This window comes from Myodes glareolus, chromosome 5 (genome assembly GCF_982192425.1).
Source record: "Myodes glareolus chromosome 5, mMyoGla1.1, whole genome shotgun sequence".
NCBI classification, from domain to species: Eukaryota; Metazoa; Chordata; class Mammalia; order Rodentia; family Cricetidae; genus Myodes; species Myodes glareolus.
The window spans coordinates 12,019,354-12,307,711 of NC_142030.1; the positions used below are offsets into that span (position 1 = coordinate 12,019,354).

Here is a 288,358-nt window from a genome sequence, read left to right on the forward strand (position 1 = left end):
AGCTTTGTTACAAGCTAGCAAACACAGTAGACAGCTTCTCAAGCAGCCATGGAACTCTCTAAGGCAAAAAAAAAAATCTTGAGGACATCAGGGGCAAAGGATCATGATTATTCAGGTGGGCAGTATTTTTATTAGAATAAATTACTTGAAAAGCAGTCTTATTTCTTTTTACCTGTTTTCTTCAAGGCTGCCCATAGGCTAACCTACTTTAGAAATCAAGGCAAAGTAATATAGACAAATTTTTATTCAGAATTGAGTGAATTTCCATAGAAACTTTGTCTTTACATTAAATATTCATGATAGTTTGGGTTATAGTGAGGGAAACATTGTTTGAGTGTCTGGGTAAGATGACATCTTCCCACAAACAAGATGGCTCCTAAGAATATATCAATGTTGGTTAAACCTTCATCTTCAAATTGTAAACAAATTGATCCCTGAAATTGTATATGGAACTACTACTGCAAACTTGGGGCAACTGACTGAAATATCTACTTTCCTCATTAGCTGATGTGATGGGTGTTTCATTGAGGTATCTTTCTTCTTGAGATGACCACACTAAGTAGCCTAGGCTTGCCTTCAACTCCAGATCTTCCCGCCTCTGGACTTCCCAAGGACTGGGCCACCATGCCCTAATTCCACGTATCATCTTGATAAAGCTCCAGGACCCAGATCTTTGGGGTGCTGATTTATGGTTTAGAGACATTCTATAGATAATGGTTAATAATGACAGTCAGTTGACTCTAAGTAAAAGCAGCTATGTTCAATAATCTGAGTGGACCTCGGTCAGTCATTTGAAGCCTTTGAGACACAAAACTAAGGTTCCTGGGGAGGGAATAAGCCTCTCTCGAAATCATAACATGTAAGTGAACATGTTGTCAAACTGCCTTCTAAATATTTATGCTGATACTTACAGATTAACACTATTCTGAGTCTTGGTCAGAGGGGCTTCCTCTTGCGGAAGGCATCAGTTAATGAAGAGATGAATAACTAGTCACACAGCTGAGAATAAGTTACTATTGAGGGCTCAGTTCTAAACAGGACAACCACAGCATCCCTTATTTACAGTGCTCGGAGGAAGGACATCATGGAAGTGGGTGTAGAAGATGTAAAAGCTGGAGAATGAGAAGGAGCACTGGGAAATGCTGTCTTCAAGACAGGACATGGGTGTTACACTCACAAGTGAACAGCAACCATGGTCACCAGCACAAGACCCGCTCAAGATCGAGCCTGTTACATTCCAGCATGGGAGGGGGAGGGACAGAGAAGACTCCACCACTGTCCAAGGAGCTTAGAAATCAATGGCTGCTATGGTGATACAGAGTTGCTTTTCTTCAGTGGCAGACCCTAATTGAACTTAGTAGGTCATAATGGAAATGGGAGGGGGATTTGTTGGGAGAAAGGGTCCAGAGGGACGTGTGGGAGAGGAATAAGACAGGGTAAAGTGGTTGAGGATGCTCAAAACACATTCTATACATGTATGGGAAAAAAAACCAACAAAAACTGTAGGATGAAAGGCTACCTGCATTCCCAACCCACTCTGCCGTCTAGATTTTAGACCTACCAGGCCCATGAGATCATGAGCCAGTACTTCCAAATAAATCCCTTTGGGTCTGTTTCCCTGGAGAATGCTGATGGATACAGCTGGCATTCGGCTAGCAGCAGGAAATTTCCACCACCATATTTAGTGAGCAAGCTACTACAGCAGCCAGCTGGCCCATGTTCCCACGAGGTGCTCTGCAGAGCAGCTCTGTGCTGTTTCATCCATCTTAGATGTAAATATGCCCACGCTCTTCTAATGCTACACAGAACCCCTTGTCTTGGCTCCCCCAGGCTCACCAAATGATGTCAAAGACTCTAATAGGATGAAGAAATGCCCGATTCTGTGTTTGCTCTACTCAGAGACCAACTGCAAGTGTGTATAACTCAGTAAAAATTTCAAATTCCCTGGCCAGCCTGAGCCAGGACAATGAACAGAGAAAAGCAGCCAGGCCCAGGGGTCCTCACTAGAGACTACAAGTGAATGCTTGGAATGCGGGAGGAAGAATGTCTTGGAGTGTGAGAGAAATGCCTGGTGAATAGTCAAGAGACTCAGATTTTAATTCCAGTTTTTTGGCTTGTATGGCGTATCCTGCGAAGGGCTAAGAAGAGCAGGTATTCTGGAGCACAGCGACGTTAGCTTCAATGCTGTGCAAAGCACCACTCACAGCACGATTCCAAGGGAATGGCATGGTTCTGATGATCTTAGTTACTTTGGGTAGGCAATACTTTTTCTGGGAAAAGAAATATGAAGTGTTCCAAATGAAGGACTTAGACGGAAGTGGGTCTCGTTTCTCTGGTGTATTTACTTCACGCTTTCTTCAAGGTTGCCCTCAGCCTGACCAGCTGTGTAAGTGCAATAGGCACAGACAAAATTCTATGTAGTATTGAGTGGATTTGGGGGCAGAAAACGTATCTTAAGGTAAATATGATGACCTTAGATTGTCTTTGGGCTAATGTAGTTTCAGGGACAAAGCAAGATGGCTTCCAAGGGCAACATCAGTGATACCAGTGTTACCTTGCCCCTGTTGGTGTCCGTCACAATACCTAAAGCAGAACACTGACCAGCAAGATCGTATATTAAAATTTTCTTCTATGCGCTTCTCTGTCATTTTTATAGGGGTTTTTGAGTATGTCAGACTCCAGGGGGCTCTAGCTGAAGTCTCCATGTTCTTGTGACCTCAGAGAAAGATTGCACCAGGGACATATTTTTAGTAATAGATATAGAGACAATTTATTAATAAAGGGAAAGATACCCTAAGAATCAGATTGAGCTGATGATACTAGGGAAATACATGAGTTCAAAAGCCCTACACCAGCAATCTCATGATTGTATAGGTCTTTATACACTGCCTGTTTCTCTTCAGTTTGTATGTCATGGGCTATTCTTCAACATGTCTGTTTGTTACATGCAGCTTAGGTGGAGAAGGGTTTCTAGTTTTTTGTTTTGGATTTTGTTTTGTTTTGTTTTTTGTTTTGTTTATCGAGACAGAGTTTCTCTGTAGCTATGGAGCCAGTCCTGTAACTAGCTCTTGTAGACCAGGCCGGCCTTGGAACTCACAGAGATCCACCTGCCTCTGCCTCCCGAGTGCAGGGATTAAAGGTGTGTGCCGCCACCACCCAGTGGATTTCTAGTCTTTTATCAACTTGTTTCTTTCACATGTTCATCTTCATGTCTCTCCACATCTCTACTTTCCAGCTGCAACATGACTTTTATGAGAAACAGAACATGTTCAACTCAACACCTCCTATGATGTTACCTTTAATTTTCAAATGGAAACAAAATAGAATCACCAGAAGAGTTTCAGTGAAAGATTGCCTACTTGGGTTATCTTAACTCAGTTAATTGACATGCGAAGACCAGCTCACTGGGGGCAGCACCACTCCTTGGGCAGGAGGTCCTGAACTATATAACAATGAAAAAAAATCAAACAAACATGTTTGCACAAACATGTGCAAAGCAAGGTAATATGCACATGTGTGCGTGCGTGTGTGCATGTGTGTGTGTGTGTGGTGTGTGTACATGTGCACATATTTCTTATTTCTTTCTGTTCTTGACTTCTTGACTGTGGCTGTGATGTGCCTAGTTATTTGAAGTTCCTCCCTTGGCTTCACTACAATGATAGATGTAACCCAACGTCAAACATTGAAATGAGCCCCTTTATCCCCTGTGCTGCTTTTTGTCAGGATATTTTATCACAGCAACAGAAAAAGCAGAACAGAACAGACCAGCTCTTACTGCTTATTCACAACTCTAGATGGCTCTTAGACAGGACAGGTGACGGAGGAAAGTCGTGTCTGTGGAGAGCCACTTCCACTAGGCTGAGGATATGGCCTTAATACCTGGGGTCAAAGAAACTCATCAAGGTGAATCCTTGGTTGCAGGATCAGATTCAACAAGAAGGGGGAAGGCAGCATAGAGTGAGAATTTTTACAGAGTGCTATCTCCCAGTAGATAGACTGTGAGAGGAAGTAGATGGATTAGGAACTTAGGTCGGGGTGATAGGGAAAGGTTTCCTGCCAACTTGTCCCCATGTTGTCAGCAACCAGTTCTGACCCTTTAGAAGACAGGTAGGAAGGGCTGGGAGAAGGCGAGATTAAGTTCCTTACTAAATGCAGGGACTTGAAGGAACTTCTTGTGTACCGTGGGAGGGGGGAAACAAATGGAGTTAGCCCTCTGGCTGAAGACCCATAGGCCGCCTTTATAGACACCAGAGACCAGGAGATAGACAAGCAATGGCTAAGAAATCGCTAGCATTAATTTCAGTCCGCATCCTGCTACTAAGAATATGTATGCTTTTAGGAAAGTCATTTAATTCCTCTGATATCAGTTATCTTATCTAGTGTTTATTATTTTACATTCTGTATCTTCTTCTGGGTATTAATACATTTTCTATAAAAAGGGACTCTTCAAATTTAATCTTTTGGACGAGTTTGGTTAAACAAAATGAAAAATGCTTATCCTTCACACATTAATGTATACTGGCAAGCTGCAAAATGCAGATAAACTATATAATTCTTTCCAGAAGGATCTATGATGAGATGAGCTGTGCATGGAGTATCCCAAGAAGTAGCAAGTCTGCTGCTTTGAGAGGCCCTAAGATAAACAGTTTATAAGCCACCCTTTAATTTTAATGTTCTCATTGTATACAAGTGGAGGATTACCGGGAAATGGCATTTTCCAGGTATACAAGTGACATGTTGAACTGGGAAACATTTTATTTCTATTTTTACCAGCTTTTCTGGTGGCTGTTTCTCCTTCTAATAGTGTCATCACTCCATCATTTTCAGTACATTTGGGACAATCTTGACTCCCAGCTGTCAATCTGTCCATTGCCAGGTTGTGACAGTTCGTGCTTTACAATAGCTGAAAACTCATTTTGATGGACACACACACACACACACACACACACACATATTACTAGATCTTTGCGTGTGCACATGTGTGTGATGTTCTCATGTCTCACTGAGTGTGTGCGGATGTCAGAGGACAACTGTGGATACTGGTCCTCATCTTCCACTTTGCTGAAACAGGGGCTCTTGCTGTTTACTGCTGCATCCTCAGACTATCTGGTCCTGAGCACACTGGATCCTCCCAGCCCTACTGTCCATTTCATTGTAGGAACATTGGGATTATGCACACACAGTTCTGTACCTACATTTACATAGGTTCTGGAGATCCAGACTCAGGTCCTTTCAGTCAGTACTTTACCCACTAAGCCATCTCCTCAGTCCCTGGACCTAATTGTGTTTGCTACTTTTGTAGAATGCAAGGATCTCCTCAGCTGTAAATCTAATCAGATCACCTTCTCAATCACCTTCAAAGGTCCCACATGAAGACAGAATACAATGTTAAGTTCTTCTGGACAATGCCTAAGAGAGGACATGTATCTCTCTTTCCTATTTCAATGAACCAGGTTTCTTGCTCCCTGGAAGTGGTCTTATATCATGATTTTTCATCTCTGCATATTTTTTTTCTCCTTAGAATTTCTACCTCTTATCTCTTCCCCTTAAGGCACTCATCTGCAGCAAAATATTATTATTCTAGACTCTACTCTCTTGTCGCCTCTTTGAAACTTCCCCTTGCACCCTAATTTAGACATTTGTTCCCTGTTCTCTGGGTATCACTCATACGTCTCTTATCATATATGCTCTGCCTGGTGTGGTAATGACTTATTAAACCAGGCTAATCGTTCTTTAGATGATGGGCTTGCTCAGCACAGGGATTAACCATTCTGAAATTCCATCAGTCCCTCTGTTTATACCAGAGCAATGATGCAAATGCACCCATGTGCAAAGCCGATGCTGGGACAAAAGAAAGAGCACATCAGCTGTGGGTACCCATCAAGGATGCAACTGAAGCTAGGACCCTGCCTTCCCATGGAGTCTGGGAGCTGGTAGTCTTATTCTATGGTTGTAGTCTTCAGAATGTCTCTCAGTCCCCGAGAGAGGATTCTGAGTTACAAGATACATAGTAACACTTGCAAAACTTTTCGGCAAAAGACTTATGAAGCAAGGACTCAGTTTCAGGACCTCATTCATTCATAAGTGAATCACTTATTTAACAAGTATTTCTTATGTGCCAGATAGTAACTAATCTGAACACGACAGACACCCAGCTCCCTTCAATCTCTTAGCTGCCTCAGCCAAGCTGTGGGACCTGAAGAGGTCCCAGCGAGAATCTACTTGGTCTCCCATATCCATCCCCAGCTACATGCCTCAGAGCGGTCAGCTACTCCCGCCCAGGTGTTAAGCATTCTCTTGTTTGCGATCTTTCATCTTCCTTAAAACCCAACATTAAAAGGCACCTGTTCTTTGATGAAGCCTCCGAATCCTTGCTTCCAGCCCCAACCTATTAAGGCTGCAGAAAAAGCCTGCGCTAAGCAGCGCACAAAGCCCGGTGCACTCGCTTGAGTATTATTTACCGTAACCTTCGTGAAGCGTGCCAGAAATACACAGAAGTCCCCAGCGCTCAAGGCTGGGAAGATGCAGCAGGATGATAAATAAGCCTAGATGATGATTTCAATGGATGGTAATTTCTCGCTTCCACGGAGACTCTACAAACACAGCTGTCAGAAGTGCATTGTGTAAATCAGATGCTAATTAAATTAAATTCCCGCTAGAATCAAGGCAGCAAAGTATTTTGTCTTGTTTTCTTGCAAACTGGGTCTCTCAATCAAGACAGCTGGGACACCAGCATTTCAGGTACCTGGAAGCAACAGCTGCAGCGAGCCGAGACGGCCGCTTTCATAATTAAGTTGCCGTCAGGAAGAGGGAAATAGATGCCATCCTTTATAACATCAGTGATGCTAAAAATGCAAAAAGCTGGTGGCACCAGAGCTGGACCAGGGAAGAGGACTGGGTTGCGATGCCAGCTTTAGTGGAACCATTTTACTGCTTGAAGCCCCACCTCTTTGCTCCCCTCCAGATCCTTTCTTATTTCCTTCTACTTGCTCTTGAGAGCCACCTACCGTCAGGTGACAGACTGGTTTCTGCAACCCTGGAGGGTCCAGAGGCATCCTCCATCCTTTAGACTTTTTGAAGAATCAGGAGGAGGGACTCCAAGATCTCAGCACCTTCTGGGACCCAGGGTTGGGGCATCCCAAGTGTGAACTTTGATTGATGTGCTGTCAACTGTTTGCGGTCCCCACCCACCTCTCTATCGTGGGAGCCAAATGCACATTCCTGCCCCAGGCATCAGTTCCAGAGAGTGTGATTAGAAATCAAAGGATATAGAACTAAGACAAGATTTTGCAGTAGTCTACAGACACAGAATGCTGTCTCAATCGTGCAGAGAACAGAGATTGAGCTTAGATAAGTAAATCATTCCTATAGGGTTTTAATTTATTTATTCACTCTTTTTTAAATTGACCTTTATTTTATTGGGGGAACACTTCTTGTCATGTTTATGTTGGGGTCAGAAGACAATTTACAAGAGTCAGTTTTCTTCCCCTATGTGGGTCCCAGGTATCAAACTTGGGTCTTCAGTTTTGGTGGCAAGCACCTTTACTTTGCTGAACAATTTTGCCAGCCCCATTTGTTCATTGAAATGCTACTTTCCACATGCCAGGTTCTAGCTGAGGGTACCAACAAGAGAAGGTCTGCTGTGAAGGAGCTTCCAGTTAATTGGAGAAGAAATACAAAAAAAAACCAATTGTAATAAAATGCAGCTAGACCAATTATAGAATCATTGAACTAGGGCACACAAGGTAGGGAAATATCCTTTAAAATAAGTAAACTCAAGTTTTAAGTATTGAGAGGCTCTGTAGGTAGATGCACTCAGTAGGTAGATGCTAGGGAGATGACTCAGTAGGTAAATGCACTTACTGCCAAGACTGACAACCTGAGTTCAATTCCCTGAACCCATGTAATAGAAGGAAAGAACCAAATAATGCAAGTTGTCCTCTGACCTCCACAAATACGCTGTGGCAAGCATGAGTGTCCATGCACATGTGCACACAGTAATAATTATAAATGCACAGTTTTTTGTTTTGTTTTGCTTTTAATTTTTATTTATTTATTATGTATACAATATTCTGTCTGTGTGTGTGTCTGCAGGCCAGAAGAAGGCACCAGACCTCATCACAGATGGTTGTGAGCCACCATGTGGTTGACGGGAATTGAACTCAGGACCTTTGGAAGAGCAGGCAATGCTCTTAACCACTGAGCCATCTCTCCAGCCCCCTAAATGCATGTTTTGAAATTTGAAGGTATTCTATCTCTTCTGCTCTTTCAACTGTCTCTAGAGTTTGTGTTCCGTACAACATTCTCAATCAGTATTTTAAAGCTCCAAATCCAAAAAGAAGATAATTCGTGTGTGCTTGCGTGTTCCTGTGCCTGTGTGTGGTGTTTGTTTTGTACAAGATACATCTCAGTAGTATAAGGACCTTTCATGAATACAGTCTGATACAGATAACTGGTTCAAAATTACATTGTTGCAATAAAGAAGTGGGAAAACAAGCCTGAGTATCTACGTGCACAATAGACTATAAACTAGTGACAGAACAGAGCAACCCCTGCCCCTCCACAAACCCAACTACTTGCAAGAAAAAGCATAAACCTCACCGACTTCTGGGTGAAAGGAGTTTTAAATGAAAGACAGCATGCTATACTTCACTGTGGGTTTCTATTAATATGCTCTTCCAGAACAGTCCAAATGTCATCCTGGGGAAATCAGAACAGTGCTTGGCCCTGGGAAGTAGGAGATTGGGAGAGCAGGAGAAGGGATTGGCTGGTAAGGGGCACAAGGGAACTTTCAAGGGTTGGGGCAACGTTTTATATCTTGATAGCAGTTTGGATCACATGGTTCTATCTACTGCATTAGACAGTGCACCTGGGTGGTTAGGGCAAGCACACAGCCTGTAAAGTACTTGCCTTACAGTATAAAGATATCAGAACCCATGTTAATTAAAAAAAAAACCTGGGAGTTGTGGTGTGCTCTGGGGAGGCAGAGACAGACAGATGTAAGTTCCATGTCCCAATGAGAGACCCTGTCTCAAAAAGAAATAAACAAAACAAACACTTGAATGTCACCAGAGGAATGACATCCCAGTCTGTCTTCTGACCTCCGCCCGCACCATGAACAAACACATACAATAAGCACACAAATTGTGAATTTTTAATACAAAGGTTACTGCAATAGAATAAAATGAAATATTAAGTCCTAATTAATAATCCATACATTTGAAATATTTAAGAGGAGATGCAATGATGTCTGGAATTTATTGTAAATGCATAAGAACAGTATGATTAATGGATGGAGGGGTGACAGTTGGCTAAAGATACGATGTAGCAGTACAGTAAACTATTAATGATGGTACAGCTGGAGGCATATGGGTATTCCCTGAAATTCTCTTTCATCTTGGTGATCCTGCTGAATAAAATCTGGGCATGGGAAAGCAATTTGATGTCTCTAAATTACTGGGTATAGCACCTGCTTGCTGCTCTCTCTGGGAATGGGGTATTTTTCTGAAGCTATAAGATAATGCCCACCACCTGGGATCCTGTAGGACAATGGTCCCTAGGTACAGAAACATAGAAAGACCCCTTGTGAGTTTTTGAAAATCCACATGTGATGGGCACACGAAGAGAGGGAACCTCGAGGCGTGTGTCTGGAGGAATCTCCCCAGGGACAGCTTACACCAGCTACTGCTCTGCCTTCCTGCCACAAGGAAATGAAGTTCTCTATCCAGCAAATGGCTTCAACATAAAGGGCACCCATCACAACAGCTTTCTTCAACATCCTTTGGTGTGATTGGCAGCTTGGTCCTTGATTGGCAGTTACCAAGTCATGACATGGAGAATGGTTGGCAGAATAGTAAAGGCATGACATCTTCCTGTTATGCCATCATCTAACCTGGGCGTATCACAGGAGGTTGAGCAAGACAGGGTTCTGGCTCAGGATCTGTAACTCTATGGGAAAAGCAGTGCTTGTGGGTGGCTAACCTGACTCCTGGGGAGAGTCAGTTTCTCACTCATCCAATTCCCTCTTCATACCTTCTATTTCCTCTCTCCCGTGCCCTCTTCTCAGCTCTTCTGTCCTCTCCTCCATCATCTTAAAATGCAATCAAAGTGAGTTACATAGAGGACTATGTCTGTATCTCATTTCTACCCCCTTCTTCCAGTCGAGTCACTGGGAGTCATTCTGACCGTTCACATCTGTCACATCCGTAGCATCTAATGCAAACACTATGCACACAGCAAATGCACAGATAAACTGAATTAAATGAGGATCAATTTCTTGATCCTCATCTACCTTTTCTACCTCATCTAAAGAGCGAGTAGAACTTTAGACGGCTTTGCTTGGTCTTGAATGTCCTGTAAGTCAAGTTTTTAACATCAGTAACTACTTTTTTCCTATATTTTTGAAGATGAAACCACTTGGAAATGGTGGCATTTAATAAGGTGATCTCACTGTGGTGTGAATTAGCCACTTTTTCATACCTAGATTTATTACCTAACACTTGCAAAAATATCTTGTTCTGAGTTGATATTCTGCAAGGACTAACTTTTAAAGAGTTCATATTACTCCAAGGTGGGGGTGGGAAGGCGAGGGTGAGGGAGTGGGCGGGGCAGAGACGTCAGTTTGCATGTGAAGCCTAATGGTACACGCCGCTTCCCATGGCCGGTGCCACCGTTCTGTCCTGTGCACCTAAACACTGGCTGCAACGCTTTCGCCTAGGACTTGATCTACAAAAATGGTCAACCCCCCAAAATGTTCACCACTTCACTGTAAGCAGTTGCAGACTGATTGCTAGTGTTGAACATCTGGAAATGTGACCCCAGGACTGAGGAGGAGAGAAGGAAGAGGAAAAATAGTAATTGTTCATGGGTCATAGTAGAAGCAAGAATGGAGAACTTGACTTGGAGAGCCAATCAGAGTGGATACAAGGTAGCAGACAAAGGGACAGAAAAACGGATTTGAAGGAAGATGAACTACTTTTAGGAAACAGAAGAACAAAAGCATCCAAAATTAATGATTCCAGCTACTAACTCAGCACTGTTTACAGTGTGGGCTTTAGGAATATCAGTCCCAGGAACTGTTTCGTTAAAATACACTTGTATGTCTAAGCACATGAATGCACACACACGTGCTCCCACGTGCGTGCATGCACACACGCACGCGCGGGCGCGCGCACGCGCACACACACACACACACACACACACACCCCACTTACTACCACTACCACACTGTGGTCACATAAGGCTGGAAAATATTACATACAACTATCCTCTCTTGAACAGTCTTAGTGTCTTTTTATCTTTTATATGCCTGTACTACAAAATCCTAGTTCATTATAACTCAAAGTACCCTAAACTTATTTGGCACAGATAGCTGCTATTACAGAAACTAGTGTTCTAAGGCCAAGGTTCTCAGATTCTTTGATCTCCAGACACCTGTATCAGTCTGTATCCAATTAAGGGAAAAAAAGAAAACGGTAATTTGAATGGGGGTGCTTATAATTATTTTGCATGTGCATGTGTGTATGCGTGTGTGCACATGTGCATGCATGTCTATGTATGTGTGTGTGTATGTGTGTGTGACGAGATGCATACAGATCAGAGGGCAACTTACAGGAGATGATTCTCTCATCCCACCACACATATTCCACAGATTGAATTCAGGTTGTCAAGCTTAGGAGCAAGTGCCCTTACACATCTTGCTGGCCCCAGGGTGATATTTAATATGAAAAAATCATTGCTATAGCATGAGGTTAAAGGAATAAAGGAGAACATTGAAGAATGTAAGGAGAGCGGATGTGTGCGTTAATCACTAGCTGTCCAGGCTGACAGAATGCACAAAGAAGGGCTCCCTCACCTCAGCGCTCGGACCTTGGGGTGAAGGTAGAACTCTGGCTCATAGAAAGGCAGAAAAATCAACACAGTGGCATAGCAGTGGAACTTTCTAGAAACCTGCTCTCTGAAACCCATTAGGAAACTCTTTTCCAGGTGCTGGGAAAAGAGGTGCATAAAAGTATCTCAATGGAGGCACGTGGTTGCAAAACCTCATGTGGGCAAGGGTAGGGAGCAGCTGTTGTCTACTGGGAGGTGCTAGGTCTGCGCCAAGGGCTGGTACTGGAGAAGCTGCTTGGACTGTAGCAGCTGAGTTCTGCAGATGCCACGTCTGTGCTCCAGAGCCACAGGAGAGAGCGTATCAGAGTCAGGAGGGGAAGCCTCTCCTGCAATGTCTCTCCACCTCCTTCTGTTGACAAAGGTCACTGCCAGCTAAGCAAAGGAAAGCCCTAAAGAATCCGCTGGGAGTGAACTTGGAGATTTCAAGACTCATGCCATTCCCAGTTAACTCTCTGCCTCCTACTTGAGAATATGGGCTCTTAGCTTTTCTGGCTTCCAAGCCTTTGCTCCGCCATCATGGATTCTAACCCTCTGGAACAGTAAGCTCAGTTACTTCCTATTGTAAGTTTCCTTGATCACAGTGATTTGTCATAGCAACAGAAAAATAGCTAAGACAAGAACTAACCACATCTTCACACTCACACAGGAAGCAGAGAGATCTGGAAGTGGAGACTCTAAAGCCTCAGAGCTCACCCCAGGGACATACTTCTCCACGTCACCGTGTTGTATCACAGCAGCAGAACAGTGAGTGGGGTTGTTCATCCATCTAGAAGGAATGAAGACAGGCAGAAACTTGAGGGCTTCAACTGCATGCTCCTTTTCAGTGTGTCCCTATAGTGTTCGGTTGTCCTAATGGAGAGTAAAGTCTTCCTTCTCTTGGAAAGCACAAAGAGGTTTTGTCTGTTGACTTATAAGTCAACGGAACTTCGGTGTGGGAGTGTGGGTTGTGGCAGATGGCTTCTCTAGCATGCGGGAGGCCCAGTGTTTAATCTACATTGCAGAACCTTTTTCCTAAGTCTCAGCTCTAGAATTCTTGAAAGTGGGAAGAGAAAGAGAGCATTAGGAAAAATGTTGCCTATGATAATATGTAGTCACAACAACCTGAAGGAGAGACCATAAAATCATTTATAAAGGGAAACATACCTGTCCTAGCTTGGGTTCTGTTGCACCATGGCTGAAAGAAACCCAGGGAGGAACGCGTTCATTTGGCTTACAAGCTACAGTCCATTATCAAGGGAAGCCAAGGTAGGAACCCAAGTTGGGAGCCTGGAGGCAGTAACAGAAGCAGGGACTTTAGAGGAATACTGCCTACAGGGTCACACGTTCATCCACTTTCCTCATGCAGCCCAGGATCACCTGCCTAAGTATGGTACTGCCCACAGTGGACTGGGATTAGCAAGAAAGTGCCTCATAGACGTACCTACAGGCCAATCTGATATGAGCAATGCCTTAGCTGAGATTCCTTCCTCCCAAATGTGTCAAATTCCAACCAAGATTAATCACCGCACATCCTCAGGATGTGTGCTCTGCATGTCCATCTGGTGGCAAATGCCATTCCTGCAGACTTTGGCTATACCCGCTCTGTGTCTGGTAGGATGCAGAGCACTGTGAACTTTTCCTGTTGAAGTAAAGACGACAGCTGTCATTTCCCCACCCGGAGCCAAGATTCCCCCAAGGGTCCTATTCCTTTCCATTCTGCGGGTTAGTTTCTCTACCAGAAAGATGCTTCTGAAGGAAATGGAAGTGGGAGTCCTCTCTTTGTGTACTTCTACCTAGGGCAAGTCTCCAATAAGTTGTAAAATTAATGTTCAAGTATCAATTTCAAAAGAAGGAAGTGAATTAAACAGAAAACGTGAGATGTTAGGTGGTGAAACAATCACTTGAAATTTAGGTTTTCAGTTTTATAGGTACAAACATTTGCTGGTTCTCCCTGGAAAGTTTCTTTGTCTGGCTCAAGATTAAACAGTTTGCAGTGGGGTTCAGAGACAGCTAGGCTACAGAAGTTCTCAACCTGTGGGTTGTGACCCACACAGGGGTCGCATATCGACTATCCAGCATCTCAGCTATTTACATTACAAGTCATAACAATAGCAAAAGTTCAGTTATGAAGTAGCAACAAAATAATCTTATGGTTGAGGTCTCCCCAACATGAGGATTACTAAAGGGTCACAGCATTAGGAAGGGTGAGAACCACTGGCTCAGCAGGTGAGAGTCTGGAGCATTCTTCCAGAGGACCCAAGCTCGGTTCCCAGTGTCGGATGGTGCACAGTCTCTGTAACTCCTGTTCCAGGGGATATAATGCCCTCTTCTGGACTATGCGGGCACTTGCACTCACATTGGCACATACCTACTCACTGACACATACATATACCCTTAATTCAAAGAAACCTAATGCTTCAGAATAAAGAGGGTTGCAGAACTCTGTTCTTTTTCACCCCTCTGAAATGTACAATGGTTTCCAATCAATGGTTCTTTTAGGAGTGAATTATGTGTGATAAATTCTCATTAGATGACGGAGTCTTGCAGTATTTCTTTGGGTGTGTTGCCAAACACAGGCTCAGAGTAAGCAGAAAGGGTGACTAGACCGGAAGATTTCCGACCTGTCTGTCTTGCTGCTGAATAATCACTTCCCTGAAGGGCACGTGTCGCCTGCTAATATTGAAGCATGTAGCACATTATTTGCTCAATCGTGTGACTCGCCTTCACTAATTACAGCTATTCTTGTGTTATTTATTATATTCTGTAGTTATAAATCATTTTCTCTCCCTTCTCTCAAGAGACGCCCTCGCTGTATTTCTTCAGCCCAGATGCAATCATCTGAAAACACATTTTATAAAGCTCTGGAGCGAGGAATGCAGTGGGGACAGATGATAGAATTGTGCTGTGAATTATTAAAGGCGTCGTGCATCCTGGGGGCCTGAGATGAGAATTCTATTGGTAGTTTAAAGCTAGTCTCCAAAGAAAGGCACACACACATACACGGGGTAGGGGGAGAAAGAGAGAGAGAGAGAGAGAGAGAGAGAGAGAGAGAGAGAGAGATATTCCTGTGAGTGGCATTTTCAAACACAGTGTTGACCTGGCAGTTGTTGTAAATCTTTTTCTGGCACAGCCAAGTGACATAATATTGCAGAGCGCACAAAGCAGTTCCCTAGCCCTGCAGCGCGTGTGTTTTGGTTTTGTTGAAGGGAAGGAATGGTGGCAGCTTTGCAATTTCAGACAGATGTTCCCAGGGAACTCCAAGATGTCCGTCCTGCATAAGTGGCTCCAGGAACTCACTCTTACCTACAGACAGCCACAACTTGAGGTCTGAGCACTCAACAGTACCTGCTTGGAGTTTTATTTTCTTCTCCTTCTCACTTATTTTTTTTGGGGGGGGGGTAAGGTCTCTGTTTTATTTTAATTTTTAAAAATATTTTATTATTATTATTATTATTATTAAATTTTTCACCTCCTCCTTTCCTTACATTTCTCTCCCCTTCCCTCCTCCCCCTTCCCCTCCCTCTCCAGTCCAAAGAGCAGTCAGGGTTCCCTGCCCTGTGGGAAGTCCAAGGTCCTCCCCCACTCCATCCATTCTAGGAAGGTGAGCATCCAAACAAACTAGGTTCTCCCAAAGCCAGTACATGCAGTAGACTCAAAACCCAGTGCCATTGTCCTTGCTTTCTCAGTCAGCCCTCATTGTCAGTCACATTCAGAGAATCCGGTTTGATCACATGACTTGTGGGACCCTGTCCTCCCTGATCCTTGAGACCAAAATACTGGATGCAAATAATGTTTACGCTAACCAGCTAAGCTTCCTGCTAGTTCTGTCCTTGGTTCTGCTACAGCCTGGTACATTAGCCTGAGGGATCTATTTTACTTTAAAATGGTAATTTCTCAACCTGCCTCAAAGAAGCTCAGGCGCCAAGGCCCATCTAACCTGTCTGACATTGCCTTAAACCCTCAACCACCTGCCTGGGGAAAAACTCCCACAGAGGCCAGTTTCCCCAGCCCCCTCTGGGTGGGAGGAGTTTTCCTTTACTGGGGCCTTTATTCCCCTCCTCCTGCTCCTGGATGGGAGGAGGCCTTGCCCTTTTTGATCCTGCTTGCCCACTTCTATAAATACCTGACTTGAGTTTAATAAAGTTGCCATTTACTCTTGGTAAATGAGCAAAGGTCTCTTTTTTGTGTGTGTCTGTTTTAAACCCTCAGGACAGTCGTCCATTCTCGTGGGCCCGAGTTCGGGAAGGCGCCCGCCTGGATCGGGTGTGGGTATCCACTGGAAGGCGGGGTCTAACACACATGCTCCATCAGTCCCAGTCCAACTGACCTTGGTGAGCTCCCATTAGATCAGTCCCACCGTCACAGTGGGTGGGCGCACCCCTCGTGGTCCTGACTTCCTTGCTCATGTTCTCTCTCCTTCTGCTTCTCATAAGGACCTTGGGAGCTCAGTCCAGTGCTCCAATGTGGGTCTCTGTCTCTATCTCCATCTATGGCCAGGTGAGGGTTCTATGGTGATATGCAAGATATTGATCAGTGTGGCTATAGGATAGAGCCAGTTCAGGTGCCCTCTCCTCAGCTGCTCAAGGAACAAGCTGGGGACATCTCCTTGGACACCTGGGAACCCCTCTAGAGTCCAGTCTCTTGCCAACCCTAAAATGGCTCCCCTGTACTCACTTATTAGTGGATTCTAGACATTGATAAAGGACAATGAGCCTATAATTCGGGATCCTAGAGAAGCTAAATAGGAAGGTGAATCCAAAGATAAACATGTAGTTATCCTCCTGGATATCAGAAGTAGACAAGATTTCTAGGCAAAAATTGAGAGTTTGGGGGTGGGGTGGGGTGGGGGTAAGAGGAGATGGGGAGAGAGAAGTGAGAAGGGGAAGATGGGGAGAGCTTGGGGGAATGGGACAGTTGGGATGGAGGAAGAGTGAATATGGGAGTGGGGAAGTATAAATCTCACTTATTTTTAAAACAGTCAAACCTACAAAAAAGTCAAAAGGATGGCAACAACGCCCATCTACAGATCCCCATCTCTCTCAGTTCATCGGTTATTTATATTTTCCCACATTTGCTTCCAGACATGTATAACATCGATCTAAAATAAGTCACATATCTTGGTGACTCACTCCTAAATACTCCAGCAACTCTCTCCTAAGACTGGGACCACCCTCCTCCATAACTGTAATGTTTAACATTGATTCAATGAGATCTCCTGATACAGAGTCTAATCTCAATTTGCCTGATGGTTCTAGAATCTGATATTCTTGTGCTGTGCCAAGATGGAATTCTTCAGTATTGCCAATTCCCAAACTGAGCAATTCACTTAAATTAGCAATAAGTCTTCCTTACCCCATGCAAGGGACCAAGTTCCACCTGGAAATGTAAAGTGATATTCTACCTCCAGCCCTCCCCCTAGTATTTGAGGACCACAGATCACATGATGCAGGGGGATCGTGACCAGCCTGGAAGTCATTTTGGGGCAAGCGGTTCTTACAGCTCTGAGTGGCTGAGCCTTGAAGCTTTGCAGTATGGGGGTTTCCCTGCAAACTAGCCTCTGCGTTACCTGCCTTCTGTGCTGGACGGGCGCTTACACCCGAAGCGAAAGGCAAGCCTGCCTTCCCTACCACAGCAATCAAGGCCCTTCTTGATGTAGCCTCCATGTTTTTCTCCAAGTTCATCTCGCTCTCTTCTTTACAACCTATTCTTCAGAATCCTCTAACAAATGAAGTCCCCTTTAACGCCACAGACACTGCACAATTTTTTTTCTGTCGACAGTCCGCCAGATCTCCCGCAGTGCCTCCCCTGAACATGCCCCTCTCATCTGAGTGAGCTGCGCCTCCCCCAGCTCCGACAGCACCTTTCTGGGCCATCACATTCCATTGTAATTTCCAGACCCAAAGGGTCGCACACGGAGAACTAGGTCCCCTCAGTCCCTGGCACAGTTCAGGCTGTGGTGTGTGTTCACACAGTGCTTAGGAGGTTGTCCCCATGTTGACGGCGCTGTCTTTTGTTGAGGACCTAGGCGCCTTGTCATTATGCATTGTTCAACCCCCATCTCATGCTACGAATGGACACAGTATGTACCACGTGGCAGAATCCAGACCACTTGAAGTTATGCTCAAAATACAGTGTGAGGTTGGAAGTGACCATCACAGTGTCGTTGTGTTTCTTTTGTATTTTAATAAAGCTTGCCTGAAGACCAGAGAATAAAACAGCCACACTGGCCAATCTTCCAGACCAGGCAGCGATGACACACACCTTTAATCCCAGTAGCCACACTAGCTTGCCATAGAAATGGGGCAGTAGTGGTGCTTACCTTTAGTCCCAGAACTAGAGAGGAATATAAAATGGGAGGAGACATCTCTCAGCTCAATCTCATTCTGAGATTCCTGGAGGCAGAATCACCATTTCAGCCTGAGGCTGAGGTAAAAGCCAGTGGCTGGCTGCTTAAGGGATGAATTAAGTGCAGGGAGCTCACGGATCTGACTGAGTAGCAGTCTCAGGTGCCTGTGCTGTGCCCATAGATACGGAGGATCTTTGAAAGGCTTGGGGAGGGATTGATCCTGGTGATGGGATGGTGTAAGCAAATGGTGACATTGTGACCATTGTCTAGAGAAGTGAGCAGGAGAGATCATTTCAAGGAGAAGGGACATTGTCACAAAGGCCTTGGAGTTATGAAAAGTAGGGCCATGGAATAACATAGGAATGGCTGTACCTATGGAACATGAAGCTATGGGCCTATAAGCTCTGAGCCAGGACACTTTGGATTTTATTTTTCTTTTCTTTTTTTCTTTGTGTGTGTACGTGCATGTGTGTGTGTGTACATGCATGTGTATGTACATGCTTTACATATATGTGGTTGCATGTGTATTTGCAGGTGTTCGTGTTTTACAAGTATGTGTTTGCATGTGTGCTTGTGGGTGTGCATGTGTGCACATGCATGTGAAGGCCTGAGGTTAGTGTCGGGATCATCTTCGATCAGTCTTCCATCTTTCATTGAGGCAGGGCTTCTTAATCAAACCCAGAGCCCATCATATAACTACTCTTGCTATTCGGCTTGCTAGGGGGATCCTGTCTCTGCCTCCCCAGGCTGGAATAACAGTCAGGCCACAATCCACACCTTGCATTTGCGTGGGTTCTGGTGATTCAAATTCCAGTCCTCATGCTAGCATGGTGAGTACTTTAACCACTGAGCCATCTTTATAGACCCACTTTTGACTTTGAAGATGGTTGCTATTGGGGCTGCAGAGATGGCTCAGTCATTAAGAACACTAAATGCCCTTTCAGGGGACCCAGGTTCGAGTTCTAGCACTCACACGGTGGCTCATTGTCTGTAATTCCAGTATGAAACTGTCAAAGAATAAAATTTGGGGTTAAAGAGATGGCTCAGTAATTGAAAGACTGGTTCCCAGCACCAACATAACAGCTACCTCCAGATCCAGAGGATCCCACAGCCTCTTCTGGTCTTCTCAGACACTGCATGTACATGGTACACAGACATATATGCAGGCAAAACACCCGTACGCACAAAATAGTAAAATAGTTCTTAAAGTGTAAGAAGTTTGTTATTAACAATTACACCAATGGTTGTAAATTGAGACTTTGGGGCACCTTGGGATACAGATAACAAACAGGGCAGTACCTAGTGACTCTGAACATGGGGATAGGAGCCTTCGCGGGTTTTGAGGGAGGCAGTCTTGTGCCTTGCTCCCATTTGTGCAGGTGAGGGATTCACACAAAGGGGGACACAGACCGCAATGCGATGCTTTGATGTTAGTCACCGCCTTGCTCTGCATGGCCCCTGAAACAGCATCTAAGCCCTTTATCCCTTCTCTCTTCAAAGTGGCTGTGCAGGAGGAGGTGAACAGGGGTCATTAGAGTCTATCTCGGCATCTGAGACGTGTAAGAACACTTTCCACTTTGGGTTGTCGGGCAAATTCCAACAGAGAACCCACGCCAAACAAGTTATTATCTCCTCTGCATCTCTTCTGGGTACCAAAACCTGGGCTGTGGCCATCCAGCAGAGAGAAATGATCCCAGGCATGGGGGCTTCTAGGCAGCGTACCTTTGGAACTCAAAAAAAAAAAAAAGATGGATTCATGATGTGAGCGTACATAGGAAGACCAACCCAAGCATAACAGAACGGGGTGGGGGGGGGTGGATTTTGCAGGCAGATGTCACTAGAAGTAACATTCAGGCTTCTACATTGACTCTGTAACCTCGGGCAAGTTTTTAATTGTAGTGGCATTTCATTTGTATTTTAATAAATAAACCTTGTCTGAAGATCTGAGAATAAAATAGTTCCAGAATCAGCCTTACAGACCAGGTAGTAGTAACACACACCTTTAATCCCAGTAGCCATGCTAGTTTGCCATAGAAACTGGACGGTGCTTGCCTTTAATCCCAGTGGTGAACATCTTTAATCCCAGCCTTAGAGAGACTGAGAAAATGGGTGGAGACAGCTCTCAGTCACAGTCTCATTCTGAGGTTGCTGGAGGCAGGATTGACATTTTAGACTGAGGTAGAGGTAAAATGGCTGCTTTGCTTTTCTGGTCTTCAGGTTGAACCCCAATTTCTCTCTCTGAGTTTTTATCGTGCTCTATTTAACCTCTCTGAGTTTTAACTGTCTTGGGAACAAAATTCGGACAGGGAAAACGTGAAGTACTATGACCTGAATGTCCCTGTCCCTCCTTAAACTTTGATGGTAAATCCTACCCCCAAAGGTGAAGGCATTAGGAGGTGATTAGGTTGTAAGTATCATCATAATGGGATTAGTGTCTCCCTCAGTAGGTCAAGTTAGGGAGGGAGAGAGAGATCAAAGAGGTCCAAGAAAGATTCCCCACCCTGCCCTTCTATCTTGGGAAAATACAGCAAGACAACAATATTCTGTAAGGTTCCATGTGGGCCCCCACCTGATACAGGATCTGCTGACACTTTGATGCTAGACTTCTAGCATCTAGGATTATGAGGAAAAACTTTTGTTGTTATAAGCTACTGATACTGTGGTATTTTGTTATGGTAACTATGGTAATTTAAATGTAATTGATCCTCATAAGCTCACAGGGAGTGGCATTATGAGAAGATGCGACCTTGTTGGAAGTGCGCCTCTGTGGAGACAGGCTGTGAGGTCTCATAAATGCTCAAGCCATGCCCAATGACTCAGATCACTTCCTGTTGCCTCTGAGTCAAGATGTAGAACTCAGCTCCTTCTCCAGCGCCATGTCTGCCTGCGTGCCATCATGTTGTACCATGATGATAATGGACTAAACCTCTGATTTTGTAAGCCTTTATAGGACTTGCCACAGTCATGGTGTCTCTCCACAGCAAAGAAACCCCAACAAAGGCAGTACCCGAGAGGATTAAGACACGAAGTTGTATAGAAAACATGAAGTGGCAGGCATGAGAACACCCACCCCAGAGCTCAGGGCTCAGCAGGCACACCCAACTGTCTATCCTACTGTTTCTGCATTCTTTGTCTCTTTTTTACAGTGTTGGAAATCAAACAAAGGATCTTTCATATAGTAGGCATATGTGTATATGTGTATATGTGTTCATATTTATACATATACATACACACACACATAAACTCATTAATATGTTTTTTTGTCCTTAGTCACCAATAGTCCTAAACATTCACAAGTTCTATTATCTCCTGTCACTTACATCAAGAGTTCCATGGAGGACTATTGGGCGGGGGAACAGCAGGAAAGAGCAGAGGCACAAGCAAGGACTGAGTATGTGCACACATGATAAAGTATATTATAGCGGTATGAATGTGTCATAATGAAGCCATTTATTTTATACAATCAATATCAATGAATTACAGATTAATAAATCCCTGGACTTACACACACACACACACACACACACACACACACACACACACACCTTTCCCAGCCTTGTTGCTGATTTCAGGGGAAGAGAAACGGTTTGCAGCTGCTGTACCCACGCTGTATCTGTTTTCTACGTGAGCACCCCACCAGCTGCTGTACCCACGCTGTATCTGTTTTCTACGTGAGCACCCCACCAGCTGCTGTACCCACGCTGTATCTGTTTTCTACGTGAGCACCCCACCTACCTCCCTGGATGCCAGCTAAGGAAGATTGCGAGCAGAGCAGTCTACACCACAACAAAGACAGAGTTAACAGCCCCAGCGCCCAGGAAGCAACACAAAGTTTGCCTCCCATAAAAAAAAAAAAAAAACAGCCACAACTGTTATTCCCAGAGCAATGAGTTAATTCAAGAGACTGAAGCGCTAAAAGTGAGCTAGGTTGCTAGAGAAAAGGCACCTCCATTCCCAGGGATTCAGGGGACAAAGACAAGAAAAGTAGAGAGCTATTAAAGCTTGGAAGTTTGGAGCAATGTGGCAGTTCCCGCAGAAAAAAACAATAGACGTACAGCCAGCTGCGGTGCTGCACACTTTAGTCTTACCATGAACGAGGTAGATACAGGAGGGTCTGAATTCGAGGTCATACTCAGCTAGCTACACAGTAAATTTGAGGAAAACATGGGCCACATAAGGCTCAATCTAAAAACAGCAAACAATTGCACTATGATACAGCAATTGAACTCTTGGATACCAAAAAAGCTGAAAACAAGGATCTCAGGGAATATCTGTATGACCATGTTGAGTATTGCTCCTGCCATGTCCCAGTCCTTACTTCTGGAGTAGGAAAGTTGATGCATTGCCATCATACGTTGGAAGCATGCAACTTGCATTCTGATTTTTACAGAGGCTCAAAATTGAGAGAGATAGGTCATCATCCTTAGACCATGTGGACTTTTGAAGGTGGGCTGAATGCAGCTTGGATTATAAAATACCTTTGGGCGAATGTTTTGGATATGACACATGGTTTCCAACTATGTCACTGTTTTGGAAAGTTGTGGAACTTCAAGGATGTGGGGCCCAACAGGAAGAAGCAATCATCAAAAGAACAGACCTGGAGATTAGGACCTGTTTCTTCTTCTGGTAATCTCTCTACTTGATCCATCTAGATATGAGCAAATTCACCCTACCAGAGCCATAAATTACTCCTGCCACCATACCTTCCTGGCTCCACCATGCTTACAGCCTAGAACGGTGAGCTACATCAACGCTTTGAGGATTGCTTTCACCAAAGTGTTTTAGCACAGCAAACTAAACAGAAAAATAAACTAAGACATGCTTTGCCAACTCTTCTGGGGTTTCAGCAATCTTCCTAAACTTTTCCCATTATGAAGCCCAGAACCCCGATCACAGAGGTCATCTTTCATGGGATTTGGATGCCACACACACACTATGAACTTGGGCTTATCTTTCAATGTCTCAGAGTTTTAGCTTCACCATCTATGAATTGGAAATGTGGTCCTACCGCCCCCCCCCACACACACACAGAGAGAGAGAGAGAGAGAGAGAGAGAGAGAGAGAGAGAGAGAGAGAGAGAGAGAGAGATGTTCATCTGGGTATAAAACCATCCAGGACTCTCCTTTCAGAGAACAGTGTCTCCCACAATTAAGATTTGTCTTCCCATATTAGCTAATGTAATCAAGATAATCCTCCACAGGCATGTCCTGAGGGCCCATCTCTAAGTGATTCTAGATTTAGTCAAGTTGATAATTAACACATCCATCACATTTGGTGAAATGACTGTGTGTGTGTGTGTGTGTGTGTGCGTGTGTGTGTTTGCTTGGCTGTCCTTCAAGCTATTTTTGCAGTAATGAGAGTTTTAGTTGAGTTCTCCCCTTTCTCATGCCTGTCACTTCTATTTTTTTTAATTGTGTTTCAAGACAAGGTATTTCTCTTAGCTCAGGTGGGCCTCAAACTCATGATCCTCCTGCCTCTGACTACAAAATGCTAGAATCATAGGCACATGCCACCACGCCCATCTCCTGGCACTTCTTGTGACCCACCACTTCTGAGGCAGGCAGGCACAGAGGGCCTGTATGTTGTGTGACCAGCTGTTGGAATTGACCTTGTTCAGAAAACAAAAGCCTGTCTAGCTGCCCCACTGCTCTATCAAACAGTCTAGACTCCCACCTTCTTTGCTATACCTGCTTGATTTTATTTTTCACCATATCTACGACAGCTTCCAGATGAATAAAGGAGAGTGTGGTTTATCAACCATTGAGCACCATCCACGTTAATTACCGTTGTTGCTAGGACAGCGGAACTGGCCACTTTGCAGCCTTCCTTGCTTGCACGAACGCCATTCAAAAGTCATGCTGTTTGGGGACTGGTCACTAGGTGCTGCTATTCGACAGCACATCTTCCACATTTTTCAGGCATCCCACACAGCACATGCACTTTTATTTATTTCCCCCACACAAGTACTAAGATTTCTAATGGATTTTGAGAATTACCCAGGATTTCAAATGGACTCAAGGTCAAGTACAGAAAACCAGTTGCTCTTCCTCTTGTTTCCCTTCCTCCTCTGATTTCGACAGCCACGTTTGGCCACGGTGCCTGCAATGCAGAGCACATCTCAAGCCGCATTTTGTTTCTTCACAAATGTTTATTGAACACTGTGTATGTGCCTGGCGTTGAACTGGATGTGAACAAGGAGCGCTGTACAGGAGTAAATACAGGAGTGAATAAAACAGACAAAGTTTGGACGATGACGCGTCTTCCTCTGACCGCTGTCTTGGACAAGACACTCCTCGGTGGTAAAATTGACTAATCACAGTGAGATGCTTTAATTGTCATCTTAATTGCCAACTTTACCCAGTCTAGAGTCGCCTGGGAAGAGTCTTGAAGGAAGACTGTCTAGATCAGGTTGGCCTGTGGGCTTGTCTAAGGGGGTTGGTTTAAGTGTTAACTTATGTGGGACAACCTGGCCCACTGTAGATGGTCCCATTCCTTAGGTAGCAGATCCTGGGTTTGGAAGTGGAGAGAAACGGGTGACCACAGAGGCATGCATGTATCTATTTTCTTTCTGCTTTTGACTATGGTTGTGACTGGCTGCTTGAAGTTCCTGCCTTGACTATCCCATAAGGATAGACTCCACCTTGGATGTATTAGTCAAATAAGCCTTTTCTCAGCTACGTTGCTTTTGTCAGGATATTTTATCAGAGGAGCAGAAATGAAACCAGAATACAGACTTTCTGATACAGACTAAAATCAGAATACTGATTTTCCTCTGTCCCACACCGGAGTCATCTCCAGGAAGCCGGGTAGCACAACCAGGGCGACAAGGAATAGTGAAAGCCATTCCTGGTTCGAACAAGACATTCCCTGGGAAGGGACTAGCGGGTTCTCTCTGAGGATGAGGTGGGAAGAGTGGGAGTAACAGGAAGGCTTATATAGCAGGCGCTCTCTGGAGACCCAGGGGCGGCTCCAGATTTGGAATCACGGAGGCTGAAGGCTCACACTGTCAAGTCTGGCAACCTGATCTCACATCTGGAGCACTCAGTCCTCAGGTTCTCATCCCTAGTCCCCTAAGACACTGCCTGGCCATCCATGGTGCCCGAGCTCCTCTGACGCAGTGGATGGAAGGGACAGGATGCATCTTTTCATTTGCTTCTGGAGTTGTGCTCACTGTACTTAGCCTGGCTGTTTGCTGAGCACACAAATGCGCTGTTGATGTCTGGGTTTCTCGATTCCCTGTAGGAAGAATGTACGCATGCTCAGAAACGCTGAGTAACTTAGATTCCTTTCTGTGAAACACTGGAGTGTTTCGATTTCTCTTTTTTCCACCCACTCAGGAATTTTTAGTTTCAAAGTAACTTTAATAATGACCAATGAGGAGGCATTTATTATGGCTGTTAGGAGGCTTTGAAAATGCTTTTATGACACTATAGTCCTTATATTTTCATGTATAAATGTTAAAATGTCTCCATTAAAAAACCAAATTGTACTTAAACTATCATTGCCAAATTAATGAATAATCATAATCTAAATGTAATTATAATTCTCAGTAATTATAATGACAAATCTCCATGTCTCAAGATTTGTTCTACATGAGAATAATTGTAAGTCAATTATACTTCAACTACCTGAGTTACTGTATAATGATACTCATGAATGGTAACACCATAGGTGTTTAAACAAACACCGTTTGATTTTTATCATGATTGTGTTAAAAAATGGTACAGAGGGAAGGTATTTTAGGACACCTTAAATCCTAGTACTGGGGACACAGAGACATCAGCTAGGTCTTCATAGTTCAAGCCAGCCAGGGCTACATAGTAAGACTCAAAGGCAACAACAAAACCCCAAATGATGTGGACATACAGGATCCAAGAAGGAACATTATGATTTAAGTATGGTAAAAAATGAAGCTGAAGGCAAAAAATTAGTTATAGATCGGTGTTCGTTCCTTTGGTTTATAATGATCAAAGTTCATACAATCTATATGGTTCCAGAGGTTACAAGTAGCTGGAGGTAAGTAGATACTTTAGGTTGTTAACTTGACACACCTGGGGAGAGGAACCCTCAACTAAGGAATTGCCTTCATTGGACTGGCATGTGTGCATGTTTATGGGGACGTTTTCTTGATGGCTAACTGATACAGGACGACCCAGCCGACTGTAGGCAGTACCATGCTTTGGGAGGTGGGGCTGGCCTATGTAAGAAAGACGGCTGAGCATGAGCCTGGGACAAGCCAATAAAACAGGGCTCCTCCATGGTCTCTGCTTCAGTTCCTGCCTCGGCTTCTACTGATGAGGCACTGGAACCCGTGAGCCAAATAAACCCTTTCCTCCCTAACTTGGTTTCGATCAGTGTTTTCTCATAACAACAGAAAGACAACTAGATAATAGTCTTGGATGATGTGGAATTCTGGAGAATAGTCCCATAAATCTTGCTCTGTAATAAACTGAGCTGAGTAGAAACATACCTTTGAAAGACTTCATAAATGTAGAGCATGCTTTGTCAGTAACTGGTTGAATTTGCTATCTGATTAAAGTTTCCTAAAATAAGGGAACCTTGCACTAGCCTATAGCCGTGAACAGAACCCACACTGTTACACTGGTGACATGTACAGGCATGTGCTTGGATGTGGCATATAAGACTTCTTTGCCAGAAAAGGGGTTAAAAATCCCAATTGGTGAGCAGTACTCAGAAAACAAAAAAACAAAACAAACAAACAAACCAAAAACAATAAACAGCCCAAGAACAAAACCCAAGGTGATTCCCACACAGCTGAAAGGTGGGTGGAGGGCATGGCAGAGGCAATGATTCTGCGGCATTAAACTAGGAAATGGCTGTCCAGGGGCAGAGCCAGCCATCCATCTCAGGAAGATAGGGTGTATTGATTGTAAATACTCTGAGCTCAATTTGCCAGAATTGATTTTTTTTTTTAAAGGCAGGGTCACACAATCCATCTGGGTTTAGAATCTCCACCCAAGGCCTTTGAAGGTGAAACTGCTTGGTATGGACTGAAGGTGGACTGATACTTCAACAGACTTACAGGAGGTTGAGAGAAGGAGGGGGAGGAGGAGGAAATGGACTAAACCCAAGTGCTGAGTCTGTAGCTAAAGGCAGGGTGAGGGTTCACCAATAAGGTAGATTGACCTTACTGGGGCTCTGAGGGACTGAAGAAAGGACAGACACACAGGCACACAGACACACAGACACAGTACAGACCAACTGGGACTGGCTGATCTGGACTCTTGGATGGAGAAATATCAGCATCCTGAAAATGCAACCCATATAGCATCACAGTTGATGACCAAAGTAGTGAGTTGTTATTGCATACAGCTGAACAGGGAGGCGGGGATATTGAATACAGCTGAATAAGGAGGCAGGTTTAACCTCTTAGGGGCAGCTCTGCAGGAGAGTCTGAAGAGGGAGAAAGCTAAGTGGACGTTTTCAGCACACACTGTTGAAATTTACACTGAAACCTAAGGAAGGCGTTCTCATCTCTCTGAGCCTCACCAGGGAAGACTCTGACATCGTCCTTGACATGGCCGTGCTCATGTCTAAACAATACACACTTCCTCCCTCCAGTAGATCACTTTAGGGCTTCTCAGGTCGATTTACCATTTGGCCAGATAAAATTGTGTTCCAAAGTAAGGCTTTTTGTTGTTGTTGTTGTTTTGTTTTGTTTTTTGTTTTTGCTTTAAATTTAAGAATGTCTTTAAAAAAAAAGACATTCACTCAGTACCTAAAGGATCCTGGGGCATTTGTTACATTGGAGCAACTTCAGGAATACAGGGAGGATGGGAAGGGGGAAGAGGATAAGGACAGGGTACAGCAACTCCATGGAGGTAGGGTGGTGCAAAGCTTCACCTGTGGTTGGCTGACAAATCAACGTATCATGTTCCAGGGCCTCAACCCACTGCTCCCTTTCACTTTCCTAAAGCTTTCTTGTGTGTGCGTGTATGTGTGCACACGCATGTGTGTGTGCGTGTGTATGTGTGTACGCATGTGCATGTGTGTGTGTGCACGTGTGTGTGCACGCACATGTGTGTGTGTGTGTGTGTGTGTGTGTGTGTGTGTATGTGTGTATTTGCTTGCAAGTGCAGATGCCCACAGAGCTGGAGTTACACAGAGGCTGTCTGATGTGGGTGCTCAGGATAGAAGTCGGGTCCTCTGGGAACTACGTCCTCTTAAGTGCTGAGCCATCTCTCCGGTCATCCTTCCATTATTTCTCTAAGGCTTCCCATTTTTTCATAGAACATTTTTCACAGGAATAAAAATAGTCTTTGGAGATCCGTGCTAAAGAGATTTTTCAGCTAACACCATGGTTATTCGTTACTGTCACCAGGGTCGGAGAAAGGGAGGGCTATGAGAGGCCTGACAATTACTCTTCTTAAGTTTGCCCAAGAACCCAGCCTTTTGCAGAATTCCTCTGTGCACAGCATTAACAGCAACTATTGGCCCATGTGTCAAAGGCACAGTGATCGCATTTTTACAATAAAACTGTCTTCAAGTAACTGGAAAAGCAGAAGTATTCTTACTTATTTGGATCATAGGATGGGGGGTTCGAGATTATAATGATCTCCAAGTAAAGGTACTGATCCTCATTTAGCATATAGAGTTGTCCTGTGAGCTCTATGTGTCCTGTGGCATGCGTAAACCTGCATTCACACATGCATATACACACATCCACTTCAACAGAGATCACAAACACATACATACATGCCATAACATGTATCATACACACATATATCTTCCCACATACAACACACACACACACCAGGCAAATAAAATATTCGCATTTAAATGCTATACAAAATTTCTATCAGTTGGTTGTGGTTCTTATTTATCATCTCAGAACTCAGAAGGTTGATGGAGGATTGTTGTGATTTCAAAGCCGACGAGGCTACACAAAAAAAATTATCCGCCTTTGGAACTTTAAGAAAAGAGAGCAGGGAGCTGGAGAGATGGTTAAGTGGTTAAGACCACCAGTTTCTCTTCCAGAGGAACCAGGTTCAATTTCCAGCACCCACGTGGTGGCTCACAACTGTCCGGCTTCAATCTCAGGGGATCCGATGCCCCCTTCTGGCCTTCGTAGGCATTGCACACATATGGTGCACAGAGATGTTCGGGCAAACCCTAACACATAAATTAAATAAAATCTTTTTAAAAAATACATTTCTCAAGGCCGGCATGTTCTTTTTCTTCAGTCTATGAATAATCAAGAAGAATTCAAAATGACTGAGTTGGTTGGGTAGCCCAATGTACTAAATGTGTCATGTCGATTTGGCTAAACAAGTCTTTTTCTTTTTAAACACATCTACATTTCACATCAAGACTGAATGACTTTAGCATTTGAAACATTTTTATGTTTTGGTAATTTTGTAACTAAGAGTAATTTTACTTTCACTCATATTTTTTAACTTTACTCCAGAATAACTCTTGTTATTTTAGCATATGAAATATTCAAGTGAGTGAGAGCAGCTACTTAAATGAAGGGGGTGTTTTCTTTCAAGCTGTGGAAGCTCCTGTTTGTTGAGGGGAGCTGTGACTGGCTTTGCTATTGATTTCAACACTGGGTGTTTTCCCACAGTGAACAGCAACGCTGGACGAGCAAGCGCTGGGCAGTTAGTTTTCTGAGTTGCCCAAGACCTGTTCCCTGTCTTTTATTTGTTTTCAGACAGGGCCTCACTATACAACCTTTGCTGGCCTGGTTTGGACCAGGCTGACCTTGAATTCACAGAGATCTGCCTGCCTCTGCCTCCCAAGTGCTGGAATAAAAGGTGGGCTCCACAGCTCCTAACCAGTCCTCGTCTTTTTGACTCTGGGTTGTCCATAGCATTTTTCAATGCCACCGGCAATTCCTTGTCTCTCCGTGTAGCACCTCCATCTCCTTACTCTTTGCTTTATCAGTTTTCTTTTCTTCTGTCAAACTTTTATTTATTCACAGGAATTGGCTGCATCTCCATTTCTCAGGTCACCTTGCTTGGATTTTGACTCACTCTTGATAATAGATACAGTTGAAAGAGTTCCTTTTATAGCATCCATTAGCCTAAGAACTGTCTTCCGGTGTATCATGCACACACATAGACATATGTATAAGAACACTACCATGCCGGGTAGTTTTATGTGAGTTCTGGGGATCAAACACAGAACCTCATGCTTATGGGGCGAACATTTTGCAGATAGAGTCATCTTCCTTTCCATTACAAGTAAATTCCCTTGCAGGAATGTGGTCTAGCAGTTAAATGTATTCCCTGAGTACACACATTTTTCCGGATGATATTCATTCCTGTTTTCTCACCGGAGGAACTTAGCTGCTCCGTGTCTGGCTCTAGTCTCTGTCAGAAAGCGGCCCATGACTTGCAGCTTTTGGGTGGATGGTGGGCTGAACTTGAGCGATTTTGGTAAGTCATTTTAACCCACACTCTATATTCTTGTTTCAAAATGCCCAGGAAATAATGGTAGCCAGCAAGAACTTGGCTGTTCTGATGGAGTTCCTATATGTGCCTTCTCCATCCAGCACAGACCCCTCTCTGTGTTCCAGATGAGAAGGCAGGGTAGAGTGGCTGTTCACTTTAATTCGTGGCTTTTGGACACCTTGACAAAGCAAATCATAGCAATTTTCTCAAAGTGGAAAAATCGAGGTTGGGTAATAAGCATTCAAGAATGTGTCTCATTTTCCCACCTCCATGAGTTGACATGTTTTTTGTTCACTATCCACCGAACAAAATTCACAGAAAGCTAAGTGTGCTAGGCCATGAGAATTAGGGAAGGTAGGCTAAGTAGAAGTGGGCCCTGAGACTCTGACCAGGGACGGCCCAGTTGTAGCAGATACACTGAGAAGCCTATGCAGGTTCCAGAGGCAAAGTAAACCCGATCCTTGTGGCTATTTCTAAGATGAAAGGCCTGGGACAATGCTGATAGGAAAACAGCTAGGCCCTCCTCTGCCTTGGGCTTCTGATCTCCTTCTGCACTTCTTGTTGGTAAAGTAACGGGGTAGGTGGCAACTGGCAAAGTAGAGCATTCTGCAGGGCTCAGTGTGGAGAAAGGTCATAAACCACAGATCATCTTTAACAGAGAAGGGAGTCTAGGTCTAACGTGGCCCTGATATTTAGTTAACATGTTGCATGTTAAAGACCTGGATATCTAGAATTTAATTTGACCTCTCCAGCCTCCTTCCATCTAAAAGAAAGAAGAAGGAGAGGGAGATAGGAATAAGAATGTAGAGGAGGAGGAGAGAGAGGAGGGGAGGCTACAGTGGGTGGGGAGTGGCCAGGGAACACTGATGACTCAAGAAATGGGGCCAGTTAGCTCCACTGGAGAGAATGTTGAAAGGGATGTGGGCAGAGTGGCTAGCAATCTCTCAGTATTTACTTGTAAAAGTGGTCCACATGTTCTATTTTTTCCCAGCAATGTCACATATGTTCTTTCAACACTCTCTAGGTTGCATTCCTCCACTATCAAAATTCTACATGACAGAATAGATAAGGAAAAAGAATCTTGTATGGTTCTGTAATGCCCCCTCAAGGAAAATACAATTAGCCTGTTGTCTTAGTTAGGGTTTCTATTGCTGTGAAGAGACTCCACGATCACAGCAACTCTCATAAAGGAAAACATTTAATTAGAAAGGCTCGCTTACACAGAGGTTCAGTCCATTATCAGTATGTTGGGCCATGGGGGCATGCAGGCAGACATGGTGCTGGAGAGGTAGCTAAGGTAATACTACATCTTTCAAAGGCAATAGGAAATGGTCTGTCTCACTGGGTGTGGCTTGAGCATATATGAGACTTCAAAGCCCACCTCCACAGTGATAAAACTTCCTCTAACAAGACCACACCTCCCATTAGTGCCACTTCCTTTGGGGGCCATTTTCTTACAAGCCACCATACCTGTAGTCTATTTCCTTTTAACTCTCTGAAAAAAGATTGAAAATAAAGAAAGTGACTTCTTCACAAATCAACATGCTTCTGCAGGGAAGGTGAGTCTCACCTAAAAAAACATTCATGGGTGTCCAACCCCCAAACATGTGGCCACAGTTAGCTGTGGCTTTAGCCCAATGCAAAACCATAACATTACTGAAAACATAACGGGTCTTAAAAATTATTTACTTATTGGAGATTTCATTGTTCTCAAACATGAGCTTGTAGATGATAGTATATGTTAAGAGGATGTCTGAGAGGCATTGCTTTCAACTGGAAGATAAAATGGCCTTCATGCTGTGGGGTGATGCTCTTGTATATTGTAAAGATTTGTCACTTGTGTTGTTTCTCTGGGTCTGGGTTACCTCATCCAATATGATGTTTTTTAGCTCCATCAATTTGCCTGCAAATTTCAAGTTTATAATTAATATAAGCCTCTGTGTGTTTTTTGGAAATGGATGACTGTGGGACCGGGCAGGACAGAAACTTCAGTCTACACCTTGGTGTTCCCTGCATTGCTAGTGGAGTATTCTGTCACAAAACTACATCCCTAGCCTACAAATACATTTCTTACCATCCTGGGACCCAGCACTGAACATTCAATTTCTACCTAATTGTGAGATCTCTAAGTTAGAGCTGTGTGTCTATTTTAATTATCAGACTACAGAGTGCAATTTCACAGATTTTTTTGCTAGTTGTGCTGGAATTGAGTAGGTAAAGGTTTTCTGGCTAGCAGAATTATCCCTGCTTAGCTTTGTCTTTTTTCTTCAGGCAGGAAACAAAGTGAGGTTCGTAAGCCAGTCACTTATGTGGCAATGCCCATTGTTGTATGCCAGTCGTTGTGGGCGTGCCCACTGTGGCTGAAGAAAAACAAGCAGGACTACAGCATCAAACGACCAACTTGTTCTTATGGACACACCCATCCAGACTTTCAGCTAATGGGTAGAATGCCAAGATTCTTGCCGTGTTTCTCTCTCCTACTTGGAATTTTCACTGGTTTTAGTCATCAGGAGATCAAAACCAGAAAGACCTGATTATTCTGCCCAGTGTGCCTGCAGAGATCACCTGTTTCATTTGACCCCGCAGAAAAATCCTGCTTCATTTGAATTCCTCAGGAGAACAGAGTTGGTCAGGGCATTATTTTACGTTTAGTTATAAATATGTTTCTTTTAAGAAGAGTATGAGGCCTGCAGAGATGGCTTGGCAGACGAAGCACTTGCATGAAGACCAGTATTTGGATTACCAGAACCCTTGTAAAAGCTGGGTGGGTGTGGTGGGCCAGCTGAGATCCCAGTGCTCCTTAAGTAGAGACAGGGTATTCTTGGAGCAAGGTGGCTAGCTACACTAGCTGAAGTGGTAAGCATCAGGCTCAATATGAAGAATCATTATGGAAGACATCCAATGTGACCTTGGTCTGCACACACACACACACACACACACACACACACACACACACACACACACACACACCCATGCACCTAAATGTATGCCCACACATTCAGTGCCTACCTCATATGAGAACATAATATATACATCCCTAGATACCACACACACATAAAAAAAAGAGTGTAAATTGTTGCTGAAAGTATTGTATATGATATCCCTTATAATTTGTTCAAAATCCTTGTGTGTTGGAAATTTAAGAAGCTATTGTTTAATGGGCATGGAGTTTGAGTTTGGAAAGAGGAACAAGCCTCAGCAATGAGCAATGACTGTGCTGGGCGGTCTTGTCAACTTGACACCAACTAGGGGCGTCTGGAAAGAGCAAAACTCAACTGAGGAGATGCCTCCATCAGATTGATCTGTAGTCTAGTATATGTGACATCTTTTTGATTAATGATTGATACAGGAGTGGCCAATCTACTGTGGGTAGGTGCTTAGTTCGGAGTGGTATGAGAAAGGTGCCCGAGTCTCGAAACAAGTCAGTAAGCACCGTTCCTCTATGAACTCTGCTTCAGTTTTTTTTGGAGTTTCTGCCCTGACTTCCTTCATGATGGACTCTAAGTTCTAGGTTGAAATAACTCTTTCCTCCCGAGGTTGGTTTTAATCACGGTGTTTATCACAACAAATGAAGATGGGGTGATGGGTGAGAAACACGGAAAATGCTCTTTCTGCTTCCAAAGTACCCACTTAGATGGTCACAGTGTGTTATGCTTTGAATTTCGACTTTTTCTCAAAGACTTCTTGGAACTTAATGCTTTGGTCCCCAACATGTGGCACTATTAGGAGGTAGAGAAACCTTTAGGATTAGGGGAAGGAAGTTGAGTCGCTGAGAGTGTACTTTTGAAGGGGATGTTGGCTTCGACTTCTTGTTGTCCAGCTGCCATGAGGTGAGCAGGCTCCCTCTGCCTGCCCTTCTGTCATGGCACACTGCTTTGCCACAGGCCTCAGTGACCAATCTGGAACAACGAACAAAAACACATATTTTTTTCATACAAGTTATTAGTTTCAGATTTTTTTTTTTGACACAGTGACTGGAAGATGGCTAACATAAATGCCAAGTTTACATGACTTACCACCAAAAACTAGATCAAAGGATCAAAAGTCATGTCCTCAAATACGTCAATCATCAGGGCACAGTATATAATGTATATAATTCATGTATATAATTCCAGCACTTAAAAGTAAATGTGGGAGGATCAGGAGTTCAAAGTCAGCCTTGACTACATAGTAGGTTTGAAGCCAGCCTGTGCTGTGAGACAATGATCTGTACCCTGTCACTTGTATTTTAATAAAACACTGATTGGCCAGTAGCCAGGCAGGAAGTATAGGCAGGGCGACCAGACAGGAAATAGAGGTGGGCTGATGAGAGCAGGAGAAATCTGAGAAGAGGAAAGACACAGTCTAAAGTAGTCATCCAGATGCAGAAGAAGCAAGGTGAGAATGCCTCACTGATAAAGGTACCAAGCCACATGGCTAACATAGACAAGAATTATGGGCCAGTTTAAGGTGGAAGAAAGAGTTAACAAGAAGCCTGAGCTAATAGGCCAACCAGTTTATGATTAATGTCGACCTCTGTATGTTTATTTGGGACTAAATGGCCGCGGGACCAGGTAGGACAGAAACCTCTGTCAACAAGCCTGGGCTACAAGAGATGACTCAGCAAGTGAAAGTATTTACCATGCAAGCTTGACAACCCGAGTCTGACCCCTGGAATTCACACAGGAAAAATGAGATGTGGTGGCATACATCTGTAGTTTCACTACTTCTGTGGAAAGAAGAGAGACAAAGAACTGGCCAGAAGCATGTGGATAGGCTAGCCTGGAGTAACAGCAGAAAGAACAAGGGAAACCCTCTGATGACAACATAGAGGGTGAGAACCAAGTCCTGAAAGTTGTCCTGTCACCTCTACAGGTGAGCTGTGGCACACACATGATACCATCAAACGTGCTCTTATAAATCCACGTGCATTTGTGAATATACAGTAAATAGAATAAAATGTTTAATTACATTGAGACATTTTTGAGACAGACCATGCATTAAAGGAAAGAGCACTCTTAAGTTAGGAGGGAGGCATCTTTCCCTTTACTCTGAAATGTTACTGCACAGAGCATCAAGGTCTTCATGGACAAGCCCTTGCAACTAATCACCTGCAGTGGAGTTGGAATTATGAATTGGAGAATACTAACTCATCTTAATTAGTACCCAATCTGTTGCTTCTAATTGACATATCCTTCCATCAAATGGTTAATATGGCAGGAAATAGGCTGTTGATTTTGCCAAAAATTATGTCGGTAGTGCATGTCAAAGGGAGAGAGTGTAGTTTTCGATATAACTGCTAATGACATTGATACTTATATTGGTGGAAAAAATAAAAATAAAGATAAATTCTGTGCATGCTCTGAAGAGATTGTAATATGTGGGAATTGGTCTGATAAATAATTAACCTTATTAGCTCCGTGAATTAGCTGTCTGCGACAGTTTATAAGTACTGGAAACAAAAAGCTAGGATACTTCTTGAACTTTTCTTTCCAGGCTTGAAGTAAACTTTCTGCTATCTGATGCCTCTCAAAAGTGCTTCTGGACAGTTCTTATAACACAGTAGCCTAGTAGATGCTATTGTAGAGATGGGGTAAACACTAAAGACCAAGAGACCCACGGGAGGAAGCTGATGAGTCCTAACGCTCTCACAGTTGCTTCCCTGAGTATTGGACTTTGTTACAGTTGGGATGAGAAGTGTGCCCCAAAGCCTCATGTATTTGAAAACTTGGTCCTCAGCTGGTGACACTGTGGCACTGTGAGAAGTCGTGGGACTTTTAGGGGGTGGGGTCTAGATGGAGTAAGTGGTCCGCAGGAGAGAAGCATGCAGGCCTTGAGGACTATGACCCAGCCCAGCTTCTGGCCACAGTCTAATGATTCCCAATCTATGGAGTTGTAAGTGAGCAGCCTCACACCTGCATGGCCATGTCTACCGTGCCTTCCCACTGATAGATCAGTCATACACCATCTGACGGGACACTAGTGATAGATCATACATACACCATCTGATGGGACACTAGCCCACTTCTCTACTGTGACAGATCATACATACACCATCTGATGGGACACTAGCCCACTTGAGCATGTGGCTCTGACAGGCCTTGTCCTTCATCCCATTCTCTCTGCCTTGCTAAAAACCGTTAGATTACATCTCTAAAGCTAGTCACTAAGGTCTATTCCCTTATTTGGCCACTTCCTCCTCCTGAGGCTGACTACCGATGTCCAGAAATCAGAAGCCCTTGCTTTGACTCACCTAATTAACATGCCCAATTAAAATTAAGCCCCTCATCCTAACAACACAGGGCTTCCCCTTTACCTTTATAAACTGCCATTTGCCTATGGGCCATGTCTGTCTCCTCTCTATACAGAGGCTGTCCTTTATCCCCCCGGGGACAAATATCCTTGTCCCCTTTCCCTTGACCCCTTCCCATTCTCTCTCATCCCCTATCCCCATTAGAACCACATCCTAGCCCATTCTAACACAGACCTCCCCCTCTCTCTTAAGAATGACAACTGTGAGGTCATTTGCTGATATTTTTCTGCCTGAGTCAGAAAGCAGCCACATAACTTTTCTTCCTCACTTCATAAAGGATCTCCCTGTGAAAACAGGTATTGGAGTGTGGTTTGTGCCTAATCAGGGGTCCAGAAGGGAGCCCCCCCGTGCAGGAGTCCCCTTTCTCCATCTACCCCCCCCCCATTAAGTTGCTTCTTTCAGGTTTGATCACGGTGATGAGAAAAATAATGAAGCTTTTTGCATAGGGAAGCTCAGTGCACTGTGATGATCAGGACTGGGAGAGCGAAGCTGCAGAACTGAGCCTGTCCCCGGGCCTGTTGAGTTTTTTGGTCTCAGGGAAACCACTAAACCCAGCTAGGTGTTGGAGGTTAATCTCCCTTTAGCGTTAAGCCCTAGTTACAGGATTCTGTCCACCTGTGTGATTTTATCACTCAATCTGTCAAGCCCTCTGGTCATTGTGACAGTTATCTGAAGATCTGGCACCCACATGAGGGCTCAAGAACTCCTGTCCTTGGCTAGGGAGAGATGTGATCCCCCAAGCTAAGTGGGTGCCATGGAACAACAAGTGCCCCGTATCCTGTGAATTGTTCACTGGTTTTATGATTGCTGGGAATAGTAACTTGCTGACTGTAGTTAAATGGGTGTATTTCCAGCCAGGATGCAGAATTTTCATGGAATTTAAGGCCAGGAAGCCCAGCTTTATTTTGTAAGGGACTGGGAATCAAAAACTGGGAAGATTGAACCTAGGGCAATCACTTCTCTGATAATTCTTCTTTTTCTACATCTCTCCCCTCCAAATCTCCACTTCTTCCTCGTTCTTTATGCCCCTCCACCATCTTTGGGCATCTTACATATGTCTAATTTAATTCTAGATTTACATGATATATTCATTTCAGCACACGAATTGAGACCAACCTTAGCTCAGAAGAAATCTCGCTGGCCCTCTTTGGGTTAAGTGTTAACATCTGGTTTTCTATGAGAATGAGGATGGGTTCTTTTACTTGGTACACATCTGGTAGGGCTTGGGAAGCAGATTATCTTAAACAAGGACAAGATCTGGATACATTTCTTAAGGTTATTTGGCTACGGATAGCAAAATGCTCTCTGGCTATTGAAACAAAATGCTTTGGGAATATATACAGATATTTCTTGTAACAAAGGAAGCAGAACAAGAACCTGGGTGCTTGGCCAAGGCATTTGTTCATAGATCTTTTCTTTAGGACATTGCCACATGTGGGACTCAGTTCTAAGGACTATCTTCTCTCTACATGTCCCTAAGGCATACTTAAAGTTCCTGAGGAGTCTTAAAGATTTGGTCTAGTATGCATGCAGCAGGAGGGCCATGAGTTCAAGGCTAGCCTGGGTGACATAGCAAAACCCTGTTTTAAAAGAAAGAAAAGAAAATAGGAAAAAGGAAGCTTGATATGCCAAAAGTGTATTTAACACTAATAGTGAGTAAAAGGTAGTAACAGTGTGAACAGTCCTCACTGCTGTCCGTGAAGTCTCTCTTCCCTGGCTCCTCCCTTCGATGGACATTTCTGTTGGTTGAGGCAACCTCAAAGACTTGAGCCTATGGAAGGTTGTAGTACTTACTCATTCTTTTCCATCTCGGTATGGCTGAGAAAACACTTGCAGGGAAGACTACATTTCTACCCATGGCTTCTTACAGGTTCTTATTTTCATCCATCCTTTCTCCGGTCCCTGTCCCTTTCCTCCCAATCTCTTATATCCTAGACTGGTCTCAAACTACCTATGTAGTTGAGAATGACCTTCAACTATTGATCCTCTTGCTTCTATTACCCGAGAATTAAATTTCCAGGTGTGCGTCACTGTGCCCAGCTTATATGAGGTTAGATGGCAAACCCAGGGCTTCTAGCACACAAATACTGGAATCATTCAGCTCGAATCCCCAGGTTTTTGGTTGTTTGTTATTTATTTATTTTTTTGTTTTGGATAACCAGGGCAGTCACTCGGGGCAAACCCTTGATCACTGTTTTGTCTATTCTACTCACAACTGCATTGATTCTATTGGAAGCTCGAAGCTTTTTTGTGTGTAAAGTTTAGCATCATCTGGCCTTGTCTAGGTTTGTTCTTGCTGAATTGACCCCGCTTCTAAGCAACTACCTGTACAAGACAGGCTTCCACTTCCTGGTACCCTGCTCTGCATGCCCTGTTTACCTTAACCCTATTCATCCTTTAATTCCATCTCAACTGAAGTTATGGTTTATAGGCACTCTTCTTGCTCAGTTCTCTACACCACACCAGTCTCCACAGCATTGCCAATAACTCTTAAGTTGTTTTGTTACTTGTGGGGTTACAACTTGCACCCCAGCAAGCCAGGTTCAGCCACCTATCCTCAGTAAATCAATGAAAGGACCTAAATTAATAGGGAGAAGCAGAAAAAGGAGAATTATTCAATGCTGCTTTACATTGGAAATTAATAGGGAGAGGCAGGAAAAGGAGAATTGTTCAATGCTGCTACATCGGAAAGAGGGATAAAGCGATCCAACAAAACTTGTCCTCAGTGGAACCATCTTCAGGGTCCTGACATGAAAGTAGGGTTTATTAGAAAACAAGAGATAAAGATAGCTAGACAGACAGCATGTCAAGGCATGGTTCTCTGCCCACCATCTTCTTGTTCTGCGAGTGACAGAGAAGATAAATATCTGAATTAATGAAATAAAGTGTGATTAGCTACTGCTTTTGTTTACCTCAACTTTCAACCAGAGTGTGGGCTCAGGGGTCGGTGCCTGAGTCATCTAGGGTACCCTTGGCCCAGCATTTGCAGACCAGCCAAGTGACATACCAGGGGGATGCCTGAGAAAGAGAAGAGGCATGCACCTCTCCACCCCAGCCCAGCAGCAGCAGCTTTGAGTAGCGGGAGGCCTGGGCCCAGTAGTCAGAGGCGGGACTTCCGGTCCCGCTGGCGAAAGCGGGCCGCGCCAGGCGGAAGCGCGGCTCCGGGCCAGGATTCGCAAACTCCGGCTGGAGCTGAGTTCGGAGCCTCAGTGTTCCGGTCGCCTGGAGTCCGTGTGGATGCTTCTCGGCGCTGCGTCGCCCCGTGCCGCGGTTCGGGGGAGGCCGGGGAGGCACGCGGGAGTCGGCGCGGGAGAGCCGGGACTCCGGGGTGAGGACGGCTGGCGGCCGAGGGCCGTTGCGAGGGGCTGAGGAGGCCGAGGTGACATCCTCCATGGGGGTGTGTCCGCGTCCCGCAGCTGGTGGGGAAGGTGGCCCGAGGTGGCCTAGGGGGCTTGCAGGGCGATGCTGCAGGGCCAGCTCTCTTCTCCATCGGGGTCCAAGATGAGAAGGACGTCTTGACCTAACCTATCTGCGAGATGACCAGCCGCGGCTTGCATGCTCAGCAACCATTGCTTTCTTTGCAATACTGTTTCTTTCTTTCTCTTAAGTGCCCCCCCCCATTCTGCCCCCTTCCCGTGGGCTTTGGAAAAATATTTTACATTCATAGGGAAAACTTGAATTCTTAGTCACCTAGCTCCAAGTCAGGCTACCTTTCTTTGTCAGTTTAACAGGACTTCACGTCTTTGATTCAGACAAGCAAGCCTACCGAAGTTTTCATTTTGGATTCTTCTCTACCTTGCGAGTTCAGGTTGTCTCACTCCCTTTGTCGTGGGATGAACTTGGAATGCCTGGAGAAAGCTAGCACCTTCATGTTTGCTCTTCACGACCTAGTGTTTGCTTCCCAAGGTGGTGACACATTTTCAGGTGTTAAATAGATTGCATTTTTTGCCACATCCTGGGCGTAGCTAGGAAAAGCCACAGGATGGAGGCTGATTTGTAATGATTGTTTCAAGTGTTTCACATCTCAAGAGTTAGAGTGTTAACCCCCCCCCCCCATATTTTTAGTACAGGTAACTTAAATCTTACTTGATGTTCTGACCTGAATTATTTGCAACAAACCAGGAAACACTGTATATTTATTGATATCCTCGTATCTCACTCACTAACTTACTCCAAGTTCTTGGTGACCTTGAATCTGTGCTCCTCTCCAGTGAGGTAGTTATTATAATAACGGTATGTTGAGTGGTGCAGCTGGTGTTTACCTGTGTAGGGTGGCACCTTGAACAGCACTTTAACATATTAATGAAGACATTGAATGAAGTCTCGGGAAGTTACTGTGCTAACTGCTATGTTGATTTTCTTGTATGTCTTCATTTCTTTTTTTTAAAAAATATTTTAGGTGTATGGGTATTTTGCCTGCATATATGTCTGTGCTCCACAAGCAGGTCTGGTGGTTATGGAAACCAGAAAAGGGCATCATGGTCCCTGGAACTAGAGTTGTGATATGCCGTGTAGGTGCTGGGAATCCAACAGAGGCCCTTGGGAAGAGCAGCCGGTGCTATTAATGACTGAGGCATCATTCCAAGACCCCTTAATTTCGTTTCTTGAGATAGACAAGTTGCTTATCTGATAAGACTTGATTTTATTTTAGCATGTTATCTTGGCTTAAAACCTGTAGTGATGACCAGCCCCCCCCCATCCTCCCATTCCCCTGACTTTTAAAAGAAAAAGCACTTGAGGATCCTTGAGTCTTTATAGTTCATGGGGAGTAGAAGGCAAGAATACTTGCCTTCTGTGGTTGGTTTCTAGTTGTAGATCTGAAAGGTGTGTTTGAAGTTTAATTGCCTTGGGTTTGGGAAACCCTTGTGTTAGTCTTGACACCAATGTTATCATTTATAAACAGGTGGTGGGGGACCAGTCCCACGAGGGGGCAGGCCTTGGGGGGTAAGAAACAGACAGATATGCCATGCAGAGGTGGAGTTTGGGTATAGAGTTTATTTAGTGGGCTATGGAGGGGAAAGGGGAAGGGGAAAAGGAGGGAGAAGAGAGGCATAGAGAGAAAGAGAGAGTGAAAGAAGGAGGGAGGGCGGGAAGGAAGAGGGAAAGAGGCAGTAGTTACCTCTTCAAAAGAGAGATGGAAAAAGAGAGAGCAGGCTGGAGAAGAGGTAGAAGGTCCTCTTGCCTCAGTGGAAGGTGGGGGGCTGGGAGTGAGCGAGGCTTGTCCCTTAAAGGGACAGGTACCCAGGTGACAGATCAGGCCAGTGGATTACAATAATTGGGATGTTTATTCTTTGCTGTAACTGTTGAATAATTTGCTTAGCTTTCCCTTTAGCTATATTCTTTGCATCCTGTGTGATATTTAGATGTGTTTCATAGTTAACTATGTGAATGAGAATTTTTGATTAGCAGCAACAAGCTGCTAGTTATTTGTGTGTATGGAGTCACACTTTCTTGATGTGTGTCTGTTGAGGAAGAACTGCCCAAGCAGTGGTTATTGAAACAGACTTCGTATACATGCATTTGAGTGTTTTGTTTGGTAGTCACCAATTTGTAATATATCCAGCCACTGAGTCCGTTGGCTCGACGCCTTCTGGCAGTCAGTTTTATTATTCTATAGTACACTCTCAGTTACCTGCTATTCTAGTTAGAGTCTTCTGGACTGGCTACGCCACAGAGCCAACAAGGATGGCTGAGACAGAGTCCCTCCTCCTCTCAGCGTCAGTCTCTGTCTCTTTCCCTTCACTGCGTTGGTCTTGTCTTTTCATAGTGACCAAGATGACTCCGGCCCCAGTGACTCAAAAGGAGATTCAGAGCAGCCACACAAGACTGCAGTCCAGTTAAAAAGGGCAGAGTCCATTATGCTGAGAAGATGAATCAGGGGCAAGCTAAAAATATTGTTATTGAGATACCGCTTGCCATTTTTATAGGAAATTTGTGTATAATTTGCTGCCTCTGAACAAAATTGCTTTGCAATTGTACATATTATTATCCTTGGCTGATAAAGGCAGCAACTTGCTAGATTGTTACTTCCTTAAAAGTGGACGTCATTCCATACTGTTACCAAATGTCCATTGTTATTGGTATTCCAGATTTCACTAAAAGTTAAAGGACACATCCTGTTCTTGTGCTGTTTGGTAATCCAAAGTGCCTTCAACTCGTGTAGGAATGCTGCCTTGGTCTGACCTCCTGTATTGCTACTAATAATTTCTAATCCGAAATATTTTATGCATATTTTGTTAATTTTTATCTCCTTATGCTACAAAGGTTATTTTTGCTCATTGTGGTATATTTTGGTGACTGTTTTCTTATTTTTAACTTGATCTTCTGCACTTAAAATACTTCTTAAAGCTTGTGTTGAGTCAGGGCTGGTTTGGGTCAATGATAGTGATTAATGATTAATGATCATAGTGAGATAATGCATTGTTAATGTGTTGGTATGGCATTGAAAGTACTAACTGAGAAATCGCAATCAGTGTTTCCTTAGCATGCTGTCTGTCATCTTTGAAGGGTTAGAAAGAGAGAGACATTTGTCAACCCTGACTTTAAAAAGTACCCATGTAACTTTTATTATTTTAGTGTATCAGGTTCCTCAGAAAAACAAAGTGAACGAGTGCGTGTCCAGTGTATGTGTATCATTACTATTATGATTTAGAGGCTTATTTTAAGGGGGCTGAGAAATGACTCAGTGATGAACAGCACTTGCTGTGTGTCTCTGAGGATGAGCTCTGATCCCAGCACTCATGTAACCCCAGCTCCTAGTGGGACAGAGACAGGATTCCTGGGGATTGCTGGCTTCCAACCTAGCCAAGAAAGTCCAAGCCTAAGTTCAAAGAGAGACCCTGCTTCAGGGGAATGGGTGGGTGGAGAGCAGTAGAGGAGGGCACTGATTCATCTAATTTTAGGGAGTGACAAGTTCAGACTGAAAATGCAGTAGTTGGTTCTGTAGTCTTCTTGTTGTTGGCCTGTCCTCTTAGGGCACATAGTGATGTGTACTGCCCATGAAGCTTGAAGAACGTGTGCAAGATATGCTAATGATTGCATCGTTCATGGGGCTGGTCCAAGAGGCCTTAAGAACAGGGACCACAAGGACCAGGAACGTTGTTCCAAGTTTTCTTTCTGGAAGAAGTTGGTAGTAAAGAAACAGGTGCTAATGGAGCCCTTAAACTCTGTATGCAGCATAGGGCAGACATTTGGAAACCTTCTTCCACAGAGTTTTAAGGAGACTCTGGGGGATATTGTAGGATCTAAATGGGTCTTTTAGAAGGTTGCCACATTTTAGGCATTAATTTGAACAGAATCTTGGTAGTAACATTAATGCCATTTGTCAATCAGTTGTAGTCCAGGACTGTGAAGAGAAATGTTTCCAGCTTTCTGCCTTGTTTGAGTTCTTGTCCTGGCTTACCTCAGTGATGGACTGAGCTAGAGATACGTAAGCTGGTAAAAAAAAATCCTTTCGTTCCCCAAGCTGGTTTTGGTCAGTGTTTTCTCACAGCAAGAGAAAGCTAACTAAGGCAGTGGGTATTTATATTTCACTTCTGGAGAGGTTAAGGTGCTTTGTTTAATCCTGTGTCAGAGTGAATGCTGGAGCATATTTTAAAATCGTTTCCTGAGGAAGTATACATAGTTCTCTTCTTTCAAAAGCACCTTTATTTTTCTTGTTGCGTGAAGTATAAGAGGGGGTTATTTCATCTGTGCACAACGAGGAGTATTTTAGCTTCTTGTTTTATTCCACGTGTTTCACTTGTTTTTGTTCGATGCAGTTAGCTTATAATGGATCAGTTTTTCCAAGGATGCTACTTCAGTTAATGCAGCATGGAGGATGGTTGAGAGCAGTGTCTACTTTGTTCAGTTTGCTGTGTGCAGAGAGTGAGGAGGCGGTTAACACGGGGCCTGCTCACATAAAGATTCGTTTTCCTTGGAATGTGGGGCTGGAGTCCTTCTCATCTTACAGCATGCTGCAGGGCAGGGCTAGAATCCAAACTCTGATTAAAATCACCCAGCTTTTTTTTCTTTCTTTGCTCTACAACCACAAGTTATTGCAGGCTGAAAAGGATAATGTTGGGTAGTAATGAATTCATTTCCATCTGCTGCAAAAAAATTATTTTAGACAGTTTTATTTCTTTTAAACCTAGATAGAAAGGCCACTTTCAAATGAAGAGCAACTTGGTGGCTGTCAAGCAAGTAGTTATTAGATTCCTGTCCTAGAAGCCTGCACAGGCGATGCTGATGGCTGTCCCTGACAGTTAGCAGTTTACTCTCAGCTAGGTCCCCTCAGGCGTGGGTAGAAGACCAGTCTTAGGCTTTAGACAGAGGTGGTTTGTTCCAGGATGCTGCTTAGGTTTTCTTTTGCTTCAGGGGCAGGTACTTTGACTTTGCTCATCTGTAATGAGCATTTGCAAAACCACCAAAATTATACATTTCATGTTAATGTTTTCTTTTTTGTATGAGAATTGAGCCCAGGGCTTCACATGTATTGAAAGGTGTACTACCCCTGAGCTATAGCCTGAGCCCTAATTGACTAACTTAACAGTTAATTAAAAAGGCCAGAGAGGTGTCTGAGAGTTGAATTTGTACCACTGCTCTTCCAGAGGACCCAGGTTCAGTTCCCAGCACCCCCATGACTGCTCGCTACTGCCTGTAACTCCAGCTGCAGAAAATCCAATGTCCTTTTTTCTGGTTTCCTTGCACACATTCACACTCATAGACTCATAAATAAAAAATAAACTTTTAAAAACATTTTTAATGGCAAAAATGTAACATTTCGGATTACTTGATTACTTGCAGTAAATACTTAAGTCTTTGAAACCTCAAGGAACTTGAATTGCCCATGTCTAATATCTTTTTTGTTGTTGTCTTTTTTTTTTTTTTTTTATTGAGACAGGGTTTCTCTGTATCTCTGGCTGTCCTGGAACTCACTCTGTAGACCAGGCTGGCCTTGAACTCACAGAGATCTGCCTGCCTCTGCCTCCCTGAGTGTTGGGCTTAAAGGCGTGCACCACCACCGCCCAGCTTAATATCTTATTACCCGGTGCTGCCACCCTCCCCTCCCATGCAAGTTAGGTATTTGAGGAGTGGATTGAAGTACTGTACTTACCAAATGGTTGGCCCTTGGGTTTCTTTTTGATTGTCTTATGGTTGATTTACCCAGACACTTTCTCTTCAGATAGCTTTAGCAGCAGCATAATATAAAAATATGACCCTTAGTACTGTAATGTGATTATTAGTGATTTGAACTCTGACCTTCACTGAATAGTAACCTTTAAAAAATGATTTGATTTCTGGTTCTTGCTGGCATTAGGATTTTGTATTTGCTGACTGTGTGATGGATATTCTTTTAGGACGTGGGCAACCAGGATACAATTTATTAACCATTGTTTAGGTGCTAAGTTAGAAGACTACTAACAACCGCTGTTTATGCATGCCAATCCCTGATTCTGCATCCATCCTGTCTCATTTAGACTTCACTACAGTCCCATTAAGAGCCATTGCACCAGGTTCACAGACACGGAAACTGAGGCTCATGGGGGCTGAATAACTTGTCCTGTTACACAGTAACTATTGGAGCTGGGATCTGAATCCAGGCAACCTGAAGTCTAGGATTCAGCTTTTAACAGCTCTGCTAGTCATCAAGTGGATGCTTTCCATGTTATAATACCGCCTTACTTAAGATTTTCCCTAAAGTCCTGCCCCCCCGCCATTTCTGACTAGAATCAGGGTGTGCAGGCAGGACTGTCCATGTCTACTGTAGGAAACATTCTCCTTTAGTGTCAGAGCTTGCTGGTGTGTTCCTTCGCGTTTTCATCTCGGGCTGAGAGACCTGCCTTGTGGAGGACTGCCTGTGCTTTCAGATTGGAAGGGGGTGGTCTTCTCTTCCACCCACAACAGCAGTTAGATGGTTTTCCTGGAGATAGTATTATACTTGGGGGGGCAGTTTATTATAGATATATACAGAAATTAATTTTTGTTCTAAATGTATATCTAGATGCAGAGTTGTAGAAACATCCTGTGAAGAAAAAACAAGTTGATTTAGAATTGCCCGTGAGGGTGGAAAGGATGGTCTCTGTGTGGATTGCTAGCTAAACCTTTTGTTGTTTTGTCTTTAGAGTCTGCTTTCCACACTAGTACTGGGAAATGCTCAACCTACAGTGCTTTTATTATACTCCTTTAAATTTTAGAGTGCAGTGTTAGCTCTTTAAAGTAAAATAATCTTCAGAGACCTGTGAGATGGCTCGGTGGGTAGAGGTGCTGGATGTTCATCCTCATAACCTGAGTTCAATTCTTAGAGCCCACATCCAGATGGAAGGAGAGAACCAACCAACCAACCACACACACACACACACACACACACACACACACACACACACACTGGGTGGGGGGGAGTCACAGACACACGAGAGACACACACAGAGATAGACACACAGAGAATAATTTAAAATAAAATAATTTTCAAGATACTGTTTTCTTGACTTCTGGTTTGGAATTACATCTCTGCTCTTAGTTTTACAAATTTTAATTAACTAAGGTGAGCTGTGCATCATTAAGGTGGCAAATTATTCAGGGAAGAGTGTTTAGTTGGCTAGCTCATAGAATAGTAACTGTTACATGCAGTATTTTTAAAAAATATTTATTTATTTATTATGTATACAATATTCTGTCTGTATGTATGTCTGCAGGCCAGAAGAGGGCACCAGACCTCATTACAGATGGTTGTGAGCCACCATGTGGTTGCTGGGAATTGAACTCAGGACCTCTGGAAGAGCAGGCGATGCTCTTAACCGCTGAGCCATCTCTCCAGCACCTACACGCAGTATTTTTAATCTTCCATTTTGCCATGAAAAGGTCTTTTAGGTCCATTGAACTTAATATTATTAAAAATCTAAACAATTTAGGATTTATTTATATGTGTGTGAATGTTTGCCTGCATGTATGTGTGTGTATAGTGTGTGTACCTGGTCCCCACTAAGGTTAGAAGAGATCACCTGAAACTGGAGCTACGTATGGTTGTAAACTGTCCTGTGGGTGCTGAGAACAGAACCGGGAATTTTTGCAAGAGCAACAAGTGTTTTTAATTGCCAAGTCATCTCTTCAGCCCCAAATCCAAACATCTAAAGGCACATTTTTTTTTTTTTTTTTGGAACAGGTAATAGTAAACGAGGCAGTACACATGAAAAGCTCTTGTTTAGGAACTTTTCAATCTGAAATGACGAGTATGCAGAGAGTAAAGGAGACATATATGTAACTGAATTTTGTGTAATCTTATGATAGTAATAATTAAAACAGTATGATCCGGAAACATAGAACATCTTTTTACAACATACTTCAGTGTTGTAAGCAAAGGGGAAGGAAAAGATATTTATGCACTTTTGTGTTGTGCTATATCCTAGGTATAGTGTGCTTGAATGTTAATATAAACTTGAGTATTACCTTTTTTATAAAGGCAGAAAAACAAATTTTAGATAGTGTCCATGTAGTTGTGTAGTGGCATTTCATTTGTATTTTAATAAATAAAGCTTGCCTGAAGATCAAAAAGTAAAGCAGCCCCACTGGTCAGCCTTACAGACCAGGCAGTAGTAACATACAGTTTTAATCCCCGTAGCCACACTAGTTGCCATAGAAACCAGGCAGTGCATTCCTTTAATTCCAGCGGTGAACGCCTTTAATCCTATCTCTAGAGAGGAATATAAGATGGGAGGGACAGCTCTCAATCAGGGTCTCATTTGGAGATTCCTGGAGTCAGGGCAACCGTTTTCAGACTGAGGTCAAGGTAAGAGCCAATGGCTTGCTGCTTTGCTTTTCTGACCTTTAAGTTGAACCCCAATTTTTGTCTCTGAGTTTTTATTAATCTTGCATCCTAGTTGTGTGATCCTGGCACTTGGGAGGTAGAATTCAGGAGAATCAAGGTTAACACCTGGGTTATGTGAAGTGGCATCTCAAAAGACAAAAGAAAACAAACCCCAGCAAAATGTAGATAGCTGTCTGTGTTTACAAGTATACATGCAGAACTGGAATTTTAGTACAGGACTATATGATTCCAATGTCTGAATTCATCCTCCCCTCCCCTCCTTTCTTTTTCTTTCTGTTTTATTCTCCTTCAACTCTGCTAGAAGTTTTTGTTCCCTCCCTCTGCTAATCCCCTTTCTTCTTTACCCTAGAGATGTCAATATTCATAAAATCTATCTTTTTCTCATCTTGAGTTCAATCTCCAATGCCAGGGAGGAGGGTCACAGGAGGCTGAGAGATTGAAGAGGATGTGAGGTCTTGTGGCCGATGAGACATATTTTATCCACTTTGAATGATGACTGCCACACAGACTGCTAGGCAAGGAGATGCTGGCAGGCACCCAAGCACATGTTAGCACATGGGCCACACATAGGTATACAGGCAGACTGACACATAGGCTACACAGAGGTAGGTTTGCAGATAGGCCTTACAGGCAGACACACACAGGCATGCTGGCAAAGATCAAAGCACTGGTCTCTGACCTCCAGGCCATATTAATCCAGAATCACATAAAAACAGCCTTCTGCCAGGAAATAGTTATAAATAACAGATTACATTACTGTTTGCTTTTGGATTTTCCAGACATTGGTATTAGTCCCCCTTTTTTGCTGAGTCATGACTCCCCAGGTGTCTGATGTTAGCCATCTTTGCCCATACTGGATATCTGTATGGGCACCATGTTATCTAAACAAAATGGCTCTTGCAGCCTTCTGTTTCCTACTCTAATGAACAGTAATAGCAACTTCCTCTGATGTCATCTATTTTTATATTTTGAGTTTTGAGACTTCATCTTTTAGTTTCAGAAATAGCAGTGTTTAGATTAGCTATTAGCATTCAACCTGTTTCTTCTCCTGATCATTCTTTTATGCAGTCCATCTGTATGACAGATTACTTTTGAATTTACTCTGCTGTGGAGATTTATGTGGATGGTTTCTGGCTTTGCACCGTGTGTAGACCATCAGATTTTGCCTCCTCTAACCAATTTTCCACACCCCCCTCGAATTCTCACTGCCAGGATGTAACATGAGGGCCAGCTTGTTGGGGTATCTGTTCCCGCCCGGTACCCCACAACCAACAAATCCCAGAGAAAATCAATCACACAGAGATCTCTATAAATTATAAAGCTGATTGGCCCATTAGGTAAGGCTTCTTATTAGTCCTTGTAACTTATATTAATCCATTATCATTATCTATGTTAGCCACACGGCTCAGTACCTTTCTCAGCGTGGCAGCTCACATGTTGCCTCTTCGGTGGTCTGGGCAGGAATGGCGGAGGGAGCTTCCTCCTCCCTAACCTCCTATTCTCATTGCCCCACCTCTACTTCCTGCCTGGTTGACCCTCCTATACTTCCTGCCCGGCCAATCAGCATTTTATTAAAATACATGATTGACAGAATACAGACAATTCTCCCGCATCACCAGGACTGTGCAGATGCCTCCAGGACATTCTGGCTTCAGAACTGCTTTACTTCTCTGTATTTGTTCATTTAGTTCTCTTTGAGACAGTCTCTCTACATAGCCCAGGCTGTCCTGAGACTCACTTTGTAGCCCAGGGAGGTCTCAAGCTGGCACCCAGACCCTGGCCTCTACCTCTTTATCTGCTATGATGGAGATAAAGACACAGTGTCACACTGTTGTATTCAGAAGCTTGAAGGTTCTGTTCATCTTTTAGGGACCTCAATTCAGGTAATGAGGTTAGCAACAGAGTTAGTTCACCTTTACAGGAACTGGGGTGGCTCTCTTAGAGGAAGAAGAGTGACTTAGGACATTGGTGTATCTGTCAGTCCTTTTGGGGATGTTCTTCTGGACAAGCCATATATAGCACCACTTGACACATGAGTGGATAGAGTGCCTCTAGGGGACTGTTGTTGCAAGGAGAGGGCCGCTTGTTTGTCCCAGCCACCCAGCTAGCTTAGCCCTGAAATAACCACACAGAAACTGTTCATTAAATCACTGCGTGGCCTATTAGCTCTAACTTCTTATTGACTAACTCTTATATCTCAGTTTAACCCATTTTTATTAATCTATATATCACCACGTGGCAGTGGCTTACCAGGAAAGATTCGGCATATCTGATTCTGGTGGCTCCATGGTGTCTGTCTGTCTCTCTCTCTCTCTCTCTCTCTCTCTCTCTTTCTCTCTCTCTCTGCCTTTCTTCCTCCCAGCATTCAGTTCTGTCTTCCCTGCCTACCTAAGTTCTGCCCTATCAACTAGGCCAAAGTAGTTTCTTTATTCATTAACCAGTGAAAGCAACACACAAACAGAAGGACCTCCTACACCAGACTTTAATCTTTGGTACCAGTGGTATTTTCATATTAAACATTGTATGGATCTTTGGTCAGAAAATAGTCATAGTGTGGTGGTTTGAAAGAAAATGCCCCCTAAAGGCAGCGGCACTATTTGAAGGTGTGGTTTGTTGGAGTAGGTGTGACCATGTTGGAGAAAGTGTGTCACTGTGGGGACTGGCTTTGAGGTCTCCTTTGCTCAAGCTGTGCTTAGTGTGGTACACAGTTTACTTCTTGTTGCCTGAGGATCAAGGTGTAGAACTCTCAACTCCTCCTGCACCATGTGTGCCTGCATGCCATAATGGCTGGCCTTGATGATAATGGACTGAACATCTGAAGCTGTAAGTGAGCCCCAATGAAATGTTTTCCTTTTATAAGAGTTGCCGTGGTCATGGTGTCTCTTCACAGCAATAGAAACCCTAACTAAGATACAAAGAAACCAACATAGCATGGAAGTCAGGAGGAGAGCAGAGCAGTTAGGTGTCAGTCAGGTAAGGATAGGGCCCTTGACTTCCTTCCTACCCCATGATGGGTGCTGACAGGGAGGGGTAAGACCACAGCTGCTGTGAGCTCAGGAAAACAACATCCGAGTTGCGTCTGGATGCCTCTCCATCTTTAGGTTCTCACATGCTTTCTGCTTCCTCCATACCCTCTTCCGTGATTCTCCCGGAGCCTTGGAGGGAGCAAGAGATGTCCTATTTACTACTGAGTGCCCAAAAGTCACTTGTTCTCAGCTGTCTCTTCACTAAGGCTGAGATCAGCATTAATCTGGTTGTAATCACAAGTACTTAGAAAGTAGTTTTATACCATGTTCATTTGTTAAAATAATAGTAGGTACCCTAGTAGGGTCTATGACCCCACTAGGGCCTGTGACCCCACTAGGGCCTATGACCTTTGCAGCCATGGGTTTTTGATTAGTTTTATAATATGGGGCATGAATTTTCTACTCTAAATTGGGCCTCACATTCAAGGAAACAAAGTGATTGATGACCTCCATAAAAGTCCTGCCACTATTGTGTTATTGCCATCAATAGTTTACAGAGAGGTGGGTATCCTATATTCAGCACTGTAACCCAACATGTTTTAGGTAATCTCCAGGCATGTATTCACATGCTTTCTTGGAGTACTTTCTGTTGAACCGAGGTGGTAGAGTAGTGGTGTGGGAGAGGACTTTTGGATTAGTCTAGCATTCTAGTAACTGCCAACCCTTTTCATTGAGAGCCATAAAATATAAACATGGTGGAAGAAGCAGCTCCGAGAGATTTCCTAAACAATCTTTGAAAATGTCCCCTGTTGAAACCTTTGCTGATTTCCTTATCAAGAAAGGAGAGCAGCAGTCTGTGGACAGACCTTTTAATGCGTAGGAAGTGTTGTTTCTTGACCATCTTACTCTAAGGTGAGCAGGCTCCATGACTTGCCTGAGACCCTGTATATTGTGGAGCTTGGGTGGAGCAAATGCTCCGAGAACAAATATTTATGACATTCAGGCTGGAATTACTGTGAACATGTCAGAACTTATTTGTATTGGAATTTTGCAGTTTGCTCTGAGGATTTAGCTTCTTAAGCTTTAAAAAGATGATGACCTTATTTCATGAATTCTCTATAAATGGGATTTTTATGTGTTTCTAGAGGCATTTTAGGCTCAGATATTGTTTTCCTTTTGAACAAAAAAAATTTGTAGGAGGTTTTTATTGAAAAAAATTGTTGCCAAAAATAATGCCTAGGATGCAAGCAGCACCACGCTGACCGCTCAGCCCATGGCTCCTTTGTGTTGTACCCAGTATACTAATCTCCCTTAAAAAGAAAGGAAGAACATAGTGCCTGTATTAATTTTCTTTTTAACCTCATTTAGCAATAAATTTAGGAGAGTATCCTAGAATAGAAAATAAATTGAGAACAACATTTTACATACCACCCCTCCCACAACGTAATCTTGTAATTTGCTACTTTTGCTTTGCTTACTAACACTGGAAAACTATTCCTAGCAGATGGTATTAGTTTGATGTTTTGGGGCTATGTTTTCAGTTAGTTCTCATAGAGAAGATGAGCATTTCAAGGAACAATGACTTCCTTTGTAAGTGGTGATGCTGAGTAAGACCTAAGCATGTTCATTTGCACAGCCAGTATAAACTCCAGACGCCGTTTCCGACTTTTCCTTAAGTGGACCATGTGATTTTCTGTATCACTGGCTTGATCTTCAGGTCTTGCAAGCCACATAGCTTATCCATGAAATCAAACCATGGTTTCAAAGACTCTTTTGTAAGTGGACTTAATTTTTATTTCTTTAGGTCACTGCAATAAAAAGAACATTATGCAGTGTGTGAATGGCTATAAGAACCTCCTCACTTTCTTCTTATTCTACCTTCTTTGAGATTGTTCTGGTATAGTTTGGCTGGTCTTCCTACATTGTCCCTGGCATCAACAGTTAACCATTTAGCTGAAGCTAATAGGTTTTTAAATTTTATTTATAAAATCATTTGGTGTCTTTCAGAGGTGATAAAATTTGTGAGGTTGTACCCTCTGAATTTTATTTCTGGCTTCAGGCTTGGGTTGGCTGATCATTAGATGTTTGAGTTGGTAAAGAGCTGAAATGGCACATGGACTTGGGTGCCTTAGAATGTTGTCCGCATGTGTGCTGTCCAAGTCCTGTCTGTCTTTGCAGAATATGTTTACGTAGTAGTTGTACAGAGCCCTTAGAGTACAGACCTTTGTGCTGATGTGACTACTTCTCCATTGAGAATTTAGCTTTACAAAATGCCACTCCATCTTAAGTATTGTACAGTTTGTCGCTATGTATATGGAAATGTAAAATATGGGGAGATTATTTCCGAGGTGGGATAGAATAGGGATTTGTATATCACAACCTCACACATATTCCATACAGTGAGGAGTGGTCTCTGTTCATTTGCTATTGCTGTTGATTTCCTAATCAGGAACAAGCTTAGTAAAGCATATTGGTTTGGCAGATGCATAGCTCAGATAATGGTAGTACCTTCAGTTCCTTTAACAGTGTATACCAAAAGCCTGTTGTGGAATGTCAGTGTTTTATTGGTTCTAATGGAAAAGATATTACCCCAAACTAGAAATATTGGAACAGTTTTGTGAAGTAATGGTCCGCGGCCAGCTGGGATGAGGACACAGAGGTGTAGGGGCGGTACGGTCTGAAGAGGGAGCCTGAGCAAAGGTGAGGTAATATGGGAAATCCTTCTGTATATGTGTTGCTCTTATTGACAAATGAATTAAACTGTTTCAACCAGTGGCTTAGCAGAGTAAAACCAGGCGGGAAATCTGGACAGAGATACAGTGAGAAAGTAGGCAGAGTCGAGGAGATGCCTTGTTAGCTACTGGAGGAGGACATGCCAGAACCATACCAGTATGCCATAGCCTCTTGGCAATATACATAGATTAATAGAAATGGGTTAATTTAAGATATAAGAGTTAGCCAGAAATATGCCTAAGCTATTGGCCATAGAGTGTTGTAATTAGTATAGTTTCTGTGTGATTATTCGGGTCTGAATGGCTGGGAAACTAACGAGCATTTTCTACCTATAGTGTGGGATTTTAGAATGTGTTTGAGTTACCAGTTTGGCTGAAGTTTATGGGATGCCCATTAGAAGACTCCTATAAGATGGAACCAGGACACATGGAGTATGCTAATGATTGTGAAATAGTGAAGTGATCTTTCATTCATTTGACAACCAATTGCATATTGTTTGTGTGCCAGGTGCCAACTAGGCAGAACAGTACAACAGGCAGGAGCATAACTCCCAGGGGGCCTAAACTGGTATATTTAAGTCTTAATTTACTGCTTGATGGCATAATGACTTTGTAACTTTGAAATTTAAGCTTGCTGGTAGGTCTGGACCTGTCTGTGATGATAAAATTACCAAGTCATTGAATTTTATCAACTATTCTAATGTTTATGATCTAAGAAACTATTATAAGAACCTTCAGTTTGGCCAACTGATCTTAAGATATATAGAAAGCTTTTATCATCACTAACAAATAATTTTGTATTTCGTAAGCTGTTTTAGTTGAGGACCTTAGGGTTTGGTTTAACAGTAGAATATGAAGCCCCAGGCTCAATTTTCAGCACCAATAATAAATAAATAAATAAATAATAAAAATAAATAAGTAAAAAAGGTTTTTAGTTGAGATTTTTAAAGATGTAGGATACTTTTTAGCTAGCTTGATTTCTTATGGATACTGCCTAATTTGACTTTAAATTAAATACAAGAGAATATAATTTAGATGAAATATTTTTAATTTTAACTGAACCATGTTAAATTTAAATTCCAAAAGCCCCCCCTCCAGGAGATCACCATCTGAATACTTGCACCCATCGTTGGGGCTAACGGATGGAATGGAAGCATTGGCAGCTTGGGTTTTAGCCTTATGAAGGCAATGCGGAGAAAGGAGTGATCTCTTCTGACAAAGATGCTTATTCCTGTTGATCTCAAACCAGAAAAGGATTAGGAAAGCATGCTAGGTAGACCAAGTAGTTTTCACTGCTTCTCACAGGCTGGGGAGACTTTTACTGAAGAGCTAAGTCACAAGTATGATCTCACAGAAGCTGGTTATTAATGTGGGGAAATGGGGGTGTAAATATTTTACATCTCACTTTTTAAGCAGGGATACTTGTACATGTCTGGATACTTGTACTGATCCCATAACTACTCTCTAGTACCCTGCTTAAAGATTACTGCAAGCGTTCACTTCTCTACTGTTGAACAGTGTAGTTCAGACTCTGTCGCAGGGTGGAGAGTGTGAGGACTGGGCTTGGTTTGGGGAGCAGGGAAAGCTTGGTCCTGTTGCCTAGCCTCGATTAGGGTTTATCCTTTGGTGCTGTCCACTCTCCTCTATAACCACGCTGTGCCATGACTGTGAAGCTATGGCATGATAGATGCATTACGAGGTGTTCATTTCGGAGGGTATCAGTTGAGCTGTGAGTTCACTTGATGAAATCAGACTCATTTTCTTCAGAGACTTTGGGAGTAGTTAGCCTAGTGCTGGGTTTAAACTTTGGCTTTCTATTTGTGTCACCCCAGGCAGAGATACAGTTTGTCTTTCCTTCCTTCCTTCCTTCCTTCCTTCCTTCCTTCCTTCCTTCCTTCCTTCCTTCCTTCCTTCCTTCCTTCCTTCCTTCCTTCTCTTTTTTTTTTCTTCGACATGGTTTCTGTGTGTAACTTTGGAGCCTGTCCTGAACTCACCCTGTAGACCAGGCTGGCCTCGAACTCAAGAGATCTGCCTGCCTCTGCCTCCTGAGTGCTGGAATTAAAGGTGTGCACCACCACTACCTGGTGAGGTACAGTGTTTCTTAATCTGCTTCCTCATTCCTTAGTCAATAGTGACTACTCATTTTTATTGTAGGTGACTGCAGCAAAATTTAAAGTGAGATACTTGGAAAGCGTTCCATAAAATTTCAAGGGCTACTTAAATGCCACATATCCCTGTAAACTGATTGGAGTCATTGAACATGTTGTCATTTAGGGACTAGCATGTTTCAGATTTCAGAGTTTTTAAATTTTGAAATACTTGCATAGGGGGAAGCTCACCAAATCCACCTGGACCGGGTCTGAATGAGCATGTGATCAAACCGGACTCTCTGATTGTGGCTGACCATGAGGGCTGACTGAGAAGCCATTGATAAAGGCACTGGGACTTGTTTTTATGGCATGTTCTGGCTTTTTGGGACCCTAGTCAATATGGATGCACAGCTCCGTAGACCTGGATGTTGGGGGGAGGGCCTTGGACTTCTCACAGGGCAGGGTTCCCTGCCCTCTCTCAAGCAGGGAAGGAGAGGGAGGAGGGGGTGTGGGAGAGCCGGAGAGGATTGGGAGGAGGGGAGGAAGTGTAAATAATTGAATGGAAAAATAAAATAAAAAAAGCAAAAAATTTAATTAAAAAATACTTGCGTAGGTTTTATCAGCTGAGTGTCTCGGATCCAAAACTCCAAATCCTGTGTCTTTTTGTGTACCTTACCTGTGCCTACAAAGCTATCACAGAGTTTGGGAGTTCTGTGGGGATGGAATCTTGTCTGTATTGTACTCAACATCTATGTTATTTCCTTTCTAAGTTTAAAAACTTTCTATAATTTTTATTTTTTCTATTCCCATTTATTTTTCTTAGGGATTTTATTAACCCTCCCCCATTTTTGAAAATATGGGATGGGCAGAGTGCAGTACCTTGCTCTGTAGCTAGATGGAAATCAGCTCTTTGGGGTCTGGTTTCTGGAAGTAATGGAGGAACAGATCAACAATGGGCTCTACCCACAATAGCCATGAATTTGGTCTGATGCAAAACTGTAAACTCATTAAAATATAATCAAATTTTGTCTTCTAACTCAATCACACTGTTCTCCAATGTGAACATTGTAGATGACATTGGTGGGCTGCAATGTCGAAGGTTATATCTTCTACACAGTGATGTACCTCAAGGCTTACTACTGAGACTTTTTTTTTTTTTTTTTTTTTTGCTGGCTAGGCAGTGGACATGAAGCTCTACATGGAAGGAATCCAGACTGCAGGCTTTTTACAGTGGTAGCTGTTTATGTTTGTGAGTGTAAGTCAGTGTTCTTACAGTGACATGAGATACGTAAGCCTTTATCGTTTCTGATGATACTTTCCGATGATACTTCTTCCTTGGGGGCTAAATACAACCTTCCAACTAAATTGTCTGGAAGAATGATTTGACCTTGTACGTGTTCTACTAGGTAAAGGGCAGGCTGACCAACTTTGAATTTTTTTTTCAGTTGCAAAGTAGATTATATTATTTACTTTGCAGAATTGTTTTTAGGATGGAAAATAATACATGCAGTATATGTGACACATTATTATTTTTGCCTTATGTTTATTGTGTAACTATTTTATACCATCTGACAGTAGTTCTCTGGTATGGTCTGAGTGTTTCAGATATTAGTTGTGGGTTTCAGTAATTGTTTACAAACTAAATTTAAGTTGTACTTTTCTTTTGTAGATTTCTGAGGATGAAGGCCCATTTTGGTTGTTGAATTATGTAGAGTAATTTGTGTGCCAGCTGTCACAACTGCATCATTGAAAAAGAGGTAATTTCAAATTTAAAAGTGGCTGTTTATCTTTTAATTTTATCTGGGTTGCATTTATGTCCTTAACATAGATGTTAATAGTCCTTTTAGACTAAATTGGACATCCACACTATAAAACATAGCTATTATGTTCATTAATTGTGTGCATGTGTATGTGTGTGGGTATGTGTACATGTATGTGTGCAGTGTGTGCAAGGGCCAGAAGACAGCATCCGGTGTTGTTTCTCAGCACCGCCAACTTTTTCCTTTGAGACAAGAGCTCTCCTGTCCTGGACCTCTCTAAGCTGGTTGGGTTGGCTGGCTAGTGAGCCCCAGGGATCCCCTGTCTGCCTCTGCTGCTCTGTGATTACCAGCATATGCTACCTCGCCTAGCTTTTTAAATGTGGGTTCTGGGGAGCAAACTTAAGTTCTTCTCTTTGCAAGGTAAGCATTTTGCTGATAGATATTCCCTAGCCCTACATATTAATTCTTTATTGGAGATTATTTTTTTGTTTTCTACTATTAAAAAAAATGTTAGTAATGTAGTTTATACTGTGATCACCTCTGTGCTATGTGGTACAGATAGTGAACTGTATCAGTAGGTCCCTTTGGAGCATGAATACTGTAGAATGTGTGCACACATACCTACATGGCGTAACATGTACAACTGGGTGGATGATGTTTACATACATGGTATAGGCTTTTGCTTAGGAGGTCATGATAAATAAACATGATAGTAATTCGAGTACAAACAGGACTCCTGCATGGAGCTGCATGCTGCTGGCGGTACATAGCCCCTGTTTTACAGAGAACCTTTTATGTAAGTAAAATACTGAGGAAAAGTTTAGTGTAGTAAATGTATAAGCTTGTAACATAGTTCAGGAATCCTGTACTGTACATAGCTGTATCATAGGCGACTGGCAGTGCACACATGTTTATACATCAGCACAGACTCGCAGACGTACAGGGCACTGCTGCAGCATCCTGTTGAACCACTAGTCATAGGAAGTTTGAGCTCTGTTGTCATGGGACCAATGTGACTATGTGGGCAGTTGTTGACTAAAACATAATTTTGTGCACTTTAACAGAACACTGAGCTCTTTGGCATCATCTCAGTGAGGATTTTAGTGCTTGCCGAGGAGAAAATGAGCTTGCTAGAAATTATGTGCAGTGGTAAATTTATGTTTTATTTAGATAACTTTGGCATCTGTTAAACATTTAATTTACCTTAGTACATTTCTTAGACTTTGTTTAGTTCTATGTTTCTCTTTTCTTTCCTTCCCTTCCCTTCCCTTCCCTTCCCTTCCCTTCCCTTCCCTTCCCTTCCCTTCCCTTCCCTCCCCTCCTCTCCCCTTCCCTTCCCTCCCCTCTCTCTCTCCCCTCCCTCCCCTCCCTCCCTCCTCTCTCTCTTCTCTCTCTCTCTCTCTCTCTCTCTCTCTCTCTCTCTCTCTCTCTCTCGTTCTTTCTTTCTTTTTCTTTTTTGAGACAGGGTCTCACTTTATAAAGTATAGACAGCAATTGAATTTGAGTGATCCCCCTACCTCAGCTTTCTGAGTTCTAGGATTTCAGGTGTGAGCCTACTATATCTGGCTTTAGATCTCTTGTTTGTTTGTTTGTTTGTTTGAGACAGTGTTTCTCTGTGCAGCCCTGGCTGTCCTGGAATTTACTCTGTATGCCAGGCTGGCCTCAAACTCAGAGATCTGCCTGCCTCTGCAGATCCCAAGTACTGGCATTAAAGGTGTGCACCACTATCACCTGACTTAGATTTTTGTTTTGTACTTAGTATGGTGATAGCAAATGCAATTTGTAGTAGACCATCAATGATTTGACTCTTGGTGTAAAAGGAATGAGGGGTTCTGTTTTTCTGGGAGCATATTTGGTACTAGGATCATTTGGTAATTCTGAAGATTAAAAATGAGAAAAAAATTAGGATTAAATTATTTTCAGTAGGTTGGTTGTTTGATACCTATGAGCTCAGTGCCTGGGAAAGTGAGGCAGGCGAGAGTGCTAGATTTTAGAAATACACATATTGAGACAATGTTGTGGTTGTGAAGGTTTCTTTCTTTAGCTCCATAAAGTTGGTTCAAAATAACACATCTTGCAGTCTCAGTAAAAGTACAGAAGTGGCAATATGTGTCCAGTGTATAGGATCTACTTGAAACTAGTGTTCTGTTACCATTTTGTATTAATTATTCATCTCTTTCTGTGATGTCATGAGCAACTCAACTTATGTAACAAGAATGTAATTTATAGAGACAAAAATCATGGTGAAGAAGCATGGTAGCAGCTTGACATGGCAGCTGGAGTGGGAACCTGAGTGTAGCAAGCTTTCTTGTGGGACTGTCTTTGGATTGCCAGCCTCCAAATAAGAACAAGACTTCTTATTAATTATGAAAGCTTAGCCTTGAGTTTAGGCTTGTCCCCAACTAGTTCTTATAACTCAAATTTACGTGCTTCTGTTAACTTATATTCTGTCATGCGGCTTTCACCTTTCCTCAGTACAGCATGCCCGACTTGCTCCGAGTCTGCTGGTGGAATCCCTGTGCCTAGATTCCTCCCTCTCACTTCCTCTCTATGCCTACAAGTTCCGCCTATTCTCTCTTGCCTAGCAATTGGCCATTCTGCTCTTTATTCAACCAATCACAGTGACACAGTGTCAATAATATCAACATTTCCCCCACCTTGTCTAAATAAAAAGGAAAAGGTTTTAACTCTAACATAGTAAGACTGTATACAGTAAGAACAATTATCAAGTAATGATTACGTTGACAATGTCCAGTCTGTTTATAGTTGGCAAATTTGGAGAAATTACTCTATTATTTATCCTATTTTGATGAATCCAAAGTTTTATTACTAAGCCACTTTTATCATAACTTTTAAAAAATATTTATTATGTATACAGTATTCTGCCTGCATGTGACCCTGCAGGCTAGAAGATGGTGCCAGATTTCATTACAGGTGATGTGAGCCACCATGTGGTTTCTGGGATCCGAACTCAGGACCTCTGTAAGAGCAAACAGTGTTCTTAACCTCTGAGCCATCTCTCCAACCCCAATCATAATTTGTATTACCATCCTAATCTTTTTATTCCTTAAAGCATTTTATTAGATAAATGACTTAAGCTTTTATGTTTCTCGTATACTTATATATATTACCTCTCTTTTGTGAATTATTCTTCTGAATTTGGTAATAAGGAAAATTGTAATTATAACCATCTAATCTTCAACTCCATCAGAGATCTGAGAAGGATATATTACCTGAGTAAACAGGAAGTGTAGAACAAGCAACTTCCAAAACTATAGAAAAGACAGAAAAAGCTGGCTGCCTGGACAGTCACACAAGGTTCTTCTGCAACATTGGGGCATTCATCCTCATCTTGCAGACCTAGAATATCTGACAGACATTTTATGAAGTAAGAATTTCGAAGGACTGTCCTACCTTGTCTTAGCAAAGTTTGGCAGTTGCCTTCTTTTGTGTCCTGTTTATCCAGTTAGACAGCAATTGTCAGCAGTTAAGGAAAGGGAATTTTCTTGCCCAATGACTAACTTTGTCACAGTGAGAGCAAACTCTGTGTAAGTTCTTCAGTGCCCATCATGCTTTTTTGAAGTAAATTGGCACTACCAGGAGCAGACATATCTCACTCTCATAAAAAGCCTTATGTTATTAAAACATCTTAAATGCCATATTCTATATGTCTTTTAAGAGTTTAAAGGCACCTGTTCTCTGTTTGACTTTGAAAACTTACCTCACACAACTACAAGTTTGATTGTGTCAGATTGTAAATGGAAACTATGTTACAGTAAAATAACCTTAAGTTTGTATTAATATACAAAAAATCCATGCCAATATTTGAGATTAGTAGCTGCTTTTTGTTTTTTAGTTTAAAAGTAGATTCAAGAATCTTCCTTTTTATCCTATCACTCTTTTACTCCCCAGCCCCACTTTTAGATGAGATCCCTGAGTCTATTTTCCTTTGCTTAGTTTCCCCTTGACCATGACCAGTAACAACTTGTGACCAGCCTCCCAAATGCTGATAAAAATCCATAACCTGCCAAATGACCAAAGCTATTCACCTCACTTCTTGTGTTCTGTTTTCTAGACTGCTTCCTGTTGTCTGGGGTTGATGACATCTTTAGGGGACCCTGAGAAAATTGAATAATGGTCAAGTTCTGGGAGAGCTATCTGTATTATTTTTTGTTTAGTCTTAGTGTGATGGGAAAATGTAGAAGGCCTTGCTTCTTTGGAGAAATAGAATCCCAGTCGGCCTGTGCTTTATCTTGCTCATGACCACCCTGCACTGTTTGTCAAGTGATACAGGTAGATTGATTGGCTGTATAGGTTTGCGCCATCAGGATGTAAAAGGAGGAGATGGGGACAATTTTGGGGGGTCATTTTCTTTAGGGAAAAATTATTTTTCCTAGATGTCTTCTTTTCCCTTTTCTGTTTGGCTGAGAAATGACTAGAACTGAAGCATCAGCTTTTGATCCAGAGATGGACACTGCATGATGAAGGCAGAGTCAACTGAAGTCTGTTTCTTTGAGCACAGTGCTGTGTTCACCTCAGGTCACCTAGTACCTTTCAACTGTTACATGAGGGACAATAAACTTTTACTTAAGCTTTCAAATTTACTTCCCGTTATAGTTGATTTCTGACTTAGTGGGTTAAAACCACATACGAAGACTAGAGATGATAATTAAGTGCCGACTCCCTCATAGGCACTTCTAGGTGCTGTCTACGTGCATGATTGCTCGCTTTCTACTTAGTGTGAGTGAATACAGTGCTGAGTACAAAGGTCATGAAGATGGTCTGATGCTAGTTGATTTAAGAAGAATGAAAACCAAGATTTCTTAAAATTATGAAAACAATTTAAAATAATTAGCACTAACCAGTTAGAGAAGAAAAAACTTATAGTGCCAGTCTGAATAGTAACCAAAAATATAACTGAACTAGAGTAAAATGGATTGACAAGGAAATATAAGAAACACAGTTTATAATCAAGACAAGAATATAAACCTGGGCGGTGGTGGCTTTAATTCCAGCACTTAGAAGGCAGAGGCAGGCAGATCTCTCTGAATTGAGGCCAGCCTAGACTACAGTGTGAGTTTCAGGACAGACTCCAAAGCTACACAGGAAAAACCTGTCTCAAAAAACCAAAACCAGAAAAAAAAAGTATATAAAACATGTGACATACCTAGGTATAGGTATGTGCTCCCCATGCCCAGCCTGAATTGTTTTTTGTACTGTGAGCTTTTGACAGATTGTTTATCTCTCAAATCAATTTGTAGCTATATGCATAACAACATTATGATTGTTATGTAAAAGAAGGTGCCTTTGATTGGTAGCTGGAAAAACAAATGCTTAGAGCAGACTATCATTAGCCTTAAAATGGAAGAAGATCAGACAGTACTGCAGTATAAATTGAAGGTTGACAATATTTACTAAGTGAAATACCAGTCGTTAAAGTCAGATACTGTATGCGTTTGCTGTCTGATTCAAACTCAGGAAGACAGACAGGAGAATGGTGGTTGGCGGTCCTGGGAGGAGAGAGGTTTAATGGGTATGGAGTTTCAGTTTCGCAAGACAAAAATCCTAGAGATTTTGTATAACAACGTGGATGTGCTCCACATGACTAAACTTGAAAAGGGTTAAGAGAATATATTTTATGTTTATTTTACCACAAAAGAAAATTAAGAAAAATCAATTCAAAGACAAACAGATGCAGCTGATTTTTCCCCCAGGGGTTTTGCCATCAAGGGATGGAAAAGGCTGGAAGGCTGAGTCTTTTCCTAGGAATGTGCTATCTCATTTCTTAAATATTTAAATTTAAGACTATCCAGCTGCTTAGTACTAAAGAGGAAAACAGTCATTTGGGTAATTATTGTGTATTTTAAAAATAGATGTAAAACTTTTTATTCCTATATAAGACTTTTCTTTGAAATCCTGTTTGTTATTTATTTGTACTGACTGAAGTTTTGTGTGCTATACTTAAATCATGTAAGGTAGAGAGTGTAAGCAGATTGAACTGGCAATATTCAAAGGAAGTTAATGTGTGGTGGTGTGGAGATGATATTCACACAGTGAAGAGGCCTGAGCAGATGTAGATTTTCCTAAGAGTAAAGAGGCAAACTGCTGAAGAGGATTTCTGTGTATTTCTTGGAGTGAAAAAGTTACTTGGTAAAAGAAGGCAGCATTAGGTGAAGTCTGGTACAGAAGGCAGCATTAGGTGAAGTCTGGTACAGAAGGCAGCATTAGGTGAAGTTTGCACATGGAAGGCAGTTTTAGGTGACGTTTGGTACAGAAGTTTTCACATGGAAGGCAGTACTACTTACACTAGGGTATCATGTACACATTCATTCATTATGAACTGGGCTGGGACACGAGTGAAGGAAATGTGATGAAATCCTGGCTCTTCCCTGTTATCAGCCACCTTCTTGGGCTCGCACTAAATGGCTTTGGCACAATCTTAGGTAAGCATGCACACGACTATACCATTTAGTTAAATATGTACATATACACAAAATATTTTAACTGCATTATTTATAAATATAAGCATCAGCAGAGTACCAATCTTCAGCAGACATTTATAAATAAAATAAGATTTGATCTTACTTGGCATGTGACATCATTGCATTGCACAGTGCCAGTAATGAAAGATATTATTAATAATTATTTAAATGACCAAGTAAATGTGTGCTGGTTGATGAAGTGAGATAAATAGCACTTTATCTGTAAAGCTTTTATGAACATGTTTTATTTGCTTTCTCTACACATTTGACCATTTAAAAAAGTCTATAAGCATTATCTTAAGTAGTTTAAAATATTTTCTAACAGTAAATAATTAGTTGTGTACATAGGGCCTGGTGATGCACTCCTGTAATCTCAGTGCTCAGGAGACCGAGGCAGAAGGATTATGAGTTTGAAGTCAGCTGCTGCATAGTGACACCATGTCCCGGAACAAATGAAGAGGGACTTAACGAGCATTTCTATTGTGCTTCCTGTGCATCTGTTTTACACTCAAAATAATTACTATAAAGAACTGCGAGGCGGTTACTGTTTTTGCCATTTCCTTACATAACGGATCTGAGCATAAAGATGGTAACAGGTGGCCGTGTTCTAAAGTTCATGTCCTTAGCTGCTGTGCACGGCAGACACCCCCTTACAGCAAACTCAGCTCTAGACAGAATTCCCATGACCAGAAGACTCCAGTCCTGTTCTTTCTAGCAGTGACATTTACAGACTATTTTATGGGAGTGCTGTTTGAATTCTAAGTAGTATAAACCCGCTTGATATTTGTATATTAATGATAAAATTGATGATAGTCAAAACTGACATTATTTTAAAATGTAATAGTGTGGAGCTGGAGAGATGACTCAGTAATGGCACTTGTCACCGAAGCAAAGGACATGAGTTCAGATCCCCAAACTTATGTAAAAAACATGGATATGGTCACATGTGGGCCCTTAACTCCAGTACTGTTGGGGGCAGAGACAAGAGAATTGCTGGGGCTTGCTGGGTGCCAGCCTCACGCCAGGTTCAGTGAGAAACTCTGTTTCAAAGGAATATAATAGAAGCTGCAAAGATGGCTCAGAGGTTAGGTGAGCTTGCTGTCCTTCCCATAGGACCTGAGTTCAATTCCCAGCACCCACTCTGGACAGCTGCCTGAACTCTAGCTTCAGGGATCCAGTGTCCTCCCCTGGTCTCCATAGCATGTACACACACACACACACACACACACACACACACACACACACAAATAAAAATAAATTTAAAACCTCAGATTTCAAAGGAATAAGATAGATAGAGCAGGACTCTTATCATTCTCTGACCTCCACGTGTATATGTGTGTGGGATATATGGCTCCTGAGTGCTCGAACTTTGAGTTGTCAGTAAAGTGTTCTTGGTGTCTTAAGTATGTTTTTAGTAGCAGAGGAAGAAGGGAGTTAGAATTCAGGAGGGTTGGCATTTTTAGGCACATTATTAGTTTTTGACGTTCATTTTGACAAGAAAATGTAGAGTCAAGCAATGCCTTTACTCTACCTAATCATACTGTATTAGAGGACATGGAGTGGTTTTGCTTTTTGCCCATTTCTGTGGCTCAAGAAAGAAGTCTGCAATTTCAAACTGCACTTGAGTTTGAGCTTGGCACCATTACCCACTTAGGCTCACATTTATTTGTTCTTATTTGAGCTCTCCTTTGGTATCTTCTGAGATATTTCTTGATACTTTGCTCAAAGTCTTTAGGAAGCCTAAGGAGGAAAGTGATGCTAAGATCAGAGAGATCTGTGAAACCAACTGCCATGTTTAAAACCCAGTGTGGCAGTTGTGTGCTGTCAACTCCAGCAGCTGAAGTGTGGGCGGCACTGTGCCCCCTCCACTGTAACTGGTTTGCAGCGAGCTACAAGTACTTTAAAAAGATTTGGTTATTTTTTGTAGGTGATGTGTGTGTGGCACTGTGAGTTTATATGTATTGTGTGTGTTCAAGAGCCTGTGGAGGCCAAAAGAGGGTGCTGAGGTGCAGGTAGTTGAGAGCCACCATCTGATTGTGGGACTCAGTAGGTCCTCGCAGAAGCCGTGAGGACACTGAAGCACGGAGCCATCTCCAGCCCCAAGCACTTTGTTTCCCTCCTATCTTCCTCCCACATTCACTTCTCCTTCCACAAATAAAGAGCCTGTGAGCAGCTGTTTTGTGCTAATGATTAAAAACAGTAATGGATACTGGCAGGGTTTGTGTATATTTATATTTTCCAAGGTGTATTCCATGTTAACATAGAATAACACATTTGCTTTAAAGGACTTTTACTTCTCTGTTGGTATTAATAATAGCATGATAAACCACTTTGATTTTAACTAATTGGGGAATCTGTGTAAATCTAAGGTGTTAAAACAAAACAGTCTTCTAAGGAAATGTGGTTTCGTCGCTGTGCACACTGCATTTGAAAACCACACGAATTTAGTGACTCCCGTGGAAGATGGGTAGGCTCCGTGAGAGCAACAGCACTTACCCCTAGCTCACGTGGCAGTGATGGAGACCACTTAAGCAATTCTCTTTAAAGTTTAGCTTGCATTTTCTTTGTGGCAGAGTCAGTCTTTAGCCCCATTCTCAAACTGTGGACTGAATTTGGAGCCTTCTGTATACTGGGCAGGCTCTACCCTGAGCCTTACCCCTTCCCACCGCCACTTTTGAAGACATTTGAGACAGACTCTTGCCTTCTTCAGGTTAGGCTTGAGTTTGTTATGTAGCTTACAAAGCCCTTGAATGTGTTATCCTCTTACCTCATATTTCTGTGTAGCTAGGATTACAGGTCTGTGTCTCCAGGCTTGGCAATTGTAAATTTTTAATATGGTCCATCTTTTAATTTCTTCAAAATCTGTGCCCTGAGACCAGAATGAAACATGGAAACAATAATGGGAGAGCCTCTAAACGAAGAAGGGCAGAAGTCAAACAAAAGCCAAACCCTTTGAGCAGTGTAATTTCTCAGAATCTTAGGAAACAACCTTCCTCAAGACCCAGTAATACCACTTTTGGGTAAATATCCAAAGGATGCTCAATTGTGCCACAAGGACATGTGCTCAACTATGTTCATAACAGCATTGTTTGTCATAGCAAGAACCTGGAAACAACCTAAATGTTCCTCTACTCAAGAATGGATAAGGAAAATTTGGTACATTTACACAATGGAGTACTATACGGCAGAAAAAATTAATGACATCTTAAATTTTGCAGGAAAATGGATGGAGCTAGAAAACATTATTATGAGTGAGGTAACCCAGACACAGAAAGACAATTATCACATGTACTCACTCATAAGTGGTTTTTAAACATAAAACAAAGAAAACCAGCCTACAAAATCTCAATCCCAGAGAATTTAGACAACAGTGAGGACACTAAGAGAGACTTACATAGATCTAGTCTACATGGGAAGTAGAAAGTAGAAAAAGAAAAGATCTTCTGAGTAAACTGGAACATGGCGACCTTGAGGGAGGGTTGAAAGGGGGGGAGGGGAAGGCAGGGAGAGGAGCAAAGAAAAATGTAGAGCTCAATAAAAATCAATTAAAAAAAGAAAGAAAATAAAAAAATAAAGTAGCAAGCAAGAACTGAAGACTATCTCAGCAAAAATAAATGATTAATAATTGATAAACAAAATGGACAGCATCTACACTTTGGGTTCTGGGAAAGTTCATATTGAAGGCCCCAAAGGGCAAAATCAAAATGGCCCTCACAGGACAGTAAAGGGAAGAATGAAAGATCAGAAACAGAGGTTGTGTTGACAATGGCGGTTGCCTCACCTAGCATTGATGTGAGGGAGGCCAGGGGCCAACGCAGCTCCATTTAGTGTGAAGAGGAAGAGCTTAGCAAGACTAGACAAAGGAGTCATGGAGGGTGTCCACTGATGCACTGGCTTCCCGAGATGTGGCATGCACTGAGAAGGCCCACGAACAACCCTTTAAGAGCCATCTTCCTAGATGTGTGAACCTGTAGAGATGCCCTAAATAGCTTATTCTCCTTTGCAATTTTAAAATAACAATTACTTTATTTCCTAAAATCCCATCATAGTTCTTGCCGATTTTGGATAATACTGATGAACTGGTATTCATTCTCCTACCCCTAACTGTACTTTCTATTTCATTTTAGGAGAAGGAGCAGTTAGACCTCCTGACATCACTTCATTTTTATAGGAATGAGGAAATCAAGGTGAAGGTTGTGTTACTTGTGCAAAGAATGAAAGAAAGGGGGCTTTTAAGTGCAGCTTGGAAAGTGGGGGCTTGGTATTTTTATAGGAAAAATACACCTAATTGGGCAGGCTTTTTAAATTAAACTTTCTTATGCTTGATTGCACACTAAAGTATTAAATCTTTCAAGTGTATCTGTATCAGTGCTGGCTAATCTGCCTTTAGGAATGTAATGGGCAGTTGAAATAGCTTTGGTTTTAAGAAAATCCGTGGTGCACTTGACCATTAAAACACATTCCAGCATTTGGTGTTCATTAGTGTTGTAACCGAAACAAAAACATTTTAATGGTTGATCCCAGAGTATTTTGAAGTTAGTATAGCTTTGCTGAGAAGGTATTTAAGTTTTAGTATCAGTTACAAATAGGCTAGGAGCCAACTTTTCAAGCTGTTTCTAAGTAAGACATTGAGTTTTTCTGAATTAAAAAAAAACACATTATATGGCACAGTGCCATGTGGAGGGAACAGAATGGAACAATTATTGTAGGATTTGTCCTGATAATTGTCGTTCTGAGTTAGGCCTTTAAGACACTGTGAAGTGGATTCAGAGTAACTCCTCATGTCAACCCTTGGCTAAATTTAGTTTTCAATCATGAAGGAGAAACTTTGAATATAAAAATAGAACTGGATTTGGACAATAATTAAAATTTCAATTCATTTTAGCGGTTTACTGCTTGCCTAAAACTGGGCTACTTCAACTCTTTTTGAAATTTCAAGAAAATGACTCATTTATCTGTGAGGGTAGGATAATTCCACAGTCTAGTGAGTTACAAGGTAAAATACCCTCTGGAGAGAACTGACAGTCTAATCCCAGTACTTGTGAGGCAGAGTCAAGCAGATCTCTGTGAGCTCAGGACCCGGTCTACAAAGAGAGTTACAAACCAGCCAAGGTATATGATGAGACCCTTGACAAACCAACCAGCCATCACCACACAACAAGAGAGAGAAAACTGGCCTGACGGAGGAGGGCTTAGAAAAGAGGCTGTCATTTTAGAGAACATTCAAAGCCTTCACTTTGCCAAGAAAAGTCTCATTAATATATGCATATTTGGAATAATCCTGTAGTCTGGTTTTCTGCATACAAAAGAAGAACTTGCTAATTATTTCCCTGGGTTTCTTTGTAATCTCTAGGTCTATATTATAGAATTATGCCAACAAAAGTCATTCAATCCAAATAATTTTGCATGGTGTTTAAAATATTCTGGTGATAATTTTTACAATTTTGCCCTTTTTCACCCCTTGGCCTGTTTTGTTTGAAAGTATTGCATTCTTATCCTCTTTTTTATGTTCACTAGTGCAGTTTGTGTATAGCAAACTGCGGGTGTTGGTTAGGAAGAAGGAAGATAGAACTGTCTGGACTCTTTCCGTTGGTCCACACAGCAATGCCCTGAGATAGGTACAGTCAGCTGTGAGTGAGACAGCTGTGCCATGACTGGGCTTCAGTTGTTTCCTGCTGCTATAACAGAACACTCAAGACTAGATCATTTTTAAGGACCAGAATTTATTTAGTTCATAGTTCAGGAGGCTAGAAGTCCACAGTTGAGGAGCCATGTCTTTGGGGACAGGAGCATTGGGGTGGTGAGAATAAGCATCATGAGAGGATTGATCTTGCTTCTATATCATATTCATTCTTGTAGTAACTAACTTATAATACCAAAGTCAGCCCTGCCGTCCAGATCACATCTTGCAGAGTGTCTTAGTTACTTTTCTGTTGCCATGAAGAGACACTGTGACTGAGGCAACTGAGTTCATAGTTATCATGGCGGGTAGCATGGCAGCAGAGACACATGACACTGGAGCAGGAGCGGTAACTGAGTCTTTACATCCAGTCCCTACGCACCAGGCACAGAGAGCTACCTGGGAATAGTGTGGGCTTTTGAAATCTTAAAGCTTGTCCCCAGCGACACATCTCCAGCAGGGTCAACCTCCTAATTCTTCCTGTTGGGGGAGGTCGCTTGTTCATTCCCAGCTCCCAGACTCCCAAAATAATCACACAGAAATCTGTGTTAATTAAAACACTGCTTGGCCTATTTGCTTATACATATTTCTAGCTAGCTCTTACATCCCAAACTAACCCATCTCCATTATTCTGTGCATCACCACGAGGTCGTGGCCTACTGGCAAATTTCAGCGGGCTCTGGCAGAGACATCTTTGTCCTGTGGCAGCTTCTCTCTGACTCCACCTACTCTCTCTCTCTCTCTCTCTCTCTCTCTCTCTCTCTCTCTCTCTCTCTCTCTCTTTCTGTATGTATGTATGTATGTATGTTCCAGCCTGGCTGTATTCTGTTAAGCCATTGGCTGAAAGCAGCTTCTTTATTATTAACCAATGGCAGTAAAACATATTCACAGTATACATCACTATGTATTTATTTTCTCTATAAATAAAAAGGAAGGTTTTAACTTTAACATAGTAAAATTACATATAACAAAACAGGTATCAAGCAGGAATTGCAGTTACAGTATATCTACTTTATTTTTTATAATAACTAAGGAAAACTATAGCTATCTATTCTTCAACTCTGTCAAAGACTCCAGAAGGATATAATAGTACCTAAGTAAACAGGAAGTGCATTGTAAGCAACTTCTAAAACTCTAGGATTGACAGAGACATCTTGCTGTAACATTGCAGGCACCCATCTTCAGCCTACAGGCCCATAGTATCTGGCAGACTATTTCATGAAGTAGGAAACTTCAAAGACAGTTCTGCCTATATTGGCAGTTTGTCAGTCACTTTCTTCTGTGTCCAAGCAGTGTCAGGGGTGGACTACTTCTCATGGTATGGGTCTCAAGCTGGAGCATTCATTGGTTGGCCACTCTCATAATTTCTGTATCACCTTTACCCCAGCATAACTTGTAGGCAAGGCAAATTGTAAGTCTTGCCGGATTGCCTCTTCCAACCTCAGTAGGAGAAGAGGTGCTCAGTCTCACTGCAGCCTGATGTACCGTAGCTGGCCGGTATGCGTGGGAGGCCTTTTCTGAAGAGAAAGGAGAGGTGGATGGGGTGGGGGAGAAGAGAGGAGGTTGAAGGAGGGGCTGGAAGGTGAGAAGGGAGGGAGGGGAAACTGATCGGGTTAAATTAATTAATAAAAATAAATTTAAAAAAGCAATGATATCATTATAGCAGTGAACATATGTAGTGGCAGATCTTTGATTCTAAATGCCACTAACCATATATATGTGAGTATATATGTATTAATATAGGTATGTATAGTGTATGCATATTTACATTTGCTTCTTTTTTTATTCCACCATTAACACTGGTTAATCCATCTTTCCCGTACTGGTTGAAATACCAGCCCCATTGTCTAGTTATGCCTTGCCCCGATTCTATATTTTGCTGCTTCCACTGTACCTGGAAGTGAGGCAGTGTGGTATTTACTTCAGTGAGTAATCACAAGCTGTATGTGAGCAGTGCCAGCCTGGAAGAGTTGAATCAACACGTAAGCCATTTCTGCTGTCACAGAGTAGATGAGTCAAGTTTAAAAATCCTGAGAGTAGATTCCAGCAAGGCCCACCAAGGGGCCACATGTGGAAGTATGAGAAGAGGTTGTCAAGCTGGTCCTGGTGATGCATATTTGTAACTCAGCATTTGGGAGGCTGAAGCAGGAGTTTGTTAGTTCAAGGCTAGTCCGGGTACATAGCCAGGTCTTACCCTCCCAACCCTCTCCACAATGACTTGCCTCCCACTGGAAGCTTAGAACCTACTTTTAAAATGGCTATAGAACAGTGATAGTTTATGTTCACACACGTCAGCTGTGTTAGAAAATGCACTCAAGATTAGATAAAACTTAGCCCTTGAGATTATAGGTATTCTGGATTATAAACTCTGAGAGCAGAGTCCTATGCCTTATTAACTTAACGCTTGTTTATTTTATACCTAGTGCACCAGATACTGAGCATGGGCTGTGATACATCTGCCCTGGGCAGCTCACAGTCTGGTGGGGAAACAGGCATAGAAACAGATAGGCACAAATAATAACCTCCAGTGCGTGTACTGTTCCTCTTCCATGAGGTCAGAGGGCACAGATCCATATACTCACTGAGGCATTTCCTAAATACAGGGATAAGAGGATACTTAAGTGATGTTTTTATCCTAAATTCCCATGAATTGTCTCAAAGTGCTTGTCTGTGTGTCTCCACACACCCCAACCCTGTATACCAACTGCCGGGACAAAATGTGCTTGTCTGTCCCTCTCCATGCACCCCAATCCTGTGTACCAACTGCAGAGATAAAAACTGTTACACCTTTGGGTTGCTTTTCCTCCCCCATGTATCTTCTGCATCTAAAGATGTTGAACCACAGAGCTCACTCATAATCAAGATAACGGTTGTGTGCATCCAGGATGGTGGCAGTGGCAGCACTTGGTTCTAACATCTTTTTCTTTAAGTGGACCTTGTGTTCCATCACTAAAGTTCTTCTAGATTTTATAAGACTAAATTAATGTATTTGAGTTCATCTGTTTTGTGTTTGTTTAACACCTGTGACAAGATAATTTCAGTCATTCGCTTATAAAAGAGAAACACATTATCAGGGCATGCTCCAGCTTTGAAACACAGCTTCTTCATTTTTGCCCATTAGTCATGTGGAAAATATCAATTAGAGAAACTTTGAGAACAGGTACTTGTAAACCTAGTATTCATACAAAAAAATAAAGCCCTTTAAAATAAAAACCATAATGAAGTGCACTCGAACAAATCTGTGTGTCATAAACCTTTCAGGGTCAATGCAGTTGAAGAATGGATCCATGATTTTGGAGCAGGTGGCAGCCTGGCTGGGAAAGGAAGGTGTGGCACTCCCAGTAGGAGCCGGGCCTTCCCCAGCAGCGGGGGGACTGCTGCGGGCCATATTTCTGTGCTCAGCTCTTCACAATCTGATACACTCAGAGGATTTTGAAATTATAGAATTAAAAAAAAACCCATTGAAAGTACCATTTCAGTTGGAAAGCAAATCATGACATTATCTGTGAGTGTAATTTAGAGTCTGGCAGTGTCTACCAAGAAGGATTTGTATCCTAGTATCACCTTCAGTAGAAAACTGCCCTCCAAGGCCATTTTCAGGGTGTCACAGGGGCAGATTGTATAGTAGGCATAACTAATAAAGATTGAGAGACTGGCTTTGTTAACTCCTAACTGTCAAGGGAAACTTATCAGTCTCTTGAGCTGTGACGTGCATAAGACAGGCCCCATAAGGGTTCTGTGAGAGGAAAGTTAATACGAGAGAACGCTGACCGTGTTAGCAGCATGAGAAGCTTGCCTGGCTTGTGCTAGCAGCCAGTCAGCACAAGCAGACATTTCCTCTGTTCTCCTGTGCTCGCTCTCCATCTTCCTTTTCCATCGTCATTTTTTTCTTCTCCTTTAGATGTGTAGATTCCTTTAGCTCTCATATTATTCTTCATTGACTTTTCTTTAGCCTCTTAAACCTGTAGGTTTTTTGTTTGTTTGTTTTGTTTTTGTTTTAGTTAAGGGGGTGGGGAGGACAATCGGTGACTATGAGCTGCCTGACCTGGGTTCTGGGGACTGCATTTGGGTCCTCTGCAAGAAGCAATAGTGCTCTTAACTGCTAAGCTATCACTCCAGCCCCTGACTCACCCTTTTTTCTACTTTATCTGTTGTGTATTATCGTCTTAAATTTTCCAATCTCCAATTTCCATTCCTTTATTGAGTAGGCTCAGTGCCACTCTTTCTCCCTTACTTCATAGGCATACAGCTCTCCATTGGAAACCCTTCACCTGAGATTTTGAAATAGCCTTTGGAGACCTCAGGATCTCTGAAATGGTATGCATATGTATTTTTACAAGAGAGAGGTTTCTCACTTCTAATGCTGTTCAGAACATTTCATGAACTCTATAAGGTTAGGAACTGTGTCTTCCTGGGATGTAATTGCCCTTTCCTCCCAGGTGACTTGCTAGCCTCCTTCCCACTTGCCTTGGTGTGAGGGACCCTCTTCACTGTGTGCTTTGCTGCTGTCTGCACTCAGAGTGTGTGTGAGTTTCCATCACTGTTACCTGGAGCTTTGCCCTCGAACTTGATTAACGTGCTCCACTCTTTGCGCACAGCAGCCTTGCTGTAATTTCTTCACACTTTCAGAGACACAGCTGTGTATATTCCTTAAAAGTTATTTTTCTCAGTTTCAAATTGTGGCAATTTGAATGAGAATGTCACCCATAGGCTCTGGTATTTGGAAACTTGGTTCCTGGTTGGTAGCAGTATTTGGGGGTTTTAGGAAGTGTGGCCTCGGGAAATGTGTCACTAGAGGGAGGCTTTGAGAGTTTAAGGACTCTGTTTCCAGTTCACTCTCCTGGCTTTGTGTTTGTGGTTCAAGATTTGAGCTCTCAGATTCCTGCTCAGGCCACCATGCCTTCATTTCTCTTTCACAGACGCTAAACCTCGGGAACAATAAACCCACATAATCCCTTTCCTTGGTCAGTTGCCTTGGTCATGGTGTTTCATCACAGTGGTAGAAAAGTAACTAATACACCAATATTCCTAGTAAATGGCCAGCTCAGTTTGAAACGTGGCAAATTGTTTTTGTTTTGATTTCCCTTTTCTTATATGTGAAATGTTGTGCCAACTTGGAACCAAAGTGTTCAGTATTTTGGAAGATAATTGTCTAGTGAAAAAAGAATGTTCTGAAGTTAGTTATAAATTCACCAGAAAAAAGATGTACGTTGACAGCATTTTGGATTTCTTTTGCCTTCCTTCAAAGGCTAAAGGCAGCTCCCACCAAACAGTCATGTAGCCTCGCAGTGTACTATTTCTAGCTGGCCAGAGGACCACAGTTGTTTTCTTAACCAAAATCATCATGCACATGAATCATCGTGTCAGCTGGAAGAATTTAGAATTTCCTCCAGGAAAATGAGATAACCAAGCAAGGCATTTTCATGCATCTTAGCGTCTGTGAAAGCCCGAGGAAAAGGAGCCTGCCTCTGAAATCCGTGCTGCTTTCATCTCTGCACTGGTACCCTGGCCTCAGAAATGCACGTGCTTTCAGGGTCCTTTCCTGTGCTTGTAATAATCAGATCAGATGGACAAACACACGTGCTGTGTGTCCTCAGTGATCAGCTCTGGGTTAGTGACCGAACAACATGCTCTGAAATTATTTAACAGAAATGAAAGGAGACTCTGGCATGTGTTAGGCTCTTGGTGCCAAGAGTGAATATAACACACAGGTCCTTGTCCTCCAAAAAAGAGAGTATGTTCACACCTATGTACTGTACTGTACATACACTATCACACTATGTACTGTAATTCCTATGCAAGTGGTCTTAAGTACATCGAAGGGCTGAATAGAGTCTGAGGAGAGAGTAAACTACAGCCACCAAAATAGCTAGCTCCCTTGGGAGAGTGGTAGATTGTAGAATGCCGTATACAAGTAGAGATTTGATAGAAAGACTTTCATTTTCTCACTGTTAATCTGTTTTCCGTATTTTAATAGGGAAATAGACGGCAGGCCTTTATGTTTGGCCACGTAGCAGTGTTGATACAAAAGCTTTTGAACCTTGAAACAAATTTTATTCTAGAAATGAAAATACATGATGATCCATGCAGGAGATGTTGACCACATCTGATAAAGAGGAGTGAGACTGGAGGTTCTGGCTTTTGTTTCCCTGGTGGCAGATCCCTTACTCAGGCTGACATAGAGAACTCCAGTCTGTTTTGGAGACCGCTTTGGGTGTGGGGCTCTAGGAAAGACCGTTCAGACAGTACTTATCTGGTCAAACCCCTCTCTAGAGATGATGAATTGGAGGCCTCTGTGTCCCTCCTTTCAGTTGGTTAGAGGATCATAGAATTGAGCCTAAATATTTTGGTTAAAAAAAATACTCTTATAAGTGGCTAACATTGTGCCTACTTCTAATGCTGTGCTTTGGAACCTCAGTGGTGAGGGGTCATAAAGTATACTTCACTGCTTGGGATAAACAGGACATTGGAGAACAGGAGAGTGGCTTTTCTGGAGCCCTAGTGTGTGTGTGTGTGTGTGTGTGTGTGTGTGTGTGTCTCCGTGTGTGTGTGTGTGTGTGTGTGTGTTTGTGTGTGTGTGTCCTTGTGTCTATGTGTTCATATCCATGTGTCCTAATTCTTGCTTCTTTGTACTAAGTCATTTCTGAGTTCAAGTTTCTGAGACTGGCGCTTGAACTTGTCACCTACTATAAGAAGCCACAGCAAGCGTTCTCACCTGGCCAGCCCTCCTCTCCCTCCCAACATTCTCTGCTGCCCCTAGGCAGATAGGAAATGGGAAAAGATTATGTGACACTTTAGCTATAAGGCTTTTAGAAGCCATTTAAGACCTGTCAAAAATGATAGATTTAAGCAATTAATGTTTCAAGGTCCTCAAAATTATGTTCTTAAATCTACCTAACTGGAAAAATATGTTATCTTCATTAGGAAGACTATATGGAGGTAAGCAACAAGCCACAGTCTTTAGAAAGCAGCACATTTTACCAGTAATGAGCTGTAACCTCTGCGGGGCCAACACGTGGGAGTCATTATGTGCCAGCAGATAGACTGTCACCACACTTCTCAAGTCAGAAGCCAGGTCTTCATTAGAGCAGGGCATTCTGATTCTCACAGTTTACCTTACTTGCTGGCCAACTACTTTCCATACTTAATGAAACTAATTTCAAAAGCAGCTACCTTAATTCTGGAGTGTGAAACGCTTCTTTCTTTTATTTCCAAGCATATTCTTCCTACCTTTAGATTTTTTTTAAATTTAAATTTCACATAATATAAAGATATATTTTGTTCTGAAGGTATGAGATTGCGTGTTCTCCATCTCCAGTCACCACAGAGGGCAGGCCCATCATTCTTCATTTCAGAAAAGATTCCAGCTGCTTGCAAGATGAGAACCAAACAGAACATTGAATATTTTGAAAAATCTGTCCTGGGGGAAAAGGTTTCATGTTCACAAAGATATTAAATTATGTAGTTTGGCCACTCTGGGGTGTGGATATTTTGAATACTATAACTGTCATTTATTTTTTTTATCAAGTTTAAATGGAAAAATTGAAAACTTAATTTTGACACACAGTCCTTTGGCTGCACGGACCTGTGTGCTGCTGAGATCCGCATAGCCATATTCACTTTAGTGGATACGTGCTAGTTCTCAAAATCTCAGCAAATATGTCTGCAGCCAAAAATTCCTCTGTTGAGATTCCTTCCGGCCCAGATGAAACTAATAGTTCCAGGCTGTGCTGCTGTCAGTCACTGTAATCCAGGTATGGCTGCTCACTGTTTTTAATTTTCCTCTTCTGAACTTAAAGGCAGTGTTTGCCCTTTTCCCATGAGAAGTCAGTGCTAATGTGCCTGGGATTCTAGAACTGCAGATAGTTGGTCCTTTGCACATGGACACAATTAGGCTTTGTTTTAGGGCTGTTGTGGATATGGGCTTGATGATGGACGTAATGCAGGGGAAGGCAGCCGTGTTGGGGCATCACGGAAAAATTAAGAACTTTGGAAGTTGATGCCATAGAAAACTATTTCCCGCCTAAAATACTTCTTGGTTACATTTGACGTTTTGAGACAGAATGTGAAATGAGCATTATATTTTTGTTTATTATATTCTTTTCACTAATCACAAGACTTTTAGAAATATTCAAAGTATCATTACCAGTTACCATTCTATTCTGACCAAATTAAAATGGATTTTCTCTTTTTCTCCTCTTCTCCTCTCCCTCCCTATTCCCCTCAATTTTTAAATAAAAATTGCATTCATTTGCCCCCCCCATGTGTGTGTGTGTGTGTGTGTGTGTGTGTGTGTGTGTGTGTGTCAAGGTACACATGTGGAGGTCAGAAAACAGCTTGCAGGATTCGGTTCTCTCCATCTACCCGCCATGAAGGTCTCAGGGACTGAGCTCAGGTCAGCAGGCTTTACCCACTGAGCCTCTGTCTAGCCTTTCTGGTTTTCTTCATAGCAGCCCAGGCTGGCCGTGAATTTGTGACCTTGTTGTCTCTTCTAAGTACTGGGGTTTCAGGCAGTTACCACCATATCCCACATCATTTCATATTTTAGGTTATCTTTGTTAATACTTAAAAACAGCATGATAGACAGTTCTGAGTTTATATCTCAGTTGGCTCTGTGATCTTAGAGCAGTGATGGGCGATGTCTTAGTCTAGGTTTTTAGTTTTTGAGCCAGGTAGTAAATTACAGAGTGGGTAGAAGGAGTAATGATACCGCAGATATGAAGTGTCTGAGGTATGCCTGGTATTCAGAAAGTGGTAGTTATAGTGCTTCATAAATTGCCTGCCTGCCTGCTCATTTATCTTATATTACATTTTTAGTCCTCCCTTTTTTTTTTAAAAAAAAACTAATTTAGTTATCTTCTATTGGAACTTAGAAGTATAAAATATTCAATTTATGGATAAATTTATCAAAAAATAAAATCTTTGCTGGGCGTCTCTCAGGAGGCTTTGAAGACACTTGCCTTTCAGCTTGATGGTGTTTCAGGGTCCTCAGGGCACCATCCCTTTGGGAGACTGGACTTGTCAAAGTAGACACCATGTCCTCAGATACAGCCTGAGAAGGAAGCAAACCACTGGGGCATAGCTGTGTGTATCACTGATCCTCTAGAGGTGTGCTGGACACAAAGGGTAGCGAAGAAAGGGAGAAGCTCCAGGACCAGCGAATGTGGACCAACCTCGAGCTTGCTTTTCTGCTCCTCTTTGAAATCCTACTGAAAAGGACCATACCAAAATGGAGGGATCACAACAGTAGTAAAGACTTGAACAACATTTTGGAAATTAGTGAATAGTGATGAAGTAGGTGTTTGCAGGGTGGAAACAAAGACTGTAATTGAAAGAGAAGCTCTGGAAAGTCACAGCTTCTCGTGCTCCGGGTGTGCATGAGTCACTGAAGTAGGAACAGTCCTTATTCTGAGGGGAGGAGATAACACACACCATACTAATGAAGTGATTTAAATAGTGCTAGTAGATGACAGCGAAGGAGAAAATGGGGTGAGGAGGGTTAGGCATGCTGAGGGGAGGGGAGGGGAGGGGAGGGGACAGGAGGGGAGAGGCTGGTCATGTTTTACAATGAGGTGGCTGAGTAGACTTACTTGCACAGTGACTTGGAAAGTAGGGATTGAGCTAAGCTTTTTGGAGTAGGCTGTTGTAGGTACCGAGATGACTAGTGAAGGCCTGGAGAATGTGGAGACATGTGAGAACCAAGGTTGTGAACATGGTTGGAAAGGAGTAAGAGATAGGGCATGGCTGGAGAGAGAATTAGTTTAGAGGACCCAGGTTCAGTTCCCAGCACTCATGTCAGGTGGCTCACAACCACCTGTAATCCCAGTTCCGGGCGTGGAGGGGGGATCTGACATCTTTGGTTTCTATGAGCGCTAGATACATGTTCACATTATCCCCCTCCAGGTACTATAATTTAAAAAAATAAAGAATGGAGAGCTCAAAGTTAATGAGGGGTGTGAGTAGATGATGAAACCTTTGGCCATTTTAGGGATGTTCTGAGGTAAGTTTGTTGTGGAATATTATTTTAACTTCAGTTATGTGCTGCATTTATTTATGCTGCAGAATATTACTTTAGCTGTGTAAAGATGTGTTACATTTGTTTGTACTGCATTTGTTTAATATGTAAGGGTGTGTGTTTAATTATGTAAAGATGTGCTGCATCTGTTTCACCTTGCCTGCCTAAGGCACCTGATTGGTCTAATATAAAGGTTGAATGGCCAATACCTAGGCAGGAAAGGGATAGGTGGGGCTGTCTGGCAGAGAGAAAAAAAAGGAGAAAGAGAGAGCTGCCCAGAGCCAGAAGCCAGGCAGCTGTCAGCCAGCCAGACATACAGACTGCAAACAAGAAAGAAAAAGTAAAAAGCCCCAAGGCAAAAGGTAGATAAATAGAAACAGGTTAATTTAAGTTAAAAGCCCTAGCCAGAAAAGAGCCTAAGCTAGGCTGAACATTCAAAACTAATAAGAAGTCTCTGTGTCATGACTTGGGAGATGGTTCAAAGAAAAAGCCTGGTGCATGTGTTGGAATAAGATGGTCTACCCAAGGTTTTATCAGGGTCACACAAGGATTTGCATGCTGACCTGTGATGCTCTGCCTGCTTTAATGGTGTGCTCACAGAAGGCTACTGGGCTCAGTAATGCTTCTCACACGCTCCACCCCAAAGAAGGACACACAGGAGAATGGGAAGTGGTTCTTGTATAGACTAGTTAGAAGAAGGTCTATACGCAGTGATTTTGGGATCCCCATTGGCAAAGCTCGTTTGCCTTGTTAGTCTATGTTGATGTCATGCGATGATGCACACAGCGAAGTTTATCTACTGTTCACTTGCTCTCTTGACTTGAGCAGACATGTTTAAACAAAGTCTTTTCTATTAATGAAACCAAAATAGATGAAAAAGGATGTGAAAGGAACAGAATCAGGATCAGAACAAAATACTTTTCAAAACTTGTAACTCCTGAGGTAAGAGGATGAGCAGTGTCCATAGGAGCAGCAGGGCCGTGGATAAATAAAGACTCCTGGGCATTTAAAATGCTACTTATTTGACATTAGGAGGTGAAATAAGACAGCTTTTTGAAGGTACGTTTAAGGGCAAGGAAATGTTGATTAGAGTGGAGGTAGGAGATTCAGGAGAATACTTGGAAAGCTGCTTAACAACTGACTAATAGAAAGATCCTTAGGAAGTTTGAGATGAATGGCTGTTCTTCCAGTCAGCTCTGTGGTCTGTGGTCTGTGGTCTGGACTCCAGCATTTGGAATGGTGAATATTTTTCTGCTCTTGATCACTATTCTGTGCCTAGCACACCATGTGCATAGTAGATTCTTAGATACTTTGACTGAAATTAGCGTCTTCTTTTGTAGAAAAGATACACAATAAATTAAACAGGAGCTAATGAGAAGGAAACATTGTTTTTTCAAAAAAGACAATTTATCATTTTTATTTTTGTCAGTTGGGAATAGTCTTTTGTTTTTGTTTGTTTGTGTGTTTTGAGACAGGGACTAACTGTGTAGCTCTAGCTGTTCTGGAACTCGCTCTGTAGACCAGACTGGTCATATTTCAACAGTATTAATGTAAAACACCAAATGTTGATGTAAATAGCAGTGGTGGTTTGAATGTACTGAGAAAGAGGGAAGGAGAATGCTGTGAGCGAGCTGGGATGGCAGTGTGGAAGCTTCGACTGTTAATGTTAAGTGCATGTGGCTATGGTGTCTAGAGATCGCTGGGGTGATGGCTGGAGGAGGACGTCCATTATTACATGTCTGTGAAAATAGTTATAAACAGTGTAGATTTATTTTGGTAAAACAAAAATTGAAGGCATTTAATGCTACCATGTTGCATCCCTTTGTGTATTGAGGCCATGTCTGTCGCCTGTTATCTTCAGGGAACCCTTTGTGTAATCCTTATCCTTTTCTTTCTGCTCCCATTGCCGATTCATCTTTTGTGTTGTTCCTCACGGGCTCTTTTGTTGAATGCCCGTGGCACTGTTTTGAGAGGTTCTGGGACTGGAGTGGTCATTGTTGGTGTGCCTTTGAAGCTTACACCAGTCCCTTCAGTCAGTGCTTCTGGTCCACCTTCTCCATCAGCTCCCTCCACCGTGATGCTTTGCCTAAGCACATGGACCCAAGCAACCATGGGCCCCAGGAACCAAATAAATCTTTTCTCTTTTAACTTGCTCTGGTAGCTTTATGGGATACATAAAAGTAGCCAGCACATCTATCTCTCTGGATTGATATGGTCTTTTGGCTTATCAGTACAGTAGTGAAATTGTAGCAACGTGGCCTGGGGAATTTTTTGCAGTGAGTTGTTTTCTCTGATAAAGTCATTTATGATTCTCTTGTTGGTAGCTTCCAATTAATGATAACACATTTCACTGTAATGAAGGCCACTAATGTGCCAGTGTTGTTCCTTTGAGTTATTTGGCGTATATTGTACGTTCTGCAAGGTCAAGGACTGTTGGCTCTGTTTACTGCTTAGTGACAGTCATAGTAGATGTGATAGTAGATTCCCGGTTATCTGATTGACATTGTCGTATGCCCTTGAGAAGTAGAGTGTTAGTGTTTAAAAGAGCATGACTTTGAGTTAGACAAGCCTGGATTTCAAACCCGTCTCTACTACTTACTAACCATTTTACTTATCTTCCCTTGTGAATCCCAGTTTTCTCAAAAGGGTCATGGTTCCTCTGTGATGAAGGTTGTTGCATGGATTAAATGAAATAAAGCAGATGAAGTACTCAGCACACAGTGGTTAGTGTGTGCTCACCGTCGTTACTCTGGTCCTGTTTCTGAGTTTTGCTGTCACTATTTGCTCAGACTTTCAGAGCTTCCATATGCTTGTCAAGAGGAATGTTCCCTACTGAAAAGATTCAGAAGTGTTGATGGCTGCTGTTAGTCTGTCTGCACCTCCTCCCTTCCTCCACCCCTTGCTCTTAACACTTAAGGCCCTCTAACTTCAGAGACATTTTCAGTTTTCATCATCTGCTGTCTCATAATTTCCTTTCTGCTGTTCAAAAATATCACAATAAATTATCTAGTTTCTTTTGTTAAAGTGATGCCTGGCATTAATAAAGCAAAAGGAAAACATATGTTTCTCCCTCAGTTCTTTAGGGATACCATCAGAGGTCACACAGATTTTAGAGAAGAAGAAATTCTCTCACGACATACGTTATTTAAATGTTATCTGTTATGTGACTTGTAGTAGAGCAAGAGAACAAAGCGTTTTCCACCCCATGGAGTGTGGATCACATCCAGAGAAAGCGATGAGAAGGATTTCTAGTGCTTTCAAGTGGGGTGTCCTCCAAGGTGGGAGTCGGTTCTGCCTACCTCACTTTCCACTGTGCGTCCAGTGAAGGACTAGGAGAAAACCAACCAGCCATGTGGCTGCTGTGTTTTTATTTGGCTGTATTTTGAGACGTGGGAGGTTAGTGATGTGGTCCTCACATCTCCATCCCACTCTCCCTGAGTTCTGCTTTTACATGGGTAAGCGTTTTCTACCCTTGAGTCGGCCACTGAAGTGCTCTTGGCTTGTATATTTTTTGAAGAATTTGGGTCAATTGTTTTGAAAACTGTCCCTTACTGTAGGTTTGTGAAATGAACACTCTTAACGAGAGTAAGGTTTTGCAGTTCTGTGGAGACCCGTGGAAGGGGAGCTGTGCTCCCCGGTATGGTGGTGGGCACACGATACCAGTGTATACCAGTACTATTGATAAATTGATTAAAATGCTCAGGATGTTTCCCCAGTGTCAAGTTGTGGTTTGCCCCTCTGTAATTTCTGTGTGATTTAAAATAGCTTGTTCCTCATTAGATCCCTGCTGTCCCATCATTTCAGATTCACTGGTGCTGTCCTATTAAGGAAGGCTCCCTTCTTTAGGTTTATTTATATTAGTTTGAACTCACAGATTCTTATTTTAGTCAATAGGTTATAATTCATTACTTACATTAATTAATTTATTACTGACATTAAATGCTTTGCTGCTTACAATAGTTCAGGTCTAGCTGGTGGGAGACCTTGTCAATAGCCTCATCCTTTTGATGGATCTTCATCATTCATTCAGTCTGCATTTTCCTTCTGTTATATTAAGATTTTCAAAGTTCTTTTTGTACTGTCTAGCTTAGTCTTAGACCCAGTCTTTTTTTCTAAGGACACTGGGTCCTTTTCATGGAAATTGGTATTTTAAAACCAAGATCTGTGTGTTTGGTGTAATCATTGCTGCTAACATTTCATTAGGTCTCATGTTTTTCAGGGACCCAGCTAAGAAATATATGTGTATTGTAGGTGGAGACTGCTCATTTGTTTCCTGGCTGTCCAGACCCAAAATAATCACACAGAAACTATATTAATTACAACACTGTTTGGCCAATGGCTTATGCATATTTCTGGCTAACTCTTACATCTTGAATTAACCCATTTCTATGAATCTGTGTCGCCATGAGCCTGTGGCCTACTGGGTACGGTTCTGGTGTTCTGGCATCTGTCTCCTTTTCTTGTGATTCCACCTTCTTTTCTCCTCTATCTCTGCTATAGGCCCAAAGCAGCTTCTTTATTAACCAGTGGTAATAAAACATATTCACAGTATACAGAGGGGATCCCACATCAGTGTATGTCTACATCCTGTACGAATTAAGGTTGATATTGATTATTACAGCTTAATACAGCACTATAGTACTCAGTCTAGATGCTGTTTGTAACTTTCTAACAGTAAAAATAAAACTTGGCTCTATAGTATTGCTTTATATTCCTGTTAGGACCCCCTGCGTTGTCGTTAAGTGATTTGTTTGAATTAAGGAGTTAATAAACAGTTACAGTGTTAGGTATATTCACTGCATGGTCAGTGTTTAGTGTGAAGTAGAAGAAGCAATATCTTCATTTTTTTAAAAAAATTTTAACAGTTGTTCTCAACCTCTTTGAAAACCTCTGCCTCCAAAAAACATTTATATTACGATTCATAACAGTACCAAAATTAGTTATGAAGTAGCAATGAAAGTAATATGGTTGGAGGTCTCCACAATATGAGGAACTGTATTAAAGAATTGCAGCATTAGGAAGGTTGAGAACCACTGCTTTTGACTATATGATATACAACTATATAAATATCCTTGCTTTTTACTGTTTAAAGTATGAATATAATAGATTATTCAATTACTGTGAACTATTAACATCTAGTTTTTTTCCCAATAAGAAAAAGTCATAACTTAAAATAAAATTGCTCAGTAAGAAAACTAGCTCCTTTGTCTGCTTTCAACCACGTCGGCTGTGGGCAGCAGTACTCAACAGATTTCAGCATTTCTAATTACAGAATTAGCTTGCAGACTTTGTCTGGCTCGTTTTTCACACCTGTCAGCTGTAGCAATGTGAAATATGTTCTTCATCTGAATCCCTTCCTGTGCCTCCTGCTGCCAGACAGACAGACAGAGCTCCCATCACTGCCCCTTGTAATTAGGCTGCTGACGCAGGAATGCTTGGGACTAACTTAGGAGCTGGTGATCAGAAAGTTCTGATAACCTTAAGACTCATTCCCAAATTACATTATTAACTCTGTGTGTAGTCTTGGGAAAAACAGTAGGGTTTCTTTCCCCTGTGTCCGCCACGGTTATACAGTGACAGTTTAGGACAGCCACTAGCGGTTTTTCTCTGTGATGTAATTAAAACTACACCCTAGTCTCATAACCTTGTTCTTTATTCTTAGGAACTTGCTTCAAAAGGGACCTTTACTTGTTTTACTCTTTGGTTTATTTACCTCAGCAGTGTTAGTTGTAGCTGTGGTGTCTCGTACCAGCTTCTAACCTGAGCCTCTCACACTGCAGGCAAATAGGGAAGACATAGCTTCACGCTCAGTGTAGCTTTTCCACAGGGCAACTGGGAACTGCTTTTGTTAAAAGAACTTTTTCTTCACTGTGGATTTTCTAACCAGAGGGACATATTTATTTTAGGCTTTCTCTTCATACTTATGAGGGAATGTGTCTTTTAAAACCGAACAGAAAGGTCAAAACCGTCAAAGCACTCTAATCTTAAAGGCATTTTTTTTTTGTTTAAAGAAAAACTGAAATGGCAATTTATATGAATAGTCTTTTGTTCTAGAGTAAACTTGAGATCCACATTCTATACAAGCCTTTCAAGTGTAGACATTTAGAGCTAATTATGTTCTATGACACAAGACATTATTGTCATACTGTGTGTCCCTGCTCCCTGTTTTGGTTTATTTCTACAAACACAAACTCTTCAAATATTGGCCCCATATTACTGATTTACACACACACACACACACACACACACACACACACACACACACACACATTACTGTCACAGCCTGACCTCTTGGCTGTAGTTCCAAATACATCTTTGCATTTTTAGCCAGTTATGTTTTTGTTTTCATTTTGAGTTTTTAGTCATTGTCCCTGTTGGGTTTTAGGATGGTGTAGTATCTTTTAAGGATTACACATAAACCCCAGGGATACAACCCAGAAGAGGAATGGGAAAGGAAACCCCATCCTGCCAGGAGTCACTGAGGTTCAGTGTTGATAGTGGAGCTGTCTTTGTCAGGTAAAGTGAAAACCAGTGTTTTCCCCATTTCTAATAACAAGTGCAGCAGAATACTGATTTAAAAAGAATATTTAAAAATACATAATACACTTTATATTTAATCAAATTATGGAAGGCCAGTTTGAGTTAGGAAGCATCACAAGGTGCAGAGCCGTAGGCGTCACCTGGCAACGGAAGAGACCATGTTCCTTTTTCACAGTGTATCCCTGGGCAGAGCAGTGCTTGTTCGACATGTGCATGCTCAGCAAAGATGTGTGCAGAGAATGAGTGAATCTCAGGAGCTTCTGCCTGACTTTTCTTTTTTAAATTGAAAAGAGAGTCTTCTCTCATACTTTTGTTTTACAGATAAAGAGCCTTTATCTGGAGATGGAGTGGCTAAGACAGAAGCAGAGCCCCAAAGTCCTTTATGCTCATGTATCACTTGCTCTGTCTTTAAAAGGAACTTTATTTTCAAGCTGTGTGATAGCTGAAACTAAGACAAACATAATAATGTAAAATTTTATACGTACTGCTACAGTGGCTCGGCCATTTATAGTGTGATCTGCATGTTTTTCGTCTGTAAACAGGCAGTTGGAGTGTTCTCATGAGGTACTTACATAGTTGCTTTCTTGGGCTAATTTCCTTTTATGTTGTTATTACTGTTCTTTGTTTAACTTATTGGTAACTTCCCTACCGAGGGCTGCCATAATTGCACTTATGGAATAGTATAGTATCACGACTTGAGTGTGAAGGGCATCAGAAGCTGCTTTACTGAAGCAATTCATTATTTACAAGAAGTTTGCCTCCAAGCAGTTAAGTGACTTGTCAGAGCCACATCAGTAGTTGGTGATGGAGCTGGAAGTAGAGCCTGGCTTTTACGGTTCCTGTCCAGCACATCTTTGATGTGAATAATTTACCTCTAACTGACAGATAATAAAATAAGTCAGAGTTTGGGTGCAGACGGATCAAGGCAGCGATGTATGATAAAATACAGGGCAGTCGGGGGCAGGCTTGCAGATCAGTTTCACTGCTTTTCTTTCCTCCCGTGCTAGCTCCCTGCCTGTTGAAGTGGGCATTAGTGAGAAGGTGACCTAAAGAGATGAGGACTCCCAGGCAGTCAGGGCTGGAACACACACTTGAGGGATCTGAACTGCTCTCAGGGCAGGAAGAATGGTTATGGAGAGAATAATGATGTTGTGTCTGCACCATGTGATCATTTTACAGGGACCGCAAACACTGGGTTAGCTCTGCTGGTGCTGATCAAAGGTATAGCCAGGAGAGAAATAAAAGCCCAGCTGTAGAGTATTACTTCATGAAAAGGACAACAAAGCCTGGCATACGTGGGTCTACATATGCGTTTAAAGGTTATATTTGTACTTATTGAATGATCCCAGAGGAGTCAAAGCAGTTACATATTGATATTTCATGAACTGGCATTTGGAAGATAATTACTTTTTCTTTGATAATTATTATATTGTTTAATGTGTTACATATTACTTTTATTAAAATGAAAATAAATGAAAATCCATTAATAGAATTTTAGACTTAAGATCTTTTTAATTTGTAGTTTTCATAGTAGAGTCTCCCTCTGTGTCCCAGCCTGGCTTTCTTTGCTTAAAAGCTGAAAAGTTTAAAACAGCAATGGCAGATTTCCTATGGAAAGTAACTTGTCAAATGGTTTGTCCCCTGAGTCACTGTCACTGCACATTCAGATGTGCTCTGGGGCGGTTTGAAAGAAAATGGTCCCCAAAGGGAGTGGCACAATTAGGAGGTGTGGCCTTGTTGGAGTGTGTTACTGTGGGGGTGGGCTTTGAGGTCTCTTTTGCTCAAGCTTCCCCCACTGTGGCAGTTAGTCAACTTCCTGTTGCCTGTAAGATGTAGGACTCTCAAATATTCTAGCACCGCATCTGCCTGCATGCTGTCATACTCGCTGTCATGATGATAATGGACTGAACCTCTGAATGTAAGAGAGCCTTCCCAATTCAATGTTTTCATTGTAAGAGTTGCTGTGTCATGGTGTCTCTTCACAGCCACCCTAACTACAACATGCTCTCTTGAGTTGAGAGGTTTCAAATGCCTGTAGTTTTGATTCATTTACTTTTAAAATGTGTTTCATATTACTTGGGAAATCTCCTGTTTAGTGGTAAATGTATTAAAGTTAGTGTAGTCACTAAATTTTTATGGGATATTGTTTCCATATAAAATCAAGGCTGATTAATTCTCATAATCTCTGATTAACTTAATACTGGAACTATCCTTCTGCTAGAAATGGATTACTATTGTATTTTCTAAGTTTGGAGTCTCTTGAGCCTTTAGTAACTTAATAAATACTCCTGTAACTTTCCAGCACTGGAAATTCTTGGCCTTAAGACGTTGCTTGTTTAATTTAAATCATAGATACTAATAAAAGAAAAATTATTTTGGGATGTAAATATTTACTGAGAGTGTGTTAGTCACAGGTTTCACATAGAACCAACAAAGCTGTTCTTCATTGAAAAATTCAAAACTAGGCACTTTAAAAACTGAGGAAAACACAAGTGATAATTTGTGTTGGGGTGAGAAAACAGAATACTATTTCTTTCCTGGTTAAGGCATGTGTTTTATAATTAACTCATCTTATAAGTTATTTCCATTATAATAGCATCAAATTAATATTTATAGTTTGTAATCAGGTGCTGCAATTAAACACTACATTAAAATTTTATGATGATTATTTTATATGTACATGATGTGTATGTGAGAGGGACGCATAGGCCCTGTTGAACAGGTGGAGGTCAGAGGGCAACTCGATGGAGTCACTTCTTTCCTTCTACCTTTACATGGTCCACAGTTCAACCTAAGTCACTTATACACCAGGCATCTTTACGTAGTGAACCATCTCACCAGCGTAACATGCATCTAAACAAGGGGAAGAAGCTAGCAAAGCTTGTAGAAACCCACAAGGAGTGTCTGATCTGACAGCTCAGAATGTGGTGAGTAGTTGGTTCAAGCTATAAAGAACAAACGAGGGAGTAGTTATAAAGAGGTGAGAGGGAGCCAGGTGGTGGTGGTGCACAACTTTAATCCCAGCACTCGGGAGGCAGAAGCAGGCGCATCTCTGAGTTTGAGGCCAGCCTGGTCTACAGAGTGAGTTCCAGGATAGCCAGAGCTGTTACACGAGAAACCCTGTCTCAGAAAAAAAAGAGAGAGAGAAAAAAAGATTCTACAACAAACAGACAAGAGAGAGGGTGGGAGGTCTGATGCACTGCTTAGTCTTTTGTGGCTTTAATGAGTTCACTAAAGTTATCTTTCATGAAGAACTCTGAGCACCTCTTCCCCTATTGCTGCTATGAAATTTTAATTGAATGTTAGGTTATTCTGATTGAGCCCTGCTGTGACATTGGCGAGAAGAGCACAAAGACGGAAATACCTGGCTTACAATGCAGCGGGGCTGCTGGATAGCTTAGCTTGTCGGGCCTTAAGTCACAGAGAGCCTTAATTTCTATTTTAAAAATATTCTCACTTAAGGCTCTATGTGCAATTGCATGTTTTTTGCATATACCACGAATATACTATGAAGTATTTTTGCTATTTTCCCCTTTTCCTTTTGTGATAGAATCTTAAAGAACAAGTAAAAGTGGTTGATGTCTTTCTGGGTAAATATTAATTTAATTAGAAATAGTACCAACAAACATTTATTAGAGGCCTGTTCAAAGCATGCGTGACTCTCGCTTTTGACCTGTATCATTGCATTGTTGGAGGTCTTGTTGTGTACCCTAGATTGACTTTGAACTCATGGTAGACCTCTCGCCTCAGGTCTCCTAAGTCCTGAGAAACAGATATATTCCAGCATGCTTGACAGACCCTTGCTTGTGTAAGATTCATTCTTGCTATTAAATTTTAGGATTTGTTCATGATTTAAATGTTTTTCTAGGAGAAAAATTTGTGAAAACAGTCAGGAAATTTTCAGAAATAGCAAATGAAGTACATCTTCAGATGGCAAATTAAGATATTTGTAATACTTGCTTCTTTAGGTTGTCATGAGGATTAAAGGATATAATTTATTTAAAATTCTTAATATAATGTCTGACACAGCAATATTTAATGTTTTGTGTTTGGTATGATTGTGTGTGTGTTTAGATTTGCATATGTGCACATGTACTATGGCATATTTGGTGGTCAGAGAACAACGTTGGCATTGGCCCTGACTTCACCTTGTTTCAGATGGGGTCTCTCTCCTTGTGTTTTCCCCTCCATTGATCCATCTCACCTGTTAAGCACCATGCATGTTTTTCTTTTGTAAACAAGAGATAATTTTGTAATACATGAGTTTTTACCAACACAGCTAAAGCCCGGAAGAGTGAGCCAATAACAAGTAGTTTAACAATGCTCTGAATGGATGCCATTGTCTCTAACCATTACTCGTTACTGAGCTGATCAGTGACATTCCTAGTCTACTGCTACAGACATACTTACTAAATCACATAAATCTTTTATCCCCCCCCCCATACTCTAACGGGTTCAGACAGTATTTGCATAGAGTGTGCCATACCTGAGGCTCTGGGCTGTCACTTGATTGGTGATCTCTTGGCAGTTGGGAGTATGTTGGTGAGAATGTCTCTCTTAGAAGATTCCTCCCTCCTCTCACTTTCCATGCTGTGGCTTTGTATCCCTGCAGTTGGAGAAACGGAGAGAGTCTGTTAATCTGGGCTTTAAAAGTAGTTTTACAAAAAGAAGAAACCCCAAATTCTATTGGTCATATTTAAAGGATGTTAAGGACCCGGTGGACTGTGGTGAAGAAATGGGAATGGGTGGGTGGGTCACTGTCTTAAATGACTGGGTTAGAAATGGAAGCCTGAGATCTCCCTCACTGATCTGAGCTAAAAAGAGTTCCAGGCAGCCTGAACTAGATCGTAAAAACCTGTTTCAAATAAAACAGACAACAGCAGCCGCTTCCCCCACCCCTGCCTCACTTCCCAACCAAAGCCTAAGTATGAAGAAATACCCCATATTGTGGCTGAAGCAGAAATATGGCAGGTAAGAGGCCATCTGGAGCTACATAACAAAGCCCTGTCTGGGGTGGGATGGAGAAACACACGGGTGCTTCCTTAGCCACTCGTGCCCTAGTTGTTGTATGTTGCTGGTGCCCAGGTTAATGTGTTGATGGAGACCCTTTCTATTTATTTCCTCTTTCTCCATTTCTCTTCCTCCATCACCCCTCCCCTTTGCTTTTTGGCTAAATAAAGAATGTTGCAGCTAGGCAGCAGTGGCGCACACCTTTAATCCCAGCGCACAGGAGATAGACAGACAGATCTCTGTGAGTTTGAGGATAGCATGGACTACAGAGTTCTAGGACAGCCAGGGCTATACAGTGAAACCCTGTCTCAGATAGAGAGAGAGAGAGAGAGAGAGAGAGAGAGAGAGAGAGAGAGAGAGAGAGAGAGGGCGGGCGGGCAGACAGATAGATAGATAGCTGTAACATGTATCCTTGTATACATGTTTTGAAACTTTTGGTTTAGTCATGGAGTAAACACCCCTGGCAGCGGTTTTCTAGGTGAAAGGACTGAAAGGTGCATTGAAGTTTGTTTGTAGTTATAATCGCCCCTTAGAGAGGCCTCCTAGCTATGCTTTCAGGCACAAATACATTTCCTCACTTTGCTGATTGGAACAGAGTTTTGTTATGTGTAAGCGTTTTTGAGCCTATTGTTAACTTTGTAAGTTGTTTCTTCACATCCCCTGGCACGTTAGTTACCTACCAGTGTTACCTGCTTCTAACCAGCAGTTTGTGATACTTAGGCTGGCACCAGCTGCTCACTCAGTGGCTGCAGAAGACGGGTGTCTGAAGGTCTGCAGAGAGGAACTGTGTTCTGGGGTTAGCATTAAGGTGAATCATGTGAGGTGTCCATTCATGTGGAAGGTGAGGTGTCCATCCATGTGGAAGGTAGGAGTTGATCACTTGCCACATTGTAGAAAAGCATTTTTGTAAACAAAAACCATTATAAAAACATGTTACATGTTGTATAAGTTCACTTACTTTTGAGAACAACTTTCAAATGTCTTTTTTAACTCTTTAAATACAGGGTCCATTGTGTATCCCTGGCTGGAGTGAAGCTCATTAATGTAGACCAGGTTGCCCTTGAACTCACAGAGATCCACCTGCCTCCACCTCCTGAGTGCTGGGATTAGAGGCGTGCACCACCACACCTGGCTATCCCTATCCTCTTCAACAGATCTCTGAGGCAGCTTCTATAATCTTAATTTATAGGAAATCAGGGTCTACTTTTTAGTGTTAATGGTGTGATTTTGTGTGTAAAGAGGTTAGGTGTACATCCTTGCTTTGGGCACATAAGTGAAGGGAATACATTATTTGATGATGCTCACTGGGCAGCTTGCATGCCTGTTTGCTTTGTTCTCTCCTCCTGTGCAGTTAGTCTGCCCTGTGAGAGATTCAGGGCTCTGGGATTTTACCTTAGACTGAAGTGGGCCCTGTCAGGGAAGGACTTCTAAATCCTTATCAGTTCATAGTGTGCCTTAAAATGTCTCTTAGGTCTCTTCTTCAGCACTATGACACCCAGCTTGGCTGTTCAGCTGTTTAAAGCTGCAGTACCATATTTTCACACCCTGCCCCCACCCCCACCCCCACCATACATAGCTTTTTTTTAACCAAACAAAATAAGCTGAATTGCTTTAAATCTCCAGGTACCTGTTTATCATACTCGAGTGTGTTTAGTGTTGATTAGGTAGTGAGTAATAAGCACTATGATGTGAGGGGGACAGCAAAGCTGAAATAAATGAACCTTCTTTGAAGTTTGGTAACCTTGTTATTATGAAGGATTGATAAATTTTAGTGTATTTATATGTCTGTTTTTGTAGATTATGAAAAATGTCTTAAATTTTATGAAAAATATATTTATTTTGAAACCAGGAGCTCCCACAGCAGGTTATTCTGTCTTGTTTGGCCGGCCTTGAACTCTTAATCTCCAGTGATTCTTTTTCAGTCTCTAGAATAGGCAGCTTGTAGCCATGTATGACTATGCCAGCCTAAATTAATTTTTTAAGTCCTAAAACTTACAAACAAAGAAGATTAAAACAACAAGACAGTAATTCTCTAATGTTGGCAGAAATGACAATGTTACTTACATTGTTGGAGGTATAGGTTAATAAAAGATCAGAAACCAATTTCCTTGGGGCTGGAGCAATGACCCAGCAGTTAAGAGCACTGCCTGTTCTTTGAGAGGACCCAGGTTCAAGTCCCAGCACCTCCATGGCAGCTCACAACTGTCTATAACTCCAGTTTCATGGAATCAGATTCCTTCTTCTGGCCTGCTCAGAGACCATGCATGCAAATGGTTCACAGACAAAACACCCATACACATAAAACAAAAACTCAAAAAGTCAATTCCCAGAGAGAACGTGCATGTTGCTAGCATGTAGAGAAAAGAGTTTATGTGCCCAGTGTGCTAACATATGCCCATATGGGCTTTCTACAAGTCTAAGGCTAGCCTGACCTACATCGTGAGACCCTGCCCTCCAAAACAGAACAAAGAAGGACTTGATAATCAAAGAAACGTAAGCTTCTCTTAGAAGCAGTTGTTGGCAGTAACAGAATAGTGTAGGTATTGGGAAGACTTGCTGAGGTAAACATGCATGCCCTGGGGGTATTCTGGGTAGACATTCGAGAAAGCCACAAGTAGGACTTTTGAAGAAACTGTAATAAAGAAGCAAAAAGTCACACATAAAGATATCACCACTCAGGTGATTCTTGACTGAGAATTTTTTTTTAGTAAATATAAAAACCCCCGAAGCCACCTGAAAGTTCAGTCATAGTAGGGGTGATTGACACCGAATCTGTCCAATACAGTTATGAACTTTTGACTTGCATTGATAAAGCAGAACTTGAGGGGTTGTGTTGGCAGAAGAAGGGCAAGCGCTGACTACACTCTTAGTGATGTCTTGGAAAGAAGGACATGTGCAAAGCACTGGGGATATAGACAGGAATCTGTGTTTCGGGTTGGGGGTCATTGCTCCCTGCTTCTCTCCCTGCTGTCCTATGTGGTTCAGTTTTTCTTCAGTGTGCAAGGACTTTAGTAATCAGAAAACCAGTGAACATTATTTACTTAAAATCGCCTTTGCAGGGACCTTTCCAGTGCTGGGGAATGGAACTGGACGGGCCTTAGAGAGAGGTTTTTGTTTGTTTGTTTTGTTTTTGTTTTATGGGAAGGCTGTTTATCACAGGGAACGATTTTGGTTTTCTTAAAGAGAGGATAATGTTGTCCTGTTTAATGGGACTTACTCTGATGGTTCTGTGGAAAATGTGGCTTTGCTGTGTGCAGAGAGAGTCTCCTAAAACACGATGTCTGGAAGAGTGTTAGAAAATGTTCTGTCTACAAGAAAATGAGTTTTAATTGGTTTGAGGAAACTTTTAGGTTAATATGTATCACTGTCGTAGGATTTGTCAATATTCCTGATTAAGTAGCATTTCAACTCTCATGTTAATGGGTTTTTCAGATAAGGGTTGGCTTTCTGCTTTCTCTGTTCCCTTTGCAGCCTTGTGCTGTAGCTATGCTCTTGGCTTTATGACGGATTTGTTGACAAAAGGCTATTGGTCTTTACCTTAACTTGTGGTTGTAAAGTCATCAACACAGTATTTTCAGTTGTTTTGATTCCTTGAAGGTTTCTACAGAACCTTAATGCCCTAATGTCTAAATGCATTAATGTCTAAAGGAAACAACTGTCTTCTTAATATTTAGTTCTAGACTTTGGAGAAGACATACACTATATTCTTACTTTAAAAATCAACACAGTGAGACACATTAGTGAGTGGATACTTCATATATGTTGACGAGCCTGTCTATGCCTATGCATTTAATGTGTAGACATATTTACAAAGGGCGCACAAGCCTGGGCCAACGAAAAGGGGACGCCTGAAGTGGAGATGGGTGTGTAGACTTGAGCAGTTAACATTTAGAAAAATAGCAGGTGTTTCCTTTCCTGTAGGATTGAAGTTTTCATAAGTCTTTAAAAAGTATCCGTGAACATACAAAGAACTATCTGCTTCCCATGGGGGGTAGGCATGGACGCCCCTTAGGTTTTTTTACTTTCTCTTTGTGCCTGTTTACCACAGGCAATTTAAGTTGTGAACTAACCAAGAATAAAGGAATTCTCCATCAAAAACTACTCCTACTGCGGGTCAGTGTTCAGGTCCAGTCCCACAGTTTGACTGCTTGGGCTGAGAATGCTGCTAGGCTCCTGGGCCACTGTCAGCTGCACTGCAAGAGGAGCAACATGGCTTCTCACTGCCTGGGTGGGACCAGGAATGGCAGTCTGTGGAAGCTGACCAGGAATGGCAGTCTGTAGAAGCTGACCAGGAATGGCAGCCTGTAGAAGCGCGACAACAGAGTGGCAGAAGGAGACATGCATGGGCGCCTCTCCTGCCTGCATTAGATTTCAAAATATCTCTGCCTAAAGGAAGAAGAGGCATGGCAAATCTGTAGATCACCTTGAAGTGACTGAGGGTTTGCCATGAACGTGGCAGAGAAGGGTGTGCTCTGCGCTCCCTCTGACCTGCTCCTGTTGAAGGGGCCTACTCAGTGTATTTTGTCCACTTTTCATTTTTCTGCCTCATTTTCCACGGAATTGACAAAATAATGAAAGAATTAAAGCATTTTATAATTGAGTATTATATATTCCGTATCAAAAGTATCCATATAACTGCTAAGGAGGTGCACCATCATGCTTCCAACACTGACCGAGGAGCGAAGTTACTCAAAGTACCCTTTTAGTCTGAGAAGCGTCTTCCTCTACAGTACCCCAGGATTCATGATGAGTCTTTGGGTTCACCTGGCACTTGTCTGGCTGTGTATCTATTGTGCATTTCACCCCAAGTGATTTGCTCATTCCCAGTCAGGTTCCCACTTCACCTATTTTAAGCTTACATTGTGAATAACAAAATTAAACATGACGGTGTAAGAAAAAAAAGTATCCATAATCTCTGTCCCAGTCATTATAAGCTTAAAAATTTACCCTGAGAAAATAACTTAGAACCTCCATCTCCCTAGGTGTACATGTGTAAAAAAAATAATTAGAAATTCAGGTTTTTCAAAGTAAGGATCATCTATCCATTTGATATTAAACAGTCGGTGGATGGGTGTTTAGATTCTCAGACACTGGGCATTCATGTGATGGAAATGCTCACATGTCTGTTTACAGCAGCACCATTGACTCTGAATGTGCATGAGAATTCTCTGAGGATATTTCTGGAAGCAGATTCAGGGTGAGCGGATCTGAAGCGGGGCCTGAGAATGGCATTCACACTGTGATGAGCCTTTGTGGAACCAGCGTCCTAGCCCTCCCTGCTTCCTGTCTGTGGATCCCATTCTCCCACTTAGGAGATACACGGCTGTTACAGCTATCAGTCTCACATACTGTGCATATTGTCTCTTGAAATGTTAGCTGGTGAAGTCACCGCTAGCAGCAGTGTTGTTAAAATTCCTTCCACGGGGAGACATAATGTCTGCCCCTCCTCCCAAGAACCCAAGAAAGTTTCCATCAAAGTTCAGTCTGGGGAATCAGTGAGTTGCTTGGGCTTCCTTCCAGAGCCTAAGTGAGGGTTACTCATAGGGCCTGGGCACACCTCACACAGGCTGCACCTGCAAAGCCTTACCCACCATGTGGGGAGCTTACCTACAGCTGCATAGAGAGATGGAGAAGACTGGAGGGGTCCCTCCCCCAAGTAGGGGGGTAGCTGGGTCGGCAGGAGAGAAATGTGGCTGTGTGAGGACAACCACATAGGACAAGCAGTTAAAACATCTTAAATTAATAATTAGTACTTGACGACAACTTGCAACAGTTAATGGATAGAATTAATAAAGAAATATCATAATTTGAAACAGCTGAAGATGTACCTTCTCTCCTTGGCTCCATGCATTAGTCAGGAGAGTTTTGTGTGTGTTGGGGGAAGCCCCTAAACCAGTACTTAAATTAACTGACACTAGAACCCAGCCTGTGATATCACGATACTTCTCTACATGAAGTCTTATTAAAGCATGGGCCATATGCTGCTGTCACTGTATTAACAAAGAAGTAATTAATAATAAAATTATTTAGTGATCATTTTCAAATTACTGGCTAATAATTTAGAATGCTTTAAAATACTTGTACTTCGTCAGCCTCCTTAAATTTTTTAATTTGTATGTGTATGTGCATACATGCATGCCCTGGAATAGAAAACGTTTGTAGTCTATCATTGGACAGCCCCCCAAAAGATGGCTTTCCTTTAAAAATATTTTTCTTGATTCTCTGAAGTCTCATACATGTATCCTATGAAATGTGATGATACCTGCTCCCATTTCACTCCTCCAGTTACCCCAGTCTGCCCCCAACTTCATGTTTTCTTCCTTTTTATAATCCACCCATGACTTCCTTTTGAAATAAGATATTGAGAGCAGATGTTCTAGTCCTGCCACTTTGACTAAATACAAATCTCAGGATGTTCCCACGGTGCCTGATGCTTAGATGTTTTATGGTCACCATTGTAGTTTAGCCAGGACCAGGGGCAGGCACACTCATCTTCTAGGGATATGGCTGTGAGTCTTACGTGCATTATCCCCATCCAGCCTGCATGGCAGTCCAGGCTGCTTCTGCCTTACGTCTTCTAGGCCCACATCCAAGTCTGCTGTGTACTGCTTCCTTCGCATTGTCTCTTCCCTCTTCTGGTCCACCTTTACCCCACTAGGCAGCATGTCTGAAACCTTTTGGTCTGCAGAACCTCTTAGAGCAGTGGTTCTCAACTTTCCTAATGCTGTAACCCTTTAGTACAATTTATGTCGTGGGGAACCCCAGCCATAATTTTTTTTGTTGCTACATCATAACTAATTTTGCTACTGTTATGAATTATAATATAAATATCTGATATGTGACCCCCAAAGGGATCACAATCCAAAGGGTTGACAACCAGTGCCTTAGATTCTTAAAATTGAGGATCTCAAACCGTTTTTGAGTTAAAACTACCAGCTGTTCCTCAGCAGAATTAAGACAATTTTAGCAGAGCCTATTCACTGATTTGTTTTAAAATATATTGCATGTCAGTGTAAGTAACGTTTCATGAGAAATAACTAATTTCCAATTATTCTCCATTGTTGTGAGGCATTCTAATATGTAACTTAATGGGCAACACCGGGGCTTCCTGTGTGCTCCAGTATCCTGTTGAAATACCATGTACCATCTGAACCCTGGGAAATCTCTGGGTGCTCCGGAAAGAAGGAGGGTAAGGGGTTTGTTATGACTTTGTATTGTTATGAGCCCTTTTGCAGTACAACTCTTGCAGAAAGGCCCCTGGGGCACCTAGCATTTTCCTTAATCCTATGCTGAGAAAGAAAGAGGTACTTCTGCTTGGCTGTAGCCTCAGAAGGGTATCCTTCTCAGGGAGAGTTGCCCAGGGTCTGATTTGGGGCATGGCACCATGTCTCCTTTGTTTGCCCTGATTATGCCTTAGGTGGAAGTCTTCAGCTGATATAGCACTCAGGTTTCCTTTAAGGTGCCTGCATTTTGTCCTGCTAAATCTACTGAAGGCCTTTTGTTTGTTTGTTTGTTTTTTTGTTTTCAGTGTAGTGAAAAATAATAAACTAATGGGTTGGAATCTGCTCAGTGTTTGTTTCTTATAAATTGTTCAAATCTATTGTTCCTTTTTGTTAGTAAACATTGATAACAAAATAACTGAACAGTTAGCTGATAGTATTGATGACAGATATGAACTGATTATTTAAAGTTGAAAGCTTATGTTTTTATTGTGATACCCAGACCTTTGGTTGAATTTTGTTTCAAAACGTCTATGGTACTGTTTTCTTCTAGCAAAGGAATTTCTAATTTGTAGTATAGAATTCAGATATATATTGTTTTATGGTATAGTATCTCACAAAGAACCAGTCTGATGTTCAGTAGACCGTACTACAAGACCCTTTCTGGTACTGCATTAGAATTCCTGAGGTACACAACTTAAATGCAGGAAAGGCTTATGGAGATTTCAGCACAGGCACTGGCTGGTACTTGATGCTGGCGCGGTATAGTGCAGTGGGATCATGTGTTGCAGGAGGCCTATTTACTTGGTTGCAGCCAGGAAGCAAGAAGAGAGGAGGGCCCAAGGGTTTCATTCTCCCTTTTGTTGTGATTTGTATCTGAAATGACCCATGGGCTCTTGTTTTAAAAACTTCTTCCCAGAGGCTGGCTGTATCTGGGGAGGAGGGATCTAGATGGCAAAACTTGTTCATTAGGAAAAGCTTTTGAAGGTATTCCAAGCTCTCTCTGTTTCCTTCTACACTGGGAATGATTCTGCCATCATGAACATCACAAATGCTGTCGTGCCTTTGCCACCATGATGCTCAGGAACCTGAACCATGAGCCAAAATAGACTTTTTTCTCCTAGATTGCTCCTGTTAGGTATTTTGGTCACCACAAAAGCAAACGATGCATTCTTCAAGGCTCAGCCTGGTGACATAAAGGTTCCATTACCTATAGTAACACAGATTGCTAACCAAGCCATTGACACTCCACCCTTGGAGGACACAGTGTACAAATTGATTTTTCTGGTGCTGTGTCACATGAACAAGTTTGAAAATACTTCATAGTGCAAATGTGTGGGCTTAAACTGCTGCCTTTTATCTTAGTCAGGGTCACTACTGATGTGATGAAACACCATGACCAAAAGCATCTTGGGGAGGGGAAAGGTTTATTTCACTCACAGTCCATGTAACAATTGATTATCAAAGCAGCAAGGACGGAAACTCAAGCAAGGCAGGGATCTGGAGGCAGGAGCTGATGCAGAGGCCCGGGAGGGGTACTGTTTACTAGTTTGCTCTTCATGGTTTGCTCAGCTTGCCCTTCTTATAGAACTAGGACCGCCAGCTCAGGGATGGTACCACCCACAATGGGCTGGGCCCTCCCCCACCAGTCACTAAGTAAGAAAATGCCTTAACCTGGATCTTATGGAGAGATTTTCTCAATTGAGGTTCCCTCCTTTCAAATTACTCTAACTTATGTCAAATTGACCTTAAACTATTAGGACATCTTTGTACAGAATACAATTCTTTGCCCCCCTCCCACAGAAAGAGGACATGAGGGAGAGGTCCATTCAGTAACCTCCCTGACTTAGGCCTCTGACACATCTGAACCCTTGGGTTTTTCTCATGCTAATGACAGAGAGCTGAATTCTGGGATGCAGGAAGGGTGAATCCCTAGAGAATTGCAAGGACAGAGTGGTAACATGTTTATTAGATGAGGGCTACATCTATTGTGTCTGTTCGCTTGTATTCGTATGCTGTGGATGCAGGAATTCATGTCTCAAGATGTTTTGATTAAACATCTACTAGATGCTTTAAGAGTATGATGGAAAAGCTAGCAAAGTCACATTAGTTAGCTTTTCCTTCACTAAATAGTCCAGTCTTCCAAACTGTGGTGGTTTGAATCAGAGTGACCCCCAGAGGCTCATGTCTTCAAATGCCTAGTCAACAGAGAGTGGCACTATTTGAAAGGATTAGAAGGATTAGGAGGTGTGACCTTGTTGGAGTTAGTGTGTCATTGAGGGTGGACTTTGAGGTCTCAAAAGCCCATGTCAAACCCAGAGTCTGTGTCTTGGTCTGTGGCCCAGGGTGTGGCTACTGCTTCGTTGCCTTGTGTGCTACCATCTCCCCACTGTGATTATAATGGGCCAACCCTCTGAAATTGTAAGCAAGTTCCCAATTAGATGCTTTCTTTTATAAGAGTTGCTTTGGTCATGGTCTCGTCACAGCAATAGAATAGTGATAGGACACAGTCCAGTGGAGGAGGAAATTTTCATGTACTTGGATGACTGAACTGTTGGTAGAGACTGTCTTATACTGTATCTTCTTTGAAAAAGAAAATTCAAGGCTGTCTTTTCTTGCTGTAAACAACTTAAGGAAGAGAGATTTACTTGGCTGGGGTTTCATGTGACTCTTGCTTCTGGACCTGTGATGAGGTAGAATATGGCAGTACACCATGGTGGAGGAGGGTGTTCACCTGTGAACAGCAGGCAGAGACACCAGGCTTACCTTTGAGGATACATTTCCAGGGACTTCTATCCTCTGTCCAGCTTTACCTCCTAGCAGCCCTAACTGTAAACCAATCAGTGTGTTCTCATGGTCCAGTCACCTTCAATAGTGAGTGCCACCAACTGCACTTCATCACAGGCCCCCTTTGAGTGCACTGTCAGATAGGGTGCCACGGACTGCGAGGAGGCGAGGTCTTCCTGGTGAATAATAATACCTCCATTGCTCTTTAAAGAGGATGAACACAGTACAGAGGGCAAATGAGTGCAGACTGAAGCTGGCCAGGTCTCTGACCTACAAAGCCTTGAAAGAAAATTCCTTTACCGAGAGGGAGTTGGACGTTGCTGCAAGTGACTTGAAGCCTCATGTTTACTTAAACAGCTTCAAGGGAGATCTTTGCAGTTGGTCTCCTCTGCTTAGAAGTAAAGGGTTCCTTGTTTCAAATGATTCCTTATGGAATTTACAGTTCAGTGTGATGTGTCTCAGAATTCTTTTGGACTCTGGCATGTTTAACTGCAGATGTTTTGAGGGATGGTCAGTTTGCTGATAAATGGCACAACTTTACAACTTGAAGTATATCTTGAAACTTTCTTTTTTTAAAAGCTAGGTAGAAAGGAAAAAAATGCTCACAGAAGCTGAAGGTTCGGTTTCAGGAATGCCAAAGTAACATTTCTTTTCTGGTGTCAGATTGATGGGGAGTTGGGAACTGAAAGCTGGTATGTGTTACCCTCTTACACTCTAAAATGCTGCTTGTTAAGACAGGCACATTTCTGAAATAGTTGCTTGAGGACCTGAAGTTCAGGCCCTTCTTTTCCTGCCTGCTTATCATCTTCCAGTCATAACTAGAATATCTACATTGTTCAGTTGATTTGATTTAAAACACAACTTGTCGGCGCTTTCTGTTTTAATAAATACAGTTTGGCTTAATGGCTTCCTGAACTAAGTAATTCAAATGTTGCATTGTTACTGTGTCTAGTATTTTTGTGCTTAAAATTTGGATGCCATTGAGAATGGCAATCATTTTTCGTAACTTGGCAGGTTGGAACAGGGTTTGGGTCATAACCCTGTTAGAGATGTGACCCTGCTGAGTGAGTGTCGTGTGATTGGCTCACATCAAACCTGGGTTCAGAACCTGCAAGGAGCAGAACTGCAGAATGAACCTGCCTGTAAGTTATATAGAAGTTACTTAGAACCAAGCTGGCATTTCAAACCAGGTTTATGTTTTTCTACTGAAGACCATTTAGCTTTTTAAGATTTCTTGCAATAGTCTAACATGGCTCTACTTGAGTTTTCCTCAATGTACTTTTAAGTGGTGGGTGCATGATGGAGAGAGGCTAGTAAATTTTAATTTTAGATATGCTGGGCAATCATAAAATCATAACATCACATGTTAACAGTGGACTGTGCACTTATTACATGGATGTGAATGAGATAGAACAAATCCCTGTGTGTGTGTGTGTGTGTGTGTGTGTATGGTGCTGTATATTAAACTCTACTTATATGTTGTTCCAAATGTTGAATAAACTAAGGAGAAGGAAAGGAACTCTTAAAGTAAAATTTTCTTTACTATTTGCATTGGGTTTAAAAAGTAAAAGTATATACTTTAAGTAAATTTATTCTTGAGCAAAAGAATGCCCAAGACTGGGTTGTATAAAATGATAGGAACCTGGAGCAATAGCTCAGCGACAACCTCTCAAGTAGTAGTCATGTCAGTTTGTGGGGGTGTGTGTTTTCTACTTCAAAGAGTTGTAAGAAATTAATTATTAGTGTTTGCATATGTATTTTAATCTTGAAAATAAAGTAAATGTGTTTACTTTAGAAAAAAGTAAACACATTTACTTATAAATCCCCCCCCCCTTTTCCGGATTCTAGTTCCATTTATCACTCAAGTGGCAAGTTTCTCATTTCTCACTATGGGAGTTTTTGGAAAGGTGTTGGGATCCTTTTGTGATCAAGAAAATTTAAGAATATCTTAGCAAGCTAGTGTTAAATAAATTAGCGTTTAATCCTCTGAATGCCAGCTGTTTGGAGTCTAGCGCCTGTAGATGGGCTGTCTTTAAACTGACTCGTTGTGAAGCTAAACTGTTTGCCCCCAGCAAGTGCTTTCGCCAGTTCTGAAGACTGTTTGAAAAAAGGCTTTTCAGAGGCTGCCCCTGAAAGCTGGGCGCAAAAGGCAGTCCTGGGGTTATCCTCTGTGGAGAGAAGGAAGCGCTGGATAAGTACTTAATAACTAAAGTAGTTTCAGATAGCATATTAGTCAGGGTTCTCTAGAGGAACAGGGCTTATAGAATGAATCTGTCTTCTTCCTCTGTCTTCATATTTAGTTATTTAGATTTATTAGAATGGCTTACAGGTTGTGGTCCAGCTAGTCTAAAAATGACTGTCTACCAATGGAAGGTCCAAGAATCCAGTAGTTGTTCAATCCACGAGGCTGGGTGTCTTAGCTGGTCTTCAATACATGCCAGAATCCCGAAGAAGTAGGCTGAAATGTCAGGGAAGGAATGGACTTGCCAGTGAGAGCGAGGGCAAGCAGGCAAGAGCAAAAGCTTCCTTCTTCCATGCCCTTTATACAGGCTGCCAACAGAAGGTGTGGTCCAGATTGAAGGTGAATCTTCCCACCTCAAAGATCTGGATTAGAAGTGGGTCTTCCCACTTCAAATGATTTAATTAAGGAAAATATCCCTCTCAAGTGTGCCCAGCTGCTTGGGTTTTCATTAATTCTAGATGTAGTCGAGTTGATAAGCAAGAATAACATCACAGCTAACGAATTAGACCTTCAAAGACAGCAACACAGGGAGAGCTGTTAGACCCTAGCTTGGTCTACTTTACGGTCGGTAGAGGAGATCAAAATGAGTATAATTCATCACAGGTAAACATAGCTGCCCTAAGGGAACAGTAAAGGTGCCGTGGCTGCATAGATGTGAAGTGGGAGCCGGTTAGCTGTGGGAGTGGCAAGGCGAGAATGCAGGAAGAGGGGACATTTTGTGCTGAGGGGAGCTGTGTCTACATGTTTGCTGGCTCCTGTAACAGGTGCAGCAAATTGAGACGCTTGAACCACAGGGATTTATGGTTTGTCAGTGTGCAGGCTGAAAATCTAAGGTCACAGTGCCAGCGCAGCTGGTCCTTCTGAAGGCTGAGGGGCAGTCGGTTCCGCTCTGTCTGCTGGACGTTTGTTGCAGATTTTAGTATTACTTGGCGGAGGGACATGTCACCCTGATCTCCACCATCTGTTCACAGTGTGTTCTCCCTGTGCACTTCCTGTGTCAGGTTCCCTCTTTTATAAGGACATTGGTCCTATAATGTCCTATTGGCTTAGGGACTTTCTGCTCTAGAGTGAATCCACCTAAATCAATGACATCTACAACTTCTGTTCCCAAATAAGGTCCCATTCTGAAGTGATGGTTTTATTCCAGTGTGATCTGATAGGATGTGAGAAATTGTTTCTTGGGCTATTTGAACTTTGATATGTTTAATATGATTCTAGGGGAAATAAATATGGTTTTAGAAAATACATTGTGAAGACGTTTTTCAGAAACTGCGCTCAGCTGCTGTCTCATGAGCAGGGCGGTGAGTAGATGAGGTTGTGGCTTTGTCGAGACATCTGAACTCCGCAGGATCAAGGGTAGGGTCTTGCTTGTTTTGCTGTTTTAAAAAGAGAAAAACAAAGACACATTTGAAAGCTAATGTGTAGTCTGGTAGAGAACTTGGGGATGGTTGGGGATTTGGTGATGAGATGATCTTAAGTAGGTGAGAGCAGATAGGTCTGGCGCACACATAGAAGAGCCAGCTAGCCTGAGAGACAAGGAAGGGTGTGGGAGGGGCTCAACAGACAAAGTACCTGTACAGCACTTGCTCTGAAAGTATGTGGATCTGCGAACAGCTCCCCAGAAACCACATAAAAGCCAGGTAGATATGGAACCGCCTAGACTCCCACCACCAGGGAGGCGTAGACAGAGTCCTTTGGGCAGACTGGTTGTGAGATCAGGTTTAGCCAGAGATCTTGCCTCAGAAAAGAGTGGAGCAGTTGAGGGAACTCACCAGACGTCAACTTGGGGCCTCCACGTTGATGTATGTTCATACACCTGTACACATGCACTCATACCTACATGCTCGAATTCATGCATGTGTATGCTCTAAAGACACAGACATACAGAGACAGAGACAGACACAGAGCTGAGAGAAATGAGGGCAGGTGGGGTCTATAGAAAGCTAACCAGATGCTGGTGGTAAGTGGTGGGTGATCTCTTCCAAGTGCTAGTGTATAACTAGTGTGGCTGTGAGTAGTCGTCAGCTGTGAGGGTGGAGAGAGGAGAATGAGAGATTTAGGGAACCGGGGAGAGGTGTGAGACAGTTAACTGACTGGAAAAGAGTAAGTCCTCACAAAAGGCAGGTTTTCATCTGGGTGTGGGCACACGCCTGTGGTTCCTGCAATTAGGAGGCAGAGGCATAGGTGGTAGCTTTGAGATGAACTCGAAGTGTTGCCCTCTGATACATGGAAACACCAAGTCTGAAGGTTGAGGCTGGCAGCAGTTGTGATGGATGGCAGCAGGCAATGAGATGATGTTTTCAAAGTAGTGAATCAGGTACTTACGAAAGTAAGAGAGTTTAGGGACCTCCCGAGACTAAGAATGTACATCACTCAGTTATTTACTCAAAGTTATAAATCCATATATTCCAGCTGGAAGGCAATTGAATCAGATGGAGGACATGAGTTAAAAGAATCCTTATTAGCAAAGAAATAGGTATTTTTGTATGTCCAGTTAGGTATTTCATAGTAAAAATGTAAGTATATTACATAAGTATATATACTAAAATATTGGTGAACTTGGGTCGTATATTTTCTGTAACAAATGCTTTAGTAGTGTTCTTCCCCTTACAGTGCGTGGACAGTGACGCTGCAAGCTGATTTTCAGATGTTCCTCTTGTTTGAGCCCCATTTATAGCCACTGGTTAGAAATGTCAGATATCATATGACCTTAGTCTACACTATGAAAAATTAAAGGGTCCACGTGTTTGACAATGGCTTCCAAATATACCAAAGATTAATACTACACATCTTTGATATAGCAGCTGCCAGGCTAGGGAAGAGATTATTCTTGTTTGTTTAAAGAATAATCTCTTACTGCCACAGTAAGAGACCGAGAATTTGTGCCTAGGTTGACTTTAGTTCTCCCTGTCTGCTTCAGTGTGTATGTGACAGCAGCATTCAGGTCCTACCAAACAGCCCCCCGAGCTGTGCCCCTAGAGTTCAAACCCTCTTAGGAAAAGTGGTCTGCTTTACATGTCTCCATTGGGAAGGACAAAGCTCCCAGGTGTTGGGCAGCAGCTGGAAGTAGTCTCTTTCCCCTGTGTAAGGGTTAGGACGTTTGAAAGACCACTAAGGAAGGGAAGGTGTTTGAGTACTTGTCAATGTGAGATTTAAACCTTCCTTGTATTTTCAAAACTAAAAAGTAAAGTCCAGGTTTGATGTCTGAATGACTTGGTAGATAGAAAACTGGTTTGCACAAGATTCCCAAGCCTCTGATTTAAGTGACCATCCAGCATGGGAAGTCATTACCTAGGTACTTGGTTTGCAGTTCACCAAGGATGTTACTTACATATTAATACTATTGGCTTTGCCAGTTCTTTTGAATGCATTAGCATTCAGTGTTAAAAGTATCTCAAAGCTCCGTTCTGAGATGGTTCCTTAGAATGTGATGCTTAGTAAAAATCCAGAACCCTGTAAAACCTAGAACTATAGAATACGTCTTTATCCTGAGCTTTCTCGGGGACCCCGTCTTCACCAATGAAGTAGTTTCTCTTTATTTAATTGTAGTATTGGAATATTTGACTTATTTCAACTGTATGTTGTCCTTAGAAAAGCAAGACTTTCATGATGTTAAATGCAAATCAAATAATTTTAGACTGATGCTATTGACTTTTGATGATTTTATTACTTCTGTATCTAAAATAAAAAGAGTTATCATACTCCATTTTAAAACAAGTTGAAACATAAAAATAAATAAAAGTAGATCATGATGGATCATGAGATGGTAAATGTTCTGTCAGGTTGACATTTTATTTTACAAATAGCTAAATAATTTAAAAGCTTTTTCTTTCCTTCGAGTTCTAAATCATAGTAGTCTGAAGAGCATATTAGTAATGCTGGGAGTAGGAACCTGCACCTGTGGTAGAGGAGCGTGTCTAGGAAATCTGTTTACGCAGCTGTGTGCTGATGTCAGTTACACAGGACAGAGTCGTGGAATGAGCCTCATTTCCAAACAGTCATCAGCCCTGCCTTGGAAATAGCTAATTAAAGAATAACTTCAGAGGCTGACTGCGTGTCCTCAGCATCACTAGCTGGCCTCTGCCTGAATGTGTAAGTTTGCTCATAAGTGTATGTTGGCCAGTTTCTGAGAAAATTTAGACTTTTTGCTCAGACTGCTTCGTATTTGTGATTTATGCCTTCATTGCATCTATTACCCGCTGTGTTAGCACCAAACTGAGCATCCATCAAACTTTATTGCAGTTACATGAGCTCTTTTGGTGTGCTTTACTGGAGTTATAGAATTGAATTAATTTGGTCTGTGTGAAAGCTTCCTTTATCATTAATAAATTTCATTTAATCCACGGGGCTATTAGTTTTGGAAATATTGTATGACTTCATTCATACTGTTACTATGATATAAATAAATATTTTAAACTAAGCATTAATAAAAATACAGATTTAGAATTTATTCCCAGGACTTTCAGAATTTACAAAGTATCTTACTTGAAAAAGTGAATAAAATGTTACCATTGCCCATGTGTGGTGTCACATCCCTTCTCTCATTCTTACCTGAGTTAGCAGGCTGTGGGTGCTGTCACCATGTTTGACTCTTAGACACTTGTGTGTGTCTTGCACTCTATTCAACTCCACAGACCCCAGGACACAAGGGTCGCTTCCTGCCCACCGGTGCCTTCTTCCCTTGTTATTAGAGGCAGTATTAAGGAGCAGCTTGTAATCACCAGCAATTGCTTTCTAAAACCTACAGCATCTGATCGAGCAGATCTGTGCAGCGTAAATGGTGGCATCCTTGTTGGACCCTTAACTCTTGAGCACTCTGAAATGCATTTGAAAAGGGCCCCAGAGAGAAGATTCACTACATGTCCATTTCTACTCTGGGAAAAGTCTCTTCAGTATGATTGTTGGTTGGGGTGGGGTGCCTCTTTATTTTTCTTGTTTAAACAGTTTAATTTCCAAGAATCACAGTGTGTTTGCAGCTAAGGTTAGTTTGGGTTTAATTTTGTCTTTTTACAGCACTTAGCACAGCAGTGTTACCAACTGAGCCATCTCCCTAGTCACAAAAGCTGCACTTTTGTACAATTAGTATCTCCTATAAAGTTTACTAAAATATGCAGCTTAAGGAGAGTCCAGAGCTCACCAGTTATGCCTGCTGGCCAGCAGGCCCCAGGGATCCTCCTGTCTCTGCCTGCCCAGGGTGGGGTGGGTGTGTGGGTGTGCCATGGTGCCCACATCCTTATGCCGTGAGGCAAGCACTCTACTGACTGAATTCTTTCCCACTCCTGAAGTCCATTATTGTGTGTAGTTGATACATGCTATAACGATGCATAAAAATTTGCAGTTTAAGGAGACAGGAAATGCCACTTACCCTGATTTGATCTTTATAAGTTAATGCATGTATCACATCATACTTCATAAATATGTATAACTATGTCAATTAAAAATTAATGAGAAACTAAGAGAGCCTTCAAGTAGTAGAATCAACATGATTGTTGAGAGCAAAGAACTGTGAAGTCAAAGTCTTCCTTTGTAAGTGTGATTTATTCTTCTGTCGTATTAGACAACAGAAGAAAAGAAGGAAATCACAATATATTCTTACAGTTCAGTAAAATTTTGTTGAATTTGTATGATTGATTGAGGTTGCCCACAGACACCCGTGGTAGGCACACTGCAGTGATAGGGACGTGAGCTCTGGTCTGCCGTGGCCGTGTGGAAGCACAGCTTCCTGTACTGTGTTGTGCTGTGCTGTGCTGTGCTGTGCTCTGAGGCCTGGAGGCAGTGTGCACAGCGGTCGACCTGCCTGCCTACCCTGTACAGCAGGGAGGGCGAAACAGAAAGAACCTGCTCTTGAGGTGGCTTTCGATTGTGCTCCAAAGTCTTGAAAAGCAGCGACTGGAACCAAGCACGTTAGGCAAGTACGTGAGGAGTGACCTCGCAGACTTTCTAGTACTGGGTAGTTAGCTATACTCTTTAAATGCTTTCCTATGAAATGGTTAGAAGTGAAATATAAAATTAAGATATTAATGAAGCTGTTAATGAGTTAAGATCTATTTCATTGGTGGCTAGATAATATCAAGTATTAGCTTAAATGTGTTCACAGAGGGTGGAGAGGGCTCTGTCCGACAACATTCTGGATTTGTGAACATCCTGTGACAGGTCTTGGAAAGGAAGTTGGTTCCTAGCATTTGGGTTGCTTTTCCTGTGAAGTTGTCTTCCACTTTCCCTTTGCTCTCTTGTAATACTTTTGTTTTACAAAGAAGTCACAAGTTATTATTAAACATTCAGTGAAGGTAAACAAAGAACAAAGGAGGTAACTGAGGATACAGTTGGCAGGAGAGAATTTGCCAGCACCCACAAAGCCCTGTGTCAACCCCAGCATGGGGGAGGGGAGGGAGGTGTCCTCATTACTGTAATTCACACTTCTTGTTTGGTGCAGCACAGACTCACATGGGGTTGTTTGTTTACTCCCAACTTTGTACGTGAGAGTGAGAGTGCTGTTTCCAAGTACACACTCAAGAGTAGGTTGGTTACGGTCTGTGTGCATAACCTTTGTACACTGAGCAAATAGAGTGGGTGTGGTCTGTGCATAACCTGTGCGTTTCTCACCCAAGCTTATTTAAGCTTTCTTTACAGATGAGCCAGAGGAAGTCACTAAACCACTCTTCCCCTATTTAGAGTTAGTCTTTATTAGCAGGGTCAAGATATAAGCAACCCAAACACTAGGAACCAACCTCCTTTCCAAGTTATTTTTGAGTACTAAAATCTTTCAGTAGTCAGACTTGTGCAATGCTCAGTCAAACATTTCAACTTCCAGAATCCAGAAATAAACATATATTACTATATGCAGATGTAATTGCCTTCAAAACATGTACCAAAGGGACATTAATTTTATGCTTTGAAGTTAAGATCAGAAAAAAACCATTCCTGTGAGCTGTGCACATTATTATTAGTGGATCCTTTCCTTTCTCTAGAACAGTTCAAAGGTCTCTGCTCTCAGAAACAGGTAGACAGAATGGACCCTGGAACCTTACTTGTTTTCCAGTCTTCTCATTTGTGCCTCTCATTCATTTACTCTCTCAGAAAGGGCATAGGCAGGCAGACTAGATGGTTCAGTGAGTAGAGGTGCTTGTCACCAAGGCTTCTGACCTGAATTCAGTCCCCAAGTCCCACATGGTAGAAGGAGAGAACAGATTTCTCTAAATTGTGCTCTGACCCCTCCAACATGCATGCCCTGATATGCACGTGCACATAATAAATAAACAAAAAATTTTAACTAAAAAGAGGAAAAGACACAGTCATCTATCACTGTAAGAACAGACACTTCAGATCTAGAAATGTAATGAGGAGCATGATAAAACTCGGTTTTTCAGTGTCAAGAGTCCCAGAGTCATTAAGAACATAGTAACAAAGACCGAGTTCTCATCCACTTCTGGTTTTCTCAAATCTGAGTTCAGCTCCAGTTGTCCTCAGTGCCACCTTCAGTGCTTTTTCGCAGTTGTCCATAGTGACTGCTTACTGTTGGTCTCCACAAAGTCTCATCTGTTTAAGGCCATGTCCTTAGTTTGATGTCAACAAGAAGTAGTGGAGCCTTAAGGTGTGGGCCCTAATGGGAGGTCTGCAGTTCATTCCCAGTTCCCAGGAAGGGAACTGGGCCCTTTCTTTTCTCCCACTCCCTGGCCATGGGGCGAGTAGTTTCGTGCCTAATCACAGGCCAACAGCAATGGGATGTCAACCCTGTATTAAAACCTTCAAACCATGGCCAGATAAGTCTTTCTCTTTGCGATTTTAGTCTCTGCTTGGTTTCTCAGATATTTGTTACAATGACAGGAAGCTAACACAGTTGATTAAATCATTGCAGGTATTGTTAAAATGACAAAAGCTAGCATTGGGAAAAGCATTTGCTTCCAATACTTATAATTCTCTAAAAAACATTTAAAAATCTGTGGGGAATGAGTGCATGTATGTATGCGTATGTGTTTTTACATTTGCCTATGTGTGTGTGCATGCATTTGTGTATTTGCCTGTGTGTATCTACATGTGTATATGTCTGTCCTTGTACATGTGTGAGAGTGTGTGTATGTGTGTGTGCATATGTGATTTGCATCTGCCTTTGTACATGTTCCAGAGTGTATGTATGCATGCATACGTGATGGGTATCTGTCTTTGTACATGTACCAAAGTGTGTGTGCGCGCATGTGACGTGTATTTGCCCTTATACTTGTACCAGAGTGTGTATAGGTCTGAGAAACCTTCAGAAGTTCCTTCTCTCCTTCTTTCTTGAGTTTCAGAAATCCAAGATGGGTCATCAGACTTGCTAAATGACCTTGCTGACCTCCAAAGTTAAATTCTTTGATGAAAGTAAAAGGTGTGTTTTAATTTTGTATAAGAATAAGAATTGTTTTTAAAAGTTTGTGGTAATTATCCTTCTCCATATAAAGGTTCTGAGCTTGATTCTTGGTGCTGGCTTGATTCCTTGCAAAGCCAGTAGGGTGTGGATATGAATTTCAAGGCATCACCCTTGGCAGAGCAAGGGACATTGTCTAGTGTCCCGCAGGGATGGGAGATGGAGTGCACAGTGGTCCTTCAGTGAGGTTGGAGACTGCTCTGACTGTGATCCTAAAGGAAACACCAGAACATTGACTAGAGTTCTTATGACTCAGGGACAAAACAAAGAATTTGCAAGTTTAATTTTTGAGGCTCCTAAGAGTTCTTCTTCCATTCTCTTATCTTGTAAGGTACTGGCAATGACAGGCCTTTGCAAAGTCTGGATATTGACTAATATTCCTAACATTGTAGTATGAATTTCTTTTTTCAGTGTATTGTTGTTTTGTTTTAAGGCAAAGATCATTCTGGCAGTACTCTGTTGCTAACTTAACTTGAAGCTCCAGTGCAGTGCCCTACCTAGAAAATAAAAACCTTTCTTGGTTTCGGTAATTCTATAAGGACTAATGAGATGGTTTTGCTAATAAAGGTGATTGCTGGTAAGCCCAGTGGCCTGAGTTTGGTCTCCAGGACCCCATAGTTGAAGGAGAGAACTGATTCTCACACATTGTTGTTTGCACTGCATACATGTCATGATAGTATTCACACGCATACACACACACAAGCACGCATATATTTATTTAAAAATAATGATTATGTAAGGTCTTTTTTGGCATTCCTTTACCAATTCAGTGATAAAGAAATTCAGTGAAGCACAATTAATAAAAACTCAGAGAGAAATTGGGGTTCAACCTGAAGATCCAAAAAGCAAAGCAGCCAGCCACTGGCTCTTACCTTGACCTAAATCCAAAATGGCAATCCTGCCTGCCTCCAAGAATCTGAGGGTGAGAATGTGTCTGAGAGCTGTCTCCTCCAGTTTTGTAATCTTCTCTAGAGCTGGGATTAAAAGCATGCTTCACTGAAATTAAAGGCATGCAACATCCAGTTTCCATGGCAACTAGTGTGGCTACTGGGATTAAAGGTGTATGTTACCACTGCTTGGCTGTAAGGTCTGACCAGTGGGGCTGTTTTACTTTCCTCATCCCCAGGCAAGCTTTATTAAAACACAAGTGAAATGCCACTACACAGCACCTAAACCAGTGCTTTGCTCCCTGCATGTCAGGCCATTTTCATGATATGACTAGGTTGCGAGTTTTATAATTAAAGAGTTTAAGCACGTGAAACATTTTCCTTCTATACTTGTATCAAAAAAGCACTGCAACCCTAGGTTATGTGCATAGGACCTGAACTATATGAACAAGGAACCCTGTTTTCTCTCCTGAAGTGGCTCAGATGACTTCTGTAGGCTTCGTCTGGCCCCAGTCTGGGAAGCCCCAGCAGATTAGGCTTTGTCACAGCCCGAGCTGGAGCGGTTACTACTGATCCTGAGGAGAAACGTTCCGGCTGACAGACTAGAAAAGTCTACCACTGTGGATAGCTTCTGAGGCCTTCAGCACCGAGGCCTAAAGGCACTGCATCAGGTGACTGGGACTAGCACTGCCTCCCTGCAGTATGGAAGAGACATTGAGATGGTTTTAATTTCGGTGCTGTTTTGAATTTTTAAAAATTGGGTGGATTCTCACTTTCCTACACAAATTAGTTTTGAATTCCTAGACTTGAATGATCCTATCGCCTCATCTTCGTCAGTATCTGGGTTGCTAGGAAATTACCAGGCCCAACTTCTTCTTGGTGTTCTTCACTAGCTGGGAGGCTAGGCCATCACCAGGCCCAACTCCATCTCGGTCTTCAGTAGCTGGGAGGCTAGGCCATCACCAGGCCCAACTCTATCTTGGTGTTTTTCAGGTGGTTCTGCTGAGCTGACCAATAATGCCGCCCTTAAAGATAGTAAGGCCTTTTTACTGTCCACGATTCAAGCCTACTTTCTAATATAGCCCATCTATATAATCATTTGCTCTCAGCCAGGCCCCCACTATAAGCCTAACAACACTGCCTTACTGGGATATTTTGTGTATTTTCTTAGTCTTTAATTCTGATGTAAGTAAATATCCTTACTCCTTTCTCATTTATTATTACCTTATTTCTTATCTCTTTTATAGTCATCTCACAGAATTTTATCTTATATAAAACAAATTTCTGAAGCAAGCCTGAGTATGACTTTCACAATTTTGAACTTTTGAATTGTTAATGCATGTCTTTTCAACAGCAAAAGTAGCTTCCTCCGCATGCATGAAATACCTAACTCCAGTGTCTTCAGTCTTGAAGTTTGGGTGGTTTCAGGTTCTTTTATTGCCAAAACCAATATTATCATACATTATAAAAAGTATAAATAAATAAAGGGGTTTTGAGTTTTGTTTACCCTTCTGTAGATCTTCATTTGACCCCAGAGAATGGAATGTGTCCGTGTGATGTATCTGTGTACATCTTTAGCAATGGTGGCACTAGTTCATATTCAGATAGCACTTAGTTTCTTATCATATTTAACACTTAGGAAATTAAATTGCACACATTCTTATTTCATGCTGTAAAGCAGGCAAGTGTAGCTTTCCCCATAAACACACAAAATCTAACTTTGGGAAGATTTCAGTTTCCTAAATATAATCCTATACTCAATCACACTGCTTTTGTTTCTATTCAGGGTAGAGCTTGGTAACAAAATACAGCTGAAACCCTTAAGAGAATGCTCTAATTAGATTAAAGCTAAGATATATTGTTCTTCATTTTAGCAGGAGATTTCCTGCCAAGAGCTTTTATTGTAAAAGTAAAGTATCACATTTTGAAATCCTATATGCAAACCAGAAATATTTTGGAAGCTGCCCAGAGCTGTTAATATTATTCTTTGTTTTTAAATCCTTGTGCATCTCAAGATTATATTCTTAGGTCATCTTTCTGCACTCTTGTTATTTTGTAATGCCTGAAATGCTTTGTCTTATATATATATATATATATATATATATATATATATATATATATATATAAATATAAAAACTATCAGGTCTGAGGCTTCTCTCCTCTGAAATTTGACTCTGAGGTTTTCATGACAGGAAAGCTCACCTTGCAGGCAATTGTGGACCCTGCAATAAACTGGCTGTGAATTAACTTTCATGTTAAACACAAGGCTTGTTTGTTTTTCCCGTTGGTGTTTTGAGAAAAGCTGGCACTGCAGTGTTTGTATGGTGAAGATGACCTGTACTCCGATCCTCCACCATCTCCTGAGGGCCTGGGGTTTTTAAATGATAATTTCTTTTGGCTAGGTTAAAGGGGACTCAAATGCTGTGTAGTCTCCCAACCTCTGCAGAAGAATGGAAGACTTTTTCTTCCCTGAGACCCACCGGTGCCCGTGTCCTTTCTTCCCTGAGACCCGCTGGTGCCCGTGTCCTTTCTTCCCTGAGACCCGCTGGTGCCCATGTCCTTTCTTTCCTGAGACTCGCTGGTGCCCGTGTCCTTTCTTCCCTGAGACCCGCTGGTGCCCGTGTCCGTTCTTTCCTGAGACTCGCTGGTGCCCGTGCCTATTCTTCTAAAATCCACATTCCAGTTTCTCTTTAAAATGATCTCTTTAAAATGTTTAGTAGCTTATTGGTTCGTATTATGTGAATGTCTTTCTGGATGAGCAAAAATATTTCTTGTATTATTGATAAGATGCGTATGATTTTCTAATTTTAATCAAATCAGGCAAAGAATATATAAGATAAAAACCAAAATTCCTACACTTGTACGTATCCATGATGCTTTGTCACAGAGATCAGATTCACCACAGTGAGATTAGCCAGAGTTTAAGTAGAACGTCCACAGACTAGGGCCTGTAGTGGCTCACTGTGGAGGGCAAGTTCTTTTGTTGTTGTTTAAAAATACTTTTGTTAATGTGTAGGAAAATCCTTCCACAAAAACCAAGAGAGTTGAAGACTCTCTGAGAACAGGCTTGCATATTAGCTCCGAAACTGGCTGCTACTGGTTTGAAGAAGAAGTGAATAGCCATTTACTCTCATTCCTACATTACTCAGTAGTACTGTAGTGCTCAACATTTGCCTCAGGGAGTAATGCAACGTACTGCAGTCAGACTGGACACGAGTTCAGTCGTGACTGCTGTTTCTTCCACAGCTGTGGTGGAAGTGGTCCCTAGGACCTGTGTAAATCAGCAGGGAAATAGAACTTTGTAGACTGACTTTTATTTTGAAAACTATATTTCAGTACTACACTACATAATAATGCAACATATGTAATAGTAACAAATTGTGAAATGTGACTTGTTTAGCCAATATTTATTAAGTGTAAATATTTAACTTAGCATAGTGTGCTTTATAATATCTTCCTTAGAGTCCTAAAGATAGTAGAGCCTTTGCCTTTAAATGTAGATTGAGAAGGCAGAAGAGAGGTATAAATGGCTCCAATTTAAAAATGTGTAAAATTGCCTTATGGTAAGTGGTGTAGTAGAGCTCTTAGGGTCATGTGACGTAGAGTATTGTGTCAGGATTTCTGCTTCAGGCACTGAGAAAAGGCCTCATGGAAGACATGGTTGGGCATGTGTATTACAAAGAAAGGGATTGTGGGAAGAAGTTGGAAATGTAATTAAAGGGCATTGCTGTAGAAGGCATAGTGTAAGTAAGGAGAGAATGTGTACAGGCTTGCTCAGGGTGAAGCAAGTTCCATGTGACCTGCATCCCTCATGCTAGGGATTGACTCCAGGGCCTACAGCATGCCAGGCAACCTCTAACTAATGCTGAACCGCACCCTTAGCACAAGGAAGAAAGCAAAATGTGTTTTGGAGGGCATCTGCCTGGGAGAGAGAGAGGACCTCAATAATGGATCTTGTGTTCTAGCTAAAGTGACTGAACTGTGCATTGGAACAGGGGAGCTAGCGTTTTCTAAACGAGGGTAACTTGATCAGATCTGTATCTTCTACTGATGAATATAGAAACTCTATGTTACATAGTTGAAAAAAGTATAAACTGTGCATTAATCATATCTGTTAGGCTCCAGTATTTATCCAAGGGAAAATTCAGCTAAGGTGACTGAGGGAGTGAAAGAGTAACAGTGGCTTGGAAGGAAATCAAGAAAGTTGTGATTACTTAAAGATCAAAGGTGACTCTTGCTATCCCTCAGGATGCAGCGTAGATCTAGTGGCCCATAGATAACTATTGAAGTGGAAATTGTGGGCTTAAATGTTGAGAGAGTAGATCTGAAAACTCTGGGCTGGAGAAATGGCTCAGCAGTTAAGAGTTCTGGCTGCTTTTCCAGAGGAGTAGAGTTCAAATCCCAGCATTTCCATGATGGCTTATAACTGTAACCCCAGTTTCAGAGGATATGATGCTCTTTTCTGGTCTCTGTGGACACTGCACACTTATACTCTTAAAATTTGTATAAAAAGAATAGGAAAACTCAAAAAGTTCTTTGATGCTGACAATCTATGTTTTGGGTTTGTTGACTTTGAATGGCCAGTGGGACATGTAAAAGAAATGTCCTTGGACAACAGAAGCTGCAAAATGAATCAGCAGATGTTGAGTGTGATGACATAGGCAGGAATGGCAGAGAGAACAAAAGACGCTGTGGGCACAGCTCAAGGTTTAGAGTAAGAGACTTCAGAGGGTCAGGCAAGGACGTGCAGTACAGGTTAACAAGGCAGAGATGATTGGAAACTGAGTAAGGAGAAAAGGGAATGCCAACAGGATCAGCAGGCGGAGAAGCGCAAACAAAACAGCATTGAAAAAGGACTGCTGAATCTCATTTTGGAAGCAGCAGTTGTATCAGTGTGGGGAGAGGAGTGTGGAATGAAACCTGCGCTCGGTGTGGCAGTTGAAAGACAGGAACAGGTTGGCTGAGTAGCCCAAGAACAAGGCGACCAGAGAAGGGAGTTCTTAGGTGGAAGAAAGCTCTGCAGCTTTTGTGAGTGAAGGAGTTGACCAAGAAGGAACCATGAAGATGCTCTTAGGAGGGAGAATGAGGCAAAGCCATGTGTCCTAGAGAGCTAGAGCACTACTGCGGCCTGGTCTGCACTCTCAGCTCAGCCGCCTGGTCCGCTGGATGCTGAGCACTCGAAAGGGTGGTGCTGATGCACTTGGGCATCGAAGTTCTAGTTCCTCTACATCTAAATTAATTTAAAATGAAATAGCCCATGTAGCATGGTACCCAAAATAACATAGTTACGTTAGGAAAGAGGAGCAGACACTACAAGCCATAATGGACAAGTTTTAGAAGACATTTGAGGAAGAGGTGGAAGTGCTGAAGAAACTCAGGATCTAAGTTTCCTTTTCTTGTATGAAAATATACAGCATCACTTGCCAGAAGGCTTCCAGCAGGTGGTTTGGGAGGGCCTTCAGTATCCTTGTGGTTTTCAGTGGACCATCTGGCAGTTGGGAATCACAATAATGCAGAGAGCCTTCTAGAGGTGACTGTTATTTTTGGAGGCTATTCTCTCTCTCTCTCTCTCTCTCTCTCTCTTTCAATTGATATTGAAAAATATATATATATATATATTTTCCCTACTTCCCTCCCATCCTCTCCCCTCCCCTTCTACCCTGGGAAGACCTGGTCCCCATCTTCTGAAGGCTGTTTTCATTAACACCCTCAGATCTGGGCAAACAGAGCAGGAGGGCCCTCAGAGAGCAGGTTTAGTGGAGGTTTTTGCAGTGTGATGGTTGAGTAAATCAGTGCTAAACAAGTGAAGATGGCCAGGGACGTTGTGGATTAGAGCTGGAGGCCCTGTGACGAGAAGCGGGAAGAGCACATTCTTCAGCTGCCAAGCTGTGGGAGATAAAGCCGTACAGTTTTCATTTGTGAGAATTACAGATCTGGAGATAGGATTTCCAGCAGGAAATGGGATAAGGAGATTAACAGATGACAGTTGTCAGATAAGAGGAGCACAGAAGATTGATGCACATTTTCCAAGTACACAGGGCCAGGGACTATTTTGCTAGTTTACCTTTACTCTGCCTTTGTTCCCAGCCTACCAACATAATGTGGAATATAATCTTAAATGGTAAAACCAGGCCTATTTTATCTTTTTGTAGTGGCCTCCAAATTTATCAAAACTGAATTCAGATCCTATGGTGTCATCTTTGCTAACATTTTAATGTTATAGATGGAGAATGTAACATCTGGATCGAGTGACTACTCCTAGGTTGTGAGCTCAGAAAGCCGAGCCTGTTTTCTGGGTATTTACGGCCCGGCCTCCTGCTGCCTCCTGAACTGCGGCGCAGCTTGAGCAACTGTGGGTTCTGGTCAAGACCTTTAGTGGGCGTCTAGTCTGCATACCGGAAACACATGCATGTAGTCCTGTCTGTTGCTTTCCTGGGTGGCTTTTCTGAATTTGTATCCACAAATTACTAAGCTATTGACTTGACCAAATGGAAAGAACACATTGTGGCACATTGCTCAGTTGCCTCCCAGTTTACTCATGCGTTGCCATCTGACACTGAACAACAAGGAGAACAGGCAGTAGTGCTGGTGATAGTGTCGGATAACAAAGCCGCATTCTGCTCTAGCTTCAGCTGGGAAGGAGTGTTTCGATGAACAGCTCTTTCTTTCACTTTTGAGAAAGTACCAAGTGTGCCTCCTCTGCCATCCTACCCCTTAAGCCCTCTTCTGTGCTCCTCTGGACTTCACAAAGAGGAAAGTTATCCAAATCATACAATAAAAAGTAAAACACTTTTCAGATAGTATTAGAACTTCATAAGGTCACCAAGTATTTCCCTTTTTGTTCTGAATAATACTAAGAAACCTACTGAAGGGGTTAAAATTAATCATGTTTGTTTTTATAAAATAGTACTTTATATTTTTATAAAATATAATCCATGTGATAGTATCAACAATACTTTCTCTTACCTGTTTGTACCCACAGTCTGAATTTGAAAAAAGGGCAGATAGAAATCAGCAACTGCTACAAAGCAAATGAAGATGTACAGGTTTGGGAGCTGGAGATAGACCTTTGGTTCTTGTGACATTGTAACTGTTTTATGGAGTTACTTGAAGCCATGTGTGGAACTAGCTCTAAAGCATTTTCATTTCTTGCAAGGAGAAGCACAAAGAAATGGGATTAGTCATTTTAATAAACAAAATATTGTCAGGTGACCAAAGAGTGTTAAAATACCTTCTTTTTAAATTAGTTAATACAGTTTTCTTGAGGATTTTTAGATGTTATAGTATTTGGAGTATGTGTAACATCAAATCATCAGACTTTGACGTTAGGGACTGTGGTGGTTTGACGTTAGGGCCCCCATAAACTCCCGTATTTGAAGGCTTGGGCCATAGGGAGTGGCACTATTAGGAGGTGTGGCCTTGAAGGGAATGTGTCACTGAGGGGGCAGGCTTTGAGGTCTTACATGCTCAAGCTATGCCCATTGTAGTACACAGTCTCCTTCCATTGCCTACATTCCAAGATGTAGAACTCTTAGCTCCTTCTCCATCACCAGGTCTGCCTGCATGCTGCCATGCAGCCAGCCCCAACTAGATATTTTCCTTTATAAGAGTTGCCATGGTCATGGTGTCTCTTCACAACAGTAGAAACCCAACTAAGGCAGAGACTATTATTTTTGCTCAACTAGATGCTTCCTTCCTTCCTCTCCTTGACTTCATGCCCCCTAGCCCCACCCCCACAATGTATTTTAGGTAAATCTAGGAGACATAGAGGTGGAAAGTTAACTTTAGGATTCTAGGCATTGTCTTTTGAAATATTTCGTAAATACAGGTCTGATCACTGGCCCAGACTTCCTAGAAAACCAGATTTTCCAGCCTGCTGCCAGCCTTGATCCCTGCCCAAGACCTTCAGCTTCAGAGTCCAAATGTCATGGCCCAGTAACCTCTGTATCCAAAGCCCTCTGTAAAATTCTGATGCACACTCAAGTTGAAAGCCACTGGCTTAATGGCTAGAAATTTATACCTTCTTTATTTTTATTGAGACATAATTAACATATCAAGGGCTTCGCTGTTTCAGTGTCTGGTCCAGTAGATTTTCACCAGATTGTGCAACTGTTTACTTCTGAAACATTTCACCCCTCAGAAGGAAGCTCCATACCTATAAACAGCCAGTCCCCACTGCTAGCTCCAACCCCCAGTGCAGGGTGACCACCAGTTCACTTTTTGTCTCCGTGGTTTGCCTATTCTGGACGCTTTTTATGAATAGAGTCATGGAATATGTGAGCTTTTGTTTCTGCCTTTCACTTAACAAGGTTTCAAGGTTGACTCATGCTGTTTCATACACTTCTGTTTCCATGGCTGGATTGTGTTGTGTTGGAAAGATCCATTGGAAGCATGTTTATCTGTTAATCCCGTCACCCGTTACTCATGCAGGTTGTTCCTACTTTTTTGGTACTCTGAGTATTTATGTCCACATTTTGCAAGAACTTGTTTTCAGCTCTCTTAGGTACGTAGAGTTAGTTATCATCTGTGAATGTTAAGTCCAGAAAGTCATGGAAGCAAGTGAACAGGGAGTCATTCAGACTCATGATTGTTTTCTGCGAGCCCATGTTCACAAAATCCTCATCAGATAATCAGTACAAATCGGGCTTTGTGTGTTTCTGCTGTGAGATAGCTCCCCTGATGTCCATTGCTGGTTCCCTAATATCAACACTCAAGCCTAACAGCAATGTAAATCATGCCTGACAGCATTTATTTCACATACACATTTTCCTCTGATTTGTGCCCTTAAAACAGTGAGATCACAAACCGAAAGCACAAACACTGTGAAAATGTGGCATTCAGTGACCTGTTTGGTCTCCCCGGGACACATGTACCAGCAAGTCAGATTTTCCTCCCCTGCAGTAGCATGGCTCAGTAGTTGTGAAAATACCACAAGGATTATTTGGAGGGTGACAAGTAAGTTATATCGAAAAGGCAGCTTCACCGAATATGAACCCAGAAATAGTGTATGTGATGTTAGGCACCAGCTGTACCTGGCAGTGGAGCTGCCAGGTCATGTGATGACTCTGATTTAGTGGGTCACTGTGGCTGCTAGGCTTTCACAGGGGCACCAGCAGCATGGAAGCATTTTGGCTTCTCTGATCTTCATGATGTTTGGAATTCTTTCTTTGTTATGACCGTCTTTGAGGATATGAAATAATATCCAGTTCTTTGTGGTTTTAATTTTATTTCCTGAAATCACTGATGCATACTAGTGACTTGAATGTCTTGAGAGATAACTTTTCAAAACCTTGGCCTCTTTTAAAGTGGATTTTCTTTTTATGGATGACTTCTGGTTTTTGTTTTTAAACATGTATCTGGATGCAGACACTCAAGTATACAACTTGAGAATATTTCCCCATTTTAGCGCGCGCACGCACTCACACATATTTTTTCTTTTACTTTCTTGAGAATTTCTTTGATGTATAAAACATTGTTTTGATGAAACCCAGTTTCACCTATTTCTCCTTTGCTCTTGCTTTGGAAACTTGAATATCCACTCTTCACGTACAACTAATCAGCATTTCCCGGCAGAAAGCTGTTCACACATTTTTATTATTAAAGACTTGAAGGGTGGAGTTTATGGTTTCAATAGATTGTTGCTTGCCTTCTAAAAGGCTGTCATTTATAAATGTATGGTATTTGCTTACAGGGTTTCATACAGATTTAGTGTAGAATTTTATGCTGGTGTCCTTAGCTATCCATTTATAAAAAGCAATGGTAAATCCATCTAGCCAATGGCCGTTTTTGTTTGGGAAAATAGAGGCAAAACAAAACAAAAACCCACTTATCACTGCTTTGGCTAATACTTCCTTCTTTAAAAAGAAGACTCTGCCTTTCTTAAGACTGGACTTTCTGCTTTGAAAGCAGGATCTCAAGAGCCTTTTGTGAAAGAAAACAAGCTCCCAAGCGTGGAACTAAACGTGTATTGGTGTTTATTTGTGTTAGTTTAGTTGTAGTAGCTAATGTGACAGAAAATCAAGTCTTTAGTACTTAAACTAGACTGAGCAAGCTCGCGGTATCAGCCAGCATGGCTTTGCTCCACTAAGTAACTCTAAATCCAGAAGATCAAAGGACGTTATAACTAAAAACAGCCCTTGTTGCAGTTTCCCTGTAGAAGCAGGAAAAGGCTAGAAATTACATGTCACCTTCATATCCTGACTGGTGACCTCCGCGCTCAGATCGAGTCCCTCTGCATGCCAGCTGTTACCATTATTAAGACTTTGCCCCAAGGGGTTAAATAGGAGAAAAACTCCTGTGTCCTATCCCGAGCAAACACAGAGTCCCAGCCCCTTCCATGCGGATTCAAAGCCTGAGCGTGTCTGTCACTCACTCCTTTGCCTGCTCTGCTCCGGGGAGCGCCTGCTTTCTCAGTGCTGGGCTCTGCAGCCTGGCCAGTCCTGCTGCCACCTTCGCAGATCAAACTGAGCCCAGGAGCCCTTCTTTTAACAAAAGGTAATACCTTTATTTCTGCTTCTCTAGGTGGTGTTTGTTGTTTTAAGGAATTTCTTTTTAAACGGAACCTGTTTTTATAAGGCTGTATTTTAAAAGCCAGCGTACTTTTTTTCTAATTTAAATTCCAAGTAGTGTTTTACTACTTGAAAAATCTTGCAGCATCCATTTGGGTTTGTAGTGTGGTGCAGTAGGAGGAGGACTGCTGTTCCTAAGTTTATTAACGTGTGCTTTCTTTGCGGAGCTGGAAGGAAACCTAAGATCTAAAGGGGAGTATATTGTTTCATACCTTTAGAGTTTTGTTTAATCTCTGCCTGAATGCTGGGGGGCGGGGAGGGTTGAAAATGTGCCCCTACCAGGAGCAGCTGATAAAAAGATAGATAAAGAACCATAGGAATCGCTTTCCTCACTTCTGCCAATTAAGTCTTTTTAGAGAGTGGTAAATTAGTCTTCCAGCCTATAAACAGAGCCCACTTGGGAGCTAAGTGTCAACAGCACGTTCAGTTTTACCCCAGATCATTTCATATATTCAGCCCGGTGTACTCCGAGCTGCTTCTGATCTAATTAAATGTTGTGCCTCATATGTACTTTAATTGTACCAGTGATGGCTGCTCAACATCTTGTTAGCAGCAAAATAGATTTTTCTGTATTGACTTTTGTTTAAGGTGAGAATGGACAATTTATATGTAACTGGAAAAAGAAAGAAAGTTCAAACTAATCTTAATTCACAAAGTATGCTTCTGTGTTGTGACGAAAGCTAACATCTCTCATTGCGGTCTCTGGTGAGCAAAAATGCCTTCAGCAGGGACAGTGCAAGGCTTGCAGAGTGTGCTTCGTGATTTGCTAAGAGTTATCTTTAACCAAGAAGCATCCATGTGGACATAAGAATGAAATACACTTCTTTTATCCAGAGAGGATGATTCTAGATCCTAATGTTTGTAGGCAGGAACTTCATTTGGTTCTTACGACTGGGCCATCACTAGACCAGAAATAAGCTCTGGACCAGGAGTCAGGGACTCTGCTTCTGTGGCTCTAACTCCTGATGGCACATTCTGCTCTTTAGTGTGCTAAAATAAGTTATCTTGTTTATTCTTTAGTTTTGCCAGTCTAATTGGCGATACTAGGATGTTTTTACTGTCAAATACTGAATATTAGAATACTTAACAGAATTACACGTCATATGGACTGTCTCGTGCTTTATGTAGCTTACATTATACACCTGAAATTAAGAATTGTGAGCATAAATTACTTGTAGCAATTATAAAGAATATGCAATCTGAAATGATTGCTCTACAGTACAGTTTAAGAAACACATGTTAACCTAGTCTCATCTTGAAAAGTGATCTGTATATGACTGATTCCTCTAAGCTTCAGCTGTAATCGCTTGTCTTTGTAGCTTGTAGTGAATCAATTGCCCTTTTTGGTACCTCTGAGAAAGTTCCTTTTTTATGGTTGTTATTCCCAATTCTTCTCCTTCTGTCTTTCATGCTCTAAGTCTTGGGATCAGATCTGAGCGTTCTCACAATGCACCTCTTAGAACACAGATGTGCATGTTGGAGAGTGTGGACACACACAGACATAAACTGAACATGTCCTAGTAGTGTTCATCCCCCAAGGATAATAACAGGAGAGAAGATCACGACAGTGACCTGTTTGTGATATGGAATGGGCATATACTTTTTAGTTGATCGATTATATAGATAGCTATATATCTCTTACATAGCACATAAAGATATAAATGTCAGCTAAGAGAAATAGAGTGGGTTGTTTTCTTCACCTTACTTTTTATTATTTCACTTTAGTTACTGGTAAATAGGATCTTTTAATGCCAGCGTTCATATTTAAGTTATAAAAAGACTCACAAGGCGCATAGTAGGTGCTTCTCATATGGGTCACTAAATAGGGATATTTACCTATTGAACTGAAAAATATGGGTTAATTACTTCTGCAAGCAAACAAGAATCTCAACTCAACAGTGAATGCTGTACTGTTCATATGATACATATACAAAACATGTATCTGAATTCAAGAGTATTTGTAGTGATAATTTAAGGAAGGACTAGAAAAATCATTATGAAAATTATACCCTGGCTTTACTAAAAGTAAATACTGATCAAATTGAAGTAAGAAAAAACCTTTACAAATTCAGTGTTTTCTAAGCTTAAAACAGTTTCAGAGTTCCAGAGTTCTTTCAGAGGATGCCTTATCAGTGTTTCATACAGATTTGAGCGATGTTTCCCAAGTTGCTCAATAAACTAAAAGACTCTCTTGGGACATTCTGGGCCAGACTTTGCAGGGAAGGACCCATTTGGGAAACTGCCCTGGAAACTTGATTTGCTACTTCTCAATCTTCATAGATCAGCAGGGGTTGGGGGCTTGGGACTGACACAGCATTTGTAGGGGAACTTTAGTTCTCAGTAAACACATTACCATTTAAATCAAATAGTTTTAAATACTTTCCGGTGAGCAATTCCAGAGTTTGAAAGAACGAGATAACTTTTAAAAATCTTCCTATCATTTAGTGTGGCAATAAATGGAAAGATTTTCCTCTTGGCCTACCTCAGTGATGGGTGTTTACTCCAAGCTGATGAATTCTGAGGGTTTGGTTTGCAGTGTGTGGAGTGTTAAGCGTGCACGCCTTGCGATGTCTCCAGATGAGCCCGTGGCCTGCTCTCTGTTAGCTGGCTCAGTCATGTGATCCAGCATGGTCGGGAAGTGCTGACTTCTAGAAGACAGTTGCCTTGTTGCAAGGTGAGTTTTCTTGAGGAAAAAGGATGTTCAGATGACCTCAAGACGAAGACTTACATTCCACGGGCCCTGTTTATTTCCAGAATACTTCGTTTTTCTTACTTATTCTTATATATGAAGTTGGGAAGCGTCCTTGTCATCTGTAGGCTGTGCGGCTGTAGCATTAGGAATTTAAGATGCTCCAAGTGTAACCTGAATTATTTCCCCTTTCTTGGTGTGAACTTCAGGGAACACGCTCTCTGTTGGAGGAGCTGGAGTCTCTAGAAACTGACAATGACTATGGATGTACTTTTCCTGAAGATTAAATAAACTGATTCGTCAAATTAGCTACATTCTAAACTGCCTTCAGTAGACCCCCAAGTCACCGAGACTGTGTGACTGTTTGTTTTAGGTTTCTGTACATTGTACACAGGAATTCTGTAGTTGTATCTCATTTATGCTGATGTCTTAATAAGGCTTTGTCTGTACTGTCCTTGCCTCCACCCTTCCAGTGCAAGAACTGTCTCCAAGGAGACAAGTGGAGCTCTGTTTACATTTCCTGAACTGTCTTCTGAATGTCGGATATTTTGAGTGACAGTTGGATCCTTTTAAGAACTGATAAGCATTAATTACGTCAGCTATGAATTGCAGCTTTGGCTGCATATTAGAATCACTTGGGAGCTTTAACAAAATCACTGGTGGCCATACCATTGCATCATGAAAGAAATTAGAACTGCCGTCCAGGGGTCTGTTTCTGTCATTAAAAAATCTATACATTGCCGCAGTGATTCTGCTGTGCAGACGAGGTAGAGACTGTTGGAACACACGTGTGGTTTTGCAGATGTGTGTTGTAATCATTGCATTTCCATTAGCACTTGTGATCTAGATGTTGCCTTGGCTGGTGTGGGAGTTAGGGAACCACCTTCAGAAGGACTTTGCCTTTTTTTTTTTTTAAATGACCATTTTTTGACATTTCTGAGTTAGAAAACATCTTTTGCTTTAATTTGTATAGTTTTGATTTTATGGATTAACACAGTACTCCAGATTTAGAGTTAAAAAGTAATAATAATAAAAAATAATCCAACCTAATGGAGTTTAACCTCTGAACTACAGACTCAGAGTCAGTGAGTCTCACCTCTCTCATGATGCTCACTTACAATGTGAGTGTGGTCCTTTCTGTGGCTTCTCCAAATACTACCTTCATAGCTGCAGTGTGTGACAGAACTCTTGAAGTGCGTACTTAGGGAGGTAGGTGTCCATGCTAAGTGAAAATAGCAGTTAGCATCCTTTGTCCCGGATTGTAAGAAAGATCTCTCATCTCATCAGGATAGACCTGATACTGAAGGAACATGGACATAAAACAAATGAAAAACAGGACTGGTGTTTCTGTAAGCCCCAATTCCCTTGTTAGCATATCCCTGCATGTGTACATTCATGCCTTGGCAACTGGTGCATCACTAGCTAACTAAGTTCAGGTTTTTTTCTTATTTGCTCTGGTGAATTTCCCATCTTTGTAAGGTTTTCAGCTTTTATCAAGACTTTTATCTTGACTTTTATCAAGACTTTCCATTTTTCTCCTATGTCATTAAGTTTTTATAAAGACTATCAGTACTTTTGTATAAAGATATGTAGCATTTATGGTTTATTCTCTCTGATGTCTTTATCAATATATGTTATATAAATATATATATAATCATATCCAGAATGGCTATATAATGGTAAAATGCTTGGTACTTCTCACTTTCAAAGGTGGTAGTGGTTATTATGTAAGTTGAACTACCTAGCTGATGCACAAATTTAGTAGTCAGACAGCAAGTGCTCATGAAAAACAATTCTAATCCTTTCAGAGCTCCTGCACTAAGTCAGTTCTCCTGTTCCCAGTGTGGGAAAGCACATTGCTGCCTACGAGGATCTGATGGGATGTCCATGGAATAGGTAGATGGTTGTGAGGTTAGGCCAAAGACATGGCTTCAAATATGCTGCATCTCATGCTTATGGGGAATAATAGCAACAATACTTTTGTTGTTGTTATTTGTTGTTCTTGGCAACCTGTAAAATTTTTGCAGTGCTTAGATGGAGATATTTATAAATATTCATATTGAAAGAAAATTTAATGGCAAAATGTGTATTAACTCAAAAATAAAGTTAATTTGTCTCAGAAGGTAAGAAGACACTTCTGTCTAAGACTGTCTCCTTAGGTCTCTAAACTAAAGATATGGGCTTTGCTCAAGTCACAATCACATTATTTTAAAATTATCTGAGTAGTAGCTGAGAATAAGGGTGGAATTGAATCCCTTGTTTTTTTGTTTTTTTCTAGTTAGTGATATAGTAATGGCTGGATAGCACCTCTAATTTAGTGAGATGTCTCTTATGCTCTTGAAAGTTGAATTGTAACCTTTTAAACTGTCTTGGGAAATACTGAATTTAGAGACTGTTTTCATGTGGGTCTTCAGACAGAATTTATGTCAGTTTCTGATGAACCTATAAATACTGGTTGACCTTGGCATTTCTCTGGAGTCATATTGAGGTGGTGGAAAGCCTTGCCCTTAGAGTCTTGGTGTGGAACTGAATCCCAGTCGTGTGATTTGGATGAGGCTTTCATATTGATGACACTTAGTTTTCTCTCTAATGGGTTAAACTGTCTTCATAGGAGTATTGAGAAAGTGCTTTGCACAACAAAGTAACTTTGAAAATTCTACTAATGCTTTATGAGGAAAAATACTAGAAACAAAGCCTGGCTCATGTCCTCCTAACCCCTCCCTAGCTTAGCAGCACTATGCGGAAGATGCTGGGCCCACATACATTGCTTCTCACAGCGTTTAGAGAATCTGTGTTCTCCTACCACAGTGCTAAACACTGAGAAGCCAGCGTGATCAGAACCGAGGCCATCATTTTAGGGGAAGATCGCTCAGTGTCAGAGAAACGATTTCCTACTAAAACAAAATTGATAAATAATAGAAACAAATACTCCCAAATTACTTTTAGTCCTTTGTGAAAAGAAAAACTTGAAATCCTTTTGTGTACTTATCTTCTGTTTGGAGAAAAAGAAGCAAGGTAATCTATTCCTTATGTATAAGTTTTACCAAAGAGATTCAAATTCTGTCAAATTTTATCAAATTTGGGCACAGCTTAGTTTGGGATAATTGATATAAGCCAAAATTAAGTTCAATAAGTGATTAGAACTTATGTTAAAATGTGTTGCTTTCTCTGCCCTAATTAGAAAAATGGTTTGTTTGCTTGTTTGTTTGTTTCTTGAGCCCTCCAGTTCAACCTCCTAGCATTGTGCATCCTCTTATCATTGCAAGAGACCTAGTTCCCTTGCTACCTCGAAGCCTTGTTTGAGGTATTCCTCTTCCTGGAGAACGTGTGTCAAGAACTAGTAGCACAGACATGTTGCTGGAGGCTTGTTGCCTCCTCTAGGTAGATGGTTCAGAACCTGTCTTTTAGCCACATCCCCAGCAGACCCCTAAGTTTGGAGGCACTGGGCCAACATTCAGCGTTTTAATCTGGTGAATGTGCTCTAGGGAGCATCACTCTTCTGAAAGCATGATTGTTTACAAAATGGAATGCAGTCTTAACCATTTACTCTAGTGCTACGAGTCTGGGGGCCAGTGCTGTTCTAACTCATGTCATCTGAGCTTTTAGAGGGCGGGAAGCTCTTAGCCTTGGCATTGGCCTTCCTAGTTTCACCACTTACTCCTCAGGGTGTGACTCCGGGCACCTTACTTAGATTCTATATCAAGTTTTGCGAAATAGACTAGGTAATGCCTTCCACATCTGTTGTCCTGAAGGCTCTTAGTGGGATCAACTGGAGTGAGACGATGCATGTGAAAGTGCTTTCGAAGTCCCGGAGAGGAGCTGTTGTGCTGCTGATGGCAGGGAAGCCATTGTTCCTTCAGGCAGAGTCCTATCTTTGTTAAGGTAGCGCTGGCTTCACTAAGTGGTTACTGTGGTATTGGACCAGGTCTGTGTATCCTCTTCAACAGCACACTTAGATTTTAACTTGGGATAGAAATTGTGATTTCCAGTTCCAAGCAGAGACTTCATGGGCTTCGTGGGCTTTAGCTGCCTTTGTGCTTCTGAAACCATTGTTTAGTACCATTACATCCTTTGAGTGTGTGGTTGGTATAACTTGGTGTATATTGTATTAGTGATAAATTTCCATAATTAAGACAGATTGTATCAGAATTATGTGATAAGATTTTCAATTATGTGCTCTTTTTGTCTCTGAAGTGTGAGTCTTTGTATTTTATAGGATATAATTCTAAGCACACAAACTGTGGTGACCCTGGACACCCGTATGCGCGCGCGCTGATTCATAACAGTAGAGTTTTCCACAAGTCGCTCTGTTTGCATGTAATGGTGTCCACCTGTTTCCTCCCATTCTTTATGTCCAGTCCTCAATCATTGTTTTTTTAGCTTTGTTTTGTGTTCTGTGTGTTTTTTCCTTCTCTCTCTCTCTCTCTCTCTCTCTCTCTCTTTCTTTCCTTTCTTTACAGGATCCAGTTATGGTTATGTAGCTTCAGTGAAATCAAACTCAGCCCCCAAGTTCTGGGATTCTAAAAATGTAACCATCATGCCAGGCTGATGTAATACCTAGCAAGATATGGCAGAATTTAAGTTCTCTGTTGATTGGAATTTGTTTGCCTTTTTCACCCTTAAAGTGTTGTATCCCAGTCCCTGATGATATGCATGTTATTCACATATGTCTCTGAATACACATTCTTATATATCTGAAGTTTTACCCAAGTAGACCAGAGGCTAATGATATTTCAGCTTTGGATAAATAGCGCCCTGTCGCTGCCTTAGGCGTATCACTTTGCATTTCAAACAAATTTAAGAAGAGAGTAAGACTTTGTGGCAGGGATATGTAGGTAATTTGAACTATCATTTCAGTTAGTGGCTGGTAGAATCAATTTGAAAACTCAGACCTACCCATGCTACTTGTTTTCAATTACACATCTCTCAGTTTCCGTCTTAAAACAGAATTTGGGCTTTAAAACTAGGAATATCATTTCCTATTTAGATCACCCAGTGCATGACAAATACTGTCGGAGAAGCTGAAGTGAGGTGATAGCAGTGGTTTTTAATGGCTTAATATTGACATGTCGGATTCCTGCAGAGTAAGAAGGACACTAAACGTGTGGCCAGGGCCCATTAGGCTTGGGTGCTGAGAAAGCTTTCTTGGGATGTGCTCTCAAGAACGTGCTGGCCTGAACACCGCTGTCTGTTAGTTACTCTTTATGTTTGACTCAAAACTTAAACTCCACAATAAATACTGCCACCCTTATACTTAGCACGGGGGTGTCACGCGTGAAATTGGTCAGTGTTCTCTTCTAGAGTCCCCTTCTGTACTGCTACTTAAAGTATTTCTTCTCTGCTCTGTATGTTTTGCTGTTAGTTCCCCTTCATCCTAGGATCTGACAAGTTCTCCTTCTCCATTTGTCTCTGGTCTATCTCAGCATGGGCTTTAGTGTCAGCTCCTAACTTCAGATTGAGGCTTTGCTATTTTGGTCATCTGAATCCCTAAACCAATATAGCTATCGAGCCTAAATAAGTCATTGATATTTCTTAAAACAGTTGTTTGTTTTTGTCTCTTTGTGTTTTATTCACTTATGAATCCAATTGGTTGTTTCCATTCTATGATAATGATTAAAGGAGCCGAATCAGAGAAGGCACCTGTCATTTCTCTAACAGCAGTGAGAAGTCTGAGTTCACATTATTCTGTACTACCTACCAAGGCCTACTTTGTTACAGAAACTCTCCAGGTTACAAGATTGTATTTCTAAATAGCATTTGTAAAGCTGCATTTTATCATAGAGGGGAAAAGATATTTGATAAAATTAAGTGCCTCTTTTGGCATATACAAACATTTTTAACTCCTACAGAACAACAGGTCATGCAATACAGTAATAGTAAAGGAGAAGGTTTGCTGTGATTCTGCTTATAAAGAAGATAACATTTTCCCCTAAAGACAAGAAGATTTAATTAGAAGGAAGAAAACTCGATGGAAAACAGAGAATCTAGGGACAACTTTAGGCTCTCTGGAGGGCGTCGTAAGTTGGTATTAAGCTGTCTTGGGTCCTATTCACTTTAGAACTCTTTACTGTAGAACCACTTATTTCAGATGCTTCCAAGCAGAACCCACCCAATAGTTATGCTGGTAGATAATAGGATCAATTATTCAGTAGGATTGATTGCATTAAATATGAAAAATAGACCATTTCAAATGCTCTCTCAGCAGCTGGTGTGGTTAACCAACGTGCAAACCAGAAGTGCCTTCTGTCCTCCGTACATCTGTCACTCAGCTCAGCAGATACTTTTGTTAGGGTGTCTCTGCAGGCCTGGATGCAGGCTGCAGTCTGGGTGCGGATGGTAGCTGGAAAAGTGAAGCCTTCCTGCAAGAACCTGTCTTACAACTCCAGTTATACAAGCTAAATCTTAGCTAGTGTTTTGTTTTGTTTTGTTTTGTTTTGTTTTTTTTAAAAAAGGCTAAGGTTCTTGAAATGTTCTTCATGTTTGTGGGTTTGGGAGCATTCCCATACACCCCATCTTTCTGTTAACAGTGTGAGCTCTGTTCTTCCTCAGCAGGAAAGTCAGTGAGCCGCAGAGGGATGGCAGGCACTGGTGGTGGCTGACCACTTAACTCTGGCAGATCACCTTAGTCTCTGACTGCCTTGCTTTCTACAGTTGAGATAATACACTGAATTCACGTTGCTTTGTGGTGGGGATGTTATCTGAGTGCTTAGACCGGATGCCTCTATCCCAGAAAGCTACTTCACATGCCACAGTTTAAATTTTCTCAGTAGCCTTTGGAGAAGGAGGCTGGGATTCACAGGCTAGTTTGAAAAGTGATGGCAAGACCTTTAGACCTTCTGAGTTTAAATGTAAAATACATACAAGGTTTAACATAGTTTATTTTCTACCAAAACAATTTGTAAAGACAATTTTAATGTGCAATTAATTTCTTACTTTGTGGTGTCTATTTAGCTGAGTTTATGCTTAGGTGTGGGAGATTATTTATTTATTTATTTATTTTTGGTTTTTCGAGACCGGGCTTCTCTGTGTAACAGTCCCAGTTGTCCTGGAATTAGCTCTTATAGACCAGCCTGGCCTCAAACTCATAGAGATCTGTCTGCCTCTGCCACCTGAGTGCTGGGATTAAAGGCGTGTGCCACCACTGCCTGGCTGTGTGAGAGTTTTTATCTGAAAGATAAAGATTACACTAATGAATTTGCATCATTCATTTTTTTTTTTGAGTATCCTCTGATACGAGTATCCGGGTGGGACTCTGTGCATTCCACTGGCAGGTTCTGCTCAGAACAGCCCCTGCTCAGTTGATGGCATAGGTGAGAGGAGGCGAGAACTCGTGCACATGCATGACCCAGGTTACAGGAGTGCACATGCATGACCCAGGTTACAGGAGTGCACATGCATGACCCAGGTTACAGGAGTGCACATGCATGACCCAGGTTACAGGAGTGCACATGCATGACCCAGGTCACAGGAGTGCACATGCATGACCCAGGTCACAGGAGTGCACATGCATGACCCAGGTCACAGGAGTGCACATGCATGACCCAGGTTACAGGAGTGCACATGCATGACCCAGGTTACAGGAGTGCACATGCATGACCCAGGTCACAGGAGTGCACATGCATGACCCAGGTTACAGGAGTGCACATGCAGACAGAAAAGAGGTCACTTCTTGACATTTGTGTATGTTCGAGGTAGGGAGGGCCTGGAGAGAGGTGGCTCTAGAAGCCACATCGAAGGCTTAGGGACCTAAAGGAGTCCATGTGTAGGGTGGATAGATCAGTGGCATTTGCTATCTATTCTTCCTATAAGTCCCCATATTATGTTTCTGTGTGTATTGCTCAGAATGGACTGGGTGGTTCAGTTGCTGTGGGTGTGGTGAGGTGTCAGGTTGTCTAGTTTTGCTGTTGCATGTTTACTGGACAGAAGTGTCCCTAGTACTGTGAGCATGTGAGGGAGTTCCTGTATATTGAAGGCCCAGGCCCTTTGGTAGAAGTGGGGGGCGGGGGAAAGAACCAGTGTAATGTGAAACAAATCTCACCCACAGTATCATTCTTCTTGTGCAAATGTTACCTACAGTATACAACATAGTAAATTAATGATAGCTTTCACAGTGTATCTAAAGGAAAAACTTCTATTCCTGATAATTTGTGTTGTAAGAATTTTCAGCTAATCTTTATTTCAATAGGCTTGCTGTTACACTGAGACCCAGGTAACATAGAGGAAAAAATACTTAAATTGTTTAGATTTTCCTAAGCCATAAACCAGCCTTAAGATTGTGCACATTACTTTAACATACACACTTGCTTGCCTCTGGTGCCACCCTTCATTTTGCCCATCACTCCTGACTTAGAAGTTGACAGGTGTTGTTGGTATCTTCTCTGCTGTGGGAAGAAAAGACAGCAAGAGCTGAGAGGAGAGGTGGAGTAGAGAAAGCAGCCAGTGAGGACAGAAGAAGACACAGGTAGAGGAGGGGGCTCAGTTGTGGCTGCCCCCCCCCCCCCCGCAGACACTGGCTCATGATTCCTGCAGCAACCCTCGTTTCCCAAGGTTATAAAAGTGTCTTCCTTATTTATGCATTTTCCTGCCTGCTTAGAACTGGATGGCTTTCTATCTTTCTTGTTTCTAGGGCCAAGAAATTGGAGCATGGCTGTGATCAGTGGAAGTGATTCTGTGCTTCTGAGCAATGGCAGCATCTCAACCGGCACTACCAATCCCTGCCCCCTTACCACCAGTGATGGAGACCTCACAGCCCAGCAGCTCACACCCAGAGAAGCCCCAAGAACAAAAGCGAGCCCAAATGGATGCCTGCAACTTAATGGCACAGTTAAGTCATCCTTTCTGCCTTTAGACAACCAAAGAACACCTCAGATGTCAGCTCCGTGCTGCCACCCTTGTCCATACCATCACCCCGTGACCAGCCATCACAGTCACCAAGAGTGCCATCCCGAGGCTGGCCCTACAGCATCCTCCTCTTTGGCCTCGTGTTGCATGCAGCCACATTCCGAATACTCTGCATCTCTGTGTCCAAACCATTCACCCGTATATCAGGCTGCACACTGCCTTCAGCCCTCACCATCCTTCTGCCTTCATCACCCGTGGCCTGACCATTTCCAACATCAGCCTGTACAGCAGCACCTGGCCGTCATCAGGTGAGTGTGCTGGATGTCTTCTTGGCTTTCAGCATTAAACTAATTGCATATGAACATGACTGCTTCTATTTGTTTCTCTCAAAGAAGGAGGGAAAAGAAAAATGGTCAGGAAATAAACCCATATAAACACTTATTTTGTGGATTGTATGAAGCCCACTAAAATATAATTGAAATAATGTATTTGTGTTATCCATTGACTATGTATGTGTGTGTGTGTGTGTGTGTGTGTGTATGGTGAGCATATGTAGATGTGACGGGGTCTTGTGTGTAGCCCATGGCTTTTTTTTTAACTTTTGTTACTTTGCATAAGGGATGTATTTTGGTGAGGTTACCCAACTAGGGGCCTCCCTAATGTGTTATTAGTAGTGACCAACCTGTATGAAAAAGAAGTTAAAAGTGCTTGCTTCTTTATGATTCTGTGTGTGTGTATGTGTGTGTGTGCGCACGCGCACATGCGTGCACATATGTGTTTGCGTGCATGCACATGTGTGCACTCACAGTTTCTATTCTTAGGGTTTGAGTGTTTATGTAGGTACACTGACATCAGAGAGAAGTAACACCCTTCCGTAGCACACAGAGCCTATAAACTGCAGCATGGGATTTTTAAGACTTTTTTTAGATCTGGTAGATTGAAAGTGGTGTAAGAATTGCTATCACTATTAGTCTTTCCTTCTCCGTGCATTAGCCCCCTTTCTTTTATATGTGGTTTTCAGAAGTACTTCTTACATGGAAGTTAAGTCATAGCCACTGCAGGTAAGCAGTGATGTCATGTTTTAGAGTGCTGAGTTCTTCGTAAGCAAAGTGTTGTTATGTGATTTTAGGCAGTAAGTCTTTATGAACCAGAAAAAGAACAACATTTCCTTTACAATCATGGTGTGCTTCACACACACATGCACACACACACATGCGCACGCACACATGCACACACACGCACACGCTCACTAGAGCTCAAGGTGCACTTTGATGTTTGTCGTCTTCCACATCTCAGTATGATATACAACATTTCTATCACCCCAGACAACTTCCTCGCGCCCCGTCAGTCTTTGCCTCTCACTCCAGCACACACCAGGACCGCTCTGTTGACCTGCTCCTGGACACACAGTCACACTGCATTTATTCTTTTGTGCCTGGCAAGTGTTGCTCAGCCTGATATCTTAATTGTTTGCTGTTTGTTTTTACTACAGACTGGTCATCCGTTGTTCACATGCAGTAGGCTCTCTTGTCAGTCCAGAGCCAAGTCCAGTATGGGGAGAGAGTCTTCACTTTGTCAGCTTTTGCAGTTATCAAGATTGGCTACTCTTGGTCTTTCAGGAGAAGTGACAGAGATGAGAAAAGGGCAAAGACCATGGGGAGGAAGTAGAGCAGCCTCCGTAGTATGTTTCTTTGAGCTCTAAGTACATTCCCATATTAGATTTGAGAGGCTCTGTGTTCTAGAAGTATACAGAATCCCCCAAAGCTAGCCTTAGATGATTTGTCCTAATAGCTCTGTGATCAGATTTGGACTCTTCCCATTAATGTTGAATTAAGCTCTGTAACTAGTGGATTCTAAAATTACATACTCATAAGTATTTATATGATTAAGTCATCAAATATATATATATATATATATATAATCTTTGTAGAGTGTGAGGTGAGACAGCTAGTTATACATACTGAAGCTGTTGAAGCTGACCTTCATATAGTAAGTCGTAAAGCATTAAAACTCTGGGCAAATAACCAGTGCTTTCAATGTGCCGGATTGTGCCAAGATTTTCTGGATTTTACTTAGCATTTGTTCATGACCTAATTCAAAAGGAAAGAGACTCCCGTGTGTACTTTAAGTGGAATGACATTAAAACTCAAACTGATAGCAATTGGTTGAGCTCACCCCTGCCCATGGTTGGGACTGGGGATTCTACAACCTGGTGAACTTACTGCAAATGGTGTAACACACTGAGTTCATAGACTTCTCCTCTAGATCTTAACTAGACAGAGGGATGCAAAGTTAGCTGCTTTCCTGGGCAGAAAATGTTGTACGTATTGTATACTTTATTCTGCTTCAAAAATGATTCCCACAGTTCTTGCATTTATTTGCATATATAGTCAACAATATGCATTGGATACTCGTATATGCCCACACTAAAAATGTCATTCTAAGCAGATCGAAATATATTTTTTGCCTTCATCAAGTCTTTAAACTACTAGAAAGGTAAATAAATAGCTATAGTATTGTGATAAATCCTACCAAGAAGGAGCACACAGGGCTGAAGATGAATCACACAAGTGGAGAGAGAACAGGGCTGATGTCTTGAAGACAATGTTTGTACAAGAGATGCAAGGTAGGATGAGCCCAGCTCCAGCATAAGTGAGCATCCCTAGACTGCAGTGGAGGAGAGAGGAGGAGTAAGGGGAGAGGAAACTGGGCCCAAGTCCTGAAGGATATTGCAAACCAAGGTTGTGTAGGCTCATTCTGAGGCATTGTTGTTGCTCTGTGTGCCTCTGTCTCTCTTTGTGTGTGTGCATGTGTGCACATGTATTTGCACGTGTGTGTGTATGTGTAAGATATGAATTGCATAAAATACCTTTTCAGCCATTTTGGAGTAAATGTTCAGTTAAATATTACTAAATACATTCATGTTACTGAACAAGCATCATGGTCACCCAAACCAGAAGATCCATCTTTCCAATCTGAAAATCTGTACCTATTAAACACTAGCATCCCTTTCTCCTCTCCCTTCCAGCCTTGACCATTCTGTCTTTTCCTTGACAAACTTGAGTATTGTGGGTACCTCATATTTGTAAAATTGCAGTGTTTGTTCATTTGTGATTGGTTTTTCACTTTGTGTGCTGACAAGACTCAACAAAGTCATAGCATGTGACAGTATGGGAATGTTGCATTTTGTTAATATATTCATCCATGATGGACATAGGACATCTGGACACTGCCTTTTGTGTGCATAATGCTACTGTGAGCATGGGTGTATCAAATACCTACTGGAATTCCCTCTTTCGGTTGTTTGGGGTGTAAATACCCACACCAGAGGTGGAATTGCAGAATTCCATGGTGATCGTGTTTTTGACATTTTGTGAATAACTCACATACTGTTTTCTCATAGTTGCTGTACCACTTTACATTCCCACTAGCAGTGTACAAAATTCAGTTTTTTATATCCTTGCCAACACTGCTGCTGTTCCTGTTTTGTACATCCATTTAATGTGGTATCCTTGGTAGGAGTCATGGTATGATACACATTTCACTCTCCTGGTGGAAGACAGATTGAACTGGGCCGGGACTATGGTAGACATCCTTCCAATACTAGATAGAAAGGATGGTGACTTGAACTAAGAATTAGGAAGAAGTCAATGCTAGGGGAGTAGATGTTAGTGGATTCGATGACTCATTACAGCAGAGTCTAGAAGAATCAACAGCTGATTTTTATTTTCTGAGGAGGTAGGCAAAGGGTAATGCCAGTCACAGAGATGGGGAAGATAGAAAAGGGGTCCTGAGTGAACAACAGAGCCTACAGTGTCCAGAGGGCCTGGGGTTTGGTGCTGCATGGTATTAAAGCAGGGTGTAGTACTAGAACAGTAACCGTGAAGAGTGGTGTCGGGCTGGAGAGAGGGCTCAGTGGTTAAGAGTGCTTGCTGCTCTTGCAGAGGCCCCGAGTTTAGTTTCCAGCACCCATGTTGGGGAGCTCACAGCTACCTGAAACCCAAGGGGATCCAGCTCTCTATAAGTACTTGTACAACACACACACACACACACACACACACACACACACACACACACACTAATAAATAAAAGAGAAATAGATTGTTGTCCCTTGAGCTCCCTTGAAAGCATAATGATTCTGCGTAATTCATGGCAGTGATGTTGAGGACAGTAGTGCTGTTAGGGGTTATCTCAAAGGACCTCAGGCCACTGGGCATTTATTTATTCATAGACTTTGACTGTGGCATGGCAAGGCACTGAGCCAGTTGCTGCCTCCTCTTCCCCAACTGGTAAAATGTCAACAAAGCCCCTGTGGGTGATAGACTTGAGGTGTAAGAGCAGTTCAGCTGAGGAAGAAGAGGATACAGGGATTCCGGAATGAGAATGCAGCATGGCACGGCTTTTGTCAGCTCTCCTACCCGTTCCCCTGGAGATGATCCTGGAGGCTGATCTCTTCCAGGTACGGGACATTTCTAAATCTCTGGGATGTATTGTTCAACAGTGCATGGTGCCCTTAACAGTACTTGATGTAAGGTGTGTTTGTGACTTAACATTTCCATAAAGGATGCCTTAAAGTTTGACAGCCTTATGGTTAAGTGCAAAGATGGAGGCTCCTACATGCTCTTGATCATCATAGTACTGTTTGCATCTGTGCTACAAACCAGCCTGCCTGCTATATATTTTATTTTTAGCATCCTTATTTATTCATAAAGTACTTAAGCCATAAGAGTGGTTTCCAAGGTCAAATAGACGATGATAACGCTGGCCGCAGCCGTTTGCTGCCTGTGTTCAGGTGTCATCTTCCTGTGTCTTCCTTTCACAGCGCAGGTCCTTACTGGGTTCTTATGTCAGTCACCTGGGTGTCATTTCTTTCTTCTAAAAATTCTCTTAATTTTATGATTCATAAAATTAAGATCATTGGAAAAGTTACATTGGGAAAGAAAATGAAAAGTAGTTTTCATTTTGTTTTTCTGAGACAAGGTTTCTCTGTGTAAACTCTGACTGCCCTGGAACTTGCTCTGTAGATCAGGCTGGCTTTGAACTCAGAGATCTACCTGCCCCTGCCTCCTGAGTGCTGGGATTAAAGGCATGCGCCACCATCACCCGGCTCAAAAGTTACAATAGATATATCCTGTTTTACTTTCATTTATCACTGAATATAAAATAGCTTAAAATATATTATTTTAAAACTTCAGACTGTTTCACTTGTAGATTCTTGTCCTCATAGCTACTGTTCAGCCATTTGCTAACCTGATTAGCAGAGGACATGAAAGAATTCAGAAAGGCAGAAAATAGCTTCTCCCTCTCATAGAGCAAAGCCTGTGCCAGCAAATCTTAAACCTGGTTGTTCATCTGCTCACTTGGGAGTTCAAAAGTAGAATAAGTGGAATGTTACAAATAAGAGTATTTTGCAATGAAAATAAAGAATTCTAGGAGTTCAGAGATGGTGGGAATCAATGAGGTGAATGAACTTTAGGTCTGACTGAGAATGGAACTTGTAATTAATAAAGGGAGATGAGGTGAAAGGTCATGGAGGCTGGTTATAAATTAAAAATAAAATCATATTATCTGGGCAGAGTAGAGCATATACCTGCCTGTAATCCTAGAACTCAGAAGGCTGAGGCAGAGGGACCTTAAGTTTGAGGTTTAAATCTATTTTCCAGTTTAAGAAATATATTTAAGAAGGGGTAGAAAACATAATTTAGGGAGAGAGGAGTCATTTGAGATGGTCTTGAGGCATTTTCTTAATTTTACACCCTAAGTGCAGCCCAGCTGTGTAAAGCCTGTGCAGTAATGATCTGCTCCTTATCACCCAGAGGTTGGAAGATGCCTCGCAGTACACGGTCGTGCTCCACCTACACTGTTGAAACAAGTTTCTGATTATTTTTCTGGGGTCTTACTGTCATATTAAAGTGAAAGAGCCATAATATTACTGTACAGTTAATAAGGAGTTTTGTGTCCGAAAATAGCAGCCAAGCGTTCTAATGTCAATCACTTGTCTTTTAATTTGGTATTGCAGGCAAGGGTTCCTGTTATAACAGAGCACCCAATACCTGGCCATGCCATAGGCTCATTATCATGATGAACCTGTATTTGGGGGTACCTGCCAAGTACATTTTTGTCTCTTTGGAGGTGCTTTTACAGACAGACAGTTACTGCTGAGTGTTCTGTGTAGCGCACCAGAGGATTTAAAAGCTATGTCAAGTTAGCAATGCTTGCCACAGGGGGACCCTCAAACCTGGCACTGGCCCTTTAAAAGTTAACAGAGTGTCGCTGTCATTGTGTCCTTGCACAGAACGATTTTGATTCCTGTGCTTTCTGTTCCTTTCATCTCTGCTCACCTGAGAAGCTTCCTGTTCTGCCATCAGAGGTTAGTCGCTGTCTATGCTTGTTTTTTTTTCTAAAAAGTAAAAAATGAGAATTCATGTGTTATTTTAAAAGAGATAAGTGGCACCCCTTTAGTGTACATTCTTTTGAATAAAGTATATTATGGCATCTCAAGGTACCATTACAGCTCTGCTGGGCTGCTGGTACCCGCCCTCTCCTCTGTCCTCAGCCCTGGTGATACTGCTGTTCAGAAATATGAACAAAAGGTGTTCTTCATCAGCACAGGCAATGACACAGACCTAGCATCTTGGCTTTGCCCTGCCATCTAGAGTCAACCCACACATTTTTCTGAGATGCTGGGTGGAGAAGATCAAAGGTTGCTGTTCACTAGTAGTAGGTACATGCTGAGGGCTGTTTGGTGCTAGGCACAGGTGAGGGCTGTAAGCCTGGTTCTCATCTTCAGAGATGGAAGCGTGGTGCATACTGGGTAGACGCATAATCCCACCATGGATAGGCTGTTGTCCTCCTGAGTGTTTGTTATGTTACTGGGAGCACAGAAATGAAGCAACAGTGTCACTACAGAAGCACAAGGCAGGCTAATATAATATGGAAACTTGTGCAGATTCCTATCCTGTTTCCTTTTATGCCAGAAACATGTTACTAACCATGAAAGAGTTCTCTGTCCTCATTTCTTGAAGTAAACTATGACATCTTTAGGATTCCCAGGCAGGTAGCTTTTAGAAGAAGGAATAAAGTCTAGTCTTTAGACCTTTGTCATTCACTTAGATCCAATAAAACCTGAAATTTGATTTTTCAGGAACACTAGTGACATTGTAAGTATTCCATGGCCTTACAGCAAGTGGCCTTGCTAGACAGCACAGATGAAGGTTGATTCCTGTCATTAGAGAGAGTCTTATTGAACCAGGTTACCTTTCTTGGCTCTGTGAAGGAGCTGAGATCCTTTTTCAATCGTGGCAGCAAATGGAACTAGTGGAACTTATATGGCATACTGTAACATGAGGGGCCAGCTTGTTGGGGTTTCTGTCCCACCGGGTACCCCACAGCCCTCAAGCCCCAAAGAAAATTACACACAGGACTCCATAAGATTATAAACTGATTGGCCCATTAGGTCAGTCTTCTTATTAACTAATTCTTACATCTTACAGTAACTCATAATTCTTGTCTATGTTAGCCATATGGCTTGGTACCTTTTTCAGCTGTCAGCTCTCATGTTGCCTCTTCCGTGGTCTGGGCAGGAATGGCGGAGGGAGCTTCCTGCTTCCCAGAATACTCCCAGTCTCTTTGCTCCACCCCTACTTCCTGTCTGGCTTTCCCATCTATACTGCCTGCCTAACCAATCAGCGTTTTATTAAAATATGATTGACAGAATACAGACAATTCTCCCACACCATTTCCCTCTTTAAAAAAAAAAAAAGGAAAATACCCATAGTCCATTTGTTGGGAATGTGGGCATAGTATTTCAGGCTACTTCCTGCTGATTGGGGGCGCTGATGATCTTATGGGGATCTAAAGAAAATTTAGAGTTATAATCAAGTCCTGACTGGAGTATCCTGGGAGTCTTGGTCATCTGAGGCAGCAGTCTTGAATCTGTTCTGGATGTAGAACTCTGTCATCTGGACCATCTGTTCCTATCGGAGATTTCTCAGGTGGTCTTCCTTTTTCGAACCTGATTTTTCTTAACTCAGAATGAATCCACAGCCTCTCATTTTCTGTGGAAACAAAAGCAAAATCTCTTCCCCAAAGTAACATACCTTTTGACTTCAGTTTTGAAGCCAAGGTATTTTCAAAATACCTATCTTGGGTTAGTTCAGCAGCATTTATAAACAAAAGTCTTTTAGCAGCTGTTGCTCCTTCCTCAGCAATCAAACAATTCAAAGAGAGCATAATAACATACAGCGTCTAGATTCTCTGTGTATTTTCCATCTTTTCGTGGCTTTATTTCAACATTTATTTCTTTTATTTTTACTTTTAACTTTTGGCTTTTTGAGGCAGGTTCTCTGTATATATCTTTGTCCTGGAATAACTCTGTAGACCAGGCTGTCCTTGAACTCACAGAGATCCCTCTGTCTCTGCTTCCTCAGTGCTGGGCTCAAAGGTGTATGCTACCACACCTTGAACTCACAGAGATCTGTCTGTCTCTGTCTCCCAGGCACTGGGATTAAAGGTGTGTACCACCACACCCAACTACTTTCTTTCTTTTTTTACTTTAAGAACTTTAACTTTTATCCTGCATATATTTTTAACACCCTGTAAACATTTAGAGGTTTTCTTCCTCTTTGAATCTCTCTTTACTGTATCTCTGTCTTTTTCTGACCACATGAGCCTTTAATTTACTAAGCGATATGGAGAGCCGTGGCTTCGATGGCTAAATCCAGCCCATTCCTTAGCTTTCCAGACTCGTGGCAGAGGTACCAGCCAGAGCTGTGTTCACTGCAACAACTCTATGGTGTTTCAAGGTCCCTGCCAGCAAGCAAGCTGCATCATTCTGCTCACAGACCACACTCAGTTGGACTGCCTGCCTGAAAGAGTCAGAGTTTGGCCTGGTAGGACAGGCGGCATTTTAAAATAGTGCAGCTTTTTTCCTGCTGTGGCTGAAAACCGAAAAGCATGCATTCAGCTTTTCATCAACACCGTTTAAGTGTTTCGTGGCAGGACCTCTTAAAAGAACTGCAGGGTTTTGCAGCTAAAGCTGAGTCAGGAAGCCTCTCTTAGATGAGAGTGCTTGCTTGTCTCTAGCAGGCAGAGCAGAGCTGAGAAATTGCTGCTACCAAAAATACATATTTTACTCTATTCTTTTCCAAGCTTTCTCAAGCTTTCTGTGGATTCAGTTATCCACGTGGGCGCCATCTGTAGTGAGGGAGCTGCAGGCAGGCCTGCTTTTCATCCCACCTGGCTCCCACACGGCTAGCTTAGCCCTGTAAATAACAACACACAAATTGTATTCATTTAAACACTGCCTGGCTCATTATCTCTAGAGAGTTAGTTACTGGCTAACTCTCACATCTTGATTAACCCATTTCTAATAATCTGTGTAGCACCACGAGGTGGTGGCTTACCGGGAAAGATTCAGCATGTCTGACCTGGTGGCTGGCTCCTTGGCGTCTGACTCATTGCCCTCTTCCCAGCATTCTGTTCTGTCTACTCCGCCTACCTAATTTTCTGTCCTATCAAAGGGCCAAGGCAGTTTCTTTATTAACCAATGAAAGTAACACATAGACAAATAACCCTCCTCCATCAGGCATAGAATAACAGCCATTTGTGTGTGTGTGTGTGTGTGTGTGTGTGTGTGCATGTGCATGCGCACACATGATATGTGTGGCGGCCAGGAGTCATATCATATGTCCTCAGTTGCTTTCCACGTAATTATTGTTTTTTGAGACAGTGTCTCTCAGAGAATGCAGAGCTCACTGGCTAGCACACACCACCACACTTTGCTTCTCCCATGTGTGATGGGGATTGAACTCAGGCCCTCATACTTATAGAACAATTTACCAGTTGAATCATATCCCTGGCATAAAAACAGTTATATTTGAGAGTTATGACCCCTTTTTGTCAACTTAGTTGGCATTATACTGATTGCATTTTATTTAGTGTATATCAAAGAAATGATAAATTATAAAAATGTTCTTCAAAATCTCAAGAATCAAATTCCTACATTAGTAAAAACTATATAGCAGATAAACAATATCCTTCAAACTCTGGAAGCCACAGATGCCTCCAAACCCACTGCACGTCATCATTGCGATTGCTCTGAAACCGAGAGCATCAGCTCACACAGTTCACAGTTGTCCGGGCTCTTTCAGTTGGATCTCATGAAAGCCTAGCTCTGGAGAGTAGACAGGTAGGTACTGCTGACTGTAGAAACAGCCGCTGCTGCCTAGAGGTGGTTCCCTTTCCCAGCCCCTCTCCTCTCCTTGCTGCACTGTGTGAGGGGAGAAAGCCTGGGCTTTGGAATAGGCTCAGTGCATTTGAAGCCTGACTCTGCTGCCTGCTAGCTTTGTGGTCTTAGCAAATGTTTAATCTCTTGCCTTAGTTTCCAGTCCTTCGAAGGCAGGAGTAACAGCTGAGTTACACTGTTTAGGGCCTAGCACCAGATTTCAACCTCTCTTCTCTTTTCTGGTTTTGTTCTGTCCACGTTCTTGTTCCGTTGCCATTCTTTGCTGTCTGAGCTTCCTTCTGTTGGTGGTGTTTCAGAAACACAGCCATACTGCTTGCAGCCTGGTTTAAATAAAGACATGGGGCACCCTATTTCTTTCTGAAGTATAAATTACCCCCTTTTTTCCACCCACATAAAAAAAAGAGGGACACTAGTGTGATTTTTGAGAAAGGGGGTTGTTGAAAAGGCTCCCCAGCCCAGACTCAGAGTCTCTCTGCCAATTGCATAATCTTATTATGATAGCTACAGATTATGTTAGAAGTCTGGTAAGACTTCGTCTTGATTTTACCAAAATCAGGGTTTATTTTTACATTCCTTAACATAGTCAAGTTAACTGTTTAAAAGGGATAATGTTTGTAATATGTAAAATGTTCCAAGCTTGCTTGCCAAAGTCAGTCAGTTTGGCAGCCAGGTTGAGCAAAGGCTTATTTTATTAGGAGTTCTTTTAGAGTTCTTTATTTTATAAATGAGCATATTTTATGGAGTTTTGCCCCATGGAATGCATTGCACACAGTGTGTACTGCATTTCAGAATATGAGCCTTGGTGAGCCTTTACCTTAATAATAAATGTTAACAAACAAAATCAGTTTTATTTCATAAAATTAGCATAGCTCTTGGAAATGAAGCAGATATACTCTGTATTTCTTTCCATGTTACTTACTGCTGGTTTGTAGGTAAAGAGAGAAGTGGGGTGGGGGTATGGCTTAAGTTTTCGCAGAGATTTTTGAAGGGTTGTAAGATACTTGTTAAACAGTGAGGCTTAACTAAAAGGTATTGTTAAGGATTAGTTACTTCTTAGATTCCAAGAAAGAGACAGCTGCTTTTGACTACACCTTCTTCTCAAATGTAAGCATGTTGATAGGTGAAAATAATTAATAGAATTTAACGTTTATAGAAGAATTTTGATTGCTGTACTGGCACTCTTGTCAGTAAAATTAACTGTACAAAATTACACTTTCAATACAAACCAGATATTCAACTGATTGTTTGGCACTTGGGAGTTTGAAGTATAGCTTTGTGCCAGAGGCACATTTGGATCTCAATAAATATGTGCTCGATTAAAGAATAAAAGATTTCTCAAGACATTTTTAAAAAAAAAATATTTCAAGCAACCCCAAACTTAAATTTTTACAACACCTCTTTTTAAAATAGTCAGCTGTGATCAAACAACTTATGGTCTTCTGAAAAGGAATGATTTAGGTAAAAATTACTCAGTGACTTCATGGAACAAAATAAATAAGGCTTAGAGGATGCGTGAGCCCTAAAGAAGGAGCTGGGACTATAGGAGAGTTTGGAGAAAGTATCATAGTAAATGGGAGGGTTTCTCAAACATGGACAGTTGTGCAGGTCCTGAATACAATTGGAGGAGACCTGTAGGAGCTGAGCCAGGACAGGTTTCACTGAGCCATTTCCTTGTGTTGAGATCTGCCAGCTGGGGTCTGTCACAGGGTGTTCATCATGTTCAACTCTGAAAAGCCATCTACAACAGCCTGTTCAAGGATACTGCTCCCTGGATGCAGTGGGTTCTGGATGTTGTGCAACCATCATTGCAGCATAGATTTATTGCTGGCGACTTTGTGTGCTGTAACTGTTTACTTCTAATACTTGTGGTTGATATTGTCCTAAGTTTTTAAAACCATTCTTTGTACCCTTCTGTTTCTTTAGGACCTAGCAAGGTGGCTGGCATTTGGTAAACATTCAAAAATCAATCGTTGAAAGAACTATAGATAATGGGGCACCAATCGTGTTCTTCCTGCAGAGAGCTCAGTGATAAGGTGTGGCACTTCGATATTGAGAAGTAGGCCCTGGGGGTCTGTCACATGTGATGACAGCTTCCTCGGTAGTGGTAGAAAGTGTGGCAGCCTTACCTGTCTTTGAGAATATATTCTTGTTCTTTAGAGCTCCTCGTTTGCAAACAGCTGACCAGAGGATGGAAAGATGGCTCAGTGGTCCGGAGGACCTTGGTTCGATTATTAGCACCTATGTGGTGTCTCACAGCCACCTGTCAGTCCAGTGCCAGGAGATCCTACATGCTCTCCTGGCCTCCAAAGGCACCAAGCCACATACAGTGCACAGACATACATGTAAGCAAAAACAATTGTACACATAAAAGATAACATTTTAATAAGTGAAAAATAAAACCTACCCGCTAATCATAGCCTCATTAGTGAAGAGAAAAGGAATCAAGGGTAGATGTGCAACTTCTAGATGACTGAATGCTATTCTCGGGAGAGAATGTAGACGAGGAACTGTGGCTCAGGGAGAGCCAGCCTGAGAACAGATTCCTCCAGCAGGGGAACTTCCTTACAGGATAGAAGTGTAGTCAGAAACTGACTCCCGGTGTCCCCTGTGCATGCAGTGGGGGTCATAGTGAATACTGTGTAGTCTGGGTTCCGAAGAATTAGTGTGGCTCTTTGGTTTTCTGCTGCAAACAGTGATTTGTTAGCAGGTTACTGGAAGCTAAAACTGCTTCATTATGAAGGAATACCCAAGAAAGAGTTATTTAAATGTGCCATTTCATCACTGCAGGGCTTCTCTCTAGTAGTTAGACTCCACATTGAGCCCCAGTTGTGTTGCTTTTTACCCAGCTGAAATTCCTGGTGAGCAGCATTAGTGTCTAGCAGGTGTTCTGACTTGAGGATTGTAGGCTTCATTCTGCAGTCCACACTCTTCGGTTCCTTAAGTTTAACAAGGCTTTCCTGGCTTTCTTACAGTCGTTTCTCAGGCCTCTTATTAATGGTATTATTCATGTCATATTAAGAAAACCGTATAATGTGCTCATTAAGTGTGTTTTGCACAGCATTCACAGCTACAGTCCGACAGAGAAAGGCTTGGGTTTAAGGGTAAAGTACTTTAAAATACAGTGTAACTTTGCAGGGCTCGTTTGCTTCATAACCTCCAACTAAATTATGTATATTTAACTTGCATGCCCTAAAAAAGAATGTCAAAGCTACTGTCTTTAAAAGTATTTTTTTTGATTTATCAGTTGTCCCTTTTAGAATTCTAATTGTTTTGAACTAGTTCTTTCCCATTGGTGGTAAGTAGGTGTTCCTAGATTCTTGTTGGGTGTGCATTGCCCAGGAACAGAACCCTGTGGTGTTTGATTATACTGCCTTCCACCATCCCTGTGATAAATGCAGAGGCTGAATGTGTCTGAAAATGAATATTCCATGACTTGCTTCCTCACCCTTCAGTTAGCTGTAGATTAGCTGCTTTTCAGACACATGCTAGGCCTAAGATTGCCTAAGTAGAAAGATTTTGTTAATAGTATACGAGGAAGTTACACCTTAAGGCCCCCAGTTATTCCACTCCCCTCTATTTTGTATGCAAGATTCCTTTGTTGTTGGCCAAAGTAGCCTCATTCCTTGCTTGCTCCTTGAGACCAAATTCAACTAAGAGAAAGTTTGTTTGTTTGCTTGCGTGTGTGCGTGCGTGTGTGTGTGTGCATGTGTGTGTGTGTGTGTGTGTGTGTGTGTGTGTGTGTGTGTGTGTATGCACATGCACTTATGTCACAATGAACATGGAGGTCAGAGGACAACTTTTGGGAGTCCATTCTCTTCTTCTACCTTATGGGTCCTGAGGTTCAAACTTGGGTTGTCAGACTTGGCAGCAAACTCATTTTTTACTTGCCGAGGCATCTCACCAGCCCAAGAGAAAGCTTCTTGTGACCTTAAGTTGGACTGAAACTGTTCCATACATCTGACTAGTACACGTTTGGGAGTAGGGTAGGCCCATGTAGATGCGCCTGCATCATGTGTCTTATACACAAACATCTTTTCTGTAGGAACATCCCTTAGCAGTGCCTTCATGAGTTACCAGGTTTGGTTTATAATTGACAACTATTAAACAAATCCTGTAAACACAGTTTTCTCTCCATGTCTTCAACAGACAAACATCTTGGTTTCAGGTGTTAATTTTTGGCTGTGTTGGCATGGGGATCTGATCCTTACATGTTCACTATATTTTGGCCTCATTTGTTGTAGCCTAAAGCACATCTTCCCAGAAATATTCTTAATGACTTTAGGGGGAAATTGCAAACTAAGAAGCAACTAAATTGGAGGTGAGAACAGGTGCCCCCCCCCCCAGCTAATCAGGAGCTGTTGGGTGCTTAAGTGAGCTTTTAAAGTAAGCAGATGTAAAGGGGAAGCAGGCTGGCAGCAGGACCAGCCTGCAGGCAGATGGCTATTCCATCCTGTTGAGTCACCCACAGACCCTTCAGGAGAAACATGGGCTGCAATTTCTCCTGTACATTGGCACATTCTGTCAGTTATAAAGAGAATATAAATCTGTGTGTTAAAGTGCAGACCTTGACCGCTGAAGGCATGCCCATAGTCTGGGGCCAGCTCGATAGTAAAGAGATCAGTAGGATTTTATGATCACATTGTTTAGAGATTAAATATTTTATTTATGGTCAAAAATAATTACCCTAAGACATTTTGTTTAAAATCATTATGTAAAGAAAAATAAATTTCATTTTTATGAATTCTCCTAAGTTATAAATTATTGCAGAATGCACTTGAGTGACATATGGGAAGTGTGTCATGAGGGTCTCAGAGTGAGAAGAGCATTTTGAAATGATGTAATGTCTGCTACTCACCCACAGGTACACAGGTTTCACATAAAAAGAACCAGCTATGCATCAAGTCTACATTAAATGCGCTAGTCTCAGAAGCTGCTGAGAGTGCACATCAGTATTGTGACTTAGACTACATAACATTTCAATTATCCTATGGTCTCCTTTATTTAATTTGTGATTTTTTTTATAATAAAATGACCTTTCTAATAGTTTTAATAATAAAGTTTGTTACCAAAAATATTCTAAAAGATTCCACAGTTATGTATAATAGTATGAATTTAAAACTTGTAAGAATTAAAACACAGGATTTAGTCATGCACTGTATTTATGTCCTTGTTTAAATGATTGAGAGCTTTAGCAGCATAAGGTTGCCATTAAAATATATAATGACATTACTAATGACTTTGCATCCAGGCATCACATTATATTTTAGAGTTTTTAAAACAAACCAAGGAATTTAGTTTTATTATTGTCATCTGCACTTTATAGAAGAAATTGAGGTCTGAAAATTGAATAATATTTTAAATACAATTCAATAGTTAACAGTATGTGGTAGAACTTGAAATTGAGTTCTGGTTTATTTGTTTTGAAATCCCCCCGCCAACACACACAAAGTTAGATACACTTACTTGAATCTTAAAAATTTGACATAGTGAACATAATGCTTTTAAAAAGATGTCCAATAGATAAGCAACTCAGGCTTTTGTAGAGACCCGGAGTCCTTCGTCCTAACCGTAGTCGTCCGTCACATACACTAGAGAGCGTCTGCTGGAGCTTCTTCACTTCCAGCAGTAGTTAAGAGCTAGTTGTCACATCTAGCTCTGTTGTGGGCACCATGCAGGTTCAATGTGGAGGTCACAAAGCTGAAATGGCCCTGATGGCGCAGACCACAGGAGAACTGGAAGAGCACTGGTAGCAGGCTTAGGCCACTCTGGCAGCATTTGGGTCATGGAGACAGTATCCTGACAGCACCACCTCATACGACCCTGAGGAAGGATCCTGCCTGATTCTACACCTGCGTCTCTTATGCATGTTAGGTTTACATGTGTTAGTTGCTGTGGGGCACACAGTGGGTTTTGAGTGCTAGTGATAATAAGTGTGTTTTATATGTGTGAGGTGAAATTTTATTGCTCATTAGATCTTAGATCTATAACTTGTAAGTCATCTGACTGGGTATTTCTTAAAACTGCAAGAGAACAGATGGATGAAGTCTTGCTTCATAGTCAGACATTGAAAATATTACTGGATTACTTTTATGTGTTTTCTTAAATCTAAGCTTAATGATCTGAAGTTCTATTTAAAATTTTATCTTTCTCTTAATAAAAGACAATCCAGTAAGCAAACAAATCTACAATGATTGAATATTACAAGCTGACTCTGTCTGGGGGCAGAATATGTTTATTGTTTAGGAAGAGGCATAGGGAGCTTTTGGGTGCCAAAACGTCCTGCTGTAATCAGTGGCTACCTAGGGTGTGTGTGTTTATAAGCATCCATCACACTGTCCTTGAATTCTGTTCTTTTGTCTGAAGACTCCAGACAAAACCACATGCGGGATTTGAGAGAGCTCCATCTGCGTCCTGACATCTTTTTTCACCCTTTTGTACTTTCCCTAGAACAGGGGGAAGGCCAGGACTATGCTGTGCTTGCTGGAGTCAGACAAGATGGAGGATGGAGGGTTCCTTTTAGCTGGCTCACTGTTCTCAGTAGCTTCTCTGGGAAAACTGGTCTACTTTAAGTTTTCAATTTACTGCTTATATCCCCCCCCCCCCGATTTCAAGATGGTGAAAATGTGGCATTTTCATTTTAGAATTTCACAGGATGGGAATATAGTTTGTGGCATGAGCACAGGAGTGTGTTTCTCCCCTTTACAAGCCTCTTATCTGCTTATTTTTGCTCTTGAGGGTAGAAATGATATCTCTTGCTTTTTTCTTGCTCAGCAAGTGCTTAGTGAGTTGGAATTTTCGGGTGGAGAAGAGGTGACAGAAAGACTGATTTACTACTGCTGAGAAAATAAAAGGCTGTCCTTCGGCAGCCCTCTCAGGGAAGGCAGTCATATATCTTCCCATCGTCCTGTCTGAGATGGTAGGGAGAAGCACGCCAAGACTGTAGCAAGATTTAAACTTTCCAGATGGGAGAGTCGGATTTAGGGTCGGGAAGAAGGCACGGGAGGGTGATTTGAACATTTAAGACAAAAGAAAGCCTTGGAGTCCAGATTCTTAAGCCCTTTTTCTCCTCATACCTCATCCTGTAACAAGGGTCTGGGGAAACTTGGTATGCTCAGTTGACTGGGAATCCTGCATGAGTCTCCTTTGTGGGAAATGTCTGTTCACAAGGAAAGCATGTGGGAGTTCCCACATGTCCTGTTAGGGATTGAACCCATGGGCTTTTGGAAGTTCCTTCAGAATCTTTGTTCTGGGTTGTGATTTAACATGCATGTATCATGGAGAGCTAATGTCCCTATGTCTAGCTGATGACCTGTTTAACAGTTTCTCCCCACCCCCTCTCTCATTTGTTTGGGTTTTTGTTTGTTTGTTTGTTTTTAAGGCAAGTTTTCTCTGTGTTGCTGTCTGTTCTGGAACTCACTCTGTAAACCAGAATGACCTCAAACTCACAGAGATCCACCTGCCTCTGCCTCCCAAGTGCTGGGATCAAAGTTGTGTACCCGACTTTAATAGTCTCTTTTGGTCTGATACTATTTTCTAAATTACTTTAACTGAAATTATTTTCAAATTATATATGTAAGAATAACACTGTAAATTTTAAAAGGAACTAGGGTTTCCTAATCTAAACCTAGTTTTCCTGGGACTTCCCAATTTTGAGGTCAAAATATAAAAAGTGATTTTCTGTAAATGGAATTGGTAAGCAGACTGATGGCTTTAATGGGACAGGTAAAACTGGGCCTGGAGTTTATAAGACCTAACCCAAGTAAAATCTCTTCCTAACTCTGGCTTCTGACATCCATCCAGTCTTAGCTTGTGATGGGCCAAGCTAAAGCTCTTTGCTGCTTGATACATGAAGAAATCATGGGTCATCCCTTCAGGAAGTCAGGAGACAGAAAGAGATCCTCAGTCCCCATCATATTCCAAGTCCATTTCTTCAAATCACCAAATCACGTCAAGGATTGGTGGCTTCTATTAAGATCCAGAAGTTAGCTGCAGGGTCGTGTGTGTCCTCACTGGTGATATAGCCCAACTGAAAACCATTACCAGATGTCACTAGACCGTAGCCTGGACCAGGATGGTTCAGTTATACCCTGAAAGTTCTGTCCCCTGGGTCCATGGGTATGCCACAAAATGTTATTCTTGTGTATCTTTGTGTAAAAAAAGCTTTTGGATTTTACTTTTCTTATTTAATGTCTTAATATAAGCTATTATTGAAGATAAGAATTGAAATATCACAAACTAATCTGACTGGTCTAAATCCTCAACAAATGGGATGAGGAGCACAACCTTAGATCAAAAATGACTATGGAAGTAGTCATAAAAAATTATAAATAAAATTACAAGTGTGTCAGAAAAATCATGTTAAAAAGTATTAGACAGCAAGATGGCTCATTGGCTTAAGACACTTGCTGCCTAACCTGACAACCTGAGTTTAAGTTCATTCCCAGGACCCATGCAATAGAAGTGGAAACTTGACCCCTGCAAACACATACACACTTTTTAAAAAATTTAATGTACTTAGTGCTATGAACTTTCCTCTTAGCTGCTTTCATAGTGTCCTATAGGTTTGGGTACATTGTGCTTTCATTTTCATTGAATTCTAGGAAGTCTTTAATTTCTTTATTTCTTCTTTGACCCAGGGGTGATTCAATTGAACACTGTTCAGTTTCCATGAGTTTGTAGGATTTCTGTAATTAGTGTTGTTGTTGAGTTCTAACTTTAAACCATGGTGGTCCAATTAGATACAGGGGGTTATTCAAAATTGTTTTGTATCACTTGAGGTTTGCTTTGTCATCAAATATGTGGTCAGTTTTAGAGAAGGTTCTATGAAGTACTGAAAAGATATATTCTTTTGTGCTTGTGTGTAATGTTCTATAAATGTCTGTTAAGTCCGTTTGAGCCATGACATCTGTTAGTTCTCTTATTTCTCTGATAGGATTCTGTCTGGTTGACCTGTGCATTGTGGAGAGTGGAGTGTTAAAAGTCTCCTACTATTAGTGTGTGAGGCTTGTTGTGAGATTTAAGCTTTAGTATTTTTTTTTATATATATATGTGGGTTCTCTTGTATTTGGGGCATAGATGTTCAGGATTGAGACTTCATCTTGATGGATTGTTCCTGTGATGAGTATGAAGTGTCTTCTCCGTCTCTTCTAATTGATCTTAGTTTGAAGTCTATTTTGTTAGATATTAGGATGGCTACACCTGCTTGTTTCTTAGGTCCATTTGATTGGAAAATCTTTTCCCACCCCTTTTCTCTGAAGTAATGTCTGTTGTTGAGGTTGATGTGTATTTCTTGTATATAGCAGAAGGATGGATCCTGCTTTTCTAGCCAATCTGTTAGCCTGTGTCTTTTTATAGGTGAATTGAGTCCATTGATATTAAGAGATATTAATGACCAGTGATTGTTAACTCCTGTTACTTTTTGTTGGTAGGGTTTGTGTGTTTCCCTTCTTTGGGGTTTGCTAGTGTGAGGTTATCTGTTGCCTGTGTTTTTGTGGGTGCAGTTAGCTTCCTTGGGTTGGAGTTTTCCTTCTAGTACTTCCTATTGGGCTGGATTTGTGGATAGGATCATTTAAATTTGGTTTTGTCATGGAATATCTTGTTTTTCTCCATTGATGGTGATTGAAAGCTTTGCTGGATATAGTAGTCTGGGCTTGTATCCATGGTCTCTTAGTATCTGCAGCAATCTGTCCAGGACCTTCTAGTTTTCATTGAGAAGTTGGGTATAATTCTGATAGATCTGCCTTTATATGTTACTTGGCCTTTTCCTTTGCAGCTCTTAATATTTTTTCTTTATTCTGTATGCTTTGTGTTTTGATTATTTGATGAGGGGCCTATTTTTTTTTGGTCTGGTCTATTTGGTGTTCTAAAAGCTTCTTACACCTTCGTAGGCATGTCCTTCTTTAGGTTAGGAAAGTTTTTTTCTATGATTTTGTTGAATATATTTTCTGTGCCTTTGAGCTGGAGTTCTCCTTCTTCTATCCCTATTATTCTTAGGTTTAGTCTTTTCTTGGTGTCCCAGATTTCCTGGATGTTTTGTCTTAAGAATTTTTTTCATTTAATGTTTTCTTTGACCGATGAATCTGTTTTCTCTATAATATCTTCAACACTTGAGATTCTCTTTTCCATCTCTTGTATTCTGTTGGTTATGCTGCATTTGTAGTTCTCATTCATTTCCCCAGATTTTCCATTTCCAGAATTCCCTTGGTTTGTGTTTGTAGCACTAAGTGCCTATATAAAGGGAGTGGAGAAACCTCACACTAGCGACAGCACACCTGGCAGCTCTAGAACAAAGAGAAGCAGACTCACCCAGGAGGAGTAGACAACGGGAAGTAATCAAATTGAGGGCTGAAATTAAGAAAATAGAAACAAAGAAAACAATACAAAGAATCAAGGAAACAAAGGACTGGTTCTTTGAGAAAATCAACAAGATAGACAAACCCTTATCCAAACTAATCAAAAGGCAGAGAGAAAAAATCCAAATTAACAAAATCAAAATTGAGAAGGGGGACATAACAACACACACCGAGGAAATCCAGAGAATCATTGGGTCATATTACAAAAGCCTGTACTCCACGATATTGAAAAATGTAAAAGAAATGGTCAATTTTCTGGCTAGGTACCACATACCAAAATTAAATTAAGACTAGGTGAACAATTTAAATAGACCTGTAACCTGCAGGAAAATAGAAGTAGTCATCAAAAGCCTCCCAACCAAAAAATAAAAAAATAATAAAAAATAAAGCCCAGGGCTTGATCGTTGCAGTGCAGGATTCTACCAGAACTTTGAAGAAGAACTAATACCTATATCATCAACACGTTCCACAGAATAGAATCAGAAGGAACATTGCCAAACTCTTTTTATGAGGCTACAGTTACCCTGATATGAAAACCACACAAAGACTCAACCAAGAAAGAGGATTATAGACCAATCTTTGTCACAAACATTGATGCAAAAATACTCAGTGAAATATTGGCAAACTGAATCCAAGAACACATAAAAAAAATCATCCACCATGATCAAGTCGTCTTCATCCCAGAGATGCAGGATGACTCAACATATGGAAATCTATTGATTTAACCCACCATATAAATGGTGGGAGCATGGGGGTGGGAGGAGAAGGGAGGGCAGAAGCTGAGTAGGAGGGGACAAGGGGATGGGGAGGAGAACTTGAGGGAAATGAATAGTCAAGATGGGGGAAGGACAGAGACAGAGAGCAAGGAAAGAGATATCTTGATTGCAGAAGCCATTATAGGGTTAGCAAAAAAACATGGCACTAAAGAAATTCCCAGAAATCCACAAGGATGACCCCAGCTAAGACCCTAAGCAGTAGTGGAGAGGGTCGAACTGGCCTTGCCATGTAGTCAGGTTGTTGACTATCTTAAATGTCACCATAAAACCTTCATTCAGCAACTAATGGAAACAGAGGCAGGCAGCCACAGCAGAGCACTGGACTGTCAAAGACTGGGAGGAATGAGAATATGAACAAAGAGATCAAGACCATGATGAATACACCCACTGAAACAGTTTACCTGAGCTAATGGGAGCTCACCAACTCTGGCTGGACAGGGAAGGAACCAGCATAGGACCAAACTAGTCCCTCTGAGTGTGGGTGATAATTGTATGACTGGGGCACTGGAAGTAGGATTTCTCCCTACTGCTTGTACTGGCATTTTGGAACTCATTCTCTTTGGAGGAAGATCTTGCTCAGTCTAGATATAGTAGGGAGAGCCTTGGTCCTTCCCCAAAGCAATGTGCCTTACCAATGGATGGGGGTTGTGGTGGGGAGAAAGTGGAGAGAATGGAAGGAAGGAGGGAGTGGGAACTTGGATTGGTATGTAGAATGAAAAAAGATAGTTTTTTTAATAAAATAAAAGAAATTTAATGCACAGATCACTAACTAGGAAAAATATTTGCCAGAGTCATAATATGCTATAACATTAACTTAAGATTCCTTTAAGTAAGGAAAGTATGTGTAAATTAAGAGATAAATAATGTGATTGCAATTGTGTGGTTTATAATAAATTATGGAAAATCTAGAAGAATTGAAATACATGGAAAACAATAGCCTAGAGAGCTACCATGCTATGCCTCAGTGGTGGCAACTGGCTACACACACGTTCAATGCCTGTGCTAGGCATGGGGGAAGAAGCCACAGGTTTTATCAGTGTGAGAGGGTGGATGAGTGTTCTGTTTTCAGACTTAAGAAAATGAATTGTGTGTTTTATAACAGACAACAAAGTCAACATTCAAAAAATACCTTGAACAAAAATTTTTCTCCTCCCTTAAAAGTTTAAGTTCCTATTTTCTTCTCACAGTTGTGGGGGCTGAACCCCAGCCTGGGCCTTGCACATGCTGGAGTGAGCCAGCACCCTACCACTGGATCATATTTTAAAATGAACAAAACACTAAATGAAAAACCTACCAAAGGTACATTTTTAGAATTTTAAAAAGGAAAAGGTTATATATGGTCTTTCTGACATTAAATGAAAAACTCAGAACAAATGCTTGGGGAATTTAAAGTACCCTTTCAACTTCAAGCACTCTGAGTTTTGCCGTTGTAGTAAACCCGTGAGGTGGCTGACAGCTGCTCCCCGCCAGTGTTCTTAATAACCTGGCGTTATTTCCCACCGTGTCTTTAGCTCTGGAGAGCACGGCGCAGATGTGCTAGGCTTTGCTCGCTCGCGGTTTCCATCAGGGTTAGAAGTCTTTGCTCGCCAGTTCCCTAGCTCATCCAAAGGTCGCACCTGGAGACTCTGCCCCACTCTCCTGTCACGGTTTTAAGCACTTTTCCCCCCTAAATCTTTTTTCCCTTCCATTAAATCTTTACTTAGATACTTAAAATTGTAAGCCCAGGGGGTTTCTGTTGACATGTACATGAAATGTTTAACACAAGGGTTTGAATTTGGTTGGTGCTTGGCTCAGCAGCTTTTATCCTGACAATGTTGAAATATTTCCCAGGAGACAGAAGATACAGTGATCTGAATTGTCTAAAATTCCAGAGCAGAATGTAATAGAATTTCACAGCAGGAAAGGACCTTGGAAACAATTTAATCCAACTCTTTATTTTACAGATGAGGAAATTGGAGCCAGAGAGGTTAAAGCCCAGTTGGAAACAGGTCTTCTGACTTCTGACTGTGGTCTTTTTATTAAAAACAATATCCTTGAGATATGCTTCTAAATATTGTGACATCATTGTCTGGCTATTGCTAGTGTATACAGTTGGTTTCAGAGTTGGTAAATGAAGCTAAGCCTGGTGGTGCTTGTCTGGGATCTCGGGACTTGTGAGGCAGAGGCAGGAGGATCTGGAGCTCAAGGCCAGCCTTTACTGCGTAGGGAGTTTGAGGCCAGACTCAGCCTACATGAGACCTTGTCTCTGGGAGAAAAATACATAAATTTATAATTTTAACAGACTGGGGGTTAGATTCCATGGTGCAGTGCTGCTGAGCATATACAAGGTCCTGAGTTCAGTACCCAGCACCAAAAAATATAAAATGAAACACAATTTAGCCTGACTGCACCACAGGCGAAGGTAACAGGGACGTCTCTGCAGCTTGAGGACGCCTGTGTTAGTGCAGAGGGGGCTGTCTCACTACGGCGCATTCCATCTGTCTCTAGTCGCAGTCTCTCATGCTCAGCTGGTTTTCTTTCTTTGTTAATCAGACTTTGATGGAGAAGAGTTTCCTTCTGGGTCAGTATTATTTCTACTAAGACTGCTAAGAGTTTTTGCTTTGACATTTATTTAAATAAAGCTCTTGACAGTCATTGAGTTAATTTTGGGGGCAGGGGTTGGGCATGAAATATGCTGGTAATTGAACCCAGGCCCCATACATGGCAAGCAAAGTGTTCTGTGACTGAGCTATACCCCGACCCCATAAATTTAATCTTTTAGTTAGAAATGTACACCGTAAGGGAAGATCAGTTTCACCACGTACTGTCCTAGACTTTTCCTAAAGAGTTTCTGTAGATGTCTGAGGACACAGATTTGCCTCCTCACCAAAAATGAAGACAATAAACAGCGGCAAGGGAGCACTTCCATGTTGTGACTCGGGTATGCACTGGGTTTTTGTTATGTTTGACTCCTTCAATTGAATTCCCCAGCCTGGTTCAATTGAATTCAAGAAAGATTAGTAATATTGAGGAGATTCTGTAATTTTTACCTTGAATGTAGGTGTACTAAAAGTTAAACGAATGTTAGATTATAAAATAACTGAAGAATTTAGTAATTATTCTGTGTATGGTTGTTTTGACTATATGTGTGTCCATGCACCATGTACATGAACTGCCAGTGGAAACCAGAAGAGAGTAATAGTATCAAAGTCCCTGTTGGAAGTGGATGTGAGCCATCTGTAGGTGCTGGGAGTCAAACCCAGGCCCTCCAAAAGAGAAACAAGTGCCCTTAGCCACTGATCCATCTCTACAGGCCCTGATTATACTTTTGCTCCCTAATAATAAAAGCCTTGGCCTGCTAGTAAAGGAATCAATTTTAGAATGGATATGAATTAAACAGTCAATTTGAACTTATTAGAGGCAGGTATATGCTTTCACAGAGGTGAAATTGCTGTGCTGAGTCTTACCTGAGTAACACGCAGTCTGTGATGAAATCCTAACAGTGGGTTCTTATGGTTGGGACCCAATGTTTTGGAAGTAATGATACCAGTGTGTCTTATCTTAATGAGATATAGTTGTTGAGTTCAGCTTAGTGAAACCTACCCTGTTAACACAAAACTGCCCTCAACTTCCAGGCTTGTCTTTTCGACAACTCTTTGTCTGTGCCCAGATTATCACCCACTTCACTTGAGGAGGCACAGAGTAAGTTCATACCTGAAGGCCAAGCATGTTAAAATAGCTGTAGGCATGTTCATTTTACTAAAAATACACCATCCTATATTTATATATACACAAATATTATATATGTATACACATACACACATCCAACAGGTGAATTGGAAATAATACAGGAGTCCTACCAAGTACAGATCTTTATCTCAGATATTCTTTTTCCCTGTAACACCATAAACACTTAGAATAGCCAGTATTGTAATCTTGATTCATGTGTTTACAAGGATTTTCAGAGGCTTCCTCTGTTGTAAATAGGAACGGCAGGCAGCTTCCCATTGCTTTACCCAAAATAATTACACAGAAACTATATTCTTTTAAACACTGCCTGGCCCATTAGTTCTAGCCTTTTATTGGCTAACTCCCACATCTTGACTCAACCCATTTCTAATAATCTGTATGTTACCATGAGGTTGTGGCTTACCGGGGAAGATTCAGCATGTCTGACCTGGCAGCTTCATGGCGGGTGGCTCTCTGCCTCTGCCTGACTCTGCTTCTTTCTCCCAGCATTCTGTTCTGTCTACTCCGCCTATCTAAGCTGCTGTCCTATCAAAAGCCAAGGCAGTTTCTTTATTAACCAATGAAAGTAACACATAGACAGATGGTCCTCCTACATCATTCCTCAATCATTGAAATTAAATTCTTACATGTTTTTAGTCACCGTCTTCTATCGCCTTCACTCACTGAAGTAGCTCCCAAGCTGGGCTCCTTGCCTTTCGCGTCCCAGGGCTATCAGAACAGTCCTCCAAAGCAGCTGTTTTTACCATGTCAATTCTTGCTTTGGGAGCGTTAGTGTCCTCCTGTTTCTGACCCCCACCTTCGTCTCTTGATCCCCAATTTCTAATCTTTCTCCCTCCTCCCTGTTCAGGTTCTTGGAGGCTGTGTGTGTGCTGCTTTGAGAGTGTCCAGTACAGTGTTGACCCAGCATTCACTTCCTCGACCTGCCTCCTGTCTACCTGCTGAGCCCTTCCCAGAGTACCGAGTTCAATTTCTGCTTCTTAGCTCAAGTCCCAGGAGATGCCTTTGGGAGTATACTGTCGGGTGCTCTCCTGCCTCATTCATTTCATTTAGAGAGTGCCATTAAATTTTGCGTATTTCTTGTGTTGTTCTCTCTCTGTGCTTACCTGCAGGTCATATTTTTCTGGCAGCTTGCCTAGGGCAGCGAGCAGCACAAGCTCTGACTGTACTCCAGGACCTGCTGTACAGATCCCAGGCGGGGGACTGGAGGATTTGTGATAAGTTAAAAAACTGAATCACTAAGGTGATTTCAATGATGGGAAGAGTACTTGGTGAAAGTTAAAGTGTAGTAAATATTTGACTTAGGTAGAATTAAGTATGGTTTTTAATTCAGTGTATTTTAAGTTCTTTTAAAATGTCTTATTGAGGTATAATGTGGTAGTCTTGAAGACATGCAAGGCAACGCCCACTCCTGATACTCTTCTTAAACCTCCCATATCACTGTGATAAACAGGCACACTGGCTTGACTCATTCCCTTTCCTGTTTGCAAATGTAATGTGTATTTATATGTAGTTCATATAACCAGCATATGACATGAGGGAGACTTAACTATTTCCTGCAGCCCTCTCCATATTAGACTCTGTATGTGTATCTATGTGTGTATCTGTGTGTGTCTGTGGTGTGTGTGTGCGCACACACACACATTCTGTTCAGTATCTCAGCATGGGCACACCACCATTTCTTTAGGCATTCTTGCTGTTAGACCGACACTCAGCATGCTCTCGATTCCCCCCACACCTCAGTGAGCATCCCTGCATACACCCTTTTGTCTTCCTGTAGCAGTTGCTGGTGGAAAAGATGCTTTTCCTACTCGCCCTCGTGTCCATTTTGAGTTAACAAGCAATAATACCCAACCTACATCAGTGTGCAGCTTCTTCTTTTTCAGGGGTAGATGTCGACTGTAGCCCTGGTTCTCCCACTAACTACTCTGTGGCTTGAGACCTTTTTCTTCTTTGAACGGGTGGCTCTCGAGGTTCCTTACAGATCTCAAGGCCTCGTGCCAGCTAGGCTTGCTATACCCTCTCTGTAACAGTCTGAGAATCCACACAGGTTCTGTGCATGCCTAGCAGGTGCTCTGACACTGAGTCCTACCGTTAGTCCCCACCAGTTTTTTATATTCAGCTATTGGCCAATGTCATTGAAACTGTAAAGTAAGCCATAGAGGTTCACAGAACCTAAAAATGAAGAACTTTATTTATTCATGAGTTGTCTATATTACTTAGCCATATTTGATCACATTCCAAAAAGAACAGTAGTAATATATTTTTCTGTTGGATAATGATCAATAATTTTCAGAAAACTATTCCCTGTACTAGCTCTCAAGCCTTGAGTAATGCATGGACTTGTTCATGAAGTTTAGATAAACCCTGCTCTTCCCACATACCTTCTATTTTCTTATAGATTCCTCATATTTAAAATAGCTATTGAGCATATGCTAAATTTATTTTTAACATTCATGAAGTACTTGGTGTTTATCAGGTCCTCCTTAAATACTCATCTCCCACTCCCACCTTTTTCTCACGTCTTGGTGTATGTTGAGTAGTAGCCCAGCCTCTGTTGGCTGGTTGCTAGATATCCAAATAGGCAGCACTTCTGCATCTGCATCTCTCAAGCATGCAGGAAATGCACTACATAGGCAGTTGTGGTTATTGTTATACTTTGAGTCACTTGACACAGGCCATAAACATTTCATCTGCAGTGAAAAATGCTCTGGAACCCAGGCTAGCTTGTCTCCGGGTGTCTGTTTCATCCTCAGTGTAGCCGTGTGCCGGTGATGATTCATGGAAATACTTAATGGTGAAGAATAGTTGTGCTTTTGTTGGGAATTTTTGAAAGAGTGCTCATCAAAGTGTGGATTCCTCTTTTCAGATTCTTCTTCAAACACCAGCAGAGTCTTTCCTTGCAGAGAATCATTTTCTAGAGACTTCATGGTGTGGTGCAGTGTTACTGCAGAGCCCCAAAGTGCTGCTTGAGGCATTTTCTGGCTCTCATTAGGAGACTACCATAAAGCGCAGAAGTACCCAAGGTCATCTTTTATAGGTTTGCTCTCCCAGATGCTAGGAGGAGCTACTTGGCATGTATGAAGCTGGCCCTGTCCCTGTGGTAGCTGTAACTATAATCCTGCAGTCACCAGGAAGACCCTGGCTGGGGCAGGCTTCTTCACTCCTCTGGCCTACAGCCTCGCCTTCTTTCTTTCCAAAGCTCATGAAAAGAAAGAAGTTGAGGGAAACAGACCTAGAGCCTGTGCGGCTTTCCACCTGTCACCAGTCACCCGTGAACTTGGCTTCCTCTCTTCTTCGAAAGCTCCAGTCACCCCGTCTTCCCCACAGACTGGTTCTGCCTTGTGCATGCACGTGCAGTGGGCAGTCACCGGCCATGAGCGAACTGGAACTGAGCTGAGCAGAGCTGCTGCTCTTCCCTGGCATGGGGTGCCGGCGGCTGTTACTAGTCATGAGTCCTCCAGTTTCCGAGTGCCTTTTAAAAGCCTATTTGATGCTTTCTTGAGGGAGGGAATGGTACTGCAGCTGGTCTGCAGCTAGGGAACTGTCAAGACCCCCTTCCCAGCTGCACCAGTGTGTGAGCCTGTGTGAGAGGCAACTGCTACCTTTCCTCAGGCCTTCTCTGCACGAAGAAAGGCGAATCTAACCAGGAACAGGCAGATGTTGCTGCTGAAGGCTCTTGTTTCTTGGGTTGGATGGTTTGGCTATCTGGAAGCAGGCATATGTTTTCATCATATGATACCAAAAGGTGAATTAACCCCATGAAAAAGAGGTTGTCTGTTTTTTGTTTTTTAAGGAATTGATTAGCACTGGATACTAAAACTCAGGTGAAAGATCATTGAGCGGGACTTTTATTAGCTGGACATTAAAGGGCAAATGTGAAAGCTGTGTTGGATTCTGGAAACGCTAGCCAAGTTAGACTTCCTTCACATGGCCTAGTTTCCATGTGAGTACCATTTTGGGATGTTAAAGAAGCAGCCCTGCAAATCAGACGGCTTTCAGCTGCTCTACCTGTGGTGTTGGGGACTGTGTCTAACATCTGCTCGTCTTGCTTGTTAGTACAGAAACTTAAGAAGAATCGAATGTTTCCCCAGGAGGGGGTATCTTCATGTAACCTCAGTTTTTCTTTTTCAGCTGATGTTGACAGTTTCTAGAAACTGTCTCAAATTTAAAGTAAAATGAAGTCTGCACTCACGCAGAAAGAATCCTCTCTGTAGGGAGTAAAGTGGCCATAGATTCCACAGTGAATTTCTCAGTTGAAAAACAAAATGTGATGTGGTCGAGTGGGAGGAAAGAATGTTTATGTATTTTACAACCCAAATGTATGCCATAAAATCTCCTTTCTTTGCAAATTCTTATTATGATATAGTCCAGAATTGTAGCTCTATGGATCACTGTTGGTCTAGGGATGACAACATCTCTTAGCTGGTGGAATTTCAAGAGGTCCTGAGGGCATGTGTGACTAGAAGACTAAGAGATGAAGGCATGTGCAGCGGTTCACATCCCTGCTGTATGTAAAATAAGTGTTTCCCATAGCTCATTAATAGCTCCATCCATGGAGTTCCTGTGGCTTAGTCTTTAAATGTCAGTGTGGTTGTGATTTGGGTTACTTGGCTCAGTGGAAGTGCTAAAAAATACATGCACGTGTACATTACTTTAAGTGAAAGTATATGTGGTATGTGAATTATATCTCAATGCTATTATATAATAAAAATTAGTATGCAATTACATTTGAAAATATGGGTTCATATATTCTCCCATAGATTTATTCAAAAGAAGTTAATTGCTTCATAATTTCTCCAGGAGTGAACATTTTTACGGAAAGGGTGCTTTGCCCCTGTGTTTGCTTCTAAGCTCTGCTCCCTGCTCGCTGTGCCGGTTCACCCTTCCCTCGTGTGCAGCAAGGGAGGAAGCTAGTTCCCCTCCCAGGACTTGACACAAAAGTGCTTACCAAACATATGGGTACTAGGTGGTCTTGTCTTTGTAATTATGTCTTTTAATTAAAAAAAATATTAACACACTCCCTTATTTGTGTGTAAGCACTGAAAGAAAACTGTTTTTTTTTTAAAAAAAATATTGCTTTAGGAAAATTAAATAAAGGTAACTGCTACCAAGAAAAACTTACTATTGAATTAGACATGGAGAAACAAATGTAAAGGGTTTTGGAAAAACCGTCACAGATAGTATTACAGTCAGCATTACCAGGATATATTCAGATATCCCAGGTCCTAACCTAGAGAAAAGACAGTGACCTTCTATGTGGTGTAGATGAAGAGGGTGCCAGTTGAGCACCAGTATGCTTAAGTTACAATTCCACAGTCACAGAGTGCATGTAGCATGCTTAAAAAAAAGAATTTTTTTTAACCATTCAAGTAGGAGTTCCTGAGGTGCTGAATCGTAGAACCCCTACTGTAGGATGCAGAGACACAAAGCAAAGGAAGAAAATATAGGAAAATGTAAAATAGCCTGGTTCTGACATTGAGTGTGAGTGAGTGAGTGTGTGTGTGTGTGAGAGAGAGAGAGAGAGAGAGAGAGAGAGAGAGAGAGAGAGAGAGAAAGAGAGAGACAGAGAGAGAGACAGAGAGAGGGACAGAGAGAGGGACAGAGAGACAGAGAGAGACAGAGACAGAGAGAAATATACCCACACTGTTGTTTGTGTCCCTAGTTTCTTGCTGTTTTTATTCCTAGTGGTACTGACTTTACATCATTGAGCATGAATGGAATAATAGCACACACCCACATACTAACCTAACAAGTGTTGATTTCTATTTCCCAAGAGTTACAGCAGTGAGGGTACAGATGTTTCTTCCTAGGCATGTAGTCTTTTAGAGCTTAAAAATATTCTCTACTTATAGAGAAAGAATTATTAAGTATTCCTAGGAATGCTGTGAATATTGTCTTATTATAAGGCACAAACCTTTTTGCCTTATATAATATATAATATTGTCTTATTGCAAAGCACAAACCTCTTCTATATTGTTCATACTAGGAACAGACTTTGAGTCCACATCTCTCAAAAAAGAAAGAGAGAGAGAGAGAGAGAGAGAGAGAGAGAGAGAGAGAGAGAGAAAGAAAGAAAGAAAGAAAGAAAGAAAGAAAGAAAGAAACTTCTTATGTAGTGATTAATGCTTTGTAGTTTACAACTGTCCCTCTGGGTTCCCTTCTTCATGGCTCTACACACACACACAGGCACAGCCCAGGAAGCAGAAAACTAGCTGTTGAGGAGCTTCAGAGCATGGGCTGCACAAACAAGACAGAACAGTGGCAATATCAGTGGAAGCATAAATGTGGAAGGGGTGTTTTGCAGGTCCCAGCCCAAGACAAAGAATTATGTATAAGTAATGACTGCTGAGGGAAGGAAAGTTAGCCACCCCCAGGTATGTGCCCTCTTATTGTTTGCTCAACACAGAGGCTAACAAAAGAAAACTGGACTCAGCAGTGTATGTTTATATATTTGTGTGTACGTGCACACAAGCACAAAACAATATTAATCAGAGAAAAAGATTTTCAATTTGAGAGTGGGAGGAAGACACGGGGAAGACTGGAGGAGGAGAAGGAATTTGGGAACACTATGTAATTTTATTTAAAATAAAAACATTTTTTCTTAAACAAGCTCCAGTTCTCCATACAGCTCTGCTGTTGAGAATGCAAGTGGCCAGAAGCCAGAGGAGGCTGTCTCTGAAGCTGGGGCTGGGATGGAATCAGCATGTGTGCTCGCTAGGATCCATTCCTGGGCCTCTGGTCTGAGCAGTTTTTCCCTCTTGTCTGTGATCATTTAAATAGATTTGTGAAGAAAACATAAAATGCAGAATACAAGTCTTGTAGAAACAGGTTCACACACAGTGCATTCTACAGTGCAAAGTCCTTGCAGTTTGGGAGCCTGGCTGTCATTCATGGCTTTGCTGGGAATTAGATAGATCCATCTTAAAGAAATTCAGTGGCAGATGGAAATAAGAAAGACATTTCGCTCCACAAGGAATCCCAGAGTAGGCTGTGAACTGTGGGAGGAGTCAAAATTTGGGGTAGAATGAGTCAGAGGTTGGGGTGGGAGGAGTCAAAGCTGGGAGTGGAGAATTGAAGGCAGCATTGCAGGTTGTTTACTTCTACTGTGATGGTAGCAGTAGATTTCACTTTGGGAGCATCTGAAGCTAGGAAATACAGTCATTCGGTCAGCAGATAGTCACATGGAGTGTCTGTATTAATGAAGTCATTCTCAAACTTTTTTTCTCATGGTCCCTTTACACAATGGAAAGGGGTTGTTTCATGTGTAATAGCTGAAATGTACCATATTGATATTGAACCTTAGAAAAGTTACTTAACTAGGTAATAATAATAATAATAACAACAACAACAACAGCAACAACAACAACAACAATATCCAGGTGGTGGTGATGCACATTTTTAATCTCAACACTCAGGAGGCAAAGACAGGTGGAGCTCTGTAAGTTCAAGGCCAGCCTTGTTTTCAGAGTGTGTTCCAGTACGTACAGCCAGGGCTACATAAAGAAATCCTATCTCAAAGTAAGAAAACGGATGGATGGATGGATGGATGGATGGATGGATGGATGGATGGGAGGGTGGATGGACAAATGGACGGACAGACAGACAAATAGATAGATAGATAATAGTAAACCAAGTCTGAGCTGCAGAACAAGGTCTCTGCAAGCTCAAATAAGTTGGTGAGATCCTCTCTCAAAAGTTTTAGAAAGACAGTCTTTAATAAGTCTGTTGGAATACTTGCTTCATATGTGTGAGTCTGTTCAATCTTCAATATGGAAAATAGGTATTTATAATAAGTCCCTTATATAATAATAAAGGTTACATTTTTATGAAGAATACTTTAACAATGCAGCTTGTGGTGTGTGTACTCCTGTTCTTTTCTTGTGGGTCTCTCTGATGTGTGCTCATCAGAACAGAACAGGGTTTTGATTGGAGACAGTGTATTGTGTTACAGTCTGTTTGAAGTAAACAAAGAAAATTTGTCCTTCCATAGATACATATTTGGACCCGCACAGACCTCATGAAAGGGTCTCGGGAACTCTCTGTGGTCTTCAGGCCACACTGTGAACCACTGTGCTTTAGAGCAATGAAACATGAATAGTGGGCTCTGTTTGTTCACCAAATGTTTATTTAAAAGGTTACCATGGGCCAACAAATGAGAAATTAATGGATCTGGTAGGGATAAAGAGTTCAGAAGTTGAGGCTGAGTTTGGAATTTCTTTTGCAAGCTTGGTGTTGTATGTTTGGGTGGGCAGGGTACCAGTGGTGTGAGGTAATAGTCACACTGTGGGAAGGTGGTGATCTGAAGGATTACAAGCCTGTCCTTCTAGAAATTGAAAAGCTAGAGTGTCAGCTGGTATCTCAGAGAGAAAACAGTGTTTCTAGCACAAGAAGGTACTGGTGCCGTGTTGGTGTCGCTTGGCCTGGAGGCTTGGGGACAAGGACTGCTGTCAGAGAGTCCATCAAGCAGTCCTCCAGGGACTCTTCCCGGCCACTGAGTATGTCTTCTGGAGCACAGAGACCCTGAGGTGCAGGTTCAGTGTCCCCACCTGTGTGACATCAGGCTGTCTTACCCTCCTGGGAGTCTTCACGGAGGAGCGCTCAGTCAGGCCTCGGCGCATGTGCGTGTTTGTGTGTGTGTGTGTGTGTGTGTGTGGTTGGGGGGGGCTTACATTACACAGCTTTCTTTCTGATCCTTCTCTATTGATTTTTCCTTATTTTTTTTTTTCAGGCCATCCAGACCTTTCAAGTTCCCGAGAAGGTAGAGTAATTTAAATCATCCTGTTTGCTAATAAACTTCTCTGCAGTTTCTATTTCTCTTCTTTCTCTACATTTTGTTCTTTCCCCCTTCTTCATTCACATTTTATGAAGGAAAAATACATTTCATTTCTCATACATCAACTGCTTTCAGAACCCAATAAATATCTAGAAAAGTACTTTTCAAACAGAGAAGATTTTCTTACCCTTTAAATTCCCTCAGGGTCTGCATTCATATTTGCCTAGCTATTTTGCATTCTTTCCTATTCAAGTTGGCTTTTCTATCCTTTTTGTTGGCAGGAGGGGCCAGGGTCACGTGCACCTCCATTATCTTATTTGTTGAATAACAGTGTCTACCATTCTGCCAACTAGTGTGACTTGAATTAATGGTAGTTTATTTCAAATGCATTAGATGTTTTTCTTTTAAAAAAATGTAACTGTATTAAGATGAAAGTGTTCATTTATGTGGAATTTTTTAATTATACATATGTATATGTATATATGTTTATGTGTAGGTATATGTATATGTCTGGGGGTATGTGCACATGAGAGTGGGTGCCTGTGGAGGCCAATGGTATCAGATTTGAAACTAGCAACAAGCAATTGTGAGACTCTTGATGCAAGTGGTGGAAATAGGTCTATAGCCATTTCACTATTAACTGCCGAACCCCAGGAACCCTCAGATAGAACTCTTGAAAATAAAGCAAAGACGCTGTCCTGTGCTCTTAGACAGTGTGGCTGTAGGTACAGTGTCGTCACACTTAAACTTGAAGTGACTTGTGAGGTTCAGCTGCCACAGAAGCTCAGGTAGAAAAGAATCCATCCTTCCCAGTGGGAGCATTCACTGGCTAGAGCAGCGGTTCTCAACCTGTGGGTCAGGAGCCCTTTGGGAGCTGAACAACCCTTTCACAAGGGTCCTATATCAGATAATCCTGCATATCAGAAATTTACATTATCGTTCATAACAGTAGCAAACTTACAGTCATGAAATAGAAATGAAATAATTTTACTGTTGGGGGCCACCACAATATGAGGAACTGAATTAAAGGGTTGTAGCATTGAGAAGGTTGAGAACCACTGGTCTAAAGCAAAATTCAGTCTCCCAAGGGGAGCACTCACTGTCTAAATAATATTTAGACAGTGTCTAAATAATAATAAATAAAATTCTCGTTAGCAGACTTTCCTGTTTGAAGTAGCCTAAGATTTTGTTTAAAAAAAATAAGATATAAATTACATTTAGCCTTCTTAGGTGATACGAGGACCTGGGCCCAGGGCCCAGCATTTGTTAAACAGGAGCTCTCTTGAGCTGAGCAGCATCTGCATTTTAACCATTTGGGGGTTGGTGGGAGGGGGAGGCGGGGGCTTCTTTTCTGTGGGATATGGAGGCTGGAATCCAGTGTCAGCTCCCTTCCTCTGTCCCTCTCCACCTCAGTTTACCGGCCCTGGACCTTGCTATTCCAACCAGGAAGCAGTTCCCAGGCTCTGCCTGTTTCAGTCCCCAGTGCTGAGGGTCCAGGCTCAGCCTTTATGCTTGCACCAGAAGCACTTTATCCACTGAGCCAGCGCCCCAGGCCAAGTTTTAACCAGGTTAAAGAGCACCATTTTGTGACCACACACACACACACACACTTTCACCTTATAAAACTGAAATGCTGTACAATAACTTTGCCCTCATTTCTTTTTGTCATAGTTTTGGCAACCACAGCTCTCCTTTTTTGTCTCTATAAATTTGGCTGCTCTAGGTATCTCATTTGAGGACAGTCATCATCTCTTGTCACTCTGAGTGACTCATTCCATTTAATCTGATGTCCTCCAGGCCACTCATATTTTAGCACGTGTCATAAGTTCCTTTGCTTTCAAGACCTAATCGTATTCTGTTTTGCTGTATGTAAATGCCATACTTTTCTAGTTCTTCCACTTTTGCCCCTTCCTGAAAGAGAGAGACAGAGACATGGGGAAAGATATACAAATAAACATGCCCTATTAACAAAAAAAAATCTCACTTTTCTGGAAATAATGATTTTTCTCAGCAGACTACAATTTTAACATTTTGAAAAGATTTGGGTTATCCTCTGTTACCAAATTGATTTTTTAAAGAATCTTAATTTTTTTCTTTTTAGCATATCTACCTATAAATATAACTTACTCCAAAAAGCCTTTTCTTATTTTCCAGTTCACACCTCACCTGGAAATAACCTCTTCTTTTTCGTTGGCCAAGCATCAGTTCTGTTCTTCTAGAACCACGCTTTTGCCTGCTTTCGTAGATATCCGTACCTGTCTGATTTTCTGCACTTAGCTGTAAATCCCTCGAGCACAGAGCTTTCTGCCAGTCTTTGCTTTACCACAATGCCTTGCATCCTACTATTGATGTACTGTTAGATGAATCTGTAACCTCACACAAAGGAAAGAGGTTTATCCTGTTTGTGTGTGTGAATTTTTTCAAATCTGAGTTGTTCTTCCCATTAGGTTAACAACTGATGCCACTAGAAATGCCTGCCCTTAAGAAAAATTGTGAGGATTTTAGGGGAAAGCAATAAGCTGGGGGGAAGAAGATTGCTTTAGAAAAGAAGAACACAAGATCTTAAAATTTGCTCAGATCTATAAGTTGGAAACCATTTAGTTGATTTGGGCAGTGCCAAAATCAGGAGAGGAAAGGCTACTGGGGATTGGTCAGGAAAGGGGCATCTAGTCAAGTCATACCCTTTCAGGGAGGCTTGGGCAGGTTTCTCAGCGGCTACAAAGGGTAAGCCAGGAGAGAAGCCAATGATTGACTGTGGAGCTTCCTGTGACGCCCGTGACCTGAGCGTAAGGTGCTTCTGTAAGACACTTCACAGTCCACTTCCAGAGTAATCCGGGCAGTAAGGTTGAGCTTCTGTAAGAATATTCAGGGGACTTCCAATTAGATACCAGTCTAGTACACAGTGCCATCCTCACCAGGGAGCCAGGCTGCCCACTCACTCAGAGTCATGGTACATGGAAACGTTTAAGAAACCCTGTTTCTAAGAGGATCTGAGAGCCAACCAAGAGATGACATGAACTTGATACAGTGGTGGCTAGGACAGAGCTTCAGGCCCTCTCCTCAGGGAGAGCTCTCTTTCTGGGTCTCTCCCTCCTAATCCATAAGTTACAGAGGAAGAAGCATTCACAGTTGTGCTGAATTCTAGCCAAACATCTCCCAGTTAAGCAGGTGGGTGCAGGATAAGTGTTACCTGGTGTGCAGGGCGGCTTGTGTAAAAGACCAGTCCTTTTAAAAACTGTTTTAATGCACATATGGTTCACTTTTCAAAAAAAAAATAATGTGTACATGCTTTAGTGTTGGTCAGAAGTGAAATGTTATAGGAGTGTCTGTTGTGTATTTTATAGGCAATCTTAAATATCTTTTACTCCTCCCACTTTTATAGGTTTTTTTAACCGTGATATTGTAACCGTTGTCTGGATTTCATCTCGCACATGGGCCGAGTTGGCACTAGGAACGGAAGTCCTGCCGCAGTCGGTGCTGTTCAGGAGACGCATTGTCTAAACGGCTGTGCATCTCCCCACAGCACTGAGCAAGCTCAGATGGCAGTGCTGAACAGTTGTCTCTAGGAGAGGCCAGCGTGGGAAGCATCTGCTATATGCAGAAGGAGTTGTGATATAGTGAGGTTAAATGTGTGTAGAAGAATGCGTGAAAGAACTAACCATAAAGCGTCCACATGGCGCTGGTCCACGTATGCAACATGTGGCAGGACTGCGGAATCAAAACCAAATGTTTTCAAAGGCAAGGAAAACAATTATTGAAAGAGAGTTTTAGAGTTTCTGTGTATATATGCATATTTCTCGAGAACACAAAGCAAAAAGTCCTTCTAGATAAATTAAGCTACAGATGAAAACTAAGCAATGCAGGGCCACTGTCCTCTCTTGATAACATGTTTGTAAGAAGGAACAACTTCTGGTTCATGTGAGAAGAGCGGATCCCTCTAGAATGCAATGAGTAAGTGCTTAGGTCCGGAGCATCCACGTTTCACAGGCTGGTATTTTCAGGTCTCGTGTAAAGTGCCCTTTCTAAAGAATGGAGTGATGGATGGAATGGCTCAGGGGTGCTCCTCAGACAAAACAGTGATCTCCTCACTGTGTAGTGGAGGATGTTTGCAGGGGGCGGGTGGTCACTCGGAAGACGTTGGGGTTCATGGGTTCCCATCACATCCTTAGTCATCCATCCCTAAAGGCAGCTCTAGCTCACCTAACACAATGTTCATGTAATAGTCTTAAATCCAGAATATGCAATCAGACAAATAATGATCAACTCAGTGTCCCGTGGTCTGTGTGATTTTGCAGAGAGAAACTTAGAGTTTCTCTAAGAAAGAAGCGGCTAGGACTTTCTTTCTTTCTGAAACAGGATCTCACTATGTAACTCTGGCTGACCTGGAACTCAAATATGCTAACTAACCTGGTCTTCAGCTCGCAGAGATCGACCTGCCTCTGCCTTCCAATTGCTGAGGTTAAGGTTTGGCAAAGGTAGCTGGAGAGACAGCTGTGGGCACTGGGAACAAAGCTCTTGTCTTTGGGGTGTGAGCAGCTGAGCCATGTCTCCAGCCGTAGACATTTTATAGTGTGAATCTGAAGAAGAATCTGGCAAGTTTACTGCTTCCTTGTGTCTTTAGTTTCACGTGTGTTTGAAGAGACAGATGGAAGCACAGGAGTTAAAGCCAGACTCTAGACCCAGATTACCTAAGGCTTTGTGATTAACTAATTCCTTAGCCTGTCTGGGTGGATATAAGAATGACGTAGGTGTCTGTGGAAGGCACACAAGCCACTAACACTGCAGTGAGTGCAGACCGTTATTCATGTAAAGTCATTTTAAAAGAACAAGCAGTGGGAAATGCCATGGCAAGCTCCTTAAGGCATAACTCTACTGTGACTTAATTCTTTCACTGGAGTGATAATTTGAAGTAAATATGTCCGTGGAGTCCATTCTGAGAACTTCACAGTCAGCACTGAGTGTGGAGATTGAAGGGCTGTCTGTCCAGCAGTACTTCCTGGCATGTAAACCCCAGCTTTGTTTGTAATCGCTAGCATGTCCTCAAAGAAATACCTCATATACTTAATAAAGAAGTCTCTTTCACATGAACCAGAACTGGGCATCACAGTCACCAGGTGAACCACTGCTTTTTAGAATTCCAGAGAAAAGTAGTCACACCCTGGGTGTTTTGGGGGTTTTCTTCTTCTAATAAAGATTGGAACAACTAGACGCTCCCAGATACCCTCTGACACTTAGAAAAATTTCGGTCTCACAAGGTTCTGACAGTTCATACCTGTCCCTTGGTCATCCCTGTCAGAGTGAGGATAGCAAGCACAGTGCAGGAGGGGCACAGAAAATGGCTCTCACGGCCAGAGGTGGTGTGTGTGTGTGAAGCAGGCCTATGGCAGAGGTAGTCATGGAGGATGAGGCTAGAGCCAGCCTGGAGGGGCTGGAGTGCCAAGGGGTGGTAGGACCCTGGGGTAGCGTTCTGCTAGTCAATAAAAATTAATTGGGCCCCTCCTACAAACTCCTGTTCTAGGTACTGATACCACACTGACCAGAGAAAATTTCTCTGCTCTTGGAAGCTCACAGTCCACTGAAAATCTTCATTAGATATTTCTAGGAAGGAAGTGGCTCTGGGGAGTATAACTGGGGTGTGTTCTGGACTGCACTACATGTACCTGTTCATAGACTTTTTCCCTTTAAAAGAGATGATTAAAAGTATGGAGGAAGAAAATAAGAACAGAAACAGCAGTTCTGACTCTACAAGATGGAGCCTCCATTTTTTATTTTGTTTTCTTCTTTAGTCTGCTTCTTCCCAGGCATCCATACAAATCCAAACTGTTATTTGTCATATAGCCTGCCTAGACTAGCCCAGTAGCCTGTGGCCACTAACCAGTGCTACTTTATCAGAGAAATGAAGGGACAGTGATCTTGACATTGTCTGCATGGGCGTATGTAAATACTTCTAATTATATTGGTAGATATCCGAGCTGGACTAAGACATGGGATCTAACACTGCTCTTGTATGCAGCCTTACCTCCACACTGCTCCTCAGAGGTCTTCTCTGCTCGCTTTGTGCCTTGTAGTTATGCAGCGCTGCTAGCCGACTGGCCTGTGGTGGTCCTGGGCATGTGCACTCTGCTCATCGTGGTCTGTGCCCTGGTGGGAGTCTTAGTCCCGGAGCTTCCCGACTTCTCTGATCCGCTGCTGGTAAGGAGAACGTGACCTGTCCTAGACCTCAAACCATCTCCCCAAATTAAGTACTTAAATGTGGGGTACATTCTGTTAACAGCTCTTTCTTTCTCTGTTTCTGAGATACAGTCTTACACGGTAGCTCCTTGAACTTTTCATCCTCCCGCCTCAGCCTTGTGAGTGCTGGGATTACAGGTCTGAGCTACTACGCCCAGCTCCCCATTTCTCTAAAAGCCTATCGCAGTCAGCCCCCAGTAACCATGTAACAAGTAAAGAGGTGTTATCAGCCAGGTGTGGTGGCTGTGCACGCCTTTAATCGCAACAGAGGCAGAGGCAGGTGGATCTCTGTAAGTTGGAGGCCAGCCTGGTCTACAGAGGGGCTTCCAAGATAATTAGGTATGTTATACAGAGAAGCCCTGTCTCGGAAGCAAAAACAAAAAAACAAAAACCCAAACAGATGTGTTGTTATACTCCTAGGTAAGGCCAAGGAACTTGCTCACGCTCAGGCTCAAGATGTCCCCACATCTCTGTCCCCATGTTAATCAAGGATTAAATAATTAACATATTGAATACTGTCCATACTCTTGGGAGTATTTTCATAAAGATTTTAATACTGTGCATCTCTCCCCACCTCCCAGAAGTAAAGACATTTTCATGTAACAGGATCTGTTAAGTAAATGTTCCTCTGGGGTGGAATAATGAGAAAAATATGATCAAGGATATGATATACTCTTAGTAAAACACTGTGAAAATGTATAGCATAATTTAATTGGGCCATAATTTTTACAGGTTAGAATTAAGCACTTGCTAAATACTTGGGCACAGGTAACTGATATGCTTTTCCCATTTCCAAGGCATGTCTATGGCTTTGTCGTAGCAAAGAGGTGAGTGTTACCTGAAAGGCAGTGTGTTAGCACAGGTCTCCTCTGTAGTCATCAGGAATGCCTGTGTTTCCTGTTGAAAACTCTGTGTCGCTTTCATATTGCTTTCCTCAGTCGTTGACATAATTGTAATTAGTGGGAAATAGAATACACTAATAGGAACATGTAATGTTTTGTCTTAGGGTTTTGAACCAAGAGGGACTGCAATAGGCCAAAGGCTGGTCACATGGAATAACATGATGAAAAATACAGGATACAAAGCAACATTAGCAAATTATCCTTATAAGTACGCAGAAGAGCAAGCCAAAAGGTAATCATGTACTTTTTATGACTTTTAAATATAGTGTTACTTAATGAATCCTTCTTACTGCCTGAGCAAAAAGGCTAGATTAAAACACAAGGCTCAGTTCCTTTGCCATTAAGTTTAACTTGTCATTAAAATGTCTTGGCTGTACTAAGATGAAAAGTGAGGATTTTCTTCTTTTCACATGGAAAAACTAACATTGCTCACATGAATCCTTCCAGCTTGGTACTGGATGCTAAATGGATTGGAGCCTTAGAGTTGGAGTGTTAGACTCTGCCTGTCTCTTTGAAATAGCCAGAACTTTATCAAAAATCAGATTGTTTTTCGCTTTCAGCCACCGGGATGACAGATGGTCAGACGATCATCATGAAAGAGAAAGAAGAGAGGTAGATTGGAACTTCCAGAAAGACAGCTTTTTCTGCGACGTTCCAGGTGAGTGAGGTCTGGACGGACCAAGTCCTTGGCAACTTCCTGGGGGCAAGTGGAGTGAGATGAAACCCAGCAGCTTCCCAGGTTCTGTAGTCACAGCGATGTCAGCTATATAACCTACTTTCCTGCTAGGGTGGTCATCCACAAGCCGGAATTTATCTACGATTCAAAATTAAGGAAAGGGTTCCATTCAAATAGAAAGAAGAGATTAATAAAATTTTTTGCTTTGCCTGAACTGAAAGTCATGTCAAATCCTTTTCCCTGTTTATTTCTGGATCAGTTAACAAGTACATACTTTTATTCAGTCCTGAAATAGTCTATTAGTCAAAACAATTTTATAGCTTTGTTTAAGTAAAAGCAAACATACTAAGAACTCTCCACATGCCAAGTGTTGTGGTGCATGCCTGCAGACCCAGCTACTCTGAGGCTGAGGCAGGAGAATCACTTGAGTCCAGGAATTCTTAGCTGTAGTATTCAGGTGCTACTGACTGTAGTACCCTATGCTGTTCAGGTGTCCGCACTAAGTTTTTATCAATATGGTGACCTCCCAGAGGGGCGGAGTGGCCCAGATCAGAAAGAACCATGCTCCGTCACTTAATAGTGGAAACAGAAAGGTGAACAGAGTGTGATGTGTAGAGGTGCAGAGCTTGGAAGTGGGTCAGGCTGGCTGAAAAGGACATGTGGGCGTGGTGCTGTGGCTAGAACCCTGAACCACCTCTTTTCTCTGAAGAAGCTGCAGCAGAATGTGGCTTCACAGAATTGAGCCCCAGGCATTGCAAGAATCCAGATTTCAATGTGGAACCACAGGTTCAAATTTTAGCAGCCAACTCACTAGAGAAATTCAATTACACGTAAAGTCGACTTCTTATGTGGCAGCTGCAGGGGCAAACGTACAGGAGATAGCAAGGAACTGCAGATGACATGTTAGGTGTTCCGTGGTCAGAGTGCTTAAGAATGAGGATTAAGGGTCATAGTTTCTGACTGAGCAAATATTAATAGTACAATAGTTTTGATTTCAATTTGTTGAACCATCCCCCCTTATGTATTTCCCTGCCTAACTAGATACCAGAGGACCCGCCTAGATCCTGTTATCTCAGATAGAGGGGGAGAGGAGGAGATTCAGATTTTATACTAATTCTAGGAAGCAATGCAAGTTCAAACATTTTCTGCCTCTTAAAACACAGATTGGGAAAACTGAATGTTTGGGCTGTTGTTTGTTTGTTTTGTTTCTCTTTCAAAGTATTATTATAATTGCTTAATCAGCACTTGTTAATGTCTTACTAAGAACAGTGAGTTCAGGAAGTTCCCAGTAGTCCACACCAATGGTTGTCTTCTGAGCAGTAAGTTCTGGCTTGTCTAAAACCCTCAAGGGCTCGGTGGGAATGAAATACTTGTTTTCATGGGGCCGATTGTGTACTCGAACTCAGTCTACATAAGACAACAGCTATGTGGTGAGCACGCATGTTTGCTGAGGACAGCTGAATGATCATGAATAAAAGCACTTGTAACGATGGTTTGCCAATGATGTTGTTAATGCAGTTAGACGTTTAGATAATGTAAAATTTAATGTACTTTGTTCACTTTGATACATACTAAACCTTTTTAATAACCCAGGCAGAAGCAGTCCCATGGAATACCTGCTTTCCGTTTCAGTCTTGCTATTATTTGACAGCGATCTTGTCACTGGTTACAAATGAGGAAGTAGTCGCAGAGAGGTTAGCAGCTGCTTGCATGAGGTCCCACGGGTGAGAAGTGGCAGGGTCTAACTTCAGGCTTTGAGTGAAAGTGGCACTGTTGCACACCCATGCCCCCCAATACACACACAGACACACACAGACACACACACACAGAGACACACACAACAGAGACACACACAGACACACACACAGACACACACACACACAGACACACACACACAGACACACACACACACACAGACACACACACACACACATTTTCTCTGGGACTTTATCAAAGGAAAGAATTCCCTCCTGATAACAGATTGTCTGTGCAGCTTCTCATTTGAATTGTTTCTGCATTCTGATTCTTATCAAATAAATAATCTATAAACATTTGTCTTTCTCTCTCTTTGTCCGACCAGGTAATGGATACTCCAGAGTAGTGTTTGCTTCAGCAGGAGGGGAGACACTGTGGAATTTACCTGCAATTAAGTCAATGTGTGATGTGGATAATTCCAGGGTATGTAAAACATAGCTGAAATCTGTTCCGCATAATAAAGTTGTTATGAAAACTTCTGCTGCTGCCCTGGTGTCTGACCGATGAAATGCCTGCAAGGCTTACCACCCAAAGCAAGCCCCAGCAGGCAGGCTTCACTCTCCGGATCCCGGCATCAAAGTGCCCTGTGTTTTCCCATCTTTAGAACATGCTGCCTTCTTTAATAAAGAACTCTCCTCCTTTGCCACTCACATCCTCTCAGCTTGATGGTCTTCTGTTAATTCACAACAGTTCTTTTCATGACAATGGTTCAGTCTGTCTCTTCTCTCCCTGGGCTCTCTCTTCTCCAGTTTCACTCTTCTGCACGCTGCCCCTCCCCCAGTCAGTTGTCAGCGTTGTCACTGTACAGTTATATGCCTGCCTGTCTGGCAATCAGTGGTGATTTCAAAGGAAAACTTAGGAAGCAAGGGGTGGGGGGATCAAAAGACATTAATGCAGTGTCTAGCTCAATGGCCCCCAGTACTCCAATCCCTACGGCCCCAGGATCTAACAGCTTGCTGCTTTGGAAGATGCTAGGATTCAGGACAAGCCTTTCCTGCCAGACTTCTCCAGAGCCACACAGATGTCAGGTCTAGAGGACATGAAGTCAGTCACCCCTGGGTGTGGAAGGACTATCAGTTTGAGCAGGTCCAAACTGCTGTCTGACATCACTAATGGACTAAGGATGATAGCCAGGCAGAAAGGAACTCTATGTGTTCTTAGCATAACTCTAAAATATAAAACCAGAGGTTAGTCCCAAACCCAAGCACCTGCCCTGTTAAGAGTTAGCTGACAACCTTATTCCCATCTTCTGCTCTCAGTGGGTCATCTTAGTGAAATATGGGGTAGAAAGAACCCATAGAGTCGCCTAGACCAGCAATATTATTGTGCTGATGAATTCCTTCAAAGAACTAGCAGCTCACAGTCCACCTAGATACCCTGGCTTTACACCATTCTCCAACAGGAAAAGATATTGACATCTTGGGGGTGACCTCACCAGGGATTGTGGCTTCAGTTTTCTCTCCATGTCACCTTCCTTGGCTTTGGTTCCAAACCAGACAAACCCACAAATGAGCTGTAAAAAGACCGGAGTTTTCTAGTCGCTGGTCAGGTTTTGTCATATTTCCTCCAATAGCTACTAGATGCTACCTTACTTGGCAGCTATCTGTGTATTTATCATCATGTGTGACACCTCTTAGGGAGAAAGTTAATTTTAAAGTAGTAAGCATATAGTGGTACTTAATGCTAGGCGCTTGGAAAGTGCTGCTGAGGGCCCATGACTCAGGGGTCAGCGCCACTGACCAGATGAGAAGGCAGGCTTGGGAGGTGAAGTTGGTTTGATTACTTGTCATTACACTTGGATAAGAACTCTGAGTTTGGATGCCTCTTACCCCTCAGTGTTCTGCCTGCCCTTGGTCTTCAGAACTTACCTTCCTGGAGACCCCATGTAATCATGGACTACTCCCTGTGTGTATGCATTCTAAACATGTCCATGAATCATATAATCCCCACAACAGCAGATGAGCCAAACACCGTTGTATAGATGGAGACACTTGGCACAGATAGTAAGTAGCAGATTTGAACCCAGGCAGTTCTGCCTCCAGAGCGTGCCCCTACCCTCTGCACTTTGTGCTTCCATAAGAAGACTATACCCTTGCCCTATGTTTTGCTGTGTATGCTGTTTCCCACTTGAATGACTATGAAAGAGTCAACGTGGCCTGAAATAAGTATTAGTTTGATAGAAATTTATTATTTCAATATGCATTAGACTCTAAGACTTAAAAAGGTCAGGAAGCAACACAGTGTCACAGCAGCTTTCAGCAGTGAAAAGAGCATAGCACGTCCTTCATCTATAATATGGACGTATCCAGTGATCCTGGTGAGACCGCTTACAAAGAAGGCACACCTAAACAGGAAAGTAAGTGAAAAACTTATATGAGGAGGAAACAATTGAAAGGAAAATCAAAGTAATGGTGAGACAGTATGAGAGAGAGATTGGGGGCCAGGTGAAGCAAGGGTATGAATTCACATGTATGCACACATGAGGAAGGAAGCTAGGGTGTGAGTTCACATGTATGCATGCATGAGGAAGGAAGCTAGGGTGTGAATTCACATGTATGCATGCATGAGGAAGGAAGCTAGAGGATAACATAACCTCAGATATCCTTCCTTAGAGGTCTCACATGGCCGGGAACTTGCTGAGCTGACTAGATTATCAGGCCAGCACACCCAGGGATCCACCTGTCGCCATTTCCCCAGCAACACTTACCACCATGCCTGGCTTGTTTTTTAACGTGGGTTCTGGGAATCGAACTCAGGTCCTCATGCTCACACTTCACAGACTGAGCCATCTCCCCAGTCCCTCTCTCATACTCTTGTCCATAGTTCCTTTTCTGGTGTGTGTGTGTGTGTGTGTGTGTGTGTGTGTACATGTAATAGCAGGCAGGTGGAGGTCAGAAGACAACTTACAAAAGTCCGCTCTCTCCTTCTACCAAGTGGGTCCTGGGGGTTGAGCTCAGATCCTCAAACCTGGCCACAAGGGCCTTTACTGCCATCTCACCAGCCCCGTTCTTAACAGAATGCTTTCAAGGTGAGGATTTGGGGGCAGTCCCCCAAAATACACATCCAAAGGAATCTTTGGTGTGGGCATTTACAGAATCACATTAAATGAATAAACAGGCAGTCAGGAACCTAAAGATCTACTTCAGAAAACATGGTTATAATTTTAACTTGTTAAATTAACCCCTGTCTATAAACCAGTCTCAAATGTGATTGTATTCTGGTCTCAGATTCTACTCTGGAAAAATATGATAAGATGTCCATTTGACGTGTTAGGTATAACTTGGCTGAACACCCCAGCTCTGAGATTATTGCTTAGCTTTTTCCAGTCCCCGGTTGGAGCTGTGTTGGGAATTTGTGTGTGTTACAGTGTTCTGAGTCCTTGGCAGCCTTTCCTCCCTACTCCTGAGTCCTTATTATTATGTTTAAGCACTTGGTTAGAAACACCTCTCAAGCTAATGGGACCAAGTTAACGATCCGGAGAGGAAGAGCTTGGCTGTCAGTGGGTTGACCCTGGCGATGAGTGCCATAGCTCAGTGAGATCAGACGTTCCGTTTCCTGCTGCAATGATTCTCCGGACTCCACTGAAATTCCGTGCTGCCTGTGCTCCTAATTCAGAGTGACTGGGGCTTCCAGAAAGAGTGGACGAGCTCTGTCTGCCTCCCCACAGAGGTGTCCCTTAGCCTCCATTTCCCTGACCCTCCCAGTCCTTGCTTCTCAAGAGCTCTGTCCGCCTCACCACAGAGATGTCCCTTAGCCTCCATTTCCCTGACTCTCTCTGGTCCTTGCTTCTGTCCTGTCCGGCTCGCTAGCTGACTCACACTTATAACCGTAAGGGTCTCTCTGAGCATCACCACACGGGAAATACTTCACCATGTTAGTCTCTGCACGTTAGAGACGTTGGAACTTTGAGGGCTCAGACCATAAGAGGGATTTGAAATTTGTTGTCTGGGACTGTCTTCTAGATTAGCTTTCATGGGCTATAGGACCCCCCCACACACACACACCGCCCAGAAGCATGGGGGGGGGGGCTGAAATGTATTTTCTGACGCTTCTTTCAAGGGGCCTTTGCCCTCACTGTCCTCTGACTTGGTTGCCAGGCAGACAGTCCAGGAGTCAGATGAGCCCTGCTGTGGAGGGCTTAATCTTCCTCTTTTCCCTTTCTTGGCTTCTTAAAATACCTTCAGCTTAGCCAGTAGTTTTTAAAGCTAAGGTATCATTTAAACACAGCTGGTGTCTCCTTTCTCTCTCTCTTCTCTTTTCACCCTCTATTTTAAGTCAGCTCCACCCCTGCTACTATCTAAGGAATTGTGCAAAGACATGTCACAACCACATAAGCAGAATGATTCCCCGAGACCCGTGTTGGTTAGTAGCTACAATTAGAGGGCTGTGTTCCCTCATGAGGGATTTGCTTCTGTAAACTCTAGTTTATTTTTTATAAACCCCTAGGTCTTAGAACTATTCCAAAGGATCCCTTTTCTGAAAGTATGACAAGAATACATCTGTTCCCCACGTAAAGAGATGTCTCCCTGTCAATCCCTTTGCCTCAGACTGTAATATGGGATTCTGTATTTATCCCAGTCACAAATAACTGGTCATTGCCGATGTGATGCAACGCTTTCAGACTGGGGCACTTGCTCTGCGGTTCCCATATGTCTACATGATATACTACTTGTCACATTAAGTTCTGATCATTGATTTCTCTGCCACTCTGGAGTAAATTGAGGGCAAGGACCACAGTGCCTCTCTCACGTTGTGCCCAGAGACAGCATTTTGAATGGCTAAACAGGTAGGGATGTAGGGCCTTGCTCACTGAAAGTATGGGCAGTGCTGTGGTCCTTCCCTTGAGGATGCTAATAGTCTGAAGGGCTAGTTAGAGGGTGCCCATCATGATACCGTTCTCTGTGACCCTTTTCCTTACCCTGTATAGTCTTAAAAACAGTTTTTCCAAGTGTTGTGCCCAGCCAGCACCATAGTTCCCGGGGGGCAAACTAGCATTTGTTTTTGTATCATAGCCAGCAAATAAGTAGTTAGTATTTATGATGCTCAAGTTTTTAATTTTTGGTCAAATATACATATAAAACTCCCACTCTTACTAGAAAAAAAGGGCTATTCAAGGATATAATGCCATGCTCCTGTTGCATTTGTGGCTGGCAACTGTATTTTCTTTAGTTTTGCTTGGGCATTTCAGCAGAGCACATGTGCCCCTTCTAGCTGAGATCCCTGTAATCCCTTTGTGGGGTGAACTGTTGTCTGCCCTGGAAACTGGAGGTGCTGTCTCAGGGCGGCACGGCTTTCTAGCCCATTTTTCTCAAGTGAACATATGCAAATTTTTAAACCTGGAATTTCTCTGTCTTATAAATGCTAATTATGTGTTTTCAGAAATAAGGTTTAAAACAAAGTTTTGTGAAAGTCAAGCTTACTCTGTTGCATTTTCATGATAACTCCTTGACCCACTTTTCTTTACTCCCGTAAAGAATTGTTCAAAGCAAGTCATTTTGTTTTTGTTTTGTTTTTCTCTTTCTTGTTTTGGTTTGTTAAGACAGGATCTCATCGTGTAACCCTGACTGTCCTGGACCTCCTATGTAGACCAGGCTGGCCTCGAACTCACAGAGATCCCACCTGTCTCTGCCTCCTGAGTGCTGGGCTTAAAGGTGCATACCACCATGCTGAGCCAAAATGAGCAACCTTTATTAGGAAAACTTCAAACATCAGACTGAATCTCCAGACGCAGTTCCAGCCCACAGCCTCTTTGTGCCATCCACGCCTCTCCACACACGAGTCCCACTTTACCCAGGCTACTAATGTGTATAATGTGTAACTTGGGTCGTAGATAAGTCTGGCTTCCAAAATGATTGTGCATGTCAGCCAACTTCTCTGTCTTGGAAAGAGATTTTAATGAACAGTTGACAAAGTCTAGTTTAATCAAGGTACAGGCTGTGTGGAATCACATTAGGAAAACTCTCCACACCCTTTCTGAACTTTGGAATGGTTCCCTAGAACAGCCCTTGGTAAACAAAGATGAGGGAAAGTGATAAGGCCAGCCTGGCCTCCTCGACTCTGGTCCCTCTGATCAGAGGTCTCTAGTCAGGCCCCACATGGGGACTGGTTCCTAGTCTCCTCCTCATAGAAGAGGGCTGGCTCATCTAACCTAAGAGGGGAATTGAGCCAACTTCACAACCCAGCAGTGTTAGCGGTTCTCTGTGACAGGACCAGCCTTCCCAGGGACAGCATCCTAAATGACGCACTGGCCACGCCAACCCAGAGTCGCCACAGTTCCTAAGGGCCACCATTTACCAACAGAGAAAAGTTCCCCAGGAAGGGTTCTAGCCAGCCTGAATAAACAAGAATGTAGAACTAAAATTCTACTTTTTTGTTTATTTATATTTGTTAACTTATACTTATTTAAATTCAGATATAAAGTGTTTTAATCTTAAAATATTGACCCGTCTCACCTTATTTCAGAAAATCATTTTAGAGCCAGGCAGTGGTAGCACATGCCTTTAGTCCCAGCACTCGGGAGGCAGAGGCAGGTGAATCTCTGTGAGTTCGAGGCCAGCTTGGTCTACAGAGCAAGTTCCAGGACAGGTTCCAAAGCTACAGAGAAACCCTGTCTTGGAAAAAAAAAAAAGAAGAAAGAAAAAAAAATAATTGTAGTCTAAGTTTTTCATGACTCCAGTCCCGTTTTGATTTTTCAAGTAGAGTTTTATCCTAGTCTGTTCAGACTCAAAGTACCTTAGATTAGATAATTTGTCAACAAGTGATTTGTTCCTAACAGTTCTAAGAAGTAGAAGGTTTTAAGATCAAAGGGCCCGCAGATTCCGGGTCCAGTGAACCTGTCTCCTAAGGTGTGTGATCTGTGTGTCATGATACGACATCAAAAAGCACAAACACCCTTGAACTGCTACCATAAGGGCACACATCCACTGTACCTCCCAGAAGTCTGCCTGTCAGGACTGTCACACTGGTGATCAGGTGGTAAGGTATGGATCTGGGGGAGGTATGGTAGCCATAGGAGTACATTTAGGGATAGCATCTTTGCCTTAAACAGCTGTGTTTATTGGGAATTTGGGAATTTGTCACCAAAACTTTCATGCCAAGACCCAGAATTTTCAGGAAAACAGCAATTGGACAGCTGTTTCCTTCCTCCTGTGAGTGCATGAACTTGAAAACATGTCCACTTCATTACTTCCATGGTGATTTTGGAAAGCTCTGTTTGCTAAGCAAATTTATCTCTCTTCTTAAGCCAAACGCAGTACTGGTTGGCATGGCATTATATTTGTATTCCGTTCCCAAACAGGAGTTGGCTGTTCAAAATCGAGCAACCTGTAGAATAGCTGTCCTGTGAGATCCTGGTGGGGGTGCTCACTTGTGTACACACCAGCACACTCCGTGACAGAGGATGGTTTAGCTTCTGTGCCTTCCTCATCCCTAGAGGCAGGAGTGAACTGCCGGTGGCGAGTCTGTTTAAACTCCAGTCCTGCATGTCTGTCTCTGCAGATCAGATCTCACCCCCAGTTCAGCGACCTCTGCCAGAGGACCACTGCCGTTTCCTGCTGTCCCAGCTGGACCCTGGGGAATTACATCGCCATTCTGAATAACCGATCATCCTGCCAGAAGATTGTCGAGCGAGATGTCTCCCACACGCTGAAGCTGCTTCGAACCTGTGCCAAGCACTACCAAAACGGCACCCTGGGGCCAGACTGCTGGGACAAGGCAGCCAGGAGAAAGGACCAGCTCAAGTGCACCAATGTGCCGCGCAAGTGTACCAAATACAATGCCGTGTACCAGATTCTCCACTACCTAGTAGACAAGGACTTCATCACCCCAAAGACAGCTGACTATTCCGTGCCATCTTTAAAATACAGCATGCTTTTCTCCCCCACGGAGAAAGGGGAGAGCATGATGAACATCTACCTGGACAACTTTGAAAACTGGAACTCTTCGGACGGCATCACCACCGTCACGGGGATCGAATTCGGCATCAAGCACAGCTTGTTTCAGGATTACCTCCTCATGGATACCGTGTATCCCGCCATAGCCATCGTCATTGTCCTCCTCATCATGTGTGTCTACACCAAGTCCATGTTTATCACTCTGATGACGATGTTTGCCATCATTAGCTCCTTGATCGTCTCCTACTTCCTCTACCGAGTTGTGTTCAACTTTGAATTTTTTCCTTTTATGAACCTCACTGCACTCATCATCTTGGTCGGAATTGGCGCGGACGATGCCTTTGTCCTTTGTGATGTCTGGAACTACACCAAATTCGACAAGCCTCGTGCAGAAACGTCGGAAGCGGTGAGCATCACCCTGCAACATGCTGCCCTCTCCATGTTTGTCACCAGCTTCACCACTGCCGCTGCCTTTTACGCTAACTATGTTAGCAACATTACCGCCATCAGGTGCTTCGGGGTGTATGCAGGAACCGCTATATTGGTGAATTATGTCCTGATGGTCACCTGGCTCCCAGCTGTCATTGTTCTGCATGAGCGATACCTCCTCAATATATTCAGCTGCTTCCGAAAGCCTCAGCCACAGGCCTATGACAAGAGCTGCTTGACAGTGGTCTGTCAGAAGTGCCGCAAGGTACTTTTTGCCATTTCAGAGGCCTCTCGGATTTTTTTTGAAAAAGTGTTACCATGCATCGTCATCAAGTTTCGCTACCTTTGGCTCATCTGGTTCCTCGCCCTAACTATAGGTGGGGCCTACATCGTGTGCATAAACCCAAAGATGAAACTGCCTTCGTTGGAGTTATCTGAATTCCAGGTGTTCAGATCCTCTCATCCCTTTGAGCGCTATGATGCTGAGTTCAAGAAGCTTTTCATGTTCGAGCGGGTTCACCACGGAGAGGAGCTCCATATGCCTATCACGGTCATCTGGGGCGTGTCCCCAGAAGACAGCGGCAACCCTCTAAACCCCAAGAGCAAAGGGAAGCTGACACTAGATAGCACTTTCAACATTGCTAGCCCAGCCTCCCAGGCCTGGATTTTGCACTTCTGTCAAAAACTGAGGAACCAAACATTCTTCTACCAGACTGACCAGCAGGACTTCACCAGCTGTTTCATCGAGACCTTCAAGCAGTGGATGGAAAACCAGGACTGTGACGAGCCTGCCCTGTACCCGTGCTGCAGCCACTGCAGCTTCCCCTATAAGCAAGAGGTTTTTGAACTATGCATCAAGAGGGCCATCATGGAGCTGGACAGGAGCACAGGGTACCATCTGAATAACAAGACCCCCGGGCCGAGGTTCGATATCAACGATACCATCAGGGCCGTGGTGCTGGAGTTCCAGAGTACCTTCCTCTTCACGCTGGCTTACGAGAAGATGCAGCAGTTCTACAAGGAGGTGGACTCGTGGATTGCCAGCGAGCTGAGCTCGGCACCCGAGGGCCTCAGCCACGGCTGGTTCATCAGCAACCTGGAGTTCTATGACCTTCAGGACAGCCTGTCCGACGGCACCCTCATTGCCATGGGGCTCTCGGTGGCCGTTGCGTTTAGTGTGATGCTGCTGACCACGTGGAATGTCATCATAAGCCTTTACGCTATCATTTCCATAGCTGGAACCATATTCGTCACAGTTGGCTCCCTCGTCCTGCTGGGCTGGGAGCTGAATGTGCTGGAGTCTGTCACCATCTCGGTTGCAGTCGGCTTGTCCGTAGACTTTGCCGTCCATTACGGGGTGGCATATCGCCTAGCTCCAGATCCCGACCGCGAAGGCAAGGTCATCTTCTCTCTGAGTCGTATGGGCTCCGCAATTGCCATGGCTGCACTGACCACGTTTGTGGCTGGAGCCATGATGATGCCTTCCACAGTCCTGGCTTACACCCAGCTGGGCACCTTCATGATGCTTGTCATGTGCATCAGCTGGGCCTTCGCCACCTTCTTTTTCCAGTGCATGTGTCGGTGCCTTGGGCCACAAGGCACCTGTGGCCAGATCCCTTTACCTAAAAAGCTGCAGTGCAGTGCCTTTTCCCACACCTTGTCTGCACGTCCTGGTGACAGGGATCCAAGCAAAACACATACGGCCAGTACTTACCGCATGGACGCCAGGGGCCAAAAACTCGAACTGGAACATGAGTTTTACGAGTTACAGCCCCTGGCATCTCCCAGCTGCACTGCCCCAGAGAAGAACATTTGCGAAGAGCCACACATCTGCCCTGAATTTTTCAATGGCCAAGCCAAGAATCTAGGGATGCCTATGCCCGCAGCCTACAACAGCGACCACACCAGAAGCCCCAGAAACGAACCAGGTTCAGCCTTGTTACAGCCCTGCCTGGAGCGGGATGCCATCTGTCGCTTCTCTCTCAAGCAGAGATGTAACTGCCCAAATGCCTACATGCACTTAAAATATGGCCCTCACTCTTGCCAGCAGACAGGTGACTCCTTATGCCACCAGTGTGCTTCCACCGCCAGCAGCCTCGTCCAGATTCAGAAGGTGGTGGCGCCGCTGAAGGCCACACAGCAGGCTGCTGAGGTCCTTTTGCATCCCATCCGGCATATGCTGCCCCGGGGGATGCAGAATTCTCTGCCTAGGAATGTTTTTCTCCACCCTGTGCAGTGCATCCAGACCCAAGAACAGCTTGATCACCCCGGCATGCACAGTCTTCGAAGCTTGGATGGACATCTTCCCAGGACAGCAGACCCATTGCTGTCTGTCAGCAGGAGCACTGAGTCTTTCCAAAGAGCTTGTTGCCATCCTGAGAGTAACCAAAGGGGACTCTGCAAAAGTAGAGACACAGGGAACACAGAGGACAGTGGGGGGACTGAATCCGGGGTCTCTAGTTTACCCAACCAGACTGACACAGTGGAGGAGACAGTGGAGCCAAGCCTGCCGCAGACAGATGAAAATGTGAACTCAGAGCAGTTAAATCATAATGAACCAAAATGTAGATTCAGCCATTTAATAGGGGAGGCTGGCTACAGGTCCTGCCCAAACAGTCCACAGAGTTGCAGAAGCAATGTGAGATTGAAGTGCAGTTCCACAGACTGCCAGATGCCAAACCTTGAAGCCAACGTGCCTGCGGTACCAACATACTCAGAACTGTCTGGCGAAAGTTTGTTAATAAAAACGCTATAATAAACCTAGCCTTGCATTCAGAAGCATTGCCTCCGTCATTCTTTTGAGTCAGTAGTGAGATCTAGGAGCCTCCAAAGGGAGGCTAACAACAGGTGTGTTTCATGTGTTTACAGTTTAGAATATTTTTATGTTCCCTCCGAATGGTTAGCACACTCAGGATCTAGTGAGTGTATTAAGATTACTGGATTTTCAGGTTACTGGGGTCTTGTTTTTGCTTTTGTTTTTTTTTTTTCAATAAGTAGTTCTTGTACATTCCTACCCATCTTGACTGACATCTCTTCTCCCCTCCTGAAGCAGTGAATCAGATTGAAGGTGTGAGCTACCTAGAAGGTTCGGTTCTCTCAGACAGTCAATTATCCAGCATCTTCATTGTGGTGCATTTGACTGATGGTAATTAAGTCTTCTCATTGCTCAGGATAAACACTAGGACTCTAATTAACAGAGCTACTTCAGTTAAAAACCAAGAACTAGGCAACATTAAAATATATATTAATTAAAAGTCCATGCCAAGCACCTTTTCTTTATAGTACATTTGATTTGTCTTGATGGGTGCCCCACATGAGGCCTGTGGCACATTTCTATCCCAATTGCTATCTTCCCACACCAACTAGATGGGCAGTTGCTATGACACCTCCTAACCTAGTCATGGGCATCACCCTGAGTCAGGCAGTGGTTGTGTTAGTGCCATAGAAAGAGAAGTGTGAAGAGCCGTGATCATCCATGAAACCCTGTCCTTCAGGGGGTACATTGAGTGATGACAAAGAAGGACCCAGGCCAGATGTGTCTGGGCCTCCCAAAACCTTCAGCATAAGGGATCTTGTTATATGGAGTGTTGCCTCCATCTCTGATCCTAAGGGGCCATGTTAATAAGGTTTCTGTTGCTGTGTCCCAAGACATCTTAGGATAGCTTCACCATGCTGCTGACACCTGGGAATGCTAAGCCTGTAGGCAGCATCTTTGGTGACACTGTGTCATGTGTCAGATCAGTCTGTGGTGGGAACTGTTGGTGTGTACCTTCTGGGTAGTCTATCAGGTGACAGTCCCAGCACACCCTGTCACTAGACATCCCAGCTCAAGGAGAGCCTGGCTCCATCTGGAGCTGCTACAGCTCCAATTTATTCCTCCAAAGACTCTGGTAGGAATATTCCCAAATAGAAAGTCGCTTTTGGAAAGTCTTAGTGGTTATTTTACTAGGGATGGTTTTCCAAAATTGATCTCCATAATCCTAGGATTTGAAAAAGAAAAAAAAAAAGGAGCTGAAAGGAGACCTATGAGCCATCGAATCTAACTCCCCTCCATCAAAGCATCTCTTTGCAACTTTCGCTTGAATACTTGAGTAACAAGTGCCCTGCCACGTCTGTGTCTCTCGAGCCAGTCTGTTTTTCATTAGCACTTCTTTCATGTCTCTGAAGCAATGCAAACATTTCCGACATCTCAACCACCGGATGTCCCTCCAGATGCTTAGTCACCATGTCCTCACACTGGCCTGCTTTGCTCACTCAGTTGTTCTGTTTATCAGATGGCGGAGTTAAGATGTTCTTGGGTCCAGGCTCGGTACCGGTACCCGGTACCCGTAACAGACTGCTGACACACCTTGATGATGTCTGGTCCCCAGGAGACAGTGTGGTGCTCCTGATAGCTCACTTGGAGCTAGAAGCACTGTTGGGCTTATTAACAGCCAACTGTGAATGGAACCAGCTGTGCCTCTGGCATAGGGCTTGGTGCTGAGCTGCCCTTTCCAGCAGTACCTGCCCAACCCCCACTGCATTGGGTTCTTAGATCAGGTGACAGGGGAGGGGGATGGGAGACCTAGAAGGCAGGTGAAAGCCTTTGTTTTCCTTCTGAAAGGTGTAAGCATCAAGTTGGCTAATGAAAATCCGGGGTCTCCAAAGCCCTTGTGTTCTCCACCAAGCTCCCACATTGTGTTCTGCCAGCTGTCCTGGTAAGGAGGCCCAGTCGCCTTTGTCCCTCCTCAGGTCTGTTTAAAGCTGCGAACCTTGCTGGGCCTGTGGGCCCTTTGCACATTTACTTCAGGGCAAGATGAGCTTTGAGCTTCCTGGATTTCATACGGGTTTGCTTACTTTGGTTCGCTTGGTTAGTTAGTTGGGTCGGGATGGATTTTAGCATTTTGTTTTACTTTATATTATTTTAAGAATTTGGTTGCTGGGATCCAAAGCTTTAAAAATATTCCTTTTTAACTCTTCGCTACTGTGCAGAAAGGCTTCTCTACTTCTGCTTCTGTTTCACGGGGAAATTTCCCATGTTGTACTCCAAAAGGTGATGCCTGAAGAACCTCCACACAGGGGAAAGGGCCAGGCGCACTGTGGAACACTTGCCGTCTGGAGGGGTTTGGTGAACCTGTCTTTGATTGTTGAGTCCCTGTCACCAAATTGGGTCCCTCCTTCTTCCCTTGCAATGTTACATTTTAAATCCCCATTTGATTGAGAAGTGGACTTGGCCAAGTAGAAGGCAGTCTTCACAAGGAAGAACCTGTTGTTTGAACTATCTCACAGCTCCATCAGTGTGCGCTCGTGTCTGGTATGTGATGGTTGTAGACACACATCCTTCTAAAACCATGCTCTTCAGAGATGATGCTGAACTGTCATTAAACTCTAATTTCAATAATCTGTGTGTCAGCCTCAATCAATGTAAATTTAAAAGTTTTTGCAGGGGTGGTGTGGAGAGCGCTTTCACAGATGTGGCCTTCAGGAGATCTGGAAGTGTGCCTGGTTCCCATTGCCTCACCTGGAAGCCATCTCTCCACCAGCAATTAGGATCACTTCTAAATGAAAAAAAGAAAAAAAACGAGGCCTGGTGACTCCCAAAACAGCTGTATCATTTCATATATTAACGAGGAGAGTCATTTTAGAAAAAAAAAAATCAGGTCTGTATTTTTTTAAAAGGAAAGGGCTGATTTTATTTTTCATAAAGTTGGAGCATAGCGAAAAGGAATTTGCTGAAATCATGAGATTTTTTTGTTCTAAAATGCAAAAGCAGCTGTTGTGTCTAAATACTTGTACATATTGTAGCTTTTCAAATGTTTGGTCTCCAGTTGGTTTTAAATGGCATTTTTGTTAGCCATTTTAATTGGTGCTTGGCTTTCTATGCTAAGAGGCTCTGTATTTTTGCACTGTGTAGATAGGGAAAGTAACATGGTGGACCAGTAGACTCTTTTGCCCATTGTTCAAATATTTTAACTGCTGTCACTTTATATTTTGTAAGGGAAGAAAAAAATGGCATTTTTCTTGGTGTTAGCTTCATAAACCAAAGGGTGCATACCCAGATCAGTTCAGAGCAGCCGAGGCCCAAAGGCCTTCCAGCTGCCCATGCTGTCTGCTGGACATAAAGTGGACAGATGCCAGTTGGGATTCAGAAGTCGGGGTAGTGTTGAGGCTTACAGAGGGGTGCATGGGACAAACATTCCAGAAGTCATTGCCCCAGAAAGGGCTCTTTTTTTCAGCTTGGATATTCTATTCTCTAAGTCAGTAGCCTAACCAGAGCTTACCCTGTCTTGAGTTCTGGTAATACAGTGGGGATCCATGCCAAATCTTGAGCACCTCTCCAGACCCCTCAGATGAGGTACATCTCTTGACTCATTCTGACTCATCCTGAAATAAGACCCAGACTCCACATTCTAGAATCCACCGAGACGGCTAAACTTGGATGTTAACTCAGTAGCCTCAAAGTTGTAATTCCAGCTGTAATGGAATCTGCCTTCCTAAAGAGCAAAGGGCGGATTATTTTCTGTAAGAAATATTTGTCTTTGGAACCAAATAAGAGTCTTAAGAACCTGTTTTAATTCAAGATAAAGTAGCAGAGTAAAATTTGCCCACATTTTATTTGTCAATTAGCCATTTGTGTGTGTGTTGTTTTGTTTTGCCGTGCTTGGAATTCAACCTAGGGCCCGGGGCTAATTAGACAGTTAAAAGAAAAAGGATTTTACTAAGTAAACCAATAATCTGAGCAAGATTACAAAGCCTGCCTGGGCTAGAATTAAAGAACAAAAACGAAAAACCTGTGATCCTGCTTTTGCAATGCATTATGGTTGTTAAAAATCTCATTATTAAAAACTGGTCGACTAGGGTTTTCTCTCAAAGTCAGTTTAAGTGCCGGGTGAGGGTAATGAGCACACAGCTGTGTTCAGGTAGCCTTAAATGGGGTCTCTACTCCCTGTGGCCCCATAGCGCAACTGGGGACATACCCAGTCTGCAGGTGGTTTCTGTTCTCTCACCTGACGCCAACCACTGAGGTCTTGGAGGAACAAGCTTCTCTCTCCAGCTGAATTTCCTTTTGCAAAGGGGTCTGAGGAAAGGCTTTGCGGAATGAGCTAGTCCCTGGTGATATGACGGCTGATTGAAGTTCCAAATGGTTGGTCTTTTTAGATCTTGGAAACAGCTTGCCGGTTAGAGCAGTGGTTCTCAACCTGTGGGTCACATATCAGATATTTACATGACAATTCATAAAAGTAGCAAAGTTACAGTAATGAAGTAGCAACAAAATAATTTTATGGTTGGGGGTCAGCACAACACGGAGAGCCTCAAGGGCCACAGCATCAGGGACGTTGAGAATTGCTGCTGTAGAGTGTATTGTAGTTAACCCCTTATACCAGCAGAGGATAGAAGCCTACTTAATTCTGAACTGTTTCATGTAATTCCTTCCCAAATTCCAACTTAGATTTCTTTGCTCTAAGGAGGAGTCTGGGCTCCAATGAGCAGCGAGAGGAATTCCTTCAGCGAGCCTCTGCACAGTCAACCATGGCAAATATACAGTTCTATAACGAACATCTACACACCCATCCACAACGTGCCCGTGTGGCTCAGAAGATCAGTTCAAGCACGATCCTACTCTGATACATGCACCCAGATCCTGCTCGAAGGTGCAGAGATGTCTGTGTTCTCTGTACATTGGTTCCACATCCTGCCTGTTGTGGCTTGGGAAAGTTGGGTCGATGGAGCTTTAGCTATCCCGGAGGCAAATAGATTTTATCTTGTCTGATTCCAGCTGCATCGGAGTGGGAGGATGTGACCCCCCTGTGCCTTTCCAGACCCCACCCACCCAGCTCATCACTGGTGTCCGTGGCCCTGCGTTCCCATTGACTGGCTGGCTGTGTGTCTCCATCACTTGACTGACTCCTAGACAGCAGTCATACTCTTTGCCTACTCTGCCGGTGACAGGACTTGACAGAAAGTCTACCTCATTGGGGACTGAAGACCGGTAATGAGAAGCCACTAGGAAGCACAGAGGCATTCTAAACTCCAGCTTTATAAACAAATATGGCTGCATAAGTCATGTGCACATGCCTCCTCACTTGAGCTAAGACCGTCTTCATCATAAGCTGTGGGCCAAGTTTTGCACGGATGAGTGAGTGTGGAGATGAGGTATAAATGGATGAGTTGCTGAAGTAGGCTGAGCAGATGTCTTCACAGGGAGACCTTGTTTATCCCTACTGCTCGTACTGGCCTTTTGGATCCCACTCTCTTTGGAGGGAGACCTTGCTCAGCCCGGATATAGTGGGAAGGACCTTGGTCCTGCCTCAAAGCAATGTGCTAGACTTTGGTGACCTCCCACAGGAGAAGAGTGGATAGGAGTGGGCTGGGGGGAAGGTGAAGGGAACAGAAGGAGGAGAGGGAGTAGAAACTGGGATTGATATGTAACATGAGAAAAAATAGTTTTTTAAAAAAATAAATTAATTTTAAAAAATACAAAAAGTAAACTATGAAATTAAACTTAATGCACCTGAGCTGAAATCAGCATGAGAATGCCAGGCTAGCTGTCCAGCAAGCTTCCAGAAGTTTCCTGCATCCACATCCCATCTCTGCATTGGTATTTTAGGCATTTAAGTAACCTGCCCAGCTTTATTTTTGCATTTTGAGGATTCAAACTCAGGTCCTTACACTTTCTCAGCAAACACTGTTAACCGTTGAGCCACCTTCCCTGCAGTGAACTTAGCATTTTAACTTATCAGATTGGCTAGCATTTGATAGCAAATAAACTGTGTTGACTTGTGTCCCAAAAGGTATGTCAATATTCTCATTCACTGTGTTCACCAGTTACCCCAGAGACGGTCCTGGACTTTGTAAACTTACTATGACTGGAGTATTCTATGTGAATTTTCTAGGTTCTCTAAATGCATGTTTCTTTAAATTAGACCAGTCTTCACTGGATGCTGTGCACTATGGTGGAATGAATGATTGAGAAAATGTTCCAAAGCATGAGAGAATTATTGTTGGAAATATTCACTGGCCCCATGACCCCCCTGGACCTGTTTCTCCCCACTCACCAGGTCCCCCTTTCTAATTCCTGCAGCTGCTTATAAAATAGTCACTCTGAGGCTTATTAACAGTTACATACTTTAGCCTATTAGCTCAGACTTCTTATTAACTTTTACATCTTAACCCATTTCTATTATTTTATATTTTACCATGAAGCTCATGGTTTGTTAACTCTTGCTACTTAGACAGCTACACGGTGTCTGCCTGACTCCACCTTCTTTCCTTCTCTATCTCTGCTTGGATTTCCCACCTTGCTATATTCTGCCTTGCCATAGGCCAAAGCAGTGTCTTTATTAACCAGTGGTAATAAAACATATTCACAGCATACAGAGGGGAAGCCCACATCAGAGAATCGATTGCTGAAGCAGTCTAGCAAACATATCAATCAATGTTTGAGAAAGCGACAGAGGCACTGTTAGAATAAGTAAAAATCACAACAGAGCCAGGCATGGTGCCACACACCTTTAATCCCAGCACTGGGGAGGCAGAGGCAGGTGGATCTCTGTGAGTCCAAGACAAGCCTGGTCTACAGAGTGAGTTTCAAGCCAGCCAGGACTATGGAATGAGACCCTTTCTAAAAAATAATAAAATAAAAATCTCCAGGGGCAGTTTCTGGGGGATATTATGAATGTTCAGTCTATGATAGAAGAAACTCATTCCTATGAATTTTCCCCATAAATAATGACACAAATGACATAAATATGTGGGAATGTTCAGCCCTAGAATCTGAAGTAGTTCATGTTCATTAGTAAAGCCTTGGTTAAGTAAAACTATGGAATATCTTATAGTCACTAACAACAGTGATGTAGATATTTAGAAACTAGCATTTAAAGACATTTAAACCATTGTTGAGTGAAAAAATAATTTATAAAATAGAATAATTATATACCATACACACACACACACACACACACACACACACATATATATATATATATATATATATTTAGAATGAGTTTGTTGATAGTTGCTACATGTTGTTCACACACACAAACAGAAACCCCACAACTCTCACCTCAAAGAAGATAAGAGATAATTTATTCTGGAACCAAATATGAGTAACCATTCCTGTAGCATGAATAATAAAAATCCAGAGACAGATATAGGGGTTAAAGCTAAAGATCAGAAAAGCAAAGCAGTTAGCTACCAGAGAGACCTTTTACCTCTACCAAATCTTAAGATCAAAAGTGTAAGATCCTGTCTTCACAAATCCTTAGATTTCATACTCCAGTGAATTCCTGTCTCTTTCCCTTCATATTCCTCTCTCCACCCAGCTATACTGCTCCTGTCTCAACCTCCCTAGAGCTGAGATTAAAGGTGTGTGACTTCCAAACACTGGGATTAACGGTATGAGCCGCCACTACCTGGATCTATTTCTGGATCGATCTTGTGTAGCCCAGGGTAGCCTTGAACTCACAGATCCATCTGCCTCGGTCTCCCAAATCCTGGGATTAAAGGTGTGTGATACCACTCCCTGACCTCTAGTTGCTTAGCTTTGTATTCTGATCTTCAGATAAGCTTTATTTATTAAAATCCAAATAAAATATCACTGCATTTTCCTTTTCCTGTCTAAAATAAAAAGGCTATAACTAATAAGAGAAAAACTGTAGAATGAGCACAATAAATATATACAATATATACAGGAAGTAAATACATCAACAATGTCTAGTCCATTTTCATTTGACAAATTCAGAAAAAATATTTCACATCTGTCCTATCTTGGTGAGTTCAAAGTCTTGTACCTAATTTATTTTCTATCATAACTTGCTTTTTGTGTCTGGTAAACAAGGAAAACTATAAATATCTAGTCTTCAACTCCCTCAGAGATCTAAGAAGGAAATAATATTAACTGAGTAAGCATGAAATGTGAACAAGAGACTGAACAAAAATTGTGAGAAATGACAGAGACATCTGACTGCCTGGACAGCCACCCAAAGTTCCTCTGCGTCTTCGGGGCATCCATCATTGGCCTACAGGCCTAGCATATCTGATAGACTTTTCTGTGAAGCAAGAGATTCTGAAGGGCTGTCTCTCCTTGTCTTGACAATGTTTGGCAGTCATTTTTTTTAAACCCTGCTTGTCCAATTGGGACAACACACTGTTAGCAGTTGAGGCAAAGGCACTTTCTTTCCCAGTGGCTTACTTTTGCCACAAAGAAAGTAAACTCCATGTGGAGTTTCTTCATTGCCCAATGCTGAAGTAGATTGGTGCTGCCAGGAGCAGATGTGTCTCATTGTCATTAAAAAAAAAAAAGAGCCTTATGTTATTAAAACATCTTAAATGCCATACTCTGTAGATCTCTGGCATGTTTGAAGATAACCTGTCTATCTAAAATATATCTTTGTTTGACCTTGAAAACATATGTAATGTGACTACAAGTTCGATTGTAGTAGGTGATTAACTACTAACCTGCATTTCCTTATTATCCTAAACAGTTGGTAATGATAATTTTCAAGGACTAGAAATTTGCATTACATTGTTAAATGAGTTGTATAGGTCCAATACCTTGAAAAAGAGTAGAAATGTATGTACAATATGTTCTAACAAAATTAATCTCAAATTTGTATCAATATACAAAATTTATATACAATATATAAAAGTTCAATCCAATGTAAAATATTTAAAACTAGTAGTTTTTTTAAAGTATATTCAGTAATCTATCTTTTATTTTATAATAGCTGTATCCTTCTTTTTTCTTTTCAGAATAGATTCAATAATCTACCCTTTTATTCTGACATATCTATATCCCCCTTTTTTTCCTTTTCAAAACAAGAACCTTGAATCTAATTTTCTTTGTTTAGATTTCTTCCTGACCATTACCAATAACAACTTGTAGTCAATCCCCCTAAACAATGAAAAATATCCATAACCCAATGAAAGATCAGAAACCATCCATCCCACCTCTTGGGAATGTGGGTGTTGTGTACTTAAATTTACTTCCTGGGGGTGATGGAATCTTTAGGGGATCCTGAAAAGAAAAAATTGAGGTTAATTGTCAAGTCCTGGGAGAGGTAGCTGTCTCATTTATTGTCTAGTCTCTGTGTAATGGGAAAGTGCAAAGTCCTGGCTAGAGTAGTGTGTGAGATTGAATCATCTCAGCTAGCCACCTCAAAATTGTCCTGAGCAATTTGTAGTCCAAAGCCGATATTGAGGTGGTGTTTTCCAACTTAGTGGTGCTATCATAGTCCTGGAGGAATTGTTGTTGTGGGGCCCCATCTTCCCTTTGGAGATGTCAAAGGTCACTGTAAGGCATGCTTGTGGTTCAGTGCAGAAAGCTGATGGAGACTCAAACCCCAAATCATGTACAGGAAGGTAGATGAAACCTTTTTCTAGAATTAGTTAGTACTCTATATGACTATTAATATCATGACAAAAAGTCTAATATATATAAATCTTATAAGTCTTATGTCTTAAGCTGTTCAAGAGTCAATATATAAAACTAAAGGGGATTATGAGACCAGTGGCAATAAAGTAGTCCTTAATATTTTTTTTCTTCTGTCCCATATCAGTTGGCTCTTCTGACATGAGACAGAGATTTTGGATTTCACTTTAATAAGCATGCTTGAGTTTAGAGAAGGAGAGAGCCACACTCCAACTCCAAAGCCAGCTTTAATCTGTAATTGGACCGGGACTACAAAAAGACATTTGCATTACATGTCTGTGGAGGACAGCTGAAACAAACATGTGGGAAGATTTCTAAACGTTTATCCTGTTGGAAGTGTGATATACCAACAGGCCGGTTTATCCTTTTTCCTGACACATTTTTTTTATGGATGATTTGTCCTTTTGTTCAGATGTCTCATTTTCCCAGTGTTCTTCCGATTTCTTAGCTGGATACCTTTATTCTCCGCAAAAGACAGAAACAAAACCCTTCTCCAACCCTAATTTTGGGGAGATTCTCTTTTTGGCAAGTTATATCTGATCAAATGAAAAGCATTTGTTAGTTTTATAGTATTAGTTGTCTAGCTTCTGAATTTGGTGTCATTCTATTTACTGCTGATGTAAATCTTTGTAAGAAATCTGTGAAATTTCTTTTGGGCCCTGTATGACTTTAGCAAATGATTCAATCTTCTTTCCTACTTCTTCAGTTTTGTCCCAAGCATTCAAAACTGCTGCATAGAATAAAGTCAGGAGGTGACCATCATATAGTGATTGCCTTTCTACAGTAGCATAGTCTTCTTCTCCAAGAATTTGATCTTGGGAGATTTCTATAGCTCTAGGTTTACTCTTTTGTTTAATAGTCTTAACCTCTTCTCTGAACCAGATTCTCCATTGTAATTGTGGACCAGGCTCTGAAACAGCTTTAGCCAAGTCTGTCCAGTCTTTGGGGATTGTTCTGTTACACACTGACTACAAGTTTAACATTTGCTTCACAAAAGGTGGATGCATGCCATATGAGACTATTGCTTCCTTGAATCTCCTTAAATCTAACACTGGCACAGGAGTCCATTCAGCTCTTACAGAGCCTCTAGCATTTGGCAATTGCTGTGAGGGAACAGAGATGTAGGTTTCCTCAAATTCCAACGTGATAAACAGTTGAGTCTTTAATAATAAGAGAACACAGAAAGTCACAAATCAAGGCACTTTTCAAGTATGTTGGTAGAAACATTAAGCAGGTAAATTGAAGCGTCCTCTATAGTTATCATGCTAGCTAATGACGCTTAGACGTTTGGTTAGTTAAACTAGAGTCTTGTTAAGTTAATAAGTTCTGTTAGCTACAGGGTGTTAGGTCTGATACAGAAATGGCCAAGGAACGGCTATTTGGGGAGCTAAAGATAGCACAAGAGATACTGTCGTTAGGTTCTGGATACGCAGCACCCCAACTCCTTCACAGTCACTGATGCTTTCATCCGTTGGCTCACACAGTTCAAGGGAGGTGAGATTTCTTTCTGGGAACTTCTGCACACATTGTACAGCTGTATTCTGACTGTACTCACCCAGCACACTACCTTCCCGTATCCCTCTTCCTCTCTTGCTGCCTTCCTTCTTTCCAGCTAGTCTCCTTCTGACCCCCATGCCTTTTGGTTGTTGCTTGGCTTTGCTTTTTGATAGGCCTTGTACACACAGGCTGTGTGCTCATGGCTGTCAGAAGACGACACGTCCCTCAGCGCTCCTCTCCACCTTCCAGGTCTCAGTCTTTCTGCCAAGCTTTCCATGACCTCCCCTGGAGCTTGGAAAGGGTGACAGAGATGTCTCCTTTAGGGCCAGTTACTAATGACAGCATTCACTGTGTCACTGCAAACAGAAGCATCAGTGGCCTAGGCTGAGAAGTGCTTATGTGGAATCAGCACAGATATTTAAATGGCAGTTTGGCTCTGTCCATTATCGAAGCATCGGTAGGAGAGCAGTATCTTCTCTTTTGGTGTCTGTGACATCCTTGTTCTATCAGTCACTTCTCTGGTGCTGTGGGAAAGCATCATGACCAGAAGAAGTGAAGGTTTTTTTGGATTCTGGTTCCAGAGGAATAAGAATCCATAGTGGTGGGGCAAAGGCAGTGAGCAGCAGCCATGGCGGAGCAGGACCAGGAAGCTGAACCACAAGCAAGAAGCAGAAAGAGCAATCTGGAAATACTAAGAGTCTTTAAACCCTGAAAGCCAGTTCGGTGACATGGCACTTCCCCGGGACAGGCAAGAGACTGGCAATAAGATCTGCTTCTGGTACCCTACTTTGACCCCAGATCTTGGTACACACAAGAATCCTTACGCTTGCACATCCTTGCCTTAGCTAGATCTACTCGGCGCCAGTTGGTCAGGGTTCCACAGCCAGGAAGAAGCAGCCAGTTCTCTGTGAACAGCAGAGGTATCTTCTGGGAGTTCTCGCATGGCTTCCCAGGCAGGTCTGTCCCTTCTCCCACCTCCCTGGCATGCTTCCTTAGGACTCCTTTTTCTCAGAAGCCGAAGGCCTGTGGTGCCAACCTCCACCCTTAGGGGAAAATCCACCACGCAGCAAGTCTAGAAGGCAACAGGAAGCGCACTGCCATGTGGGGGACTGGGCAGTGGCGCTTTCCCTCCCATCTGCCAGGACAAGGCTGTACTAAGATAAATAGAAGGCCGCTCACCCTGGGAATTCCCAGACAACGTGTTTCTCTTTAACTGGAAGAAAGGGATATCCTGACGTTGATCCGTGGCATGGTCCCTGCTAAGAATCTTTCCAGACCCGCAGAGGAAGGACCAGGACATGAGCTGTCCTGTCAACTGTACTGGACCAGCTGCAGTGAGGACCAGAAACAGCTGGACTTATCCCTGAGGGGTGAAACAAAGGGGAATCCATCCTGGGATGTTGACTGGGGAAATAGTTCTAGACTCAGGCGGCGGCAGAGTGGACAGAGGCCTGTCCTATTTCCTCTTTGCATCCATACTGGATGGGACCACACTGCTCACCTCCCTGGCTGGGTAATAAGATGTGTGCCAATGTTGGACATCATACAGGGTCTGCTCAGGAAACTCCTTGAGCGTCTACCTGGCTTGCCTACAAGGGTGGGGTTGATAGTGATAGGTGATGTTTTCTCCATTGCTCCTCTTCTGCAGAAACCCTGGAAATCAGGTTCTCCACAGCTCGACTGCCCCATGGCCTGCTCTCCCTGTCTGGTCCACATCACCAACATGGTTGTGAGATCCGTGTGCACCCAGGGCACTGGAAACAGAAACTCACCAGGCATGGTGACCCTCGGTCCCTGTGCCACTCCCTCAGATCCAGGTTTCCTGAGAGAACCATTTTCACCCCCATGCCCTCCTCAGCAGCATGGAGTGGGCTACCGACTTCTAGTGCCACAAGCTTCTGCCTGCATTGTGGGCTTCTCAGCTTTCTGAGAGCCATCTGATTACCCCACAACTGCACACTCAGACTCTCGATGGTGAGCTGATCCACAGCCAAGTACAACTGTCTCCTGCTGTTGACAGGAGCATAGGCTGTAGGCCTCGGGTCCTGAGCCACTCTCTGAGTGTGGGGAGCATACCTGAGGGGAGCCATGCTTGTCTGAGGGAGGAGATGGCCTCAGGCTCCCCGTATCAGTACTGAAGTCAGGGCATCTAGTGCCCTTCCCACCATCTTCTTAGACCCCTGTGGAGAGAACGGAGAGCTACCATCCAGGCTGGACACCTCAGAGCTGACTTCCACTTGGGCCTAGGCTGTCCTGCTGTTGGCCTTGGCTGGCCCATGGCTGATCCTACAGGAACGGTGTCCACAAGACAGAATGTAACTGTGTTGAGGAAGAGGGTTTGCTGTAAGAAGTGAGATCTTGAATTCAGGAAGGACCTGAATTCAAATGCAGAAAGAACCCCCTTAAAATTCCAGCACCGGAGGGGTGCTTATCTTCCCAGGCACAGGTGAATCCCGCGGAGCTTGCTCACCAGCCAGCTTAGCCTCACTCCAGGCCAGGGAGAGACCAGTTTCAAAAGAGAAGGCAGTGACTACTGAGGGACATCTCGGCTGTTAGCCACACCACAAGCACACATGTAAATACGCACACACAGACATACATAAACACACACATACTTGTATACATATAGATATATACATACATACATACATAAACATATACACATAGACATGCAGAGAGAGATAGACACATACACATATGCAGATATAACATATACATTCACATATACACAGACATACACATATACATACAGACACAAACATACATATAGAAACATATATACATGTAAACATGCACACACATACATGCAGATGTATACCATACATACATACATATACACACAGACACACACTAAAACATACACATATACACACAAACACAGACACACACACATACCTATTGTATGTCCCAGAGGCCCACACAAAGGCAGGAAAAGACCTGGGGGTTGATCTCCCCAGAGAGAAATGGGGGCAGACCCAGAGCAGAGATGGCAGCTGGCCTGGGGAGACAGGTAGAGAGACAGAGTTCTTGGAACCTGCGACGGCTTTGCAGCCATGTTACCAGTCGGCTCTGAGTGGGTGCTGCTCTCTGGCAGGCTGGAGCTTGCTAGGAAGAACAGCTGAACTCTGGGTCATCACACTTGCTTGGGTTCATGGTTGGAGGGAAACAAAGGGAGATCAGAAGTCATGACCCGTGGAGGCCAGACCTCTCCCCAGCATCTTCTTCCACAGATGGCTTCCTGCTCTCCTCCTCCCTCCGGGCTATGTCTACCCTTCCCAAGGCTGCTGCTGCTGGCCTCTGCTGCTTTACGTCACAGTGCTCTGGTTTTTTTTTTCTTGGCAGTCCAAAATTATTTCCTTTTTCTTTGACCCTAAGACATATTCTCTGGCCTCAAATAAATCTCATGGCCTCTAGGAACAGTCTGCCTCAAAGTCTTCTACGGAACTTGAGAACTTACTGTGACTGCCTTTTAAACCCAATCATAATCCTGCTTGGGGATCCATAATGAATCAGTAGAGAAAATCTGACACCATTAAAAAGGTTCTGATCACAGAACAACCAAGGATTAATTCAAAATCCAATGTGTGATGATGAATCAGAGGTGTCTGGCAGGGCTTGCCTGTGTTGCTTTCGGTTACTTCACTGCAGCTTTGGTTCTTAACCCAGCACACGTGCACGTTGTACTGTGCACACTGTCAAGGCACACGCTATCAAGGACTGCGCCTGAAACACCTCGACTCAGGCAGTTTGGCTCTCACCCTGCCGTTTCACTTGTAAGGTAGGTGACTTCTAGTCCCTCGACTTCAGTCTCCAAATCTGTACTTGGGAGTGGCAGCAGCCACCGCCTTACGGCTTGTTGAAAGGATCCCGAGAAACTGAGCTGTGATTGAACCGTGACTTCCAGTTTCCCACAGTGCCCATGTCTAACGGACTCTGTACGATCTCTCGGGAAAGTCAACAGTTCTGAAAAGGGACCTTATCAAGCCATAACAGCTTGACCTCAGAAGGTCATTTGGCAGGCATGGTATGCACATACGGCATGGGTCTGAGGTGCACAGTTAGCAGTTTAAATGCAAATGCAAAGTGCTCATTGGGTCCTAAGAGTGTTACTAACCCTGGGCATTTGATGTTTGACGCACTCACCAGTGACGGCACTGATGAATCTGAATTGGTTGAGTTGTATTGACCATAGAGTTAAACTATGTGGAAAGACTGGATCCCTGCAGAAAGTGGTACAACCTCCTTCTCTTGTAAATGAGGCTGTGGTCACCTGGAAGTCTACCACAGCTTCTTGTCCTCCAGCATCAGGCAGTCCCACAGCAGAACCTGTCTCTGGGATAGGGATTCGAAGTATGAGGCTGGGACAAGGGTCTTCAGAAAGAAGACAGGGCAATCTGTAGCCCTTGCCAGTGTCTGTGGTGTAAATACTCCCACCACAGTTGGTCCTGGTCACCCGCATGACTTGTCTGGCCCAGAGGTGTTGGGGAGCTGTATACCAGGCCCCACCTCAACCTATGGTAATGAGATTTATCACATGTCTTGGGGAGAATTTATCCATTCCGCAGGCTTCTCAATCTGTCTTGAAGTCCAAGGACCATGTGGCGAGTCTCGAAGCAAAGAGGAGTGAGAGTGAGCATAACTGGCTTTGTTGTGGAGAGTTACTCTGGTGGGCTCTGCTGTCAATCGGCCTCTGCTGAGCCCCATCAGAGGAAAGGATAGCAAGCTGCTTGTGGCCCCAAACTGGGCCTCAGCATCTCATACCCCGGGAGAAAGTGAGTGTAGGCTGGTCAACAAAAGTTATTGAAAGGTCACAGGATGGGTGGCATTCTTATAAGAGTATTATTATTATTCTGCCCAAGGAACAGCTTGGGACCCAAAGAGGAACCAGAAAGGCAAATCAGGGAGCACAAGGAGAGCTATAGATGCTGTCGGGGAGAACGGTGGAATAAGGCTTGCTTCCATTTGTTCTCCACGTATTAAAGGTTTGGGTTTGGGACTGTTCGGAGATGTGGGACCTTTAAGTAGGACTTGGGGGGAGGCAGAGATTTTAGGCCATTGGCGGGATGTCCCTGAAAGGGGTGGTGGGACCCCAGTCTCCTCCTCTTTTGTTCCCAGATATGAGGTGGATGGTCTTGCTCCTCCATGCAGTCCCTGCTGCCGACCTCACCGCTGACCCAACACAGCCAGTCAATCATAGACTGAAGCCTAAACTGAGAGACCAGACAAACCTTCTCTTCTCACAAGTTGATTACACCGAGTACTCGTTACAGTACTGAAAAGCTAACAAACACATCATGCCTGCCATTTGCATCTCACATGTTGGCTTGCCCTCAGTTTCCCAGAAAGTACCAGTCCTTCCTGGATAAAGCCTTGGGGCTGAGCACCCCTGCCAAGGCAAGTCCCACAGGATTTACCAGGCTCTGAGACCGTGTTACTAATCACTGGCTTATCCTTTCTTCCTCTAGGGAACGTCAGACGGCTGGAAAGATTCCCTTGGTATTTTAGAAGAACATAATAATTAAGCATTTTGAGGGGAGGATGCTTGCAGAAGTTCAAATTAGATGCTATATCAGGAGATTATGGGTACCATTGCCAAGAAGAACCAGCAAGGAGGGCTGCCAGTGGCAGAAGTTGCTTTCAACTGAATTATCAGTGGAACCATGCTGGACCAATGGAGTGGGGGTGGGGGTGAGCAGCGCCTTCCCAGTACCTCCACACAGTCTCCATCTGTTCCCAGTCCTATCCCTGGGTCAAACAGATCAGAGGGCAGCTGGAAGCTCTTCTGCCAAGAACCCTGTAGGATTCCCGACCTTCTCAGACAGTGGATATGGGGGACAGGCCAGCAGACCCCTTGCCACATGGGCTCAGGAACCCCCAGCAATTTTTCCTAGAGCTGTCAACTACTCCAAAGGATTTTCTCTTGTTCTCCCTAAAGTCCTAGCTGTGGAATGCCTTCTTCAGAGACTTCTAGGCTGGGAAAGGAGCACCTAGACTTGCTATAGGCCCTGTAGACTCTAGGCTGGCTTTGGGGACCTGTTAGGAGCGTCCACAATGTTCTGGAATCCCTTGTAGAACAACACTGGCATCTGCATGATGGCACTGTAACCTGATGATGGCACTGTAACCTGATGATGGCACTGTAACCTGATGGCCAAGAGGTCAGTTAGAAACCATGATGGCACTGTAACCTGATGGCCAAGAGGTCAGTTAGAAACCAGGTGGCCTCCAGCCAGCAGATAAGAAAAACAGTGAAAGTAAGAGACACAGAAGGAAAGAAAGATTAAAAACCCTGGGGCAAAGGGTAGATAAAGAGAGACAGGCTAATTTAAGGTAAAGAGCTAGCCAGAAACTAAGAAAGCTAAGCTAGGCCCTGCAGTCAAAACTAAAGTCTCCCGTGTCATGATTTGGGAGCCCGTTGGTGGCCAAAATACAAAAACAAAACAAAACAAACAGAAAACAAAACAAAACCATGCCACAGCTCTCCCCACCCCCACTGTGAAATTCACAGATTTCTGCCCAGCTTAGTGGCCTTCATAAACCTCACACACTGGGCTAGGGGTGTGAGCAGGAGCAAGGCTCGTAAGTGGGACACAGGAGAATGGTTGGGGTCAAAGGGCAAGTGGTCTTGGGTGATACAGGAAAGGTAGCTAAGCAATCTATAGGGAGCAAGCTCTTAACTGACGTTCGTCCATGGTCTCTGCTCCAGTTACCACCTCCAGGCTCCTGCTGTGTGCTCCCTGCTCCGAGCTCTTTGTGATGCCCTGTCCACTGTAAATAAGCCCTTTCCTGGCTTTGGTCAGGATTCTGTTAGAGCAACAGAAAAGTAAGTAGGCTACAGTATTGGCGAAGATCTTGTTTCTTCCTGAGAATGCTCTCAGGCATTCTGGAAGTTAGGAAATAATGCAACAGGAGTCGCTATAAATAAATGCTTCGCGTTCAGACACACAGCGAGGAAACCGTGGAGCTCTGCCAGATTCTAGTTAAGGCCCTCAGTGTCGCTCTGTCCCATTTCATCCTTGTACTGTATGTGGTGGCAACAGCAGCAACAATAGACCACTTTATTTTCAGTAAACAATCTGTGTCTTCAAAGCCCTTCTAGATATGGTCTATAGAGACACTGACAGATGAGGAAATGTGCGTCAAAGATGAAAGGGGCTGGTTCAGGGCCAGTTTGCTTGGCACCAACTAAAAGGCAAATATGTACTCTCCTAACCAGGGCCTTAGAAGATTTGCTTGGAAGCTTCCTGTAACACAGAGGCAGCTGAGCTTTAGCGAGTTAAGTCAGGGTTGAGATGTTGCTTTCACAACATGGGAGGGTCCCACGATGCTGGGTAGAGGACTTCAGAGCTTTCCTCCAGTCACAGGATGAGCTGGAAGTGCGTGTAGCCTAGGCTGGATGCTGTCCTCCATTAGGGTGAGGAGGCATGGGGGCAATGGTGACCCTCTTCAGCTTGGTGAGAGCTCAGTCAATGGGTTGGCCCCAAGGACCTGAACATGCCAGGCAAGTGATCCACGACTGAGCTACCTGTCCCCAGGCTGTGGGTCATTCTCACATTGTCTCTGAGAAGCACCAGCATGACTGGGGAATGTCGAGAAAGAATGGTCCAGGAGGAGTGAGTCCTCAGTTGTGGCTCAGGTCCTGGTTTCGTCACCTTGTTTCCCAGACTTTATTTCCTTAGGACAAAGACAAGACTCATAAGAGTCAAAGGGAGCAAGGCCAAGTGCACTCCTTGATTTGGGAATCATGAGACTGCACAATGCTATTTTAAGCTGTCTGGTCTGTGGTTTTTGTTAAGGCAACTTTAGGATTAACTCTCCTGCTCTTCCCTCCCTCCCTCCCTCCCTCCCTCCCTCCCTCCCTCCCTCCCTCCCTCCCTCTCTCCTTCCCTCCATCCTTTCCTCCCTTGTTTCTTCCCTCCTTCCCTCCCTCCCTCCATCCTTCCTTCCCTTGTTCCCTTCCTCCCTCCTTCCCTCCCTCCCTCTCCTTCTTCTTTCATTTTTTGTTTGCTTTTGAAACGAAATCTCAAATTTGCTATGCAGCTGACCAGGAACTTGCTACAGAACTGAGAATAAACTTGAAGTCCTTCCCTCTCAAATGCTGGGACTACAGGAGGCCTCACATAGGCCCTGACATTATTTCTGGATTTTGTTAAAGTAAACCAAGACTCTTGGTCGGTGGGAGACTTCTTTTGCCTGGGGTTGGTGGCCAAGACACTGAGACTCTACCGCTCCACCACTGGCTGTGCCAGGCAGGGTCTGAAGGTGGCTGTGCCAGTCCTGGGACAGCTATGCTAATCCTGCAGTTGCCATAGCAACTGAGGACTGCACCTTCCCTCTGGCCTGCTTTCTCCTGCTTGGATGGGTTTTGCAGACTTGCTGTGACTGTGAGCTCCTGGCCTTCCTTTGCATTAACCAGTTTCTACTGTTTCTACTGCGCCTGCGCAGCGCTGAGCATGGTCTGTTTCCTCACCTTCCCCGCTGCCGCCGAGGATCCCTTCAGTTTTAAAGGGTGACTACTCTCCCCCATTTATTCCTAATGATCAGTTAACACCACTCTGAATCCACAGGGTGCCAGTTCTTAATCAGGAACCAATGCTCAGAAGAAGGCTGTGGGTTGACTCTCCTGGGAGATTTTACAACTGGCAAAGGAGCTCTGGGGACATAGCAGCTGGGTGAGAGCGCACTGCAGAGATTGTCCTCAGGAAAGAGTGAAATGGGGAAAAGATCTCTAGGGCATTTTCTCCACCCCTACCCCTACCTTTTTTTCTAGAGACAAGGTCTTCCTACATAGCTTTGGCTGGCCTGGAACTCTCTACGTAGACCAGGCTGGCCTTGAACTCAGAGATCCCCCTGCCTCTGCCCCCTGAGTGCCAGGAATAAAGGTGTGTGGTACCAAGCTGGCTCCAGGGAATCTGCCCAGGTACTTGTCCTCCCTGTCTCCAGCTAGCGTACAACCCCTGGAATGTGGAGAAACCTGACCGTAAGGCACACGGTTTCTTGTCCTTAAAACGTCAACTGAGGTGTACAGAGTGGGCTGAACGTGTTGTCAGCCTGTCCAGGGGATCTGTGAGCTCCTTTCAGCCTCGGTATCTCTGGCGATGCTGTTTTTATTTCCTCACTAGTTAATGAGTTAAATAAATAACTGATGCTTAATTTGAGACAGTGTCACAGTAAACAAAGCTGTTTAACATGTGCTCATTGCCTTCATTTTTTTTCTTGTTGTGAAACCATGGTTATCTTTACTTCTGACAACAGATGAGGAAATGGGCTCGGGAGAGAAGGTCAGGGAGCCCACCGTACACTTGTTGTCCCCGGTCCTCTCAGAGACAGAGGCCAAGGTGGGACTAAACCCAAGCAACTCTTATTAGGGGAAATACTTGCGGGAGTAAATGGAGACACGGATGTGTTGGTACAGCCCCGTCGTCTTCCATCACTTGGAAGGTGAAGGAGGAAGGATCAATAGTTCAGGCTCATCCTGGATACAGTGCAAGTTTGAGGCCAGACTGGGCTACGGGAAATCTTTTCTAAAAATAAAATAATAATAATAATAATAAGTAAATGTAGAGGAGTATGAGAAACGGGGACGACACTATCCGACAGGCAGACCTGGCCTTCAAGTGAAGGGCTGTGAGCAGGTGAGTTGGCGGAATTATCTAGACCTTGGTGTAGACTAAGCTGCCCCCAGCCCATCAGCTGTACCAGGCACTACAGAGGGACCTGGCTCCTGTGTCTTCCGAGGCTCTCTGCACCGCTCCCTCTCTCTCCTTTTGCCTGCTTCATGCACATTCACAATTGAACTTCAATGTTTGGAGTCTTCTGTCCTACAGAAGAGGATTCTGGGAATGGTGACAGGGTAATCGATTTAAGATACACTGACTGACTATAAGACGGCATGGTCACAGGTTAACCGAATGGAGTGAGTGTGGTCTGGTGTGATGGGAGAAGTCAGCGGGAGCCAGCCCATGCTGCAGACGCACCTGGGTTCTGGCTGTGTCCCGAGAGTGGAAGGGAAGGTGATGAGTTTAGTCATCTGAGTACAGAGTCGCTTCCGGCAATCAACAGGGGTCCCCTTGTGTTTCTGAGTCTCCTTGGATGGATTCCAAGAAACCTCTAGAACCTCCCCCCCCCAACACACTTCTTGGCTGGACCATTTCCTGTGCATTAGGAAGACGGTCTTCCTGTGGCTCTCCGGTTCCCACCTGCTCTGAGATATGGGTGGGGCTTACTCTGTGCCCTATGAGACACATCCACGTTGTTTGACATCATTCTCAGGGGCCATTGTAGGTTAGTTCACTAGTGTATTTACCTCTGGCAAGGAACTGTGGAATTGGCCTGGCCTAGCTGCCTCAAGAGGCATACGCCATAGGCTTTTCAGGTTAGAGTTCCTGGTTCCCGGGGCACAATGTGTTTTCCAGTTCCTGAGAGACCAATGACCTCAGGCAGTGAAGCATTCAGGCCACTTTGTGTCTATCTGTCTTTTCTCTTAGGAGTCAAGGAAGCATGGAAACTTGACAGGACAATTGGTCTTAGACATTAATCTTGTGTGCCCTGTTTAGCTTGCAAACTTCACTGTATTCTGGCAACTACAACTGTACTGATCCTGGCGATTACCATTATATTCTGCTTCTCATAAAATATTAAAAGTATGATTGCTCTCAATAAGATTGTTACAACCTCAGGCTGTAGCTCCTCCAACCTGGCTTAGTGTCATTCCTCATGGCTGTATCAGGTAACCTTGGCCTGGTAAGTAAGTGCAGGCACTTACAGCTACTGTTTTGTTTTTTTGTTTCATTTTTTTGTTTGTTTTTGTTTTTTAACAACTGTTCCAAGTGCTTCACTTGGGAGTGAGAGGAAGAGAGTCAGGAAGGGGAGAAAGAAGAGCAGGAACAACACCTAAATCTCACTCACAACTTCAGAACACATTCAAATGTTCTGATCCTTTAAAAGATGAAACCCAGGAGGGTTAAAACCAAAGCTGAGTTGATTCTAAGGAGTCTCCCCCCACCTCCCAGTGCCTGTGTGCGTGTGTGTGTTTGTGTATGTGTGTGTGTGGAGTCTCCCCCATCTCCCCATGTCCATGTGTGTGCACTTGTGTGTGTGTATACACCCCATTTGCCCCACAGGCTACAACTTACTCTTCTGTTTGCTCATTTATCAAGCAGGCCTCAACCCAGTGGGACAGAGGCAGCATGAGATAGAAAGTCTAAGAACTTCGTGAATGCAGAGAGGAACTGAACTTTGGAAAGGGACTCGGAAGGGAGTCAGTCATGTAAGGGAACACAGAGAGAACGTGGCTTGGGAAGAAGCAGGGTTCTGGGCAATCAATGTGTAGATGCTGAAGGGAAGAGGGAGCAGGAGGATGGACCATGAGGCAGAGGAGAAGAGGCAGAGGAAGAGAAGAAGGGAGGAATGTAGAGACTGCACTTTCATTTCTCGGCTGCCCCCAACCGAATAATCACACAGAAACTGTATTAATTACAGCAGTACTTGGCCAACAGCTTAGGCATATTCCTAGCTAGCTTCTTGCATCTTAAATTAACCCATTTCTATTATCTTGTATTTTAACACAAGACTCATGATTTGTTACCTTTTGCTTCTTGGGCGGCTACATGGCGTCTGCCTGACTCTGTTTTCTTTCTCCCTGCATTCAGTTTAGTTTTCCTGCCTAGCTATATTCTGTGCTTCCATAGGCCCAAACAGCTTCTTTATTAACCAGTGGTTATAAAACACATTCACATCATACAGAGGAGCATCCCACATCAGAGGAGGAGGAAGGGAAAGAGGACAATGAAGAGAAAGGAGACAAGGAGAGAGGGGAGGGGCAGGAAAAGCAGGAGGAAGAGAAAGGAGACAAGGAGAGAGGGGAGGGGCAGGAAAAGCAGGAGGAAGAGGAAGGTGAGTGAGCTTGAGGAGTGGAGAGGGACACAGGCGTCCTGAACATGGAAGAAAGGACCACTGGAGGCAATGACACAGTGGCTCCAGCAGAGTTGTGACAGTATTTGTGTTCTGGCCACCCACACACTCACCCTTGAACAATCTGCTTTCTCTCAGCCAACTGCTGAGAGATCCGTAGGGAGCGTAAGGACCCACACAAAGGTGGTACTCACTTCTAGGCAGGCCTGCCCCAACCATGGGCACAACGGAAGAGCATGGAGAAGTTGGCTTGCCCTATATCTAAGGATTTAAAAAGTTCTGAGAAGCCAACACATCCTGACGTTCAAAGTGCCCTGTTCTCTGTCCTGGACAACTACGCTCTCGGGATTATCTAGTGAGGCAGATTTGAGTTTAGGACATTAGACTCTGGTGTTCTTGGTCAGAGACTCAGGCTCCGGGACAGCTGGCCGCAGTCTGCTGCATTTCTCCATCTGGGCTCCCTCTCACAGTGCGGGGGACTTCGCTATACACCTGGGACCTTCTGTCCTTGCTCTTCCCATCTTCCACAACCCCTGTCTCTGGCCTTCCCTTGGAAGAGAAAGACGCGGGAGTATCTCATGGTAATCCAACAGGCAGACTTAGGGCTGTTTGGGTGGGAATTGGGGAAGAAGGGTCTGGTTCCACCAGATACAGTCCGAACTGTAGGAGGCAGGGTCAGGACTCTCGTTGAGGCCATTTTTTTGATCCTCTGGACTCCTTGCTCCAGGAGAAGGGCAGCAGCCAGAGAAGGCTAAAGCCCGGGGCCCAGCAGGCCCTCTTTTGTGAAGGGGAAAAGTTTCATAGCACAACATGACTATGGTACCCTGGACTATGGTTTAGGGTCACACAGAGTTGCTCTACTGAGGATCAAAATGAATTCCATTGGCTACGGCCACGTCACTCATTCGATTCTTCTGCATCAAACCTCCGGGCTCAACTCTGTTTCTCTAGTCTATCCTGTCAGGGCTAAGAAATAGATTGCCTGCCCGTGTCTGGTGCTCTGTGGGGAGGGGCGTCCTCGCACAGCCTTGGGAAGGTCCTAACTTCTCCATCACTTTTACCTTTAAAACACGGCCGGCCCTGTGTTCATTCTTTTCCTTCCACCGACCTGGCAGTTTTTTGGAGGTCTGGAACGGGGGCGGAAGGGGGGACTAGCACTCGGCAAGGACAGCAAATCAGACAGAAGGTATCCTGTCCTTTGGTCAGTGACCCTTGAAAGGGTCCAGTCTTCAGGCTGAGGGTAGAGGGAGGAAGAGGTGGGGCCTTGAGGAGGAAAGGGAAGAGAGAAGGTGAGCAGAGAGAAGTAAAGAGGGTGGAAGGTACAGAGTGGTGGGGAGGAGAAGGGGAGAGGGGAGGAGAAGGACAGGGAGAGGGAAGAGGAAAAGGTTCAGAGTGGGAAGAGGAAGAGAGAGATGGGGGAGGAGAAACGGAGGGAGGGGAAGAGGTGAGAGAGAGGGAGAGCGCCAGTCTGAGAGAGGCCTCCATTAAGCCATGGAAATTATGAGATTTATTTCAGGTCTTAAAATCGAAATATTTTTCCTGGGTTCCCTCCTTGGGAACACTTATGTGTAGGATTAATTTATGACTAAATCGCAAACCAAAACAGTTCGTAAGGCCCAGCACCCAATAAAGTCTCCATTTAGTTTCTGCTCACACTTCCTCCCCACCTGGCAGGTCAAGGTCTTCTGGCTCCTGGTGCGTTTTCCATTGCCCTGAAGGCCTGCCACTCTCCGAGTCTCCACTGCCTTGGGCATCTGTCTCTGTCTACACTGAGGCCCCTGATGAACATTCATGGCCGTGTGCTCAGCTCTAGTCCCTGTCTTCTTCATAACACACGTCTATGCCCTGTTATTAATTTATATAGTAGCTATGCTTGGTAGCCCCGGGCTTTAATTCAGAGGCTGTGAGGTCGCTGGGGGAACCCTGAACAGCATTATTCTATCTTACAACCCCCATAGAGCAGAGAGGCCAGGATAGCATCCCACACAGGCTGTCTCCATTGTGATCATACACAGCTCTTAGACACCCTAACACAGATGTCAGAACAGGACCTGGGAAATCACCTCTTTTTACAGAGGAGGAAACAGAAAGAGAGTTTCCAAAGCAGAAAGATGAGTTTCCAAAGATGCTTCCAAGTTCTCATTCTAGAGGACCGATTCTCATATGGCAGACGGCCAAGGCAAGAGAGCAGGCAATGGTGTGAGATTCCCCTCTGTATGCTGTGAATACCATTGGTTAATAAAGAAACTGTCTTAGGCCTGTGATAGGGTAAAGTAGAGCTGGGAGTTGGGGAACTAAACCAAAGGCTGGGAGAAGAAGGGCGGAGTTGGAGAGAAGCCATGGAGCCGCAACTAGATAGACATGCCAAAACTTTGCTGGTAAGCCACTGCCATGTAGTGATACACAGATTAATGGAGATGGGTTAAATTAATATGTAAGAGTTAGCCAATAAGAAACTAGAGCTAACGGGCCAAGTCATGATTTAATTAATACAGTTTCTGTGTGGTTATTTCGGGAGTCTGGCAGCCGGGAAACGAACAAGTGGTCTCATATGAGCAGATGCAGGCTTGAGTGGTCTCCTGACCCAGCATTCAGGAAGAGCAGATGCATGTGGGAGGTGCTGGGGAGAACAATTGGCAGGTGTGTGGAGTGAAGTCTTCAAGCCCAGACTTGGGGCCAGGCGGGACTTTGGTGCCTCACCTGCCTTGGTTACTGAGGATCTTCCTTGCTTCCTAGTCTAGACCAGGATGGGAGATAGAGCTGAGAAGTGACTTCCTGATCTTTGATCCCACAGAGTTTGTATATTTCCACATGTGATCCTATTCTTGTGGTCCCAACTGCTTGTCCTGTGAATTCTGGGGATAGCAGTCATTAACCTGTCACACCTCAAATGTTTGTCCCCAGCTGTCCCTACCTCTCCTGGCCCTGACAGAATCAGCTCTCCCCCAGGACATATATCACACTACAACCCTCCTGCAGCCACTGTCTCCTCCCTGCTTCTCCCACTGAACCTGGGGGAGGAGCCTTGTTTTCTCTACTTGTTCTTTCTCCCTACAGCACCTACAGACAAAGGGACCTCTTAGGGGTCCCTTGGGTTGTTACCCCGCCTCCCTAGACCCTTTCCCTCTTCTTCACTGCTTCTGTGCATGGCTTTTGGTCAGTCTTAGCTCCGATGGGTTTGGGGTTAGAGGGAGGCAAGGGGTGGCAAGGTGGCAAAGATAGGGGAGGGGGAAGGGGAGCAGTCTCCTCAGTCTGCCTTTCCCCTCCCCTCCACTGAACTCAAGTCACACACCACAGCCTTGTTGCCCTCAGTTAGCATGCTTCCCCTGCCCACCCCTGCAGCAGTGGATGGGCAAGGAGCCGCATCTCCTCTGGGATTCCCCACCAACACTGCCTGCTCTGGGGTTGCCACCCATTCACTTAGACATCTGTCCTCGCTCCTCCTCCTGACGGTGTGCTGTGCTCCATCCCAGATCCGGCTCAGCTCTGCCATGCTTCTGTTGCAGACCCCATGCAACCCTTGCTCCCAGAATGAATTCCCGACAAACTCAGGTCAAAGCAAACTGCTGGCCCCTTTGCGTGTCAGCTGGACATGGCCAAGGATGCCCACATACAGAGTCATGGGCTCTCAGATTCATAGCCGTCAGCTCCAGGGAAGCACTGGTGGTGCCCAGCTGGCTCAGTCTGTCCCCTCTCCCATTTCGGGAACGTCACATAGCACAGCCCCTCTCATTCCCTCGGTGCTTCCTTCCGCATGCCTACTCGCCCCATCACCTACCGAGCATACTGATAACCAAGTGATAAACAGTAAAGGCCATGGAGTCAGTGTGCTCACCACGGCACCCACACCCCTCCTTCATTCATGCCTGCCTCTTGGCCTTCCTTCCTGTTGCTATGGAAAACCATTCTGTGGAAGATGAGGCCCTGTGCTCCTGACCACACACCTTGTTTACTAACACTTAGCTTCGGCACACTGCACAGACTGTGGCTCCCACACATGGAGGGTCTGTGGTGTCATTTTTCTAACAGTGTGTATGCACCTGGTGTTTATGTTGTTAGCAATATTTCACATGTTTCCCTTACAAAATCTGTTGTGGTGATCTGTAGCCTGTGATCTTTAATGTTCTTTTTAATCATGTGGGGAAGGATGTCCCTAATGGATGGCAACCTGATTCCTAAGTCCCTGGTGTATTCTGACTGCTGCCCCATCTGAGCCCTGCATCTCTCCCTCTCCTCTGTTCCCCAAAACACACAACATTTAAACTAGACCATCCATTAACCCTGTAACAGCCTGCGGTATTCAGGTAGAACAGAGACTGGCGTGTCTCTCATTTTAACTACGAATGATTATGTTCAGGAAGATGTAAACACCGAGGTATGCCCAGAGGTAGGTCTCTAACACCAGACGGGCTGCGGATGCTTCTCCAGTGAGCACGTGACCCAACTGTAGACGTGTGGAATGTGCTGCAGGTGTTTGCAGTTTGGATGATGACTTTGGGGTTGGTTCAGGCACCCTTGCTTGAACACAAGGACAGCCTGCTGTCACCATTCACATCAAGACGTTCATCAGCGCATTCCCTGCACTAACCAAAAAAGCCCTTTGTAGCCGGCTTGTTAGTTGTCTGATGTCAGAGAGAGCGGGGAGCAATAGGGTCCATGTGATTCGCACTAGCTGGATAATCATTCCTTCAGCTCCCTCACACATGGTGCAAAGTCTTCCCCGTGGGACCCAAGATGCTGCTTTAAAACACAGTGCAGCTGGGAATACAGAGCAGTAGAGCGCATGCTCAGCAGTGGGCATTGAGTCTGAGCCTCAATACCGAGGAACTAAATAAATGAGACCGTGAACAGATGAATTATTATCGTACGGCATGCACAAAGTTGTTCTACACACATGCAAGCCTAAAAACACTGTGACTTGCTTTACTGCAATATTCTTTGTATTGTTTACTTTTTTTTCTTTTGAGACAGGCTCAGTATGCAGCCCAGGCTGACCTCCCAGATCGGGACTACAGGTATGTGCTACCACCTGGCTGCAATATCCTTTTACTGAGATAGTCTGGACCCCAAAGCCCAGTATCTCCAAGGTGTCTGCACTAGAGCTTGCCAGGTAATTATGTCGTTGTATTTCTTGTCAGCACGCTCCCTTGCCCTTGGGTCCTTCTGATTGCTGGGGCTCCATTTTGAGCACAACCCAGCCCTGCCTCTGCTGGGTCTCCTGGGCCTCCTCTCCCAGCCACACTCTTTTCTTTCTTTCTCTCTCTGTTTTTTGAAAATTATTTATGTATATGGGCAACTTCTCCCACATGTGTCTGTACCACATGTGTGCCTGGTGCCTGTGAAGGTCAGGAGAGGATGTTGGATCCCCTGGAAGGAGAGTTACAACAGACAGTTATAAGCCTTCATGTGGTGCTGGGATATGAACCTGGGTCCTCTGGAAGAATATCTGGTGCTCTTACCCTCTGAGCCATGTCTGCAGCCCTAGCTACACTCTTAAAGAGAACTTTTAAATGCCTGCCCGTGCATGTCTTCCCGAATTCTCCTTCCTTTTTTTTTTTTTTTTATTTAATCTTTGTTTTTAGATAGTCCCACACAGAAGGGTCAGCACCAGTCTAGTGTCTGGCTCCACTTACAGATCACACCCCTTGCAGTCACCACCCAGCTCAGGACATCCAGCCGGAACAGTCCCCACGGCAGCACCCGCCCGGACCCCACTGTGAGGAAGGCAAGGACTGTGACTGCTCAGGATTCCTGGGGAACACTTTACAGTCAGTGAGAATCAGGGCATGAGAGTGGGAGTGGGGTGAGGGCTTCGGGGTGTGAGAGATGTCAGTCAGCAGGTGTCTCCTCAAGATGCCTCTGTGCTTCTCAGGTGGGGACAGGTTTTCCTATCACCTGTGCCCACAAAGGGACAGCTTATTGTATTGTATTTGTTAATATTCATTTTTTCCGAACTGTACATTTGAGTATCTACCTTGACTTAATCCTTGAAATCTAATAAGCAAGAGATACTGTTTGTGGATGTATACTATTAGGCAATTTAATACTGAAATTTAAAAAGCATCTGTTCTTTGATTTAAAATCCATTATTCCACATTTAGCAGAATAAATTGAACATTTCACACCCTCAGTTGTTGAGTGAAGTAGTTATATTCACATGTTGAGCTACTATTCTCAGTGTTCTGTGTGTTGTTCATTGTTCGTGGGTTTCAGTATTCTTTTCTGTTCTCTTTTTTTTTCTGTGGTGGTATTTACCTACTCATGATATAAACCAGGCTGATCTGGGATTTAAAATCCTCCTACCTCAGCTCTCTGAGTGCTAGGACTACAGAATTACATCACCACATTCAGTCTGTGTTTCCTGAGTTTTGCATAACCCTTATTTTTATGTTATTTTTATTTTAAAATTGGATTATTTCTTGCCTGTTTCTTCTTCTTCCCTTTCATCCTCTTCCTCTTCTTCTTCCTCCTCCTCTTCCTTTTCATCTTCTTCCTCCTCCTCCTCTTCCTCCTACTCCACTTCCTCCTCTTTTGTCTCCCTCCCCCCTTTTATTTTTTGAGACAGGTCCTGGCTGTCCTGGAACTCACTGTGTAGACCAGGCTGTCCCTGAATATACCGAGGTCTGCCTCTGAATCCAGAATTCTGGGACTAAAGTTGTGTGCCACCATGTCCAGCTGGGTGACATCTTCTAGTTATCCTTTTAGGAACATTTTCTCAGTGAAAAGCTTTGCAAGTCTTTGTTTCTCTAGCAGTGTTTTAACTTTGCTCAAGAATACCTTTTTACTAGGGATTTTCCCAGGAAAATGGAATTTCTGTTCAATCTAGAGACAGGGACCTGGTGTTGAGGAACTTACAGTTTCTTTGTGCTAAACTTCGTGTTCTATCATTTGACTTTCTTCTTGGCAACTTCTCAAGGATTTCCACCACCTCCTTTCTTCTACTTCTCCTCCTCTTTCTCCTTTTCCGCTTCTATGTCCTAGGCTGTCCTGGAACTTTCTATGAAGCCAAGGAAGACCTTGAAATTCTGATCCTTCTGATTCCAACTCGGGAGTGCTGGATTTGCAGGCATGCACCTCAGCAAATAGTCAATCATCTGGCCTTATTGATGGCAGGGTCTCCTCTCCCAGCCAAAGCAGTCATAAACCACGTGAGTGTGTATATCTGAGGCCAAGTTTCTTTTCCTGAGTCTTATGTGTCTGCCTTTGCATAGATACTTCATTCTGTGGGTTCCTGTCCCTTTGAAATTGGTGGCTGCACTTTGAAAACCTGCAGGACATCCCTTTTGAGTTTGTTCTTCAAAATGCTCTTGGTTCATTCATTGTACTTCCAAACAAATTTTAAAATCATCTTCTCAAAGTTAAAAAAATGCTATAATCAGGGCTGGAGAGATGGCCCAGTGGTTGAGAGCATTGACTGCTCTTCCAGAGGACCTGGGTTCAATTCCCAGCACCCATATGGCAGCTCACACTTGTCTGTAACTCCAGTTCCAGGAGATCTGATGCCAATGCACATAAAATAAAGTTAAATAAATGTTTTTTGAAATGCTATGATTTTCACATTGGTTCTCCTGACTGCAGATTTAAGGATGCTAACAATCTAAGGACTTTAAGTCATAGCAGCAGGTTGCTTGGCTGCTTGTTTGTTTGCTGGCCACCCAGACCCCCAAAATAATCACACAGGAACTGTATTAATTAAATCATTGCTTGGTCCATTAGCCCTAGCTTTTTATTGGCTAACTCTTACATTTTCATTTAACCCATCTCTATTAATCTGTGCATCACCACATGGCAGTGGCTTACCAGCTAAAGTTCTGGCATCCGTCTCTGGTGGTGGCTCCATGGCTTCTTTCTCTCTGCCTCCTTCTCCCAGCATTCAGTCCAGTTTTCCCTGCCTACCTAAGTTCTACCCTATCAACAGGCCATGGCAGTTTCTTTATTCATCAGTGGTAATCACAGCACACAGTGGGAACTCCCACATCATTAAGTTACAAACACAGCACCTACTTCCATTGTGTTTATGGCTTTAACTTCTTTTAGCAGGTTTTGAAGATTCTTACTACAAAGGCCCTGCACATAGTTATAGATGATATTGTGATGCTTTTGATATTATTATATGTAGCTACCAAAGTTTCTTCCCTTCTCTCCTGGCGATTCGCAGGGCCGTGTGACCTCCGGCTTCCTGGAGTCTCTGCTCTAGCTCTGGCTTGAGGGGATAACTTAGCAAGAACCTGGCTCTCTTTGTTATGGTAATTCCACTTGTATTCAAGGTCTTAGCAGTGGGCCCATGCCTGCCTCCCCTAGCTGACCCTGCCCGAGGGGGGGGCCGGGAAGGCTTTAATCTTCTCCTCCTGCTTCTGGTTGGGAGGAGGCCTTGCCTTTTTGATCCTGGTTGCCCACTGGTATAAATATCTGACTTGAGTTTAATAAAGTTGCCATTTACTCTTGTAGATGAGCCAGGTCTTTTTGTGTGTGTGTCTTCTTTTTCAACCCTCAGGAAATTGTCCCTTCTCGTGGGCCCGAGTTCAGGAAGCGCGCAGCCTGGGTCGGGCGTGGGTATCCATTGAGAAACGCAGACTCCCACAATTATAAATGTCTTTGAAAATATTTTCCTTTTGCAACCATTGTTGCTAATATGTAAAAATACAATTCAGCTTCCAATGAGGCCCTGTCCCCAGCTCAAGGACAGTGGTAAATGCAGAGACTCATGGCTGTCCGAGATGCTATGCACTAAGTAACAGTTGAGGACTCGGCCCTAAATAAGGCATTTATTACCTTCTTCCCTCTAAGGCTCAGGGATCATTGTGGAAGAGGAATGAAAGACTGTAAGAGCTAGCAGACAGGGAGGAGGGCTGTGAGATGCTGTCCCCTAGGTCCCACAGGACCATTGTAAGGATGAGCTTGTCGTACCTGTAGTTATTGACACTGGGCCTGTCAACTGTCAGTCACTAATGTGGGAGGAGCTCATGAGGCCTGACCCTTTGCTGCCAAACTATTGTCTACTGTCAGATTCTGGAAGCAGGCGAGTCAAGGTCCCAGAGATGAGCCAATTGGGCTCCATTGGATATCTCCAAACCCATAGTCACAGGGGATAACCCTGGTTAAACTCAAGTGGATCACTAAACAAAACAAAAAGGCATAAATGTGGGAAAGAGATTTGCAGGGAAGAAGGAGAGCCACAGGGGTGGGAGAGAAATGAGAGGGGGTGGGAGAGGGAGAGAGTAATTAGATTATACTATACACATACATGAAATTGTAGAAGAACAAATGCAATTAATAAAAATATACAGTTTATTTTATACTGGTCTTTCCCCCAATGACATTGTTCAATTAAACGGCTAAATCTGATGCTTCGCGGGTAGCGCTGACTTGCTGAATATATAACTGTGCCGTTTGCTTAAAGGGATGACTTTCCTTAGCTCTTTTTGCTCTATTCTGCAGTGTTAACTGGAAATGGAGCTGGTGGGTAACCTTGTTGGAGTCTCAATAATAATGACTAGAAAGTGCTTTGACGGTGAGAACATGTCTCTTAGGCAAGGTAGAGCAATTGCATCCGACCCCATGCAACCTGATACCAACCTGTGTGGAGGCAGCAATTGCATTCGCATTTTCTAGGGCCTTGCCAAGCATTGCATCAGCATCTTGGATAGAGCTAGCACCTCTGTTTTCCAGCGAGGGAGGAAGGAACGATATTTATTAATACTGCTGTTATAGATGGGGAACCTAGTCACAGCATTAAATCAAGACAGAATCTGACTGTCCTGCCTTGTGATAGCTTTAGCCATTTGCTCTGAGCCCAACTCTCTCAGGAGAATATTCAAATAGGAGCAATAGGAGCCTGCTTGGATTCCTGTTTCTTCTGGGAACTCCAGTGTTGACCTCATCTGTTTTTCTGCACGGTGGTCGTTTCTGGGTTCTATTCACAGAACCTTCTCTCCCCCACCCCAAGAGGAACATGGCTCTCACGTGGCCCCTCTGACTCACTTGGGGGATGGACCATCAATCTTTGCCCTGAGTCCTTTGTAACTGTCAGTTCCATGAAAAGGGTGGATACAGCTAGTCCTTGGCTGACCTCCACAAATGGATTATTTTATAACATAATGATACCTCTACTCTGTTTCTGTGGTGATTTAATAGATCACTTATGAAATTTAATAAAAATCAGTCGCCTTGTCTTTCTTTGTTTCTTCAAGCCCTTTCTTGTTTCTCCCTCCCTTTCAGCCTCAGCCACAGCAGGCTGGAGGTAGGAGGTTGTGAAGGCAAGTTGATCTGAGTCAGAGAGTCTGTCAGAAGATGGATTTCATGACAGCTGTCCCTTCTTGGTCTCAATAGAGAACAAGCGTGACAGTCATTCATCTTGCTGTCTGCTGGCAGTCTCGCCAACATCTCTGACTAAATCAGTTTGCCCCCCCGCCTCAGGCCGCTAGACCCCAGCCCTGGCTTCCTCCTCTGTGCCCTGGCTTCCTGTCTTAGCCTGCTGATTTCTGCTGCCACGTTTCCCAGCGCAGCCAGAGCAAGCGATCTCACCCAGTCTATTAGTTGCTTTTCTACAGTCGTGGGGACACACCGTGGCCAAGGCGACTTCGAACCGAAAAAGTTTATTTGGGCTTTTGTTTCTGGAGAGTTAGAGTCCGTTGTGATCGGGAGCCTTGCCGCAGGCAACAGATGCCAAGAGCTGGGAGCTCACCTCCTTTACTGCAAGCACAGAGGAGAAAATGAATCGCAGGTGGGGTGAGGCTTTTAATCTCAAAGCCCACCCTTAGTGACACACTTTCTCTAGCAAGGTGTGCCACCTAACCCACCTCAAAGAGCACCACCGACCAAGTGTTTAGATGTCAGAGCTTACGGAGGACATTTCTAATCCAAACCACCACACCTTAGGATCCCCCATCGTGCACACATCCTCAGCCCTTTGCTCCAAAGTCACTGCACTGGGTTTCTTCCTCTCTATTCCTTGCCCGACTTTATGTTCGTGGTAGAAATCATGTTGACTTGTTTTGTTGTTTCTGGCGTGTCTCCCTAGTCTAGCGTGGGAGCGCTGCTGGCTGATGGCCTTAAGTTATCTAGGGCAGGGCATACAGAGCTTGTTTATTTAGTGTGTGTTGGATGAAGAGATAATGAACCGCGAGAGATAGATAGAAAGAGTGGCAATCTCCAGAGGGGCCAGGTAAAGGGGAATGGGCGGGGACACTGGCCTAGTGGGGATCAAAGCCAAGGGGGGAGGGGGAGGGGAGGCTCCAGAGTGCAGGCTGACTCAGAACAAATAAGAAGAGCGGTTGACTAGGCAGCCAGTCAGGGGGTTCCAGAGGCTGTTTAATGTCAGGCTGTTATGTCTGTAGGTACGCTTGTCTCTTTACTATGCGTTTCTTGAGGCACTTATCCACTCCTCTCTGCACCCTGAACACTGGACACGGACCATGTTCACAAATATTTCCGAAGGGCACAATGAACTGAGTGAACCATGGGCGTATCCCAAGCTGTCTCAGCTTTATGGGTTGAACTATGTTTCCCGTAAAATCTGTAGCCTGAAGTTCTAATCCCCACCACCTCAGAATGTGACTGAATTTAGGGATCGGCTCCTGAAAACGAGGTCGTTCGACTGGGCCTGAATTCAGTATGGCCTCTGCCCCGATAAGGAGGCAACACAGCCATACAGTGGATCCGTGTTTCTTATGGTTTGGGTGTAAAATTTCCCTCACAGGCTCACGTATTTGAAAACTTAGTACTCTGCTTATCGCGTTGTTTGAGGAGGTTGGTGAACCATTAGGAAATGGGGTGTGGCTGGCTGAGATTGACAACTGGGAAGATGTTGGTAGGAGTGTGAGGGTTACACCTGTTCTTCGGAGGAAGTAGAGCTAGGTAGAAAAGGCCGATTACTGGGTGACGATTTGTCAATTTATTTAGTGGTTCACTTAGAGCACTGTTTGTTCGGCCTATTTGCCAAGCATGACTTCTCTCACTACTTGGAACAGAATGACCTGGAGAAGTAGCTAGAACAATAGGCGGTTGTTCTTTACAACCTGCTGACTGCCACATATGCTTCCATAAAATTCTGCTTGCTTGCCCGCCCTGCCTTGTGGTTTAGAATATAAAACAAAGCTACAAACTAGAGCCAGCGCAGAGACCTTTCAGGAGATGTCCTGACTTTGGCTCATTGGTGACGTCTCTCTTCCTCTCTCATTGTTGGAGTGCTTGCTCCAGAAAGATTCCCTCAACGTTCCCATTCCCGTACTTTGCTTCCTGGTCCACTACCACATGCTTCTGCCACCACGAACTCCAAAATGACCTGGCCCTGCCATGGTGGACTGAAAACGTGAGTCAAATCAAATCCTTCGTCCCTTGACTTGCTTTCATCAAGTATTTTATCATTGTGATAAGAAAAGAAATTGATGAGAGTCCAAAGAAAGCTGGCTCCAAGATCCTCTGGAGGGAGGATAACCTGATTGTACCCGTGGTGGTTTGAATAAGAATGACTCCCATAGCTTCATACATTCGAATACTTGGTCTCCAGTGGGTAGAACTATTTGGGAATATTAGGAAACATGGCCTTGTTGGGGGAGACATGTCACTAGGGGGTGGACTTTGCGGTTTCAAAAGGCCCACATCAGGCCCAATTCGTTCCCTCTGCCTGGTGCTTGTGGATTTAGATGCTGTCTCTCAGCTCCAGCTCCAGCACCACAACTGCCTTCTTGCTGTCCTGCTTTCCACCATGATGACCACGGACAACTCTCTGCAACCACGAGCTCCGAATGAAAGGCTTTCTTTTGTAAGTTGCCTGGGTCATGATGTTTTGTCGCAGGAATAGAAAAACAACGGAGACAGCGCTCAAGTCTCTTCTTTGGAAGGACGCAGGGTTTGCAGACAACCATCGCACAGCCTACTGCACTACTTACCATGGCGTCTAGATTATTTGCAGCACCCGACACAATGGAAGGACACAAAGATATTTGTTTTTCTTCATTAGGGAATAAAGACAGGAAAGAAGTCTGTGTGAGTTTATAGACACATGTTTATTGTGCAATAGGGTTGGGCTTTTATCAAGTATTTTGGTCCACAGGTGGTTGAATCTGTGGATGTTCAACCCTTTAATTAGAACTAGTCTCGGGGCTGGAGAGATGGCTCGGTGGTAAAGAGAGGTTGTTGCTCTTGCTGAGGACCCAAGTTTGGTTTCCAGAACACACATCGGGCAGTTCCCAAACACCTATAACTCCAGCTTCAGGGAATTCCACATCCTCTCCTAGCCTTGGTAGGTACTTGCACTGTGTGCACAATGCACACAGAGATGCATGCGTATACATATGATTAAGATTTTACAAATAAATCTATTAAAAAATGGGTTCTCTCCAGAAAAATGGTCATATGATGATCCAGAGAAAAGAGAAGTCCTCTACTGTCAAGGACAGAGAACTCAGAAGAAGCCAACCATGATGACAAATCAATCGTGAGAATCTAGCTTCCTGCACTGTGAGAAACTACATGTATGTGCAAACACTCAGTCTGCAATACCCTGTAATAGCCTCCAATCAAACCCAGATGCCAGGCTATCACTAGAACAGTTCACGATCATGAAGCCATTGTTTCTCCAACTTCCTCCACCCCGGCTGTTCTCCACTTTCAGAGTCTCCTGAGAGACCAGAGAGGCTGTTTTCCCACCGATGCCCAGGTGCTAATGCTGCCTCTCCCATCTGAGGATGTGGTGACATCTCCCTCTAAAGGCGATGCTCACAACATGAGAGCTGGGTCTGCCTGGGTGGGTGCAGTCATCTTTACTGTCCTCTAGGGCCTGGCTGTGGGCTAGGATGCTCAGGATCCTTGAGGCCCCTCTAGAAACCCCGGCTGCTGCCACCATCCAAATTCCACCTGCACCTGCTGGTGGCTGTGCCTCCGCCGCTGGTGATCATTGAGGCTGGCGGGCAGCATGGTGCATACATGCTTACTGCCTTTGCACTTCATCGTCCAGTGTTTGGGACACTCAGCAAGTACGAGTCAGTGGGACTAGGACAGAGAACATAGTGTCATATGCTGTGCTGATGCCAGACCCAACCGCTTTTCTCCAGATTTGGCAAAATGATGGTCCTTCCTATGGAACTATTTTTGTCGTGTTGCTGCGGATAAAAACATCCGCACATGACATAAACAAAAAGTCCTGTGAGGAGAGATGGCTCAGTGGGTAAAAATGCCTACACCTCCAAGACAGATGTCTGAGTCCCGTCCCTAGGACGTATGTGGTGAGAGAAGAGACCCAACACTCATATGCTGTACTCTGATCTACACACACACACACACACACACACACACACACACACACACACACATCCATGCGCGCCATGCTCTTGTCTTTCTATCGTTTCTGGCTGCAAACGGTGCTTCAGGAGACACTTTATCCATGCCTCTTTGGAGAAGCTTTGCTGCCATTTCTTTCAGACTCAACACCTTCAGGCCACACTGGTGCACACAGAATGAAGCTGTTTGCCAACTTTCTACAGCGATGTCCTATTCCATCCCGCCCGGCTCTGTAGGATCGTCATAAACCGCATGGAACAAAACTCTGATTGTGCAAAAGGAAACAGCGGAGATGCAGCTTTGAGTTGGTGCGAGCTCTGGTCACGTGTGGCTAGCAGTTGCCGCACTAACAGCGCAGGTCTACACAGGGTACTCTACATTCTACCGCCTACAGCTAAGATGAGCTGCAAATGGTCTATCGGAAATGCAGCCTTGAGCAGTACCTAATTCCCCACGCCCCCGCCAAAGTGGAGGCCTAAAAGTACTGAATAATTCTGTTGCTTGTGTGCATATTGGTGCAGTTGAGCATGTGTTTGTATATTTATTAGCCATGTGTATTTCCTCCTGCGACTTCATTATTCCCATTTCTCTCTTTGCATTCCAGCAGGTTAGAGACCTCTTCTTCATTACTGAGAGCACTTCTGTCTCCAGATACCTGGGATCCCACCATCCATGACAGAGCCATTTCCTGCCCCCACATTAGGGAGTCATGAGCTGCTTGGTTAGTCCACCATGGTCATCGTGCTGGGCATTGTTGACCGGCAGGTAACCCAGCAAGCCTCCGCCAGGATTGCTCCATCTTTCATGGGAACCAAGGTGACCTCCTTAGCAAAGGGTCATGAATGCCCCATCTTCCTGCTCTGCTGGAGACGTGTAGTGAGGTTTCAGCTCTTCAATGGCCCTGCCAGCGTTGCCTCTATGATTGTCATTGTGCCAAGCAGGCACTGTTTTGTTGGATGTCTGAGGCACATCTAAGGCTCACACAGGATCTTTGGGTGATGCCTCTCAGCCAGGGACCAGAAGTCTCCTGTGATGCATTGATGAGGTAGTTCAGATGACCTCTGAGGACATTTCTAGCTTTGTTACCAATTCCTCGTCCTTCTACTTTGTCCCAGAAGAGTGCCCAGGGACCAGCATATATGGATTTTTGTATTCTTATTTACTGATGGCCGTGAAAAGGCCCTTTGCTCTGATGTTGCTCACCCATAGGTAGGGTAAGGTCATAGGTAGTGTGTGACTGTTGTGAGGTGTGTGGGACTCCATAAAGATCTGTTTCTAGGCTTGGCTCCCATGCCAAGAACCAGGCTGTAGCTTCACATGGAATTCAAATAAACTAGAGGCTTATGCAAGAGGTTTACAGGAACCAAAATGCTCTCTAGTATCTTCGGAGGAGGATCTCTAGCTTCTACCAGGAATGGGGGAGGTCTTTTACCAAGGTCGGGCTGACTGCAGTGTGTGACTTGGGCATCTCCAGGCTTTCCCACCTATTCCAAGTACAACGATTTCTTTTATAAAGGCAAATGGTAATCTTGTGACTTCCAATAGATTAGGAATGATCCACACTGGGAAGTTATGGGGAAGGATGGTCCAGAGACAAGGAGAGGTCTGCAGGCCACAGCACGGTCTCCAAGCCACCTCAAGAAATTTCTCAGAGCAGACAATGGCCTATGATTTTTCCTCCCTTACTTTATGACTTGCATCTCCCAAAGATGACCATCCAGAGTCCGGTGGAGCAACCCTTTGCCAGAAAGGCTCCAATTTTAGTATCAAATGCATTTGGTTTAAGTGGCCAAGCCTGCCAATCAGCGGCTGGAAGACTGGGCAGGATGGCGAGCCTCTTTGACCCCACCCGTTCTTTGAAATGGGGCTGTCAGTTCTTACAGCTCAGAGCTCTGAAGAGTCAAAGCAATTGCTAACATAAACACACAATCATTAACATAAACACTAGTGAAGAGTCTGGCACTTGGGGAGTTGTCTTTTTCTTATGATTAATGTAATTATTATTGCACAACAATAATAATTGATGCAAAGACAATTAAAACAGGGCTCCTGCTGTGGAGAGTCTTAGCCTGTTTGTGGGGGAAAGGAGGAACTGGCAATGGCCTCAAATACGAGGGTATTCAAGGGGCATCCGAGCAAAAGCATCTTCTGACACGTTTGGCTTTAGACTGAAGAGGTGGCTTAGGTCACCATAGGCTCAGATCCAGCCAGCTTCTCACTGGGCCCACTAAACAGCAAGACCAAGACAGAACTAGACCGCCTGTCTGCCAATCTTGAAGATCCCTGGTCTCACACTGGTTGATGCCACCTTTAGCTAGTTCTCCAGTGCTGGCCCACAGAATGTGACCCTTGACCCAGGTTAGACCCTTCAATATGGACTGGAATTGCTAGCAAAGCTCTCCCTCTGGTCTCTGACCCCCAGATGTAGATAATATAGAAGTTTCGTCCTGCCCCACCTGAGGCTTGGCTCACACAGAAGCAGAATTCTTACTGACTGAGAATGGGGTCCTCCAAAAGGGACTGCTAGATCCTGGGCACTGCCCTAGGATAGAATCTGTCTTCTGAGATGCCATGCCACCCCTGGAAGGCATGTGGAACTCTGTGAGATATGACTGGAAGAATTGCCAGCCATCTAGATGAACATAAGAATCCACTGTGCCCTCAAGAGGCCAGATGGCCCTGGATTCAGCCCTGACTCCTTTTGGGCATTCTGGCTGCAGGGATGGGGGTGAGCTGAGACGCAAGCCCTGAGGACAGAGAGTATTCCAGGCCAAGCTCTAAGCAAAGCGGAAAGGCATTAGAAAAGACCCTGAAGATTTGGCACGAGAAATGGAATTCCTACAAAGGAATGGCTTTTAAAAACACTTAAAGCTTCGAGTCAGGCTAAGGGATGAGCGCCAGCTAAAATAAACTGTAGCCAATTGATGAGCAGGCGTGGAAGTGCTCAAAAGGATGCTGAGGTTCTCGCTGAGGCAGTTTCCTTGGGTGTCTGCCCATCAGAGGGCAGATGGGTCATGCCTGCTTCTCGCCATGGAAACCACGTTTTTCCCCTCAGAGCCACCTGACTTCTGCTCTGTTCAAGCTTCGTCTGGAATCTTCCTTTTCAGAGTTAGCTAATTATTGTAAAACTCTCCGCTGAGTTAATAGATGTCGAATTAGAGGTAATTGGATTAGACCCACTTTTATTGAGTTCAAAAACAGTGAGACGGATTAAAGTAATCGTCTTCGCCCAGTGTTTCCAAGTCACTGAAAACATGCTCTCTCCTCTCATCAACCTTCCAGGTTTATTGTACTCACCGCTCTAAATCAGCCATTTATCAGTGCTATCCTCATGGACAAACACATACCGAGTCCCTGCCAAGCCGAGGCCAGATGATACCCATGAAGGTCCAATCCACCAGAGAAGGAAACTGGGGGGGTTCTGTTTCCGAACACTAATGAATTTACCCCACAGTGACCTGCGTGGGACCTTTCTTCACACACATGAAACTGATGTGGTTAGTTTGTGAAGATAAAAAGAACCAAGCAGGGAAAAAATTAGGAGGCCCCATCAGGTCTTTTTTTTTTTTTAAAGAATTTGACAATCCCGTGCCGGACCTGGTGACACACTCCTTTTCTCTCAGCTCTCGGGAGGTAGAGGGAGAGGGATCTCTGAGTTCAAGGGCAGCCTTGTCTAGGAGTGTAAGTTCCGGACAGCTAGGGCTACAGGGAGAGACCTTACCTCAAAAAACAAAATAAGAATTGACAATCCTTTGTTTTAATTCTCAAAGACACTGTCTCTTTGGACTGAATCACACCAATCAAGCGCCCAGAGGCTCATGTATGGACCAGAGTGGAGTTAGTAAAGACTCCAGAATCCTGTCCCCATAGCGAGATTGCTTGGGAAGCTGAGTGATCCATAGAAGGCAATATTTAAGTTTGGATGACACATCAAGAGGATTGTGTGTGAAAGTTTAAACTCAAACAGCATCAAGCCAGAATGAAATCATGCAAAAGTGCTCATTACTAATAATTCTTGGCAGTTCTCTCAAAAGCAGGCCCCTTTGGCTTACCAGTCTTCATCACCACTGCTTAGCACATGTAGGTGATCAATAAAAAAAATTGTTAGATCCATGAGTATATCCCACCTAGGGTGATCCAGATCCCTGATGCTACGAAGGGATGACTGTGTATAACACCTACGGTCACTGGTTTGAAATGCAGAGGTATGGGCTAGAGATGAGGGCACAGTCTTAACCCTGGTTGATCAATCTTGAATTGGGGGACAGACAGGGAGGGCCAGAAAGCATGCAAGTCCAGTGGTCAGCCTCCACCCTGGAACCCTATAACCTTGAAAGCTATTGGTCTGTCCCTATTGGGGAAATTGTCAGTATGTTCAGCCAGGCCACGACTTTTCACAGATTGGAGACCAGGGCTACTGGCCCCAGGAGGCCCAGCTCAACACACCAGAAGTCTGGATTTTGTAAGTACAGTTCGATGCTCAAACTTTTTGTCCCCAAAGCCCAATATTCTTTGTTGATCCACAAAATTCTTATCAAGTAACTGGGCATGCTGATTGTGCCTCAATATCTCTGGGCCTTTGAAAAGAGAAAGAAAAATTCTTCTAAAAGTCACCAAGGGTAGGAGATGTGGCTCAGTGGTAAAGGCACTTCCATCCAAGCTTGGTGACCTGAGTTTGATCCTAGGGACCCACCCACATAGTAGAGGAAGAGATTCCTACAAGTTCTTCTCTGACATCCGAACATGTAGCACATGATCCCCTTCCCAAAATAAAATAACTATGTTAAAGTCACCCAGTTTCCCTTTCCTAACATGAAAAACAGATGGTACCTCTGTGGCCAAGCATGAAGGTGACACTCTTCATGTATATCTGGTGCGTGTTCATTCATGCAGACAGTGGTACAGCATGGTTGTTGGTATGTGTCTGCTTAATGATGTAAAAGGCTAGATGGTGTTTTGATTTTTTTTTTTACAAGAAAGAAACTAAACAAAATTGGCTTCTGAGAACCTCTGGCACAGAAGAGGAAGAATCACTAAAGGAACTCCTAGACAGGACCAAACTGCATTTCCCAAGGTCAAGGACACGTCGCTGCACAATTCACAGGAGTTCTTGCTGTGTGTCATAAACTGTTGTGTGACACTGTGACACTGTTTCTGGGATCTACTCACCCTAGATAGGGAAAAAATACAGACCAAAGTAACAACGGCACCAAAGTCCACCTTGTTAAACCGCTGTGCGTATTGGGGTTACTTAGGGGTAGGCAGTTCCAGGAGCAACTGTGTTGCTGAGGAGCAACTCTCATGGATGACAACTCACAAAAGCCAGAACCCTGGAACTCTGCATGTCTTGTAGCCAGCTCCACACACTGGAGAGCCCTCTTCTAAGCAGGCCTTTTAGCTTCTATAACCCTGAGAAAAAAGGGCGGGCGTTATGAATCTGGTCTGTTTTAGGGACATCCTGAGATTTCTGACTTGTTTACTTCCTTAGTTTTAACAAGCTTTCCACAGGAATGAGATGTTTAAATTTGGAGGATAGAGAGGCCACCTTAAGAGCTGGATTTTTATCACCTCTGGGAGCTGCTGAAGCTCAGAGTCAGGTGGGCAGTTACCCCCGCTCCTCTGGAAGCCACCAGGGACCTTGAAGTCCCTCTTAGAGTTGTAACAAATGCACCCTGATTCCCATGGTCTTACCAGAGATACATGTGTCAACCATGGAGCTGGTTCAAGGGTTCCTTATCGTCTAGTTTAATTCCCTTTTTGTGTAGGTCTCCATTTTCACAAGATTTGGGGAAATAAAGGGAGAATGGGAAGTTGGTGAACTTGGGATTTTTGGTCAGTAGATACTGGACCTTCACCTATAAATCCTGGTAGAGAGAGTGATTTGTCTAGACAATACACATTGTTTTCCTCTTTCCTCAGCAACTAAGGACATATAGCTATGAGATGAATTCTAGGGAACACAGTGTCCATCCATCTGTCCATCTGTCCATCCATCCACCCACCCACCCGCCTGCCCGCCTGTCCATCTGTCCACGCATCCACCCACCCACCCACCCACCCACCCGCCTGCCCGCCTGTCCATCTGTCCACGCATCCACCCACCCACCCACCCGCCTGCCCGCCTGTCCATCTGTCCACGCATCCACCCACCCACCCACCCGCCTGCCCGCCTGTCCATCTGTCCACGCATCCACCCACCCACCCACCCGCCTGCCCGCCTGTCCATCTGTCCACGCATCCACCCACCCACCCACCGGCCTGCCCGCCTGTCCATCTGTCCATTCATCCACCAACCCACCCACCCGCCTGCCCGCCTGTCCATCTGTCCACGCATCCACCCACCCACCCGCCTGCCCGCCTGTCCATCTGTCCACGCATCCACCAACCCACCCACCCGCCTGCCCACCTGTCCATCTGTCCACGCATCCACCCACCCACCCACCCGCCTGCCCGCCTGTCCATCTGTCCATTCATCCACCAACCCACCCACCCGCCTGCCCGCCTGTCCATCTGTCCACGCATCCACCCAGCCACCCACCCGCCTGCCCACATGTCCATCTGTCCACGCATCCACCCACCCACCCATCCATCCACCCACCCACTCAGCATTAATTGAAAACCTGCCTCAGGCTGGTGCTCTGTTCCAAAAATAGTAGCTAAAACAAAATGTTGATGCAATCTGACGTTACACAATAGCCAGGAACCCGGACGATGAACAATTGTGAGTTTCTTCCTATAGTCAGGAACTCCCAACCCCAGAGGTCACTCTTCTTTGCTCTAATACCAGCTGAGTGACCCCCCCAACACACACACACACACACACACACACACACACACATTTCAGTAAGGAGTTTGCATATCCTATACCTTAGCCGAGGGCTACCTGGCACCCCCTCCCTTCAGCTTCTCCTCCTCCTGGGCCTCCCTACAGTTTACTTAGGGTTTTTGCTTTCCATGAGTGCAGACATTCTGTCTAGGGTTGGAGTAGGGCTCCGGAGCGAGGAGGCCAGTGTAAAAGAGGAGTTCAGAGGCCTGGCCAGTAAAATTCCAGGGCTGAATTCAAGTTCCCAGAATAGCAGCGGACAGAGTTAACTTCCTGGCTTCAGGGCAGTCCCCAGTGTGTTGAATGAAACTGTTGGTTTGGCTGGTGGGTGGTGGAGGAGATGACCAGAGATGGCTGGGACCCTGGAGAAGGATGTCTCCAGAGTGGTGACCACAGCCACATGTAGTGCAAACAGTCCACACCCCGTCCTCCATGGTCAGTTCTTTCTTTAGAAATAGATGCTTTGCTTTTTGTGGGATTGACAAGACAGCAAGCGACAAGTTGGTCATGGTCTGTGTGGGCTCGTGTGACGTGGGCAGCGAGTATTTGTGGACAAGGGTGTGGGAGCATGGTGTCTGCCGGCAGATGGCAAACGGGAGGCAGGCGCCTGAGTGGAAGGCTCTGTTCTAGACACAATGACGTTCTTATTCATCTGCCCTCCACAGAAGGGCCCTCAGTTCATTGGCAGTGTGTTAGAGTATAGAGACCAACAATCAGCCCATTCTGTAGACAGGGGGGGTATTTTTCATAATTCCTAAGGGTTCATAAACATGGTGTTTTCTCTTGATCTCCTATGAAGATACCAGAGACACTGAAGCAAAAAGAAGCATTTGAGTAAAAGTAGGCCTCAAGGAGTGAGTTAGTTTCCTGGGAGTGGACGGCAAGGCTAACCACTGCAGCATAGCGTTGACAAGCTTGCTCCTGCTGCCTGCTGTGCTCCGAGGTTGCAAATGGCTTGCTGTGTGAACTAGAGCCAGCCTTCCTTTTGCAGGGCCTCAGTTTCCTCCTTCATCAGCTCCTTCTACCAACATGGTTCCAGTTAAGGTATGCTAAGAGAAGTGGGGCAATAGCGACCAGAGATAGGATTGCGGAGTGCTTGTCTAGCGTGCATGAGGTGCTGGCTTTGATCCCCAGCACTGCACAATAAGGGGCAGGTGAGTGCCAAGTCTGTAATCCCAACACTCAGAGGTAGAGGCAGGAAAACCAGGCATTCAGACTCACAGCAGACTTGGATACCAGCTGGGGCTACATGAGACCCCATTCCAAAAGCTGGGGGTGGAGATGAGTCAATCAGACAAAATCTCGGCCCCACCTTCATGTATAGAAAGTGCCTGGCTGCAGTGTTGCTGACTTCAACCTTGTCTCAGGGCCAAGGCACACTGAGGTATGTAACATGAGGGCCGGCTTGTTGGGGTTTCTGTCCCACCCAGTACCCCACTGCCAGCATCAATCACACAGAGATCTCTATAAGTTATAAAGCCGATTGGCCCATTTGGTCAGGCTTCTTGTTAACTCTCATAGCTTATTTTAACCCATTGTTCTGATCTATGTTAGCCATATGGCTTGGTACCTTTTTCAGCTGGGCAGGTTACATGTTGCTTCTCTGGTGGTCTGTGCAGGAGTGGCAGAGGGAGCTTCCTGCTTCCCAGAATACTCCCAGTCTCTTTGCTCCACCCCTACTTCCTGTCTGGCTTTCCCGCCTATACCGCCTCCCTGGCCAATCAGCGTTTTATTAAAATACATGATTGACAGAATACAGACAATTCTCCTACAGAGGTACACTTCTCTTCTGCAGCGGGAAGGAGGGAGGGTTAGGAGGTCATGGGGCCATCACACCTTTATTTCCCATCTCCATTTGCATGCAAGGATCCATTGCCTGCACTCTGCCTTGCATGGTGGTGACTCTCAGCAGACATGTGTGCGTTTCAGTGGAAGTGAGCACACGAGTGTGGGTGGTGTGAGGGTGGTCCCTGCAGATGACACTGGGGATACCACCCCTACTGATGTGCACAGGGAGCTGAAGCCATTACAAGGGACCACAAATCAGGCCAAAGATGTGAACTGAGCTCCCGTTTAAAATCTCTTCTGTGGTGGAGAGGTTGCCAGCACCACCACTGGGCAACTCAAACATGTCTGTAGCTCCAGTTCCAGAGGATCTGACTCCATCTTCTGGACTCTGCAGGCACCTGCACTCATGTACACATATACCTGCACATTGGTATACACACACACACACACACACACACACACGCACACGCACACGCACACGCACATACACTCACAATTAAAACTAAAATAAAATCCTTAAAAAATTGTCTTCCCCCATGGTGACCTGTGTGACTCCCTGCTGTATGCTGTGAATGTGTTTTGTTCGTTGGTTAATGAATAAAGAAGTTGTTTGGGTCCAAAACAGGATAGAGCAAGGCAGGAATTTCAAGCAGAGATAGAGAAAAGTAGGCGGAGTTAAGGAGACACCATGCATCTGCTGAAGGAGACAGCCGCCCTGGAACCTTACCAGTAAACCATGAGTCTTGTGATAAAATACAAAATAATAGTAATTATGGGCTAATTTAAGATGCCTAAGTTAGTTAATAAGAAACCTAAGCTAATAGGTCAAGCAGTGTTTTAATTATATTTTTGTTTATAGGTCTGGGTGGCCGGGAAATGAACAAGCAGGCTCTGCCTACAATTTCCCATTCTTATCTTTTTTTTCCCCCCAAAAACCCCTCACACCTCAAGCCTATGCATCTCTTTAGGGTGGCTCAGCACTGTTTGTAAGCATGTGAGGGTTAGGGAGCATGGGCCAGGCATGCCTCCGTTTCTTATCCCCATAGTAACCACACGAATGCTGTTATTTCCATCCCAGTGCCCAAGAGGCTGAACCTGAGAGGCACAGAGTAGCTGGTCCAAGTGGAGCAGCTGGCAGAAGCCTGGCTGGGGTTTGGACCGAGGCTGGGAGCTGGGCCCACATGCTTCTCACAGCTCTGCAGCATGTTGCCCTTACTCGTAGGCCCTTTCCTCCCAACCCTGAAGGTCACCTGGGCATCAGCATGATAGAGCAGCCCCTTCCCTTGAGAACCTTCCATGGAACAGGCAGCACCCAGCATCCGAGCACAGCAGCCCACAGCTTGGCCTGGCCCTGTCGTGCTTGGCAGGGCCTGCACAAACAGGCATTTTTGATACTGACAATGTTAACAGACCATAGGTTAATATAATTATTATTGTTGCTTCAGTCTTGATTTCCTCTTGCCAGACATGGTGTCTAAACAGGAGATCCAACTTTCCTGTTTGCACAAGTGACTCGCAAGACTTGGCTTACGTGACTCCTCCCAGGGCCCCTCCTCTTCTTGTGGTTTGTAAAGATTCCCTTTTGGTCTTTAAAGATGACTGGGGAATACCAATAATAGCCCCTGTGGGAGGAAGGAAGGCTGAAGGGACCCAATGCATGGATGCTGCCGCCACCAAGAGATGGGCTCTTCTCCAGAAACCCTATCCTGCTTCCTGTCAAATGCTGACCTTTATCCTGGGGAACACACAATTGGCCTTGGCCCTGACCCTGAGTTCTGAGTTGGCCAGGATGGCGGGGCTATGTCCTGGTTTGGTGTGAGTACTGGCACCTCCCTTACACAGCTATGTTTCTAGGTCCAAGCGGTCAGTGGAGCTGGGCAGGGCTCCAGCCAGGGCTGTAGGTTCAGGTCTTTCCCTGTGAGCGCCGTACCGCACAGTGCTAGCACATCTGAAGTTTAGCTTTTTGCTTTCTGAGTGGCTGTGATACAATACTGCTTACCTCTGGGCTCTGAGAGCCCAGAGGGAGCTAAGTAGTCCTTCTCCCCAGAAGACTCTGGACACCAGTGGAAAAGCAACCTGTGAATACATGGGTAAGAAAGCCAGGATGTGGGAAGCATAAAACCGAGGCCAACACATTTCTGGGTCATGGACCCGCACCCTCGCTGTGCAGGGGAGCAGGGTGGTTTGCAGCAGTGAGTTGCCTGCATTTCTGGGAGGCAGGCAGGACCTGGCTCCAGTCCAGGGACCCTTCTCTACCTCTGACTGACAGCATCCTTAGGCCATAGACACACCCTGCCAAGGGGATCCCTGTCCTCCCAGTTCCATACTGGAGTGAGGTAGCAGTAGCTGGGGGAGGATGGAAGGGAGGGAGAGAAGGCTAAGGAAAAGAGAAGGAGGGAGGGAGGGGGGAGAGAAAGAAGGAGGGGGAGGGAAAGTTGCTTTTGAGCAGGTTGAGCAGATGAGATCACGTCTCTGTCTATGCTCCTGGGAGCCGATGTGACAGACACAGGCAGGGCCCGGGGCAGTGGCTCTTTCTTTCAGTGTTAGGAGGGACCCTGGGCCTCAACATTTCTGAGTCTTTAGGGAACCTTGAGCTTCAGCGCTGACAAATCCACCCATGACCTCACCCCTAACGTCTCAGCTCCGGCAGCTGCACGTGCTTCCGTCAGGACCTGGGCTGAGGAGAGTCAAGGAGAGGCCGGAGGGAAGGGCTAGCTCCTGGGCCTAGGCGGTGAAGTTGGCAGGGAAAGGCCTGAGAAGATCAAGGACAAGTTGTGGGTCTAGACTAGCTGAACATGGATCATGGTGCCAATGGCCAGGAGGAGGCAAGGGTCGCTTCTTCCCCCGTGGCCCTCTTCCTTCAGATAGGACAAGGAGGATTACTATCTGTTGGCCTCCAGGAAGAGAAAACTGTCAGTGTCTAGAAGTTCTGTTTGTGTGGGTGGTGGAAGCAGGAGCCCACACCTGTCTGGAGGTGAGGAGAGAGAATGCTTAATCCAGCAGGTAGAGAGGGACCTGTGTGGCCAGGCAGCAGGGGCCGTTGCTGCCATCTGCATAGCACAAAAAGGCTTTGAGGCTGTTCGTGTCCATCCATCTTCACTGAAGTCTTCAGCTGGAGAGCCAGGGTCATGACGGAGGAACCCGGAAACAGGCTAACTTCCTGTCTGGGCCACGTGCTCCAGCGGCATCGCTGCTGGTGAAGCTGCCGGCTGCTGTCACAGAATATCTGTTGACGACAACTGACTGAGAGACAGGGTGCCTTTATTTTGATTCATGCATTCAGAAGTCCTGTCTGTCGCCATTTGGCTCTGTAGCTTTAGGCCTGTGGTAGCACAGGACATCATGACAGGGAACGTGACGGAGGAAGCTACTGACCTCCTGGAAGCAAAGAGGGGAAGAGACAGCACTCCAATGTCCCCTCATGCCATCCCGCCCTGACGGTGGTCTAACTTCCTTCCTCTAGGCTCCCCTTCCCCAGCATGGACTGGTCACCAAGTCTTTAGCAGGTGGGCTTTGGGGATGGAGTACATTCAAGACCGAAATCATGGCAGTGTTCAAGAGTGGAGAAGGTCGCCTGAACCCAGTAGCCACTGTCCCACTGACTCCCTCAAAGAGCTCCTGCAGATGTCAGTCAATGATGAAGGCTCTCGCCATCCTGAGGAGGGGAAGGCCTTGCTGTGCAGGCCTTTCAAAGATAGAAATCAAGCCAACCAGCGCAATTCCGGGAAGCCGATCTTATCTCCACTGGAGAATGAAGACGGGGTCAGCAAGATGGCTCAGCAGGTGAAGGTGTTTGTTGTTAAGCCTGACGACCCGAGTTCAGACCCCGGGGATGCAGTCGGAGGAGCGAGCTGGCTCCCACAAGCTGTGCTCTGACCTGGTGTGTGCTGCACAGAAGTGAGTCACTGGGCCTGGAGGCTGGAGCCATGTCGTTTTCCAATCGGCTGTCCAGTCAAAGCTTGGGTGTTTCTGACAGCCTGGGTTCCGGGACTGTACTGGCTTCTATGTCTGGCTTCTTGTCGGTCATCAGACCCGTCCTTTCAGTCAGGAGGGACGGGATAGGGGTTCAGGCAAGTGCTGCGCCTGCACAGGACCCCAGAATATGAAAAGCAAAAACTCACTGCCAACCAGGGTGGAGGTCAAATGAAGGCATTCTGTTTGTAGAGATTATAGTTCAAGGTCGACCAGGTTTAACCCTTTCGTTTCCATCCCCCTGTGTTGTCTGCCTTTACTTTTGGTTACCCCAGACTCTACAAAAACAGCAAAGGATTCATCAGACCTTTCAAGCATATCCTAAGTTCTCTGCCTCCAGATATATTGTCCACCGAAGCCTACAGATGCCTGTGGGCCAGGCGGGGAGACTACCCTCAGATGATCTGCAGAGTGCGCTGTGTGAGGCATGCATGTGGTATGTACTGTGTGTATGTAGGATGTGTGGTGGCTGTGTAGGTGTATATGTATATTGTATGAGTGGTAACATGTGGTATATAGGTCTGTTATGTATGAGTGGAGTAATGTGTATATGTTGGTATGTGATGGATAGGTAAGCATATGTAGCATGTACATTAGGTGTACATTGAATATATGTAGTATGTGTGGCATATGAAGAGGTGCAAAGTATTGTGTGTGATTGTAGCATGTGAGCCTGTTAGTGTCTGTGAGGCATGCATGTATGTGTATATGTGTGTCTCTGTATGTCTTTGTATGTAGTGTGTGTGTGTGTAGTGTGTGTGTGTGTGTGTGTGTCTATCTCTGTGTGATGTATGTATGTGTTGCTCCGCTGCAGTCATCTAGAGGACTAACAGTAGGAACATGGGTGGAGGCTGTGAGCTGTGATTCCAGCCAGATGGCTCCGTCTGTGAAAGCCGGTAGTGTCTGTGTTTTTGTTTGTTGTTTGTTTGAGTGACTCGAGCCCATTAAGGATCTTTCTCCTTGAGGCCCAGGCATCTGTGTCTGCGCTAGCATTCTAGAGGCCCCGGAGAGGAAGCAGGGCCCTGGGTTTAGACCAACGGGGTGTTGGTGAGTGGGAATTCTGGCAGCCAGGCTGGACGCCCTGTGCCACTTCTGACGTCAGATGGCAGAGACACACTACATGCCTTTGAGTTGACTGGATTTGGAAGGCTCCAAAAAGTTTTGAGGTTCTGGGAGACGACCAGGCCTAGAATTTAAGTGTGGGTCTCTTGGTTTCTCTTAGTGGGAGGCTGGCTTGGAGGACACCTGAGCTTGGGGCTGAGGACATGGCTCAGGGATGTGGTCCTGCAGTGCCACCTGGGGGCAACAAGGAGAATGGCCGCAGAGGCCCCCAGAGGATGCAGGTGGCCCGAAGACTCGTTTCTGACATCCTGCCTCATCTGATTAAAAGGCAACATCAAAAATTACTTAAAAGAAAAGTGAGGTTTGGGATCCTGACTTGGAGTCCATTGCTCTTCCCACTGTGTTCCAGGACATGCCCGCCTGGGGTCGAGTGCCTGATTGGGCATTTCCTCAGGACGTTTGGCAGTAGAGGGACTTCCAACCTGAAGGGAAAGTCAACTAGCAACAAACTCAGGAAGAGCCCTAGGTATGACAGAAGGCTCTTTGGGGGATAGCGGTGGTGGTGAGCTTGGACTAATATTGGCCAGACCAATGCTAGCAGGGCCCCCGCAAGTGCCCTCTGACCCCTTGACCCTGTCCTTGTCCTATCCTTTCCTGGCAGTGTGCCTCAGAGAGTACCCCACGGACACCCCGGCTTCTGCAGAGATGAAGCCTGGGGACTTGGGACATAGAGTGCACGGAAATGTCCTTTGTCTCCTTGGGAAGTCCTCGGCACAGATTCTTTTATTATCTAGCCTGACTACAAGCAGAGGTATGTTGTGGAAACCACGTGAGACACTCAGCCTGGCTCAGGGGCAAGCATGGGTCCTGCTGAGGGGCCCAGGGGAACCGCTCATCTACCTTTTACTCCCCCTCAAGGGCTAACTTACGCTCCTCCTCCTTGTGCTATCTGGGCAAATTTGAAGTAAACTGTTCCTGCCATTCCGGCTTTATAAGTGGCTGCTATGTGCATAGCTGACCTCTCTAGCTAGTGCATGTAAGTGTGCCCCAAATGATGGGCAGACTGGAGTCTTCATTTGTTTCCCCCACCCCGCCATGCTTAGAATGCGCATTGCACACAGTCCTAAAGCATGCCTCTAAGCTAGGGCGGCTGGAAGGCAGCACCTGTCTTGTGCTGGACACTGTATCAGGTTCACGTCGCTGTGACTGAATACCTGAGGAGCACGTTCTAGGTAGGAAAGATTTCCTCTCACCCTTTCAGAGGGCTCTGGCTGCAAAGTCCAGTGGAGGGGAAACACATGGCAAAAAGGGGGAAAAAAGAGGCAAAGAGAAGGGGTGAAGACCTAGGGTCCCAAGGGTGTCCCCAATGACCTGACTTCCTCTTGCTAGCCCTACTGCCTAGAGGTCCCATCAGCTCTTAGCATCACCCTGGCCTGCTGAGCACCCCTTCAACACGTGGGCTTTGGTTTATTTTGAGACAAGGACTCACTATGTAGCCCTGGCTGGCCTAGAACTTGCTATGAAGACCAAGCTGGCCTTGGACTTAGGGATCTTCCTGTCTCTGCCTCCCAGATATTATAGCTCCCAGGTATTAAAAGTACATACCACCATGTCCAGTAACACATGGACTTTGGGGGTCAGGAACACTTCAGAACCAAACGGAAGCTTTCTAAACTCTCGCTCCTCACCCTACACGAGCTGAGTGACTGGAGCATAAATAATGAATAGAATTAAAGGGCAATTTTTTTTTCAGCTTTGGAGAAGCTCCCCTCTAAGGTCCTTCATATCCCCTGCCCTACCTCCAAAACACTGGCCACACCCTGAGGATCTGGAAGTTGCTAGAAGGTTCTGAAAGGCCCTTGGGAAAGACTGAGACACAGAGCCCCATGGTCTGACCTCAGCCAGGCTGTTTGGAGTGGCTGTTTAGACACCAAAGATGGACCCTGCTGGAGAACGTCTCTCCCACTCAATAAATCCTGTGTGGAGCAGATGATAACGGTTGTCTGGCAGCTAGGTGCTGGGGATGGATTGGAACATTTTAGAGAACAGCGCGTTCATAATCCAGATCCTATGACGCAGCCTTGGAGCCAGCACCACGCTGGGAGACAAATAGTCCTTTCAGAGGAGGGGCACTTCAGCAGGATGCGAGTCTGAGATTGGAGCAGGGTCATGCGGGGCGTGGAGACATGTACGTGAGAGAGAGCCGGAGCCTGAGAAATCAACCAGGGAAAGGCAGCTGGGGACAGGGGAGAGGGACCCTGTCTGAGCCTGTGCCAGAGACCAAGTTGTGTGAGTTCCTCTCCTAACGAGAGTGGTGTCAGCAGTCGGCTCAAAACCCAGTCACGACGCTCGCTGTTCCTGGCCACAGAAGAGTTTCTGCTGCCCTTAGCAGTGGATCGAGAGGGCTCTGTGACTCTTGGTGTTCTGTTCAAGGAAAGAGGGACTCGTGATCCTTGTGCAGGGAGAGACAGTCTGTATTTATTGGGAACCGTCACGCCAGGTAGAAGTACGCTGTAGGGGAAAGGGAAGTGGATGGAGCTTCAGTGACTCCAGCAAACCCAAGTGGGGTTTGCAGGCGAGAAGCAGGATGGGTGTCGGTGAGTGGAATGTCACTAGCAGGGCATATCAGCCTGTGTGTGTGTGGGGGGGGTGGAGTCAGAATGACTGGGGAGGATTCTTGCTAAAGACAAGCTTGAATAAGAAGACTCTCAGTTGGGAGCTTCTCCAAGCTAATGTCACAACAGGAATTTGCTCAGACTGGATCCTACCAGACAGAGGGAAACCAGAGCTTGGCCTGGCAAAGCCCAGGACTCAGAGGCAAGAGGAGAAGCAAGAGTCTTTGTCACCGCACATGTTCAGCTTGCAGGCTGAGAGCCCCACTATGACCTGAAAAGAGAGGACCTGTTCTCAGCACAGATGTGCTGTCAGGAAGGAACAAATACAATATTCATGCAGTGGGGAAATTTACAGTTTACAAACTATTGTGTGTTTATTAGCTCGTCTTGGGAAAGGAGCATCCTGAACGAGCAGAAGATGCCTGGGAGCTTGGGTGTGCTTTAACTAAACTACATAAAACCACGTCAAAATCTACACTCATATCTATCTATGTATCTATGTATCTATCTACCTTTCTATCATCCATCCATCTATCTATCTATCTATCTATCTATCTATCTATCTATCTATCTATCTATCTATCTATCATCTATCGACAGAGCCTCACATAGCCCAGGCCAGCCTTGAACTTATGTAGCCAAAAAGACCTTGAACTCCTGATCTTTCTGCCTCTATTACCTGTGGGCTGGGATCGCAAGTGTGGGTCACCAAGCATGGTCTATGCAGTGCTAGGACATCAAGCCTAGGGCCTTCTGTATGCTAGGCAAGCCCTCTGCCAACTAAGCTCCACTCCCATCTCTCATCCCCATTTTACACACAAGAAAACTGAGACCTGAAGAAGTGGGGCTGGCCTAAGTACAAAATGTGTCATCGAAGCAAGTGTCCTGGTTACCTCTGCCACCTGAACGCATACTTTAGAACAGGTATCACAGTGGCGCCCTGGCAAGAGGAAACTGAACCTTAAAGAAGTGACCACCAGCTCCAACAGTGATTTATTTGGGCCCCCTGATCCCAGTCCCCATGCTCTACTGACTTACTGGTGCTTTCTCTCCTCAGGGAATACCTAACATAAGTGAGTTTACTTGCTTATGTGAGACATCTCTGTGTAACGTAAGGCGTCAGACAAACCAGTTGAGATCTGTCCCTTTTTTGTCATGAGGTTGGCATCAGAGTCTGCCCTTGGGTGTATTCCGGGCTGTTTTAAAAGGGAGAGCTGCTGACCTGACAGTGGCAGTGCACGCCTTTAATCCCAGCACTCAGAAGCAGAGGCAGGCGGATCTCTGTGAGTTCGAGGCCAGCCTGGTCTACAGAGAGAGTTCCAGGACAGCCACACATAGAAATCCTGTCTATGTGTCTGGGGGGGGGGCACCTTCGGAGGTAGAACTTGTGGGTACATTTGGGGAATTAAATCCATTGGCCTCCTCATCCCTTCTCCAGGTGTGCCTTCAAATGCAGATTTCAAATGTCGGTTGGTCTAAGCTTTCCCTGCTCCTGTCCCCAGAGCCTGCGAAGGCCTCTCCAGGTGTCTGGGTCTCTAAGGTACAGATGTGAGAGTGTGTTCTTTCCCACCAGGCTTCTGTTGCTGAAGAGTTTTCTTGCTTCTGGTTTCTTTTTCTTCTTTTTCTTCGGGGTTGTTTTTAATGAACAGAACCAGCACCAGGAGCAACAGCCCTGAAGTCGCTAGCCTGGCTTCTCTAATGAGCTTTCCTGAAATTCAGGGCAGGAAAGGTTTCCCTCTATAGGCTCAGGATGTGGGGTTTTCAGCGCTTGTGATGGCTGCAGCCTTTTTCTTCCCAGCCAGCTGGGTTTACGTCTTCAAAGATGTCAGCCCCAGTCTTGCCAAGTTTGGGTTTTATAGTTCCATGGGTGGTGACTTAACGTAGGTGCAAAAATAGATCAGTGTTTTTTCTTCCTTCTCTTTAAAAAAGTGATGAGGTGGGGGAGCGTGCGTGTATGTTTTCCAACATCTCATCAGTCAGAAACTGTTGAAGCAATTTTAGTTCAGTTCCCCCCCCCCCCAAAAAAAAAGATTCGCTCCAAGCCTGACTCAGATGATGGAACACTTCAAGGAATTTTTTCTTTCCAAAGAAGTCAAGTGCAATTAATGAGGAGGGAACTGGGAGAGGACGGAATTCCAGAGTGTTCGCTGTAATGTCAATTATGTCACTGCCTGATAAACACATAAACGTGTGATCCACTGACTGTTCCCCTCCGCCACGTCGGGTTCGTACGAGAAGTGACCACTTCTTTCCATTACAGATCTGGAGGATTTAATTTTTCCAACTGAAACTATAAACAAGTTGGACTTTTATACAGTCTCTCTCTCTCTCTCTCTCTCTCTCTCTCTCTTTCTCTCTCTCTCTCTCTCACACACACACACACACATACGCATCTGATGGAGGAAGCTTATTTAAAACAAATGAAAGTCAGGCCTGGTGCTGCTGGTCTGTAATCCCACTGCTTGAAAATTGAGGCAGGAGAACTGAACGTTCAAGGCCTGCCTGAACAGCACAGCACAAACGGTTTCTAAGGATAGGCTGGAACGGAGCTCAACGGTGGAATGCTTGCCTGGCATGACAGAGACCCTACTCTCAATCCCCTGTGTCATAAGAAAATAGAAGACATAAATACTGAGTTTGCTCAGGCATAGGCACATTGCTGCGTGCAGAAGGAAACAGGGCTAGAACTGTGGTGCAAGTACCCTAGACCTGTCTCCCCATGATGACGCAGTAGCAGCTTCGTGAGGACGGGGAGCATTATTATGTCCACCTTTGCTTTTATTTCTTCCAAGTTAAAAAAAAATCCTCATGACCTTGTCCACGAACATGGGCCTGAGCATTTGTGTGAGGTTCAAGGGTTGTCCTCACCTTCCCTCACACTCCTTTCTTCCGTCAGCTCCCTGCTGGGTAGGGTGGGGCTCTGTGCACTCATGTCCATTTTCTTACCCACCCCCTAACCAAGGACTGCCTCTGTCTCCCGAGTCCTCAGCCCTCTCCACCCTTCTTCACACTTTGGGATCGTTTTATTTCAACAAAACCACCTCTTCACCCATATCTTCCCCCTAAATGCCCTCCATCCGTTGTCCCAGAGGCAGAGCTCCCTGCTGTGGAGAGACATTCGATCCTGGATGCACCTCCCACCGTCTTCTCATTTCTCACATTGCACACAGTTTTCCCCCATTGTCTGAGTTCACCAGTGACTTCCCCATAGCCAAGGCTGATAGGATGTTCCCAAGCCTTCCCTTTTGGGATTTTCATGCTGTGCTTGGCAATGATAACCCACCCACCCATCATCCACCCACCCATTCATCCTTCCATGCATGCATACATACATACATCCATGCACCCACCTATCTATGCATCCATCCTTCCATCCATCCATGCATCATGCATGCATGCATGCATCCATCCATGCATCTATCTACTCATTCATCCATGCATGCATGCATCCATCCATCTACCATCCCATCCATCCATTCGTTCACCCACCCATTCATCACTCTATGACCCCAGCCCCTAGTTATTTTCAGTGTCTTAGTTTTAGAATGGGTCTCCTGGTTTCTGTGTGACTGATTTGTCATGGTTCACCCACCTCTCCAGACATCTCAAGCCATCAGCTTCTCTTCTGCTCTGCTTAACCATCCATGCTCCCAGGACTGTCCTTCTCCCTTGGGCTCCTCTTTCTGTAAGTCCTCCACTTTTCTCCCTCCTGCCTCGGCTTTGATCCTGAGGACTCCTCAAGCTCTCCCTAAGCAGGAGCCTCATTCCTTAGGAGCAGAAGGCCAGAGCTTCTGTTAGACCAAAGCCTCTGATTCCAAGACAGTACTTTATCCATTGCCCACTCTGTGCTCGGTCACTAGCTCTAGCTTCCTGAGACTCATCCTGCACCCCCTCCTCCTTTTCCTTAGCTTTAAATATTCTCACTTTGGTCAAAATGACTTAATTCTTCAGTGGCTCCTCCACACCTCCAGGCAAAGGGCCCAGTGCTCCTCACGGAAGTCCAGGTTCTCCCAGCTCCACCTCCCACTCCTAGAGCCACCTGCCTGCCTTTGCCGACTATGAGATAGCTCTTTGATTTGTCAATAACAGCTTCAGTTACCAGTACAGGTGCCTCCCATGTGCAGGTGTTACAGAGGTGACCCCTGAGCTCTCCCACGGACCCTTATGAGCTCCACAAGTTCGGTTCTCACAGGATGCCAATGTCACAGACAGGAAACAGAAACCAAGGCAGATTCTACATCCTTCACATGGACGACTTCCTTTGTGTGCCACTAACTGTGGCCCCTCTACGATTTCTGGCTTCACTCTGCAACCCCAGAGTACCCGCCATGCCTCTCCTGTGCTCATCCATGGCTCCCCAACCCCAGGCTAGGTTAGAACAACAGACTCCCACTTGCTGGGGTATTTTTTTCCCTCTGTCTTTATCTCTAGCTGACCAAGTTCCTAAGTAGCAACAAAATTCTGTGAAGTAAAACCATCTATCCTGTGCAGTACTGTCAAAGATCATTCTTAACTACAGAGGATTATGTCCCCAAATTACTGGTTGGGGAGTGTCCCCTCAGTTTATCACCGCCAATGACATCTCCTTGTTCTTAGGACTGAGTCGTGGAAAGGATTAGCTCAGAACCGATTATGGCGATTACTCTGACCTCCACCCTCTTTTCTGATACAGTTCCAGGCTTCTGAGTAGCTCAGCTCTCCTTCCTTCCCAACCCAAACATAGCTCACAGGTGCCAGACAGCGCTGTGCTGACCACTACAGGCTGAGATGAAACAGAACAGCAAACAAAGAGCAGGCTCTTCGCAGACGCTCCATCAGGGCGACCCTCCAGCAGGCTCTGGATACACTCAGACACGGGGCTCTAATGAGTCACACCCCACACAAGCTTCTTAGCAAGGACGATGGTGAGGGAAATGCAGAGGAATGGGGGAACAGCAATGGGTCCCTCTCCCGGATGTCTCTACAGCGCCCCCTGCTGGATGATTCACACACTAGGAATAACCTTGAGAAGCTGGGGAGTGGATTGGGTATTTTATCCTAAAAAAGCAGTGAGGTCCAAGATTGGGAATGAAGCTTCACTGCCCAAGCCTCAGGCCTGTGGAACAACAGTCACAGTGCTTGCAATCCCAGCATTTGAGAGATGGGAGCAGGAGGACCAGAAGTTCAAGGTCAACCTTGGACTACATGAGACTGTCTGGACTACATGAGACTGTCCATTTTTAAGCTAGAGGTCGAGGTGACTGGATTCATTGTTGGAAGTATCTCTTCAGCTTCTGTATGAAACAGCAATTAGAATACATGAGCAGGAGTCCAACTGTCCATGCAAAACCCAGGGTCACTGCCATTTTGGCAAGCTTCATGGGACTCTTGGGTCAAGGTCTCCAGTGGGTGTGGCTTCCCTAGCCCTGCTCCCCATATCTTAGAACAGGTCATTTATAAGATCCCCAATTCTCTTAAGTAAGACATTGAATACCTAGAGGTCATAGAGAAGCTTGGTTCTTCTCCATAGGATCTCGATGGAATAGTGAGAAAGAGAGGGGGGTCTATAGAGTGGCAGGGAGTGTCTTTAGACCTCTGAGATGTGGTGTGTGTTGGTGCTTTCCTAGGATGAAACCATAACATACCAACAGTGAGGAAGGACCCACATCCCAGCAAAGAGACAGAAAGCACACTGGGAAAGAAGAAAAAGCAAAGGGGCCATTGGGGGCTGAGGGAGGACAGGCAAAGCATCAGAGGAATCCAGGTTTGTACCGTTCAACTAGCTAGGCAAGTTCCTCAAGATCTGCATCTCAGTCTCCTTCTCTATGAGATGGGTCGTGTCCACGCTGCCTGATCCAGTCATGCGACTCTAACGGGGTGATGTGTGTGAAATGGCCTGTATGGAGCCTGGCGAAAAGGTGCCCAATGAAGGCCGGTTCCTCTCCTCCCTAGCAGGGAGCCCCAGGACTCCAGCAAAATGCTGTCGTGGGCTAACATGGAGGACTATGCCCCCCATCACCACCAGGCCCAGAAAACAGTTTCTGTGCATTTCCTCCTGGTCAAGAGAGGAGAAGAGCATTCATCAAGCATTCATCATGGAAGCTCCTTCCCCAGGTGTCGTCTTATGTGACAGTGGCTTCTTCCCACCATGGACTTCGCTCCCCAGCCAGCCTTGGGACCATGGATTTAAAATACAAACACTAAACACTAGAAAAGCCCCAGAAGGCAACAGAAGAATATCCTCATGACCTTGGGGCAGGCCAACATTTCCAGGCAGGTGACAATGCTAACCACAAGTGCATCAATCGAACTTCCTCAGTAAGGATTTTTGGCCATTAAAGACATTGTTAGTAAGTAAGATGAGAAGTCAAATTATATCTTGTGAGAAAATAACAATGATCCATAGATGTGGCAAAGACTTGATCTGAACATATAAATCGTGTTTTGCCTACAAAGGAATAGTAGAAAGGCAACCCAACTGCTGTTTCTTCCGTGTTGGCCATGGCCACCGCTGTCCTGAACTAGGGCAAGTGTGATTACCAGAAAGAGACCTCACAGAAGATGGTGCGTCAAAACAGACCCTCCTGGGGGTGTGGGGGGAGAGGAAGCTCACAAGGCTCCGCCCTCTCCTGGGTATAAGAGGGTTGACTGGAGATGGAAATATCTTGCTTCTAACCTGCTGAGAGGTACCCAGCATGTTGGTATGTTGGTATGGTGTGCTTTAGACACTTCTTGGAGACGTAGCTGCCTTTGAGTCATCCACGCTCTTTAAGGAAGCTGGACAAACTGGTCCACCCATTTAGACTTGGGTAGAATCCTTTCTTTGGTCAGTTGGTTGTCCTCTCCATAAGAAGAGGGAGCAGGTGGGGTGGTTTGGGAGATGAGCTGCCACAAAATTCCCTTCAGGAATGAGCTTTATTAGGAGTGAAACCTTCACATAGGAGCCGTGATCAAAGCTTGAGGTGGGGTAGTCCTTCATATTAGAGATGATGTGATGGGGGCTTGAAGGACTTTAAAACTGTAGAGGGGCTTTAGAAAGAGAGATGACTTAGAGAAAGGAAAGCCAGTAGGAAGGGAGGGAGGGAAAGAGGGAGGGAAGGAGGGAGGGAGGGAGGGAGGGAAGGAGGGAGGGAGGGAGAAAGGGAGGGAGGAAGGGAGAAAGGGAGGGAGGGAGGGAGGGAGAGAAGGAGGGAGGGAGGGAGGGACGGACAGATGGACGGACAGAGGGAGAGAGTACAAGTGAACTACCGTGGACAAAGATCAGGCCCAGAGAAGAACATTTAGGAAAATTCCTTGAGTAAAGGAGAATATTTGACTTGTATACCGGGGTGTTGGGAAGTTCCATGCCACATGATTTCTGGGGTAGCCTACATAACAAAGAGGAAGGAGGAGCCAGGTATTGGATTGGTCTGTAAGTTATGGGCTGTGGCATTACATAGGGCATCTTAATTCTCTGCCTCAGAGAGCACTGCAGTGGGGGTTTGGCTTGATTTCTTCAGGCTACAGGATTTGACTGGCTTTGAGTACCCAGTATCTGCAGGGGGCAGGCTCAGGATCTAATTCTTTGTATCTGAGGTGAGTAGATGTTGTAGAAACTTATTTTAAAGTGTGTGACTTTTGTTTATGCTGCATTTGTTTAACTCTGTGAAGCTCTGATTCTTTGCCTGTCTAAAACACTGATGGTTCTAATAAAGAGTTGAATGGCCAGTAGCAAGGCAGGAACAAGGATGGGTGGGGCTGGCAGGCAGAGTATAAATAGGAGGAGAACCCTAGGAAGGGGAGGAGCAAGTTAGAACAGAGAGAGGACGGAGTCAGGGGCCAGCCGCCCAGCCAGCCGTGGAGTAAGAGTGAAAGTAAGGATACAGAAGTAAGAGAAGGAAAGAGCCCACAGGCCAAAGGTAGCCGGGGGTAATTTAAGTTAAAGAAAAGCTGGCTAGAAACAATCCAAGCTAAGGTCGGACATTTATAAGAAAGAATAGGACTTTGTGTGTGATTTATTTGGGAGCTGGGTGGAAGGCCCTCCCCGCAAAAGCCAAAAGAGTAAAAACAACCAACAACAAGTAGACATTTCTTTATGCCTCCCTGGGAAAAGTCACAGGGACCAATTAGAATGGGAACAACTTGAACAATTCTTCATTTACAATGACACAGACATGCTCACTAAACACAGGGCGTTCTCACTTGGGGGGTACACATGAAGACCATGTATGCTGAGGCTACACTCCCATAGCAAAAGTCGGCGAGACTACAGGACAGCCTGAACACCCCACACAGGAGGCGCCAGTGCAAACTTATGACAGTCTTGGAAAACTGGCAGTTTCTTTGAAGAAAACATACGTCTATCCCACAGCTCTACGATTTAATTTCTAGATACTTCCCCAGCGGAGGTGAGCTACAAAAAGATTTGAAAAGTAATGTATATTGCAGTCTTATTTTTCATAGCTCAAATCTAGAAACAATCCCCGAAAGGAAAATGTAAACCAAAAGTCACCAGGTCATAACAAGGAGCACCTCAAATTATATTCAGCAAAAGAAAACAGATGCAGAAATTGGGCCATGGTTCCTTTCATGTGAAGTTCCAGAAGAGGGGAATTTCTTCTGTGCTCACAGAAACCACAACAGAGCTTGAATTGAGGCAAAGGTGGAGCTGGCAGCAAAGGGAAGAGAACTTGGGGGACTGGGGAGCTAGGCTGTATCTTCACTAAGGTTGTGGTTACATTGCTGTAAGCATTACAGGGTCCATTTAGGATTTGTTCATTTTATTGTATTTTTAAAAATAGCTTCATGACTTACTTCTCAGACTTTTAGGGGTATTGCCTAGACCTTTGAAGGGGTGACTTCATCTTGGGGACTAAGCATGAGCATTCAGACCAGGGAAGCCAGAGGCAGACCGAGGAGGCCAGAGAGACCCACATGGCCAACTTACACAGCATAGTTTTGCCTCTCTGCAGTATGTGTTGTTGTGTATTTATAGTGTATCTTTATGTGTGTGTGTGTGTATGTGTGTGTGCATGTGTGTGTGTGCATACATGCATGTGTGCCCACCCAGGTGCCACAACATACATGTAGATGTCAGAGGACAAGCTGTGGGAATTATTTCTCTCCTTCCATCATGTAGGTCCTGGGGATGGACCTCTGGTCACTAGACTTGGGGACAAGTGTGTTTGCCAACTGAGCCATCTCACTAACTTAGGTAAAAACTATGACTACGATCCAATCCGTGAAGCTCCAAGGGTGACAAGAGATCCACATAGAATTCCACCTGAGGACCCCCGATTCCAAATCCCTGACGTTTTCCGTGAGCGTCTCTAGGGGTTGATCTGTAAGAGCCTCAAGGCTTGCTTCAGGGCTACAGCTTGAGCAAGGCCAGAGGGATAACTTTGCCAGTCCAGACCCTATATCTGCTCCTGCACCTTGGCATGACCTCTTGGTTGGATGTCTTATTTCCAAGTGGGCTTTCTAGTTCCCTCTCCCAAAAGCTTTCCTAACCTTCACGGGGCCACACCGTTGGCAACGTTCTTGTGTAAATCCCCCTAGGCTCGGCATGAATTGCAGGCTTGGAAGATGCTCTGCCCACACACAGGTCACTGGAAAAAACATGTAGACACCCGGCTTTGAGTGCTGGGCCCCGAGGATTTCTTGAGCAGAACACATAGGTCATCATAGCAGAGAAAAAGGCCCAGGCTCCTCTCAGCCAAAGCACCTGCTTCCTGGAGGGAGGCTGAGCCCCAGTGAGACATGATGTCATTGGTGTTTTATCACATCTCAGTGAGGCGCCCTTGTTGGGGAGGAGATGGGAAAATAGAGCCCTGCCACCTTAATTGGGAAAAGAAATAGGATCTCCAGTCACCTGGGTCAGATGTCCATGTTTCAGAAATAAAGCCGCCCTGTCTGAATTGCCCGGTCCATGCTGCTAGGGAGGAACAGAGCAGCTTTGGTGGGTTCTTTCCATGGAATTTTCTGTCAAATAAAAATGCTGACTTTCTTTAAGGCGCCATCTAAATGAGAGTTATTGTGGCTGATGAGAAATAAAATACTTAATTGCTAAGTAAAACAGATGAAAAATTCCTTTACTCACAAGAAAAACAGCAAAATATTACATATACATATAAAATCTTTAAAAATATTTGTTATTGTGCAGTGTGAACTCACATGACATATGTGTGTGCAGGTGTGTATCTGGGCCACAGCACATGTGTAGAGGTCAGAGGACAACTGTGGAGTCAGCCGTCTCCTCCTTTGTGTATGTTTCCGGAGATCAAACTGACATCACCGGGTTTACACAGTGGCCTCCTCTATCTCCTGAGCCATCTTGCCAGCCCTACATGATTTGTTCGTATCTATTCATCAGTTGAAATAATTGTTCTATCTTACTTGTTTAACTTAAAAATTAAAGGAGCTAGCCAGGCGGTGGTGGTGCAGGTCTTTAGTCCCAGCACTTGGAAGGCAGATGCAAGTGGATCTCCATGAGTTAGAGGCCAGCCCAGTCTACAACAGCTAGTTCTGGGACAGCTAGGACCGTTACACAGAGAAACCCTATCTTGGAAAAAAAAACAAACTATGAGCTAGTATGGGGACATATGCTTGCGATTCCAACCTGGGCAATAAGGTGAGGCTCTGTCTTGAAAGAAAAAATAAGGAGATAAAATAAATTCTAGGTGATAATAGTTATATTCTCTGCCTTTTATACAGACAGTCTTATCTTGATTTTAAGTGAGGGCATATTCATTTTGTCTATTTAAAGCTTTATTAACAAAATACATACACAGTTTAAACATTAAATAGTATCAAAGGCTTCATTGAGTTGGCACAATAACAGCTTAGTGGGTAAAGCGGTTTGCCACCACACCTGACAACCTGAGTTCAAATTCAATCCTCATAGCCCACATGGTGGGAGAAGAGAACTATTTCCCACAAGTCTCTGATTGTTGGGGACTGCAGACCCTCAGACCCTGAATTTTCTATGACCCCCTTCCTTGCCTGCCGGAGTAAACAGCTTGTTTTCCTGTGTTTGCAGCTTCTCTGGGCATGAGACCCTCATGAGTTCCTGATGGCAGGGGAGTGGTTTCTGGTGAGCTTGCAGCTGAAATTTCCCAAGAGTTAGGGTGTGGCCATAGCTAACCTTAGTCAAGGATAGCCCTATATAAGTTGCCCTGGAAACACAATAAAATTGGCATTCTTGTTTCAAAGATGATCCACCTCTCTCTCTCTCTCTCTCTCTCTCTCTCTCTCTGTGTGTGTGTGTATGTGTGTGTGTGTGTGTGTGTTTCAATCTCTAGCTCCTTGCCTGACTCGTGAACCATCCTGTAGTATAGACATTACGCTACATCTGATCACATATGGTGTGATACACACACACACACACACACACACACACACTCACTAAATGTAAAAGAAAAAAATTAAATTAATACCAAAGATATAAAATGACAGCTTGTGTCCTCTTGTACCCTAACTCCCAGAGAAATCACTATTTTGGTAGGGGCAATGCAGGGAAATCCAGTGATACCCTATGGCTTTTCCAATGAAACTCATGTGTCGTGGGGTAAGGTATTTGCCCTGCCTGTTCTACAGACAAGATTAAAATGTCCCGGTTTCTTAAGCTTCTTTGATTTCAAACTGCAGAATATGACCTCCTACAAAAGTGAACAGGTCTGTGGGTGCACAGAAACCCCTTGCCACAAAGTATACACACGTGGTCACCACTGCCCAGGTCAAGACATGGAGCCTACCCGGTATCTCAGAGGTCCCTTCCATATGCCTCAAAGGTGACTGCTGTCAACGCAATCACCATAGGCGGGTGCTGTCTTTTCAGACGTAATCATTATGCTCTCCTGCCAGCATTTCTGTGAGATTGGCGCTGATGGTTATGGGTAGCTGCAGTTACTGAAGGGTCCGTGTACATCTTTCTCCGTGACCAGTCTGTCCTTTCATGGCTAATGGACAAGGAAGTTGCTCCTTGCATTGGCTATTGTAAAGAATGCTGATAAGACGTCTGGTGGAATATGTAACACGTCCGGCATGTGGGGGGGACATGTATGGATTCAACTCTATCAGGGAATGACAGTTGGCTTCCTGAAAAGATGCTAACTTACATATGCACGGTCAACCAGGGCATTTCCATTGCTCCATGTCTTTCTCACTGTTTGGTACCACCAGTCATCTTGCTGTTAGCTATGTTGGTGGGTGGGGCGTGCCACACCAGTGTGGCTCTCATTTAGATTTCTCCAGTGACTAAAGGGAACGAGTACCCTTCAGTTTTCTTGCTGAGCAGTGAAATGTATTTTTTTTTAAAGCTTGAGAATGCTTTTGTTAGAGCTCAACTTTGAAAACAGAACAAATAAAAACCCCAGGACAGGCAGGGTGTGAATCTCAGCAGATGCCTGGAGGGGTAGAATGGAGAAGAAAACGGGAAAAGCCACACACATGAGTGAAGCCATTGTGGAGACCACATGGCATAGCGGGAACTCTAGAAAGAATGGAGGTCCAGAGTGTAGGGAAAACACACTTAGGACAGAGGTAAAGAGAAAAAGAGAAAAGTTGTGCTTTTCAGAGTCATTCAGAAAAGAAGGCAGACTTCAGAAACTGCGCGTCTGCACTTTCCCTGATCTCCCCCTCTTTGGCTGCACAGCTCTGGGGAGAGGCTCCACTGAGACCTGCTGAGCACCATAGCTGTGCCTGCAGGGTGTGCAGAGCCGAGGCTGACGGACAGCAGGGAGGTGAGACTGAACCAGCCCAGCATCATCTTCATCTTCAGGAGCTGTGGCTGCAACCGTGAGGAAGGTTGGGGTCTGGTTTTGCTCTAACCCGTGGAACAAGGACCAAGAGAATGTAGTCTCCATGAATTAGCCAGAGCTGCTTTCCTGCCTCCCCACACCCGTTCCTCAACCCCAGCACCACTCTTGGCTGTTCTAGGTGAGTCCCCTCCAGTCCCTCCACACCACAAGATGACAAAGCCCAGTGCTTCTCCAAACCCGTAGCATCTTCCGCCTTCCCCTGCCTTCAGTTTCTCTGCGGCATCACTCTCACAGCCTAGCCCGTCCTACCCGTCCCTGGAGAGCTGAGAGCAGACGACAACCACACTGACACTTAAGAAAGTAGGTGTCACTCCACACCTCGGCATTTATTATTAAGGTGTTATGGAAATTTGATCCGTTTCAGTCAAAGACATTTGGGGTGACTAGCCCTATGCACATGGTTTTCTCTGGATATGTGACCGAATAAAACTGAGGAGGAGGCTCTCTCTCTCTCCCTCTCTCTCCCTCTCTCTCTCTCTCTCTCTCTCTCTCTCTCATGCGCGTGCGTGCGTGCGTGCGTGCGGTTGGAGCAGAAGCAAGACTAGTGATTGGTCATCACCCTTGGGCAGAATGGCAGGAAAACAACAACTGGATCAGAAGCAGCGTCTATCTTGTTCTGTATTTGTGAATCTGTTTTCCCATTGCACCCCCTAATAAATTATTGACCAGACTTTGTGGGTTATCGCTTCATTAAGAACTTACTATGGACCAGGTCCCACCCTTGGCCCAGGACACACAGGCAAACAAAAAAAGGGCCGGCCAGCAGGGCTCATAGTTGGGGTGTCCTCACACATACTAAATGCATCATTGGCATACATTTCAGTGACTGGGATGTGTGTGTCAGTCACAGGGAGATGCTGAGTCCCCTCTATGTATTCAGGCTGCAGCAGCTGGCCTAGCAGTAAGTACACAACATGAAGGAGTTCAAATGAGGGGCTAAGGGACCTACGACACAAGTTCTTTGGTTTAAGGTTTCTTAATGCTTTTGCAGAGAAACATTGCTATATTAATAAACACACAAAATGATTAGAATATACATAAACCCTCTTTAGGATTAAAAAATACAAATTTAAGAAATTACTATAGCCTCCAGGGGCCTTTGAATATGAGTCTTCACCTGTGGTCATTAGGGCAATTAAGAAAACTCTTAATTTTTTAAGAGAAGTCATGACATTCTTGGCCAATGAGCATTCGCGGCATATTGATGAGGTAGATGTTGTTAGGCCTACAGGAGAGAACACTGAGGCCCAGCCGTGGTATAGAAAGCTCAAGTTCCATGGTTAAGAAACCACAGAATCAGAAAGAAATCTGTGTCAAGTCCATATCCTTCTTACAGTGTGTAGTGCGTACAGCAGCTGTTGTACAGTTGTAGGGAAGGATATGGAAGGGTCAGGCTGGTGCTAAGTTGTGAACGGGCGTGAGCACCGAATGAGCTGTCCAGTGCAGAAGATGGCCATGACCCACAGAAGCTGAGCCTGCAGGGTCAAGACATGAAGTACGTGCTTGGGGGTCGCAGCGATGGGGTTGCTGCCATCCAGCGTCTTATCACCAATGCAGAGGGACAGCGGTCCTCAGCACTGGTCTCACTCCCATGGCCCCATCTCGGCTGTCCGTGTTCTACAGTGACAGCCTGTTCTCAGGGTGAACAACACAGGAAGCACGAAGCCACCATAACTTCTCCCAAGGTGGCCTCACCATCTAGGAGGCTTGCAGTATGCAAGAGGATGGGAGGAAACAGTGTTATTGGTCCCAGAAGGACATCGACAGGGAGTGGGAAACTTGAGAGGCGGCTGCGGCTTTCCGTATTTTCCATTAGGAGGTCAGTGGTACAGAATATCTGTTGACACAAACATCAAGAGATTGACGACGCTCTCACAGGCAGAAAACAACCCCTGGGAAGGATCCCCAAACGGTCGAGCACATACAACGTGCAGAGTTCTCTGCGGCACTTGGAAATGGCTCTTTCCACTAGGAAATGGTTGTTACAGTTTGCAACGGAATGGTACTGCTTCTCTTCTCCCCTTTTTCTTCCTTTAGTATGCACCCAGAGAGTTTGCTGAGAAACCAGCCAACATCCTGCAGGTCCTCAGGCCATCTCAAGTACTGTTGCTTTCGAAGAAACCCTCTGATGGCCTCATGTCTCATCAGCTGATACTGGGACAGGGACCCCACCACCACCACGACGAGAACATTCTTGAGGTCGGACAGGCACCGGCTCTGCGCGTACCTGAAGGCTTCCAGGCACCAGCCATCCTTAAGGAACTGTCTGCTCACTAGGCACACGGTCTTTCTGCTGCCCCAGACAGCCGCCTGGATGTTGGAGATGTGGTTTTCCCCCGGGATGAAGTCTCTCTCTTCGAAGCACAGCCTGAGTCTGTTTCGGGAACTGTACTGGGCATCCAGGTGTTTGAGCAGAGCATTCTGTGCCCATTCAAAGTCTTTGCTACTGAAGCAAAAGTAGGCATCGTATTGGTATGCACTGGGTTCCAAACTCTGGACTTTGTCCTTGAACACCAGTCTCTGAATGGTCTTATAACACAGGAAACAAGTCCCCCGGAACTTTATGAATGTGACGGTGGTGACGAGGAGCACGGACAAAGTGACGGTGCACAGGATGAAAAGGGAGAACTTCATGGACTGCAAGGCTTCCTCTTCATAACAGTCCTCGGTGGAGACGTCATAAAGGGAGACCCCTGCCAGTGAGTCAGGGTACATGCAGTATACGTCTGCAGGAGAGCCCTGCAGGGTGACATTGGTTTGGTTGAGCCAGGTGATAAAAGGGATAAGTTCACACTGGCAGACAAACTCGTTATGCGTTATGTCCAAGAAGCTAAGTGAAGCAAACAACCCGGGATCAGGAGAGAAAAGCTGATTTCTAGATATATCAAGAAACTCTAAATTAGCAGGTAAGCTGCCAGGAGAGAGAGAGGTCAACCTGTTAGCGCCAAGACTGAGCAACTGTAATGAAACCAGGTCGCTAAATATTCCAGGGGGGAGGAAATGAAGGTAGTTGCTATTCAGGTACAGGACTCGGAGGTGGAAAAGGCCTTTGAAAACATCCCAGCAGAGACCGGTCTCCCAGGCAAGCTGCAGCATGTTTCCTGCCAGGAAAAGATGTTCCAAGCTCAGGTTCTCGGAAGGGGTGTAGACTGCCTTGCAGGAGGAAAGGCGATTCTGGTTCAGGATGAGAGACTGGAGCTGGGGAACTTGCAGGAGGAAGTAGAGGTCGGACAAACTTTCCAGCTTGTTCTCAGACAATTCGATGAAGTTGGCTGTAAAGTGGACGCGTGGCAAATCGGCCAGCTTATTGCCGCCCAGTAAGACCGTTAGGATGCTTGGAATGAAATTGATGGTTTTAAGAGCATTATCACGGAGATCCAAGGTTTGTAATTTCTCCAAGGATCTGAATGTTTGGTATTGAATGACCCCAATATGGTTCTTTTGAAGGTCAATGTAGGCGACTCTAGGTAGCCCATAGAAGTTGGAATTATAAAGTTCTCCCAAAAGATTATACGACATATTGAGAACTTGGAGATTGTCCAGTCCATAAAACGCACCATCTGAGATCTTGTTTATCTTGTTGGAGGCAAGGTTCAGAAGCTTCAAATCTTTCAGTGTCTCAAACACTCTGGAATTCAAGGAGAAGATATAACCGTGCGAAAGGTCCAGGGACATCACTGAACTTCTAGCCAGGCCAGCAAATGTGTTCTGGTCAGGGTCTCTGATGTTCTGGAAGCCAAAGCCAGACCCCATTATGTGGTGTGTGAGAATCAAAGAGGTAACCTGGCTTCCCCAGATGACATTGCTGAAGTTGCCTGTGATGTCTACTGTCCAGCCATTTTCAGAAAGATCTAGAGTTTCCAGCCACATGCCTCTGAAGGGGTTCCTGCAAGTCTCCCAACTCACAGAGACTCTGCTGAACAGGCTAGTTGATTTGAGGCCAAAGAAAGAGAGTATTTTGCCCTGCAGTGGCTTGAGTTCACCCTCACATAAAGGGAATATTTTATTGAAAGAAAAATCTATGGCTTTTAAGGAATTCAGTTCCTGAAATGAGGAATGGAGATGAAGGCTGTAAATCTGGTTGCCAGATAGGTCTAAGCGAGCCAATGAAGTTAGATTTTTGAAGTAACCATCTCTTAGCACAACACTGGAGAGCTTACAGGAAAACAGTCGAAGTTCCAAGAGATGGGGCAGCCCCTGAAAAGCATCTGGACTCAAGACTTCAATGTGGTTTTGGCCCAGGTCCAAGATCCTCAGATTGGGCAGGTTTCTGAAGGCCTCCGGGCCGATGGTCATGGGTGTAAACTGGGTTCCCAGCTCCAGCAGCAGGAGCTGCTCCAGGAATGGAAACGATGTGGTGTTGACCACACTGATGTAGTTGAAGCTGAGAAGGAGCCTCTCCGTAGTGTCAAGGACCCAGGGAATCTGGGTAAGGTTACAATGGCGAAATAAGGCGATTGGGCCATTGGAAGAACAGGGAGACATTCCCAGCACGGGGCTGGCCATGAAGATCACACTTAAAAGAAGGTCAAGTTGATCTGCCATGATCTATGGGAAAAGAGAAGAATGAAAACACATCACAACCTGAGGATCTGCACCCGGGTTCTCGGGATTTGAGGGCTTCCTGTGTGATGTGGTTGTTCTCTTGGGGCCCTTTGCTCAACTGATTTCACAAACACTCTGCTGGGCGGGACAGAGCCACCAACTCTTCTTCTCAAACACTCGCTATGCATACTTTACACACTGGGCACCAGTGCTTTAAAGACACCACGAGCTGGAGAGGTTGCTCAATGCTAGAGTACTTGCTCAGCATGTCCCAGATTCGAGGTCTCCTCTCCAACACCAAATAAACAACAACAAGCCCGTTACCTACTCAGTGTTTGTTCATTAGTTCTAGAGCTGCTGAGGGAAGTTGAAAATCATAAGGACGAATATTTTTACTTCTGTTCATCCAGGGGCTCCCCATTCCTTACTCCCAGAACCTCAGCTAGTGGACAGATCATAAACACATCGCTTTCCCTTCTGCATTCTAGCCAGATTCTAGCCCATCTCCAAAGATCTGAGCTAGCTGGACGCACTATGCATGTCTTCTTATGTATCTTCATAAAGAATCAGATTTGATCAGCTTAATGCAGTGGACTGTGCATCTGTTACACGCCTGACACAAGTATGACAGTAAACAGAAGCACACCTACCTGCTGAAGCTCGGTGCAGGCAGCTTAGCGTCCATCCATGTGCCTCAGCAGCAAAGGGCGTCTCACAGAAGTGTCTGTTGTGTATTTCAAGCATAGGTGCTGTGTGAGAACAGAAAACACTGACAAGGATCTCAGAAAGCTTACTATTTCCTGTGGTGGTTCGAATAAGAATGGCCCTCATAGGCTCAGATACTTGAATGTTTAGTCATTGGAGAGTGAACTCTTTGAAAGGATTAGAAGGATTAGGAAGAATATGTTGGAGGAAGTGTGTCACTGGGAGTGGGCTTTGTGGTTTCAAAATTCCATGCCAGGCCCAGTCAGTCTCTTTTTCTTGGCCTGTGAATCAGGATATAGCTCTCAACTACTTCTCCAGCATTATGCCTGCCATGTCTGCCACCATGTTCCCCACCATAATGATAGTGTACTAAGCCTCTGGAAAAAGCCCCCATTAAATACTTTCTAAGAGATGTGATGGCCAAGGTGTCTCTCCATGGCATTAGAATAGTAACTAAGACATCTTCCAAGTGCATGGCTCTTCCATCTTTAGAACACATCTCACTTGCTGTCAATGGCTCCCGTCCAAAGCCTCCATTGGAAGGTTCTGTGTTCTAGAAAGTATTTCCCACTGGGTCTAGGTAGTAAAGGATTGATTGTCATCCTATGACACCCCTGGGAGGTAGTTAAGCCTTTAAGGGGTGGAGCTTAGTGGGAGGAACTCAGGTCACCGAGGTGGTGCCTTTAAAGCGACACTGGCCTCTTGTACCACCCCTTGAGCCATGCATCTCTCTCCTTGCAGATTCCTGTGTGCCCTGCCTAGACTTGCCATCATGCTGCACCTGCCAACTTCAAGTGTGCACACATCCTTTCTACCCAGAATAGCTCCCAGGCGGCTCTGGTCATCACCCAAAATAAGTCATGGCTGGTAGAGCAAATCTAGAGAGGGAAGGCTAGAATCCACCAGGAGAGAGAAGGCCAGTTTGAGACGAGATGCAGGAGGCAGCTACTAAAATGGACCCCAAACAAAGCTCCATCTCTCTTGGCATGCAACCCCAAGACTGTGGTTCTAGAGGCTTGTGGAACCCTGAAAGGCAGATTGAAGGAATCCAGTGTGAAACTTAAGTCTGTTGAGTGGTACCCAAAGTGAAGATTCAGAAGATGCATTTCAGTGGAGAGAAGAACAGGCAAACCAGGGTTGGAACCCACGTAGGAAAAGAAACAAAATGGCAGATCCGACAGTGGGAAGTGGGGTCTACTGTGGCCTCCAAAGCTTGCCAGAGTATGGCCTCACTGCCCACACCCAAGGAGGCCACAGTGCTCTACTGCGCAGTCGGATCACTGTAGTGCCCCTCAGATGGTTTATTCTGTGGTGTGCGTCTGTACAGTGCATGCGGGGGAGTGTAAGGTTGTGGACACCCATGTGCGTGCTGGCAGAGGCCAGGGCAGGATGTTGGGTGTCTTCCTCGATCACGTTCTGCCTTACTGCCTTGGGACAGAGGCTCACACAGAACTGGAAGCACACTGTTCTGACTTGCCCAGCCCCCCAACAAGTTTTCAGGGTCTCCCTATCCTTCCTCTTCAGGCCCCGTTCCCGAGCATCGGGGCTACAGACACAGGCCACTGTGCATAGCTTCTTCACAGGCATTGAGGTCTTACTTTGAAAATCTGCTGACAGTTCTGAGACCCTCCTCTCCCCTGGCATCACAACCCCAATGCTGTGCCCAGACTCAGAGCCCACCTCTTTTAATGTGATGTAGAGGGCCTTCCGTACACATGGAAATGATCACTGTGGTTCATAGGCTGGGGGTGGAAACACTGTGTGCACAGGGCTAAATGGTAAGACTCTTAGGCTGTGCAGTCCAAGCCCAGACCGCAGTTTGCTGGCCTCTGTTCTAGAAGGTAAGAGAACAGAAACTCCGACTCCACCAGTCTAAGATAAACATGGTGCTGAGACGCGAGAAGGTGCAGGAAAGAGCTTGCGTGCTCCCCAGGTCACTGATGGCTTTGCAGCTGTTAGCTTACCCAAACATCAGGTTGGTTTCTCATCTTATGTAACCGGATGGAGACATTCCCTCAGAGACACCAGTGTGAGGCTGCCAGCTCAGAAAAGCACAGTTCAATGTCTTCGTTTCGATTCTGACTTTTGACAAGATCAGTGTTGGTCCCCAGGTACAACTGCTGAACGAGATGACCTTGAATTTCTGGTAATGAGTGACAGCCCTAAATAACACATATTTCAAGATATTTCAATTTCCAGATTCACAAGAGAAGCTAAAATTATAGTAAGGAAGATGAAACCAGCTAAACAAGTAGATTTTAAACAGAACTCTTTGGGCACATGTTCTAATTACAAAGATATCACGCAGACGCAGACCTGAGTCTTTCAGAGGGAAAGAAGGATGGAATAATTCTATTTTTACCTCTGAAGCAGATCTCTGGTTAGACTGACCGGCAGGACAGGTGAGCAGGGGAGCCAGCTAAGCAGTGAGATGAGGTGTTGGAAGAGGGTCACGCTGAGAGTATGGGAGGGGAACCAGTAAGCATTTGTTCTGAAATGGGAGCCAGAAGCTCAAATGTGTGGATGTAAAGACATCCAACACCACCAAGGCAAACCTAACTAAAGCTGAGTGCCGGACTGCCACGCTCGTCCCGACTCTACATTCGAGATTTCAGGAAGGAGTCCATGCAGCAAGAGGTGGGCTGTGAGGATGGAGTAGCGTGGACGTGGGACCCAAAAAGAGAAAGTGACTGAAGCCACACCCCTAAGTGGGTGGGCCCAGAAGGGAGCAGGGTCCTGCACGTGGGTGGGTGGAGAGCCCAAGGGAAGCTGGGCTGGGCCCTAAGCTTCAGGGAATCCTTTCCGCGCCTATCAGACGAGTCTGCCCTCTAGTGGTTGCCAAGAGCAGAGGGCGGAAAGGAAGAAAGGCAGACAACCTTCAGGGGCAATGTGTTCACGACTCATTATCCAGATGACAAAAAGAAACACATGAAGTGAGTTCCATAGTTAGGAGTCTCTGGTGACATACGAATTCTCTGCTCATAGAGGAAGAGCATACATAAGGTCTTAGGGTCGGTCCTCCACCCAAAATGGACACACCCACTCAAGACAAGTCCTTGCTCTGCATCTGGGTGTGGTGGGGCATGCCTGAAATCCTAGAACTCCAGAAATGGAGGCCAAGAATGGAGAGTTCAAGGCCGAGTTCTATAGTCAAACCTTATCTCAAACAAAACCAAAAAGCACTGCGAAAGTCACCCACTCTGCTCCCAGGATTTATAGGAGAAGTAAGGTAAGAGTATAAGGCTGGAAGGGTTCATCAGCAGCACACACAAAAGAATAGGAATAAAACAAAAATGGTATGTGGTTAGCCTACTCAATTGAACAAGAGACCCATTAATACTCTGATAGACAGGGTACTTGGCTTTGGAAAAGGCCTGAGGTTTGCTGGTGGAAGTAGGCACCAGGAGGGTTTCAGTCGCTGTGTTATTATGAAATGATGGGAAGGGAGGAGGCTGTCTGGTATCAGGGGGAAAATTTGAACACCAACTATAGATGCCTGAGGCTCAAAACACACGGAGAGTGGAGGCAGTGGGCAGACACCAGGGTGTATTTTGTGTACTCGTAGGTGGCTTAGTTCAGCTTGGTGCAGCTTTCTGTCTTTGTGTATAAGAAATTGCACACAGGGAAAAAATGAATGAGGTATTTCTAATCCCAGGGTTTTTTGTTTTGCTTTGTTGCTATTGATTGAACTCATGGCCTTGGGCATGTTAGGTAAGAGCTTTCTCACTGAACTATATCCCCAGTCAAATTCTCTAATACATCAATAATATTCCCAAATATATCAATTTTCTTAGGAACGAGTTCATATTTTGAAACAAGTACTATAGGTGAACAGACAGGGACAGTTCAGTAACGGATGGAGGATTCTGGTTTTATAAACAGTTTCACCCCCTGCACTGAACAGTAGAATGGACTTGGGAACCAGTCATGCAGACTCAGCTTCAGGGATAGGAGAGGGCCAGGGTCCTCTCTCCAGGCCCAGTGTCCTTGTGCTTCACTTAGAGACTAACCACAAAGACCAGTCCTCAACCTGGTTACATGTTAGATTCCCTGTAGTCTGGAGACCTATGAGGTCTGGGCCTCCCTACGCCTATTCAGTGAAACACTGAAGATGGGGCATTCTCAAAATTCAGTATTCTTAACAGGTATGAAAATTGTAGATACACTCCGGCCCAAAAGTCATTGGCAGAAATCAATAATCATTGAATTTGCCAGCTCCTTGAAATCACCTGGGGTCTGAGCCTAGGTCCCGGCGGAGAAAGACTGGTTTTAGTTGACCTAGTAGGCATGTCTGACATAAACACAGCCCACAGATCCCATGCAGCCAAAGATAGCCAGGAATGCTGCTCAACAACAAAAATATAAACTCACACTTTAAAAATACAATGTTTGCTCAATTTATTTTCTTTGTAACTGGACTGCAAGGTTCTTGGCACTATGTTGCAATGTTAAAAGGTTGGACATCCCTAGAAGGGTGAGGCATGGGCACCTGGAGTTGTTGGCTCTAAACAGGTGACTCCAGGCACAGACGGTTTGATCACCTGCTCCTTTGGCTACAGCCCTGACTCCAACTCAACCATAAGGTGCATAGGAACACCGCGAATCATAGGATTTCTAATGCCAGAGAGGTTCACAATAGCTGAGGCAAGAATAAGCCAAGAACCAGCAAGAGCAAAGACCTAGGATTGGGTGTACAACTTAGCCTTAAGAAGGAATGGAAGTCCTTTTAAATTTTTATTATTATTGCTATTATTATTATGTGTGTGTATTGCACGTCCAGGTCACAGAATCACTTCATGAAGTCACTTCTTTGCTTCTAATTTCACATGGGTTCCAGGGACCAACATCAGGTACCTGCTGAGTCATCTCTCCAGCCCCAGAGAAATAAAATTGGAACACATGCTACAACATGGATGGATTGTTTGTTTGTTTTTGAGACAGGGCTTCTTTGTATAGCCCTGGCTATCCTGGAACTAGCTCTGTAGATCAAGTTGGCTTCGAACTCACTGAGATCCGCCTGCCTCTGCCTCCCGAGCGCTAGGATTAAGCATGTGCTACCACCACCCAGCTATGGATGGATTTTGAAGACATTATACTAAGTATAATCAGTAAGATGCAGAAGAACAAACACTGTGTGATTCCAAACTCTGGCACAGGCTAAGCAAATACTCTCCCATTGAGCGACACCTTAGTCTACATGAGGTTTCTAGAACAGACAACTTTACAGAGACAAAAGGCACAGTGAGATTACCAGAGACTGAAAGGAGCAGGTGGGGCAAGATGGCTCAATGAACCCAGAATTCCAAAAACCTTGGAACCTTGAGGAAGTTCTGAAGACAGGTGTGAAAGTGTTTAATGCCACTCAGCTGCATGCACCTTTACAATGATTAAGACAGAGTTCATGCCATGCACATTTTGCCACAATTTAAAAAAGACCTAAGCCAGGTTTGGTGATGGTCCATACTTATAACCCCAGAAATTGGGAGGGAGAAGGAGGAGGATTTGGGGCCGAAGTTCATCCTTGGCTACATAGCAAGTTTGAGGCCAGCCCGAACAATGTAAGACTCTACCTCGAAAGAAAAAAAAATCAATTTAACTCGCTAAAACCCACTGCTGGAGCTCCAGAGATCCCACAGGCCTGGAGGCTGTGGAAAGTAGCATTTTAAAACTGTACCCCAGGCTCCTTTGATACAAGCTGTTCTCAGGCCGTGCTTTGAGAAGCGTGGGCCTAAAGGATGCCCTCTAAGCCACGCACCCCACATTTCTCCAGGAAGACGCTCTGGTGAGAAGACCGGGAGACCATTGAGTATTGGGTATTGACTATTATGACTGGGGTTAACTTGTGTCTAGGGCTCTGAGGGCGACAAACAGGAATAGAACAATCAATGCTGGCCTCCAAACTCCTGCTATGCAGTGTTAATTAAGATAATCAGGCCAGAGGGAGGAGGTCAGCATCCTTTCTTCCCAGCTGCCTTCATTTCGAGTTAATCCCAGCCATTAGGAGAGCAGCTTCCTTTCTTAACTGTCTGAGTAGAAAAGCTGCCTGCCGAAGAAGCAGTCTGACTTATGGGCCATGGTATCCGCAGCAAATCCATAAGCTTTTATTTTGGGGGTGCCGCTCCTCCCCGGACACACAGTTAGTTAGCGAATGCCTCAGGCTGAGCCAGGGAAGCCCTCGTTTTAATTTAACACTTGATCCTTAGAAAATCACCAGTCAAGGATTGTTGGCAAGGCCCTGGGGTCTGAGTTGAGTCCTAGACCAGCTGCGTCCACGAATCAAGTCGCCAAAAGAGCGTTTCCCCTGCTAAGTTCAGGGTTCAAAACCAGGGTGCCACTGGAGCGCTAAGCCTGGAAGCTTGGCTATGCAAGAAAACCAAAATTCATTTCCTTTAGATGCTTCGGAGAGCTTCGCCAAAGTTCACAGTAATGAGTGCACCAAGTCCCAGAATGAGTGCGGGATGCGGGCTTAGAGACAGAATGCTGAAGGAACTGTGGAACCAGACACACTTTGGACTGTTCCAAGGGGTGCCCATTTGTTGGAGTCCTAATTTGAATCTGAAGTGTCTTCCTTGGGTTCTTGTCGGGAAAGCCGCCCCCCTCCAGCTAATGGCACTGTTTGGGGGCACTCTCTAAGCTCTGGGAACTGAGTCCTAGTTGGAGGTGGGTCCTTGGAGGTTTATTGTACCTGGCTCCTTCTGTTCATTCTCTGTGGCCTATCTACTGGCACTTTTCCTTCTTCTGCCCCCACGAACCATCTCTTCAAACCATCCCTAAGCACCTTCAGCTCCCAGGCTTCCCAGCTCTTCCAGACCAGCTGCCTGCCTGCCGTATGTCCACACACTGTGCGTACTTGTATCCATGCAAAGGTGAGCTACTCAGTTGTGCCCTCAGCACATTGTCTCCAAGTCCTCTACAGTCTGGGAGTCAACTTCACTCCCAAGGCCAGGCTCTAGTCTTGGATCTGCTCTTTCCCTCTTCTGGTCTGAGCTTGTGGATACCCAGTCCGTGTGTGGTGTATGTATGTATGTATGTGGGGTGTGTAGGGGGGCGGCACAGGAGAGCTCTGCACAGCCAAGAGGCAGCTCCCCTCTGTGCTGCTGTGTGGGGACCCAACACTTCAGGCGGAGGTTGATCTGGGCAGAGGATGGCTCTCAGGCAATCATGCTTGCAAGAAGCACCATCTCCACAGCTGGGAGAAGATTGCTTGTTCATGAGAACTGGGAATGGTACTGCTTCCGTATTCCTCAGCCCCATCCACTCCAGAGCCTTTGGGGTCGGCACAGCAGGTGAATGCCCAACACTTGACAACTGTTCGACAAACACGACTCCGAGATCGGCGCATTAGTTTTCTGGGGACGCCGCGAGCTCTGGAGAATGATTTATTTACTGATGCTCGCCGTTCTCATTAGGGTCTGTTTGTCTTTGCCTCTCTAAACGTTTATGATTCCCCAATACAAAGCACGTCTGTTATGTCTAGCCCAGCAAGAACTTTCCCATTTATCTGTAATCTGTGTTCCATGTGCAGGAGGGTCGTGGGGGGAGGCTGGGGACGGCATGCGGAATCATGGCTTGCTGAGTTCCCAGTCTGGGTGGTTCTGGCGGGGAGGGGGGTTGGAACTCGAGGAGGCTAGAAATTCCCCACCTTCTCTCAGAGCCACAGACCTGTGCTAGAAATGCATTCCCAAACTACCACCAGGCTCCTTGCTTTGTACTTAAAAGCCCACTTGCAACCCTTTTTTGTAAATTAGGATTTTATTCTCTAAGCCACTTAGTGCTTTGCTCTCTTCAACTTATGGTAAATATGCTGAATGGATGCGCCCTTACACACCCAGCTCTGGGGTCTGTCTCCCTCCTCCTGGTGCTGCCGGGATGGCTGCCCAGGGGACGAAAGATTTGTGCGCTTCTCTTGGTCCCTTGGATGGACTGACCTCGGCTTGTTCACAGCGGCCTTCTTATTTCCCCTTGGTCTCTCCTCAGAAATCTTACAAAGTGGGTGAGGTCATCACGGATTCTCCAAGATGCCAGCGTCAATGCAAGACGCAGCTGGGAACTTCAGCAGTTTCGCTGGACAGTTCCACTGCCTGGCTCAATGCAAGGCCCACTGCCTCGAGAGGACCAAAGGGACCGCCCTGCTTAACTCCCATAGAGTTATGGTTTGGATCGGAAGCTCCCCAAAGGCCCATGTGCTAAGTCTTCGTCACCAGCTTCTGTGCTCTTGGGGGACGGCAGAGTCTTCAGGAGAGGTGGAATGGGTGCTCTAAGACACTGCAGCTGTGCCCTTGAAGTGGCTATGGAGACTCTTGGCCCCTCCTGTCTTTCTTCCGGCTTCTGATGTTATAAGCTAGGCCATGTGCTTCTGCCATGACATGCCACGCTGCCACAGGCCTGGACCAACGGGCCAAGTGACTATGGATTAAAGTTTTGAAACCTCCCGCCTTACTGTTTAGTGCAGGCAAAAAGCCAACAGTGTGTGACCCTAATACATGCATCCTTACACACGTGTCTCTAACACAGGCATGCTACTGGAGGGAGTGTCCCAGAAGACAGCACTGACAGGCAAAGTCCTCAGTGAATCCTTAGACCCACAAACCAGAACTTTTCAGGGTGGCTCCAGCGTCCCCACCTCAGACTACAACCTAGAGGGGACATTTCAGGCTTGAATTGTCATTTTATAGCCAGCTAACAACCCAGCCGACTTTCCCCACCACCTCTATACTATCTACAGCCACGGCCCTGCTTCCTAACTTTACTGTCATTCTTAGAATTTGGCCTCCTGCGTCCTTCGTTTCTCTGTCTAGCCTGGTACCCAAGCTCTGAGAGCATATGTATATCTATCTCACTGGCTCATCCCATCCCATCTTCCCCTCCACAGACTCTCTCCAAACAGTCCTCGCGTCCCTCCAGGCACGTTCACCTCCCTCCCTTGACATCCTGGCTCTATCTCCATGGCAGCATTTTATTGCATTACCTTTTTCCTGTAAGCCGTGAGGCAAGGACTCAGTTTTATTCATACTCGATCCCCCGCGGTTTCTAGCACAACCCCAGCACCCCAGCAATATTCTTCCCATTCGTGTTTGGAAGCCACAGTCTCACCAGGAGCACCGGCCTTTCCATCCAAACACCAGGGACATCTAATAAGTTCTTGTTGTTCTAGGGGCAGTGGATCGCGGTTGTTCAAAGACTCCTGAGGCCATAGGAATCTCGTCACAGCCATGGTAACAACAACAACAATTTAATGAATCAGGAGACAAAGGCATGACTTTGCTAAGAGAGAACAAATAGAATCATTACATCATGTGTTTCTGTGCTGTGTATCACTTTCCTTTTAGTTGGTTTCTACTATGTGTGATTTCACTTCTTTGATTTTTTGGCTTTGTGTGTTGGGTCTTTTTAAAAATTAAAATGTCAAGTTAGCAAGCAAAAGCCACAAGTTTCATTGTGACATTTCAGCCACATAATTGTCATTATACGTGTTCTTATTAATCTCGATGTTGGCTTTCTGAGACAGAATCTCACTGTGCAGCCCAGGCTGACCTTGAACGCGAAGGCTTCCTGCCTCAGGTGCTGGGATTGGGGTGTGAGCCCCGACCCCCCTTGAATGGAACTGGAAGAGAAAGGTTCTAAGTGGTTTTTGAAATCGAGACCTGTAAGACACGAGGGCTGAAGAGACTGAAATTTCAGGACCAGCCTCTGGGGCAGAAGGTGACTTCTCAGTCATTCAGTCACATGGGCACCTTTCTACTTTTCCACACCAGGGAAGAAAAGAAAAGATGCTTCCCACTGGGACCCAGAACTCTCTTTCATGATGTGTCTGTGATCATTTGGTTTTTAGCTTCCAGTACTAGGACAAGACAGTTAGCCTCTCTCTACATTCCAAGGAACCAAAACTTGCTGACTCAGGAATCTTGTGGGTTTCTGGTGGCGGGGGTGGGGGTGAGGGTGGGAGGGCAGTGGGTGGGGAATGGGGTTGGAGGGGAGGGGAGGGCGCTGAGGATGGGAGGAGTGAGGTAAGGCTACCATCAGGGCTTGACAGACCTAAGCAGCAGGGCTAGGTTATGACAGGGTTGGCGGATAAGCACTGGTCTCACATGGATGGGAGTGTCCTAAGAGTTGAAGAACTGACTTGTTGAGCATCAAACCATCTTCTAGATGATTAAACAGGCGCCCAGTGAGGTGAGGGCGTCCCCTTGGCAAATGTCTCACCCAGAGTAAATTGTGGAGCTGGGATTCGAATCCAGTTGCAAGCACGGTTGTCATTGTGATCATTAAAAGAAATCAAACATGAAAACTGTCCCCAAACATACACAGAGCCTCAAAGAATGTTGTCTGTGCACAGGGGTACCCTGGAGGTGGAGATGCTGATCCGTTTGGTCCGGGGAAACCTGAGAATATGCACTTTTTTTTTAAATTAAGAAGAATTGGTGTGTGTGTGTGTGTGTGTGTGGTGTAAGTGTGCTCATGTGGGGGCTCTTCAGGTGTCATTCTTCTACCACCCTATTTGAGACAGGATGTCTTTGCTGTTTGTCACTCTGTACCCCAGAAGAGCTGCTCCTCAAGCTTCTGGGCTTCTCCCGTCTCTTCCATCTCCTTGCAGAAGCAATGAGATCGCCAATTATGTGTTAGTGTTGCTGGATTTTATGTGGGTACTGGGGATTCGAATTCAGGTCCTCCCACTTTGGCAGCAAGCGCTTTCCCCATTGAGTTATCTTCACAGCTAAGGAGTCCGCATTACTAACATGCTCCGAGGCGATTCTCATGGGGCTGGCCCACTAATCACACCTAATGGACAGGATTGGGAGCACTGCTTTTAGCCTCAGGGTTTTCCAGCACCAATTCATTCTCCTGTGAATGCCTTATGGCCAAGATTCTACAGGACTGGTTTTGAGCTGTATTAGTGAATTAACCCCAAATTCTCTCACCTCTCGCTGGAGACTTCTCATGAGGAAGAGCTCAAAGAACCCCATGGTTTAAATCTGAGGGAAGGAAGCAACAGAGCTTGGGATGAATTTCTCAGGTCCAGCAGGCACTCCTCCTGGCCACCAGCAGGGGGCACACACTAGGCGGAGACCAGGGGAGGAGCTCGCGGCCCTCCGCGGGAAAACTAGAGCTGGGCTGGACTGGGAAGCCCAACCGCCTGCCTAATGCGCGCCTGCCTAGCGCGGGGCGTTTCCAAATTAAGACGACAACCAAACTAAACTCGATCGTAGCTCCACAATTTAACAGCTGTGTGAGCTTGGACAAGCGCTGAAGTTCTTTGAGTATCAGTTTAATTATCTGTAAAATACCAGGCATAGTCGTTACCATTTCCTCTAGCAAAATGGGGGGGGGGGCGAGGGGGCACGCGGGGCGGAGGGGGCGGGGCGAAGGCAAACCAGAGAACCAGCTGCCTGTGCACAGTCCACCAGTTCTTGCTATGCTCAAGTAGACAGCCATCATTCTCGTACCCACACCTCACCAGAAGGGCACACCCTTGGAAGCCACTGAAGGGGAATGCAGAGAGAAGGAACGTTTCCTGGAGCGGGCTGGTTCTTCTTTGACCATTCGTGGGAAATTACATAACAATGACTCCCGTTTGCTTTAATATCTTTAGGGAATGGTCCCCAGCGCTCCCAAACAACAAACAAACAAAATGATACTCTCTAAAACCAGTATTAGTATCCCAATGGTCTAGGCTCGGAACGGCTCTTCCTGCCTGCTTATTATAAACTCATTAGAGCACTTTTATAGCAGCCGATCAAAATAAAATAATTTCAACTGAGTGATTATGCAAAACTAGCGACTGGCGTGACACACTTAAAACCCTTGGGTGAAGGGAGGTCACGTAGTAGTTCCGATCCGTCTGGGGCCAGGTTTAGGCTAGGCTGATGCTCTCTATTAGGTTAGCACCGCAGGCTCTGACGGCCTCCCCAGGTGCAGCTCAGCTACACCTTGAGTATCTGCGGACAAAGGAAATTACCAGGAAAGCTGGGCTAGTGCCAGGTCAGGGAGCTGGAACAGAGAGAGCTGGGAAGTCCGAGGCAGCAAGTGATGACATAGACAGTTTGCTAAGCATGGCGGAAGTCCTTTGCAGAGTGGGGTAAATCGGAAGCCATGGGGACTGGGGTGTGTGTGAACAGGGACTCGAAACCCTGGTAAGCCCAGATCAGATATGCAGAGGGTGGGAATTGGAAATGAGATGATAAAACACTTGAGAACGGTCCTGGGGAGGAGCTGTAGTCTGCATGTGAAGAGAAAGCTTCTTAGGCCATCACACCCAGGCAGGGCTCTGGCTGGCAGGGACACTCCTGGTGACAGCTGAGCCCCAAGGTAGGGGGAAGACAGGCATCAGAATCCAGGTGCAGAGGAGGAAAGATGACTTCATCAGGACCGAGACAGGCAAAGGTTAGGTGGTGTGCCCTGATTAGAAACACATATTCCCCCAGGAGGTTTATGCACGTGGAGTCTGCCAAGGCAGGGCCTCAGAGGTGTCTGTGCTCCACTCGAAGCTGGAGCAGGGAGTCAGAGTGAGTAGGCTCTTGTCTGCTGGTGACAGTAACTTCCATGATATATGAGGCCACAGGAGAAGCACTGGGTCCAGAGATGCCAAATCTGAGTCTGAATACTCCTTCAGCTACCATCTGAGCATTCTGGACAGGTCTTGTTTTCTTGTCTTCAGTTTCTGCATTTCAGGTCACAGCAGCCCAGGAATGACAGTGGCATTGTAAGTATTCAAATCCTTGAAGTATTCAAGTCTCTGTTGCTCCAAATTGGGTGGGTGGGTGGGTGATGCCACTGTATTGTGGCAGTCATGAACTAGAAGCATGTTTCCAATTTTTGTGGACTTTGAAACTACCCAAGGCAACGTGACCACAGTCAGACCAGTCAGTCTTCCCAGAAGCAGAATATTCATCTCCACGTGAGCAAAGCTGCAAGTCTGTTACAGGGGATCTTGAAGACAGTGGAAAACAATGTCCCTGATATACCGCTGAAAATGGTTCCATGTACATCCCGGCTTTAAGCAAAACTTCCTCTCAGAGTGTAGCCTGGTGGTTGGCATTTGGGATTGGAACACTTGCTTCCTCTTTCCTTGTGTTCATGCCTCCACCTCCTTCATGGCTTCTCTAGGCATTGCCCTCTGGCAAGTATGTGACAGAATTATACCCAGAGGTAGCTTGTGGGCTCCCAAGAAGGGTCTTTGGGGTGAAGACACAGACTCCTTGCTGAGAAATCCAGGGAGTGGGCAGCTTGGCAGTAGAAACAGAAAGGGAAAGGTGGTCCAGCAGGCCCAGCAAGGCAGGATTGGTTAGGCTCTAGGGAATTGGCTTTGTGTTGTGAAGCAGTCAAATGCTGGAGCCATCAGAATGGAAGGGCCTTCTAGGGGGACAGAGACTAAGGCCCTCCCTTAGGGATAACCGGAGTGACCAGAGGATTGGACAGATCACACTGTCCACCCTTGTCTCTGAGGTCCTGACAGTACATAAAATCTGGAAATTTGAAAATCTCGGGGTGTTTACTGTGAATCCCAGCCCAGGGAGATCCAAAATTCAAGCACAGAGTAAGTCAATTTCTAGAAAATAAGGAAGCAGTGTGACAATCTTGCACGTCTGAGCACGTCCACGTTAGGGACTTGTCCATTGTTTTGTCACTTCGGAGATGGAGATGGGGTCATATCTCTGAGCAGCCTGTGGCCCTGAGCTCAGCAAGGCCAGGGGTGGCTTTTGGTACCACCGTCTCTGTTACATATGTGCAGAGTTCAAATCCTTGCCGGCTTTCCCTTCCTCGAAACAGGGGTGACTGTGAAGGGCAAATGAGATGGGCAATACAGCTCGGATCTCTGAGTCTCTTACAGTATCTCACACACTGCATTTGGTTCATTGACTACCAAATTACTTATTGACCATGAGAGTGCTCTAAGCCACATTGAAACTGAGTCCAGATAGACAGCTAGTCCAATGACACTGGGTGATGGTTTTCGTGGTGGCTTTGGGAATGTGAACATGAACCCGACAAAGGGTCAGTTCGCTTGTCCTGAGTGTAGCAGAGGGGCTTTGAGCGACTAGATCTCAAGCAGACATGATGAGTGTGAATCCTAGCTCGGCACTGAACCTCTCTCGGTCCTTAGAACAATGCCTGGCTACACATAGATGCTACCGATGCACTTGCCACGATTACCGTATTATTAATTTGGTGAAGGGGAAAGTGTCTTTACCGTCATAAGGTAAAGTTGAGGGCTGGAGAGATGGCTTGGCAGTTAAGAGCACTGGCTGCCCTTGTGGATAACCCAAGTCTACCTCCCAGCGTTCACTCTGACAGCTCACAACTCCCTGTCACTCCAGCTCCAGGGGCTCTCGTGGCCTGTTCTGGCCTCCAAGACCTGTGCTTCTGTGCACACCTCTCACCTGCCTATAACCCCAGCACATGGGAGACTGGGCTAGCGAGATAAGAACTTCAAGGTCAGTCTGGGTGACACAGAGTTCCAGGGTAGCCTGGGCTACACCAAGTCTCTAAACAAAAAAGCAGAAAATTCTCTGAGAAGAGGAGAGGAGAGTAAAAGAAGACATGGTCAGAACCATGAAGGAAGTCAGTGTGGAAAGGTTGGTGTACCGAGGGAAGGGGAGAGAGAGAGATTGGCAGGCAGTCGGGGGGGGGGGCATGCTGCAGGAGCTGGGGCTGCAGAGGGAGCTGAGCCTATGAACCATCGGGCTATTCTTCAGCCTGGTCTGGTCCTTGCCAGGTTTCGAAGTTGAACTTCTTAACATCCAGCCCTTCCAAGTGTTCTCTGCTTCTCCCAGCCCCCATAGCCTGTTTCTTGAAGTTAGCAGATGCCACGATATGACTTTCCTTGACTGTGCTCTGATTGTCTCACTGGTGTAGGTTTCTGCCTTCCCACCGACACCTGGACAACCCAGAACTGTGGGAGCCATGCCCCAACCTTGTCTTTGTCCCACAGAGCTGAGTACGCCATAGGATATGGTTCACACACCCGAAGACCCTGACACTGGGGCTAGAAAGATATAACTGAGTGTGTGGGTCTGCCCTCTGCCTTCTCCACAAAGCGAAGAACGGAACAAACACATCTGGGCTCAGTAACTGGCTACTTACCCCGGACTGAGAGCATTCATAGACAAACAGAACGGTTCCGATTCTACTCCTCAGAGGGGCTAAAGCTGAGCGTGCAGGGGATTAACAAAGAAACCTGTGGCCTGGAGACATCAGCCCCAGGAGAGGTCTTCCCTCCTCAGACAGAACTAAAACCGGACAGGATTAGCTCTGCAGTCACACAGTGAAATCACGAAGCTTTTCTTGCTTTGCTCAGAGCGATATAGCTTGGAGGCAAGTGATCTCGGGCCATCAGTTAGGATGGGCTATCTTCCAGGATGACCATTAAACCCATATGTATGAGCTAAGTCATCCCGATTTTTATCACAGGAGCTGTTTTTGGTACCACCCTGTAATCAAGTTTGGCCTAGGTCCATCCTCTGAGACACCCCTAGAAACCCCACCACAGTGTGCAAGACTAAGTAAGCAGTTAGAAGACCAGAACCCAGGGCCCTCTTCCCAGGATTCCCTCCTGACTCTGCATGGCATGCTGGGAGTTCCTCACTATTGATTTCTTGCCCCAGAGAATTAGGTGAATGGAGTCAAGAACTACGTACAGATCTTGGACAGACTACTCAGAGTTAAGTTCTTTGAGGAAAGGCAGAGAAAAGAGGCCAAGCCGTGTGTGTGTGTGTGTGTGTGTGTGTGTGTGTGTGTGAGAGAGAGAGAGAGAGAGAGAGAGAGAGAGAGAAAGAGAGAGAGAGAGAGAGAGGAGAGAGAGAGAGAGAGAGAGAGAGAGAGAGAGTCTTATTGCCTCCTGTGACCGTGGTAGATTGCAGATTAAGTGTTTCACATCCCATTCCAGGCACTGGGCAGGAGGGGAGGCATTGCTCATGCAGGGGTGTGGGAGGGGAGGCATTGCTCCTGCAGGGGTCTGATAGGAACATCCCACAGCAACAGTGTAAAGGGCCCTGCGGTCAAGCTGCTTGTCTGTGGGCAGTGCTACCCTGATGTGTTCTGAACACTAGCTAACTCTAGGGCTCACCCACGGCAGTCGCCCCACTTTCTAACACACCCTCTCTACCAAGATAACCAACAACGAGGTTGTCCCCCAACCCACCATCACTCCTCAGGGACCATCATTACAGCTATGGCTTTACAGAACTGAGCCACGGCTGTAATCGCCAAAGGCAGGATGACTTTCTTCCGGGCCTCAGAGCCAACAGTATTCACATGGAATCGGTTGGGCTGGCCAGGTAGAGTGTTCAAAGCCTTCGCTGCCAGTGGACATTTTAAGGCGTCCATAGCTCAAGTGATGGCGACTGCCTCCCCTTTCCAAGGAAGGTAGTGATTCCTGATCACCACTGGCCTCTTCCAGAGGGTGGGGCCAAAGGTGAAAGCCAGGAAAGTGACACACTAGGAATCTTTGTTCTAAACCCAGCATGCAAGCGACTTGTCAGTTCTAGAGTAGCCCTGCTGGGCACAGGATAGGCACCCTTATCTAGCTCTCCGCTCTGCTCCCCATTCACCGCCAGGGGACCCCAGTTTCCACAGCACCGAGTGACAGAGTGCGCCTTCTAGGGGCTGGACGTCAGGCGGGAAAAAAAGTTAAAAGGTCCCAGGACCAACCCAGGAGGAGGGAAGAGGGGCGGTGGCACCAACCGTGTCCAGTCGTGTCCCGGCGTGTCCAGCTGCGTCCCGGCCCCACGCCGGTCTCAGGGAACCCGCTGCAAGACTCCCTGCAACTACAAGGCATTCACCTTCCAAGCAGGATTTCCCCACACCGCGGACTCCTGGGGCTGACCTCCTTTCACTCCAGACACCAAAGCTGCAGCGGAGCGCTGGGATCGGGAAGGCCCTGCCTGACGCTGGGGGCTCCGCCCACAGCCCCGACCACGCCCACTTTGTGGTCCGTGCCTGTCTTTCCTAAAAGTCCTATCCAGAAGTCCTAGGCAAGTTACCTCAGCCTAGGTACCCTCTTTGCTCTCTTGCCAGGGGGGAAGACCTTTATCTCTGCTGCGATGATTTTGTGACTGAGGCAGGAGAGAAAGCAGAATTGGGGTTGGCGGCGGCTATTGGCTATCATAGAGCTCAGGACAGGAGGCAAAGGGCAAGCCCTGACTTCTGAAGATACCCCTAACCATGCGTTGAAATAATCTAGACCAGCACTGACCCAGGCAAGAAAGCCTAGGCCCGAGTCCAGAAGTGCTCTACAGAGCCGCCGCTGCAGAACCGGAACCCATATAATTACTTCCATTCTTGCCTGTGGTCTTTGACCTGTGCCAAATTCAGACCAAATCCTGAAGATGCGCTTGGGGTGACGCTGGATGGCGTCTTTCCCTTTAATACTCAGCTGCACCCTCTGTCCTAACTATTGAAGGTGTGTGCATATGTGTGTGTGTGTGTGTGTAGATACATGTGCACATGTGTTTAAATGCCAGAGAGCCATCTCTGGTATCATTCATTAGGAGCTGTCCATCTTGCTTACGGAGACAGGGGCTCTCTCTGCACTCTCCAAGTAAGCTAAGCTAGTCAGCCTTAAGCTAGAAAGCCCAGGGATCTGCGGGTCTCTGTCTCTCCAGTGCTGGGATTACCAGCAAGGGCCACGGTGTCTGGATGTTTTTACATGGGTCCTGGGAATTGAACTCTGGTCCTCACGCTTGCACAAACCCTTTGCCACCAGAGCCACCTGCCCAGCCTAGTACTGAATATCTTAAGGTGGGATTTGGGTCCGCAGAGGCTCCTGCGTGTGACCTAAGGCTGAGGAAGGAAGCTGTGATTTCCTTCAGAGACTGTAAGAGAGCAGGGACGCTCTCTGTCCTGCGAGCCCACTGTCCTTCTGTCCGAACTTCCCTTTTCCTTCCCACTCTCGTTCTGCTCCTGGGGGGAGGGTGCACGGTGGGGGCAGGGCAATGTCTGCTCTGCTGAAGGAAAGAAAAGGCTCCCAGAGCTTGCTGCCACTAGAGTGTTACAACGCGGTGATTTTTATAAGAAGGTGAAGAAGTAGCTTTCGGGGTTGGGGAGGGCAGGTGTGAATCCCAGTTCAAGGACAGAAGTGGCACAGTCTGGGTAAAACTGGGGTTGCATGCGGCTTGGACAAAGACGACAGCTGCCTCTTGTAACTGGGGTGTAATCCCAGGGTGACTCACACTCCCCCTCCCTGCCTGACAGCTAGGTGATATGATCAAGGAGGGCAGGAGGGATAGGTTAAAACGAAGCCTGGCACTTAATTACCATGGAAGATCTCATTACAGAGTCTTCTCAGCTCTCCTCCTTGGCTGGCAGCTTGAAGCCCGAGTGACAAATTGCCTCAAGTGGCTCTCCACAGGCTGAGTGCAGAGGGATAGACCTGCTTCCCTGTCCACCTGTGCTGCAGGGTTGCAGGGGGGAGGTTTCTAAGTCCCAGAAGGAGGTGGTGTCCTGAGCATCAACACTTAACCTAAGGAGCCTTGTGGAGGGAGCCTACTGGGTCCCTGTTAGTGGGACCGAGGACAAGGCCAGGGAGTGACAGTTACAGTGTACCATTTGCTTCCTTTGTAGAACAATGAGAAATTTATCATAGGGGTGTTGGGAATATGAAGAGGGACTCCTAAGGTCCTGCCCTGCTTGACACCTGATTTTGGATAATTATTCTGGTTCCCTGGGCCCCAGAGACCCTGTTGTCAGAATGGAAGGCCCTAGCTGGAGCGTTCTTTCTTCATGGTTCCCCCATCCCCTCTAGCATCATATCTTCCAAGGGAATATTCCTAACACTTCTACAGATGGTCTCCACCTTATGGTGGTTCTGTTTGTAGATCTGTATCTATATAGCTATATGTAAATATATAGGTAGATGTGTGTGGGTGTGTGTGGACGTGCACGCGCGCGTGCGCGCGCGCGCACACACACACACACACACACACACACAACACTGTGGTAGCCACAAAAGGGTGTCAGATCCCCTGGACTGGCAGTTACAAGAGGCTATGGATAGCTAGATGTGGGTATTGGGAACTGAACTTGGGTTCTCTGTAAGAGCAGCAAATGTTCTTTTTTTTTTAAGTTTTCTTTTTCATTTTACATACCAACCACAGTTCCCTCTCCCTTCCTTCCTCCTGCTCCCCTCCACCATCCTCCCCTACCCAATCCCCCATCCACTCTTCAGAAAGGGTAAGTCCTCCTATGGAGAATCAACAAAGTTTGGCATATCAAGTTGTGGCAGGACCAAGTCCTTTCCCATCCCATCCCTCCACCCCCATATTGAGGCTGAGCAAGGTATCCCTCCATATCCATGCCAGTTCATGCCAATTCAGATAAATTCTGGTCCCACTGCCAGTGGCCCCACAGACTGTCCAAGTCACAGAACTGTCACGCACATTCAGGGGCCTAGTTTGGTCCTATGCAGGTTCCCCACCTGTCAGTCCAGAGTCGGTGAGCTCCCACTGCTCAGATCAGCTGTCTCTGTCGGTTCCCCTTCATGATCTTGACCCCTTTAAGACCAGCAAGTGTTCTTAACTGCTGAGCCATCTCTACAGCCGCTTATTCTTGCTTCTGTACAGCCAGCAGGCCACACTGCTGCTTAACCACATGATCTTAAGAGCAAACAACGAAACCCTGTGGTATATTGCTTCTGAAGCTTTGATGTTTGGGAGGTGGGCTAAACTAAACAAATACCTTCTCCTTTTATGACATTTTCCATTTGCAATGAGTTGATTAAGTTACAACACCATCATGAGGCAAGGAACTTCCATCTACATTAGACCCGTCACCTTGTTGTCTGGAAACCCATTCTTTTCCCTTCCCAACTCTCACTTCAGTCTGTAATTTTCTATTGATATGTTCTATATCAAAGTGAACCTCTCCTTCAAACGGACAGACCTGACAGTCTGGAAGCAGCATGAGGAGAGAATCCTTACCTGATTTTCTCACTTCAAATTTAGAACCTGATAAGGGTTTCCCAATGAATATTTGTTGCCAAATGAATGAATGAGCACTCTCAGACGTCTTCATTTTAAAATTAGGACTCAGCCTGTGACATAGGCACTAGTGACTATTGTTTAAAAAAAGTCTTAAAAAGCACTAACCCAAACAAGATCCAGGAAAGTGCAAACCCCAAGATTCACTAGGTGCTTTCTAAAACTGACCATCTTTTCAGCAGCCACATATTCAGTTTCCCCTACAGACCTTGTGTTTCTTGCCAGGGGTACTAATCTGAGTAAGGTCTGCCTTTCAGCACCAGGGAGCTTGTATTCCTGTAGTGGGGTCCATATGGAAACAAAGGGTTAGGAGATGATTTGATAAATGCTTTAATAGCATGTGGTTCTAACGCTGCCTGGAAGACCCTCAGTCTAGGACCAGTTCATACAGTAGTTGCAGGCAAGAGATGGGACAGTTTCACTAGCTGGATGGGACAGTAGAGAATGGTCTATATGAAGAAAGAGTGAAGGAACGTGGCTTGTTTGGAAAACCACTGGTTCAACGAATTTGTATCTGTGAGAAAAGGGCAGGAGGAGATGAAGAGGAGGTGGACAGGCCCAGATCAGAGGTCTGTGAACCCGTGAGCAACTTGGAGTTCGCACCACAATTCCAGGTTACAGCCCATTGTGGGGGTGGGCAGAGGAAGACAGTAAGAGCTTAAAACTGTTGATCCTATTATGTCTGCAGTCAGAAGAAGGGAGCAGTGATTTGCATGCACTGTACTCCACTTGTCTTCTCCGTCTTAGACACTCTGGCACCCCATGCCCAGGAAATGAGCCTACCCACAATTAAGATGGCTCTTCTTATATCAATGAACACAATCAAGACAATCCTCACAGACATTTCCAGAGGCTAACCTTAATCCTGCACAGGTGTGCCTGGGATTAAAAATTATGACTACCCATCATGAATTACCTAATTGCTGCTGTAGGTACTGCTAGATAAGCCTCCATCTGAGCAGACTGCTTAGGAACTTGTCTGCGGAATTTGAAGACGCAGACAGCCACGTTTGCCAGCTACCTATGGAGGGGGTCAGGTGACAGCATGTCCCTGATAAGAGTCAGCCGGAAGACAGGAATGACACAGAACTGAATTCTGCCAATAGTCCCAAGTCCCCCAAAGAACACCTCCTGCTCAGCCTGATGGCCTCTGGAGCAGAGGACACAGCTACCCCAGGGGTCAGCCTGGACTTTCAGCTTTCAGAAAATGCAGAACAGAAAATAGGTCCCCACTCTTTCTGGTAGTTGGTTGTACATGAATATAACAAGAAGCTGATGTCCCAAGGGCAGAGCTGGTGACTCAGAGAAGCAAGCAGGTCTTAGAAACTGGAGTCAGACAATTTCCCATGATCCCTCTGCTTGGGTCGATCAAGCCCCTCTCACTTTCCTACTTAGCAAATTTTGCTTCATAAAGATCACTGTGTCCACACTGGGCTGCCATAACGAATCATCCCCACCATTGGCCAGTCTGTCCATGTGCCTTGGTTTTGAGCTTCTAAAGGGTAGGCCTCTTTCCAGAATTTTCCTTATCCTTAGTATGTCCTTCATCTTTGACTCTGTGTGTATCACATGATGAGTCCTTCACATATGTGCCTGAAGGACTGAAGTAAAGGACAGCGTGGACAATGAGTGTGTGTATATAGATGAGTGTGCATGCACACATACATGCCTACATGTATACAGATGAGCATGTACACACATACATGTATGCAGATGAGCGTGCATACACACATACATGCATGCATACATGTATGCAGATGAACGTGCATACACACATACATGTATACATGTGTACAGATGAGTATGCATACGCACATACATGCATGTTGGAGCCAGAGGCTGACACAGATGTTTTCTTCCATCTCTGTCCACTTTGCTTTTTGAGACAGACTCTCTTACTGGACCCAGAGCTCACTGGTTTTGCTGCAGAGATTCACTGGAAAGCTCCAGGGATCCTCCTGTCTATGCTAAGATTGCAGCCCGTTGCCTTTCTCTGTGTTTGGCTTTTTAAAATGTGGGTGCTGGGGATTGAACTCAGGCCCTTGGTGTGGGAGAATTATCTGTATTCTGTCAATCATATATTTTAATAAAACGCTGATTGGCCAGGCAGGAAGTATAGGTGGGTCAACCAGACAGGAAGTAGAGGCGGGGCGATGAGAACAGGAGTATTCCAGGAAGGAGGAAGTCCCTCCGCCATTCCTGTGCAGACCACTGAAGAGGCAGCATGTAACCTGCCCAGCTGAGAAAGGTATGGAGCCATGTGCTAACATAGATAATGATAATGGATAAATGTAAGTTACAAGGACTAATAAGGAGCCTGACCTAATGGGCCAATCAGCTTTATAACTTATAGAGTTCTCTGTGTGATTAATTTTCTTTGGGGCTTGCCGGTTGTGGGGTACTGGGCGGGACAGATACCCCAACAAGCCGGCCCTCATGCTACATATGGCGCCCAGACGTGGATAACTGAATCCACAGAAAGCTTGAGAAAGCTTGGGAAAGAATAAAGCATGTTTTCTTGGTAGCAGCAATTTCTCGGGTCTGCTCTGCTTGCTAGAGGCAAGCAAATGCTCTTAGATGCTTCCTGACTCAGCTTTAGCTGCAAAACTTTGTACCTCTTTTAAGAAGTCCTGCCGCGAAGCACTTAAACAGTGTTGATGAAAAGCTGAACGCATGCTTTTCGGGTTTTCAGCAGTAGCAGGAAAAAAAGTTGTGTTGTTTTAAAATGTCGGCTTTCTGGGCCGTCCTGCCAGGGCAAACTCTGACTCTTTCAGGCAGGCAGTCTGACTGAGTGTGGTCTGTGAGCAGAATCCTGCAGCTTGCTTGCTAGAAGGACCTTGAAACGCCATAGAGTTGTGGCAATAAAAATGGCTGCAGTCGGTACCTCAGCCATGAGGCTGGAAAGCTAAGGAATGGGCTAATTCCAGCCGTAAAAGCCACAGTTTTAGTCCTCTCCTTAAAGACTCATGTGGTCAGAAAAAGAGAGATATACAGTAAAGAGAGATTCAAAGATGAAGAAAACCTCTAAATGGTTTACAGTGTGTTAAAAATATATGCAGGCTAAAAGGTTAAAGTCATTAAAAATAAAAAAGAAAGAAAGGGAGTTATAGGGTATGATGGTACACACCTTTAATCCCAATGCCTGGGAGGCAGAGGCATATTGACCTCTGTGACTTCAAGGGACAGAGGTAGAGATTGACCTCTGTGACTTCAAGGTGTGGTAGCACACGCCTTTAATCCCAATACCTGGGAGGCAGAGACAGATCTCTGTGAGTTCAAGGTGTGGTAGCAAACACCTTTAATCCCAACACTGGAGAGGCAGAGACAGGAGGATCTCTCTGAGTTCAAGGACAGCCTGGTCTACAGAGTTATTCCAGGACAAAGATATACAGAGAACCTGTCTCAAAAGGTAAAAGTAAAAATAAAAGAAATAGAGGTTGAAATAAAGCCACCTAAAGATGGAAAATACACAGAGAATCTTGATACTGTATGCTATTATGCTCTCTTTGAATTGTTTGATTGCTGAGGAAGGAACAACAGCTGCTAAAAGACTTTTGTTTATAAATGCTGCTGAACTAACCCAAGATAGGTATTTTGAAAATACCTTGGCTTCAAAACTGAAGTCAAAAGGTATGTTGCTTTGGAGAAGAGATTTTGCTTTTGTTTCCACAGAAAATGAGAGGCTCTGGATTTATTCAGAGTTAAGAAAAATCACCTTTGACCAAGGGAGGCCACCTGAAAAATCTCCAACAGGAATAGATGGCCCAGATGTCTGAGTTCTTCATCCAGAACAGGTTCAAGACTGCTGCCTGAGATGATCAAGACTCACAGGATACTTCAGTCAGGACTTGATTATAACTCTAAATTTTCTTTAGGTCCCCATAAGATCATCAGCGCCCCCAACCAGCAGGAAGTAGCCTGAAATACTACGCCCACATTCCCAAAAAATGGACTATGGGTATTTTCCTTTGTTAAAAAAAAAAAGAGGGAAATGGTATGGGAGAATTATCTGTATTCTGTCAATCATATATTTTAATAAAACGCTGATTGGCCAGGCAGGAAGTATAGGTGGGTCAACCAGACAGGAAGTAGAGGCGGGGCGATGAGAACAGGAGTATTCCAGGAAGGAGGAAGTCCCTCCGCCATTCCTGTGCAGACCACTGAAGAGGCAGCATGTAACCTGCCCAGCTGAGAAAGGTATGGAGCCATGTGCTAACATAGATAATGATAATGGATAAATGTAAGTTACAAGGACTAATAAGGAGCCTGACCTAATGGGCCAATCAGCTTTATAACTTATAGAGTTCTCTGTGTGATTAATTTTCTTTGGGGCTTGCCGGTTGTGGGGTACTGGGCGGGACAGATACCCCAACAAGCCAGCCCTCATGCTACAGGCCCTTGTGCTTTTATGGCAAGCACTTTACTGACTGAGCATCTCCCAGGCCCTTGTGGTCTTGTCTTGTGCCCTGACCAGCTATGATCATGCTTTGGGAGGCAGAGGATAGACTCCCTCAATGGCCACTTGGAACTTGTATAGCAACATGGCACCACAAGCCTGCTGTAATATCAGAAAGTTCTAGAAAGCTCTGTGGGTGATTGTAGTTGACCCTCTAGGGACAATGACTACAGCCAAATGGAAGTATGCTCAGGGAAAAGGCAGAGCTTTCTGTGTCTAGAGAGCCACAGAAAGCCAGGGAACACTGTTTAAAGTGGCCTCTGAGCTTGTCTTGGAGCTCTTCAGAGTCAATCATCTGAGAACATGAAAACTACGCAAGATTCAGGAATTTGACGAGACCTGTGAAATCCCAGTTTATAACTCAGCTACACACGAAGTTGGCCTTTGGCCGCTACTCCAGTTGAGGAGCTGAGTTGATTGCTCAGTGCTGTTCAACTGAATCCATACTCAGTTTCATTTTGGCTTTGGGCCCAGTTGGAACAGACTTTCATTGAGTCGCGATTGCTTCCTTTTCCTCCTATTCTACCTGTACCCCCCTCCCCACCCTCAATCTTTCTCTGCAAACAAAGCCTTTTACTTTCAGGAGTCTTCTGGGCACACCTGAGTGGCCGGACACATTCTTTGGTCCAGCTCCCCTTCTCTGTTTCTAGGGGTGGGGGTGGGGAGAATCCAGCTGTTTCCTCCTGCAGCCCTGTTTCTATGCGTTCCCGACCCTGCATAGCCCCGGGTGAGTTGTCAGTGAATGCCATTGTCAGTGAATGCCAGTGAATGCCCAGTAGCTGGAGTAAGCTGTTCCTAGGGCCAGGTGCAGCTGCAGGGCTGCTGTGATGGCTTGCAGGGCTGTGTTCTTCAGGTTCCCCTGTTGGCCAAGGGGTGTGGCCCAGGAGGAGGCCTGTATTGGTAGGGGGTGCAGGACTGTGTTGCCTGGCAACGCCAGTAGTTTTCCTTCCCCTTTTGTTTATGCCGTGAGCATGATTTTTTTTCTTTTTTGTTTTAAATCTCTTTACCTTGATTTTCTGTAAACTTGCTGCATTGGTGTCAGAGAACACGCCTCTGAAAATTGTGAGGAGGGCCCAGTGAGACCCACACATCACACATTTTCTACCAACCGCATGCTCTCTGGAAGCGGTGTTGTGCCTTTCAAAGGAGGTTGCCTGCAGGCAAAGGCAAAATCCAGAAACCCTCGTCCCTGGAGTGAGGCTGTGTTCTGTGGAAGGGAGCCTCTCACCTCAGGTGAGCTCTTGTCAGACTTTGGAGCTTTTGTTTGTGGTGACCTCAGGGTAAACTATGTGCCCAACCCCAGTTGGCTTTCCGGTTGGCATTGTCTTTGGCTGTGGCTGTTGGGGAATCTTACAGGATAGGTGGTATAGAAATGGGCTCTGGGATCCACACTGTACCCAAACTTGATTCTTTTTAATAATCAAGCTGTATCCTAGCCTTAGGTGGTAGTACAATTTTGGTTTAAAAACCAAACAAACCCAAAAGTGGTATTACTGGGTCTTGAGGCAGGATGTTTCCTAATTTTCTGAGAAATCACCACACTGATATCCAAAGGGGTTGTACCAGCTTGCACTCCCACCAGCAATGCAGGAGTGTTCCCTTTACCCCACAACCTCTCCAGCATAAGTTGTCATCAGTGTTTTTGATCTTGGCCATTCTTACAGGTGTAAGATGGAATCTCAGTTGTTTTGATTTGCATTTCACTAATGACTAAGGATGTTGAACTTTTCCTTAAGTGTCTTTCAGTCATTTTAGATTCCTCTGTTGAGAGTTCTATGTTTAGGTTTGTACTACACTTTTTTTAATTGGATTATGTGTACTTTTGATGACCAATTTTTTGAGTTCTTTGTATATTTTGGAGATCAAACCTCTGTCTGATGTGGGGTTAGTGAAGATCTTTTCCCATTCTGTAGGCTGCCATTTTGATGCTCAATCATGCCACAAGGACATGTGCTCAACTATGTTCATAGCAGCTTTGTTTGTCATAGCCAGAACCTGGAAACAACCTAAATGCCCCTCAACTGAAGAATGGGTAAGGAAAGTGTGGTACATTTTCTCAATGGAGTACTACACAGCAGAAAAAAATAAAGACATGGAGCTAGAAAACATTATTTTGAGTGAGGTAACCCAGACACAGAAAGACAATTA

General features: G+C 44.2%; 2 protein-coding genes across 9 annotated transcripts; one reads left to right on the forward strand and one right to left on the reverse strand.

Annotated features, from left to right (window-relative positions):
* Positions 1–40,070: 40,070 nt before the first annotated feature.
* On the forward strand, positions 40,071–190,174 carry Disp1 (dispatched RND transporter family member 1). Of its 3 annotated transcripts, XM_048439537.3 has the most exons (9): positions 40,071–40,250; positions 58,183–58,270; positions 135,421–135,943; positions 169,467–169,496; positions 175,580–175,703; positions 176,749–176,876; positions 177,205–177,302; positions 179,401–179,498; positions 186,573–190,174. In XM_048439537.3, exons 3-9 carry the CDS (start codon positions 135,438–135,440, stop codon positions 190,149–190,151), a joined length of 4,563 nt encoding a protein of 1,520 aa, XP_048295494.3. In that variant the 5' UTR covers positions 40,071–40,250; positions 58,183–58,270; positions 135,421–135,437; the 3' UTR covers positions 190,152–190,174. The 3 variants fall into 3 exon arrangements, with proteins under 3 accessions (XP_048295494.3, XP_085543717.2, XP_048295495.3); XM_085687591.2 differs by lacking the exons at positions 40,071–40,250; positions 58,183–58,270 and adding an exon at positions 86,850–86,966; XM_048439538.3 differs by lacking the exons at positions 40,071–40,250; positions 58,183–58,270 and adding an exon at positions 123,875–124,031.
* Positions 190,175–256,823: 66,649 nt separating this feature from the next.
* On the reverse strand, positions 256,824–278,664 carry Tlr5 (toll like receptor 5). 6 transcript variants are annotated; one of them, XM_048439541.3, is made up of 4 exons: positions 278,462–278,664; positions 263,746–263,943; positions 261,727–261,800; positions 256,824–261,079 (listed from the first exon to the last, which is right to left on the reverse strand). In XM_048439541.3, exon 4 carries the CDS (start codon positions 261,074–261,076, stop codon positions 258,500–258,502), a length of 2,577 nt encoding a protein of 858 aa, XP_048295498.2. In that variant the 5' UTR covers positions 261,077–261,079; positions 261,727–261,800; positions 263,746–263,943; positions 278,462–278,664; the 3' UTR covers positions 256,824–258,499. The 6 variants fall into 6 exon arrangements, with proteins under 6 accessions (XP_048295498.2, XP_048295496.2, XP_085543719.1 ...); XM_048439539.3 differs by having other exon boundaries at positions 261,727–261,825; XM_085687593.2 differs by lacking the exon at positions 261,727–261,800 and having other exon boundaries at positions 263,746–263,898.
* Between the last annotated feature and the right edge of the window lie 9,694 nt (positions 278,665–288,358).

What these genes read in the sequence shown, in the direction of transcription:
- Tlr5 (XM_085687593.2), bottom strand. Translation starts at nt 263,769, where the DNA reads ATGAGAAACCAACCTGATGTTTGG. An exon ending in GAAACCAACCTGATGTTTGG is followed by an intron (nt 261,080 to 263,745) that starts GTAAGCTAACAG and finishes CTTTTCCCATAG; the next exon opens with ATCATGGCAGATCAACTTGA.
- Disp1 (XM_048439537.3), top strand. Translation starts at nt 135,438, where the DNA reads ATGGCTGTGATCAGTGGAAGTGATTCTGTGCTTCTGAGCAATGGCAGC. An exon ending in CAGCACCTGGCCGTCATCAG is followed by an intron (nt 135,944 to 169,466) that starts GTGAGTGTGCTG and finishes TTTTTTTTTCAG; the next exon opens with GCCATCCAGACCTTTCAAGT. An exon ending in CTTTTTCTGCGACGTTCCAG is followed by an intron (nt 177,303 to 179,400) that starts GTGAGTGAGGTC and finishes TTGTCCGACCAG; the next exon opens with GTAATGGATACTCCAGAGTA.